Source organism: Salmo salar, chromosome 11 (genome assembly GCF_965601325.2).
Source record: "Salmo salar chromosome 11, fSalSal1, whole genome shotgun sequence".
NCBI classification, from domain to species: domain Eukaryota; kingdom Metazoa; phylum Chordata; class Actinopteri; order Salmoniformes; family Salmonidae; genus Salmo; species Salmo salar.
Window position 1 is genome coordinate 8,479,589 of NC_138301.1, and position 268,638 is coordinate 8,748,226.

The following is a 268,638-nucleotide window of genomic DNA, read 5'->3' on the forward strand; positions in this document are numbered from 1 at the left end:
CCATTTTTCTGCCTCTCTAATGGTTCGTTCTGAAAGGTAATTTGTTCATCATCAGTACAGCTCTTGTTCAGTCCTCAAAGGTTTGTAGCTAAATTCGTCTTGACACTCTAACTGCCGAGGGGATAATTTAGCTCAACCTTTTCAGCAGTCAGGACACTTGAATTCATTACACCTATGACTATTGACACATTTTAGAGCGCTGACTTTGTGCTGGAAACTCAATGCAAAAAATTAAAGGTGCAGGATATTGATGATAATGACACAGATATGCAGGGTAACTATTGTACAGTGTTGCTTCAAGGACAATACAATCTCCATATCCATTTAGTATGTAGAACTGTGTATACAGTAGATGCTTAGAGGGATAGAGTGACAGTTACCCTATACTCCTCCTCGCTTTGTAAGTGATCTCCAGAGACTGAGAGGCTTAAGAAGTATGTGTTGAAGGTACATTCCTGTCTGATTGATGGTTCCGCTGATGGCGAGGCAGGAGGGAACCGCTGCCTTCGCTGTTCTGAATAACAAAACGTCCCATGACCTTCTCCGAACTTCTCCAAACTTCTCATAAGTTAATAAAACACTAATGGCAGATGATCTGAATTCCTCTGTGTGTGTGTTTGTGTACATGTATGTGTGCGTGTGAGTCTGTGCGTGTTTCTGTGCGTGCACATGCACATGTGTGTATACACAAGAGTATATGCGTGTGTGTGCACCTCTGCACACCTTCTACAAACTCTCTAATATATGGTAGTCTCTCGTCTCTCCAATCTCAGGGCACTGAGAGGAAAGAGGAACAGCTCACCTTCTTATGTAAAGTCTGACATTCTCGAAAACACTGCTTTTTCTGTGTGTATACACCAGCTAAAGTTTGTTTTAGCTATTAAAGAGTTGTCTGGATGACTCCCCACACACACACACACACACACACACACACACACACACACACACACACACACACACACACACACACACACACACCACACACACACACACACACACACACACACACACACACACACACACACACTGCTCTAAGGCTCAGGCTCTCTGGGGAATTGACTGTAGTAGACTCAACAGTACTTTTGCCTCCAGTCTCTCCTCTAGTGTCAGTTATGTTTGATCCTCCTCCGCTACCATATTTATGGTATTTACCCTACAGATCCTATATTCAGTGCATTCGGGAAAGTATTCAGACCGCGTCACTTTTTCCACATTTTGTTACGTTACAGCCTTTTACTAAAATTGAATAAATAATAGTTTTTCTCATCAATCTACACACAGTACTCCGTAATGACAAAGTGAAAACAGTTTATTTAAAAAATGTTGCAACCCTATTTACATATTTACAAGTATTCAATAGACCCTTTGCGATGAAACTCGAAATTGAGCATCCTGTTTCCATTGATCACCCTTGAGATGTTTCTACAACATGATTGGAGTCCACCTGTGGTAAATTCAATTGATTGGACATGGTTTGGAAAGGGGATGCTTTTCAGTGGGATCCCGAGTGGTGCAGCAGTCTAAAGCACTACATCTCAGTGCTAGAGGCGTCACTACAGATCCTAGTTAGATTCCAGTCTGTATCACAACCGGCCATGATTGGGAGTCCCATATGGAGGCACACAACTGGTCCGGGTTTGGCTGGGGTTTGCCGTGATTAGGCCGTGATTGTCTTTGTGTTTTCTATCCAAAGCCAATAATTATATGCATATTCTAGTTACTGGGCAGGAGTAGTAACCAGATTAAATCGGGTACGTTTTTTATCCAGCCGTGTCAATACTGCCCCCTAGCCCTAACAGGTTAATCTGGTTACTACTCCTGCCCAGTAACTAGAATATGCATGTAGTTTGATTTGGATAGAAAACACCCTAAAGTTTCTAAAACTGTTTGAATGGTGTCTGTGAGTATAACAGAACTCATATGGCAGGCCAAAACCTGAGAAGATTCCAAACAGGAAGTGCCCTCTCTGACCATTTCTTGGCCTTCTTTGTCATCTCTATCCAAAACAGAGGATCTCTGCTGTAACGTGACACTTTCTAAGGCTCCCATAGGCTCTCAGAAGGCACCAGAACGTTGAATGATGACTCTGCAGTTACTGGCTGAAAAACAGTAGCGCATTTGGTAAGTGGTCGATCTGAGAATAATGAGACGGGCCCGCGCGCATGCACGTGAAGAGTCCATTTTACATTTTGAGTCTTTGAACGAAAAGGACGTCTCCCGGTCGGAATATTATCGCTATTTTACGAGAAAAATCGCATAAAAATTGATTTTAAACAGCGTTTGACATGCTTCGAAGTACGGTAATGGAATATTTTGATATTTTTTGTCACGATATGCGCGGGCGCGTCACCCTTCGGATAGTGTCTTGAACGCACGAACAAAACGCCGCTATTTGGATATAACTACGGATTATTTGGAACTAAACCAACATTTGTTGTTGAAGTAGAAGTCCTGGGAGTGCATTCTGACGAAGAACAGCAAAGGTAATCCAATTTTTCTTATAGTAAATCTGAGTTTGGTGAGTACCAAACTTGGTGGGTGTCAAAATAGCTAGCCTGTGATGGCGGGCTATCTACTTAGAATATTGCAAAATGTGCTTTCACCGAAAAGCTATTTTAAAATCGGACATATCGAGTGCATAGAGGAGTTCTGTATCTATAATTCTTAAAATAATTGTTATGCTTTTTGTGAACGTTTATCGTGAGTAATTTAGTAAATTTTTTGTAAATTCACCGGAGGTTTGTGGGGGGTATGCTAGTTCTGAACGTCACATGCTAATGTAAAAAGCTGGTTTTTGATATAAATATGAACTTGATTGAACAAAACATGCATGTATTGTATAACATAATGTCCTAGGGTTGTCATCTGATGAAGATCATCAAAGGTTAGTGCTGCATTTAGCTGTGGTTTGGGTTTATGTGACATTATATGCTAGCTTGAAAAATGGGTGTCTGATTATTTCTGGCTGGGTACTCTGCTGACATAATCTAATGTTTTGCTTTCGTTGTAAAGCCTTTTTGAAATCGGACAGTGCAGTTAGATTAACGAGAGTCTTGTCTTTAAAATGGTGTAAAATAGTCATATGTTTGAGAAATTGAAGTAATAGCATTTCTAAGGTATTTGAATAACGCGCCACGGGATTTCACTGGCTGTTACGTAGGTGGGACGAAATCGTCCCACTGGCCCTAGAGAAGTTATTGATACTCTTTCTTAGGTCCAGCAACATTAAGGCAGTTATATACAATTTAAAATATTGCATGACATTACATTTCATAACACTTTACCCAACACATTTAGTGTGTTCCCTCAGGCCACTACTCCACTATCACATATTCACAAAACAACATCCATGTGTACGCGTAAGTAGCGTGTGTGTCACTTCACAGTCCCCGCAGTTCCATAAGGTGTATTTTTATCTGTTTTTTAATTCTGATTCGACTGCTTGCATCAGTTACCTGATGTGGAATAGAGTTCCATGTAGCCATGGCTCTATGTAGTACTGGGCGCCTCCCATAGTTTCTCTTGACTTGGGGATTGTGAAGAGACGTTTGGTGGCGTGTCTTGTGGGGTATGCATGTAGTTTAAACAGACACTTCAGTGCATTCAGCATGTCAACACTTCTTACAAAACCAAGTAGGGATGAAGTCAATCTCTCTTCCACTTTGAGCCATGAGAGATTTACATGCATATTATTGATGTTAGAGCTCTGTGTAGAATTAAGGGTGATCCGTGCTGCCCTGTTCTGAGCCAATAGTAATTTTCTGAGGTCTCTCTTCATGGCACCTGACCACATGACTGAACAGTAGTTTAGATGCAACAAAACTAGAACCTGAATGACCTATCTTGTTGATAGTGTTGTTAAAAAGCCAGAGTAGCGCTTTATTATGAGCATATTTCTCACCATCTTAGCTACTGTTGTATCAACATGTTTTGACCATGACAGTTTACAATCCAGGATTACTCCAAGCAGTTTAGTCACCTCAACTAATTCCCTACTTTTCACACTGACACAGTAATAAACAGCTCTAACATTACAGGCTTCACTGTTATGCTGCACAGTAGAGGTCTGCGCCAGACCGGTTTGTTCATCCCACTCCCAACTGCTCACTTGCCAGCCGGGTAATGTCACATCTGTTTATAACTGTGTCAGTGTGAAAAGTAGGGAATTAGCTAGGGAAACTGAAAGATCAATAACGTTACAATTCCATACTGACTAATAAAACTCACATTGCACTGACAAAATGTCAGAATATACAGTTGAAGTCGGAAGTTTACATACACCTTAGCCAAATACATTTAAACTCAGTTTTTCACAATTCCTGACATTTTATCCTTGTAAAAATTCACTTTCTTAGGTCATTTAGGATCACCACTTTATTTTAAGAATGTGAAATGTCAGAATAATAGTAGAGAGATTGATTTATTCAGCTTTATTTCTTTCATCACATTCCCAGTGGGTCAGAAGTTTACATACACTCAATTAGTATTTAGAAGCATTGCCTTTAAATTGTTTAACTTGGGTCAAACGTTTCGGGTAGCCTTCCACAAGCTTTCACAATAAGTTGGGTGAATTTTGGCCCATTCCTCCTGACAGAGCTGGTGTAACTGAGTTGGGTTTGTAGGCCTCCTTGCTCACACACGCTTTTTCAGTTCTGCCCACAAATTTTCTATAGGTTGAGGTCAAGGCTTTGTGATGGCCACTCCAATACCTTGACTTTGTTGCCCTTAAAACCTGTTGGGGCTCGGGGGCAGTATTGAGAAATTTTGAAAAAAATATGTGCCCATTTTTAACTGCCTCCTACACCAACTCAGAAGCTAGGATATGCATATTATTAACACATTCGGATAGAAAACACTCTGAATTTTCTAAAACAGTTTGAATGGTGTCTGTAAGTATAACAAAACTCATATTGCAGGCAAAAACCTGTGAAAAATAGATTTAAAAAAAATGTGAATTTTGTGACTGTACTATTTAGTGTCATTGTTTTATAGATACCATAGTGAGAAAGGATTCATTTCGCAACACCTACGGCTTCCACTAGATGTCAACGATCTTTATAAAGTTGTTTGAAGCGTCTATGATAAACAGAGAGCAAATTAGAATGCAAGGAAGTTGACATGTCATCACTTCATATTTTTGCGCCTGCGCATAAATCTGAGAAGCGTGAGTTTGTCATTATTGTTTATCTAGACATAGGATAGGTTGTGTGAAAATATTACTGATGTTTAACGTTAAAAATGGACCAAAAGATTAATGCTAAACAACGTTTGACATGTTTGAACGAACGTAAATAGATTATTTACTAGGTTTTTTTAGCTTTTCGGCGTGATTTACACCCCCCCCCCCCCCCCCCCCACCACGTTTTGTGGGAGCATAATGAACGCTAACTACTTGGTGTTATTTGGACATAAATTATGAACTTTGTCAAAAGAAACCACATTTGTTCCGGACCTGGGATCCCTGCCAGTGCCTTCTGATGGAGATAATCAAAGGTAAGGGGATATTTACAATGTTATTATCGATATTAGATGATGCTAACTGTATAGCATAGCTTATTGTTCTTAGCATAGCACCCCGTTTATTGCAAAATGTGATTTCCCAGTAAAGTTATTTTGAGATCTGGCCATTCGGTAGCAATTACGAGATGATAATATATTATTCTTTGAATGACAATATTATAATTTACCAATGTTTTCGAATAATAATTTTGTTATGTTCACCGGAAGCATTTCAGAGAAGAAAAAAATCTGAATTTCACGCTACTGTAAAATGCTGTTTTTGGATATAAATATGAACTTGATGGAACAAAAAATGCATGTATTGTATAACATAATGTCCTAGGAGTGTCATCTGATGGAGATTGACAAAGGTTAGTGCATAATTCTAGCTGGTTTCTGCTTTTGGTGACGCCTGACCTTGAATTGAAAATGGATGTTTGTACTTTTGTGGCTATGTACTGTCCTAACATAATCTAACTTTATGCTTTTGCCGTAAAGCCTCTTTGAAAATCGAACAATGTGGTTAGATTAAGGAGATGTTTATCTTTTAAATTGTGTAAAATAGTTGATTGTTTGAGAAATTGAAATTATTAGATTTTTGATGTTTTGAATTTCCAGCCTTGTTAGCAATCCCGACTCGGGGTTCATTGCTAACCTGTAGCCCCAACAGGTTAACCTGTTAGGGCTAGGGGGCAGCATTTGCACGTCTGGATAAAAAAAATGTACCCGATTTAATCTGGTTACTAATCCTACCCAGTAACTAGAATATGCATATACTTATTATATATGGATAGAAAACACTCTAAAGTTTCTAAAACTGTTTGAATGGTGTCTGTGAGTATAACAGAACTCATTTGGCAGGCAAAACCCTGAGACATTTTCTGACAGGAAGTGGATACCTGATGTGTTGTATTGACTTTAAACCTATCCCATTGAAAAACACAGGGGCTGAGGAATATTTTGGCACTTCCTATTGCTTCCACTAGATGTCACCAGCCTTTACAAAGTGTTTTGAGTCTTCTGGAGGGAGATCTGACCGAACAAGAGCCATGGAACGATGATGTCCCATTAGACACCTGGCGCGCGAGTTCATGTTGGGTACCCTCGTTCCAATACGTTATAAAAGAGTATGCATTCGTCCACCTTGAATATTATTCATGTTCTGGTTAAAAAAGGCCCTAATGATTTATGCTATACAACGTTTGACATGTTTGAACGAACGGAAATATATTTTTTCCCCTCGTTCATGACGAGAAGTCCGGCTGGCTTAGATCATGTGCTAACAAGACGGAGATTTTTGGACATAAATGATGAGCTTTTTTGAACAAAACTACATTCGTTATGGACCTGTGATACCTGGAAGTGACATCTGATGAAGAGAATCAAAGGTAATGGATTATTTACATAGTATTTTCGATTTTAGATCTCCCCAACATGACGTCTAGTCTGTATCGCAACGCGTATTTTTCTGGGCGCAGTGCTCAGATTATTGCAAAATGTGATTTCCCAGTAAGGTTATTTTTAAATCTGGCAAGTTGATTGCGTTCAAGAGATGTAAATCTATAATTCTTTAAATGACAATATAATATTTTACCAATGTTTTCTAATTTTAATTATTTAATTTGTGACGCTGACTTGACTGCCGGTTATTGGAGGGAAACGATTTCCTCAACATCAATGCCATAGTAAAACGCTGTTTTTGGATATAAATATGAACTTGATAGAACTAAAAATGCATGCATTGTCTAACATAATGTCCTAGGAGTGTCATCTGATGGAGATTGTAAAAGGTTAGTGCATCATTTTAGCTGGTTTTATGGTTTTGGTGACCCTGTCTTTGACTTGACAAAACATTACACACAACTCTTGTAAATGTACTGTCCTAACATACTCTAAATTTATGCTTTCGCCGTAAAACCTTTTTGAAATCGTAAAACGTGGTTAGATTAAGGAGATGTTTATCTTTCAAAGGGTGTAAAATAGTTGTATGTTTGAAAAATTTGAATTTTGACATTTATTTGGATTCAAATTTGCCGCTCTTGAAATGCACCTGCTGTTGATGGAGTGCACCACGGGTGGCACGCTAGCGTCCCACCTAGCCCATAGAGGTTAAGTTAAACAGTACTTACCTTGCCAGCTACATAAGTCAACTAAAGAGTAGCCAGTTTCTGCTCTGCTTCCTTGTACAACTCGGTGAAAGGGTGGTGTCCACATGGTCCTAAATCCAGCCATTTGAACACTTCAAGCAGACTACCCCACTGCTCGGAGACTTCCACATGATCCTAAAGCACAACGTTGCAGCTTTTTGTGTCACATTGCAATGATAAAATTGGGGAGTTCAACGTTGCAATTTCAGAATGTGTAGGGGGGTGATGATATGACCCCCCGTCCCCAGAGAAAGTTCTGCCCCTGGTAAAACCTGCAAAAGATTGAACGTTAACCAGGGGGGAAAAAATGCACTACCCTCTCCTGTGCCCAATAAAAAAAACACACAACCTTCCCCAAAGCAAAAAAAAAAAAAGTTTGACAATCCTCCCCTATTTTGGATCACAACTTTTTTTGTGCTCTGGCCCTTACTTTTACTCACGTACTATTTATCTCCTGCTCTTAACTAGTTCACTGTAAAGGGGTAACTGGATTTGACAGTAGTTTACAAGCAGCTTGGTGGCAAGCAAAATACTTTATTTCATATCACAGTACACCTACTGTAATATCAATACGGTATCAAATCAAGCACTGTATAATGGCACACAGCACAGTACCTTAATAAAATTGACCATTATATTGTAAAAAAAAGTTAATGCTACCATAATCGGAATGAATGAATGAATAAAAGTTTGTATTTCACAGTATTTTACGGTAATGACAAGGGATTGGTGCAAGTAGGTTGCCTGCTAGTTAAAGTGTTTACAGACGTTACAGCATATTATTGAATATTTGGTGTTTAAGATTACCTAGTGCTCAAGCTGTGTTCCCATACAGTATTTGTCTCTCTGTATTTGTATGTATACACATCCAATTCTTCCATCTCGCCTCTTTCTGAGACTGTCACTCCTCTCTAAAGCAGATAAGGGAGGATATCGCTATGCCCTGAGAAGAGGATCTCTCCTGTTGTAGGTTCTCTGACTGATCCTACTAGGCAGATGAAATCTTATCAGCTCTAGACAGACATATTAGAGAGAGAAAGAGAGAGACAGAAAGAAAGAAAGAAAGAAAGAAAGAAAGAAAGAAAGAAAGAAAGAAAGAAAGAAAGAAAGAAAGAAAGAAAGAAAGAAAGAAAGAAAGAAAGAAAGAAAGAAAGAAAAAAAGAAAGAAAGAAAGAAAGAAAGAAAGAGAGAGAGAGAGAGAGAAAGAGAAAGAGAAAGAGAGCGAGAGAGAGAAAGAGAGAGAGAGAGAGAGAGAAAAAGAAAGAAAGAAAGAAAGAAAGAAAGAAAGAAAGAAAGAAAGAAAGAAAGAAAGAAAGAGAAAGAAAGAAAGAAAGAAAGAAAGGAGAGTGTCACGACTTCCGCCGAAGTCGGTCCCTCTCCTTGTTCGGGCGGCGTTCAGCGGTCGACGTCACCGGCCTTCTAGCCATCGCCGATCCACTTTTCATTTTCCATTTGTTTTGTCTTTGACCAAAGTGCAGCGTGTGTGTCGTTCCACATTTTATTTACACTGTGAAACTATGCGAGACATATATAAACTGAATGACAAAAACAACAAAGCGTGACGCAGAGGTGAAACATACACTTACTCAAAGATAATCTCCCACAAACCCAGGTGGAAAAAAAACCCTACTTAAGTATGATCTACAATTAGAGACAACGAGGACCAGCTGCCTCTAATTGGAGATCATCCCAAACAAAACCCCAACATAGAAATACAAAACTAGAACCTGAACATAGAAATAGAAAACATAGAGAGAAAAAAACCCTGTCACGCCCTGACCTACTCTACCATAGAAAATAACATCTTTCTATGGTCAGGACGTGACAACATTGATTACTCATATCTGCTGTCCTGCGCCTGACTCTCTACTCCAGCTACACACAGGATGTCTTTACAGAGAGACAGAGAGACAGAGAGAAAGAGCAGGGGAGCTACATTTTAGACAAGATAGAGAGACCTTCGTTGTAAGTAGAATTTCTTCCTTTAAACTGTCTGCAGCTCAGGTCCCGGAGTCAGGATATGCATGTAATTGGTCCATTGGAAAGAAAACACTTTTAAGTTCGTAGTAATGTAAAAATAATGTAGGAGAATAACACAATAGATATGGTAGGAGAAAATCCAAAGAAAAACCAACCAGATTTTTTTGAGACAGAAATGCAAGAGAAAGGTCATATTGAAAATTAGCTCCCAGGGTGCAATTCTTATGGCTTCCACAGGTTGTCAGCAATCTAAGTTCCAGGCTTGTAACTTCTAAAACTAATAAGAAATATCAGTTTTAGTAGAGGGACACAGTCTTGGAAATTCGTGTTTGCGCACGCCATGAAGACATTACGCACCTGCTAAACTTGGTTTCCTATTGAACATACTTCTTTCCAAAATAAATATTATAGTTTGATTACATTCTAGGGTATCTGAGGAGTAAATAGAAACATATTTTGACTTGTTGAAACAAAGTTTAGGGGTAGATTTTCGGATTCCTTTCTCTGCAAGTTGAACGAGTGGATTACTCAAATCGATGGCGCCAACTTAACAGACTTTTTGGGATATAAAGAAGGATTTTATCTAACAAAACGACACCACATGTTATAGCTGGGACCTTTTGGATGACAAGTCAGAGGAAGATTTTCAAAAAGTAAGTGAATATTTAATTGATATATGTACATGTATGAAAGCTGGACACCTAGCCCTAGCGGGACACCTAGCCCTAAGAAGTTTTTAAGATAGCTTATCACTTTTTTTGTGATGTGTGGCTTGACTAGATAATACACTGTTCAGTAGGGATGTATGACAGTTGTCATATTTGATCCACGACAAGTTACTACAAAATATGAAGGGTTCATGACATTGTCATGAACGTGTCATAACATGATTAGATATGGGTCCCAAACTTGTTAGTCCTGGATATTTGCTGACTGTTAATGACCAACATAGTATCATTGATAAGCCACAGAAGGTAATGCTTTTGCGAAAAGATAAGCATCACTGGACATGATGCCTAATGACAGCCTTGTCGACTTTCAGACATGTCCCCTAAAAAAAAAAAACACACACATAACGTGCCAAACCACCTGCGGAGGTCAATATAAAACATGACATTGTCAAAACTGCCAAAACGTTCCGCTTTTCACTCATATGAGTTAGATTTTAAGAAATCAGTTTAGGTCGGGTTCTGGGGTTTTAAATGAAGAAATCAGACAGGAGTGTCTTATCTGTTCATTGACTGTGGGACTAGAGCAAATACAGACTGGAGTCAAAGCTATCAGCAGGTCAAACACACACAAACCTCATTATGTTATTATTGTATCTGCGCCACACTCATTGACAAAGCCCTAGACAGATGGGGTCCTAATCTGAGGGATCTACTGAGTTTTTTTAATGAGTTAAAGTCGTTGTGCCTGGGACAAGCTGCTATTTTAATGATCAAATCAGACAGACCCAATTTACTGATGTCAGAGAGAGAGGCAGAGAGAGATAGAGAAAACACCGTCCATATCTGTATCTGTATTGACAGAATTTTAAAGCAGCTTAGCATTCATAACCCCTTCATAACCTGTTCATAACCCTTCATAACCTAGTCATAAGGCATCATTGGGATCAGTCTAGAACCCTTTACGTTGCATTATCTTGGGGTGTGTCCAAATTCACATCAATGGCTTTATTTTTTTTGTCTCCTTTCCTTCAAGCCAACTGGTCAGCCTAAGGCTTGGATAGGATTCCACCATATTGCTTTCACCTATCAAAACCATAGGAATCATTTGTCAAGGAAAACGGAGAGGAAAGGTATTCAGCATAGACCCTTGGGACAAAGCCTTAGACTGAAGAGCAGTCATGTTTGGTTTCTGTCTGTCTTTGCTCTTTTGGCCCCTGAGGGCCAAAAGGCACATGCACACACGTACACACACACACGGATACCATTCCAGGAACTACCCTTGAGCATTTCAGCACAACGGACAGCACTTTGTTTTTCTCTCTTTCTGGCTCTTATCCATTTTCTTCTCTCATTCTGCAACAACTACACGGTATATGCACCAAAATGGTCAATGCCAGGCACCCTAATTGTACTGTGCTAAGTAATGTAACCTAGCTTCAGCTCATCTATCTTCCCACTGCATGTTATTCATGTACAATAGCATGTGTTTAGCATCAGATAGGGCTTGTCTTTGCTGTGTGCATTTATCATGGTTTCAGTCTGGTAGCAAGGCTGCAATAATAGAGCAAGGTTGGGTGTGTGTGTGTGTGTGTGTGTGTGTGTGTGTGTGTGTGTGTGTGTGTGTGTGTGTGTGTGTGTGTGTGTGTGTGTGTGTGTGTGTGTGTGTGTGTGTGTGCACTTGCGTGCATGTGTGTTTATCTTGTCCTTCATCTGATAACAAGACTGCAATAACAGGTTGTGAATATGGAACCTGTAATCTTCTCTATTAAGAGATAACGGGGGGAGGGAGTATGACAGGACAGACACAGCCAAATGCCACCCTGTCAGACCACTGATAAGTCACTGGGGTGAGAAGCAGTGACATTTGACTAGGAGGGGTGCGTGTGCTGCTGACTGCACTTCATACAAACACATACACAAATACAAACACACTGAAACATATCCAGTACCAGTGAAAAGTTTGGACGAACTTAGTCATTCAAGGGTTTTTCTTTATTTGACATCAAATCTATGAAATAACACGTATGGAATCATAAAGTCACCCAAAAAGTGTTAAACAAATCAAAATATATTTTACATTTGAGATTCTTCAAAGAAGCCACCCTTTGCCTTGCTTTGCACACTCTTGGCAATTAATCAACCAGCTTCATGAGGTAACCTGGAATGCATTTCAATTAACTTTTTATGGCTTGATCCCTTCTTCTCAATTTCCGCCTGAAGACATACCCTAATCTAATTGCCTGTGGCTCAGGCCCAGAAGCAAGGATATGCATATTCTTGGTATCATTTGAATGGAAACATTCTGAAGTTTGTGGAAATGTTAATTGGATGTAGGAGAATATAACACAATAGATCTGGTAGAAGAAAAGAGAAAGAAAGAGCATACGTTTTCTGTTTTTTTATTGTTGTAGCATCATCTTTCACATGTACAAGAAAAGCCAAACAGTCAGATAGGATGCTGGGGATAATTTAGTTGGAGAACACAAGAGGGCAACTGTAGTTGTGCAAAGTTTCAGACTGATAACTTCAGGAATGAGTGAGCTACATGACATGTAGCATGAAGTCACCCAGGTGTCCCACACAAGTTGCCCAAATGTACCCAAGTGGCCGAATTGGTGAAGTGATATATAACTATATCCAACAGTGCAAATAACTATATACAACATAACAAAATACAATTCTAACACACAAAAAAAAGTTTCAAAAATATTACTAAAAAATTAAAATTAAAAATAACAGGGGTAGACCCTTGGAAGACCCTCAGTCCTCTACACAATATTTTGCTGCTGATGCCATGTCCCATAGCAGTCTCTTCCTGCTGTAAAGCAGAGGCAAACCGAGCACGTTGTGCAGGTGATGGGGGACTTCATGCGGCAAAGAACACAATGACGCCTCTATGCTGTGCCCTTTTGGCCCTGAGGCACATTCATGCCTGCAGTTATGAATTTTGGCATGTGAACACCACTGGTGGCAGGAGTAGAGGAGGCAGAGGTAGAGGGGGCAGAGGTAGAGGAGGCTGAAAGTGATGCAGTGGACTTTGTGCTGTAGCCAGCAAGCTCCAAGATGAGCAGCTCTCTGAAGGCTAGCTGTGAGATGGGGGGCTGTCCACAGCTCTTGGCCATTTCCTTCTGGAGGATGAAGGAATTCACCACAGCAATTTCAATGAAATGATAAAACAATGTCTTGTACCATTTCTTTGTCTTGTGGAGAGCATTGTAGTAACCTATCAGTGCATCTGACAGGTCCACACCTCCCATGCCCTTGTTGTAGTCCTTGATAGCTGCAGGAATGGGGACATTTTTGGTGGTCCATGCCCCAGTAGCGCCCTTCACACGCCTGACGACGTGATCGCCACTGAAGGACTTGTGGATAGTACTGCACATGACCACCTCTCTGGTATCCATCCACTTCACAAAGAGCAGGCCATCTTCACGAATCCATCGCATGGTACCCCGCTCAGCCCGCTTAGGCATGTCGTTTACCTTTGTCTTTGGAAAGCCCACTCTTGGTACAAATGGTGCCACAAGCCCACATATTCAGCTTCCTCGGGTCTGCAAACAGGGTAGGGCTTGTGTAAAAGTTGTCCACAAACAGTTTGTAGCCCTTCCCCAGCAGTTGAAAATCCAATAACTCCATGACGGAATCATAACTGAGTCCTTACCGGTCGCAAAACTGCCTGCTTGTTACGCATTTATTGTTTTAGGCCAATTCTGGCCTTTGAGGCTACCATCCTCTCATCAATGTACAAGTTCTGGGCAGGCCTCAACCACACTGTGGTAGAGATGTTTGATTTTGCAAAGCCTGTCAAACCTTGCGGTGCCTCTCCTCTTGTCATTGTCCTCATCAACTTTTGGGTCACTGATGTGAAGCACCCGTGAGATAGTTAGACACCTTGAACAGGACATGACAGTGGGGGGGAAAGGCAGTTGATAGAGTGGGGATGTTTTCCAGTAATCCTTGAGGGTTTTTAACTTCACCAGCCCCATGTAAATGACCAGTGAAAGGTAGCAGAAAAGGTCTGACATGGAAATGGGCTTCCATGCCTCTTTCTTTCCTGCTTGCTTCTTAGCCCCATACTTGTTTGTATTAGACACCAGGGAATCAACAACTGACAGGGTGAAAAAAAGTTGAAAAAGTTGAAGGGGGCTGTACTTCGCAGTCATGTCTAGTTGCGGTCCTGGCTACCTTTTCGGTCGAAATACTGGTGGAATTGGATCTACATCCTCCTCCAGCACAGAGTGCCAACCCCCATCTACCTCTCTGCCAGCAGGTTCCACACTTCCCTTCCTCCGCTTCTTTGTTAGCATCTTCATACCTCTAGATGGCCGGGCGGGGGTAGGTGTGGAGCCGGAGACAGCAGGGGTCCGGCTGGATGAACCAGCTTCAGTGGGGGATGGGCACCTTGGCATCGGGGGCTCCCAGTCGGAGTCGCTATCACTGTGAAAGAAAACATAAAAAAGATATATTTGTTATGGACGAGGCTTGTATCATCACGTAAAATAAACAGATATGTATTATATAGAGCAGAGGGAACACAGTCACTATGGTGAAGTGCTGTTCCATTCAACTCCGGCCATTGTTGTGGGCCTGCCCTCCCCCCAACAGCATCCAATGGCTATTTCATATGGAAATTGTGTGGAGTGGAGCAGCAGGCGCACGCATCTCGGCACAGTGGCCGTGTGTGTGTTTGCTGTTCTACTCCATTCCATTTTAATAAAAAATAGAAGAAAGAAAAAAAAATATATATATACCTACACCTACACCTACATCCACCCAAACATACACACACCTACATCCACCCAAACAAACAAATAAATACACACACACACACACACACACACACGTTATGGGTCATACACATACACACACACACACACACACACACACACACACACACACACACACACACATACACTATGTATAGCCAATGTGTACTTTACACATTTCATCACAGGAAGCTTATAAGAAATCCCGCTATGCCCTCTGACAAACCATCAAACAGGCAAAGCGTCAATACAGGACTAAGATAGAGTCATACTACACCAGCTCTGACGCTCGTCGGATGTGGCAGGGCTTGCAAACCATTACAGACTACAAAGGGAAGCACAGCCGAGAGCTGCCCAGTGACACGAGCCTACCGGATGAGCTAAACTACTTCTATGCTCGCTTCGAGGCAACTAACACTGAAACATGCATGAGAGCACCAGCTGTACCGGACGACTGTGTGATCACGCTCTCCGCAGCCAATGTGAGTAAGACCATTAGACAGGTCAACATTCACAAGGCCACAGGGCCAGACGGTTACCAGGACGTGTACTCCGAGCATGCGCTGACAGCAAGTGTCTTCACTGACATTTTCAACCTCCCCCTGTCCGAGTTTGTAATACCAACATGTTTTAAGCAGACCACCATAGTGCCTGTGCCCAAGAACACTAAGGTAACCTGTCTAATTTACTACCAACCCATAGCACTCACGTCTGTAGCCATGAAGTGCTTTGAAAGGCTGGTCATGGCTCACATCAACATCATCATCCCAGAAACCCTAGACCCAGTCCAATTTGCATACCGTCCCAACAGAGCCACAGATGATGCAGTCTCTATTGCATCCCACACTGCCCTTTCCCAGCTGGACAAAAGGAACACCTATGTGAGAATGCTAAGGACCTCTCTCTGCAACTGGATCCTGGACTTCCTCATGGGCCGCCCCCAGGTGGTAAGGGTAGGTAACAACACATCCGTCACGCTTATCCCCAACACAGGTTCCCCTCAGGGGTGCATGCTCAGCCCCATCCTGTACTCCCTGTTCACTCATGACTGCACGGCCAGGCATGGCCAACTCCACAACCATCATTAAATTTGCCGATGACACAACAGTGGTCACGACAATGACGAGACAACCTATACGGAGGAGGTCAGAGACTTAGCCGTGTGTTGCCAGGACAACAACCTCTCCCTCAATGTGATCAAGACAAAGGATTGTGGACTACAGGAAAAAGAGGACCGAGCACACCCCCATTCTCATCAACAGGGCTGCAGTGGAGCAGGTTGAGAGCTTCAAGTTCCTTGGTGTCCACATCATCAACAAACGAACATGATCCAAGCACACCATGACAGTCGTGAAGAGGGCACGACAAAACTTATTTCAGGAGACTGAAAAGATTTGGCATGGCTCCCCAGATTCTCCAAAAGTTCTATAGCTGCACCATCGAGAGCATCCTGACTGGTTGCATCACTGCCTGGTATGGCAACTGCTCAGCCTCTGACCGCAAAGCACTACAGAGGGTAGTGCGAATGGCCCAGTCCATCACTGGGCCAAGCTTCCTGCCATCCAGGACCTCTTTACTAGGCGGTGTCAGAGGAAGGCCCTAAAAATTGTCAAAGACTCCAGCCACCCTAGTCATAGACTTTTCTCTCCGCTACCACACGGCAAGCAGTACCGGAGCGCCAAGTCTAGGTCCAAGAGGTTTCTAAACAACTTCTACCCACGAGCCATAAGACTCCTGAACATCTAATCAAATGGCTACACAGACTATTCGCATTGCCCCCCCTCGCCACACCACTGCCACTCTCTTGTCATCTATACATAGTCACTTTAATTAACTCTACCTACATGTACATACTACCTCAACTAACCGGTGCCCCTGCACATTGACTCTGTACCGGCACCCCCCAGTATGTATATTGGTATTTTTTACTGCAGCTTTTTAATTACTTGTTATTTTTCTCTTATTCTTATCTGTGTTCTTTGAAACTGCACTGTCGTTTAGGGGCTCGTAAGTAAGCATTTCACTGTAAGCATTTCACTGTAAGGTTGTATTCGGCGCATGTGTCTAATACAATTTGATTTGATTTGAGTTCAAGGAGAACGAACTGTGTGCTTGACCAGACTGTGTGCTTGACTATAACCTCAAGATTAGGGCAGTGGATAAGGCGGACATGATAAAACAGCTTTGTGGAATGCACTCGGAAAACGACCAAGGGGTATAAGAAGATATTTTTAAATCTGATCGCCACTGCTGACTTCAACGGCAGCATAGTTCACCGCCAACTAACAGGGGAGATTATTACTGAACAAGGTATTTTTTTGTAATTGGATGTACAGCTCACTTACAAATCTCATGCAGAAACTATTAACGTAATAAGGCACTTACTTCAATAGAAACGCAGCCTGGATTTGAACCAAAGGGTCTGTAGTGACACCTCTAGCACTGAGACTCTGTGCCTTAGACAGCTGCACCACTTGGGAGTCATAAGGCTTTAAAATACAACACAAGCTAATACTTCTGACGCAATCAGCATTGTTTTACAGAGCTAATAGAAGAATGTAGCTAGCTACATAAGCACAATTGAATATAACACCATAAAGGTTATGAAATGAGTAACATTTCCTCGCGTGTACACGGTTATAAGGAATATACACATATGCTCCATACATACAGTGAGCTACAGTAGAAATGAAATAGCACGACATACAGAAACTATTATAACGTAATAAGGCACTTACTTTGATAGAAACGCACACATTTCCAAAGTTATTATTGGTAACGAAAACAACAATGACTGCGATGCGGGCAACAGACGGAAAATGTGAACTTGTGTGCAGATCCTGTTCTGACGAGAGATGCGCAAATATCTGCAGACTTGAACTGCACAAACAATTGGGAGGTGCTTGGGGAATTTTGTCCGGGTCAGAAATTTCCAAAAAATGAATTGTCCGCAAAAGTAAAAAGGACAACTTTTATGTGAATGAATGAGGAGGCGGAACACACCTCAATTCAAACTGTTCTTGTAAAATAAAAAGTTGTTAGAAAGTTTTGGAAATTGACAAGTTGAAAACAGCGTACAAATAAAAACAGGCTGCATGCCTTGGTTTGAGGGCAGCGCGGATTAAATGTACTGTTGCGTAACAATCACATCCTGGAACGGAGAGAACATTCTAGCATCACATGCATAAAAAAAACTCATGCTGGGGCGACCATTAGAGATGTTTGCAACTCACGCATGAAAAGGTTAAACGGTTATCAAAACATCATGCCATGGTAAGCCTACACGAAACACAGACCTTATTTTAAGTGTTTTTAAAATCCCCTATGGGAAAAATGAATAGTTGAAAGAAAAACGATCGGAACCATTTCCCTGTATGACCGCTAGGTTTTATGGGTATTATGACTCATGCTGTGGTACTCTATGACGGAGACATAGGACAGACACACGGAACTCCAACAACCTTGGAAATATCAAAGGAAACCATACATTGAATTAAATTAACAGAACTTTCTACCTCATGAGTCTTGCGAACGCTCATGTGCAGAATAAAAATTGCGCTCAGAGGGTAATAAATGGTAGGCTAAATGAAAAGATAGGGTTTTAATGTCTAAATGTATGTTGGTAAAATACATCCCTGCAGGTTCTCACTGCAAAAAAAGCTGCAGATTAGGAGCAGCGTGCGGAGGGGTGCGTGTGTGTGTTTCTCAACTTGCAGCAGGCAGACAAGTTTGCTGTCACTCAGGAACTGTCCAAATGACAGTAAAGTGATGAATAGCTGTTGTGATAGCGCATGCAATGCAACAACAGCCCAAGTACTGGAATAAAAAGTGTTTGCAAGGAATGTCCATAACATGTTGGTGTCTCATTCGTTATACTGGTGAAGACAGTAGTGCATCGATCCACGTTGGATCTAATATCCCTAGCGAATTGAGGTTTATCATCTGTTGTCTGCTTGATTTACAAGGAAAGCATTAAGGTAATGTGTTCATGTTTTCATATCTGCCTTGGATTGGACACCGGCTCTACTGTAAGAAATTGTGTAAGGATAGACTATTGTGAAACACCCAATGCTATACCTACTACTTATTCTGGATATAATGATGAAAAATGATATAGCCTAGTGGGCTTATTCACACTATGATCTGGCAATGAAATATAAAACGCCTTAAAGTGGTAATGGGCACTTTTTGCATGCTTTTTTGGGGGAGTGGGGGATCTTTATTAGGCCACCATATATGTACAATTTTATAAATTATACAATTGTATAGCATTGAGATCCTTGAAAATTACAATTAAGTGCTTGAATTTGACATGCCAATGTCTGTATGAACCCTGCTTAAAGCATGCATAGTCCTAGGCCTATGTTGTTGGATAGTTGGAGTTATTGTCAATTGTCAATATTCACTCTTATTCCTCCAAGTGCCCATGTAGAACTGCATGAAAATCTATTTTATTTTTGTTTCAAACCATTTTGAAAGTTGTATCCCAAAGTTGTATCCCATTGGCGCAATTATTTATAGAAAGACCCACATACAGCGTCACTGTCACGTCCTGACCATAGAAAGCTGTTATTTTCTATGGTAGAGTAGGTCAGGGCGTGAAAGGGGGATTTTTCTAGTTTAGTTTTTCTATGTTGTGATGTTCTAGTTTTGTATTTCTATGTTGGGCTTTGTGTGGGATGATCTCCAATTAGAGGCAGCTGGTCATCGTTGTCTCTAATTGGAGATCATACTTAAGAAGGTGTTTTTCCCACCTGGGTTTGTGGGAGATTGATTTTGAGTAAGTGTATGTTAACTCTTCGTCACGGTTTGTTGTTTTTGTTCGTTCAGTTTATTTTGTATGTATCGCATAGTTTCACAGTTCAATAAAATATGTGGAACGATAATCACGCTGCACTTTGGTCCGCTTCATCCTACGACAACCGTGACAGTCACTCTATCCAATCAGAGTAGCAGAATCAACGTAGAGCCCGCCCTTCTCTTTTACAGACAGGCAAGCTAGCCAGTTGAGTTATTTAGACCAACGAAGAACCTCTCACATGACTGACTGACATGAGAAAGATGCATGCTGGCACATGAATTTCCTTTTTTCAGATGATGGATAATTACAGAAAATACTCGGATCATAATCATATCCAGAAATTGCCCATATCCGTTTTGATACTCATTTTGTCCAATTACTCGGCACAGCCCTAGTTTCACTAGCCAATCTGCAACACTGCAGCTACTGGTGGCGTGGAGAGTAGTCCATGGAGACTCTGTGCCGCAAAATAAGTGAAACAAATGTACCAAACCTGGCCAGATAATTTGAAGTCAGTCTCAAGTCAAAGTTGAGTCCCATGTCTTGAGGTTCTAAGTCAAGTCTCAAGTTATGTTATATCAAGTCGAGTCTCAAGTTATCAAATTGGTTTAAAACCTCTTGAGGATACAATCCCGCTAACGGGATTGGTTGGACAACAACCAGTGAGATAGCACGGCGCGATATTCAAAACAAAATAATCTCAAAATTAAAATTCAAGTATTATACGGCATTTTAAAGATACTCTACTCGTTAATCCAATCACATTGTCTTATTTCAAAAAGGCTTTACGGTGAAAGAAAAACATTAGAATATTTTAGCATAGCATCTCAGCAACAAAAAAAAAAAAGGCATTTTCCAAGCACGATAGCCATCACAAAACCAGATATACATCTAAAATTAAGCACTAACCTTTGACAATCTTCATCAGATGACACTCCTAGGACATCATGTTAGACAATGCATGCATTTTTTGTTCGATCAAGTTTATATTTATATCCAAAAACCCAATTTTTACATTGGCGCGTGACGTTCAGAAAATGTTTTCTCCCCATAACTTCGGTGAATAGGCACATTTAATTTACGGAAGAACTCATAAACATTGAAAAATCTTATAACAATTATTTAAATAATTAGAGATAATCTACTCCTTTATGCAACCACTTTGTCAGGTTTCAAAATAACATTACGGAAAAAGCACATTGTTCAATATTCTGAGTACAGAACTTAGCCTTCAATGCTAAGCTATACAGTTAGCCTACAACCACGGCATCGATAAATCTCTAACAATATGTTCGAAATATTTACTTACCTTTGCTGATCTTCGGCGGAATGCACTCGGATGGGCACCCACTTCCACAAGAAATGTTCATTTGTTCTGCAAAGCCCATAATTTATTTCCAAATACGTCCATTTTGTTGACCCATCCAGAACACTTTACAATGCCATGTGGCGTGGACGCAAATCCATAGACAAAATGGCCAAAAGTTTTACGTAAAATTGCGATAATTTTACAACCGGGCTATAGGTATTCGTCATACAAGAAAAATAAAACAACAGCTAAGTCACGTGGATGCGCGTCATAAGACAGCTGTTCTCAGACTGGCCAGGGATTGAACGAGGCAGAATTTTCTGCCCGGTTACAGATGACGGATGAAAGCAGTTCCTAAAGATTGTTGACAGCCAATGGAAGAGTCAGGAGGTGCAACGTAAATCCTATGTCATTGTAGTTTCTCAAGGGATTCAAAAGAAAACTACATTTCGAAATGCTCCCATTTCCTGACAAAAAAAATTATGTTTGTTTGCCTGCCATATGAGTTCTGTTATACTCAGACACCATTCAAACAGTTTTAGAAACTTCAGAGTGTTTTCTATCCAAATCTACTAATTATATGCATATTCTATTTTCTGGGCCAGAGTAGTAACCTGTTTAAATTGGGTACATTTTTCATCCGGCCGCGAAAATACTGCCCCCTAGCCCCAACAGGATTTATTAAGAAGAAAAATTGTTGTGGAAATCAGCTGTGTGTATATAGCAAGGATGAAAATAATGTAATTGTGTCGGTTATGATCTCCAAAATTCAATGCATTAGGTCATCACACTGTTGATATAGCAACGGACGCTATAGCTTATCGAATCCCGTTGTGACGCAGTGGGGGGGACATTTTGGCAAGTGAACACTATTTGGCATAACAGGCCTAGCAGTAGAAATTCATCAACATGACATCCTCTTAGCAGATTATTTTGGACACTAGTGTGCTCTGGGAGCTGCAGAGAAGACAGTATCTGGCCCTGTTACAACCATCATTCTCTCCACTTCCAAACAGACACACATACATACAGTGCCTTTGGAAAGTATTCAGACCCCTTGACTTTTTCTACATTTTGTTACGTTACAGCCTTATTCTAAAGCGGATTACATAAGATTTTCCTCAGCAATCAAAAAAACCTGAAATACCTTATTTACATAAGTATTCAGACCCTTTGCTATTAGACTCAAAATTTACCTCAGGTGCATCCTGTTTCCATTGATCATCCTTGAGATGTCACTATCCTATCCTGGCACTGATCTAGAGTCAGCAGAATCACGTGAGGTCACTGTGGACAGTCCTGTCACTGATCTACAGTCAGTGGAGACATCTGAACAGTTGGGATCACCTGTATAGGTGAAGTATACATAAACACAAGCTGTGCAGACAGCACATCACTGTGGACAGAAGGGGAAGTATAGTGCTCCACGGAATCTTGGAATCTTCAGAGGGAGGGTTATGCACTGAAGGTGAAGTGTGTGAACAAGATGTCCCCACAAGTATAGTAAACAAATATTTGACCAACTGGGGACATTTTGTTGGTCCACACAAGGTCAAATGCTATTTCTAGGGGGTTTAGGGTTAAGTTTCGAATGAGTGTTAGAATTAGGTTAAGTGTTAGGGTTAGGTTTAAGGTTAAGGTTAGGTTCAGGTTTTCAAATCAAAATCACACTTTGTCTAGGTAGGGGTGAAGTGACTATGCATAGATAATAAACAGTGAGTAGCAGCAGTGTTAAAAAACAAATGAAGTGCGATTGAGGTTGCATCATCTGTGGATCTGTTGGGGAGGTAGGCGAATTGGAGTGGGTCTATGGTATCGGGATGATGCTGTTGATGTGAGTCATGACCAGCCTTTCAAAGCACTTCATGGCTACCTACGTGAGTGCTACGGGCGGTAATCATGTAGGCAGGTTACCGTCGCTTCCTTGGGCACAGGGACTATGGTGGTCTGCTTGAAACACGTAGGTGAAGACACTTGCCAGTTGGTCTGCGCATGCTTGTCCTAGTAATCCGACTGGCAGGCAGAGGTCAATAATCCAGGGAGGTGTGACAAGGTACAGAACAGCAGGCAGGCAGAATGGCCAAAAACAGGAAGAATACAGGAGCAAGTGGAAACCACTGGTAGACTTGAAAAACAAAATGAACCGGCAACAGACAAACAGAACACAGGTATAAATACACTGGGGATAATGGGGAAGATGGGTGACACCTGGAAGGGGGTGGAGACAAGCGCTAAAACAGGTGAAACATTTATATTTAGTTTTGCAGAAATTATTTGCCTTCTGTAAGTTTAAGAAATATAGCCTAGTGTCTTGTCCAGTGGCAATTTTAGCATGTAAATATTGGTGGGGCAAAAAAAAAGTGGGATGCATGCCAGCAAAGCCACTACACAACACAACACTAAACAATACATTAATTGCACTATAACGGTGACAAACGGTTCCCACAAACTTTTAGGGCCTACATAAAGCTGTCCCAACAGCAGAGTCCCAACACCTTACCACTGCTACACCTGGCTTCCAGGGAAGCCTTGTCTGGCAACGAAACAGAACATTCAGCCTAATTTACAGCCTTTAAAATAAACATAGCTGATGTGGCTGACTTGCTTAAACAAATGTGGTTTCTACTCACAATTGAGATGTACAAACTATGGCATAAGGCTACGACAAGCGGATAAGAGGCAATCCATAATTTTTATTAAGACATTAATGAGCGAGCGACAACAGACGTAGTCAATATAACTATTTGTTCAGCACTTTTGAAATGTACTGCGACAGAATTCAGAACATGGGCCGCTCTTACAGTGTCCTCCCTGTACAACAAGTCAAAACTGTAGGATAAATAAAGGGGGCATATAAACAGACAGTAAAAGCTCTTACAATATTCGATGACAGGTTATAGGCTACATGTGCAACAGCAAGTTGTGCACCACTTCTTATGCAAAATTAAGAGGTGAAAATAGAAAAAAAATATTAGGGTGTAGGGGGGGTGTAGCACAGGGACCATCGTGGACGGTGGCCACCCTCCCCTCCCTCCCCTTTAAGTTTGGGGTTGTTTTTGTGGGGTTTTGTTTTGAGGTGCATTCGGGGTCTGCACCTTTGGGGGGGGTACTGTCACGTCCTGACCAGTAAAAGGGGTTATTTGTCATTGTAGTTTGGTCAGGGCGTGGCAGGGGGTGTTTGTTTTGTGTGTTTGGGTGTTTTTGGTTTAGGTTCTATGTTTTCTATTTCTATGTTTAAATCTGGTTTTCTATTTCTATGTTGGGTTTTTGGTAGGACCTTCAATTAGAGGCAGCTGGTTGTCGTTGCCTCTAATTGGAGGCCATATTTAGTTGTGTTTGTTTCACTTGTGTTTTGTGGGTGGTTATTTTCTGTATAGCCTGGGAGCCTTATGGAACTGTTTTTCGTCATACGTTTATTTTGTTTAAGTGTTATCTTTAAATAAATTAAGTATGAGCACTTTACCCGCTGCGCCTTGGTCCAATCCTTACGACGTACGTGATAAGTTGTTTATTACGTCCATGACTAGAAAACAATTTCTACATACATAGCACAAGAAACGTTAATATAATCTGTTGGTATGGGGTCAATTCACGACACTTCAGTAAAAGGATTGTACATGTTTATTTTGCTTATTGTTGCATACAATCAATCATCAGTCATCATTGCCAGAAAATAACATTACCATAGAACTGAATGTGGAAATTTTCTGAATGAATCAAACCCCTGTTTTTTGTTTTGTTCTAATCCAATCGTAGCACACCACGACTGCCAGACTCTGGTTGGCGTTGCAGACAACGTCCAGTTTGTCCTGGTACCTCTGGGTGATGTGAGGTATTAGCATGTTCACCGGAGTACCTACTGTATGGTGGAAGGAGGCAGAGAAACGCTGTTTTCTGAACAGCTTGAATTTACTACTATTGATCCGATTCTGGACCAAAGACTTCACCAAGTCCTCAAAGAAGTACCACTAGTACTGCAACATACAGCGACAACATACACATGAACTTAAACACACACACTCACATTAGGAACAAAGACAGCAGTGATTTACTGTAACCTGCTGTGTGTGAAGTCAAAAGTAGCAAGACAGTAAACAGACTACCTGGAGCAGTTTGTTGCTGGTGAGGAAGTCAGTAGAGGGTTTGAGGATGGCTGTCATGGCTTTAGCCAGCTCTTCGTGGACACTCTTAGGGTTAGGGACCACACTGGCTGAGTACAGCTCCAGCTTGAACACAAACTGGAGAAAGACACCAGGGGCAGAGAAAGAGAGTCGTAGCCACTTAAGAGCTCTCACTGATAAATATGACATCAGTACGAGTGATGAGGTGATATATGTCTATAGGTGTAAGGTTAGTTTAGTGTAGAGATTGTACTGTATCTTCACATAGGACCTGAGGGGGTGTTCCAGTCCTTCCTTGTGACACTGAGATACAATATGAACCATCCCTCTGGAAACAGAGGAGCAGACAGCATTACTCCTAGCTAACGTCCTCACTAAAGGCCCCGGTAGTGACTGAACAGCCAGAACCAGCCGACCAGAAGGCTCCACCTACTGTCGTCATTACAGGAAGAGGAAGGTGCCGACGAAGTCAGGGTGGGAAGGTGAGTCTTCCTGCTCCATGTAATATTAGTGTTTTCATCAATTCTGAGCAGTAGTGTATATACACTATATACACGGACAAAAGTATGTGGACACCTGCTCGTCGAACATCTCATTCCAAAACCATGGGCATTAATAGCCTCCCCTCATCTGGGAAGGCTCTTCTCACAATGAGGGAGCTCAAATAATCTGGCCCATGATCCCGGGGGTTTGATTAATCTGGCCCGGGGTACACCGGACTATGGCCCATCATGTCAATAGGGCGAAAGTAGTGCTTGACTTGTACAGAAATATGTGCCGTTAATCATGTTACGCGCTGATGCTGTTTTCTATGTAGATGAGCTGGGCCTCATTAGTGCTAGAGCTGTGTATGTGTCGGTGATCAGGTAGAGGCAGTATGAAGATAATCAACATTTGAGACATTGGAGGAGTTGGGTGGAGGATATTATTGGGGGTCAAAGGGGCTCCCTTCATCTCCACAACATGAGGGAAATACTGTGGTACTTTTGTATCTAATTACTAAAAGTGTCGTCAGACTAGCACCGCACGGTCGCCTTATCATCCACAGCCTAAGCTTTCTTCTCTCTTGTCTAATGCAATTCTTCCCCAGGTCGTTGTTGTAAATGAGCATTCACCTTACCTGGATAGAAATAGGTAAACATATAAATCCTCTCTCATCTTATCTCTCTCTCCATCACTTTCTCTCACACACAAACACAAACACACACATGCGCGCACACACAAACAAATACACACTCACACAGTCCATTGGAAATCCAATTAGGGGTTTCCCAACACTAATCCCAGCCTCGCCATCAGCGATCCCGATAGTGCTGTTTGGCAGGAAATGATCTGCGTAAACGTGCCAACAACCCCAATCGAAGAACTGGCTTTTGTTAAGCCCATGTTGATGCTGCACATTAAAGGGACCACCATCTCTAATTCAATTAAACCAACAGAACCTCAGGTGGGCTTGATATACAAAGGAAACGGGAGTGGTAAATGGTGAGTGGGCAGTTAGGAGGTGGTGGGAGGAAGAGGAAGGGGGAATTGGGTTTAAAAGCATTTCACTACACCCGCAATAACATCTGCTAAATATGTGCATGTGATCAATAATTCCCAAGCTGTCCCTCATACCATCACGGTCACCTAATCATCCCCAGCTTACAGTTGGCTCATTCATCCCCCTCTTCTCCCCTGTAACTATTCCCCAGGTCGTTGGTGTAAATGAGAATGTGTTCTCAGTCAACTTACCTGGTAAAATAACGGTAAATAAAATAAAATAAATAAATAAAATAATACATTGGATTTGATTTTAATCGGAAAGCGACCATTTTGTGTGTTTTTGTCTTTCTACTCAGGAGCGGCTCCAACGCTCAATGCTTTGCACGGTTATAGGAGTCAATCGAAGTTGCGCTTTCCCTTTTCCTCACCTAGTCTTTCTCTCTTCCTCATGGAAAATACATATGATGAGGGGGCTAATAGATAGGATTGTGGGGAATGTTCATTGGGGACAGCAGTCAGATCAGAGAGGGATGAGATACAACCACCTCCAATTACTGGAATCTTTTACGTTTTTTTAATAAACCAGAGCATCTGATCTTGCAAAAAATTGATTTTCATATTAGAGTGGAAATGAAAGTGTTGAGTTAGGTAGCAGCCTATTATAGACTAATAGTATAATCTGTTCATATTTTACTTTGGAAGTCACACATTTCTGGAATGAAAGTGTGCTGTCCTTGGTGTCGAAAATTATTTTATTTAAAGCCAGAGTCTGCAATATTTTCAGCTGTTCAATGATCAATATGTGATTTGTGTTTTTGAATCATTTGATGTTGTCAATGGAGGGCTGGGCAGATAATGTGTGCGAAAGGTGGAAGGGAGGAGAGGAGAGGAGGATAGGTGAGGTAAGTTGGTTAAGAGTTGGACAGGGTAGTGGGTCATTAGCCTTCTTTCAGTGAATCACACCATGCCTTCAACTGCACATCAACAGCCCCAACAGGTCAATTGTGGGAAAAAAACAAAATTTCTCTACAGTCGATAGGGGAGGATACACACAAAGGTTAAATAAGGTTTTTACAGCACAACTTAATTGGAGAAAAAGTTGCTCATATTATGGATGGCCATTCTACATTGCGGCTAATGCAAGATTGATTGATGTCTGAATACAGTGCCTTCAGAAAGTATTCAGACCACTTGACTTTTTCTACATTTTGTTACATTACAGCCTTGTTCTAAAATGGATTAAATGAAGAAAAAAAATCCTCAGCAATCTATACACAATACCCCATAATGACAAAGCGAAAACAGGCTTTTTAGACATTAGCAAATGTATTAAAACTTAAAAACAGAAATACCTTATATACATAAATATTCAAACACTTTGCTATGAAACTCGAAATTGAGCTCAGGTGCATCCTGTTTCCATTGACCTTCTTTGAGATGTTTCTACAACTTGATTGGAGATCACCTGTGGTCAATTCAATTGATTGGACATGATTTGAAAAGGCACACCCTGTCTATAAAAGATCCCACGGTTGACTGTGCATGTCAGAGTAAAAACCAAGCCGTGAGGTTGAAAGAATTGTCCGTTGAGCTCCTAGACAGAATTGTGTCAAGGCACAGATCTTGGGAAGGGTACCAAAAAATGTCTGCAACATTGAAGGTCCCCAAGAGCACAATGACATCCATCATTCTTAAATGGAAGAAGTTTGGAACCACCAAGGCTCTTCCTAGAGCTGGTCACCCAACCAAACTGAGCAATTGGGGGAGAAAGGCCTTGGTCAGGGAGGTGACCATGAACCCGATGGTCACTCTGACAGAGCTCCAGAGTTGTTCTGTGGAGATGGGAGAACCTTCCAGAAGGACAACCATCTCTGCAGCACTCTACGGTGAAGCATGGTGGTGGCAGCATCATGCTGTGGGGATGTTTTTCAGCGGCAGGAACTGGGAGACTAGTCAGGAGCAAGGCAAAGATGAATGGAGCAAACTACAGAGAGATCCCCAGAGAGCTCAGGACCTCAGACTGGGGCGAAGGTTCACCTTCCAATAGAACAAGGACCCTAAGTACACAGCCAAGACAGGCTTCGGGATAGGTCCCTGAATGTCCTTGAGTGGCCCAGCCAGAGCCCGGAATTGAACCTGATTGATCATCTCTAGAGAGATCTGATAATAGCTGTGCAGCAACGCTCCCCATCCAACCTGACAGAGCTTGAGAGGATCTGCAGAGAAGAATGGGAGAAACTCCCCAAATACAGGTATGCCAAACTTGTATCGTAATACCCAAGAATACTTTATGCTGTAATCGCTGTCAATGGCGCATCAACAAAGTACTGAGTAAAGGGTCTGAAAACTTATCTAAATGTGATATTTTTATTTGTAATACATTTGCTAAAGTTTCTTAAAACCTATTTTTGCTTTGCATTATGGGGTATTGTGTGTAAATTGATGAGGGGGAAAAAATGATTAAATTCATTTTAGAATAAGGCTGTAATGTGTAAAAAGTCAAGGGGTCTGAATACTTTCCAAATGCACTGTATAATAGTACTGTGGACTGGATATCATCTTTATCTGATCCATCATAACAGCATTCTGTCAGTGTCACACTCTGAGAGCTACTACTGATGACTTGCAACATGCCCACTGTAAGTGTAAATAACTTTTGTTCAATGTAACTGAATGCAACTCATCAATGCCAGAGGCTCAGACAGTCATTTTTACAACAGTAAGTGATGCTTCTTGCTGCTAGTTTGGAAATACGTGTCTGGGACAATTTGACAGTTATGGGCCCGTGCTAAGACTTCCATGCACCATTTTAGTGCATGTGTGCGTGTATGAATACACACTAATGATTTTAGCACCCCCTCTCTCAACAACCCTCGTAGCAGCCCTCAGCCCTGACAGTGACTTCAGAAAGACAAAAGGTTTGTCTGGTGTCTACTGTAACTGTAAAAATACCTAATTTGAAAAAAGGCTACGTGTTAATGTATGGTAGAATATCACAATACTATTTTACATGGCTAATATAATGCGAATCTAACATAATGCATGGTATTTTATATGTATATGTTAATCTATTGTAATGTATAGTGATTTCACACTTCAGCTGCACCAGGTAATGCAATTGGATCGTGTCACGCGATGATATGGTGTGTGGTTTTTCCACTACAACTCGGGAAACCATGCTGTTTATTAGGCTTCTAATGGAATAAGTTATGATGAACTTCGCAGGGTGGTGAAGGTGCAGGGTGATAAGCTTGATGCTCCTATCCAATAAATATCGAGAGTCTTATTCTGGTGACATGAGGATCAATGCTTGACTGCCATTTGGCAAATAAAAATAATCTTGCTCTTTTGCCCATAATTGTCTCATCATGTAAGTAGCCTACCCGCACTGTATCTGCGAGCTGTTGGATAGAGCGCACGTGACAAGACCAGAGTAAGCACATTCGCAAAATAAAGTTGTTTTTTTTTGGTTTGTGCACGAAATGATCAGTAGAAGTTTAAAATGCGATGGAAACCCATTAATTTATTTTTTATTTTTTTTACAGTGCATGGGAATTTAACTGTAAAAGTCATGTTTATGTGCACTGTGTCATCACGCAAAACCTTTTATCCACAAAAAAGGGGAATCGCTCTGGTAGGAAAATGCTTTTTTATGCAGATTGTTGAATATTTGCATGAAAATGTTTCACCAATTAGATGGAAACATAGCTATACACAGCTATATTTCTTCCCCTCGCTTTGCTTCTCTCCCTATTTCTTTATTTCTCTCTCTCTCTCATTCTTCTTATTCTCTCTCTCCCTCAGCACTTCCCTCTATTTTTTTGTGCATGTCTCTTTCTCACCTTGTATTCGCTTGTGTCAACCCACTTACCAACATGCCATTCTTCCCTCCGCACTCTCTGTCTGCTAGTCTGTCTGTGCACTTGTAAAAAGTCATAGATAACTTGTAGAGTATCACTTTTCTTTATAATCTTTTATCTCCTCTTCTACCACAGACAGAGGACTTTATTAAGTCCATCATGTCCATGAAGGGAGAGTTCTTCCTTCCTTATTTCTGACTGCTGTATTGCATTGTATTCATTTACTGAAGCACAGCCATTTTACAAATGAGAAAAAAATGTAATACCTTGACTAAAGAAGAAATTCCATTTCTACAATCTCTCATTTCCACCTCGCCGGCTCTGGGATTCAAACCATCTGCTTTTTCCGTTACTGGCCCAACACTCTTTACCGCTAGGCTACCTGGAGCAGATTGGTATTCTGGCAATTCTGCCAAATGCCAGATAGGCTGGACTCTTTTTTTGTTGTTGGGTGGGCTGGATGAAATTAACACACTCAAATATATTTTTATGTAAAAATAAAAATAATAAAAAGGCTACATGGCTGGAGGCCCATGGGCCTGTTAAAATATAGTTATTCATTTTTTTGCGCATTTTCTCTGTTATACTAATCTATAATGAGCCTTTGGCTGATCAGTGGGCAACGGCCAGCCCCCTTACCAAGATTACATTTACTGTTGGATGAATACATGGCTATTAGCAGTGGGTATTATATCTAGTTAATGTGCTTTGAGTTTCAACATTCTCAGGTGTTGAACCCAAAATGAATTTGCCTATGATATTACACTGAACAAAAATATAAACGCAACATGTAAAGTATTGGTCCCATGTTTCATGTGCTGAAATAAAAGATCCCTGAAATGTTTCATATGCACAAAAAGCTTATTTCTCTCGAATTTAGTCCTCAAATTTGTTTACATCCTGTTAGTGAGCATTTCTCCTTTGCCAAGATAATCCATCCATTTGACAGGTGTGGCATATCTGAAGCTGATTAAACAGCATCATCATTACACACGTGCACTTTGTGCTGGGGACAATAAAAGGCCACTCTAAAATGTGCAGTTTTTTCACACAACACAATGCCACAGATGTCTCAAGTTTTAAGAGAGCGTGCAATTGACATGCTGACTGCAGGAATGTCCACCAGAGCTGTTGCCAGATATTTTAATGCTTATTTCTCTACTATAATCCGCCTCCAACGTTGTTTTAGAGAATTTGGCAGTACGTCCATCCGGCCTCACAACCGCAGCTACCCGGACAGCTGATGAAACTGTGGAATTTCTGCACAAACTGTTAGAAAACGTCTCAGGGAAGCTCATCTGCGTGCTCGTCGTTCTCACCAGGGTGTTGACCTGACTGCAGTTCGGCACTCACCTTCGATGGCCACTGGCACATTGGAGAAGTGGGCTCTTCCCAGATGAATCCCAGTTTCAACTGTACCGGACAGATGGCAGGCATGGCGTGTGGGCAAGCATTATGCTGATGTCAGCGTTATGAACAGAGTGCCCCGTGGTGGTGGTGGTGGGGTTATGGTACTAGGAAGAATAAGCTACGGACAATGAACACAATTGCATTTTATCGATTGCAATTTCAATGCACAAAGATACCGTAATGAGATCATGAGGCCCATTGTCGTGCCATTCATCCGCCACCATCACCTCATGTTTCAGCATGATAATGCACAGACCCATGTTGCAAGGATCTGTACACAATTCCTGGAAGTTGAAAATATCCCAGCTCTTCCATGGCCTGCATACTCACCAGACACCTCACTCAAATTGCATGTTTGGGATGCTCTGGATCGACGTGTTTGACAGCATGTTCCAGTTCCCGCCAATATCCAGCAACTTCGTACAGCCATTGAAGAGGACTGGGACAACATTCCACAGGCCACAATCAACATTCTGATCAACTCTATGTGAAGGAGATGTGTTTCGCTGCATGAGGCAAATGGTGGTCACACCAGACACTGACTGGTTTTCTGAGCCATGTCACTACTTTTTTGTTAATGTATCTGTGACCAACAGATGCATACCTGTATTCCTAGTCATGTGAAATCCATAGATTAGGGCCTAATTAATTTATTTCTATTGACTGATTTCCTTATATGAACTAACTCTGTAAAATCTTTGAAATTGTTGCATGTTGCGTTTATATTTTTGTTCAGTGTAGTTAGTGCAAATCAAGTAGGGGTGCTGAGGGTACTGCAGCACCCCCAAAAATCTGACTATTTTTATTTTTTATTTTTTTATTTTTTTTCTCACAAAAGTAGAGCGGGTAAAAAAATAACTGTACACACCCCAAAATAAGCTATGCATAAAGATATATGTAATTCATCTCTATTGAACCAAAAAGTGTATCTGGAAATTATGGTCTATAGTCTATTTGTCAACCCAAAATCCATAACAATCACTGGATTTGGTTGCTGACTGCACATCAAAATATCTTTAAATCAAATCCAATTTTATTTGTCACATACACCGAATACAACAGGTGTACAGTGAAATGATTACTTACAAGCCCTTAACCAATAATGCAGTTTTAAGAAAAAACCTTTAAAAAAAAGTAAGAGATCAGAATAGCAAATAATTAAAGAGCAGCGGTAAATAACAATAGCGGGGCTACATACAGGGGGTAACGGTAAAGAGTTAATGTGCGGGTGCACCGGCGTCGAGGTAATTGAGGTAAAATGTACATGTAGGTAGAGTTATTAAAGTGAATATGCATAGATAAAAACAGAGAGCAGCAGCAGCATAGAAAGGGGGGGCAATGCAAATAGTCTGGGTAGCCATTTGATTAGCTGTTCAGGAGTCTTATGGCTTGGGGGTAGAAGCAGTTAAGAAGCCTTTTGGACCTAGACTTGGCGCTCCGGTACCGCTTGCCATGCAGTTGCAGAGAGAACAGTCTATGACTAGGGTGACTGGAATCTTTGACAATTTTCATGGCCTTCTGACACCGCCTGGTATAGAGGTCCTGGATGCAGTGTGGTTGGAGGCCGAGCAGTTGCCATACCAGGCAGTGACGCAACCCGTCAGGAGGTTTTGTTGAGCATTCTTCACGACTGTCTTGATGTGCTTGGACCATGTTAGTTTGTTGGTAATGTGGACGCCAAGGAACTAGAAGCTCTCAACCTGCTTTACTACAGCCCCGTCGATGAGAATGGGGGCATGCTCGGTCCTCCTTTTCCTGTAGTCCTCATCTCCTTTGTCTAGATCATGTTGAGGGAGAGGTTGTTGTCCTTGCACCACACAGTCATGTCTCAGACCTCCTCCCTATAGGCTGTCTCATCGTTGTTGGTGATCAGGTTTACCACTGTTGTGTCATCAGCAAACTTAATGATGATGTTGGACTCATGCCTGGCCGTGCAGTCATTAGTGAACAGGGAGTAAAGGAGGGGACTGAGCACGCACGCCGGAGGGGCCCCCATGTTGAGGATCAGCATGGCGGATGTGTTGTTACCTACCCTTACCAGCTGGAGGCGGCCCGTCACAAAGTCCAGGATCCAGTTGCAGAGGGAGGTGTTAAGTTCCAGGGTCCTTAGCTTAGTGATGAACTTTGAGGGCACTATGGTGTTGAATGCGGAGTTGTAGTCAATGAATAACATTCTCACATAGGTGTTCCTTTTGTCCAGGTGTGAAAGGGCAGTGTGGAGTGCAATAGAGATTACATCACCTGTGGAGCTCTACCCTTTAGCTCAGTGCGAATGTTGCCTGTAATCTATGGCTTCTGGTTGAGGTATGTATGTACAGTCACTGTGGGGACGACGTCCTCGATGCACTTATTGATGAAGCCAGTGACTGATGTGGTGTACTCCTCAATGCCATCGGAAGAATCCCGGAATATATTCCAGTGTGTGCTAACAAAACAGTCCTGTAGTTTAGCATCTTCTTCATCCGACCACTTTTTTATAGACTGAGTCACTGGTGCTTCCTGCTTATATTTTTGCTTGAAAGCAGGAATCAGGAGGATAGAATTTTTGCCAAATGAAGGGAGAGGGAGAACTTTGTACGCATCTTTGTATGTGGAGGAAAGGTGGACTAGATTTTTTTCCCCTCTGGTTGCACATTTAACATGCTGATAGAAATGAGGTAAAACTGATTTAAGTTTCCTTGTATTGAAGTCCCCGGCCACTAGGACCGCCACCTCTGGATGAGCGTTTTCCTGTTTGCTTATGGCGGTATACAGCTCATTGTGCGATTTTAGTGCCAGAATCGGTCTGTGGTGGTATGTAGACAGCTACAAAAACTCTCTAGGTAGATAGTGTGGTCTATAGCTTTTCATGAGATACTTTACCTCAGGCGAGCAAAACCTCGAGACTTCCTTAGATATCGTGCACCAGCTGTTGTTTACATACAGTTGAAGTCAGAAGTTTACATATACCTTAGCCAAATACATTTAAACTCAGTTTTCACAATTCCTGACATTCAATCCCAGTAAAAATTCCCTGTATTAGATCAGTTAGGATCACCACTTTATTTAAGAATGTGAAATGTCAGAATGATAGTAGAGAGAATTCTATATTTCAGCTATTATTTCTTTCATCACATTCCCAGTGGCTCAGAAGTTTACATGCACTCAATTAGTATTTGGTAGCATTGCCTATAAATTGTTTAACTTGGGTCAAATGTTTTGGGTACCCTTCCAAAAGCTTCCCACAATAAGTTGGGTGAATTTTGGCCCATTCCTCCTGACAGAGCTGGTGTAACTGAGTCAGGTTTGTAGGCCTTCTTGCTCGTCCACGCTTTTTCAGTTCTGCCCACAAATTTTCTATAGGATTGAGGTCAGGGCTTTGTGTTGGCCACTCCAATACCTTGAAATTGTTGTACTTAAGCCATTTTGCCACAACTTTGGAAGTATGCTTGGGGTCATTGTCCATTTGGAAGACCCATTTGCGACCAAGCTTTAACTTCCTGACTGATGTCTTGAGATGTTGCTTCAATATATCCAAATAATTTTCCATCCTCATGATGCTATCTATTTTGTGAAGTGCACCAGTCCCTCCTGCAGGAAAGCACCCCCACAACATGATGCTGCCACACCCGTGCTTCATGGTTGGGATGGTGTTTTTCAGCTTGCAAGCATCCCCCTTTTTCCTCCAAACATAACCATTGTCATTATGGCCAAACAGTTCTATTTTTGTTTCACCAGACGAGAGGACATTTCTCCGAAAAGTATGATCTTTGTCCCCATGTGCAGTTGCAAACCATAGTCTGGCTTTTTTATGGCGGTTTTGGAGCAGTGGCTTCTCCCATGCTGAGCGCACTAAGACTTGTTTTACTGTGGATATAGATACTTTTGTACCTGTTTCCTCCAACGGGTTCACAAGATCCTTTGCTGTTGTTCTGGAATTGATTTGCACTTTTTGCACCAAAGTACGTTCATCTCCAGGAGACAGACTGTGGTCCCATGGTGTTTATACTTGCGTACTATTATTTGTACAGATGAACGTGGTACCTTCAGGCATTTGGAAATTGCTCCCAAGGATGAAGCCGAGTTGTGGAGGTCCACAATGTTTTTTCTGAGGTCTTGGCTGATTTCTTTTGATTTTCCCATGATGTCAAGCAAAGAGACACTGAGTATGAAGGTAGGCCTTGAAATACATCCACAGGTACACCTCCAATTGACTCAAATGATGTCAATTAGCCTATCAGAAGCTTCTAAAGCCAGTGCATTATACCTGCTGGAGTGCGTGCAATGGGTGGGTGTTGCTATGGTGACCAGTGAGCTGAGATAAGGCGGGGCTTTACCTAGCAAAGACTTATAGATGACCTGGAGTCAGTGGGTTTGGCGACGGATATGTAGTGAGGGCCAGCCAACGAGAGCATACAGGTCGCAGTGGTGGGTAGTATATGGGGCTTTGGTGATAAAACAGATTGCATAGTGATAGACTGCATCCAGTTGATTAAAGTGTTGGGAGATATTTTGTAGATGACATCGCCGAAGTCAAGGATCGGTAGGATAGTCAGTTTTACGAGGGTATGTTTGGCGGCATGAGTGAAGGAGGCTTTGTTGCGAAATAGGAAGCCGATTCTAGATTTATATTTGGATTGGAGATGCTTAATGTGAGTCTGGAAGGAGAGGATACAGTCTAACCAGACACTTAGGTATTTGTAGTTGTCCATATATTCTAGGTCAGAACGGTCCAGAGTAGTGATTTGGGTGAAGGAGAAGCGGAGGGGGGGTTGGGCAAGTTGCTGCAGGGGGTGCTGAGATGTTGGCCGGGCTAGGGGTAGCCAGGTGGAAAGCATGGCCAGCTGTGGAAAAATGCTTATTGAAATTATCGATTATCGTAGATTTATCGGTGGTGAAAGTGTTTCCTATCCTCAGTGCAGTGGGCAGCTGGGAGGAGGTCCTCTTATTCTCCATGGACTTTACAGTGTCCCAAAACCTTTTGGAATTAGTGCTACAGGAAGCAAATTTCTATTTGAAAAAACTAGTCTTAGCTTTCCTAACTAGCTGACTGAGCATATTGGTTCCTGGCTTCCCTGAAAAGTAGCATATTGCAGGGGCTATTCAATGCTAATGCAGAACGCCACAGGATGTTTTTGTGCTGGTCAAGGGCAGTCAAGTCTTGGGTGAACCAAGGGCTATATCTGTTCTTAGTCCTACATTTTTTGAATGGAGCATGCTTATTTAAGATGGAGAGGAAATCACTTTTGAAGAGCAACCAGACATCCTCTACTGACGGGATGAGGTCAATATCCTTCCAGGATACCCGGTCCAGGTCGATTAGAAAGGCCTGCTCGCTGAAGTGTTTTAGGGAGCGTTTGACAGTGATGAGGGGTGGTCGTTTGACCGCGGACCCAGTACGCACGCAGGCAATGAGGGAGTGATTGCTGAGATCCTGGTTGAAGACAGCAAAGGTGTATTTAGAGGGCAGGTTGTTCAGGATGATATCTAAGAGGGTGGCCATGGTTACAGATTTAGGGTTGTACCTGGTAGGTTCCTTGATGATTTGTGTCACGACTGGACCAGTGGAGAGGTGGAATCAGGAGCAGGAGACAGAGGGCCGGAGCAACGGTGTTTTAATAATATTATTGACACGCAATAGCCGTAGGGCACCAGGCGCGTGGCGAAGTCTGCCAGGGGAAAAACACCTCCCCAAAATAAGCGCACTGGAAAAGAAAGCGCACGGGGCGCAGCCCGGCAATAATAATCTACAATAACAATTTATAATCACAACTGTCCTGAGTGGACAATAAACAATCCCGCACGAGAACCCCAACTGAAAATACACACTAAATAACCCCCCCACTAATTAGAAACACAAAACAGGTGCGAGATAGACAGACAGACAAAACCAAAAGACACAGAAACAACGATCGGTGGCAGCTAATAGGCCGGCGACGACGACCGCCGAGCGCCGCCCGACCGAGGAGGGGCGCCACCTTCGTTAGATACTGTGACAATTTGTGTGAGATTGAGGTCATCTAGCTTAGATTGTAGGACGGCCGGGGTGTTAAGCATGTCCCAGTTTCGGTCACCTAACAGTACAAACTCTGAAGATAGTTGGTGGCGATCAATTCACATATGGTGTCCAGGGCACAACTGGGGGCTGAGGGGGGTCTAAAACAAGAGGCAACGGTGAGAGACTTGTTTCTGGAAAGGTGGATTTTTAAAAGTAGAAGCTCAAATTGTTTGAGCACAGACCTGTATAGTATGACAGAACTCTGCAGGCTATTTCTGCAGTAGATTGCAACTCCGTCCCCTTTGGCAGTTCTATCTTGTTGGAAAATGTTATAGTTAGGGATGTAAATTTCAGGATTTTTGGTGGCCTTCCTAAGCCAGGATTCAGACACGGCTAGGACATCCGTGTTGGCGGAGTGTGCTAAAGCAGTGAATAAAACAATCTTAGGGAGGAGGCTTCTAACATGCATGAAACCAAGGCTTTTACGGTTACAGAAGTCAAGAAATGAGAGCGTCTGGGGAATGGGAGTGATGCTGGGGGCTGCAGGGCCTGGGTTAACCTTTACATCACCAGAGGAACAATGGAGGAGTAGGATAAGATTACAGCTAAAGGCTAAAAGAACTGGTCGTCTAGTGCGTTCGGAACAGAGAGTTAACCTCTCTGGGCTAGGTGGGACGTTTGCGTCCCACCCTAGTCAACAGGCAGTGGAATCGCGTGGCGCGAAATACAAATACCTCAAAAATGCTGTAACTTCAATTTCTCAAACATATGACTATTTTACAACATTTTAAAGACAAGACTCTCGTTAACAAGACAAGACTCTCTAACCACATTGTCCGATTTCAAAAAGGCTTTACAGCGAAAGCAAAACATTAGATTATGTCAGGAGAGTACCCTGCCAAAAATAATCACACAGCCATTTTCAAAGCAAGCATATATGTCACAAAAAACAAAACCACAGCTAAATGCAGCACTAACCTTTGATGATCTTCATCAGATGACACTCCTAGGACATTATGCTATACAATATATGCATGTTTTGTTCAATCAAGTTCATATTTATATCAAAAACCAGCTTTTTACATTAGCATGTGATGTTCAGAACTAGCATACCCACCAAAAACTTCCGGTGAATTTACTAAATTACTCATGATAAACGTTGACAAAATACATAACAATTATTTTAAGAATTATAGATACAGAACTCCTTTATGCAAACGCTATGTCAGATTTTGGTGGGTATGCTATTTTGCAATATTCTGAGTACATAGCTCGGCCATCACAGGCTAGCTATTTTGACACCCACCAAGTTTGGGGCTCACTAAACTCAGAATTACTATTAGAAAAATTGGATTACCTTTGCTGTTCTTCGTCAGAATGCACTCCCAGGACTTCTACTTCAACAACAAATGTTGTTTTGGTTCCAAATAATCCATAGTTATATCCAAATACCTCCGTTTTGTTCGTGCGTTCAGGTCACTATCCGAAGGGTAACGCACGAGCGCATTTTGTGACAAAAAAATTAAAAATATTCCATTACCGTACTTAGAAGCATGTCAAACACTGTTTAAAATCAATTTTTATGCGATTTTTCTCGAAAAATAGCGATAATATTCCAACCGGGCAACGTTGTATTCATTCAAAGGCTGAAAGAAAAAAATGGAGAAGTCTCGTGAATGCGCATCTCAGTCTCACTGTCCCCAGACTGACCACTTACAAACTCTGCTGCTGTACTTTGCCCAGAGACAGCAGACTCACCATTCCACTTTCTGGCGGCTTTAGAGAGCCAATGGAAGCCTTAGAAAGTGTCACGTTACAACAAAAAATTCTGTATTTTCGATAGAGATGCAACAGAAGGACAATAAATTGTCAGACAGGGCACTTCCTGTATGGAATCTTCTCAGGTTTTTGCCTGCCATATGAGTTCTGTTATACTCACAGACACTATTCAAACAGTTTTAGAAACTTTATAGCGTTTTCTATCCAAATCTACTAATTATATGCATATTCTCGTTTCTGGGCAAGAGTAGTAACCAGTTTAAATCGGGTACGTTTTTTATCCAGCCGTGAAAATACTGCCCCCTAGCCCCAACAGGTTAAAGGAGCAGGTTTCTGGGCACGGAAGAATAGATTTAAGGCATAATGTACAGACAAGGTTATGGTAGGATGTGAGTACAATGGACCGCTTCTGGACATGAGAACTGCCTGTCCAGAAGCTATTTTTTGTCAAAAGAGACTGTAGCAGAAACATTATGTACAAAACAAGTTACGAACAACACGAAAAAACGAAATAGAATGGTTGGTTAAGAGCCGATAAGACAGCAGCCATCCCCTCCGGGGGGCGTTAGTTGGCAGCGTGCACATTGATGTGGGCTGGTGTGGATAAAATACCAGGGGTAGCATGTTCATAAATCCTTCTCTCCAGGTTGGTTGAGTCATTAGTAGGCCTAGAGACACCATTCTTCCATGAGAAATTCCATCATTTGGTGTTTTGTTGATGGTAGTGGAAAACGCTGTCTCAGGCGCCGCTCCAGAATCTCCCACAAGTGTTCAATTAAGTTGAGATCTGGTGAATGAGACGGCCACGGAATATGATTTATATAGTTTTCAATCCCATCAAACCATTCAGTAAACACGCTTGCCCTGTGGATGGGGGCATTGTAATCCTATGGAGGCATAGCCATGGTAACCAAAATAACAACCAAAATAATGGCCTTTTATACAAGACCCTAAGCATGATGGGATGTTAATTGCTTAATTAACTCAGGAACCACACCTGTTGTGAAGCACCTGCCTTCAATACACTTTGTATCCATCATTTACTCAAGAGTTTCCATTATTTTGGCAGTCACCTTGTACTGTATGTTGCCTCTCATCGTCATACTCCAATAGTAATACACTTTAAACTGTAGTTTAGGTCTGACTCATCTTGCCCACTACCTCTCTGTAGTGCCCATTTGGGTGCTGCATGGCATTAATTTTGTGCTGAAATCTCTTTCTGTTGCATCTACCACCAATGAAACAGACTCGGAATGAATCACACAACCTCCGCATTGTGTGGGCCTATACACAGAGCAGCGCTCAAATCAGCCCGCTTTCATTATCTGCTCGTTCTCCTGTCTCCAAACAGTACATATCTCATAACCTAATTAGTGAGCGAATTAAGCTTCAAATGAGCAACAACTGCACTAACAATGTGCTGCCGCATTAAGTAGGCAAATTGAATATTTCCATAAATTAACAGCCACAAATTGGCTGTGCGACACTTGTCGATTGCAGTTGGGGAAAAAACTCTGAACACAGAGAGTGGCTGTGAGTGTTTGTGTACTTAATGAAGGCACTTGGAAGAACTCACTAACTAGCATTTGCTTAGCGCAACGTTTCCAGAGAATAAATAAGTATGGTGAACAAAAAGGAGTGTGTGTGTGTGTGTGTGTGTGTGTGTGTGTGTGTGTGTGTGTGTGTGTTCAACAGGCTGTATCTCCCGCATAACGACCCGCCTCTTAGATAGATGTAGTCTCTACACAGAAAACTGCTCTGTAATTGGATCAAAGGTCAACATTTTCCATCATTATTGTTGTTTCCTGACAGAACAGATGCAGTCTGATAGAACAATTCCCATTTCCCAGTCCAAGGAACTTACTGCAAAACATTCCCCAATAGGTTTTTCTTCTCATATGGTAGACTATTGGATAGGAGTTTCAACAATTCTGAAAAACTGTGTTGACGGTTTTTGAGTTGAGTTGTGGCCTGTTGCCAGCTGTTGCCTGTGCTTTCATGCGTTGTGGAGTGTAGGGGTAGTGTAGGGGTTAAGGGCTAGGGTCTAAGGCCCTCAAATTCTAACTTGGATCTCGAAGACAGTTCCACTGCTTTTTTTCATTCTTCCCCTCTAATCAGGGACTGACTTAGAACTAGTACACCAGGTGGGTGCAATTCTCAGGTAGACTCAAACACCATCATTAAGTTTGCTGACAACACGACAGTGGTACTGTAGGCCTGATCATTGACGACGATGAGTCCACCTATATACAAGAGGTGACCTGGCAGAGTGGTGCCAGGACAAGTTCTCCCTCAACGTCAGCAAGACAAAGGAGATGATCATGGACTACAGGAAATGGAGGGCTGAGCACGCCCCCATCCACATCGACGGGGTGGTAGTTGAGAGGATTGAGAGCTTCAAGTTCCTCTGTGTCCACATCACTAAGGAATTAACATGGTCCACACACACCAACATAGTTGTGAAGAAGGCACGTCAACTCCTCTTCCCCCAGGAGGCTGAAAAGCTTCTGCATGGGTCTTCAGACCTTCAAAAGGTTATACAACTGCACCATTGAGAGCATCTTAACTGGTTGCATCACCGCTTGGTATGGTAACACTCATCTCTTCCGGTTTGGAGCGAGCAGTCGCACCACGCTTCGCTCCACAGGTAATATTACACTTCACTACATTACAACGGCTTGATTTGTTTGATCTGAGCAATTCTTCTTAGCTAGCTACATAGCCGTCTTTGTATCAAAGATAATTGTGTAGTTTAGAGTAACTGAGTAATTATCGAGGCTAGCTATCTTCGTCCTCCTAACGTAGTCAACACTGCTAGCTGCTAGCTAGCTAGTCATCACTGCTAGCTAGCCAACTTCCACCGACTAGCAGCACTGCAGAAACTATTACATTACAACGTAACGACTTGATTAGTGTGGTGTTAGTGTTAGTTAGCCAGCTACATAGTTGTCTTTGCTGTCTCTGTATCTAAGATAATTGTGTAGTTTGAGTTTGAGTATTATCGAGGTGAGCTAGCCAGCCGCGATGCGGCACCAGACTTACTCAACACACCTAGTCATCATTAACCCACTGCCAGCTAGCCAACCGTTACCGACTAGCAGCGCTGTAGATACTAATACTTTACAACGGAACGATTTGACTAGTGCAGTGTTACCTAGCTAGCTACTTAGTTGTCTTTGTCATAGCTTGATAATTGTTAGCTAGCCAGCCATCGAGGTTAGCTAGCCAGCTATTTCCGTCCCCCGCGACGCCATTTTTCCTAACCCAGCCAACTATTACCGACGAGCAGCATTGTAGAAACTAAATACACTACAAGGAACGTCTTGATTAGTGTTATGTTAGCTTGCTAGCTACAAAGTTGCTTTGTATCATGACAAGGTGTAGTACTGAAACTACCGAGGTTACCTAGCCAGCTACACGTTCAAAGTCAACAACGCAGCCACTGCTAGCTAGCCTACTCCACCAGCCAGCAGTACTGTATCATTTTAGTCAATAAGATTTTTGCAACGTAAGCTTAACTTCCTGAACATTCGAGACGTGTAGTCCACTTGTCATTCCAATCTCCTTTGCATTAGCGTAGCCTCTTCTGTAGCTTGTCTACTATGTGTCTGTCTATCCCTGTTCTCTCTCCTCTGCACAGGCCATACAAACGCTCCACACCGCGTGGCCGCTGCCACTCTAACCTGGTGGTCCCAGCGCGCACGACCCACGTGGAGTTCCAGGTCTCCGGCAGCCTCTGGAACTGCCGGTCTGCGGCCAACAAGGCTGAGTTCATCTCAGCCTATGCTACCCTCCAGTCCCTAGACTTCCTGGCACTGACGGAAACATGGATTACCACAGATAACACTGCTACTCCTACTGCTCTCTCCTCGTCTGACTACGTGTTCTCGCATACCCCTAGAGCATCGAGCCAGCGGGGTGGTGGCCCCTCGACTATCTCCTCCCTTTTATCTTTCTCTCTTTCCCACTCCTCTTTCTCCCGCTCTCTCTCTCTCCACATCTCCATTTACCTCTCTCCCTCAGTCTCACTCCCTCTTTGTCTCTCTCTCCCTCTCTCCCCTCTCCTGCTGTTTATTCTTATTTAAGCGCTACAGTGCTTATCTTCTCGTTGTTTAGTCGGTGCAGGTTGGTGTTCCGGTGTGGTTGATGTAATTACCAGGGCATTTTACTGGGTAACAGTGGGGATTCCAACTAAGCAGAGGAATTCAGTAGGAGATGGTCGATGTTGCCTTTATTAGGTGAAGAGAGATCTGATTCAAACACTCACTACACTCTCTCTTACTCTCTTCCTCCCTCTACATTCTACACCTCCTTAGCCATGATATGTTCTGTCAGTAAAGTACAGTATAAGTACCCTTACTCTCATCTCATTTCACTTACAAAGAAACATACTTACACTGAACGTTTTCTCCCGTTCTGTGCCCACTGAACACAACCCAGGATTGGCCTAACTGAGGTGAATGGAGTCTTAATCAAAAGACTGTCATCCCTCTCATGCATAGTCCTTACAGCAGGGTTGGGGGTCAATTTTGAATCGAGTTGTGAATTGCTCTTTAATTTGAATAAAATTATTACATTTAAATTTAATTTGAAATAGCCACACCCCACAGGAAGCAGAATTTGAATTGAATTTGAATTAAAGGAAGTAGAATTCAATTCAAGTGGCTTGTTTGTTTATTCTACATATTACTATACAAATGTTTAGTTTGACATCATGTTTGCTTACCAATAACATGTAGCAAGCATATGGTTGAAACATTTCATTTTTAAAACTCATTCTCCTAAAATGATTTTAAATAGTTAGTGGGCTGGGAATATACAAAGATCATGTCCTGCCTACAATCTGTGGACAGACCAAGGTCCACTGTCACCCAGGAGCCTGTGTCCATGACATCAACTCCCTCCTGCCTACGGTTCTGGTCAACTACTCCATCATCACTCACGTAGGTTTTAAATGACCATCATTTTTGTCATGACTTCCACCCAAGTTGGTCCCTCTCCTTGTTCGGACGGCGTTCGGCGGTCGACATCCACGACCTTCTAGCCATCGCCGATCAATTTTTCATTTTCCATTGGTTTTGTCTTGTCTTCCATCACACCTGGTTCCAATTCCATCAATTACATGTTGTGTATTTAACCCTCTGTTCCCCCCCATGTCCTTGTCCGTAATTGTTTGTTGTAGTGCTTGTGCATGGTATGCTGGTAGTTACTGGGTTTTGTTTGACCCATTTATTGTATTATTCTGTTGATGGTGGTTTATGGTTATTAAACATATCCGTTGTAAATCAGTTTCCGCTCTCCTGCTGTTACGGCTGTCGAAAGGAGGGGAGCAAAGCGCAGCGTGGAGTGTTCATTATATTTATTTAGACAATGAAAACACTATAACAAAGAAACAAACCAAAAACAGCCAAACAGTTCCGTCAGGTCACAGAATAACAAAACAGAAAATAACTACCCACAAAAAAACGGTGGGAAAAGGCTGCCTAAGTATGGCTCCCAATCAGAGACAACGATAGACAGCTGCCTCTGATTGGAAACCATACCCGGCCAAAACATAGAAATAAAATACATAGAATGCCCACCCCATATCACACCCTGACCTAACTAAACAGAGAAAAACGGCTCTCTCAGGTCAGGGCGTGACAGTACCCCCCCCCCCCCCCCCCCCCCCAAAGGTGCGGACTCCCGGCCGCAAACCTGGCGGCGGCTCTGGTTCGAGGCGTAGCCCCCACACCGCCCGCTGATCCTCCCACTTCTGTGTCGCCGGAGGAACCAGACCATGGATCATCACAGGAGGGTCTGAAATGCCGACCGTCGCTGAAGACTCGGGGCTGCAGACCGTCGCTGAAGACTCTGGGCTGCAGACCGTCGCTGAAGACTCTGGGCTGCAGGCCGTCTCAGGAGGCTCCGGACTGGGGAGCGTCGCTGGAGGCTCCGGACTGGGGAGCGTCGCTGGAGGCTCCGGACTGGGGACCGTCGCTGCAGGTTCCGTGCCACCCCATATCACACCCTGACCTAACTAAACAGAGAAAAATGTCTCTCTCAGGTCAGGGCGTGACACCTGCGCCTGACTTCACTGCATCCAGTAGCATCGCAATACAATTTTAGGTGATCTGAGGGAGGATTTTTTTTAAATGTAACACCCTCACTAGCACAGGGAAGAGAATAATTATCTCTGGCCCCATCCCGTGCTACCGAAGGGGTTCGGGTTATTTCAGCAGACTCTTTGCCCTGAAAGAGTACCTGAAAAAGCCTTGCAATGACAGGAATGTCTATTTTTGTGACAACTTTAATTTGCTGTGGGAGGAACCAGCACTTTTTAAAAGAGAAGGGATTCATCCTGGCCGCAGGGGTTCCAGGATTATTTCCAGCAACATCGCAAACTGTTTTAGAGACTGACGGACAGGTTCTGTTTGTGGTAGTGCTCCAGTTCTCCCTGTCAGAATAAGCAACAGAGGACTTGGAAAGCATATCAACTCCTGTAGAAATGGCACTATGGTTATTGTGAGTAACCTAATTTATGTTCCTTTAACTCCGCCTTCTAGTGAGTTTATATAAACTGTCATCTACCATTCTGATAGATTGGAGACTCAGAAAACGTGGTTGCAACGTTAATAATTTGGTTGTTTTTCCATGGGTTACATCGAGGCAGATGCCCCAGGGGCATGGCGCTTTTAAATGTTTGTCACACCCTGACCATAGAGAGCATTTTTATTCTCTATTTTGATTAGGGCGGGGTGTGACTGGCAGGAACTGGTGTTCCTATCTAGGTTGTCTAGTTCTATGTTGGCCTGGTATGGTTCCCAATCAGAGGCAGCTTATTATCGTTGTCTCTGATTGGGGATCATATTTAGGCAGCCATTTCTCCACTGGTTTTTGTGGGAGTTTGTTTATGTGTAGTTGCCTGTGAGCACTCCATAGCTTCATGTGGTCGTTGCTCTTTATTGTTTGAAGTGAGTTTCATTTAATAAAGATGTGGAACTCTACATACGCTGTGCTTTGGGCTGAGTATGATTACAACGACGATCGTGACAATGTTAGAGCAATCACATTTCTCGTGAATGACCTCATTACTGAGCGCAAAGTTGATTGCTTGTTTCTCACTGAAACATGGCTGTCATCAGACTGTAGTGCCACTCTTATTGATGCTATCCACTGTTTTAGAGTAGGAGTGGCATGACCATTCCAAATTCTAAGGATTACTCTAACTACTGTAATGACACCAACAGTGATCAGTGCAAATTCCTCATTTGTTACATTAGGTAACTCCGTTATATCGCCCAAGAGACATATTCTCGGTGAAACTGGAATGGTTAACCCCAACCATTCCTCCAGATATATTAAAACATACTTCCAGAAAAATAGTACTAATGTACATTCCCATATTGTGTGTAAACATGTCCCAGTGTCTTTTTGGCATTTCCAACACCGAGAATTGTTGGTCTACCACATCTTATGAAGCCTTGTTGGGGTCCAATAAAACCTATGTAGTATCTTATATTGAGTAAGTTTCCTACTGGCTTCCATTATGTTCCTCCCTGAGCTGGACAAGATCTTCAACCAGGTATCATCCTCAATTTCAAACTTAAGGTCAATTTGCCATATTGTTCTGAGGTTTTTACAGTCTTTACTCTGCAGATGACTAAATATTGAGTAAAACATGTCTGCTTTATGTTTGGGTAATTCCAAATACTCTGCTATTGGGTTCTTTCCTGGATGTTGTTGATAGCCGGTTAACAAACATTCTCTCAATTGTAAATATTTCCTGAAATGTCCCTTGTCTCCCACATATTTTTGTACCAAATCTGAATATGACATTAAAACAGTTTCATTGTACAGATCACCTATAGTATGAATTCCTTTCGTTAGCCACTGTTTCCAGTACACAGATTTCTTTCCTATCCGTAGCCTAGGATTGTGCCACAATGATGAGTATCCTTGTTTTAGATGTGAAATTCCACAAATCTTGTGTACTGTTCTCCACACCTCTTGAGTGTAACCAAATTTGGTTGGGAGTTTCAACAGACCTCTCCCCTTGTAAGACTATGTGATAGAGTATCAACAGGGGTGAAAGGATAACTTAGTTTCCATTCTATTGTTATCCAATCCAAGCCAGCGTCCCTTTTGCTCCAATGCTTCACCAATTTAGCCATTTCAAATTATACATTTTACATTTTAACATGTGGTAAATCAAAGCCTCCTAAGGTGGGCACATCTTCATTATTATTCCTGGGTTTTTTCCTATCCCACAAAAAGTATTTAGTTAATTTGTCATATTGTTTAAAATACCGGTCTGGAATATTCATAGGTAACATTGCAGAGATATAATTAAATTGTGGGACCACAGACATTTTAATTATGTTGATCTTTCCCCATAAAGAAAGTTATATATTTTCAAATTTTTCTAAATTGGTCTTAATCTTGACTAGTAGTGGCAAAATATATTGTCCCATCGCTTCCTCCAAATTTGTGCTCAATTTAATACCCAAATATTTAATCGCAATAGGAACCCATTTGAAATTAAATTGGGTAACAGTTCTAGAGTAACATATGGCATTAATTGGCACTGCTTCCGACTTACTCCAAATAATTTTTTTGCCTGACATACTAAAATATGATTAATTACAAGTAAGTAATCATGATACAGACTGAAGAAGATCAGAGACCAGCAGTGGAATATAATCTGCATATATAAGCAGCTTGTGTTCTTTTCCTCCTCCATGTACAACCTTAATTTCTAGATCTGTTCTTATCATTGTCACAAGAGGCTCCAAAAACTATGGTAAACAGGAGAGGGGAGAGGGACCAACCCTGAAATGTGTCTTTTGACTGTGGGAGATAGAGAAGATACTTTTATCATTAGGATGGACTAATCTCCATATGTCTGTAAGGCCCATATCTTCTGCTTGCATATGTATTGCAAGTCTATCCTTTGGCGTGGAGTTGGTTAAAGTCTCAAGCAAGGACGATCTTCCCCTCCATATGTCCCAGTATAACGTTGACCTCATGAAACAATCTGGGTCCTCCTGGTTGGGAGCCTATATGTTGCATCACACTACCTTAATCCCATTTATAAGAGCCTCAATGCAGATAAGCTTGCCAAACTCATCAGAGCGTTGCTTCAACATTACAAAATTAAGTATTTTGCTTATCAGGATAATCAACCCGTTTTGTTTGGAAATAATGAGCTATGATAAACTTCTGCAACCGAGCCTCCTCTAAATTTCAGTGCCTCTGTATCTGTCAAATGTGAGTCCTGTACGAACACAATATTCGCCTGTTTTGATTTAAAATATGTCAAAATCTTTTTCCTCTTCACTTGGTTACCACAACCATTTATGTTCCAAGAGATTATCTTTACATAACCATTAGCCATATTTCTGCTGAGTATAACCTGTGAGCGTGAAGTGTCCCATTTAACACACGTGACAACTCTAATGAACATCATTATGTAAAATGTCACAATATATGCTCCAGCTGTATAAATCTTCTCCGGGATCGGTGTCCCGTCTACGGGACAGTTGTAAATCATGTAGCATAATGTGTCATGGACGCAGATTTTAGCAGATTTTTTTTTTGTTGGTACATATAAGTCTCTTATATCGGCTGAAAGCTTAAATTCTTATTAATCTAACTGCATTTACAGTAGCTATTACAGTAGCTATTACAGCAAAAAAAATGCCATGCTATTGTTTGAGGAGAGTGCAGATCAACAAAACACTTTTTTCACGGTGACATGTTTGATACATTCACATCTAAAGATGAAATATTTACTTCCATTCTGAAATATTGCTCTGATTTGTCATCCTAATGGTCCCAGAGATAACATGTAGTGTCATTTTGTAAGATAAAATCCTTTTTCATATCCTAAGCTCTGGGAGACGGATGATGGAGCTTCGGCAACATCAGTATGATCACAGAGCCTCTTTGGTGAAACATTTAAATGCACATCCCTAGCATGCTTAGGTAACTCTAAACCGCGAAGGTTTGAATCGAACGCCAGCCTTGATGGGGCCCGTCAAGAGTGAGCATTAAAGGGAGATGGCCAGTGCTTAGCGCTTAGGTAACATGTATCACTCACACCGGTGAAACCCACACATAGTGTTACAGTTCCATACAATGCAGAGGGCGCTACCATCCGACACACGGTTGAATAATTCCACTCTTCTGTCGCCCTCAGGTCTCTCGCGGTGACGGACAGAGTCAAGCAGTAGGAATCGGATGCCCTCCCCAGCTGGAGGACACTAGATGGTCAGCGTCAGCCCTTGGGGCTCGTTTCCAGGTAAGTAGTGCGTAGTACATAGGTGTTTCGGCGACTGACGGCCAGTCGGTAAGTCGGAAACGAGTCCATCCTGCCATGCGGATCAACCAAGGGTCAAATGGCTGACGTTCAAAAGAGACGTAGTCCCGCTTCGCAAGTGCTCCTCATGTCAAAGTGAAGAAATTCAATGAAGCGCAGGTAAAGGGCTGGGGTGACTCTGTTAAGGGCCCCCCCAAAAAAATGCCCACCCTAGTCACACCCTGGTTAGGCCAGGGTGTGACTAGGGTGGGCATTCTATGTTCCGTTTTCTATGTTTTGTGTATTTCTTTGTTTTGTCCGGGTATGGCTCTCAATCAGGGACAGCTGTCTATCGTTGTCTCTGATTGGGAGCCAAACTTAGGTAGCCTTTACCCACAGGGTTTTTGTGGGTAGTTGTTTTCTGTCTTGTGTTTTTCACCTGACAGAGCTGTGCGTTTTGTTCCACTTTGTTTTTGATTCAGTGTTCAGATAAAATAAATACCATCATGAACACGTACCACGCTGCACCTTGGTCTACTCCATTTGACACCTGTTACAGAGTCAATCATCACAGAACTGTCTTTGATGCTGCAGAAGATAACCTGTAGTCTCAACTCAAAATTCCTTATGGTCCGTGAGATGCTTGAAAGGCTAAATTAGCAACTCTCCCCAGAGTTCCGCAAACACATTGGCTACCTTCATTTGTAAAGTAAACGGCACACAATTCAACTTATATTTGAACTTGTCTCATCTTCTTTATCTAGGCTAAACACCTTGCTCTAGCAAGAATCTCTGCCGCCACGTTGTCCTTGAAAATCATTTTCTTTCCCTTCCAAGTAAAGAGCAGGGTCGCTGGTAATGCCAGTGTCTGCCTGACGTTCTTCTCATGTAGTTGTTTCTTTGCCGTTGCAAACTTCTTCCTCTTCATTGCCAGTTCCTTGGACAGGTCCGGGAAAAAAGACAGCAGGCGGCCTTTCCACTGAACGCCACCATTTTCTTTAGTCACTTTAAGTAGCTTGTCCCAGGCTGTAGATCGTAGGAAGCAGATGAGAACTGTTTTTGGGGGCCTATTCTTGTCAAATCCAAATCCTTCTCCAATGATTTTATGCACACACAAAATGAGTCTACCGCCAGCCTCACTCCCCTCTTTCAGATGAACCAATCTCACCGTATTTCTCCTACTTCTGTTCTCAAGTTCTTCGACACGATTCCACAGTATGTCCAGCTTTTTCCTTGTGATTCTCCTTACCCTTCTCCAGACGGGAGATGGCATCCTTATTAGCTAATAGCAATAACTATTTACAATTCATCAAATCACAAGTGAGCTCACCAGTGATCAACATAATTGAGTAAAACACTATCTAAAAATGTTAAGTAATCCGACGATGGGTAGTTTGTGCACTCCCCCATGTTTGTTTTTTCACGTCAACCAGAGATAAGAGGTTATGGTTTGTGAATGGTCTGTGAATGGTTTGTCCTCTGACAAATCAACTGTAAATTTCGGTGTTCCTCAAGGTTCCGTTTTAGGACCACCATTGTTTTCACTATATATTTTACCTCTTGGGGATGTCAATCGAAAACATAATGTTAAATTTCACTGCTATGCGGATGACACACAGCTGTACATTTCAATGAAACATGGTGAAGCCCCAAAATTGCCCTCGCTAGAAGCCTGTGTCTCAGACATAAGGAAGTGGATGGCTGCAAACTTTCTACTCTTAAACTCGGACAAAACAGAGATGCTTGTTCTAGGTCCCAAGAAACAAAGAGATCTTCTGTTGAATCTGACAATTAATCTGGATGGTTGTACAGTCGTCTCAAATAAAACTGTGAAGGACCTCGGCATTACTCTGGACCCTGATCTCTCTTTTGAAGAACATATCAAGACTGTTTCAAGGACAGCTTTTTTCCATCTACGTAACATTGCAAAAATCAGAAACTTTCTGTGCAAAAATGACGCAGAAAAATTAATCCATGCCTTTGTTACTTCTAGGTTGGACTACTGCAATGCTCTACTTTCTGGCTACCCGGATAAAGCACTAAATAAACTTCAGTTATTGCTAAATACGGCTGCTAGAATCCTGACTAGAACCAAAAAAAAATTGATCATATTACTCCAGTGCTAGCCTCCCTACACTGGCTTCCTGTTAAGGCAAGGGCTGATTTCAAGATTTTACTGCTAACCTACAAAGCATTACATGGGCTTGCTCCTACCTATCTTTCCGATTTGGTCCTGCCGTACATACCTACACGTACGCTACGGTCACAAGACGCGGGCCTCCTAATTGTTCCTAGAATTTCTAAGCAAACAGCTGGAGGCAGGGCTTTCTCCTATAGAGCTCAATTTTTATGGAATAGTCTGCCTACCCATGTGAGAGACGCAGACTCAGTCTCAACCTTTGAGTCTTTACTGAAGACACATCTCTTCAGTAGGTCCTATGATTAAGTGTAGTCTGGCCCAGCGGTGTGAAGGTGAATGGAAAGGCTGGAGCAACGAACCGCCCTTGCTGTCTCTGCCTGGCCGGTTTCCCCTCTTTCCACTGGGATTCTCTGCCTCTACCCCTATTACGGGGGCTGTGTCACTGGCTTACTGGTGTTCTTCCATGCCGTCCCTGGGAGGGGTGCGTCACTTGAGTGGGTTGAGTCACTGACGTGGTCTTCCTGTCTGGGTTGGTGTCCCCCTTGGGCTGTGCCGTGGCAGAGATCTTTGTGGACTATACTCGGCCTTGTCCCGGGATGGTATGTTGGTGGCTGGAGATATCCCTCCAGTGGTGTGGAGGCTGTGCTTTGGCAAAGTGGGTGGGGTTATATCCTACCTGTTTGGCCCTGTCCGGGGGTTTCATCGGATGGGGCCACAGTGTCTCCTGACCCCTCCTGTCTCAGCCTCCAGTATTTATGCTGCAGTAGTTTATGTGTCGGGGGGCTAGGGTCAGTCTGTCACATCTGGAGTATTTCTCTTGTCTTTTCCGGTGCCCTGTGTGAATTGAAATATGCTCTCTCTAATTCTCTCTTTCTCTTTCTTTCTTTCTCTCTCTCGGAGGACCTGAGCCCTAGGACCATGCCTCAGGACTACCTGGCTTGATGACTCCTTGCTGTCCCCAGTTCACCTGGCCGTGCTGCTGCTCCAGTTCCAACTGTTCTGCCTGCAGCTATGGAACCCTGACCTGTTCACCGGACGTGCTACCTGTTCCAGACCTGTTGTCCCAGACCTGCTGGAACCCTGACCTATTCACCGGACGTGCTACCTGTCCCAGACCTGCTGTTTTCAACTCTCTAGAGAGAGCAGGAGCGGTAGAGATACTCTCAAAGATCGGCTATGAAAAAGTAAATTGACACTTACTCTTGTGTTACTGACTTGTTGCACCCTCGACAACTACTATGATTATTATTATTTGACAATGCTGGTCATTTATGAACATTTGAACATCTAGGCCATGTGCTGTTATAATCTCCACCCGGCACAGCCAAAAGAGGACTGGCCACCCCTCATAGCCTGGTTCCTCTCTAGGTTTCTTCCTAGGTTTTGGCCTTTCTAGGGAGTTTTTCCTAGCCACCGTGCTTCTACACCTGCATTGCTTGCTGTTTGGGGTGTTAGGCTGGGTTTCTGTACAGCACTTTGAGATATCAGCTGATGTAAGAAGGACTATATAAATAAATTTGATTTGATTTATAAGAGTTGAGTGTTTACAGAATGCATGTTGAAGGGGGTGTGTCGTCTACCATCAATCACAATCGATCATTCACTTCTGGAAGTTTACTCAAAAGACGAGTGAACCATCCCTTCACCTCGTTTTATTATAACATCTTTAGTCTGACAGACGGATTGTGCTGAAGTCCTGTTCTGACTGGAGATGTGCAAATGCCTGTATACTAGATTTGAAATTGTGAAAATGATGATAAGTCTCTTTTAGTGTAAGAGCTGTTTGAAAAGACCACCTGAAATTTCAGCCTGTTTTGGTGGGATGGAGTTTTGCTCTGCCTGGTGATATCCCCAAGTGGTAAATGAGTTAATAGACCAAAAAGAAAGAGTTCCAAACCTCTCTGAAAATAACAGATCGTTTTCAGTCTTCGCCTTCCCACTCAGAACACTCACACAGTCCGAGCAAAATTCTTGCTTGAGAAATTGCTCTTTGCTAAGAAGCTATTTTAGTTCATTTTTTTTTACCATTTTAATTTAAAAACAATCACAGTAAGGTATTTAATTGTTATCCAGAAATTATTTTATATTGAGATAAAATCAGCTGCATTGGACCTTAAACTGTTTCTTACCACAAGATAAGAAACATCACATGAGATATCCCTTCCACCATTTTGCAAGGGACAGAAATGAAGCTCAGGTTACGCTAGACAAAATAAACCCATTGAGAATCTGATGCATCGGTATAAGCTCAACGGTGGGTAGGTACGTCAAACACCAGTCCATCAGCATAAACAGCAATCCTGTGATCAGTGAGGAAATAGAGAATATCAGCAATATGAAAGAGACAAGACATGAAAGAGACATCACCACAGCCCACATCTCTTACATCATCATCCCTCGCCGAGGGAGAGACAGAGTGTTAACACAAATCCCTGGTGGGGAGGGAAACGAGGCTTAGTAAGCAAAGGAAAAAAAGATGAACAGATTAATAAAACAAAAGGTCAGCAGATTTGACAAAGGGCCATGACTTCTGTGTTGTTGAAGTTCTGAGCTCAGACATGCATACTGTACATACACAAATGTGCATGCAAACGGGCACAATGTATAACCATTCAAAATCCTATTTTCCTTAAACCTTAACCATAACCCTAACCTTAACCCAAAAACCTAACCTTAACCATAAAACTAAATCCTAACCCTAATTTTAACCCTAACACTAATTCTACTTTAACCCTAAACCCCCTAGAAAAAGCATTTGACCTTGTGGGAACGAGCAAAATGTCACCAGTTGGTCAAATGTTGTTTGTTTACTATTCTTGTGGGACATCTGGTCCCCACAAGTATAGTTAAACACATCCACACACACACATCCACACAGACACACGCACACTGACAAAAGTAAGTTTCTCTCCATCTATAGGGTGAGAGAAACAGGAGTGACAACCACTTGTTATTGTCACAACAACCGCACGGCTCCCCATCCAAGACCCTGTCATCCCCAGTAACAGCCTCTTGGTGGTGGACCTAATGGGCTGCATGTCACCACAGGGATGGTTGCTATGCAACCTGAGTTTAGGGTTGCAGGCTGTGGAAGTTTGATGTGTGTAGACCCTGTGAGTGTAGACCCTGTGGCTGAACAGGAGAGGTACATAGCTAAGGCTTTAGAACCGGAGTACATAGCTCAAGCATCAATGGCTGCAGTGTTACAGTGATTTCTACAATGGTAACCAGATATGTGGCCTCACTCTCCTATCAGTGATGTACAGTAAATCAGTTAAGTGCCTGGGAGAAAGGAAAATGGCAGTACTATGATCGTGGAAAGACCTGATTTTTGCACCCACCTTACTAAACAATCCAACGGCCCACCTAGGGTTTTAGAGAGGGAGTGTTTGGTCTCCTGTGGCGCAGAACGCAAGGGTACATAGGATGTCCTGCTGTTCATTCAGGACGTCTGAAGGAGACTTTAAACACAAAGATATCTTTACACAGGATACAAGAACGTCTGTATTTTTGGGGAAATGAATGAATAATTTCATCAGAATAAAAGCTTCCTGATTATCAATCAAAGACTTTGGAATGAAAGCAGAGAACAAACAAGGTGCCCTCATCTTGAATCAAAGCAGAGACACTTTTTCAAAATACGAAATATTATAATAATATCAATCAGTCTGAAAGCCCATCTTTGAATCCTAATAATTTCCTGTTTGCTTTTAATCTGCTCCAGGCTTTGAGATGTGGAGAGAAAGTATGCCTGACAAGAGAAATCAGGGTGATTTCTGTCCACTCGTGAGCCCACAAGTGGACAGAGTACCCCATTTTAGTCCAAGATGTACAGGTCTGTAATTGACAGTGCCCACTTTCAACCCATCACAAGACCAATAAACTGCTCTCCCTTTCTCATTTTACAACTTTGAATGGCCCTGAGCAGGTCAAGAGACAGAAACCAGACCCTCTGCAAGTCAGCAGACCGTCTGGTGATCTTCATGTGTATCCCAAGAGGAGAGTCAGGAATTGTTACTCTTTGTAACAAAGAAAAAATGCCGCCAAGAGCGAAAAAGGACATATAAAAACATTTTCTTATCAATGTATTAAACTGTTGAACACATGACATGTTGATATACAAATATTTTTCAGGTTATATCTTTCTTCTGATTTTCCTATGTCATAATAGAGGTATAATGTGGATTTTTCTGAACTTAAAATGTATGGATATTACCATGGTCGTGTTTGTACTCTAAAGTTTACGTACTTCATCCTAGAGATAGGATTTTTTATTCAAAACACATTTTTAACATTCTGTGAACAGTTATGAGGAAATCTCAGGTTTCTCTTTTAATATGAGCATTATATGTGTCTTGTTGTCTGAATCATCGGGGCGTTCCCGTATCACTCTGTTCGGTCATTAGAGCCCACCTTCTGTGACTCTCCCTATGAATAAGAGGACTTACTATCCAGAAATCAGATCAGGTTCTGCAAGGGACTTTCCCATCTCCTTGGAGACCCAAAACACTGATGGAGGCAGCTTTATCCAACTCACAAGAAGCACCTGAGAGGAACTTTGTCGAACAACACACTCTGCTCACTCACAACGTACCGTTGAGTTCTATCTCTCCCTAAGGGGACCCGAAAATTCCACTGCACCCTAGGGCCTTAACAAACTTTACCTCTTTGGACTGAACAGAGTTGAGAACAACGAGCTCCCCTGCGTATGCGCTCCGACGAGGGAAGAAACTTCTTCGGCTGCAAGCTCCAACGCCAGGACCACTGACCTTTTCTGTGCTTTATCTCCTTCATAACGGAAATCCAAATGAACCAGATGACATTCCGTTAACATACACGTAAATACATAATTGTATTTCATTTCCTTTTGGGTGAATCTGTGTCTGTGTGAAAGTGGTGTCAATAACTGATTATTGTTGCTGTTAGTCTAAGTTACATATCAATAACCAATATTGTCCTGGCACTGTCCACAGCGGGCGTTAATAACCGGGCCGGTATACCTCTGGATAGGGAGCCTATAGTTTCACGGCTGTGAAACTTTACTGATGCAGCCTTTACTGATGTGGCCTCTGTCACTTCTGTTTTCATGAATAACAATTTCCAATTCTCCAAAGTGCTGTTAAAGTGTTGTCGTATTGAAGCGTAGCGTTTCCCCCGTCAATGATTGTACTGCATTCCATTTGTATCTTGTGTCTATTAAGCCAATTGCACCTACCTCATTTTCAGTCTATCTTAGTATAGTAATAAAACGTTGAAGTAAATCCGTTGTTGAAAATCCTTAACGAGCGATTGGATTCTTGAAGTCTGAGAGCTCGACGACCATTCAGAATAATTCACCTGGATTAGATAACCAAATGAATTAGATAAAATGGATCAATTAATTATTCCAGTAATTAATCAGTAAATGATCTTGAACATCCATAGCCACAACAAGGGAGACCTATGCACGTAGTTATAGGGGAATGTAATCTAACTTCCAATTAAGTTGAATTTTCACTTAGTTATGCATTGATGTCAATGGGAGACAGTGAAAAACCGAGAGGAGAGTTCCCTGAAGTTCCCTTAAGTTATATTTTTACAGTCATGCTCAATATGAATGGAAAGAGATTTAGAGTGTAGAGTGAAGGTAAGCTGGTCATAATTTGTGTTGTTTTGCACAGTGACACCTCCAGGACCTCTCTCTCTCTCTCTCTCTCTCTCTCTCTCTCTCTCTCTCTCTCTTTCTTTCTTTATTTGTCTCTCTGTCTCTCCTTCGCCTTCTTGCAGGTTGTTGAATGCAACTTCTCTGGGGTCTGAGCTCCTCTGTGATTGGTCCATCCCTCTCCACGGGGAGGGAACTTTCTGATTATACATTTAAGGAGAGGTGAGAAACGTATTTATCTGCATGTCTCTCTATCGATCCTCTCTGAAATACCATTCAGGTTGTTAAGACTGCAGCTAGGGAGAGAGAGAGAGTGATGAGAGAAAGATGAGAGGGAGAGATGGGGGAGAGAAATAGTGGAATTAATGGGCATTAAAATTGCTTCCTAATTGATAAATATTTGTATTCACCTCCACCTCTGTTGAAAGAGTGATTTACTGACTGTTTTTCGCACCATATTTCTCTCTATTTTTCTTTCACAGTGAGGATGCTGATTCTCACCTCTCTGGCATCTCAAGCACTGCACCAACCATTCTGATTGGAAGGGGAAATATGATTCATTGAGTAACCTTGATTTATGATGATTTAGATTGAAAATGTCCCGCATAGCCTATTGCTTCCCCTCTCCCTCTCTCTTCTTTTCTCTCTCTCTCTTCCCATCTCCCTCTCCTCTTTCTTCCATTGTACCTGTGAGAAGGAGCAGCTACCGGAAAATCAGTAAGGCCTATTACTGTTAAGTGCTACTTTCACTGCCCTTCTCATTTTTTGGTGAGAGAGAGTGTTTTGTCAAGGATAACTGAAGGAAAATGTTGGGGCAACCTCATGAAGTATTTAAATTGGGAAGTGTGTGTGGGTGCGTGCGTGCTAACTGTTTGCAAGTGCATTGAAAATGCAACCAGCAATCAGAGTTTACCCCACCATTTTTTTTTTACCACTACATTACTGATTGAATTATACTGAAACATATTCTTATATTTGTTTGTCTATTTTAAACAAACACTGTTTGATTAATATATATCAAGTCTGGTAATGCCTTTGCCATTCTGTTGCTTATAAGTTTTGTTGTTATTTTATTGTCGCAATTAATTAAACTAATAGGTCGGTAACCTTCAGGGGACAGATTTTCCTGGTTTTAATATAACTGAGATAACTAACTGTTTGATACAAGGAACTAGGAAGCACTGAATTGGGCGAAATGTGTTTTGTAATTTGAGTAAATAACTTCTTAGAATGTTGAGTACAATTATATGTGAAAGTCATAACTGTGCATTTACATGTTAGATTGATGAGGATTTCCATGGGACAGTTTTACAGTAAACTACCTCTTCCACATTGTTACAGTAGAAAGGGAAGAGGTAAGGGGACAGGGGATGTTTATGATGGGAAGTGTGTGACTTTAAAAAGGGCTCTCACAACAATAAAAGGAAGGAACAGTAATATCAGGCATGGGAACTATTCAGATGTGTAGTTATGCAACATGGAATTCAACACTTTCTACCCAGTGATCATCGTGAAATATGTCACAGAACCCAGTGACATGGAAAGACCAAACGTCTGTGCACTTATCAGATTGTGCACTTATGTGTTGCCGAGTTCTAATGCTCAAGCACTGCATACACAAGACCATATTTCCTCAATGAGCTAAAGCCCTGGCGCTCGTCCTACAAGCCAGTGCAAATCTTCAGGCATTAGGCAAAGGTTCCCACCAAGCGCGACTTCGCTAATCCTCCGAATAACCCCCCCGCTAAATCTACAACACAGTCACTCCAGCTCTAACCAAATTTCTCTTTCTCTCCAATCTGTCTCATTCTCTGTGGATGACTCTGTTCATTACTCACTCGCTGTTAGCGTCATTATCATAATCAAGGAAAAAGATCAGACAATTAGGTTCAAGGCAAATGCAGTACGCCTCCATTACCTGCCACAACAACAGTTCTCCGTGAGGGTTATTGTAACGTAATGGTTGAACGCACTGCCTAGCAGGGCTATTACACACATACTGTAGAGAGAAAGGCCAACAGTGTAATATAAAATTCATTATGACTGATACGCTGAGACCTGCAACTGATGGTGTGTGAAGACTATTTCAGAGAGAAGTAGGGAAGGAGGGGGGGGGAAGTGAGAGAGTTTTCAGGTTGGTTATACGTCTGGACTAATCATGAGTACCCTCCGTGGTTGAATGGTCCTGTACTATTGTGGTAACCTAACTCTATAGGTCCACTAAATAGATTACGCCACCTTCTGTTTAATGAGGGGAAGGACCTCAACCTTAAGTAATGGCGTATGCAGTAAGTGCCAGAATAATGGAAACACTTGAGTAAATGAGGGAGACAAAGGATATTGAAAGCAAGTGCTTCCACACAGGTGTGATCACCTGAATTGATTAAGCAATTAACATCCCGTCAGGCCATTATTTTGGCTATCATAGCCTATGCCCACATAGGATGACAATGTCCCCAACCACAGGGCACGAGTGGTCACTGAATGGTTTGATGAGCATGAAAAGGATGTAAACCATATGCCATGGTCGACTCAGTCACCAGATCTCAACCCAATTGAACACTTATGGGAGATTCTGGAGCAGCGCCTGAGACAGCATTTTGCACCAACATCAACAAAACACCAAATGATGGAATTTCTCATGGAAGAATGGTGTCTCATCCCTCCAAGAGTTCCTGACACGTGTAGAATCTATGCCATGGTGCATTGAAGATATTCTGGCTCATAGTGGCCTGATTACATATTAAAACTGTATGTTGGTGTTTCCTTTATTTTGTCAGTAACCTGTGGTTTTCCCAGGTCACCAGATGAGGCCATTTTAGAAAATGTAAAGAAAAGTAAAATGTTGTTACAAGTATTAAAAAGTTTCACAAAAGAGGTTGAATGATTTTGTCTCAGATATTTAAAACAAGACCACACTGCTTCCCCCCTGGAGATCAGTTCCAACGCGCCGTCGGCGCCCCCTCCACGACACCTGCAGATATGGGATGTGGAAATACAGACAAAAGAAAAAGCACAGCAAACCACACAGAATACCAAAGAGGAGGAAGCATGTACATTCCTAAAATGATCCACTGTTGAAACTACTACAACTCAAAGACCACATGGAAACTGGAGATATTTTTACATCAATGGTTAAAGGACAACCTGCAGAACACAGTCAGCAACATTTTGGAATGTTGCATTTTGATACGCCAAAACAGAAAGAGAAATGCAAAACTGTTTTGTCAATCACTCATATTGATTATCAAGTCGAAATCAATTGCGGGAGAGGAGGGAGATGAGGTTGCACATCATGTTACATCTAACACAGCAACAACAAAAAACACGGAATCTGGAAATACTGTCTACATAGTGCAAGTGAACAGCAAACCTGGTTTAAAAAATAAATCCAAAGATAATAACACAGTTAAAAAATAAAGCAACACCTCTTGGCACAACACCTCTCCCCCATGTGACCTACAATCTTAGATAAAAGGGTTCCAAAAGCTTTCTTCGGCTGTCCAAAAAGGCAAACTGTTTTTGGTTCCAGGTAGAACCTTTTTTTGGTTCCAGGTAGAACTCTTCTGTTTAAAGGGTTTTACATTGTACTGAAAAGTGTTTCACCTGAAAACAAAAAGGCTTCTTCAAAGGGTTCTCCTATGGGGACAGCTGAAGAACCCTTTTAGGTTCTCGATGGCACCTTTTTCTCTAAGAGTGTACTCGTTTGTATGTACTGACATGTATGTGTAACTGATAGATGCACAGACATGCACACTACATGCTCATGTTTTTTAATGTATGTCAATTGTAAAAGTCTTTTGTCTAAATGATCTGTCGGAATTGGTGTCGGCTAATCGGGATCCTAATAAAATCAATAAATCACTGGGAAAGGGGGGTACCTAGTCAGTTGTACAACTGAATGCGTTCAACTGAAATGTGGCTTCAGCGTTTAACCCAGCCCCTCTGAATCAGAGAGGTGCAGGGGGCTGCCTTAATCGACATCCACATCTTCGGCGCCCGGGGAACAGTGGGTTAACTGCCTTGCTCAGGAGCATAACGACAGATGTTGACCTTGTCAACTCGGGGATTCGATTCAGCAACCTTTTGGTTACTGGCCCAACACCTTAACCACTAGGATACCTGCCACTGGCTAGAGGACTTTTATAAAAGACAGCTAACTACATTTTGAAGTGTTGCATTTTGATTCAAGTGGGTGGCCAATGTGGTAGTAATCACGCAACACTTTTATTGTTAAATACTTCCATCGATATCACGCTGAAATCAAAAGAACAGGGGGCAAACGTTTGGAGTGTAACACTGTTTAAACTAACACTATTCAAAGGCCACATGGAAACTTGGAATAACCTATACATGGTTGGTTAGATGAGAACTTGGCTTATATCTATATTTTGGAATGTTGGATGTTGAGTTCGGGAGGCTGCAATCACTGAAAAGGGAACAAACCACTTTTTATGTTCATTAACTCGGTCCTGGGGACCCCAATGAGTCCACATTTAGGTTTTTGCTCTAGCACTGCACAGCTCATTCAAATAATCAAAGCTTGATGATGAATTGATTATTTGAATCATCTGTGTAGTGTTAGGGCAAAAACCTAAATGTGCACCCCTTGGGGTCCACACATCACCCCAGTTTACATCACCCCAGGGTTACCCTCCCAAGACACAGTGCGTGCTGGATCAAATGCGGGCAGTGGACGACTAGAGGGGGAGAAACACAGACAGAGGGCGTGTCCGAAGTCTGGCTTGCAGACTACTTACTTAAACTGCATACTGTGTACTAATAGTACTACGTACAATTTAGCACGTACTGTTTAGTAAAAAAGTATGTAGTATGCCACGGCCGCAATGTACTACTTTTGGTGCATTCAATTCAACTGGGAACTCGTAAACAAAATGACCTCTGACGGGGACATCAGTGATTTTTTCAGAGTTCCCTGTTGTCTGAGTTCCCATCAGTTATGGCTCATCTGTAGCCCCACCCGATGACCTTTAACTACAGCGAAGTGCCGGAGTGTTGTTGTTTTGAGCCTAAGCATTAAGCCTAAGCATTAATCAATTGTCACCTGAAGCTTGAAGGAATGGGTGATGCAGTAGAGGAATGCAGTGCTGAGGCAGAGGGCTCATAATGAGGACGACTGGCTAGCTACTACTCTGAACTGTCTGTGGTGAGCTTTCTGGCACACAGAGCTGCTGAGGCATCACCCAAGTGGGTGCCAGACATTGTGAAGAAGTACAGTGGCTAAATGACTCAGGCTGGTTCCCAGAGTAGCTAGCCATCTAGATCTTCACCAGACTCCATCTTCATCGCTTCATCGACCATCTCGATGACCACCTTCCTCTGATCAAGCCATGAACCTCTCCATGCGAATTGAGAATTTTGGAATTTAGTTTAGTAGAGCAAAATGCTCTGATTAAGGCCAAGAGACTGACACGTAAGCTTCAAGAAAAAAAGTGATGCTAGCAATAGCAGTGTGCAGGTTTCTATTTTATTTCAATTTATCTAAGAGATAGCTCAGATGTGCAAGTACATTTTTTTATGTTGAAAGTAAAACATTCCAACAGTAGATGATGTACTGATATAGTTGTTATATTATTATTACAAACAATAAACACTTTTCAATGAGAACAGAAAAATTAAATTTGGGACTAAAAAAAGGACTTAAATTAAATTAATAAATTAAAGCTACAAATAAAATACATAAAACTACTTCTTAACATGGCCTCTAAAATGGCCATAAGGCGTGCCTCCATGGCATGAGGAGATGGCCGCATACTACCTGCAGGGTGCGGCTGTGGCCTCCCCTCCCTCCGTGCTGACTCCGGTGTGGGGAGCTTTCAACTCATGAAAAATATGGAAAGGATAGCTTTCAGCATCAAACATCTACATGTAAAGCCCTGTAAAAGGTATTATGCTAATTGCAATACATTTTTCTGGAATACTTGCAACTTTCTGGCAGGTAGCCTAGTGGTTAAGAGTGTTGGGCCAGTAACCAAAAGGTCACTAATTGAAATCCCCAAGCCGACAGGGTGAAAAATCTGTATAATGGGCCCTTGAACAAGGCACTTAATCCTATTTGCTCCTGTAAATCACTCTGGATAAGAGAGTTGACCTAAATGTATATCTTCACACTTACATGGATATGCCAGTGAAGCAAAGGAAATAGACGGGAAAGTGTGGTTGCTTTCAGAGAAAATGGGAACTTTATTATCCAAATAGACAAACAAATGTGAAGATAACATGAAGTAGCTTACCATGTATTTTTGCTTATGGTTCTCCCACTTCTTTTTCACCCATGCAGGTGAGAGCTGCCCCTCCAGCTCACACTCCTCGACGTAGATCCTGAGAAGACAGAAGATGAAGTACATTATTTACCAAAACATGAGCAAAGTAGAATTGGGTGAACTTTCTGTAGATAACTAGACTGCCACATACTTGAGTGCCAAGGTGAAACAGTAATGAGTGTAGTTTACTATTACTTTCGTTACAACAGGTTATACGCAACGAAACTAGCTAGCTAGACCCATTCAGGCTGTAACCATTCAGGTAGAAACTAATATTGCATAGCCTGAACATTACAATCAGCTCAACACAGATAAAGTGAAGTGACAAATCAGGAGCACTAGAATAAAAGAGAAGCGTTAGGAACCAGCACCGCTGTGGAAATTAGGAGTGCAGGCTACCCCATTACTAACACTAGCTATAGCTAGTGGCAGTGCATCGTGCAATGGCAAGAGAGCTACGTTCACATGATTTACTCAAAATCTGTTTTGAAGCATTTCTAAACTGAATTAAATGCCTGGTATTGTCAACCGACCCTGCAACGATTTGGGCACAAGCCCTGGTATTTACAAGTAGCTAGCTAACTAGGCAAATGCATTGTGCCTGTGAAATTCAGTAACGTTGTAGAATAATAGTAAAGACATCAACTGATTGGCTCAAACGCATTAAGAAGGAAAGAATTTCCACAAATGAACTTTTAAGAAGGCACACCTGTTAATTGAAATGTATTCCAGGTGACTACCTCATGAAGCTGGTTGAGCGAATGCCAAGCGTGTGCAAAGCTGTCATTAAGGCAAAGGGTGGCTATTTCAAGAATCTCAAATATAAAATATATAAAACACTTTTTTGGTTACTACATGATTCCATATGTGTTATTGCATAGTTTTGATGTCTTCACTACTATTCTACAATGTAGAAAATTGTAAAAAATAAAGAAAAACACTTGATTGAGTAGATGTACTAAACATTTTGACCGGTAATGTAAGTTTAGCACAGGTAAAGGATGCATCAACTGGCATGAATGAAACCAGAGAAAACATTTACCAGGACAAGACGAGTTAAAGACTGGGCTGAGTCCCGCCATGTCCTGGACGATTCCCTTGCATACCCTAAATACAACACTGGATACACGTTACGACACGCAACATGTTAGAGTGTGGTAGAGAGGGAGGAAGGGGAGGAATAAAGTGTGCTGTATGCTTCCTAGTCGAAACAGTTTGTCCATATATTATGACAACATTTTGTGACGTTTTTGTTAGTTTTGGTGTTCGGCAGCAATCGGCAGGTTTTTTTTCTGCTGTTAGCGCACACAACCTTTTTTCTTGAGGCATGTCGAAGTTCGGTAGCCGAAGTCTAAGCCCCTACGTCAGTGATTTGTCAAGTTTAGGGATTCTTCAATTAAGTGTTTTTTGTCATTTAACGAGAGACAACTCGTTTTTATGCAAATGTTTCACTTATACTGCAACAAACATCTTAGTTAGATGTAAAATTGCCTGACTAAGACCTGATTACAGATTTCTTGATTTATATTAGATTAATTGTTCACTTCAATGTTCACTTCGCCTAGCCAAACCTGTCACGCCCTGATCTGTTTCACCTGTCCTTGTGATTGTCTCCACCCCCTCCAGGTGTCGCTTATTTTCCCCAGTGTATTTATCCCTGTGTTTCCTGTCTCTCTGTGCCAGTTCGTCTTGTCTGTTCAAGTCAACCAGCGTGTTTTTCCCGTGCGCCTGCTTTTCTATTCTCTTTTACTAGTCTTCCCGGTTTTGACCTTTGCCTGTTCCGGACTCCATTCCCGCTTGCCTGACCATTCTGCCTGCCATTCTGTACCTCTGGAACTCTGAACTGGTTTTGACCTTTTGCCTGTCCACGACCATTCTCTTGCCTACCCTTTTTGGATTGTTAATAAACATCTTGGACTCTAACCATCTGCCTCCTGTGTCTGCATCTGGGTCTCGCCTTGTGCCTTTATACAAACCTATGTATCCGGACACCTTATGAGGAAGTGAAGGACAAGGAGAGAGTGAATATGACTGGAGATGAGTTTTATATCAGTCCATGTCCAGCTAGTCTGTTCTTCACATAGACAGTGAGGTACATTAGAGACCCATATCCTCTTCCCACAACCAAAAATGTGGTGTTTTATGAATTACTCCATTGAGAAAATTGTAATAATATCCCAAATACTATCTCCTTCTTTGAAATAATCTCTTATCTAACATAATTGAGATTGGTGAGCTCAAGATTCTCACAATTACATTCATCCAATTACATTAGATCAGTCGATCCTCATAAGTAGAAAGATATGAGGTGTTTTGCGTGCATTTAATGCGGGCCACACACACTGCTCATCACAGCATCAGATATCATCCTATTCACATCCTATTTTTTGACGCAACATCACTCTACCAGCACTGTGTCCGTCCCCACCACTCCTCCAAATCGACCTCACTGGTACATCAATACAGCTCAGCTGCAGAGAGAGAGGAAAAGCGAGAGAAAAGCAGAAGGGGATCGAGAAAGATAAACAGAGACAAAAATAGAGAGATGAAGCGAAAATTGAACAAAACAAGTGGCTTGAGAGAGAGAAGGGGAGACGGAGAGAGGGAAACAGCGACAGGACTGTATGAATAGGATAGAGAAAGAGACAGACAGACAGACAGACAGACAGACAGACAGACAGACAGACAGACAGACAGACAGACAGACAGACAGACAGACAGACAGACAGACAGACAGACAGACAGACAGACAGACAGACAGACAGACAGACAGACAGACAGACAGACAGACAGACAATAGAGAGAGTGAGTGAGAGATGGAGAGAGAGAGAGATGGGGTGCGTATTACGTCAAACTCAATAACCTCTCACTGTTACGGCTTTACACTGATGTGTAGCAGAAACTCATGTACCACTACTCACCCTAACCAGCAGTTATTACCGAATGGGCTTAGCTAATGGCAGATTAGCAATGGAGGGAGAGAGATTGAGAGAGAAAGAGAGTGAGAGAGAGAGGTTCGGAGTTAAGTGAGCGATGGCACGGAGGCGGTGTGCAATCTGACATGCAGGTAATGGAAGGTATGGAATAACACTGCTGGGCACTGATCTAATTTACACTGAGAGATGGAAATGGAGAGAGGATGGAGAAAGGGAGAGATAGGGGAGGGAGATATGATCAAGAGTAGATAGTGAGAAGGTAGAGGGCCCTCGGAGTGTGGTGTCAGGAAAATAACCTCACACTCAATGTCAACAAAACAAAGGAGATGATCGTGGACTTCAAGAAAAAGCAGAGGGAGCAGCCCCCTATGCACATCGACGGGACAGTAGTGGAGAAGGTGGAAAGCTTTACCTTCCTCGGCGTACACATCACGGACAAACTGAAATGGTCCACCCACACAGACAGTGTGGTGAAGAAGGCGCAGCAGCGCCTCTTCAACCTCAGGAGGTTGAAGAAATTCGGCTTGTCACCAAAAACACTCACAAACTTTTACAGATGCACAATCGAGAGCATCCTGTCGGGCTGTATCACCACCTGGTACGGCAACTGCTCCGCCCACAACCGTAAGGCTCTCCAGAGGGTAGTGAGGTCTGCACAACGAATCACCGGGGGCAAAATCCCTGCCCTCCAGGACACCTACACCACCCGATGTCACAGGAAGGCCAAAAAGATCAAGGACATCAACCACCCGAGCCACTGCCTGTTCACCCCGCTATCATCCAGAAGGCGAGGTCAGTACAGGTGCATCAATGCGGGGACCGAGAGACTGAAAAACAGCTTCTATCTCAAGGCCATCAGACTGTTAAACAGCCATCACTAACATTGAGTGGCTGCTGCCAACATACTGACTCATCTCTAGCCACTTTAATAATGAAAAATGTATGTAATAAATGTATCACTAGCCACTTTAAACAATGCCACTTTATATAATGTTTACATACCCTACATTGCTCATCTCATATGTATATACTGCACTCTATACCATCTACTGCATCTTTCCTATGCCGTTCGGCCATCACTCATTCATATATTTTTATGTACATATTGTTATTAATTCCTTTACACTTGTGTGTATAAGGTAGTTGTTGTGAAATTGTTATATTACTTGTTAGATATTACTGCACTGTCGTAACTGGAAGCACAAGCATTTCTCTACACTCGCATTAACATCTGCTAACCGTGTGTATATGACAAATACAAGTTGATTTGATAGAGAGAGAGAAAAATATTCAAAAGCAGAGACAGATCTAGAAAGAGTGTTTGAGTGAGAGAGATGTACGTTACATTTTAGTCATTTAGCAGACACTCTTATCCAGAGCGACTTACTGTAGAGATGTAGAGAGAGATGTAGAGAGAGATGTAGAGAGAGTAGGGAGAGAGAGAGAGAGGTATGTAATGTAAGAAGATGGGGTTAAACACGGGTTAGGTTGAGTCGTGTAAACGTTTTTTATTGAATGGGTGAAAATATAGGATGTGGATCTGATGTGTCAAGTTACTGATGAAAAACTGCTTCATGACTTTAGAGCAGTGTGTAAATCGATCACGTGTCAATGAAAGTACATTACTGGGAAAATATAATGTGTGCTGTCCATTTCCCACACGAACCTTTGTCCATTTTTAGTGTGTGTGTGTGTGTACGTGCACGCATGGGTGTGAGTGTGAGTGTGGGGGTATATGCATGAGTGCGTGCGTGCGTGTTCCTAGCAAGGCAGGATATAAATATGAACCAATGGATTGAACTATTATCTAAATTGTCTGTGCCTACTGCCTCGGGGTAGTATGAAATTAGATCAGAATCCATTTGTTCATCATCTTTCCATGGGTCTATGATGTCATTCAAAAATAATTAGACCAGGAGTGATGTCATTTTGGGCCTACAACCTACTATCTTAAAGTTACAAAACTAGAACATAATTGAACATAACAAAACCACCACAACCTGTAGATAAAACAATAATGTTAATAAACGCTGCGCAAGGACATTGGTAAAATACTCATGACCACTCTGTGATGAATATTGATCATTTTGGCCCACAGCAACTTTAGGCGTGTCATCAGAAAGCGCTGATCTGAGTCCTTCAGCCAATCCCAGAACCCACTGGGTCACATCATTACCCACTGATGGGTTCTGATGTTGCCATGGCAAAGCAGGTATCTAAGGGTCTGGTGGGGAATATGTTGAATTTTGATGAAAAGGAGGAATGTTAATTGTCTGGATATGGCAGCAATGTTGAGTGTTGTGTGTGTGTTGCATCATAGTGTGTGTGTGTGTGTGTGTGTGTGTGTGTGTGTGTGTGTGTGTGTGTGTGTGTGTGTGTGTGTGTGTGTGTGTGTGTGTGTGTGTGTGTGTGTGTGTGTGTGTGTGTGTGTGTGTGTGTGTGTGTGTGTGCGTGTGCGTGCGTGCGTGCGTGCGTGTGTGCCTATGTAATCAGAGTTTGAATGAGTGGAGGAATTTGGGCCTCAGGCTATAGCAGGGTGAGTATGGGGTGGATGGAGAGATACAAGGGGATGTGTCCCCGTGGCAAACAACAGCCTGGGGGTCCCTAGAGCAATCAGCTCTCTCTCCTATCAATCAGCTCGCCCCTCTCGCTATCCTTCTTCCCCTTTTCCTCTTCCTCTCTCTCTCTCTCATTGACATATTATAAACAACACCTTCTGTTTGAGATGTGGTAGTTAGACATGAGTTGGGTGGGGGAAAAAAGGTTAGAACCAGACAGATTGCTCATTGCACCTTCCAACTGTCTTGTATTACAATAAATCATCACAAGATTGTACTCAGAGACAAGAACTCAAAGACTGAGTCCTAAATTGGATAGTTGGATCTTTGGAGTGTTCTAGAATAGACCTCCGGTCATTTAGAACATTCTGGAATGAACCTCTTCAGAGTCTTAACACTGTTCTAGAATAGACCTCTGGTAGTATATAATACTGTAGAACATTCAGTTCCATGGCAGTTGTCTAGAATATAGCCCAGTCAATTAAAATAGTCTTGAATGAACCTCAGCTTTCAAGAATGTTATAGAACAGACCTTGACTCATGTAGAATGCTGTAGATCATCCAAGGCTGTGACAGTGTTCTAGGATAAAGCCCTGGTTAGTTATGCCGGGGCCTTGTTTAGTTTTGGCGCCCTTCACTCATTAGAGCCGAGAAGATTGAGGCGTCAATCTCTCCAGCCCGGTGCCAACGTCCAGCGCCTGCCAATTCTCATCCATCTCATTAACTCAAACACACCTCCCTCCAGATCTGCCCTGTCTATCTATCCTGTCTTCCACCCAATCCCTCGCTCCAATTCTCCTGATACTTACCTCCCACATGAAAAAAATACTACATTTTACTATAGAATACTACAGTACTAACTATGGGATTAACTGTAGTATACTGTAGAATACTATACTACACACTGTACAGTATATCTTGATCATGTGTAGTACTTACCAGGGATTGAAAACCGATTTCAGAGCTTTAAAAAGGAACAGAAACGAACAGTTCAGAACTTTATTTGGCTGGTCAGAGCAGTGGAACGGAATGAAAAAAATAATGGAAAGAATAATGGTTCTGTTCAGAACAAAACGATTGGAAAATAATTTTGGTTGCAACCCCTGGTACTTACTATAGAATGGTGTAGTATATTGTAGAATAATATAGTAAATACTACATTATAAACTGGGTGGTTCAAGCCCTGAATGCTGATTGGCTGACAGCCGTGGTATATCAGACCGTATGACAAAACATTTATTTTTACTGCTCTAATTAGATACGTTGGTAACCAGTTTCTAATAGAAATACGGGCACCTCTAGGGTTTGTGGTATGTGGCCAATATACCCCAGCTAAGGGCTGTATCCAGACACTCTGGTTGCGTCATGCGTAAGAGCAGCCCTTTGCCGTGGTATATTGACCATATACCACACCCCCTCGGGCCTTATTGCTTAAGTATACTACAGACCACAAAGACACTACAGTTAATACTACAGTAATTTTACATTTTAGTCATTTAGCAGACGCTCTTATCCATAGCGACTTACAGTAGTGAATGCATACATTTCATTAAATTTCATGCATTTTTTTTTTTTTGTACTGGCCCCCCGTGGGAATCGAACCCACAACCCTGGCATTGCAAACACCATGCTCTACCAACTGAGCCACAGGGGACCTAATGTTTGAAAAAAAACACTGCATTCTGCAAAAACACTACAGTAAATAATAGAGTAATGGCCACAAAAACACTACAGTTATTACTATAGTATATACTACAGTATTTCATTTGTATATACCCTGCCGAGTCCCCTAATTCCCAAGTCGTGCCACCTATAATTGAGAAACCTACAGTACATGCCAAGTGTAGACTATATTGTGTTCCCTACAGGTTATAAAAAAAAAGAGTAGAAGCTCTGACCTGTCCGTTCAGACCTCAGTCCTACCTAACTTCAGGTCATGGAAAATGTGTCTTTCAGTATTTTGTCCGGTAGGTTTCCTCAAGGACAAAGCCCCCATTGCTATGTCAAAGATAATAAAACAAAAATACTATAGTAAATACTACAATAATGTCCGCAAAAACACTACAGTAAATACAGTATACGACAGTCCGCAAAAAAACTACAGTAATTACTATACTATACTACAGTTTCTTTCTTATTACAGTATATATACTATAGTAAACTTTAAATACTACAGTTTCCTACTGTCATGTCCACAAAACTACAGTAAATACTACAGTATTCACTGTAGTGTTTTTGCAGACTTTAGTCCGCAAAAACATTACAGTGAATACTACAGTAAAGTCTGCAAAAACACTACAGTGAATACTATAGTATTTAATGGCTGTATTCGCCATACGACCAATGAATGAAGTGTCACATTTGAATGTTATTTAACAAAGATTTTTGCATTATAATAATGACTATTTTTTTCATGTGGGCTGTGTGGCCAGATAATCAGAGATGGAGGGATGGAGGGTAGGAGAAAGATTTTTGGGAAATGGGGGAGGCGAAGGTGTTATGAGGTAGACAGAGAGGCGGTGTAGCTATTACATCAGTGATGCTGATGGATGGCCCTGCTTTGCTTTGCGTTGCTGGCTGAGGTGTATTTCCCTGGCTGCTTTAATCATACAGACTCTGTTGGAGAGTGTTGTTTAATAGAAATTGTCTCAGGCCAGGATTTGGACAGAGACTGATAATTAGGGGTACACTGACAGCTGCTAAATGTAAGTGTTGTATCCATGAATGGGAGGACAGCACTGGATTGAATGGACACCATTGAACAGCTGCTCTATAGCAGAGTGGTCTATAACTTGAACCGTTTCCATATTCCTAACTCTACGTTCACTTTGAGATGTTTTTTTTTTTTAACTATTACAAGTTGTTAGTCTGCATTGCTGCTAGGTTGTGTTTTTTTCTACCTGACCTTTCTACCTTTCCTAGTTGCATTGATTCGCTTTGAGTATTGATGCCAATGTTTTGTCAGGAAAAAGTCTATAGCCTACAACAACAACAAAAATGCTTGATTCATTAAATGTTTGACCAACTTACTTTTAGCTACTTTGTGAAAAACACTTTCTTCAGTGGGAGGTGTGGGTAAATCTATACCATTTATTTAAACCGATTTTTAGCCTGAATCCTCATCTTCAGGTCTAAATGGGCTTCTTAACAGTCAGTAATGAGGTTAAGATGAGTAGTGCATTAAGTCTATGTTCTGGTGTTAGCACAGCCTGTTTCTAACTCCCTCTTTCATTAAAGCCCTATTACTGTTTCTGAAGCTTGTTCGTTAGCGCTAGGCTAATTTGCCAAAGGAATTCCCATTACTGGGAGATCATTTTATCACTCAGCAATCCCCTCCCGCTCTCCTCCACTTTTTCTCTGTCTTCTCTTCATACCCGTCTATTTTCTATTTCGCTACTGCGTGATCACATGGGTTCTTACGGTAGAGCTACCATGTGTTCTCTTTCAAAGGGAATCAAACCCCATTCTCAACCACTTATTTTGGTCATTGTCTTTATTTCTCAATCCTTTTCTGTTTATCTTTCTCATTCTCTTCCTCCCCTTCCCTCTCTCTCTCCCTCTCTCTCTCCCAATTCAATTAAATTCAAGGGGCTTCAATGGCATGGGAAACATATGTTAAAGCAAGTGAGCAAGTGAAGTAGGTAATATACAAAAGTGAAATAAACAATAAAAATGAACAGTAAACATTACACTCACAGAAGTTCCAAAAGAATAAAGACATTACAAATGTCATATTATGTACGTATTCAGTGTTGTAACGATGTACAAATGGTTAAAGTACAAAAGGGAAAAATAAATAAGCATAAATATGGGTTGTATTTACAATGGAGGTTGTTCTTCACTGGTTGACCTTTTCTTGTGGCAACAGGTCACAAATCTTGCTGCTGTGATGGCACACTGTGGTATTTCACCCCAGAAGGTTGTCTCCTTCTCCCTGTCTCTGTCTCTATTTTCCATAGAAATAAGACCTATTGTCTCAAACCCATGCTCTCCAGTCACAAACAATAGTCAGTAGAACCCCTTATACTACCTTCTACTACCAGGCTCAGTGTGCACCAGGCATAACTCATCACATATTGTGACATGGACATTTCACTGCAGGCTCTCAGGCTTTATCAACCACGTGTTCTGTGTTTCTTCTCCTCTTCTCCCTCAGTGATTTGATCAAACTTAACATGAAACTAGTCTGGATGCAGAACTATATTTGGACCCTGTGTCTTCCCATCTCTCTTCCACAGATGGATAATTGTTCCATTAAAGATAGATTATTCCTTGTTCTCCATCACGCCTCTCTGGCTGGGTGACATGAGGTAGACGAGCATATGAATGAGAGATGGAGAGAAAAGAGGGAAAGGGGGAGAAGGGGATGAGAGGGAAAAGTGCAGAAATCTGAGAGGAGTTGAGGTGTTGCACGCATTGAGCTGTGGCGGTTACGGGAGGGAGAGAAAGAAAATGACAGGATGCGAGAAAGTGGAGAGGGAGGGAGAGAAAGAAGGTCTGAAAAGCAACAGCAGCAAAGTTATTTTATGGAGGGAGAGGATCGAGAGATACTCTTGAAGAAGGGGAGTAGGGAAAGAGAGGGAGGAGGTGAAAGCCCAAAGAAAAAACTAAGAGAAGAGAGGATGATGTTGAGAGATAGATGGGAGGGGTTGAATGGAGCTGAAGGGCGGGAATAATAACAACAAGATAGTAAATGTAAAACATACGGGGTCTGTAAGATGTATACTGGTTCAGAACTTTTGTGAAATAGCACAGTTACAAAAATATGGCCAATAGAAATCAAACTGGATGGACATCAGAAAAAGAGGAAGGCCAGGACTAAAAACAAACAAAAATAGAACTATTGTAAAATAGATTGTGTCTGTAAAATGAATATAGTATGTATAAACTGGAAGTAGAAGCCTAAGTGTTATTGTTTATTCATTTACTCCAATTAGGGGAGGGGTGGTAGGGTTTGTGGGGAATAATAAAGGGAAATATATTTTTAAAAGATATGGTTATATGTATCTGTATTTGTATGTATGTATATGTATGTGTATATGTATGCATGTTTATACAGTTGAAGTCGGAAGTTTACATACACCTTAGCCAAATACATTTTCTCACAGTTTTTCACAATTCCTGACATTATATCCTTGTATAAATTCCCTGTCTTAGGTCAGTTAGGATCACCACTTTATTTTAAGAATGTGAAATGTCAGAATAATAGTAGAGAGAATGATATATTTCAGGTTTTATTTCTCTCATCACATTCCCATTGGGTCAGAAGTTTACATACACTCAATTAGTATTTGGTAGCATTGCCTTTAAATTGTTTAACTTGGGTCAACCATTTCGGGTAGCCTTCCACAAGCTTCCCACAATAAGTTGGGTGAATTTTGGCCCATTCCTCCTGACAGAGCTGGTGTAACTGAATCAGGTTTGTAGGCCTCCTTGCTCATACACGCTTTTTCAGTTCTGCCCACAAATGTTCTATAGGATTGAGGTCAGGGCTTTGTGATGGCCACTCCAATACCTTGAATTTGTTGTCCTTAAGCCATTTTGCCACAACTTTGGAAGTATGCTTGGGGTCATTGTCCATTTGGAAGACCCATTTGCTACCAAGATTTAACTTCCTGACTGATGTCTTGAGATGTTGCTTCAATATATCCACATAATTTTCCTTCCTCAGGATACCATATATTTTGTGAAGTGCACCAGTCCCTCCTGCAGCAAAGCACCCCCACAACATGATGCTGCCACCCAGTGCTTCACGGTTGGGATGGTGTTCTTCGGCTTGCAAGCCTCCCACTTTTTCCTCCAAACATAATGATGGTCATTATGGCCAAACAGTTCTATTTTTGTTTCTTCAGACCAGAGGACATTTCTCCAAAAAGTACGATATTTGTTCCCATGTGCAGTTGCAAACCGTAGTCTGGCTTTTTTATGGCGGTTTTGGCACAGTGGCTTCTTCCTTGCTGAGCGGCCTTTCAGGTTATGTCAATATAGGACTCGTTTTACTGTGGTTATAGATACTTTTGTACCTGTTTCCTCCAGCATCTTCACAATGGAGTTTAAATGTATTTTGCTAAGGTGTATGTAAACTTCCGACTTCAACTGTATATGTGAGTATGTGTATGTATGTGTATATATATATATAAATATACATATATACCCCAAAAACATATATGGGGGATTGGAAATGATGCAGACAATTACATTGATGGAAGCTACAATCTATCTGCAATGTTAAAGCTGATCCACCCCTAAAGACATTTTTTTTTAAGATTAAAAAAAGCCAAGATATGTGTAACAGTGAGGGAGATGCAGGGGGAAAAGAGTGAGTACTCAGGGGAAAATAGTGAGTAGAAGAAAATACACATAGCAGCAATATTCGCTATCAGCAGTCATATCAGAACATGCTGAATTTCATGCCTCTCAGTCCGTCGACTGCAGTTTTCTCTGTGTGTGTGGCGAACAGATGTGTTCACACACCGTCCACAAAAACAAAGAAATGGGGGGAGTGAAAAGGAGAGAGTTAATGTCCTTTTCCATTATGCCTGAACAAAGGTAGACAGTTCTATCACAATCTTACGCAAACAGACACGCACGCGCACACACACACACACACAGACAATTTGATCGAAAAGTGATGAATGGCAAACACTGTCCCAAAGTATAAAACTACCTGACATGTATTCACAGTGGGAATGAAGCTGTGAGCAGTGCTATTGCAGATTACCAGTATAATTACAGTGAGGAGACACATTCAGGACTTTGCAGATGATGAATTGCCACGATTCCCTTTTCTAAACTATTGAACATCATATCTGTTCTACACCATACATTTCTATCTGAACATTCTATAACATTGCATTCTCCTGAACAGGCCCCAGTTGTCATTTTAGGAATGGGATGTTTCTGCCAGTGTCTTGACAAAACTAAAGTATCGCTCACTAGAGGCGGTGTGAGAATGTGTTACAGCAGTGAACAGTAGGACTCCGTCCCCACCTATTGGTGGATGCTCACCATTAAAACAGCTTCTATATTTTAGCATAATTTACCATGACCAGTTACAGCCGACAGCTCATATGATGGCAATTTCTGATCACTTTCTGTCTGAATAGAATATATTGCATTGAAATCTTTATGATGTCTTACTTGTCTTTTTTTCTAACACCTTCCATCTTTTAACTCTTCCCCACTTCTCTTTTCTCCTCTCCTATCATCTTTCCTCTCCTCTCTTCGACCCTCTCCTCCCCTCTAAATTTCTTATTTTATTTTTCTCCTCTCTCCGTCTTCTCTGCTATTCTCTTTTCTTGTCTCTGTCCTGGTTGGTTGCGTTGCTCCTCTCCTCAACCAATCATGTGGTAGATATTATCTGGTATATCAGAGAGGAAGAGGCGAAGCGAGAGGATTTACTCCGCGCAAAATCTGTCTGAGATAAGCCTTTGTTGTCTGGTCTATGAGAGAGTGTCGAATTACGTGAGGCTTAATCGATAGAATAAAATATCGTAATGCTTAGGCTGTTACAAACGTCCTGATTTAAGTGGAAGCACGTGGCATTCTGGCAAATTTGAGAAAAAACAATTTAGTTGTGCAAGTTTAGTTGTGCATATATCCCTTCTCATTGACTAGAACGGTACCATCTGGTCTCGTCAGCCTTCAGTCATTGAGGACATTTTCTTTATTGTTAGAGCAGTCACTCTGCTATCTTGTCAATATAATAGATCATCTTTGGGTATATCCTTCCTGCAGAGGTCACAGCGGGTCACGAGCCCTGGACTGCTCTTCCTTCTCGTCCTCCTCTTCCTCCTCTGAGGGTTAACATTTTTTATTTTTTATATGATTCTCTTCTCTTTTGTTAAAATACATTTTACTCCTACTTCTCTTACTTGATGATAACTTAAACATTTGGTTAACCTATATATATTTCTTTCCCTTTCCTTTCCCTTATACTTTACATGTAAACTGGTTTGTCTACTACAGATTTTGAGAAGTACACAATGAAATAGTATGTCTGTAAAGTACAAACATAAAAAGTATGATACATACTTCAATGTACTACTGTGATGACTATTATGATTTCACTTCACAGTAAAGTAGTTCTAGCTCAATACAATATACCAATTCACAAATAACCCAGAAAGTCCAAAACAAAAAATAAATGCATCCCCTTTACAATAAACATGTATCAAAAATGAAGTTGCTGGGGTCAATACAGGTGGAAGATGTAAGATTGCCATACCCATGAGCGTATCAGGCCTATGTCAGGCTTGGATTCACCATGCCGTAAGGTTTTTCCCCAGGTGCATGACCAATGAGGATATTTACTGCAATTTCGATGAGAACCGATGGCTACAGGCTTGATGCAAACTAATGCCTGCTAAACATTACGTTTCTTTCCTTTCTTTCATTTGATTACACTGTGAAAGATGTCTTCAATGATCACCCCTTTACATCCTCACATGGGATATAAATTATGGACATTTTAATGGGTAGTGCAAGTGTATTTCCTAATGTGAAAACAGTGTAATGTACTGTAATTTACCGTACTGAAGCATACTACATTCAAAGGGCAATTGTGAAACATTATCTTAAATGTTTGCCTTTTGGATTAATTGGTTGTTAAAACAACTAAATTGAGAAGGTATCATTATGTTATGTTTTGGTGATTAAACCAATGTACTCATTATATTTCACAGTAAACGTATATTTTGGATCAATGGTTGAGTGGTGAAAGATGTCTACGAATAAAATGTATGCAAAATGAAAGGTTTTGAATGTAAGACTAACTGCGTAATAAGTGTTACTAGTTTGGAGTTTTGTACTAAGAGTTTAGATAATTCACCACATACTTACAAAAATAGTACCAAAGCAATAAAAAAAAAACGGTAAAACCCAGTTGTATTATTGTCCTTATCTCCTTATGGGATCGATCACTGTGTGTGTGTGTGTGTGTGTGTGTGTGTGTGTGTGTGTGTGTGTGTGTGTGTGTGTGTGTGTGTGTGTGTGTGTGTGTGTGTGTGTGTGTGTGTGTGTGTGTGTGTGTGTGTGTGTGTGTACAGTCAGGGTCAAGGGAGCTCAGGCACAGAAGACTATCCTCTCTTTTCGCTGACGCTGGATGCGGCTAATCCTCTTCGGGCCACATTAACAGCTTTGGCCCTGTGTCCACAGTTACCTGAGATAGAGATACATCTGTGCTGTGGGTTATACCTGGCACTGACATAGAATACACCTGTAGTATAGGTTCTATCCCAGAAGACACGAGGATCTATGTCCTAGTTAACTAAAACTCAAATTGTTTATTACAAAGACACACACCAAATCAAAAGTTATGGATTGTAGCAGGAACTAGCCAAATGTAACCACGGCAGAATCCTATTTCAAAATACCTACTCCAACCCCCTACCCCAAAACACCATATCCCCTTATCCCCTGCAATCACACATACCCAACACATACCCTATCTCTCGCTCTCTCTCTGTGATGATTGGCTGCGTGGATTGGCGTAAACAGGGTCTTACGACACAGGAAGTGGTATAACTCAGGGTCAGGGTTCGTTGAGCAGATGACAGGTTGTTCTTTTTGTGATGCTGACCATTCCATCATCCTGCTAATGCTATGATTGGAAATGAAACACTAGAGGGGGAGGGGCAAAGAAAGTGAAAGTGCATTCTTTTGCTTTGAGATTTTCTCATAATCTAGACAAGAAAATGTTAGGCTTTCGCAGTTCCTGCATTCACAGTCAAAGACTGAATCAAAGAAAGTGAGGACAAACAGAGGTAGATAGAGAGAAAGTAATGGGTAGATTGCGGGTGGGCATGAGGTAAACAAAGAATAGAAAGAGGAGGTTAGACAGGAATGTGGGTTAAATACTCCTTTTGACTCAGTGACGATACCGAGTCCTTGGGTCAGTACCAGTGGTGTAAAGTACTTAAAAGTATTTTTACTTAAGTACTATTTAAGTAGTTTTTTGGGGTGTCTATACTTCACTTTACTATTTATATTTTTGAGAACCTTTACTTTACCTCCACTACATCCCTAAGGAAAATAATGTACTTTTTACTCCTTACATTTTCCTGACACTCAAAAGTACTCGTTACATTTTGAATGCTTAGCAGGAACAGGAAAATGGTCTAATTCACGCACTTATCAAGAAAACATCCCTGGTCATCTACTGCCTCTGATCTGGCAGAGTCACTAAACACAAATGCTTCATTAGTAAATGACCTCTGAGTGTTGAACTGTGACCCTGGCTATCCATAAATGTAAATCTTGATTTTTATATAAGACATTTTAAATGATTTACACTTTTACCTTTGATACTTAAGTAAATTTAAAAACAAATACTTTTAGACTTTTACTGAAGTTGTCACGACACCGACGGATGGTGGCGCCCCTCCTCGACCGGGCGGCGCTCGGCGGTCGTCGTCGCCGGCCTACTAGCTGCCATCGATCCTTTTTGTTTCACTTTCTGTTGGTTAGGTCTAGGTAGGCACGCACCTGTTTTGGTTTAGTCATTAGTAGGGGGGGTTATTTAGTCTAGCAAGGTATGTCTGTGTTTGTGCGTGATTATTTTCGTCAGGTTGTACGTCTGGGGAACAGGTGTTTTTTCCCTTCTGCCTGTAGGTTTTATACCAGTGTGTTTTGGGCTGCGTCCCTACGCTGTGTTCGGGCTGTTTATGGGTATTTGTTTTATCTTGCCCTGCCCTACCTGTTTTTGGCAAGCGTGGATTATTTATTAAAAAGAAACGAGTGTTCATGGACTTGTGTCTCCTGCGCCTGACTTCAACCCTCCTGCTTCCTTGAGCATTTCTGACAGAAGTAGTATTTTACCGGGTTACTTTTACATTTATTTTCTTTTAAGGTATCTTTATTTTTACTCAAGTATAAAAATTGGGTACTTTTTCCACCACTGGTCAGTACAGGTAGGAGACAAGACCCTTGAAAACACCTGTCAACACTTGAGGCCTGCAAAAGTGTATATTGATTTAGTAGTTTTCTTCCCCCAAATATCATATAAGAATACAGACAAACAATAAAAATAAAGCCTAAGTGGGCTTCTCCAGCTTCACTGGTTCTGTTGGATTGGTTATGGGATCCGGAATCCGAGATCTTGGTTATTAGTTCTGGGTTCTCTAAGCTTCTCAAGCTAACAAATATTATTTGACAGGAGAAAGGTTGTCTTGCCAAACCTTGATCTCCAGTTCTTCATGCAGACCCTTGTTTTGAGCCTTTGGGTCTTCTCTGCTCCTTCTGAAATGTTCTCCAGGTTTCTGTGGGTTCTGCGGGCTAATCCCTGCCCCACCCTTTCAGCGGAGCAGCGAGTGCTGTCCTTCAGGCGGCTAATCCCGTTGGCACAGCCTAGCTTGCTTTAATCCTCCCACATCGCCCAGCGCTCCGCAGCCTACACACTCTCACCGCTTCTGGGATGACGGGCCACTGTTAAGACCCTCAGGTAAGTCCGAGCACCCTCACCCTTATAGAAGTCCCCCTATGCATCCTCAAACTACTGTTAGATTCCAAACTATAGGTAGACCAGTGGGCGTAAACCCTGGGTAAGCAGAGTTATGTTCCAAGGCAGCGCTAGTACACCTGATTCAGCTAATCAAGGTATTGAGGCCAAGGCTTGGTGACCGCTGGTGTAGACTTTATCTATGGCATACCATACCGCTAACAAGAGACTACTGCTAAAAAGTGACTGACTATAAACTAGACCAGCCTTTGTTATACGTTTGCTATATGTCTACACGTCTTCCAAATAGTATCGCCTAGTGGGTGTCCCCTCAGTGGTTTGTGGCCGTTGTGTCTCTGTGGTGGCTCTGCTTTTGTTTTAGGGAGAGACATCGACGTAGCTTTGGAACTGAATTGTGTGTCTTTGTAATGGAAGAAGAGTTGATATAAGAGTTGAGTATCACTGGTTGGCAACATTTGCAGGCACGTTTTTCATCAAAACTGTAGGTCAGAGTTTCGTAATCCTGGTCCTGGTCACAAAGGGGTGCACATTTTTGTGTTTTCCCTAGCACTACACAGCTGATTTAAATTATTAACTCATCATCAAGTTTGATGACTTGAATCAGATGTGTACTGCTAAGGCAAAAACAAAAATGTGCTCCCCTTAGGTGCCTAGGACCAGGATTAACCCTTTGATGCGTACGAGCACACTGGTTTGATCATTCTACAGTGGTCTCTGCAGCGTACGCTCAAACCGGTGTGATTAGACCACTTCATATTCAAAGTGCTCTGAACAAATGAAGGGAGTCGTTCACAAACATTGGCACATTCTAAGATCTGATGATAGTATCGGTAATGTGTTTTTGGACCTTCCCTTGGTCGTATTCTCGCGGGGCAGAAACCTCAGAGATCAACTGGTACACTCTGATTTACCACCCCAAGATATCCCTGCACAACGCGTATTTGTGTCCCTACTGGATGGAAACTACAAGTGTAATGGCTGTGCTCAATGCAATGGCACTTATAAATGTAGATCCTTCAAACACCCACAAACAGGGAAACAGACCCCAATCAAAGGTGTTATTACGTGCTCCACTAAGGCAGTAATTTATCTTAGAACTTGCCCTTGTGGTAAAAAATTATGTGGGTAAAACAAAGCGTGAATTAAAAGTATGTATCTCAGAGCATCGTCGCACTATTAGGTGCAAAAACTCAACTTACCCAGTTATGGCCCACTTTTTGGAAGCAAACCACTCGATTTCGTCCCTACGTTATATCGGCATTGAACATGTCACCCTCCCTAGGAGAGGGAGTGACCTCAACAATTTATTGTTAAAACGAGAGGCTGCCTGAATCTTTAATTTAAAGACTCTTGCTCCCTTCGGTCTCAACGTAGACTTTGATCTGAAGCCATTCTTGTGATTATTGTGATTTTGCTATTGTAAATGTTTGTAGGCCTATGTAGCCAAATTGTATCTATGATCGTACTTTATCCATTTATGTTTTAGATATGCTATTTTAATATATGAGAATTAACCAATGATATCAGGCCACACCCGGCCATGATTACAGACACCTGTGTGTGTCTTTTGACGCTATATAAATGAGTCATCCCACAGTGTTTGTCATTATACCCTGATGAAGACAGCTTGTCTGTCGAAACGTTGGACATAACATTTTTGCATCTGAGCTCCTAGACTGTGCGGCTTTTTTAAATTGTTCCACTAGCCAGCACCTCGCCTAAATAGGTGTGCGTTTCTTTCGCCTCTACAACACTTCATTAACATGTCTAGTTACAATTGATGCAACAGTCAGCGTTTGAGTCGGCTACACTGTTTTTTCACAGAAACAATTTGCACCAATGTGAGCAGTTTATTTTTGGATGCAATGTTCAGACATTCATAGCAGTAGCAACAGCATAACATAATTCCCATCATAATCAGAAAATGTATGCTACATTAGTCCTAGCGCTGAGGAAAGAGTGAGCTAACATATTTAGCTAACTCTCGGCTGACAGAAACCATAATTATAAGTAGCTAATAGTAATGACTATTTACAATTCATTACAGGTCAGCTCACTAGTGATGGAAATAGATGAGTAAAATACTTTCTAAAAGTCTGAAGTAATCCAATGGTGGTTAGAGTTTTTGCACGCAGTCATGTTTGTTTTTCCGAGTCAACAAGAAATAAGAAGAGGTTACAAGATGTGTTGGGTCTGTTTACAGTATGCATGTAGAAGGGGGTGTGTCATCTATCATTATTCACTTCCCATCATTCACTTCCGGAAGTTTACTCGAAAAACAAGTGAACTATCCCTTCACCTCATCTTTGGTCTGACAGGTGTTTACATGACACCCAGAATGCATTGTATGATGTCAACAAACATGGCTCCACACATAGCTGGCAATCAGCTTAGCATTAGCACATCATAATCAGTACAACCTTCAAAAATTATTTTTACACACATATTTGTGACCGACCGGCTCAAATCGGTCTTATGTAGCACAATTTGACATTTTGTTTTTTACATTGGATAAAAGTAGAGACTCAGAGCTACAAAATGGTATATCATACACTACAGTTGAAGAACAATGGGAAAGTAATTTTGCTATTAAAGTTGAAGTAAGAGAGAACAGCTCACTAAACATTACTGGCCCTAGCAGAGCTAATTAGGCTGTTATGTTATCCAGAGCGTTGGTGACTGCAACTCCACTATCAAATTGTCTGTTCGTAAATTCTGAGTGTTTCGCGTTCAGAGCGCACACCAGACGCTCTGGCCGATGAGTTTACTGACGTTTACTGACACCGCCCATATTCAACAGGTGTTGAGCGTTTGTAAATTCATCAGTTATTCTGCGCTCTCTGGCACACTCAGACGAGAGTGCTCTGAAATCGGAGTAGATGGCCAGACTGAATTTACAAATGCACCTGAAATGGTTCCTTGCATAGTGGAGTCTTTTGTTAAGACAATGAACCATAATCCCAACTCATGACGTTACTACCCTGCATGAATCTGCAGGTAGCTAACCAACCAGGTTCAATGTTAGCTAGCTAACATTAGGTTATAGAGATATGAGATATGAATAATAAGGTCATACACATAACATTAGCTAGCGAGCCAGCCAGCTAACGTTAGCTAGCTAGGTAAACAATGAACCATAATCACAACTCGTGATGTTACTACCCTGCATGAATCTGCAGGTATCTAACCAACCAGGTTCAAAGGGCCACACATTGTATGTTTACAATTAGTACAGCAATCCCACACTCTTCCAGCATCAGCTTTCCAAAAGCACAGGGGCCTGTGTCACAGTCCGGTCGAACAGGAAGGGGATGCCGGTATTCAGAAGCTGGAAGATGCAGAGGGAGAAGGTGGAGTTTAAGGAGAACGGTCAACAGCAGGATAATGTGCCAGGGGGAAAAGGTATGGTCAGGTTCTGTTCTGACTAGAGATGCGCAAATATCTGCATACTTGACCTGGGGAAACACTAGGGGAGTGCTTGAGCTCTCATCGAAGAGAGAAGTTTGTCAGGCTCATCTAGCTAATCTACCTAATTTGAAATGTACAAATTGAAACACAGCCTATAGATAATTAGGAGGTTTGAGGGCAGTGCAGGTTAACTGTCCTGTTGCATAACAATCACATTCTGACATAAAGCACATAAAAAAAACTCACGCTTGGAGGGACCATTAAAAATATTTGGAACTTAATCGTGAAAAGTTTAAGAAACACTGCTGTAGGGGATTGTCTCCTCACATGGGGCACCATTATGTAGGGAAATGTCCTCCCAAACTCTACAATACTCATAGGCTTACTACAGAATTATCTGCATATTAATTCAATAAAGCTATGATTTGTAGCAGTATTTGGTTTAACTACTGTATTATGGCAATTATTTTAACGTTATGTGGTTTTTGGTGGGTGGGTGTTTTCCGAAAGTAAACATCAAGACTGTCTGGTAAGCTATTTAGAGTACTGTGTTAAGAGCTTCTTACCAAACATGGCTGCAAATACCCCTCTATCGGCCATGCTCAGGTGGCAGGACCCTATCCAGGATATACAGTAGGTAGGGCAGGAAGGTTAATAAGCTAAGAAAGGAGGGAAGGGAATTACAGGAGAAGTACAACAAAGAGATAAGGGAGGGTTAGATGGAGGGACAAACAGCCCAGCAGGACAGGAACAGGCAGGTTAACAAGCTAATGGCAGGGTAGGAACAATAGAGGTAGGGTAAGGAGAGAAAGGGTAGAAAAAACAGACAGAAAACACACCAGGTGTCTGGCTGCGTGCCCAGATTGACTCACATATACTCAAAGACTTTAACGTGGCAATCAGCTGTTGAAACAATTACAAACCTTTTTACCCCCACTTTGAGGCCATGAAGGTGTGTTTATATTTACTTTGTTTACAAACATTGGAGTAAAACAAGCATATGTTTTGGGTTCTGACGGGGTACAACAGTTGAACTAAGCTTTTGAAGCATTTATAAGCTACAGTGCAGTCGGACAGTATTCAGACCCCTTGACTTTTTTCACATTTGGTTTACCTCAAGATCCAGTTTACCAGTGGTTTCCCTGTTTGCGAGTTTACCATGGTAGTGGATTCACGTAAATATTTAGCACAGTAATTGTCACTTTGTGTATGTTGCAGGATGTTCAGCTGGGTGGTGAAAGGGGTTCCCCAGCCTCCTGGGAAACTAGGAGATGAGGAGAAGACCAACGCCCCACTTGCACCAGTAAGTCCCCCAAAAGCGAGAGAAAGAAAAGGGGGGATTGTATCACCATTTAAATGTTTTATTACTCAAACTATCGCTTTGTGTTTAAAACAGGTAAAACAAGTAACATTCAAAGAAGAGAAGAAACAAGAAGGTAATAACTGACTTAAACCTTATCTATAAACAATTCCCTTTGTCTACTAAACAAGTCAGTAAATTGATCTGTATCAGCAGCATAGAGGGACAGCCGTCTCACACTGTTCTTTAATTATGATTGACAGCTCCAAAACCTGCCAAGGCCAAAGAGGAGGAGGTCGCCGAAGAGAATGGGTGAGTGTATCAACGGCCGGAATTCAATACTTCTAGTTTGTCAATGCTCACCAACAGAGAAATGGAGGGGATCTTTCAACATTGATTTGACACTATTTCTTTCTGTATTGTATTGCTTTGGCAACATTGATTTCCCCTCTCTTGCCAATGAAGCTAATTTACATTTGAGACGGTGGCCATATGACCCGGTGGCCTAGTTGGCTGTGGGCACATATGGTGTGCCAGGAGGACAGAGAGGATCAGAGTGATCAGACCAGGATCAGAGGAAATCCTATAGTGGAATGCTATTGAACCCACTGCCGTGTCTTTACTATGGTTAAATGAGATGACATGCTATTTTCAAATCGATTACCTAACGTTGAATTATTTGCTTAAATTAATCAGGCAATAACTAACTCATTAGGAATCTGGGGCACCATGGAAACATTAGTTTATATAGAGCAGCTATCCCCCGAATCCACTCTTAAAGATCTGAAGATATTTTATATCAATACCAGTCTATCATTAATTATTATTTACCTTCTATCAGTCTCATCTGAACATCGTAAAAGTATTGGTTATCTGCACAAACCCTAGCATAAATGATGAATCAGAAATATACAAATTGACTTAATTATTTATTTACTAACTAACTAAATAATCACAGAAATACATAAAAACAGATATTGGATATTGGTTACTAACAATGATGGAAAAGTCCCTAGTGGGCTAAGCCGATATGACAGGTTGGTAGACAAAGGGAAGGGGTGGGACTGAGAAAGAGCGGGAAAGACAAATAGATTCACTACATACAGTCTACAATAATATTCATTGAAATGCTAATCCTTTGCATATGAACGGCCTCTCATTCGAGAATAATTGCAATGTATATATATTTATTTATTTATGTTGTTGTTGTCTTCCCTGTTGGAATCCTTGATCGTCCTGTAGGGTTCATCAGAGTCTCTGGTTAACTTTCATTGAAGTCACAAAGTTTTTCATGGTTGTAGGTGGTTAGAATGGAACCTTCGGAGTACCATTCAGAAATGTTCTCATAGAATAGATGCTACGGCGGTTGTCTGTATTCTCATCCTAGGTTTACGTAATTTTTAGCTGCAGACAGGTAATTATACCTAAAAGATTTGCTCTTATTCTGTAGGGATCGATAGTCACAGAGTTGAACCATTTCCAGCCGTGTAGCCAATGCTCCATGTGGTATAGTCTTGTCCTTTGGTAGAGTTGTAGTTTAAACCACTTCACACACCAGCGTCACCCGGCATGTTTCGGTCTCAGAAATTCAACCATTTGCAACCTTAGCTTACACCATGGTTTGCGTGTTCTGGTGTGAATTTCATCAGGAGTGGGTTTTATGCATTTCAGTAGAAAAGGGAGGTCCATGACGCCGACGTAATATCTATGCTCATGTGGGCGTGGCAACTGACTAGTTAATCTTTTTATGAAATTCCATACTCTCATTTAGAAGGTTAACATCACATTACATCCTTTCACAAATAATGTCAATGTATAATCACATACTTTTCACAATATTTAGCTATAAACCTGACATCTGTGAAATGTACACTTTAAGAGATACCATTATGTGTTTCCTGTCCATCATGAGATCACCAAATGAAACCCACTCATCATAACTGTCCCTTAAGTGTCCACAGACCCTTCCCAAATTCTCTAAAGTAAAGATATTGTTTAATTCTCCCATTTTTGGGATTGGAGTTTGGTCAAGTGAAGTGCTTTGTTCTCTCTCTGTGCTCTATCCCTCTCTTTCTACATGACCAGGGGGAGAGAGTCTCTGACAGGAATTTATGACCTGAGATAACAAAACCTGGGTTTAGGAGAGAGTGTGAGGGATGGTGGAACCACGATCTACACCCAGAAAGGGCCACGTCATGACAGTCCCCCTCTGGTGGTTTAAATCTTCTGATTATCCTGCAAGTTGCAAACCAACATAAAATAATGACCACGTGATGTCCTGGTTGTTGATCTCTGTTGCGGTCCCCCTCTGGTGGTTTACCTTGGTAGGCTCTCTGAAAGCGGAGCAGTCTGTCTGTGATATCGCAAAGTGTTTCACCAGTGGGAGTCATCGGGTCAGTTGCTGGACTGACGCCATTAGTGTCATTGTAAGGGGTGACAGTCCCCCACAAAGCAGAAGATCTATCACTGGAAGCAGAGTACACTCTGCGTGTCAATGTTTTTCTTGCTGAGATGGCCGCAGTGCTAGCAGAAGTGTCCAAAGGACAAGAGAAGTTTATCTCAACTACAGTATTGAATGACTTCAAGGAGGATGGAAGTTGCTCATTCACAGAGACTGCTGGCTCGAAATCATGAAAAGAATGGTCAATCAGGTTTGCTGATGGAATGTGTTGAGATATCGTAATATCTCCTTGGATCGGATTCTGCACCAAGAGGTTTCGAAACAACTTTTTCCCAAGGGGTGCTTTCGACAGATACCCCTCGTGAATGACTGCGTTGCAGCTAGCGTTGGACACTTAAGGGAAGAGAGTGTGTACAGGGGCTGACCGTTTTCTTAGCCTACTGGTTAATTTCAAAGTTTCTCATTACTCAGCCCTGTGGCGACACATCGTGGACTACACTCATTTTATGGCCATTGAAATGTCACCAATCACTGTTAACATTTTTCAATAGCTGAAGCTGAAGGTTATACTTGTTGTTTGAAGTGTGACCGAAACCCAAAATGTATACTTGCCTTCTTACCAAACATGGCTGCAAATACCCCTCTATCGGCCATGCTCAGGTGGCAGGACCCTATCCAGGATATACAGTAGGTAGGGCAGGTTATACTTGTTGTTTGAAGTGTGACCGAAACCCAAAATGTATACTTGCCTATTGACATATATATATTTTTTTTATTTCAAGGACGTATGTAACTTCTTTCCTATGTCGGTTTGACCTCACTGCACATGTAGGGTAATCAACGGATGCTGAGTAAGAGATAGTTCCTGCTGCTCGTCTCGTTCATAATGACGAGTTTATGATTTGTATTTTTCCTTTTTCTTTTTTCTTTGAAGGGAGTTGTACTATAATTTAAATTTTTGTGTATGTTGGGGGTGGTGGGGTTAAGTTGCCATTTTTTGGAGGATTTTATTAATTTCTTTATTCAGAAGTTTTGCTCATGCTGCTCCTCTCTCAAGCTCTCTTTTCCTCTTTCTTTTTTCATTTGATTTCTCCTCTCATAAGGATTAATGTCTAGTTCAACAACAGGTCAGGATGGTACTTTAGGGCTTCCAATCAGACTGGTGACATGGAACATTCACGGTTGTGGGAGCAAAATAAGTGGTCCAGAGTATTTTCACATCTGAATAGCCTGAATACTGATATCACCTTTCTTCAAGAAACGCACCTACGTGTTAACGACCCTACTAGGTTGCGTGAAGCATGGGTTGGACAGGTTTCTAATTCTAATTTTAACGGTAAAGCCAGGGGAACAGCAATAGTGATTCACAAACGAGTACAGAACATTTCAGATCCTGGAAGACGTTATACAATAGTTAGTGGCACGCTTTTCCAAACCCCTGTAGTACTTGCGAATGTTTCCGCCCCTAACAGGGATGACACTAGATGTATGACATCTCTTTGAGCCTCTCTCCCTAATATTGACACCCACCGCTTCATCTTCAGCTGGGACCTGTGTTATTGAACCAAAACTTGACCAGTCTAATCCCAGAACACTAACACCTTCTGGGATGACAAGAGCTCTTTCTAAATTCATGACCCAAATGGGTTGTAGTGATCCATGGCGCTTCCTCCACCCAGTCACAAAAGACTTATCCTACTTTTCTCATGTTCATCAAGCCTACTCGCGCATAGACTACCTTTTTTTTAGATAGAGCCCAGATAGATGCTGAAACTTCAAACTCAATTTAATCTGCTTTCCACTGATAAAGCAGAGTTTCTGTTGCAACGAACAAAGGGGACATGCTACGAATATGGTGACAAGGCCAGCCGCCTTTTGGCACACCAACTTAAATGCCAGTCAGCATCTCATCTTATTTCTCAGGTATATGACTCCTCCCGTAATCTTACAAGTTATCCCTCTAATATTAATTAAACTTTCGTGTCATTGTATTCTAACCGCTACAAATCCAAACCCGCATCAGATAATACGGCTATGGACAACTTTTTAGATAACTGTAACGTCTGCTTCCAACTCACACTCTCAGACACATAGATCCCATGAACGCAGCTCACTCCCCAGATCCCAATCACCTGAATTCTGATCACCTGTTCACACACCTGTATGTCATTATCACACACTATTTAGTTCAGTTCTTTACACCCCATTATTGTGAGGTATTGTTTGTTTTGTGACACACCTCTATTCGGAGCTCTGTTTTTCCCCGTCATTTAATCCTCCCATAAATTATAGTTTTTGCCTGCCTCACTAATGACGTCTTTTGCCTATACTTTAGCCTATCGGATTTCCTGTTATCAACCTATTGCCTGATCTCCCGGACAACGTTACTAGCCTTTTCCCTGCCTGTACTGCTGCCTTTTTGGATCCCCTGTGTATGAACTTCTGCCTGCCCCTGGACCCAGCTACCTGCCTCCTCCTGTGGTCCTTTACAAATAAACACCTGCTGCGTCCTGCGCTTGAAACCAGCTCTCTGTCTCCCATCGTGTTCATTACAATAACTTGGATATCCCATCCATTGGTATGGACATGAGGAAAGTTCTGGACAACCCTCTGCATCTTGATGATGGGGCGGCAGCGTAGCCTAGTGGTTAGAGCGTTGGACTAGTAACCGTAAAGGTTGCAAGATTGAATCCCCGAGCTGACAAGGTACAAATCTGTTGTTCTGCCCCTGAACAAGGCAGTTAACCCACTGTTCCTAGGCCGTCATTGAAAATAAGAATTTGTTCTTAACTGACTTGCCTAGTTAAATAAAGGTAAAAAATAAAAGATAAAGGGTCGAAAGTTAATGCAAAGTGGCAAGGCGGCCCCAGGCCCTGATGGCTTCCCTGTCAATTTTTACAAAAAATTCTCAGATCACCCCATTACTATTACATATGTTCACCGACTCGTTATCACAGGGAACTTTCTCCCCGACGCTAACCCAAGCCTCTATCTAAGATAAAGATCCGGTGGAATGTGGTGGATATTGGCCATTTTACTTTTGAACGCTGATGTTAAATTATTAGCTAAGGTTCTAGCATGTCGGTTGCAACCCTTCCTTCAGGATGTCATATCTGAGAGATCAAACTGGTTTCATCAAAGGGAAACAACTGTTTTCCAATGTACGACAGCTTTTGAACATTATACTCTCTCCTATCTCTCCAGACGCCGAAATTGTTGTTTCTCTTGATGGGGAGAAGGCTTTTGACCGGGTGGAGTGGGATTATTTATTTAAGATTTTGGGAAGATTTGGTTTTGGGTCCAATTTCATCTCATGGATACGTCTTCTCCTACGGCTAGCATACACACCAACCCTTAACATTGAAAATACTTCTCCCTCTCCAGAGGGACCCGTCAAGGGTGCCCTATGTCCCCATTCCTTTTTGCTCTTGCGATAGAACCGCTTTCCTTGGCCTTAAAATTATCACCATCATTTACTGAAATCCATCGGCTGGTGACGAGCACAAAGTGTCACTGTATGCAGATGATCTACTATTATATATCACTAACCCTGTGAACTCTGTCGATAACATAATGCATATTTTAAACAGGTTTGGATCATTTTCAGGTTACAAATTGAACATTCAGAAAAGTGAATGTTTTCTGATCAACCCTGCTGCCAAGCAAATTCTCCTTGGAGCCCTGCCTTTCCGTCTGTCACCCTCTGGTTTTTCCTATTTGGGCGTGAATATAATACTCTCTGGCTACCCTCCATAAAACTAAAATTGTAAGCCTAGTCACACGAGTTAATTAAAGCAGACTTACAACTCTGGGATAGTCTGCTTCTCTTATTAGCTGGCAGAATCCAATATGTTAAAATTAATATTTTACTTAGGTTTCTATACCTTTTTCAATGTCTTCAGATCTTTCTGCTGTTGGATGGGCTCATTTTATCTGGGCAGGCAAATCACCTAGGATATGTAGAGAAATAATTCAAAGAAGGAGACAAGATGGAGGATTGGCACTTCCAAATGTACTGCTTTACTATTGGGCAGCCAATTTTCAAAAGATTATGGTCTGGTGAAATGCTCCAGGTACCAACTGGTGCTCATTAGAAGCGCACTTCTGCCAATTATCCTCCCTTTCTGCTCTTGCTTGTGCCCCACTGTGCTTGTGTCCTTAAAAGTACATGGGAAACCCCATTGTGCGTTCTACTTTGAAAATCTGGAGACAATTTAATCAACATTTTAGACTTTCTGTCCCTTCTCTTTTAAGCCCTATCTGTAACAAGCACCTATTTTTACCCTCCAAACTCCACCAGGCTTTTGTTTTGTGGCATGAGAGAGGTTTGGTTTGTTTCAAAGATTTATTTTTATATTGGAAGTTTGTCAGTTTTAATGATCTCGTAGCTAAATCTAATCTGGCTAATTCTAATCTTTTCCGCAATTTTCGAGCCCGTAACGTTGTTCCACCTTTTCTTAACTACCTCCCAAGACGTTGCTAGAGGAGATTTTGTCCCTCCCGTGGAATTGGCAAGGTCTGATTTCTAGATTATGACATTATGCTGTCTGAACCCTCTCCGATAAACAAAATCAAGACGGACTGGGGTAGTGAACTTGACCTTGCAGAGGCCCTTCTTAGGGTTAACTCCACATCCTCGTGTGCTCGGTTAAGTTTCATTTAGTTCAAGGTCTTGCACAGAACTCACTACATCAGAGAAAAACGTAGTAAATTCTTATTCTAGATATTGACCTGCAGCCTTGTCCTCTAATAGCTATATTTGGAGTTCCATCTTTGTTGCATAGTTTCACTAAAAGTGAAGCAGACGTTGTAGCGTTTGCCTCCCTTATAGCCCGCTGGCAGATCTTGCTTAACTGGATATCCTTCAAACCTCCCACTGCATCATCCTGGTTGAAAGATCTGTCTTTTCTACACTTAGAAAAATTGTAATGCACTGAGAGGATGTACTGATAACTTTTTCTTGAGATGGCAGCCTTTTAAATTCCTTTTTTTGAACAGTTGCCTTCTATGGATCAGGAGTAAGAATTTTGGCCAACGGGATACGGGAGGGTGTGGGAAGGAAGGGATAGTATGCTGTGATGTTTTTGTGTATATGTGCATATTTACATATTTCCAATCGTAAATGTATTTCATTTTTTTATGTATGCTGCTTTTGTTGTTAAAGGGAGGGAGGTGGTTCAATAAGTATAAGGGGTAAAAGCATGTATCTGGTCAATTAGTATTAAAAATATACACTGCTCAAAAAAATAAAGGGAACACTAAAATAACACATCCTAGATCTGAATGAATGAAATAATCTTATTAAATACTTTTTCTTTACATAGTTGAATGTGTTGACAACAAAATTACACAAAAATAATCAATGGAAATCCAATTTATCAACCCATGGAGGTCTGGATTTGGAGTCACACTCAAAATTAAAGTGGAAAACCACACTACAGGCTGATCCAACTTTGATGTAATGTCCTTAAAACAAGTCAAAATGAGGCTCAGTAGTGTGTGTGGCCTCCACGTGCCTGTATGACCTCCCTACAATGCCTGGGCATGCTCCTGATGAGGTGGCGGATGGTCTCCTGAGGGATCTCCTCCCAGACCTGGACTAAAGCATCCGCCAACTCCTGGACAGTCTGTGGTGCAACGTGGCGTTGGTGGATGGAGCGAGACATGATGTCCCAGATGTGCTCAATTGGATTCAGGTCTGGGGAACGGGCGGGCCAGTCCATAGCATCAATGCCTTCCTCTTGCAGGAACTGCTGACACACTCCAGCCACATGAGGTCTAGCATTGTCTTGCATTAGGAGGAACCCAGGGCCAACCGCACCAGCATATGGTCTCACAAGGGGTCTGAGGATCTCATCTCGGTACCTAATGGCAGTCAGGCTACCTCTGGCGAGCACATGTAGGGCTGTGCGGCCCCCCAAAGAAATGCCCCCCCACACCATGACTGACCCACCGCCAAACCGGTCATGCTGGAGGATGTTGCAGGCAGCAGAACGTTCTCCACGGCGTCTCCAGACTCTGTCGTCTGTCACATGTGCTCAGTGTGAACCTGCTTTCATCTGTGAAGAGCACAGGCGCCAGTGGCGAATTTGCCAATCTTGGTGTTCTCTGGCAAATGCCAAACGTCCTGCACGGTGTTGGGCTGTAAGCACAACCCCCACCTGTGGACGTCGGGCCCTCATACCACCCTCATGGAGTCTGTTTCTGACCGTTTGAGCAGACACATGCACATTTGTGGCCTGCTGGAGGTCATTTTGCAGGGCTCTGGCAGTGCTCCTCCTGCTCCTCCTTGCACAAAGGCGGAGGTAGTGGTCCTGCTGCTGAGTTGTTGCCCTCCTACGGCCTCCTCCACGTCTCCTGATGTACTGGCCTGTCTCCTGATAGCGCCTCCATGCTCTGGACACTACGCTGACAAACACAGCAAACCTTCTTGCCACAGCTCGCATTGATGTGCCATCCTGGATGAGCTGCACTACCTGAGCCACTTGTGTGGGTTGTAGACTCCGTCTCATGCTACCACTAGAGTGAAAGCACCGCCAGCATTCAAAAGTGACCAAAACATCAGCCAGGAAGCATAGGAACTGAGAAGTGGTCTGTGGTCACCACCTGCAGAACCACTCCTTTATTGGGGATGTCTTGCTAATTGCCTATAATTTCCACCTGTTGTCTATTCCATTTGCACAACAGCATGTGAAATTTATTGTCAATCAGTGTTGCTTCCTAAGTGGACAGTTTGATTTCACAGAAGTGTGATTGACTTGGAGTTACATTGTGTTGTTTAAGTGTTCCCTTTATTTTTTTGAGTAGTATATATATAGTCAAATGCAGTACCTCGGCAAGCAGTATCTTTTATTTTTCACCTTTTGTCATTCGTTTCCTGGTTCTCTCCACCTGTCCCTTCAACTCACCCGTTTCTTGCTCGTGCTTCTGCTGTGCACTGCGGTACTGGACCGATGTCAATCTCTGCTGGTGGCCTTACATCAGGGCTGAACTGGAGAGAACCTTTACAACGCCTCAGCAGCGATATAAACCCAAACTGTGCCAAAGGGCTGAGACTGTTAGATCACAATGCCATAAGAGAAAAAACAGCAGAAATTGCAACAGACACCCTCCAAAATAAACCATCAGTTGCAGGCGTTGTAAAGGAGACAATCTCTCCCTGGTATCTGGGTCGAAAGGAAACACACACGCCACTCAATGACAATCCTGCATACTGCTCTTTGGGGTATAATTTGCTACACAATTATTTTACACTGAATTCAACAGTAAGGCCTAATTTTGTTTTAGATTCCTCACACTGGGCTCCATTATGTCGTGACCTGACTTTAACATAAATCTGAAGACTGTTATTTATCTAATTAACTAACTATGTTTAATTGTTACCCGATTTAAACTAATCATGTAACAATGAACTCATTAGGATCTGGGGCACCACGAGAGCGGTTCTTTAAAGAGTTACCATCTCCCGAATTAAACTTCACCTATCACATCTATAAACAGTCAAGTTATTAATCATAACCTCGTATCATATCATCATTCTGAACAGTCATAACCTCCTTGCATCTGAAAAAACCTGAGCCTTACATATGATTCAGTACTACACAAATTGGTTTAATTATGTATTTACTAGCTAATTAAATGGGAAAACAGGATAAACATACACACTCAGCACCGGCTAGCGTCCCACTGGGCCAACATCCAGTGAAATTGCAAAGCGCCAAATACAAAAACAGAAATACTCATTATAAAAATTCATGAAACATACAAGTGTTATACATGGGCTTAAAGATAAACTTCTTGTTAATCCAACCACGGTGTCAGATTTCAAAAAGGCTATACGGCGAAAGCAAACCGTGCGATTATCTGAGAACAGCGCCCAGCAGACAAATCATTACAAACAGTTAGTAGCCAAGAAGAGGAGTAACAAAAGTCAGAAATAGCGATCAAATGTATGAATGTATTTACGTGAAATGCCTGTGTTTGCTGGGGGTCTTTTGGTGAAAGGGGTAGCCTTGGAAAGGGGTTTGGGCCCTTTCGCTTGTAAGACTCTGATTGTCTGAAATGGTTCCAACAATTCTTCTCCTGTAGTCCTTCATCTTAGTTTTCCGGTATCTAGTGACTTGTCGTGTAGTCCTGAACAGAAATACAGAGTTGATTTTCCTTCCATTCGATCTTGAAGACGCTTCTTTGAAGATAGGCTTAGCCAGCCGTATCGATGGTTCCCCAATGGGATGATGAGGTTAGCGCAATACGATGGTTTGAGCAGAGTAACAGGGTGGTCCTACTTAAATTCACTATCGAAGATACTTTACTTAGAACAGCTAATCAGCCGTATCAGTGATTGTCCAGGAGGTGAGTTTATCGTCTCCACCTCGTATTGAGATTCAAAGTTCAAACCATTTTAAACGTGCAGCTGCAGCTGCACGCTTTTCTGGTCTAATGTATTTTTTCTTCATACCTTTTGCCCGAAAGGGGTGGTTCCAACAGGCTCCTTGACCTCACTCCAGGGTGGTGACTACTCACTGTGCAAAGTTATGTAAAACAATTATATGTAGTTGGTATACTTTCCAAGTTACCATTTTCACATACAGTATGTTGATGTTGGGGTGGTGCTGGAGATGTTGAAGTTGAACATTTTTGAAATGTCCCTTTAAAGGCAGTTAGTATGTTATGAATTTCGAGAAATACATTTTCAGGAGGGGGGGGACACAAACACCACATAATGTCAACTCAGAATAGCCTCACCTCGTCAGGGCATGGACTCTAAAAGGTGTCAAAAGCGCTCCACAGGGATGCTGGCCCATGTTGACTCCAATGCTTCCCACGGTTGTGTCAAGTTGGCTGGATGTCCTTTGGGTGGTGGACCATTCTTGATACACACGGGAAACTGTTGAACGTGAAAAACACAGCAGCGTTGCAGTTCTTGACACAAAAACCGGTGGCACCTACTACCACACCGATTCAAATGCACTTTAATATTTTGACTCGCTATATTCACACTCTGAATGGCACACATAAACAATCCATGTCTCAATTGTCTCAAGGCTTGTCTCAAGCCTTCTTTATCCTGTCTCCCCTTAGTCTACACTGACTGAAGCGTATTTAACAAGTAACATCAATAAGGGATCATAGCTTTCACCTCGATTCTCCTGGTAAGTCTATGTAATTTAATGTTTTGTTTACTCGGTGTATATTGCCTCTAACTATTTTACCTCCCTCTCTCCATCTCTGTGTAGTGGTGAGGCTGGAGTGTTGACTTGGATCACCCATGGCTTTGCTAATTCTCTTCCCCAGCCTGCTGGGACACCCCGGCTAGGCAGAGCCAACACTGAGGTAAGCGCTATGATACTAATGTTGGTGGAATTCTAATTGGTAAGAAATGGAAATCCACTACAGTCAACGTTACTGCAAGATCGTGTTGAGTTCAATCTCGGTGTGCAGTGTTTGACTATGTTCTCTGTTTATCCTTATCCTTCAGCCCTCCACCAAACAGGAGGAGAACAGGTACAGAACTACCATGTGTGCATGTCTGTGCATTTTCCAGAGGCAGTTTAGTACTGAGTGTTGTTTATTCTGTTTATTCTCCTGTGTGGACATCACTACTCAAGAGTTATTAAATGGTCTCACGCTGATTAATACTATGTACTATGCTACACTCAGTGCTTAATTTGTAAATTGAGAGGTGTCGGAACAAATAGTGAGCCCGAGGGTGGTACAGGAACGCATGAAAAAGAAAATCACCTTTTGTAATCAAGCATTGCATGTGTTTTCATTGATTTTGCATACTGGCATAGAGCAGTAGAGTAGAGGCACTTTCAGAAGTTGCACACATGGGGGGAGGGGAGTTTGTAGCATAGGGTCTGGGAAAAATGTTGCCTTTCATAAATCATTTTAGATGATTGAAGACTTAGCAGAATTTTTTTTATACCTCACAAATTATCCAAATGACTACTTTGACACTGACAAACTGAGATTCTGAGATTTTAAAAAACGACCTCGTCTTGAATCCACCAATAGCTTAGGTGTGTGGAGATACACAGTACTAGTCAAAAGTTTGGAAACACCTACTCGTTCAATGGTTTTTCTTTATTTTTACTATTTTCTACATTGTAGAATCATAGTGAAGACATCAAAACTATGAAATAACCAAAAAAGTGTTGAACAAATCAAAATATGTTTTATATTTGAGATTATTCAAAGTAGCCACCTGTGAGGATCGTCGTTGGAGACAGGAAGCAGATACAGGGAGAACATTTAATAAATAATGGACATGAAACAGGACAGGAATGGCGTCTGGACAGGGGACAAAATACCGACATCAATGCAGACACCGGGAATAACATGAGGAACAGACAGATAAAGGGGAGGCAATCAAATAATGATGGAGTTCAGGTGTGCATAATGTAGGGGACAGGTGTGCGTAATGATAGGCAGTCTGGTGCTCCCACGACGATCCGGCTGAGGCGTGGGAGCCTGGCGAACCGGCTGAGGCGTGGGAGCCTGGCGAACCGGCTGAGGCGTGGGAGGCTGGCGGCCGGCTGAGGCGTGGGAGCCTAATGGCCGGCTGAAGCGTGGGAGCCTAATGGCAGGCTGAAGCATGACGTGGGGTGGGCGCCTGCCGAGACCACCGGGGCAAGAAAAACCTCTCGAGCCAGCTATGACATGGAAGTCCGACGAGCTAGCTGAGGCACCCCGGAACCGGACCCAATGTCACCAACAACAAACAAGGCCTCCCTGATGCTTCCAATTTTGATGTCAGCATTTTGTGAGGATCGAAGCTTTTGACAGGTGTGCATAATGATAGGCCGTCTGGCGCCCTCGAGCGCCAGAGAGGGAGAGGGATGAGCCTTGATGACAGCTTTGCACATTTCAATTAACAGGTGTGCCTTGTTAAAAGTTAATTTGTGGAATTTCTTTCCTTCATAATGCGTTTGAGCCAATCTGTTGTGCTGTGACAAGGTAAGGGTGGTATACAGAAGATAGCCATTTTTGGTAAAAGACCAAGTCCATATTATGGCAAGAACAGCTCTAATAAGCAAAAAGAAACGACAGCCCATCATTACTTTAAGACATGAAGGTCAGTCAATCCGGAACATTTCTGGAACTTTGAAAGTTTCTTGAAGTGCAGTCGCAAAACCCATTTAGTGCTATGATGAAACTGGCTTTCATGAGGACCACCACAGGAAAGGAAGACCCAGAGTTACTTCTGCTGCAGAGGATAAGTTCATTAGAGTTGCTTGGGCCAAGAAACACGATCAATGGACATTAGATTGGTGGAAATCTGTAATTTTGGTTCTAACCGTCATGTCTTGTGAGACGCAGAGTAGGTGAACGGATGATCTCCGCATGTATGGTTCCCACGTGAAACATGGAGGAGGAGGTTTGATGGTGTGGGGGTGCTTTGCTGGTGACACTGTCACTGATTTATTTAGAATTCAAGGCAAACTCAACAAGCATGAATACCACAGCATTCTGCAGCGATACACCATCCCATCTGTTTTACGTTTAGTGGGACTTTCATATGTTTTCAACAGAACAAGGACCCAACACACCTCCAGGCTGTGTAAGGGCTATTTTTTATTTGACCTTTATTTAACCAGGTAGGCAAGTTGAGAACAAGTTCTCATTTACAATTGCTACCTGGCCAAGATAAAGCAAAGCAGTTCGACACATACAACACAGAGTTACACATGGAGTAAAACAAACATACTGTCAATAATACAGTAGAAAAATAAGCCTATATACAATGTGAGCAAATGAGGTGAGATAAGGGAGGTAAAGGCAAAAAGGCCATGGTGGCAAAGTAAATACAATATAGCAAGTAAAACACTGCAATGGTAGATTTGTAGTGGAAGAAAGTGCAAAGTAGAAATAGAAATAATGGGGTGCAAAGGAGCTAAATAAATAAATAAATACAGTAGGGGAAGAGGTAGTTGTTTGGGCTAAATTATAGATGGGCTATTTGACCAAGAAGGAGAGTGATGGAGTGCTGCATCAGATGACCTGGCCTCCACAATCCTCCCACCTCAACCCAATTGAGATGGACCGCAGAGAGAAGGAAAAGCAGCCAAAAAGTGCTCAGCATATATGGGAACTCCTTCAAGACTGTTGGAAAAGCAATCCAGGTGAAGCTGGTTGAGAGAATGCCAAGAGTGTGCAAAGCTGTCATCAAGGCAAAGGGTGGCTACTTTGAAGAATCTAAAATATTTGTTTAACACTTTTTTGGTTACTACATGGTTCCATTTGTGTTATTTTATAGTTTTAATGTCTTCACTATTATTCTGCAATGTAGAAAAGAGTAAAAATAAAGAAAAAATGAGTAGGTGTCCAAGCTTTGACTGGTACTGTATATATTGTACAATATTAGGGAAAATTATAGTCCTATAAAAGCTTTCCAGTTTCACTGACTCACCCAATGATGCGCAGCTCACTCACTGGCGATGGCTGATGCCCATGTCAAAAGCCTCTATCTTGTTTTAGTCTGTACAATACTGTTCACTCAATAGGCCTATTTGGAAGTTGATAACATATTTGGTAGCCTACAGGGAGATTAGTCTTTCTTTCAGCAGGAATCATTTGCTTTCCAATCTGTGTTTTCCCTCGATTGTATTTGAAATATAGCGAAATAGCTGTTTTGCCTGTATGCTGTTCACTGACAGATTTGCAGCGCGTTCCCAACTGTAGGCATGCCTCGTGGTTGGGCTACACCAAAAAGTTCTACAGTGACACCATCGAGAGCATCTTCACTGGTTGCATCACCGCTTGTTATGGCAATTGCACCGCCCTTGATCACGAAGCGCTACAAAGGGTGGTGCGGACAACCCAGTACATCACTGATGCCAAGCTCCCTGCCATCCAGGACCTCTATATCAGGCGGTGTCAGAGGAAAACCCCAAAAATTGCCAAAGATTCCAGCCACCAAATTCATAGACTGTTCACTCTGCTGCCGTCCGGCAAATGGTACCAGAGCATCGGCTCTCCGACCAACTAAGACAGCTTCTACCCCCAAGTCATAAGACTGCTAAATAGTCAACTAATGGTACCCAAACTATCTTGCACTGACCCTACGCACACTCACTAGACTTAATATACACACTCACTCACACACACTTTTACACTCATCGTTTGCTGCTGCTATTCTGTTTTTTATTTTACTCTTATTATTATCTACCACTTTACCCTGCCTGCATGTACAGTGCATTCGGAAAATATTCAGACCCCTTTCCTTTTTCCACATTTTGTTACATTACAGCCTTATTCTAAAATGGATTAAATTTAAAAAATGCATCAATTTACACACAATACCCCATAATGACTAAGCGAAAAACATATTTTTTTTACATTTTTGCACATTTATAATAAAATTAAAAAAAACAGAAATACCTTATTTACGTAAGTATTCAGACCCTTTGCTATCAGTCTAGAAATTCAGCTCAGGTGCATCCTGTTTCCATTGACCATCCTTGATATGTTTCTACAACTTGATTGGAGTCCACCTGTGGTAAATTAAATTGATTGGACATGATTTGGAAAGGCATGCACCTGTCTATACAAGGACCACAGTTGACAGTGCATGTCAGAGCAAAAACCAAGCCATGAGGTTGAAGGAATTGTCTGTAGAGCGCCGAGACAGGATTGTTTCGAAGCACAGAGCTGAGGAAGGATACCAAAACATTTCTGCAGCATTGAAGTTCCCCAAGAACACAGTGGCCTCCATCATTCTTAAATGGAAGAAGTTTGTAACCACCAAGACTCTTCCTAGAGCTGGCCGCCCGGCCAAACTGAGCAATCGGGGGAGAAGGGCCTTGATCAGGGAGGTGGCCAAGAACCCGATGATCACTCTGACAGAGTTCCTGAGTTCCTCTGTGGAGATGGGAAAACCTTCCAGAAGGACAACCATCTCTGCAGCACTCCACCAATCAGGGCTTTATGATTGAGGTGCCAGACAGAAGCCACTCCTCAGTAAAAGGCACATGACAGCCGGCTTGGAGTTTGCCAAAAGGCACTTAAAGAACTCTCAGACCATGAGAAACAAGATTCTCTGGTCTGATGAAACCAAGATTTAACTATTTGGCCTGTATGCCAAGCGTCACGTCTGGAGGAAACCTGGCACCATCCCTACGGTGAAGCATGGTGGTGGCAGCATCATGCTCTGGGGATGTTTTTCAGCGGCAGGGACTGGGAGACAAGTCAGGAGAAAAGTACAGAGAGATCCTTGATGATTGTGTCGGCCGTGAACACAAACTTAGAGGAATTGATAGGCCTGTTCCGTGTATTCAACAGCTGCGGTTGGAGCTCTGGCTTGTTTTTTTGTATTGTTCCTACCATCGTCAAGTTCCTCTTGAGGAGCTCCTGTCCCAGCTTGTGCGAAGTAAAAAAGTTATTGCATATGATGTTGTGGCCACGGAGTCCCTGTGTCACGTCCAGGACAACCCACATCCCTTGGTTCTTCTCAGGGGCTCCTCCATCTGGCTTCCCCGTAGACACATGCAAGTTCCACGCTTATGATGAAGCAGCGTCACAGGCAAACCAGATCTTGATTCCATATTTAGACGGTATGTACTGCCTGAAGGGGCAGTGGCCCCTAAATGGCATAAGCTGCTCATCAACAGTAACGTTGGGCCCAGGGTTGTTAAACAGGGGAAGGCAGTCCTCCCACTTGTCACACACTGACCTGATTGCAGCTAGCTTGTCTCTCTGCCGCCGAGCTGGTATGGTGTCTCGGTTATCGAAATAATCCTGGAAATAATATGGAAGTTTTCCAGAGACATTGTTGCATGGAAAAGTTCTCTGCCAGTTTCTGCATCCCACAGGGATTCTGTGGTTTCCCCATTGCATCTGAAAACATCAGCAAGGAAAATAATCACAAAGTATGCATGTAAATGAGTTTGGTCCATCTCCTTCCATCTCTCTCCAAAAACACGCCTTCACTCCAAATTGGTGCAGTCCAGAATGATTTTCTGGATGGGGTCTGGGATGAACCGTTCAAAAGAAGACTTTGTCCTGCACATGAGTAACCGCCATCCGCGTCGGCCCGGGTTGCATCCTTATCACATTGGCAGCCATGCGGGTTGGCTCATTCCTTGGACAAGAAGACTATTCAATTTCACAATTTTTTTACATCCATATTTCTCCTCCTGCAGGCTTCTGATAAACTGGTTGCTGACCAGCTGGTCCTGGGGCTGGTTGCTGACGGGCTGGTCCTGGGGCTGGCTGAGGGTCAATCTCATCCTCTTCTTCCAACTCACTGTCAGACTCCGAATTGACAGAGACATGATCCTCATATTCGGAAATGTCTTAATCCTCCAAAGTGGTAGACGCTCCATCCTAACTAATTTCTCTCTCTGCAAAAATTATTTCTAAGGCCCTCTGAGCAGAGATAATTTATGCCATACTGATTGATTGTGGTAAGGAGCCTCACATGCAAAGCAATTTATTTGTTGTGTCCCTCCCCCAATTTGCACCTGGCTGGGGTAGAGTGTGGGAAAATACTGAATTTTTACAATGTATTTTAAATAATGTATTGTAATAACATTGTGCAGGTTCCCGCAAGACATTATGTAGTTTCACACACTACAAAGGGTAAAGAGTGTGAGAAAAGTGGGAGACAGGCAGACAGGCAGGGAGACAGACAGGTTATTGGTTCTATGTTGAAACAGCAGGCCCAAGGAGGAGGAAGACAGAGTGAAGGCACACAGCAAACCTTTTTGTTTCATTTTTGCTTGTTTTCACCTACACACACACTTTCCCACACTTTTATTACCTTCGGGTACAGTGGAACCAAACAATAAATAGTGTGCACAGTGTGCACTCAACGAAATTGTGTTATTTTACATGTTCTTCACAGAAAATGAGCCAAGGTCAATGATTCTCAGGTTGAAAAAATAATGAATTGTATCATTTTTCTTTTAGTAGACATTGAAAAAGGGTCCCACAGACCCTAACACCACACAAGGGTTAAGAACTTAAAAACCATTTGACAGACAGGGCACAATGTTTCCTCAATATTATGAAAGGTGTACTGCAGGAGTCGATTTTGGGACCAGTTCTCTTTACTATTTATAAATAATATTGGTCTATGTATTAAATCCTGTAATGTTAATCAGTATGCAGATGATACGGTAATGTATGCCATTGCACCGACAGTTGATCAAGCTATGTAAGAGCTGCGATCTGATTTTGATACATTACAGAAAGCTCTTGTGGATTTAAAACTTGCACTGAATGCGGGCAAAACTAAATATATGTCGTTCTCTAATTCATGTAAAAATGTCTCAGATGGGCTATATATTCACTCATTGGATGGTTCTCTCATTGAGCGGGTTCCCGCCTATAAATATCTGGGCATTTGGATTGATAAAGAACGTTTAAAAAAACATACTGATGAGCTAGTTTAAAAGTAAAGATTTAAAGTGGGCTTGTACAGCAGAATATACAGTCAACTTTCCTGCCAGATCTTGACTATGGTGACACCATTTACCAGAATGCAGAAGCAACTACTCTTTGGATGCTGTCTACAATAGCGCCCTTAACTTTATTACAGGTGAAAGTTTTAATACTTATCACTGCATCCTGTATCAGAAGGTAGCTCACTTCATTACTCCCTTGTTTACAAAGAGTTACCAAACCCATTCATTCTTGAGGTGCTGCTTGTCTCAACAAAGTTTGGTAAAACCGCTTTTAGTTTTAATGCATCACAGTTATGGAATACATTACAAAACAAATTACACCTGGATAGGTCAGTTTAAAACTCAGTTGTTAAAAGTGTTCACCGAAGTGTGCCATTTTTTCAATTGATTGTTATAGCTTGTTGCAATAAACTGATGTAATACATTTATAGCTGTCTTGTAGTATTTCTTCATCGTTTTGTTGTGGCCGTATTGATGTAATTTTTGTCCTCAGGGAACCATTGTAAATGGGACACTGGTATCAATTCGGTTCCCCTGAATAAATAAAAGTTAATACATTTTGTACTACATGAGTTTTGTAACCTAATGGGAAAGGTATTAGCACCATCTAAATGCTGCCAATCCTTCCCATTCATTGACATCTATTTTTTTTTAATTCAGATTTAGAATACCATGGTGAAAATATTAAGTTCAATGTAAGAAATATAAGCTACAATACCTGAATTGACTGAATTAAAACCCCTGACCATCTTTTGATATGTCAAACCTAAAAAGTCCAAAACTCGTACCAATTCTGCCACTGCCCACGCTTGCGTTACTGTAAACTGCTTTCACAGCCCCCCACTGCATTCTAATGCATATATTTAGCAAAGCCGCGGACAAAGTTGTCAATAAAAGTGGTTGTTAATCAAAACAATTTTCATATTTTATCTCTCCACAGGCAGGGGTCGAGAGTCATCGGCTGGATTGCCCAGGGATTGGCCAGTGTGGTTCCCCAGCCTGAATTAAAAAACATGGAGGAGGTGGAGCCTGCAGAGACAACAGAGGTACAGATGGAATGGTCTGACAGGTGCCCTGAAGGGTCCACAGATTTTATTTGAGTAATAGCCTGTAGCAGTGTTGTCTGAACTTTCATCTAAGTCAGTTAAATTGGTTAGTTAATTGGTTGTAGTTAAGTGTTGTAGCTATAGAACAGCCCCTACCTAAAATCACACTGTACACTAAAAATGTTAAAGTAAAGAGGACTTAGGAAGCCCCTCAAGCGTTTGTTAACTTCAATCAGCAAGCTGTAATAAATAAAAACATTCTCAGTTAGAGAGGACCAAAATGTATTATTCATGGTTAAAGTGTAGCATTAGCTTTCTTTGACTCATCTCTGTCCTGTACTTGGAACCAGGATAGACATTTTTAACAGCATTTCCATACAGATTGCAGAGGTGATCAAGGTGCCGGAGGTTAAGAAAAAACCTACCGTAAGTAGCTATATCAAGGGCCTTGATAATATGCTAACCAAAACTACTCATGGCTTATGCTAACGTGTAGCATTAGCTTTCTCAAACTCTCAATTCTGTACTTGGAGCCAGGCTAGCCATGTTTAACAGCATTTTCATTCAGATTGCAGAGGTGAGCAAGGCGCCGGAGGTTAAGAAAAAACCTAGCGTAAGTAGCTACATCAAGGGCCTTGCTAATATGCTAACCAAAATTTCTCATGGCTTATGCTAACGTGTAGCATTAGCTAACTCAAACTCTCAGTTCTGTACTTGGAGCCAGGCTAGCCATGTTTAACAGTATTTCCATTCAGATTGCAGAGGCGAGCAATGCACCGGAGGTTAAGAAAACACCTAGCGTAAGTAGCAACGTCAAGGGCCTTGCTAATATGCTAACTAAAATGACTCATGGCTTACGCTAACGTGTAGCATTAGCTTTCTCAAACTCTCATTTATGTACTTGGAGCCAAGCTAGCCATGTTTTACAACATTTCCATTCAGATTGCAGAAGCCAGAAAGGTGCCGGAAGTTAAGAAAACACCTAGCGTAAGTAGCTAAATCAAGGGCCTTGCTAATATGCTAACTAAACTTACTCATGGCTTATGCTAACGTGTAGCATTTGCTTTCTCAGACTCTCAGTTCTGTACTTGGAGCTAAGCTAGTCATGTTTAATAGAATTTCCATTCAGATTCCAGAAGTGACCAAGCGTAAGTAGCTAGCTATAATATGGACATTGCTATGCTATGCTAACTTAAACCCAATGCTAACGGACCTGCTGCAGCTGTGTTCAAACTTGGTTCTAGAGATCCATTCGCCACAATGTCCCATTGCTACCCCTCTCCCACCCCAGCTGTGCCTTGAGGCTGAGAGGGCCGGTTCTTGCTGGCAACACTGATTCACTGATATACATGTCATCTGCTCAAGCAGGTTCTGCGAGGTGGTGATTCCTGTGGTTTAGCTGTTTGATGATCGACGGAGATAGATAACTCTCGACCTGGAGAGAAAAGGGTTTTCCACAATCCCTGATTGGAGAATCAAATTTATATGAGTCAGCTATCAAAACCGAATGATATTATCCAATCACATAACATCTCCATTTGAATGTCACGTCACTTCAGTGGCAGCCTTTGGAAGAAGTTGACAGCAGTCAGTCCATGCATGCATCACTGTGTGATAATGAATACAGCGGGTGTTTCACAATATGCATACTACCATGCTCCACACACTCTCATACTCCGAGTGCATTCTCCGAGGACGTTCTCTTGAGTACGTTATTGTGAGGACGAGAGTATGGAGAACAAATAAAACATTACATTTGAAAAGCACTCGCACTCCCCCTACTGTATTACCTCACACTGGACCTCCCCATTCATTGAACCTTCTTCTAGCCAAGGATAATGGCAACAATAGAGACGAAACAAGATATACAAAAAGCAAATGTTATGCAAGGTAGATGTCAAATCTTTGTGGCTATCTAGCTAGCGAACAGTAGTAGCTAGCCAGTTGACGTTAGCCCTATTGACTTACTATGGGCTTGCAATCTACATACACTACAGTGGGTATTGTAGGCAGGTAATGCCAAAATTAACACAGTATGTACTTATTAATGTATCAAGATCAAATATTGTAGTAAGGCAACATATGAGATGTGAATGGGCAACATTTCATTCTAAAGTCTGGGTTTATTTGCTCTCGCTTCAGCTCAAATGATGGACACCATTGATTTCAAGAAGTTTTGTGTAGTTTTTTACATGGTTCCGTCATATTTATACGCGTACTTTCCGTTGAAGCTTGCATCGGTGCGTCCTTCACAATATGTACAAACGGAGTACGCGTCCGAGAAGTGCCCTCCTTGCTCCATTTCGCTTACCTTTGATTTGGACTCATACTCTGACCCTCCCATGCTCCAATTTGCGGAGCACGGTTGTATGCATTTTGAGAAACACCCAGGATATTTCTAACCCTGTAGCCGTTCAGGTCGAGAGTTGTTTATATGTGCAGGTTCCTGCTGTGGCTTGTACAGTATGTGAGAAGGCCTTTTAAGACATGAAGAGCATCCCCTGTCTAAGAGAAAATTGCAATTTTATGACGAAATGCACAAACCTACAGTGCCTTCAGAAAGTACACACACTCCTTGACTTTTTCCACATTTTGTTGTGTTACAGCCTGAATTTTAAATAGATTTGGTGTCACTGGACTACACACAATACCCCATAATGTCAAAGTGGAATTATGTTTTTAGAAATATTTACAAATTAATACAAAATTAAAAGCTGAAATGTCTTGAGTCAATACGTATTCATCCCCTTTGTTATGGCATGTGGCATGTGGCATAAGTTCAGGAGTAAACATTTGCTGAACAACTCACATAATAAGTTGCATGGGCTCACTCTGTGTGCAATAATAGTGTTTAACATGATATTTGAATGACTACCTTATCTCTGTACCCCTACACATACAATTATCTGTAAGGTCCCTCAGTCAGGCAATGAATTTCAAACACAGATTCAACCACAAAGACCAGGGAGGTTTTCCAATGCTTAGCAAAGAAGGGGACCTATTGGTAGATGGGTAAAAATAGAAAAGACATTGAATATTCCTTTGAGCATGGTGAAGTTATTCATTACACTTTGGATGGTGTATCAATGCACCCAGTCACTAAAAAGATACAGGCGTCCTTCCTAACTCAGTTGCCGGAGAGGAAGTAAACCGCTCAGCAATTTCACCATGAGTCCAATGATGACTTAAAAAAAGGTTTAATGGCTGTGATAGGAGAAAACTGAGGATACATCAACAACATTGTAGTTACTCCATAATACTAACCTAAATGACAGAGTGAAAAGAAGGAAGCCTGTACAGAATAAAAATATTCCAAAACATGCAATAAGGCACTAAAGTAAAAAAAAAAAAATGTGGCAAAGAAATTAACTTTATTTCCTGAATACAAAGCATTATGTTTGGGCCAAATCCAACACAACACATTACTGAGAACCACTCTTCATATTTTCAAGCATGGTGGTGGCTGCATTATGTTATGGGTATGCTTGTTATCGGCGAGGACTAGGGAGTTTTTTGGGATAAAAAGACACAGATTAGAGCTAAGCACATGTAACAGTGTAGGTTCCGTCCCTCTCTTCGCCCCAACCCGGGCTCGAACCAGGGACCCTTGCAGACATCAACAACTGACACCCCACGAAGCATCGTTACCCATCGCGCCACAAAAGCCGCGGCCCTTGCAACGCAAGGGGAAACCCTACTTCAAGTCTCAGAGCGAGTGACGTCATCGATTGAAACGCTATTAGCGCACACCACCGCTAACTAACTAGCCATTTCACATCGGTTACATACAGGCAAAATCCTAGAGGAAAACCATGTTCAGTCTGCTTTCCAACAGACACTGGGAGACAAATTCACCTTTCAGCAGGACAATAAACAAAACACAAGGCCAAATATACGCTAGAGCTGCTTACCAAGACAACATTGAATGTTCTTGAGTGGGCCTAGTTAGTTTTTACTTAAATCTGCATGAGAATCTATGGCAAGAAAATGGCTGTCTAGCAATGATCAACAACCAACTTGACAGAGCTTGAATATTTTTTTTTATAATAATTTGCAAATATTGAATAATCCAGGTGTGCAAAGCTCTCAGAGACCCAAAAAGACTCACAGTTGTAATCACTGCCAAAAGTGATTCTAACATGTATTAACTTTCTGTAATATTTTCATGTCTAAAAACATGTTTTCACTTTGTTATTATGTGGTATTGTTTGTAGATGGGTAAAAAAAAAGATATATTTAATAAATGTATTGTTCAGGCTGTAACACAACAAAATGTGGAATAAGTCAAGGGTTATGAAGACTTTCTGAATGTACACAAACTACTTACGACTCATTACAATCTGTTATTGTTGAATATTGATAGATTTTCTGTGAATGTTTGTTTCCCTTCAGGTGCATGCTATCCAAGATGTCCCGGGTGAGAGCTAACAGCATATTTTTCCTATGGGTAGAAGTAGTAGCATGATAATAATCATGACATTGCGTGTGGTTCTATTGATGATGTTGGGGTGGGGGGTGATGATGATGATGATGATGAACTCCTTATCTCTAGATGCAGAGCCTCTTCCTCATATTCCTGTGGTGGAGGTTCTGTCAGATGAAGAGCCTCAAGAAGAGAAGGGAATCCCACCCAGGTGTGTGTGTGTGTGTGTGTGTGTGTGTGTGTGTGTGTGTGTGTGTGTGTGTGTGTGTGTGTGTGTGTGTGTGTGTGTGTGTGTGTGTGTGTGTGTGTGTATGTGTGTGTGTGTGTGTGTGTGTGTGTGTGTGTGTGTGTGTGTGTGTGTGAATGCCTCTCTCCTTCAATCTCTCTCTTCTACCCACTTTGTTGTCTCCAATGACATTCTAACGTGTGTGTTTGTGCCTGGGTGTCGTGTGTTCTGTTCTCAGGGTGTATGAGTGGATCAAACAGGGTTTTGAGAAAGTGGTACCCCAGCCAGCTGACATCAACAGAGACATCTCAGCGAAGGCCCCCTGCCCACAGAAAGGTTATCTTCTAACACGCAGAGATCCTCATATTTATTACAGGGATGCTTGGGGGTGCTGAGCAATAGGTTACTCTATATTGGTTCCACAGTCTATCACCAATCTTATATCTTGTTCTGAGGCTAGAAACCTCATGCACCAGCAAGCCTATATCATTTTTTTATATATTTTTTTACATTTGTTGCATATTTATGAGCTGTTTGTTCTGCCCTTGCAGTGACCTCCAAATCTCCGGAAACTGAAGAGGAGGCCAAAGCAAAGTGAGTCTCACAGATGTTTACGCTTTTGTATTTACACTACAAGCTCATTGATTCACAAATATGTACTTATTCATGTAAATATTACAGATTGTACAGTGGTTGTAAAGGGAACTATTTTAACAGTTTAATGAAAAAATACATTTTTCTGCAATCTCTTTAATGCTGTTGTATTGTTATGTACAGTGGCAAGAAAAAATATGTGAACCCTTTGGAAATACTTGGATTTCTGCATAAATTGGTCATAGAGGCATGGTTCACATCAGGCAATGCTTCTTGTGAATAGCAAACTCAAATTTTGTGAACTTCATCTAAGTCACAACAATAGACAAACACAGTCTGCTTAAACTAATAACACACAAACAATTATACATTTTCATGTCTTTATTGAACACACCGTGTAAACATTCACAGTGCAGGGTGGGAAAAGTATGTGAACCCTTGGATTTAATATCTGGTTGACCCTCCATTTGGCAGCAATAACCTCAATCAAACGTTTTCTGTAGTTGCGGATCAGATCTGCACAACAGTCAGGAGGAATTTTGGACCATTCCTATTTACAAAACTTTCAGTTCAGCAATGTTCTTAGGATGTCTGGTGTGAACTGCTCTCTTGAGGTCATGCCACAGCATCTCAGTCGGGTTGAGGTCAGGACTATGACTGGGCCACTCCAGAAGGCGTATTTTCTTCTGTTGAAGCCATTCTGTTGTTGATTTACTTCTGTATTTTGGGTCATTGTCCTGTTGCATCACCCAAGTTATGTTGAGATTCAATTGGCGGACAGATAGCCTTACATTCTCCTGCAAAATGTCTTGATAAACTTGGGAATTCATTATTCTCTCGATGATAGCAAGCTGTCCAGGCCCGAGGCAGCAAAGCAGCCCCAAACCATGATGCTCTTTCCACCATACTTTACAGTTGGGATGAGGTTTTGATGTTGTTTCATCTGTACACAGACTATTTTGCCAGTAGCGCTGTGGAACATCCAGGTGAACTTTAGCAAACTTCATACTTGTAGCAATGTTGTTTTTGGACAGCAGTGGTTTCTTCTGTGGTGTCCTCCCATGAACACCATACTTGTTTAGTGTTTTACGTATCGTAGAGTCGTCAACAGAAATGTTAGCATATTCCAGAGATTTCTGTAAGTCTTTAGCTGACACTCATTGAGCATTCTGCTCTGTGCTCTTGCAGTCATCTTTGCAAGATGGCCACTCCTAGGGAGAGTAGCAACAGTGCTGAACTTTCTCCATTTATAGACAATTTGTCTAACCGTGGACTAATGAACATCAAGGCTTTTAGAAATACTTTTGTAACCCTTTCCAGCTTTATGCAAGTCAACAATTCTTAATCTTAGGTCTTCTAAGATCTCTTTTGTTTGAGGCGTGGTTCACATCAGGCAATGCTTCTTGTGAATAGCAAACTCAAATTTTGTGAGTGTTTTTGATAGGGCAAGGCAGCTCTAACCAACATCTCCAATCTCGTCTCATTGATTAGACTCCAGGTTAGCTGACTCCTGACTCCAATTAGCTTTTGGAGAAGTCATTAGCCTAGGGGTTCACATACTTTTTCCAACCTACACTGTGAATGTTTAAATGATGTATTCAATATAGACAAGAAAAACACAATAATTTGTGTGTTGTTAGTTTAAGCACATTATGTTTGTCTATTGTTGTGAAATTTGATGACTAATTTATGCAGAAATCCAGGTAATTCCAAAGGGTTCACATACTTTTTCTTGCCACTGTATCTGTTGTCATGACAGTGAGGAGGAGAAACAGCCCAAGTAGGTGACAAAATGGCCGCAGCTTATATTGGCCGCAGCTTAGCTATCAAAGCCCCTCATACCTACGTTACTGCCTCACCCTAGCAGGGTGAGGCAGTAACGTCACCCCCCACCCCAACATCACCCCCCACCCCAACATCATACTGCCTCATACCTATGTTACTGCCTCACCCTAGCAGCTTTTGGCCCACCTAGAGAGGAGCAAAAAAGGTGGAAAATATAATTCTACCGTGTCCACTCTACGTTACCTGCTAAGAGCATTGGGCCAGTAACCGAACGGTTGCTGATACGAATCGTCTTGAGCAATGCAGTTAACCTCCAACAACAACTGCTCTCCGGGCGCCGATGACAACGATTAAGGCAGCCCCCATACCTCTCTGATTCAGAGGGATAAATGGGTTAAATGCAGAAGACACATTTCTGTAGAATGCATTCAGTTGTGCAACTGACTAAGTATCCCTTTTCCCTTCCCAATGGTCTGACACATTCTCTACGCTGCTATAACATGGGAACGGCTTGCAAACACATTCATGACGCTGTTATAACATAGTAATAGCCCTGAAATGTGCTATACTGCTAAAGCATGATAGCAGCTGTTAAACATGCTCTGTGATGTAGACAGTCCATATTCTGATATCTCTGTTCTCCTTCTACAGTGTGGTGGGCTGGATTGTTCAGGGCTTCGGTCGTATGTTACCTCAGCCTGTCCTGACTCCCAGTGGATCGGTGAGTGACTAACCTCCTAATAGCACAAGACAACACACCAGGATAGTGTTCATTAAGGCACACTGTAGCAATACACTTTGCATGGTAAACCACATTTCTTATTGGATAAGTTCAGGTAGTCCTTCCCTGTTTCAGTAAATCTTCTTCCATTTGGTGCAAATAATGAACAAGACCCTGGTTTTGGGTTAGAGATAAGGCCGGGGGAGTTCTTTAGAATCAAATTATACATTTTATTCAAAGTTGTTCTTAAACTTCAACTGAACAGGACATAAATGAAAGAGGACGTAGGTAAATGGGAACTGAAGTCTAACATCCTTTGTTTTGTGTCTCCCCCTCTGACAGGAGAACGCTGTGCAGAACAGTAAGTAAAGCTGGTCTCATGGCTTTCTCATACACATACAGCATCTCACAGATCATGAAACTCAAAATGGTGTTCAAAAAACGATCAGCATTATAGTCATATAAAATCCAAAACAGTGTACAAAGATGTCTGAAATTCCAATAGACAGGCAGGACAACAGAGAGTACAACCAGACATTGGCACTGTTCCTTTGAGTCTGATATCAGCTGTGGACACACTTCAGTGACCTGAGTTATGCTTTGAGGTAGTTTGATTGATTGATCAGTATAGTGGGGCGGTGATTTGCAGGTTCATTGATTGGTTGATTGGTTAATTACAAGGTGTATTGATTGGTTGATTATGGCTAGTGTCCATGATGAGGCAGACTCTAACTGGGCTCCTCTTCTCATTCTGTTTCAGGGGGGAAGGTGCGCTGAGAGCCCCTTAAACAAAAGGAGAAGGAAGACTGGGAAAAGTCGCTCACAAAAACATAAACACACACATAGAAGAGGAGACTAAACCGCAGGCACACACTGATGATTGGAGCGAGACAGGCAGTTCAACAGACAGGCAAAAAAGACGGAAGAATTAATAAATGGACACACACTTAGCAGAGGAGGCTGGTGGGAGGAGCTATAGGAGGACAGGCTCATTGTAATGGCTGGAATGATATAAATGGAATGGAGTCAAACGTGTAGTTTCCATATGTTTAAACTTAACGTAGCAGGCGTAAAAGAAACGCCTGAGCATATCCGGTTTTCAGCGGAAAAGGAACCTAGGTCGAAGATAGCTGTATCCCTGAAAACCAAATGCATTCAGTTGTTGGCAACTCCGCTAAGGGTTATAAAAAATAGAGTAGCACACTCTATATTTAAATTCCCAGTAATTTAATGGGTAAATCACCAAGGCTTCAGCATCACTGTGCCTTCTTCTGGGTAATGGCATGAATGCTTGAACCAGGTTATGGAGACAAACAGTGCAATTAGTGCAACCAAGGACAATAGTGAGGGGTGTGTCATAATTATTTAGTTGATTACAATGAATTGAGTGAAACTGTTAAAAAAAAAAGTGTTTATAGCATATTAAATATATTAGGCTATTGTTATTATATGGAAACGTAATTAAATATTGTACATAATATTAACATCAACATACTTTATTGTTTAATTCAATTTCACATACATATTTAATATATATAAAGTCAATATTCAGACCACTAGGGGTCAATGTTTTCAGAAAGGATATCCAGTAAGCCTCCCTTTGTAGTAGTAGGATCTCAACGTTACCTCCTCCTTGGTAGAGCAACATGCTCAATGCCTGTGTACTTGAGGGAGGACATAGGACCTGATGACTCTGACCACTGAACAACTTAAAAAGGATATTGCAGAGATCGCAACCTCCACTGAAAATGCACAGCAAGCTCTATGAGATGAGCTTAATGACCCTCTCAAACTGAATGATCTCATTAAGAGTAACGCTGACCTTCAGACCAAGATTACGACCGAACTGAGGGTGAGGTAAATCAAAAAGTATAAACGCCGTTTGAAAGAACAACGGACGAATATACCTCTGGCGAGATCCTGAGCACAAGAAACCACGAAACAGGAAGAGACAAGCCGATGACAGACGCAGAGTCCCTCCGTCAGACCGACTATCCACAGACAGCGCTAACTCTGTCTCCTCTACCAACGGTGAGCGCTTTTCTCAAAGAGGGCGGGGACACCGGGTACAACGTTGAGGATAACACCCCCAGCACGTAAGAGGGTTCGACGCATACGTCGGGGGAAGAACAAATCCACTACCACCCCGCGACATCTATCAATTGAGATCCAAGACGGGCCCCCAGTCCAACAGGAGCTAAATGTATTCAACTGATCAAGTAAGACCCTGACATCAGCTCACCTCAGTGTTCTCAATAAGGGGTTATCATTTGTACCCACTACGTACATTAATGACTTTGACGCCCAGATAGATCTATTCAAGTTTTTCTGTAGTCTGAGATTCTTTGATAAGAGTGAAACTTACATGACTCCACTTGAAATGTCATCCTCAGTGAGATGTATGCATAGTCTACCATGTTAATCAATAGACTTATCTGCCCTACTGCGAGTCAAGCAGGAGATGAAGCCATCAACACAGCTGAGGTACCTGAGAACTCTGAGAGAACCACATTTAGAGCAAAAAGTTCATTTTTACATCCCCCCCCCCAAACGCAATGCGTCCATAGACACCTTCTGCAGGATTGTTGAAAATGATGTAGGTGACCTACTGAAAGACAAACAGAAACACAAATCCTATGATAACCTGAGTAGTGATGAGAGAATGGCTCTTAAGGACTTACAGACAGATCCTTCGATTATCATAAAAAAAAGTGGCAAAGGAGGAGGAATTTGTATACAAAACAAATGTGACTATGTGAATGAATGTCGCCGATGACTATCTAAAGGTGACTTCTATCGCAAACTAAATGATGACCCTACCCTAGAATTCCAGCATAATATCTCATATACAGTGGAGAGCTGTTTGGAATCAGGACAAATCCCCCAAAAAGAATGGGGATTTCTATGTGTGAAATTCCCAAAGATGCCAACTTTTTATACAGTCGCTAAATTGCACAAACAAGTGTCTCTTCCCCCAGGTAGACCCATTGTAGCAGCAGTCGACTCTGTGACATCCAACATTTCTACGTTTGTGGACCACCACATTAAACTGATGGTTGAAAATCTCCCATCTTATGTCAAAGACACTAGTCACATGATCTCATTGATAGAGGGCTTAGGAAGGATACCAGAGGGCACCCTGCTGGCCACTTTTGATGTGGAGAGCTTGTACACTAACATCCCACACACTGGAGGCTTGCAGGCGCTGCAACACTTCCTTCAGCAGAGAGACTCTACCCTTTCTCCATCGTCTTTGAGTCAGAATTTTTCCTTCAAATTCGGGGTGTAGCCAATGGCTTTGCCCCCATCTATGCAAACCTGTATGTGGGACATCTTGAGGTAGCACTCATTTTCAAAACAGAGACGCACCCCCAACTTTCTAAAATCCTCCTATGGAAGAGAAACATAGATGATGTCTTTGTACTCTGGGAAGGAAGTCAGCAGGAACTAAATGAATTCCAAACTCTACTAAATGAGAGCTTTGAATACCTCAAATTCACCATGCAGACTGATGAGAGAAAAATAAACTACCTGGATTTATGAATCATCAGAGAGAATGATGCATTACACGCAGACTTATACACAAAGCCCACAGACTGCAATACCCTGCTATGTGCGAATAGTATGCATCCCCTTCCCCTTTAGAATCATCTACCATATAACCAGTTATGCGGGGTTAAACCAATCTGTGGCCACCAGACAGATTTTGACAACAATACAAAAAGAATGACAGATAAATTCAAAATGAGAGGCTGCAAGGGCAAAACTCTTGACGCTGCAATGATCTCAAAAACCAAGAGAGGAACATGTAAAAACTCAACCAAAACTCAACCAAAACTCAACCAAAACAATGCAACAGGTCTTTTGCACCAAGTACCCCAAGTATTTGGAGAAAATGAAAGCAATCCTGAAAAACCACTGACATATTCTGCAATCTCATCACCTGTTCATGTGGGAAAGCCTACGTAGGACAAGCGAAAATACGATTAAAACAACGCATAGCTGAACACCGTAGCTCAATCAGGTGTAAGAACATTGACTATCCAGTAGCAGCTCACTTTGCTGAAGCTAAACAGGTTGCGATCTCTGTAATATCCTTTTTAAGTTGTTCAGTTATCAGAGTCATCAGGTCCTATGTCCTCCCTCAAGTACACAGGCATTGAATTGAGCATTTTGCTCTACAAAGGAGAGGAAGTAACATCGAGATCCTACTACTGCAAAGGGAGGCTTACTGGAAACCCTTTTGAAAAACATTGACCCCTAGTGGTCTGAATATTGACTTTGATCTCAGGCCCTTCTTATGAACTCTTCGTTTGGGCTCCAGAGTGGCGCAGCGGTCTATAGCATTGCATCTCTGTGCAAGATCCGTCACTGCAGTCCCTGGTTTGAATCCAGGCTGGGAGTCCTATAGGGCGGCGCACAATTGGTCCGGGGTAGGCAGTCATTGTAAATAAGAACTTGTTCTTAACTGACTTGCCTAGTTAAATAAAGGTGAAATCTTTTTTTTTTATTTAAATGAACAATTCTCTCTTTTATGAACAAGTCTTATAAATGGACATATTCTTCCAACAGCTTATCAACATAATCAGCACCCAATATGTTCCCTCTGTTGATGATACTTATTATGCATTATGGTTTAACCAAAAGATGACATGTGGCTCAGTTGGTAGAGCATGGTGTGTGCAACACCAGGGTTGTGGGTTCAATTCCCACGGGGGGGCCAGTACATAAAAAAAATGCATGAAATGAAAATGAAACGTATGTATTCACTACTGTAAGTCGCTCTGGATAAGAGCATCTGCTAAATGACTAAAATCTAAATCATGTAGCAAAATGCTTTAATGAAATAGGGAACAATTAAATATATATGTGAAATTTTATTAAACAATAATGTATGTTGATGTTAATAATATGTACAATATTTAAACAATTTAAAGGCAATGCTATCAAATACTAATTGAGTGTATGTTAACTTCTGACCCACTGGGAATGTGATGAAAGAAATAAAAGCTGAAATAAATCATTCTCTCTACTATTATTTAGACATTTCACACTCTTAAAATATAGTGGTGATCCTAACTAACCTAATACAGGGAATTTTTCTGATTAAATGTCAGGAATTGTGAAAAACGGAGTTTAAATGTATTTGGCTAAGGTGTATGTAAACTTCCGACTTCAACTGTATGTGCTTTAACAGTTTCCCTCAATGCATTAACTAAGTAATTATGACACTTTTGTCTCCATAACCTGGTTCAAGCATTCATGACATTACCCTGAAGACGGCACAGTTATGCCGAAATGTTGGTGATTTACCCATTCAATTACTGGGAGTTTATATATAGAGTGTGCGACTCTCTTTATTTTTATAGCTTATAGTTTATTCACCATTAGTCAGCACCTCTACATAAAATATTTTTCTCTGGGTGTGCACCAGCTCATGTTTTTTAACTCCAACAAGGGTGCCATAGGTTTGATGTGTTTGATATCGTTCAATTTATTCCATTCTAGCCATTACAATGTGTCCGTCCTCCTATAGCTTCTCCCACCAGCCTCTTCTGACACACACATAGCTAGAAATAGTCAATGGCTCTGTAAACCTATAGAGCTTTCAGTTCTTGCGCAGCTATAACGCATAATGCACTTTCACCCTCTCCTTCCCACAAACGATTGAGCAAATAATAAGAGATTCTGAATGAAATTACTAATTAGGTTTAAGAACCCATAAACCAGGAGAATTAACTAAGCATGGGAGTGAATGTAGTCTAATTTACAAAGGCTGTGTTTACACAGGTAGCTCAATTTTGATCTTATGTCAATTATTTGGCATATCTGACATATATGGTCTTTCCCCCACAGCAACAAAAAAAAAACACATGGAATCTGATCTTTTAAGTTCTGATTTTTTCCACATCCGTATGTGACTCTCAATTCTGATACGATTCTGATGCTCCATCTGGAACCCCGTGTGGATGCTCAGATCAAATAATAATTTTTGCTCTGAAAGGTTGTTTTTTACATAAAAACATTTGTAAATTAGCATTGCATATGTGTGCTATTTCAGAGGTCACATGAGTGTAAATGTGCAAATTTATCCCATATAAAACTGGGTGTGAACAGTCAGAAACAAATGGTTGAATATGAAACAAAATCTGAATCGGGTCGCTAGGATGGCTGTGTAAACATAGGCGTGATCATGCTATGATCATTATCTGTTAGAATCATAACTTTGGGAACAATATCTCACTCTAACTGCAATAGCGCAATGATGCTAATGATTATTCCATAAACAATTATCTCCAAAAAGCCTAGGAATCTCAAAAAGCCTAGGAATTCTGTTTTCTCCAGACAGACAGGGTGATCACAGCTAGTATAAGCTTTTTCCAATACTTTCTATTCTCATTTTAAACAGTGTAGAATCAATACACTGCTATCAATTGTTTTTAGAATGCATAGAACCGTGACAGTAAAAAAACTGTTGGATTGGCACTATATTTCACACACGGTTTGTAGTCGACATACTGTTAGCATAGTACACACTACTGTTAGTACTGTTGTTATTGTGTTTGTCCAATGAGACAAACATAATAACTAGCTAAGCCCAGGCAGCAACCCTATTATTATGAAGATGTTGTTACATTATATGCCGTTTGTTTATGATTAATAAAGAGTTTGAAATGCAGTCTGGTGTTTTGTGTGACAGTCAATCAATCTACCAATCAATCTACAAATCAATCTACCAATCAATCAATCTACCAATCAATCAATCAATTAGGCTTATACCTATAAACATTCTAACAGCCAAGTATATAAAGGGGTCTGAATTACATGATATGATTAAAAGTTGGGTACACTGTATTTGTTGAATATATTTTCAATGGATCTGTACTGCTAGTGCTAACCTTTGGTAAAGCGCAGTACTGCAATGTATTGCAGCGACTTTAAGCCAACACCTAGCGACCTAGTCAAGATGTCCGTTCCTCTTGGCGTAACGGTTAAGGCTTGACAGTTGCTGGACCTGGGTTCGAGTCCCAGTTGGGGCTACCCCCCGAATTTGCTACATTGGTGTCTGAAGTGGGATGGTGCCTGTGAGGCCATCGGAGAGGCGTGTACAGGTGAGGGACTTAGAACACTCTCCTGAAGGAAGGCGGTAATGTAGCGACCTTAACTCAACACCGAGCAACCTAGTCAAAATGTTCTGGCCTCTTGGTGTAATGGTTAAGGTGTTGGCTTCACAGTCGCTGGACACTCTGAAAGTATTCCAAAGCTTTTTCACATTTTGTTACAGCCTTATTCTAAAATGGAATAAATAAAAACATTTCCTCATCAATCTACACACAAAACCCCATAATGAGAAGAAATGTTTTTAGACATTTTGCAAATAATATAAAATTTAAAAAATAAAAAACCTTATATAATAAAGTATTCAGACCCTTTGCTATGAGACTCGAAATTGAGCTCAGGTGCATCCTGTTTCCATTGATCATCCTTGAGATGTTTCTACAACTTCATTGGAGTCCACGTGTGGTAAATTAAATTGCTTGGATATGATTTGGAAAGAAACACACCTGTCTATACTGTATAATGTCCCACAGTTGACAGTGCATGTCAGAATAAAAACCAAGCCATGTGTCACGACTTCCGCCGAAGTTGGTTCCTCTCCTTGTTCGGGCGGCGTTCGGCGGTCGGCGTCGCCGGTCTTCTAGCCATCAACGATCCACTTTTCATTTTCCATTTGTCTTGTCTTCCCACACACCTGGTTTCAATTCCATCATTACATGTTGTGTATTTAACCCTCTGTTCCCCCCATGTCCTTGTCTGGAAATGTTTATTGTTAGTGCTTGTGCACGTTTATCTGGTGTGTGACGGGTTTTGTACCCATTTATTGATTGTTCTGTTTTCCGGTGGTTTTTATTATTAAACTGCGCCGTTGGTAACACAGTTTTTGCTCTCCTGCGCCTGACTTCTCTACCGCCAGTACGCACACCTTACACCATGAGGTTGAAGGAATTGTCCGTAGAGCTCTGAGACAGGATTGTGTCGAGGCACAGATCTGGGGAAGGGTACCAAAAAGGATTCTGCAGCATTGAAGGTCCCCAAGAACACAGTGGCCTCCAGCATTCTTAAATGGAAGAAGTTTGGAACCAGCAAGACTCTTCCTAGAGCTGGCCGCCCGGCCAAACTGAGAAATCAGATGGTCACTCTGACAGAGCTCCAGAGTTCCTCTGTGGAGATGGGAGAACCTTCCAGAAGGACAACCATCTCTGCAGTACTCCACCAATCAGGCCTTTATGCTAGAGTGGCAAGACGGAAGCCACTCCCCAGTAAAAGGCACATGACAGCCCGCTTGGAGTTTGCCAAAAGGCACCTGACGAACTCTCAGACCATGAGAAACAAGATTCTCTGGTCTGATGAAACCAAGTTTAAAATCTTTGGCCTGAATGCCAAGTGTCACGTCTGGAGGAAACCTGGCACCATCCCTACAGTGAAGCATGGTGGTGGCAGCAGCATCATGGTGGTTGCAGCATCGTGCTGTGGTGATGTTTTTCAGCAGCAGCGACTGTGAGACTAGTCAGGATCGAGGCAAAGATGAACGGAGCAAAGTAAAGAGAGATCCTTGATGAAAACCCTTGTCCAGAGCGCTCAGGACCTCAGACTGGGGCGAAGGTTCACCTTCCAACAGGTCAATGACCCTAAGCACACAGCCAAGACAACGCAGGAGAGGCTGCAGGACAAGTCTCAATGTCCTTGCGTGGCCCAGTCAGGGCCCGGACTTGAACTCCATCAAACATCTGAAAATAGCTGTGTCCCATCCCCATCCAACCTGACAGAGCTTTAAAGGATCTCCAGAGAAGAATGGGACAAACTCCCCAAATACATGTGTGCCAAGCTTGTGACGTCATACCCAAGAAGACACTAGGCTGTAATCGCTGCCAAAGGTGCTTCAACAAAATACTGAGTAAAGGGTCTGAATACTTATGCAAACGTGATATTTCCAGGGGGTTCTTGTTGTAAAAAAAAATTATAATAATCGAAAAATCTGTTTTTGCTTTTTCATCATGGAGTATTGCATGTAGATTGATGAGAAAATAAAAAAAGATATAATCTATTTTAGAATAAAGCTGTAACATAACAAAATGTGGCAAAAGTCAGGGTGTCTGAATACTTTCCGAATGCACTGTACCCCTATATCTCAGCCCCAATCTCTATATACCTCAGCCCACTTACCCACACACCTAAACCCAATTACTAACACATCCCAGCCCTGTTACCCTCATGCCCTAAAACTAACACCCAGAATAATTAGATCACTTGTTTTGGTACTGCCCTGTTTTTGGTCGCAGGTTCAGGAATGACTGAAAAATTGCAACATTTACATGGAGCCAACTCTACAAATAGCACTGCTGGGGGATTAGTCAATCGGTCAATAATATAATAATACTTCATTTACAATCTGTATAAACAATGAAAATAGAAAGGTTCAGAACCTTTGTGAAACATCTCAGCACAGTGGGAAAATATATGGCAGCTAGAAATCAAAACTGGATGGTCTTCAGAGATGCAATAGATGGGAGGGGTTGAGGGTAGCTGAAGGCTGGGACTAAAAACAAACAAAAGATAAGTAATGTAAAATATATTGTCCGTAAAATGTATATAATACGTATAAGCTGGAAGTAGAAGCCTAAGTATTGTTGTCCATTAGTTTACTCAAATTAGGGGAGGGGTGGTAGGGTTAGGGGAAATAATAAAGCAGGAAAATATATTTTAAAGTATATACAGTATCACTCAAAAGTTTGGACACACCTACTCATTCAAGGGGTTTTCCTTTATTTTTACTATATTCTACATTGTAGAATAATAGTGAAGACATCAAAACTAAGAAATAACACATATGGAATCATGAAGTAAACTAAAAAGTGTTAAACAAATCAATATATATTTTATATTTGAGATTCTTCAAAGTAGCCACCCTTTGCCTTGATGACAGCTTTGCACACTCTTGGCATTCTCCCAACCAGCTTCATGAGGTAGTCACCTGGAATGCATTTCAATTAACAGGTGTGCCTTGTTAAAGTGAATTTGTGGAATTCCATTCATTCTTAATGCGTTTGAGCCAATCAGTTGTGTTGTGACAAGGTAGGGGTGGTAAACAGAACATAGCCCTATTTGGTAAAAGACCAAGTCCATATTATGGCAAGAACAGCTCAAATAAGCAAAAATAAATGAAAGTCCATCATTACTTTGTTAGGTTCTAAATAACAGTGTAAAAACTGACGGAAAACTATAAAAGCTCAAACCAAGTTTATTCACCCAAAGGGTCGGACAGCTGAACAGACAAAAAAACATATTCACACAAGTACTGGTATTTAACCTTTTCTCCTATGCTTTTTTTTTTTACTGGTATTTAACCTTTTCTCCTTTTCTCCTTTTCCCCTCCTTACACATCTGAGCAGCCAGTACACCTCTGTTGCTATACAAAACTTTAGTGATATCTGTTCTTCCTCACTTCATCTAACCTGGCCTCTGCCCAAATTCCTCACTCCTCCCCAACTCACGGCTGTCATGTTGACTTGTACCATACTGTGTCTCTTCTCCTCCCATAGGATCCCTGACGGCTAACAATAGCATATTCTGACAGAATGTAAACGTTCTACATTCCCCTCTCTCCCTCAGTGACATGTATAAGGATATTTCATATTTTTAAGTTTAGAGGTCAGCACCCATCATTTTTAAAACATGAAGGTCAGTCAATACGGAAAAGTTTAAGAACTTTGAAAGTTTCTTCAAGTGCAGTCGCAAAAAAACATAGAGCGTTATGATGAAACTGGCTCTCATGAGGACCGCCACAGGAAAGGAAGACCTAGAGTTACTTCTGCTGTAGAGGATATGTTCATTAGAGTTAACAGCACCTCAGATTGCAGCCCAAATAAATTCTTCACAGAGTTCAAGTAACAGACACATTTCAACATCAACTGTTCATCGGAGACTGTTTGAATCAGGCCTTCATTGTCAGATTTCTGCAAAGAAACCATTACTAAAGGACACCAATAAGAAGAAGAGACTTGCTTGGGCCAAGAAAGACAAGCAATGGACATTAGACCAGTGGAAATCCAAATTTGAGATTTTTGGTTCCAACCGCTGTGTCTTTGTGAGATGCAGAGTTGGTGAACAGATGATCTCCACATGTGTGGTTCCCACCGTGAAGCATGGAGGAGGAGGTGTGATGGTGTGGGGGAGGTTTGGTGGTGACACTGTCGGTGATTTATATATAATTCAAGGCACACTTAACCAGCATGGCTATCACAGTATTTTGCAGCGACATGCCATCTCATCTGGTTTGCACTTAGTGGGACTATCATTTGTTTTTCAACAGGACAATTACCCAACACACCTCCAGGCTGTGTAAGGGCTATTTGACCAAGGAGAGTGATGGAGTGCTGCATCAGATAATCTGGCCTCCACAATCACCTGACCTCAACCCAATTGAGATGGTTTGGGATGAGTTGGATCACAGAGTGAAGGAAAAACAGCCAAAAAGTGCTCAGCATATGTGGGAACTCCTTCAAGACTATTGGAAAGCATTCCTCATGAAGCTGGTTTTGAGAATGCCAAGAGTATGCAAAGCTGTCATCAAGTTAAAGGGTGGCTACTCTGAAGAATCTAAAATATAAAATGTATTTTGATATAACACTTTTTGGGTTACTACATGATTCCATATGTGTTATTTCATAGTTTTGATGTCTTCACTATTATTCTACAATGTAGAAAATAGTAAAAATAAAGAAAAACCCTTGAATGAGTAGGTGTGTCCAAACTTTTGACTGGTACTGCATATTTACAAAAAAATACATATGGGGTATTGGAAATGATGCAGACAATTACATTGATAGAAGCCATAATATATCTGCAATATTATAGATGATTTAAGAAAAACACTAACACCCACATCCCAGTACCCTAATATTGATACAATCAAGTACAGATACATCCATATCTTAGCCCTAAAGACCCTATTTGTTAATGATAAACCCCAGTTCCTTTTCCAACACACCTCATCCATGTTACTTGCCTATCTCAGCTCTGTTACCCTGTTTCCTTAGACCTGTCTTCCCCAAGTCAACAACAGTAACCTATATCCAGCTATTAGCCTCACACCCCAACATTGTTATTTGCATATCTTAGTACTGTGACCTCTGACCTGTATACGCTAATAATTTCATAGATAAACTCATAGTACAGTGGTAAAACACGTGCCAAAGCCCCATTCACTTTTTTATTACCACAAACTTGTTGCCAGAAAGGATTTGAATGGGCAATAAATGTACATCAAGACCCATTACCTGTATGAGCCTTGTGTATCCCTACACCCCATTACTCATATAAACCAGGTAAATCCATGGGTATACTCATATAAGACAGGTCTACACCAGTGCCCAAGCCTCAACATTCATACAAACCAGGTCTACACTTGTACTTTAGCCTCAATATCCTTACAGACCAGGTATACATCTGCACTTCTAACCCAATATAGATTTTTTCCTACTGTTACATGTCACTGCCAATTGTCATAACAATAGGTGTGTTTATGTATTTCAGCCCCGCTATTCATACAAACCAGGTCTACACCTGTACTTCAGCTCCAATTTACATACCTACAAAGTCTGGACCTGTGCTTGAACCCAATTAGTCAACTAAGCCAGGTCTAAATGTGTCGTAGCCTGAATACTCATATGTAAACCAGGTCTATCCCTGCTACTCAGGTCAAGTACTACTACTGTACAAACCAGGTCTACACCTTTGACTGAGTCCCAATACTAATATAAACCAGATCTACATCTGCATATCTATATCTCAGCCCAAATACCCATATGAACCAGGTTTACACCTGTGGCTATGTCCCAATACTCAGGTCTACCTTTGTGACTATTCAGCAAAACGCACATAAACCAGATCTACCATTTTGGTAGAGACACTTAACATACCTATTGACGTTAAATATTTGTTCAATTATTACACTTTTTCAGTGTATGTGTCTATAGGTATTTATTAAGGATCCCCATTAGCTGCTGCCAAGGCATTACACTACATTCATAGCTGATTTAACATCACATTAAGTGTGTGTCCTCAGGCTCCTACTCTACTACCACATATCTACAACACAAAATCCATGTGTATGTGGGTGTATGCATGTGTCTGTGCCTATGTTTGTGTCCCTTCACAGTCCCTGCTGTTCCGTAAGGTGTATTTTTATCTGTTTTTTAAATCTTATTTTACTGCTTGCATCAGTTACTTGATGTGGAATAGAGTTCCATTGTAGTCATGGCTCCATGTAGTACTGTGTGCCTCCCATAGTCTGTTCTGGACTTGGGGACTGTGAAGAGACCTCTGGTGGCATGTCTTGTGGGGTATGCATGGGTGTCCGAGCTGTGTGCCAGTAGCTCAAACAGACAGCTTGGTGCATTCAACATGTCAATACATCTCACAACACAAATACAAGTAGTGATGAAGTCAATCTCTCCTCCACTTTGAGCCAGGATATATTGATGTGCATATTATTAATGTTAGCTCTCTGTGTACATCCAAGGGCCAGCCGTGCTGCCCTGTTCTGAGCCAATTGCAATATTCCTAAGACCCTCTTTGTGGCACCTGACCACACAACTGAGTACAGGTGCGATAAAACTAGGGCCTGTAGGACCTACCTTGTTGATAGTGTTGTTAAGAAGGCAGAACAACGCTTTATTATGGACAGACCCATCTTAGCTACTGTTGTATCAATATGTTTTGACCATGACCACTACTTGCTCAATTTCCACATTATTAATTACAAGATTAGTCGAGGTTTAGGGGTTAGTGAATTATTTTTCCCAAATACAATGCCTTCAGTTTTTTTAATATTTAGGACGAATTTATATCTTCCCTTCTGAAACTAACTGCAGCTCTTTGTTAAGTGTTGCAATCATTTCAGTCGCTGTAGTAGCTGACATGTATAGTGTTGAGTTATCCACATACATAGACACACTGGCTTTACTCAAAGCTAGTGGTATGTCATTAGTAAAGATTGAAAAATGTAAGGGGCCTAGACTGCCCTGGGGAATTCTTGATTCTACCTGGATTATGTTGGAGAGGCTTCCATTAAATAACACCCTCTGTGTTCTGTTAGACAGGTAACTCTTTATCCACAATATAGCAGGGGGTGTAAAGCCATAATACATCAGTTTTACCAGCAGCAGACTATGATCGATAATGTCAAAAGCCACACTGAAGCTTAACAAAACAGCCCCACAATATTTGTATAATCAATTTCTCTCAGCCAATCATCAGTCATTTGTTCTTGTTGAATGTCCTTCCCTATAAGCATGCTGAAAGTCTGGTAATTCCCAAATGGAAATTCCCCCAAAAATAGCAAAATATGACGTTTTACAGTCAAAATCGCTGATTTAAACATATGTAAAGGCTAATGGATAATCGTCAAAGCCACTATTTTCCCATTGGTCACAAATATGACCACAAAGATATTTTCATGTACCACGAGCATCATGGATTCAATCTATTGAAAGTTAGAGTGCATATGTAAACTACACCCTTTAAACATTATGTTTAAAGCTGTTGAACACAGACTTCTGGTGCCAAATTCATCGCTAAAAGTACACCTTGGAGATTTATGCTTGTGGTTTTGTGACCATTTTGAGAAATCATTTGAAACTTCTCTGTACCATATTAGACACCTTGGTCATGCATAATATATGACTTATTTGGAAAACTTTAACTTCTGTAGAACCTGTTAAGTACAAAAAAAATCCCTATTGTGACTGATGGGATTAAATCGTTTGCCAAAAATGCTGTTGTCGAGGTAATTTCCTATGTAGGAAAATTGTGGGAGGAGTCGAAGAAGTCGAAGCTTGAAGAAGTCGAAGCTTGTGGGAGAAGTAGAAGCTCAGGGGTGATAGACGAGCTTCCTACTAGTTATTATCAGTTGGAGGGGCTTCAAGTGGATTTTTCCCAGCATTATGTGATAAATACCACCTTCCCACTTGGTTAAGAATACAGTTTAAGCATTAATTGGCTGCTGAATATGAGGCCTTTCTCTTGATTGGTTGATCCCACCCTACTGTTCCATATCCTCTAACACTTAACCCACTGACCCACCTCCTTTTATTGCAACTTGTTTCCTATTTCCAATTTAGTCCTCATCCTGCAAGGCCATGAAGACATGGTTCTGGAGGAGGTGGACCCGGATTGGGAGGAGAAGGAGAACAAAGTGGCTCAGGGAGCGGCCCTGCTCCAGGCCTTACCCTCACTCAAACCCCAGGTCAGAGGCAGAATCAGAGACAGCCTTGCTAGTAGTCAGTAGATTACCATGCTTGAAAGGACAAAAGTGGCAATAGCTTCAAAGCTGATCAGAAAGTCACCAACATGATGTGACGAAACAAAACTGTTCCATTTTCCTAATGGAAATGGCATTGAACTTAATAATGTTCTTTATCTGGAGCTGCAATAGCCATACTCTCTGTGTGTACTGTATTTCTCTGTCGCAGCAGGTTCTAGAAATGCAACAAGAAGCAGAAGATGCAGAGACACAGACAGAGAGATGGACTCCCCTCATAGAGAGCATAAAGAAAGAGGCAGAGGAGGCTGCTGTGGCGAAAGTGGAGGAGAAGTAATAAAAGACTCCATCTGTTTTCCTCTTCCTCCTGTTCCTCTTCCTCCTATTCCCTATGTGTTTTTCTCTCTGTCTCACACTCACTTTTTTACAACCTCGTATATTTCCCAGAGATCTGTCTCCCTTTGTCTGTATGAGTGATGAATTGGGATTGGCCGTTGTGTTCATCAATTCCTTTTGGCTCTGTGTGATTGTCCGATGTATTGATCCCTGCCCTCTAACCTGGTCTCCAGGCTGCAGCAGCAGTTAAACGAAGCAAGGATGGCTGAGGAGGTGGCCAGACAGGCGGCTGAGATGGCAGTTAGACAACTAGAGGAGGAGCAGGCCGCCAGTGCCCAGAGGGCCACAGACTCACAGCAAGAGGCTGATGGAGAGCAGTAAGTGCCTCCCCCCCCCCCCACACACACACACACACACACAGAAACACATACATATACACACAGACACATACACACACGTCATCACCAAGGAGACGACCCTTAATAATCATCCTGCTCACTGTCTGTTTTGCAAAGACTGCCCAATATCCAGGAGGAAGAGAACGAGGAAGACCCTGAGTAAGTCCCGCTCCTACTTCCTGTTATCCTTCCATGCTTCTATCCACAGCAGAGTAGATGAATGTTGCCCTTAACCACTTCTCTGGAGTCAAACATTAAATCGCCACCCTAATGGTTAAGATTATAGTCAGGGGTTGTCTAATCTGATCCTAAATCTGTAGTTAGGGGCAGCTTCTATCTCAGGCATGTTAACATCTCATATCCAAACTTTTGACCCCATCCTCTTCCCTCTATAGTTTGACTCATTAACCAGATGTTTGATAGGATACAGAGCTTGCTATTTCTAACACTGCTGCACAGTAGCCTACATACATTCTGGAGGGCTGAGGGGCTCTGTTCGTCTGCTGTTTGTCTGCTCTTCATGATATGGATGCAGCCGTTCAAATTACAGGGGTGACCGGAGTTTCATCAAGGCACCTCAATCAGCGGATTTAGCATTAAAATGATCAATATTGGTTTTGCCCACTATTTGGGGAGCACTATTGAAAATTGATGTTTAAATCAAGCTCTGTACATGTTTAAAACTACGGTTTATGACTGTCTAACTGTCTGAGACTGTCTGAAGCTCTGTTTGTCCCCTTCTGCACACCGTCCAGGTTGCAGATGCTTCAGGAGGAGAGCGACGAGAGCATGGACATTAAGAGTCCTGAAGAGAATAAGATAACAGAGGAAAATAAGATATCTATTCAGATTAATTTCAATGAGGACAAAAAGGTTGCATCTGAGGAGAATATAGTAACAGAGGAGGTTACGGTATTTGAGAAAATAATTCCAAAAACTGAAGATAATATGACTACACAGGATAGTACGATATCTGAGACTAAAATAATAGAGGTCACAATCATTGAGGAAATGAAGAACCTTGAACAGAATACGGCCACAGTGGCGTGTAAGATATCGAATGAGAGTCAATTCCACGAAGACACAAAAGTTGTTCCTGAAGAGAACACAATCACTGACGATAAGATATCTGAGGAGAAAAACATAACAGAGGAAAATGAAAATCCAGACAAGGCTAAAGTATCTGCGGTTACAGACGTTGAGAAAATGAAGATCATTGAACAGAATATGACCACACAAGACAATAAGATATCTCAGGAGAAAAATGTACATGAAAACCAAAAAGTTGCTGCTGATGAGAATGTAGTCACTGAAGAGAATACACCTATGGTAACAGTCAATGAGGTAATCAGGAATGTTGAACAGAATACAACAGCAGTGGAGGATATAGTCAGAGGAGAGGAGATATCTGAGACTAAAGTAACAGAGGAAAATAAAAGTCCTGACAATAACAAAATAACAGAGGTTACAGATGAGGTTATGGAGGTCATTGAGGAAATCATTCAGAATGCTGGAGAAAATACAACTAAACAGGACAATAAGATGTCAGAGGAGAAAAAAGTTACAGTGGAATATGAAAGACCTGACAAGAATAAGATAACAAAGGTTACTGCCGTTGAGAAAATTAAGATTGAAGAGAGCATCCTAACACCGGATATCAAGATACCTGAGGAAAAGCATGTAAATAAGGACAAGACATCTTCTGATAGGAATATAGCGGTTGGAGAGATGGCCGTTGGAGAGACGATATCTGCGGAGACTAAAGTAGCAGAGAAAAATGAAAATCCTGACAAGGACAAACTAACAGAGGTTACCGTCGTTGAGAAAATTAAGATTGTTGAAGAGAATACCCTTATGCAAGACAATAAGATATTTGAGGACAAAAATATAAACGAAGACAAAAAAGTTGCTGCTGAGGAGAATAGTACAGTCTCTAAAGAGACTAAAGTAAAAGAGGTTACAGTCACAGAAGAATATGATCAGAATATGACCACAGTGGAGGATATAGTCAGAGGAGAGGAGATATCTGAGTCTAAAGTAACAGCGGAAAATAAAAGTCCTGACAATAACAAAATAACAGAGGTTACAGATGAGGTTATGGAGGTCATTGAGGAAATCATTCAGAATGCTGGAGAAAATACAACTAAACAGGACAATAAGATGTCAGAGGAGAAAAAAGTTACAGTGGAATATGAAAGACCTGACAAGAATAAGATAACAAAGGTTACTGCCGTTGAGAAAATTAAGATTGAAGAGAGCATCCTAACACCGGATATCAAGATACCTGAGGAAAAGCATGTAAATAAGGACAAGACATCTTCTGATAGGAATATAGCGGTTGGAGAGATGGCCGTTGGAGAGACGATATCTGCGGAGGCTAAAGTAGCAGAGGAAAATAAAAGTTCTGAGGAAAATAAGATTCCAGCGGTTACAGACGACATTACCGTCATTGAGGAAATTAAGATCGATGAAGACATTACGACCACACAGGATAATAAGATATATAAAGACAATAAAATAACAGAAGAGTTGACAGTCATTGTGAAAATTAAAATGAATGAACAGAATACTATGCGGGAAATATCCAATAAGAAAACAATCGATGAAGCCAGAAAAGTTGCAGAGGAGAATATAGTAACTGTAGAGAAGAAGATATCTCAGGAGAACAGAAGTCCTGGGAAGAATAAGATAGCAGAAGTTTCAGTCATTATTATAATCACTGAAGACGATAAAATACCAGAGGAGAAAACGGTCAACCAAGACATAAAAGTTGCCGAGGACAATATTGTCGTTGAGGACTACATTGACGCTTTGGAGCTTACAGAGGACAATAAGATCACTGAGTAAGCTGAATCATTACCAGATAGAGGCTTATTCCCGCTTTGGAATGTGCTGAGAAGTTGTGCTTTGATGCCATATAAACTAGGCTACGCATTCCTCATGGCACCCAATGTCACAGATGTACAGCTTCAATGCTTTGTGCCTTTTACCTAACAAGTTGAAGTTCGGGATAAGGTGTAACTTGATTTTTCTTAAACTATGGGGACAAAGGGGTTGGTGTAAACTTTGAAACTTGCTCAATGGAGCATGATTGGGACAACAGGTACAAGACCTGTAGAAAAATTCAATTACATTTTCTGTCTCGAAGGACCATGAAAACAAAAACTCAACCAGCGTCGTCTATACTGAACAAAAATATAAACGCGACATGAACAATTTCAACTTGACAATTTCACTTGACTGGGCAGGGGTGAAGCCATGGGTGGGGCTGAAAAGGCATAGGCCCACCCACTTGGGAGCCAGGCCCACCTACTGGGGAGCCAGGTCCAGCCAATTAGAATGAGTTCTTCCACACAAATGGGCTTTATTACAGACAGAAATACTTCTCAGCACCCTCCTCCCCCTCCTCAGACGATCCTGCAGGTGAAGAAGCCGGATGTGGAGGTCCTGGGCTGGCATGGTTACACGTGGCCTGCGGTTGTGAGGCCGGTTGGATGTACTGCCAAATTCTCTAAAATGACGTTGGAGGTGGCTTATGGTAGAGAAATTAACATTCAATCCAATTGCACGCTCTCTCAAAACTTGAGACAGCTGCATGACAAAACTATACATTTTAGGCCTTTTATTGTCCCCAGCACAAGATGCACCTTGGTAATGATCATGCTGTTTAATCAGTTTCTTGATATGCCACACCTGTCAGGTGGAGGGATTATCTTGGCAAAGGAGAAATGCTCACTAACAGGGATGTAAACAAATTTGTGCACAAAATTTGAGAGAAAACAGCTTTTTGTGCATTTGGAACATTTCTGCGATCTTTTATTTCAGATCATGAAACATGGGACCAACACTTTACATGTTGCGTTTATATTTTTGTTCAGTATATATGGACAGTGTTTGGGCACAAACTTGCAAAGCTGAACAATGTTAAGATTTATGGTAACACATATTATTAACAGATTATTCATTGGTTACATATAATCGGGCATATTAACTCTGAACTGCATGGATTCAAAGCCAACATTCCATGCAGCGCTTTCTCCCCAGCTTGAGTGCTGATAGAGTTGGTCGAGTTTGAATGTCTAATTCCTAACCTTCTCATGGTCAAATCGTCCAGGTTGAAACTGCTTCACGAGAGCGACGAGAGCGTGGAGAATAAAAGTCCAGAGAAAAATAAAGTCATAGAGGTTACTGCCATTGAGAGTATTCTGAGCGTTGAAGACAATACTCTAATGGATATTGTAGTTGCTGAAGACAATGAGATATCTGACGACAACAAAGCTAAAGCTGTGGAGCCTAAAGTGGAGAATAAGATCACTGAGTAAGCCAAATCATTAGCAGGTAGAGGCTTATTTCTGCTTTGTTTTCAACACCAAGGCTACTCACGCCTCATGGCATTCCCATGCGGCTAAACGGTTTGCTGTCCCCCCACATACGCTCAGCTTTGTGGCTTTTACTGAACCCAAAGGCCAAAGAGTGATTTCTTTATTCTGTGGAGTTTAAGATTACTATTTTGAGTGTTCAGAAGTAATGTCCATCCCCAGTCATAATTCCTCAGGAATTATCTCATACATAGTAGAATAAACACTGAGATATGAAGCTGAGGAGGCGAAGACTTAGTAATGAAAGGCTATGTTATGATATCATACAGTGCCTTCAGAAAATATTCATACCCCTTGACTTTTTCCACATTTTGTTGTGTTACAGCCTGAATTGGAAATGACCCATAGTAATAACAAAGTGAAAACATGTTTTTAGACATATTTGCAATTTTTTTTGAAAATGAGGTACATAAATATCTAATTTACTTAAGTATTCAAACCCCTGAGTCAATACATGTTAGAATCACCTTTGGCAGCTGTGAGTCTTTCTGAGTAAGTCTCCAAGAGCTTTGCACACCTGGATTGTACAATATTTGAACATTATTATTTTTTTAATTCTTCAAGCTCTGTCAAGTTGGTTGCTGATCATTGCAAGACAGACATTTTCAAGTCTTGCCATAGATTTTCAAATCAAATGAAATTGTATTTGTCACATGCGCCGAATACAACAGGTGTAGACATTACAGTGAAATGCTTACTTATAAGCCCTTAACCCTTAACCAATAATTTAGTTTTAAGAGAAGAAAAAAAAGAAAATAAATAAAAGTAACAAATAATTAAAGAGCAGCAGTAAAATAACAATAGGGAGGCTACATACGGGGGTACCAGTACAGAGTCAATGTGCAGGGTCACCGATTAGTTGAGGTAATTTAGGTAATATGTACATGTAGGTAGAGTTACTAAAGTGACTATGCATAGATAATAACAACAGAGAGTAGCAGCAGCGTGAAGGGGGGGGGGGGGGCAATGCAAATAGTCAAGGTAGCCATTTGATTAGATGTTCAGGAGTCTTATGGCTTGGGGGTAGATGCTGTTTAGAAGCCTCTTGGACCTTGACTTGGCGCTCTGGTACCGTTTGCGTGCAGTAGCAGAGAGAACAGTCTATGACTATGGTGGTTGGAGTCTTTGACAATTTTTAGGGCCTTCCTCTGACACCGCCTAGTATAGAGGTCCCGGATGGCAGGAAGCTTGGCCCCAGTGATGTACTGGGAGGTACGCACTACCCTCTGTAGTGCCTTGCAGTCGGAGGCCAAGCAGTTGCCATACCAGGCAGTGATGCAACCCGTCAGGATGCTCTCGATGTTGCAGCTGTAGAACCTTTTGAGAATCTGAGGACCCATGCAAATCTTTTCAGTCTCCTGAGAGGGAATAGGTTTTGTCGTGCCCTCTTCACGACTGTCTTGGTGTGCTTGGACCATGTTAGTTTGTTGGTGATGTGTACGCCAAGGTACTTGAAGCTCTCAACCTGCTCCACTACAGCCCCGTCGATGAGAATGGGGGTGTGCTCGGTCCTCTTTTTCCTGTAGTCCACAATCATCTCCTTTGTTGAGGGAGAGGTTGTTGTCCTTGCACCACACTGCCAGTTCTCTGACCTCCTATAGGCTATCTCATCGTTGTCGGTGATCAGGTTTACCGCTACAGTGTCATCTGCAAACTTTTCAAGTCGATTTAAGTCAAAACCGTAACTAGGCCACTCAGGAACTTTCAATGTCAACTTGGTAAGCAACTCCAGTGTATATTTGGCCTTGTGTTTTAGTTTATGGGTCCTGCTGAAAGGTGAATTTGTCTCCCAATGTCTGTTGGAAAGCAGACTGAACATGGTTTTTCTCTAGGATTGTGCCTGTGTTTAGCTCTATTCTGTTTTTATATATATATATATATATATATATATATATATATAATATATATATATATATATATAATATAAACTCCCTAGTCCTTGTCGATGACAAGCATACCCATAACATGATGCAGCCACCACCATGCTTGAAAATATTAAGGAACGCATCTGAAGTCGGTAACGCTGATGTGCCGAGCCCAAACCATTTGGGCTACAAACTAATATGACCCCACTGTGGAAAGGGGAAACTCTCAACTCTCACGATGCTCTGTTTTGCTCTACGACCCCCACAAGTGTCTTTGGACTCGTCTGAAGGTAACCTATACAAATTAATGGAAGTATGGAGATAGTTTTGTGCCAACCAAAATAAGCTGTTAAATATGTATTAAAAAAAACTTGAATATTTCCTGAGCTTTCTTATATCTCCTAGATATAGGACAGACACTTCAAAACCGTATCCCTTATGATTTAAAAAATGAAAGTATTTTTTGCCATTTATGAATGTGTTATTCAATGCGTTTCTATGGGCTAATGTAGTAATGACCAAATTCAATATATTATCAAATAATTTGTAAAAATATATATATAAAAAGGGGTCCTAAGATTAAAAATCTTTTCCATGTGTTAGCTTAGTAGAAATGCTTTACTCCTGAACTTATTTAGGCTTGCCATAACAAAGGGGTTGAATACTTATTGTTGCAAGACATTTCAGCTTTTCATTTTTTATTCATTTGTAAACATTTCAAAAACATTTCCACATTGACATTATATGGTATCGTATTTAGGCCAGTATCACCAAATCTCGTTTCAATTTATTTTAAATTCAGGCTGTAACAGAATTTTTTTTGGGGGGGGAGTTAAGGGGTGTGAATACTTTCTGAAGGCATTGTACAACATTGTTTACACTGTTACAGCTATCACTTGGGGGTTGAGTAATGAATTTACTAAGCAGCTTTAGTGCTATCTGCTGTTCAGTCTTTGGAGACTATAGAATGCTAAAGCAACAGTCCATAGGCCTAACAACAGTGCTTTGTGCCGAGCTTGAGAGCTGATAGTAATGGTGAGACAAGATCTTATTCAGTTTGACATGTCTCTTGTATTGCCTTGTGCCGCCAATTCCCCATTGAATCAGAGTGGACCTGAAAAGGTAGGTTCTAAAACCAAATTTAGACCATTAAGAATGACTTAGTATCCAGATACTGTATTCTCATTGGAGGGCCGGCGGCGAGGCTAAGTATGACTAGTCTGGGATATGTTTAACTTTGTCTTCTTTTTTTTTCATTCTACACATAACAATTGCTTCATTCATAAAAACATAGTTGAGATCTAACCCAATGTCAAACAGACAGAAGCCAATTCAAAGACAAAATCTAAGTCTATCCCTCTCCCCAGTATCCATCCTCACACTCCCGAATGACAAATATTATCTTGATAATTCAATGCTGCTACGGCAACATTGTCCGAAATCCTCCCATTCACACCTGTCTGATCTTGTTGTCGATGGTTGTCCTGATGATTTATCCTGAGTTTGTGATTGTCAGGGCAGTCATAGTTCACATCAAGCTCAGAAGTTTTTCCTCAAAACCAACCAATCCGGTTATCAGAAATCAGACAAAACTCCAGGATTATTTGTTGTGAGGGTGAGACCACGCACTGTATTTTACATTGTGTTTGCCACAATTAAGAGGCAAACAGTCACGGAAGAAGGAGACCACATAGGCTTTAGAGAACAATATTCAGAGAGACTTTCCAATGGGTTCTGAGTAAGTTGTGTAATAGGGAACAATTTGTCTACATTGTTGTTGAGATATGGCTGTATCTGTTTCAGTTACGGATATAAATTATTTTCTTAGCAGTGGAGAATTCATTATCTGCAATTGTGAGACATTGCATCTTGACATCTTACTTTGTATGCCCAGAGTGCATATGCCTATGGTAACGCTGAGCTTTCTAGTAAGCAGCTCTAACGCCCTGGACCAGAGCTAGGTGGATGTGTGTTTGTCCTAATTATTTTCTCTGCTTCACTTCCGGCACTAAGATTGAATTGATAGGTTCTCTCAGTGTATAACGCTACTCCTATTTGGCGATCACACAGTAAAGCTGCACTGATTGGACCATACTCCCTCTCCAGGTGCCTGATGGATGTGTGTCCAGCCGAGGGGTTGCCCGAGGTTGAGGCAGAGGCGGAGTCAGTCGAACCAAGCCCCCCAGTGTCTCCCCCCAGAGAGGCCTCCCCTGAACCAGAACCAGAGCCACAAAATAAACAGTCTCCCCCAGTGACAGAGGCCGCGGCAGTAACCGAACAGCCAGAACCAGCCGACCAGAAGGCTCCACCTACTGCCGCAACTCAGGTAGGGAACATTTTAACAGCCAACAGGTTATTACACTGTAGTTACTTAGGTGTTACTAATGCTATTACTATGGAGAATGTTTTTTTATGTTCACTGCTCTCATTACAGGAAGAGGAAGGTGCCGACGAAGCAGGGTGTGAAGGTGAGTCTTCCTGCTTCATGTAATAAGAGGATATTCATCAATGCTGAACAGTAGTGTATATAGTAAAGTATATGGACACCTGCTCGTCAAACATCTCATTCCAAAACTATGGGGATTAATATGGAGTTGGTCTCCCCTTTGTTGCTATAACAGCCTCCGCTCTTTTGGGAAGGCTTTCCACTAGATGTTTGAAAATTGCTGCAGGGTCTTGCTTCCATTCAGCCACAAGAGCATTAGTGAGGTCGAGCACTGATGTTGGGCGATTAGGCCTGGCTCGCAGTCGGCGTTCTAATTCACCCCAAATGTGTTCGATGAGGTTGAGGTCAGGGCTCTGTGCAGGTCAGTCAAGTTCTTCCACACTGAAGTAATTTCTGTATGGACCTCGCTTTGTGCATGGGGCATTGTCATGCTGAAACAGGATAGACCCTTCCCCAAACTGTTGCCACAAAGTTGGAAGCACAGAATTGTCTAGAATGTCATTGTGTGCTGTTGCGCTAAGATTTCCCTTCACAGGAACTAAGGGGCTTAGCCCGAACCATGAAAAAGCGCCCAAAACCATTATTCCTCCCTCACCAAACTTTACAGTTGGCACTATGCATTGGGGCAGGTAGCATTCTCCTGGCATGCCAGATGGTGAAGTGTGATTCATCACTCCAGAGAACTCATTTCCAATGCTACAGAGTCCAATGGCGGCAAGCTTTACACCACTCCAGCCCACACTTGGCATTGCACATGGTGATCTTAGGCTTGTGTGTACGGCTACTCGGCCATGGAAACCCATTTGATGAAGCTCCCGATGAACAGTTCTTGTGCTGACGTTGCTTCTGCAAAGGCAGTTTGGAACTCGGTAGTGAGTGTTGCAACAGAGGACAGACGATTTTTACTCTTCAGCACTCAAATGTCCCGTTCTGTGAGCTTGTGTTGCCTACCACTTCCCAGATGAGCCGTTGTTGCTCCGAGACGTTTCCACTTCACAATAGTTGACAGTTGACCAGGGCAGCTCTAGTAGGTCAGAAATCTAACAAACTGACTTGTTGGAAAGGTGGCATCCTACTGTATGATGGTGCCACGTTGAAGGTCAATGAGCCCTTCAGTAAGGCCATTCTACTGCCAATGTTTGTCTATGGAGAGTGCATGGCTGTGTGCTTGATTGTATTCACCTGTCAGCAACGGGTGTGGCTGAAATAGTCGAATCAACTAATTTGAAGGGGTGTCCACATACTTTGTAAATATATTGTATATGACATCACAATTACCAGACATTAAAACTACTACTACTCTAACATTTTCCATCTTATCATGACTTCCTGTTTTGCTTGATTGTATTGATCTGATTGGCTGTCTGACCATGTTGCCGCCCAGTGCCCTCCAATTGCTTTCCAATCAGGAGCCTGCTCGTGCATATCCCCCACGCCTTCCAGTGCTTCGACAATCTCACCAAGTTGCTACGCGACAACAACCTGAACCCTCCTAAACTGTCCATGCTCGCCCTGCCAGAAGACCTAATCCTGCTAAAACATGAGATGTCCGAGCTACCAAAGCAGGCGCGACAGTACTGTCAAATTATCCTCAATCACCTCAACAGACTTAACCCAAACGCAGTGTCCCAAACCCAACCCCAGGAAGATGTCTCCAAGGAGTAACACTCCCTTCCCCTGTCCCAACGCCTGCCCCTCCCTGCAGACCTGGAGTTAGATTCATAAAATTAGTGTCAAATTAGATCAACCTTCTCCTCAGCGCTAAGTCAAGTTTCACCTATCCTGAGACCTCCCGACCCCATCCTAACCCCATCCTCACCCCTGACCCCTTGACCACCGCCCTCCACATCTCTGCCATCATGCTCTCTTCCGTCCCCCCTGCTTCATCGCGAAGAGCAGCAGCCATCCACCCACTGCTCAGGTGAACTGAACCCTCTAGAGTGAAATGTCCTGTGCCGTGCTGTTCTGTGTTGTGCAATGCTGTGTCGTGTTGTGCCATGTCGTGCTGTGTTGTGTCGTTCTGTTCTTTCACATCAATGACAATAGCCTCTTTATTTGTACTTTTTTCTACATTGTAGAATAATAGTGAAGACATCAAAACTATGAAATAACAAATATGGGATCATGTAGCAACCAAAAAAGTGCCAAACAAATCAAAACACACTCCACATTTGAGACTCTTCAAAGTAGCCACCCCCTGCCTCGATGACAGCCCCGGGCACCCTTGGCACTCTCCCAACCAGCCTCACGAGGATGTCACCTGTTAATTCACAATAGCCTCTTTACTGTTGTACTGAAGATATCAGTACTAAGCAAACCCCATGGGTTCTAGTGTTTTCGTCATCATACAAAAGTTCTAGAACGCTTTCAAGTGTCTTTTCTAGAATCTTTATCTGATAGTTCTGGATTGTTGGTAGGTACCGACAGAACGCTCTTGAGTGAGTTTTCTAGAGTTATAGAGAATAGTTCCTTGTGTTCTTCAGGGAGCGTTGGTAAGGACAAAGGAGGTAATGTGCTGCCAGTGGTTAAAGTGGAGGATGTGGACAGAGACGTAGGGATGGGAGGGGGTTGCAACATCCCCCAGATCATCACCTCCCAGGACCCCCTGTCCATCTCTCTGACCGTGTCTCTCGCCCCCGGGACCAAGCGCAGGTAAACTGACTATACACTCTGCTAATTCGAAAGTCTATCCGATGATTATAGTAGCTGTACAGACTTGCTCTATAGTGATTTGCCTAGGATGACAGACAAACATTTAATTTACTAGCCATATTGCCCTAATATCACTCTCTTTTTTTCTCACACATTCAGCAAAGCTGTGGCTGCAGAGTAAGTTATGGCAGCTTTGTTTGTGCAGTTTATCCTACCCTTGTCTCTTTGTCTCCTATTGCCTAACCTTGTATCGCCTTCTCCTTAGTGGCTCGCTCCTCCCGGTAGAAGAGAGAAGTGCTGAAGAGGATGATGTTTTTGGTGTTGATGACTTGGAGATGCAGACTGGCCTCCTGACTGTGGAAGATGAGTGAGTGATGCCACACAGGCAAATGCACAAGACGCATGCAAAACCAGTGGAGGCTGCTGAGCGGAGGACAGCTATTAACAATGGCTGGAACGGAGTAAATGGAATGGCATCAACCATTTGGAAACCATGTGTTTGATGTATTTGATACCACTCAACCTATTCCGCTCCAGCCATTACGATGAGCCCGTCCTCCCCAATTAAGAAGCCACCAACCTCCTGTAACACAAACATGCGGGCACACTCGCACGCATGTACACTTGCACACACTCACTCGCTCACTGATGATGTCATATCCTGCAGGGATCGTCCAACATCAGCGGCCAGCTATGGCAGTGTGATTGTCCAAGAGAGAGTGACTACACTGGTCAAGCTGTTTAAGGCGAGGACGGTCCGCAAGAAGGAAAAACTGATGGACCCTGACGACTCTGAGGAAGACAGCCCTCAAACCTGTAGGTTACCACTAAACATGACCTTTAACCTGTGACCCTGACCCTTGACCTTACAACAAGCAACATATACAATTGCCAAATTATTTTCTAAAATGTACAAATGCAACCCTGACCCACATCCATTTTCACATAACCTATAACTTTTGACCTCTCACTCCCAGCCCCAGCCAAGGCGCCCCCTCCCCCTCCTCCCCCAGAAGAGGCCAAGGACATCTCAGCCCCGGTGGAGGAGGAAGAGGTGGAGGAGTACTGGGACTTCTATGGATACCCAATCAAAATCCTCAAACTTCCCAAAATGCCCCCACTTCCTAGTTGGCTTCAAACCATAGTGGACTTTCGTTTCCCTTCCAGCATCGACCCTTATACTGGTGAGTTATATACCAAAACATATTATATTTCCGCACTAAGGCCCGAGGTGGTGTGGTACTGTATATGGCCAATATTCCACGGCTAAGGGCTGTTCTTAGCACGATGCAACGCAGAGTGCCTTAGTACACCCCTTAGCCGTGGTATACTGGCCATAAACCACAAACCCCTGAGGTGCCTTACTGCTATTATAAACTGGTTATCAACATAATTATACAGTAAACAAGTAATTTTGGGTCACACCCGTGGTATATTTAAGCGATATGGCCCTGGGGGAGTGTGGTATATTGCCAATATACTACTTTTAAGGGCTGTTCTTAGGCACGATGCAACACGGATTGCCTGCATACAGCCCTTAGCTGTGGTATATTAGCCATATGCTACAAACCCCAGAGCAGTAAACAAGTCATTTCGTGTCATACCCAGGGTATACAATCTAATTTACCACGACTTTCAGCTAATCAGTATCCAGGACCAAAACGTTAGAATAGTGGGCAATATCCCTCACCAATTTTACTACCATATACCCCTGTACCATTATACATTCCTATACAACACATGATAATACTTTACCGACATGACTTGCCTAGTTAAATAAAATACATATAAAAATGACCAACTGGCTGATGAGTTCGCCTCTTACAGGCGCATCTCACTTCTGAATCTTGACAATAAAATATAAACTATCTTTATCAACCTGACCTTGAGCCCTGATACTAATGTAATGAAATCATAATATACCCTTTAGCCCCCACTGAGGTTTTATATTCACGCTGTAGTTGACTCTGCTCTGCTATGTTTGTGCCTCTTGTCTCCCTATAGACCTTGTCTACGTGGTGTGGCTGTTCTTTGTGATGATGGCGTGGAACTGGAATGTGTGGCTGATCCCAGTGCGCTGGGCCTTCCCCTACCAGACTGCAGACAACATCTACTGGTGGCTTTTTATGGACTACACCTGTGACCTTATTTACATCACCGACATCCTGGTCTTTCAGCCCCGCCTGCAGTTTGTACGCGGAGGAGATATTGTGGTAAGGGGATCTGGATACTCATATATACTGTAGGCAATCACATATGCACAACGCTTATACAGAGAGGCACATATACACAAACAGGCCCTCACACAAACAGGCCCTCTATGGCAAGTAGTACTAGAAAATGTATGCCAACACAGACAATCATACGCACAGATTCAGAAACACTTCTAAAACACACATACATGTACATATTTATAGATACAAGGAACAAAATGATGTTTTAATTTCTTCTCTTTTCTTGCAGTGTGACAAAAAGGACATGAGAGACAACTACATGACAACAGAACGATTCAAGGTGAGGCTGAAGCTACACTGTTTCTACTTGTTGACTAGGCTAGTAGATAAGTAACTCTATATTTCTCAGATGGACGTGAGGAGTGTTGGTTTGTAAAGGAATGATTTGTCTTTCAGATGGATTGTATCAGTATGTTCCCCATGGAGATATTTTACTACTTTACCGGAGTTAACTCCCTCCTCAGATTCCCCCGCCTACTGAAGGTACACACACACACACACGCACACACACACACACACACACACACACACACACGCACACACACACACACACGCACATTCATTGGAGTGCTTAGATCTTAGTGATTAGTGATTGATGCCTCTCTTTCTCTGTTTCAGTACATGGCTTTCTTTGAGTTCAACGACCGTTTGGAAGCAGTAATGAAGAAAGCCTACATCTACAGGTCCCAGAGAGGGACACACAGAACACACTCTGACCATCATCCACACATACATACCTTACACTGGACATTCGCTCAACACAAAACACTCAACAGAGAAAACTCTACGCAAACATACTCAAAACACAATACACATAGTTAGCCAGCAGAGGATGCTGTAGCCCTTACTGAGCTCTAGTAACTTATTCTCATTCCCCTCCTTTCTCTCCCTCAGAGTGATCCTGACCACTTCCTACCTGTTGTATTCTCTCCACATCAACGCCTGTCTGTTCTATTGGGGTTCTGACTATGAGGGGCTCGGGTCCACTAAGTGGGTCTACAACGGCAAAGGGAACAGGTGAGGAGAATACCACTAAACAGTCACAAAACAGTGGAAAACCTCATACAAACCACATTACCACGAAACATCCAGCTTTTTCCAAGTCCTCTTCTGCGGTCACCTTTAGAAGTGTTTATTTATCCCAGACGTGTGTGCGCGTGTGTATTTGTCGGACATCTGTGTGTATACAGTACCTCTGTCTGTCTGCCCAGTTATATCCGGTGTTACTACTTTGCTGTAAAGACCCTGATCACCATCGGTGGTCTCCCGGACCCAACCACCGTGTTTGAGATCACATTCCAGCTAGTCAACTATTTTGTTGGCGTCTTTGCTTTCTCCATCATGATTGGTCAGGTAGGTGCAGCAAAAACAATTCATGTTCGTTAGGGCATGCCATAGCAAAACGTTTTCCAACAGAAAATAATGGCTCAGATTGATGGCTCAGATAGTAAGTTCTTGTTTCTGAGCGTTTTGTTCCGTTTCATGCCTACTGAACATAAAGGCTTGTTGTTCTGCTGCTGTTCCAGATGAGAGATGTGGTGGGGGCTGCCACAGCGGGACAGAACTACTACCGGGCCTGTATGGACAACACCATCAAGTACATGACCTCCTACCACATCCCCACAGAGGTCCAGAACCGAGTCAAGACCTGGTACGACTACACCTGGCAAATACAGGGCATGCTGGGTGAGGAACGTTGGCTAAATGTTGTGAGAGTGCTGCGTGACGAAACGTTACAAAGATGCTGTTTCTGTTACTGGCCTATTTGCTCTCTCACCATCCCCCTATCTCTTTCCTTCTCTCTGTCCATCTGTCTCCCTCCTTACCTTTATCCCTCTTGCTGTCTCTTGGTCTCTCTGTCTCTCTCTCTCTACAGATGAGCAGGAGCTGTTGATCCAGCTGCCAGATAAGATGAGGATGGACATGGCTGTGGATGTTAACTACTCCATTGTGAGTAAAGTGGCCCTGTTCCAGGTAAGGGAAAGAGTCCAACGCAGAAACATTGCAGCCCTCGTCTTTGTCAAATCTTCAATAATACATACTATACTCTCTCTCTCTCTCTCTCTTTCTCTTGTGTTCTCTTTTTTTTCTCCAATTGTACTAAACTCCCTCTTTCATGTCTCTCCATTCCTTGCCTCTATATCTGCCCTCCTCTCTCTTTCTTTCTTTCTCTCTCTCTCTCTATTCCAGGGCTGTGACAGACAGATGATCTTTGACATGTTGATGAGGCTCAAGTCTGTGGTCTACCTGCCTGGGGACTTTGTCTGTAAAAAGGTAGGCCAATGGAGTAATGCCCGCGGTCCATTCTCCCTCTGTAAACCATACCTCTAATTGTCCCTGTGTGTGTTTGCTATGATCTGCTATAATGTGCTGTGTGTCCCGTGTGGGCAGGGTGAGATCGGCAGGGAGATGTATATCATCAAGCAGGGGGAGGTTCAGGTGGTGGGAGGACCTGATTTGAAGACTGTGTTTGTGACAATCAGGGCCGGCTCTGTGTTTGGAGAAATCAGGTGAGAGCTCCCCCTTAATCCCTGGTCCAAATGTTTTCCTCATATACAGTATCATGTATTGGAATATCTAAGGGCTATACATTGTACACAATCCCAATGAACCTGTTTCAGCACTCATGCATGCAAAAATGTGCATGCTACGTCTCTAGCTTGCCTCTAGCATGTCTCTAAGCATGTGTTTGCTGTTTGTTTGTCGTATAACCCATATATGTCCTCCGATTGGACAGCTTGCTGGCAGGGGGCGGTGGGAACAGACGCACGGCCAATGTGATGGCTCACGGATTCGCTAACCTCTTCATCCTGGATAAGCGGGACCTCTCAGACATCCTGGTGCACTACCCCGAGTCCCAGAAACTCCTCCGCAAGAAGGCCAAGTGAGGGGGTGACCTCTCGAATCCAACTTTCCTACCCTTTCCAGTTCGCCTATCCCTCTCTTCTTACCCAGGACACAGCCAAAAGGCCTGAGGGGGAAGGTCAAATGGATGGGCTGGGACGTGGGATATGAGTCTTGGGGAAGGGTGGAGGGGATGGTTAACCTACACCACAGCCAACACACATCCCACTACATATTGTACGTAGGGCTTTTGATCATACCCACCGACCTTGTGATCGCTCACATGATGGCGAGGCAAAAGGTGCTCTCTATTTCTCTCTCTTTACCATAGCCTCTATCTCTCCGCTTCATCTCTTCATCCATCTGTCACTATCTCCCTCTGTTTGTTCGTCCATTCTGTATCTCTTTCCCTCTCTACTGTAATTCTCTCTCTCTTAGATAATGCTTAAGAGGAGTTTGAGCTCCTGATTAAGTATTATTGGTTTAAGTGAGAGGCTGGCAGAAGTTAGGAGGGAATAATGTCTGGATAAACAGTCTCATGACCTGCTCTAACTCATCCGTGGAATCAATTTATCTCATAAGTGAGGACAGGGTGGTGCAGTGTGTGTGTGTGTGTGTGTGTGTGTGTGTGTGTGTGTGTGTGTGTGTGTGTGTGTGTGTGTGTGTGTGTGTGTATATATGTCTTTTACCATATATATATATATATATATATATATATATAGTACCAGTCAAAAGTTTGGACACACCTACTCATTCAAGGGTTTTCCTTTATTTTTACTATTTTCTACATTGTAGAATAATAGTGAAGACATCAAAATGATGAAATACCACATATGGAACCATGTAGTAACCAAAAAAGTGTTAAACAAATCAAAATAGATTTTAGATTCTTCAAAGTAGCCACCCTTTTCCTTGATGACAGCTTTGCACAATCTTGGTATTCTCTTAACCAGCTTCATGAGGAATGCTTTTCCAACAGTCTTTAAGGAGTTCCCACATATGCTGAGCACTTGTTGGCTGCTTTTCCTTCACTCTGTAGTCTGACTCGTCCCAAACCATCTCAATTGGGTTGAGTTCAAGGGATTGTGGATGCCAGGTCATCTGATGCAGCACTCCATCACTCTCCTTGGTCAAATAGCCCTTACACAGCCTGGAGGTGTGTTTTGGGTCATTGTCCTGTTGAAAAACAAATTATAGTCCACTTAGTGCAAACCAGATGGGATGGCGTATCGCTGCAGAATGCTGTGGTAGCCATGGTGGTTAAGTGTGCCTTGAATTCTAAATAAATCACAGACAGTGTCACCACCAAACCACCCCTACACCATCACACCTCCTCGGCGGGAACCACACATGTGGAGATCGTCCGTTCAACTACTTTGCATCTCACAAAGACACGGCGGTTGGAACTAAAAATCTCAAATTTGGACTCATCAGACCAAAGGACAGATTTCCACTGGTCTAATGTCCATTGCTCATGTTTCTTGGCCCAAGACAGTCTCGCCAAGGCTTCTTCTTGGTGTCTTTTAGTAGTGGTTTCTTTGCAGCAATTCGACCATGAAGGCCTGATTCACAGCCTCTGAACAGTTGATTTTGAGATGTGTCTGTTACTTGAACTCTGTGAAGAATTTATTTGGGCTGCAATTGCTGAGGATGTTAACTCTTAATGAACTTATCCTCTGCAGCAGAGTTAACTCTGGGTCTTACTTTCCTGTGGCGGTCCTCATGAGAGACAGTTTCATCATAGCGCTTGATAGTTTTTGCGACTGCACTTGAAGAAACTTCTTGAAGTTCTTGAAATTTTCCCGAATTGACTGACCTTCATGTCTTAAAGTAATGATGGATTGTTGTTTATCTTTGCTTATTTGAGCTGTTCTTGCTATAATATGGACTAATGTCTTTTACCAAATAGGGCTATTTTCTGTATACCACCCCTACCTTGTCACAACACAACTGTGGCTCAAACACATTAAGGAAAGAAATTCCACAAATTAAATGCATTCCAGGTGACTACCTCATGAAACTGGTTGAGAAAATGCCAAGAGTGTACAAAGCTACCATCAAGGCAAAGGGTGGCTACTTCAAAGAATCTCATTTATACAAAATATTTGTATTTGTTTAACACTTTTTTGTTTACTGCATGTTCCCATATGTGTTATTTTTAGTTTTGATGTCTTCACTATTATTATACAATGTAGAAAATAGTAAAAAGAAAGAAAAACCCTGGAATGAGTAGGTGTGTCCAAACTTTTCACTGGTACTGTATATATACAGTTGCAGTCGGAAGTTTGCATACACCTTAGCCAAATACATTTAAACTCAGTTTTTCACAATTTCTGACATTTAATCCTAGTAAAAATTCCCTGTCTTAGGTCAGTTAGGATCACCACTTTATTTTAAGAATGTGAAATGTCAGAATAATGACACCATAGGAATATCAAAAGAAATCAGCCAAGGCCTCAGAAAAAAAATTGTAGACCTCTACAAGTCTGGTTCATCCCTGGGACCAATTTACAAATGCCTGAAGGTACCACGTGCATCTGTACAAATAGTACGCAAGTATAAACACCATGGGACCACACAGCCATCATACCGCTCAGGAAGGAGACAACTCTGTCTCCTAGAGATGAACGTACTTTGGTGCAAAAAGTGCAAATCAATCCCAGAACAACAGCAAAGGACCTTGTGAAGATGCTGGTGGAAACAGGTACAAAAGTATCTATATCCACAGTAAAATAAGTCCTATACCAACATAACCTGAAAGGCCGCTCAGCAAGGAAGAAGCCACTGCTCCCAAACCGCCATAAAAAAAACAGACTACGGTTTGCAACTACACATGGGGACAAAGATCATACTTTTTGGAGAAATTTCCTTTGGTCTGATGAAACAAAAATAGAACTGTTTGGCCATAATGACCATCGTTATGTTTGGAGGAAAAAGGGGAGGCTTGCAAACCGAAGAACACCATGCCAACCGTGAAGCACGGGGGTGGCAGCATCATGTTGTAGAGGTGATTTGCTGCAGGAGGGACTGGTGCACTTCACAAAATAGATGACATCACGAGGAATGAAAACTATGTGGATATATTGAAGCAACATCAGACAAGACATCAGTCAGGAAGTTAAAGATTGGTCGCAAATGGTCTTCCAAATGGACAATGACCCCAAGCATACTTCCAAAGTTGTGGCAAAATGGCTTAAGGACAACAAAGTCAAGGTATTGGAGTGGCCATCACAAAGCCCTGACCTCAATCCCATTGAAAATTTGTGGGCAGAACTGAAAATGCATGTGCGAGCAAGGAGTCCTACAAACCTGACTCAGTTACACCAGCTCTGTCAGGAGGAATGGGCCAAAATTCACCCAACTTATTGTGGGAAGCTTGTGGAAGGCTACCTGAACCGTTTGACCTAAGTTAAACAATTTAAAGGCAACGCTACCAAATACCAATTGAGTGCATGTAAACTTCTGACCCACTAGGAATGTGATGAAAGAAATAAAAGCTTAAATAAATCATTCTCTGTACTATTATTCTGACATCTCACATTCTTAAAATAAAGTGGTGATCCTATCTGACCTAAGAAAGTGAATTTTTACTCTGAATAAATGTCAGGAATTGTGAAAAACTGAATTTAAATGTATTTGGCTAAGGTGTATGTAAACTTCCGACTTCAACTGTATACAGTGTATTAGTTTGCATGTGTATACCACGTGTGAATGCCTAAATATTTCAAGCCCACAAAATGCATCAGTGTACACAGTGTGTATGCACTGTGAGACCATATCTAAAAGCTTTACCTCAGTCTGACTGACCTGACCATAACTTTTCCCTGCCTTCCTCCCTTTCCAGGAAAATGCTGACGAAGGATCAGAAGCCAGAGGAAAAGGCAGAGGCGAAGGAGACTGCCGAGGTGATCCCAGACAGGCCAGAGACCCCCAAGCTGTTCAAAGCAGCCCTGGTGGTTACAGAGCAGGCAGGCATTAAGGGCACCTTCGCCAAGCTGAAAGAGGGCTACAAACCTGCCGAGACTGAGGTAAACAGTACACACATGCATTTACATGCACACACCTAGTGTCATACACACAACACACCTACCTCTGTGTCTGTCCGCAACTCTCCCTTCTCACACCCTCCTTCCTACTCTCTCTCTCTTTTTGTGGGTGGATGAAAATGGTCTGAAATCAGTCTTTGTTCTCTCTCTCACCCCCAAACCCCCCTCTCACCCCAGTCCTCTGGCCTCCCCATATCTCCTCCCTCCCCGATGGTGCACCATCGCTCCCCCATCGCCCCTACAGATGCCCGGGTCGAGGATGACGAAGATGCAGTTTCCGAGACGACCGACAGCATGATGCTCATCCGCATGACACGCCATCACGAAGGCGAGGAGCTCCTGTCTGTTGAGCAGAAGCCTGGAGATGAAGAGGAGGAGATGGAGAAGAAGTAGAAGGAGACCGAGAAGGAAATTGACAGAAAGAGAGGGGAAGAAATGTTGTGATCACCCACTACTCTTCTGTGTATATATTGACTGAGATTTCAGACCAAAAAAATAAATAACATTATTTCTCTATTACCGCGTTCACTTCATGTCAGAAACTCTGGATCTCCGAGTCAAAATGAACGTAAGTTATATGCGTAGAGCTTCCTATTGGCAGATTCTGATACTTCCCAAGTGGGAAACTCGGGTATCATCTTTCTATAACGAGTAAGCAAGTCGGAAATTTTTGAGTTTCCGACATGACGTGAACACGGCATATGTCCCCCTCGGGAAAGTTCACTTTACAGAGTTATCCTTTCATATTCTGGGATATTTTGTGTGCCCCTTCTGTCCCTCACTCTCTCGTGGTCTCACTGTTGTGTGTGTTAAATGCGTTTTAGTACCTTAAAGCGGCAATTAGCAGTTGAAACAATAACGTGTACTTCCTGTCCCTTTTACGGTAAAAAGCTGAGGGATGGTGCTGAAGAAATGTAACCACTGTCAAATTCATAGAGCTATGGATGGAAGGATTGACCATCTATGATATCAAAAGGTAGTGTTATGCATATTTTGAGGCTATATAGTCGTTGTTTACAGTTTGCTTTGTTCACAAACATTGAAGTAAAACAAGCTTATATTTTGGGTTCTGAAACGGTATGGCAGTTGAACTAAACTCATGAGACATTTATAAGTTATATTCTGCAAGAATTAATGGGAAAATATTATTCATGTATATGTTCAAAAATGTATGTAGCGACTGCAGATTGCCCCTTTAATCCTTATTGATGCTTCATAATCCTATAGAGCCTTTATGGTTATAAAACTCCATTACCCAGGGGGCTTAGCTCCAGGTCTGCTACTGCTTCCTGCTTCTAAGTACTGCCACACTCCCCTAGGACCTGTGACAGAGGCAATATGGCCTTAACCAAAACCTAGATGTTGCTGGTTTCCATATTTCTTTAGCCATTCCTTTTTAAAAGAGAGGCCATTTTCTTTTGTAGTCTGTTTCACAGGAGTGAACACTAGTCTTTGACTCTACTAGTATGTTTAGCATTTAATCTTTGGGGAATCATCTGTGTGTCTCTTATCTTTTTCTTCGTATTTGAACTAAGAGTGAGTGGTCCTCTGTTGGTTTTCTTTGGTGCCGTGACGCATCACACTAGTCGAAATCTGATTAGCTGATTCAGGGTCATGCCATGTGTCCTGTCTGACACAGCAGGAGCACAAATGGGTTTCAATGATTTTACTGAGTTACTGTGTTTCGAGGTCAGAGAGAGAGTGTGTGTGTGTGTGTGTGTGTGTGTGTGTGTGTGTGTGTGTGTGTGTGTGTGTGTGTGTGTGTGTGTGTGTGTGTGTGTGTAAAATGTGGAAATGAGCGTGTATGAGCAGGAAGAGGTGCAGAAAGTCAGAGGAAGTGTTCATTGTGTCCGTCTCAACCAAACGGGAAAAGGCAGAATAAAAAGGCGGGAACAAAACAACGCTGAGCAAGCCTCAGAACTATCCTCTGTCCAATGCTGTGCTTACATCTCAGGGTGTGATGAAGTGTGTACTTGCTTGTGGTCGGAGTCACATTTTAACTGATGTTACAGTTAACTTTCCAACCCCTTCCCATATCTATCAGTGACCTTAAGTCATAGTGGGTTCTTTTTACACACCGTAGCATACTTCAGCCATAAAAAGATGCCTAGGTGCTATTAGAAGAATTAGGGCTAGATTCAATCCCTATCGCAGAAGTAGGATATCGAGGAAGATCTGCGTTAAATGATCCCGCATTCGCGGATACTAGATTCACGGTAAACGCTGCATATGTCGGCTCAATCGAAAATGACCTTTACATTTTTAACGTGGATCTTCCTAGATACTTCCGTGATACGGATTGAATCCAGCCCTTAAGCGTAACGCTCAGGGATTATGCCCATATTTCATGTTTTTTACGAGACCGTTTTTAACGTGGCTATATATCAGTCGACTGGACGTGCTTTTCTGTGTCATTTTCAACTGAGAAAGTATCATTTTGAACCATTTTGGAAATGAAAGCTTGTGAATCCAAAGTCAAGCATTTATATATATTTGTTGTTGTTGTTGTTGTTTAGTGTTTAAATAATATCTTTGGAACCAACAGCTGAATAAAGCTGGCTATGTAAACTCCCTTGTTGGATTCAGATAGATTTTTGATAATGAAGAATGTTTTACAGATGACAATTTGCCTAGTATTGTAATAGGTATGGTGAATGCATATGTAAGCTGCTTGTAAACAATAAAAATATTGCGCTTACTGAAGATTGTGTAAAGTGTGAGAGAGAAAGAGAGAGCCCACCTGCATCCTATATCTGCCAGTCGCTATAGGTCAGAACTGTAGGTAAAGTAAAAGCAAAAAAGTGATTACTTGATATACATCTTTTACGCCCTCATGATTTGCATTAGGACCACTGGTTGGTAATGAAGACGTTTCAGGGCACAGTGAAAAACTGTTTCGCTTGAGTTTTCAGCTTTTGACAGGTCTTCTAAATGGGACATTCGCATGAGTAAAGCACAGTGCAGATCAGTAAAAAAAAATAATAATAATCATTGTGCTGTAGTTTTTTTGACCAATGAGAAAGTCAAGGAAACACGCTGCGGGGGAAAATATATTCTGTGTGCAAATACCCCTTGCCGAGGCCCTATCTTCTTCTTCTGAGGTTTAACGGCGGTTGGCATCCAATTTGTTGCATTACCGCCACCTACTAGACTGCAGTACAACTCCCTTGTACTTTACTTCAAAAAGAAAAATGTGCTAAATAAATACCCTATCATCTAACACTATATACTCACTAATTTCAAAATTATATAAAATAAAATTAACACCACCATACTCCACTAATTAAATGTATTTATTCCTACCTCATGCCATCACCCTGAAAGGATGGGACATCACCACTTAACACATCCTGTAACTCTTCTGATGTCAAGTCTGGCACACTCAAATACCTCTCTGCAGCTGCCACCACAACCTCCATTTTCTGAGACTTCCGATCCATGCCTGCAGTACAATTAATAACCATTGTTATAAGTGCTAAAAATCCAATCTTACTGAAACTTATTTCACTGTTTGGCCTATCCCTCTGTACTGGTATATCTCTACTACTCTCACCACTCCTCCCCCTTAACCCATCTTCCTCTACTTTCTTCACTGCCTCAGCATATGACAATTTCTGCACTACTCTAACCCTGGAAACCTCAACCTGCCTCTCTCACACGGGACATTTCTGATCCCCAGCCCCATGGGCACCCCTACAATTATCACATTCCACTACTTTCCCCAATGCTACACATTCCTTTGTCTCATGCCCTTCTGCACATTTCTCACACCTTGGACCCTCCCTCCTACACACTGCTGCCACATGCCCATCAGCTTGACACCTGTAATATCGTAATGTCCTTCGGCACATACGTTCGTAAAGGATAACTTATATATCCTAACTTCACTGTCAGGCAAAGACTCAACTTTAAAACTCAAAAGAACAGACAATGACTCTTCCATTTACCCGCTCTCGCCACCCCGTCTGCGTCGCATCAAACGACGACCATCATGTACACCGGGAATATTTGCCCTCAGCTGGTCAACTTGTATATCTACTGCTACCCCAGTTATCACTCCTTTCATTGGTGCCCTTTTCTTGAGAACGAAACGATTCACTTTTCTTGCCCCCATTCGTTTTACTTCGAGCGCATTCTTCCTCTGCCCAACTGAAACAAACAATTATCACTAGACCACTTCTAGTTACCCTCACCGATTCCACATGACCCAACTCTTTTTTCACCCACCGTGAAACCACAAATGGATCAGCCAAAAGGCAAGAGTCCACTTTTTCCATAAACTTCACTCCTACTGTCACAGACTCTTCTTTATCCTGATCATCGGTGCATACCTCGGTCTCCGATAACTTTACTGCATTTACCACCTCTGATACTTCACCCTCATTCACTTCCATTTCTCCTCCTGTCTTCAGCTCCCTCTGCTTACACTTTCTACCATTCTTCTTTGACAAACCATCTCCCTTTTTTCCGCCATTTTTATCCGCCTCAAGCTCACCCTCTTCTTCCCTCACTCTCTTAGACCTCTTCTCGCTCTCTTTTTTCCCTCCATTCCTCCTCCGTTTTCCAAGTACACGTCTCCTTATGATAATACTGCCGCTTCATCCCTGACACCCATCTTGTACTTGCTTTCTCTAGGGACTCCATTTCCCCCTTCCAGAGTTCTGCTCATGTCCCCAATAACGTGCCTCTACCCGAGTCCCTATCAACCGGATGTTCCGGTTTTCATGAGAAATGGAAAGAGAGCCTGTGACATGACTTCCGCTTTTGGACGTTATCAAGGCGATACTCCGTCTTAACTCCGCCTCCACATTTACTGGATTGGTTAAACAGCAGCAGAAGATAACAATTTCCCGCCAAGACCAGTATGTAGGGGATCTAGTTTCAGGTGTTTATTTTACGCCTGCTATGTTAGGGTATTGCGCATATACTGTAACTGCATTTCCCTTGTCAAGTATTTTCTTGGATAAACGAGTATAATGTTAAGATAATTACTCCAAACAGTTGAGCGTGATATCGGTGAAGCAACAATACAACGTGAGAAACATCTGTCAAAAGTCTCGCTCGAAAATAACCTAGGTCAAATCATGACATCGGACATTGGGAAAGTGGAAGGTCAGACAGATGCCCAAGTTTCCGACTTGGAAGCCCCTAAAAAAAAAAATCCCTGTCTGAGCTCGTTTATTTCCGAGTACATAGTTGTCTTGAACGCAATGAAATCGGAGATTTCCGATTCCGCGTATTTCTTAACGCGGCAATATGTCTGGTCTCTGAAGTGCAGTCAGCTGGTGAATCCACTCCAAGTCGCAAGGAGACTTGACTTTCGGCCGGGGCAACAAAAAAAACTTATCCACGGAAATATTTGCACCTCTGAATTCTGGATAGGCTACTAAATGATTTGCACTGTGCAACACAGTCCAACCGCTTTTTAATTGAGACTATTGATTAGAGTTTGATTTATTTGGTCAACTCGGGAATAACCAGGGGAGGTTTCGCGTGTTGGACCGAGTGGTAAGAGTTGTACTATTTTCCTTTCCATTTCCCCATTTGTATTACATTGTTTAACATTTGCTCACGCGTTTACAAAGTAAGTTGTAGTTACCTTGTCAAAATAATGTTGGATTGTATTAACAATATTGTCAAACCGCGAGTTGCGTATTGATTTGGCAGCGTGGTCGTACGGCTCAATTAGTAATATTGACTATGGATATTAGCCTACTTGGCGAGACGCCCAATACTGACATTACAGCCCAAAGCAATTATCAAATTGCTCTGTTTTTTGTTTTCGGTGCTTACAGAGAATGGCAACAGAGCACATCCAATTCACTCAAAACAGCTGTGGTTCACACCATTCAGCCGTTTCCACGCATGTCAAAAAATAAATGTAATCAGCGTTTTTATTTCAATGTCGACCTGTGCGACCGTGAAAGGGGGGTGTGTGTGCGCCGACTCATGTATGTATGTATGTATGTATGTATGTATGTATGTATCTAAACTCAGCAAAAAAAATAAACGTCCTCTCACTGTCAACTGTTTATTTTCAGTCTGTGTAATATTTACACATGTCTGAACATAAGATTCAACAAATGAGACAAACTGAACAAGTTCCACAGACATGTGACTAACAGAAATGGAGTAATGTGTCCCTGAACAAAGGGGAGGTCAAAACCAAAAGTAACAAGTCAGTATCTGGTGTGGCCACGAGCTGCATTAAGTACCCCACTCTTCCACCAAGGCACCTGCAATTTCCCAGACATTTCTGGGGGGAATGGCCCTCACGATCCAACAGGTCCCAGATGTGAGAACCGGGCTCTTCCCTGGCCATGGCAGAACACTGACATTCCTGTCTTGCAGGAAATCACGCACAGAACGAGCAGTATGGCTGGTGGCATTGTCATGCTGGAGGGTCATGTCAGGATGAGCCTGCAGGAAGGACACCACAAGAGGGAGGAAGATGTCTTCTCTGTAACGCACAGCGTTGAGATTGCCTGCAATGACAACAAGCTCAGTCCGATGATGCTGTGACACACCGCCCCAGACCAAGACGGACCCTCCACCTCAAAATCGATCCCACTCCAGAGTACAGGCCTCGGTGTAACGCTCATTCCTTCAACGATAAACGCAAATCTGACCATCACCCCTGGTGAGACAAAACCGCGACTCGTCAGTGAAGAGCACTTTTTGCCAGTCCTGTCTGGTCCAGCGACGGTGGGTTTGTGCCCATAGGCGATGTTGTTGCTGGTGATGTCTGGTGAGGACCTGCCTTACAACAGGCCTACAAGCCCTCAGTCCAGCCTCTTTCAGCCTATTGCGGACGGTCTGAGCACTGATGGACGGATTGTGCGTTCCTGGTGTAACTCGGGCAGTTGTTGTTGCCATCCTGTACCTGTCCCGCAGGTATGATGTTCGGATGTACCGATCCTGTGCAGGTGTTGTTATACGTGGTTTATTGCCCTGGCCACATCTGTAGTCCTCATGCCTCCTTGCAACATGCCTAAGGAATGTTCACGCAGATGAGCAGGGACCCTGGGCATCTTTCTTTTGGTGTTTTTCAGAGTCAGTAGAAAGGCCTCTTTAGTGTCCTGTTTTCATAACTTTGACCTTAATTGGCTACCGTCTATAAGCTGTTAGTGTCTTAACGACCGTTCCACAGGTGCATGTTCATTAATTGTTTATGGTTCATTGAGCAAGCGTGGGAAACAGTGTTTAAACCCTTTACAATGAAGATCTGTCAAGTTATTTGGATTTTTACGAATTATCTTTGAAAGACAGGGTCCTTTAAAAAGGACCATAACTTTTTTTTGCTGAGTTTGTGTATGTATGTGGTTATTTTTAGCATGTACATCTTGGTGGGGCAAACTCCCCAAAAATGTTTTAGATCCATGCCAGCAAAGAGACACAACACTAAACAATACATTTAATTGCACTATAACGATGACAAGCTGTGCCCACAAACTGTTAGGGCCTACATAAAGCTGTCTCAACAGCAGAGCTTTCTTTCCAGCACAATGGATTGAATCCTTACCACCGCTACACCTGGCTATCAGCAGAGCCTTGTCTGGCAGTGAAACAATTAATTCAGCGTTGTTTACTGCCTTTTAAAAACGACATTGCTGATATGGCTGACTTGCTTAACTGAATGTGGTTCTACTGACAATTGAGATGTGCACACTATGGCATAAGGGAATGATGAGCGGATAAGAGGCATTCTGTGATTTCAATTAAGACTTTAATGAGCGCGTGACGATGGACATAGTTATATTGACTATGTGTAGAGCACTTTTGAAATGTAGACAGAATTCAGAACATGGGCTGCTCTTACAGAATTTTCCCTGTACACCAAGTCAGAACTGTAGGATAAATAAAGGGGGCATATAAGCAGAAAATGAAAGTCATCTAATATTGTAAGAGGTTTTCTCAAAAACAGGTTATAGGCTACATGTCAGTAACGTTGGGTGAAATTAAGAGGAGAAAATAGACCAAATTATTAGGGTAAGGCACATGGCCTGCTAACAGCTTACTACACAACATACACTTAGTATTACTTTCTTAGCTACAGTATACATATCTCCCTTGTATATTACATAATACATGCAGCAGCATACAAGACATTTTTGGACTCACCTTGGCTTGTGATGTGCTCACTTAAACATGAAGATGGCGTGGCGGTTTTGTCATCAAACTTTCATCAAAGTCTGCTATTGTCTGGATTATGGTGGGAACTCAGGGGGGAAAAAACCCACACAGCCACTCCATTGAATAGCAGGCTACTGGTTGCTTTGCACTGCTTGCAGTTAGTCACTGATTCCTTCCAAAGACTCATTGTTGAATATGCGATTTCCAACTTGTGTAATCTTTTTATCCAATGGCCGATGAGCACCGATACTTTATCTATAGTTTCTCTTCATATGACAAGGATTAAAGAGGATTTGCCAGTAGATTGTCGACTTGATTCATGATGATGACTGCTAGCTAAGACTTTGAAAATAAGATGTTGACATGATCAGCCAATCAAAGCTACTGTACATAACTTGATTTGACGTCGTTTTATCTGTGGCCAATGACCTTGAGCCTTCTTGGAAGGGCACTTGTAATATAACTCAATGGCAGGACCCAAAGGCTTGACATTTTGGATGTCTACCCTTACTAAGGACATCAACTTCGCAATGACGTAGTGTCCCCATGAGGGACAGGACATTTAGCCAATCACGGAGCAATGCTCCTATTTTTTGCTGGCTCGCCCCACCACCACAGAAAGCACTGAGCTAGGCTGAAACACCTGCATTTTGGAGACCATGTGTATGCAGCTCTGATATATATATTATATTTTTACATTCTTTGCAAACTGATATGTGACACGTATTAATGCCCAAATAACATGCAAAACAGGCAAGCCCCCCCCCAAAAATAATATTTATATAATTTATTTTTGCAAAAAATGTGGGGCTCCCCCTGCCCTGAATGACAGGTCGCCACTGTAATACACTGCTCAAACAAATAAAGGGAACACTAAAATAACACATCCTAGATCTGAATGAATGAAATAATCTTATTAAATACTTTTTTTCTTTACATAGTTGAATGTACTGACAACAAAATCACACAAAAATAATCAATGGAAATCCAATTTATCAACCCATGGAGGTCTGGATTTGGAGTCACACTAAAAAGTAATGTGGAAAACCACACTACAGGCTGATCCAACTTTGATGTAATGTCCTTAAAACAAGTCAAAATGAGGCTCAGTAGTGTGTGTGGCCTCCAGGTGCCTGTATGACCTCCCTACAACGCCTGGGCATGCTCCTGATGAGGTGGCGGATGGTCTCCTGAGGGATCTCCTCCCAGACCTGGACTAAAGCATCTGCCAACTCCTGGACAGTCTGTGGTGCAACGTGGCGTTGGTGGATGGAGCGAGACATGATGTCCCAGATGTGCTCAATTGGATTCAGGTCTGGGGAACGGGTGGGCCAGTCCATAGCATCAATGGCTTCCTCTTGCAGGAACTGCTGACACACTCCAGCCACACGAGGTCTAGCATTGTCTTGCATTAGGAGGAACCCAGGGCCAACCGCACCAGCATATGGTCTCACAAGGGGTCTGAGGATCTCATCTCAGTACCTAATGGCAGTCAGGCTACCTCTGGCGAGCACATGGAGGGCTGTGCGGCCCCCCCAAAGAAATGCCACCCCACACCATGACTGACCCACCGCCAAACCGGTCATGCTGGAGGATGTTGCAGGCAGCAGAACGTTCTCCACGGCGTCTCCAGACTCGGTCACGTCTGTCACATGTGCTCAGTGTGAACCTGCTTTCATCTGTGAAGAGCACAGGGCGCCAGTGGCGAATTTGCCAATCTTGGTGTTCTCTGGCAAATGCCAAACGTCCTGCACGGTGTTGGGCTGTAAGCACAACCCCCACCTGTGGACGTCGGGCCCTCATACCACCCTTATGGAGTCTGTTTCTGACCATTTGAGCAGACACATGCACATTTGTGGCCTGCTGGAGGTCATTTTGCAGGGCTCTGGCAGTGCTCCTCCTGCTCTTCCTTGCACTAAGGCGGAGGTAGCGGTCCTGCTGCTGGGTTGTTGCCCTCCTACGGCCTCCTCCACGTCTCCTGATGTACTGGCCTGTCTCCTGGTAGCGCCTCCATGCTCTGGACACTACGCTGACAGACACAGCAAACCTTCTTGCCACAGCTCGCATTGATGTGCCATCCTGGGTGAGCTGCACTACCTGAGCCACTTGTGTGGGTTGTAGACTCCGTCTCATGCTATCACTAGAGTGAAAGCACCGCCAGCATTCAAAAGTGAGCAAAACATCAGCCAGGAAGCATAGGAACTGAGAAGTGGTCTGTGGTCACCACCTGCAGAACCACTCCTTTATTCGGGGTGTCTTGCTAATTGCCTATAATTACCACCTGTTGTATATTCCATTTGCACAACAGCATGTGAAATTTATTGTCAATCAGTGTTGCTTCCTAAGTGGACAGTTTGATTCCACAGAAGTGTGATTGACTTGGAGTTACATTGTGTTGTTTAAGTGTTCCCTTTATTTTTTTGAGCAGTGTATATACATACATGCGTGCGTGCGCACACACACAGTGCTTTCAGAAAGTATTCAGGCCCCTTTTCCCACATTTTGTTACGTTACAGATGGTTTTCAAAAATTTATGAAATCGTTATTTCCCTCAATCTACACACAATACCCAATAATGTAAGGGGAAAACAGGTTTAGAATTTTTTGCTAATTTATTAAAAATAAAAAACTGGAAATACATTTCCGTAAGTATTTCAGACCCTTTACTCAGTACTTTGTTGAAGCACCTTTGGCAGCACTGAGTCTTGGGTATGACGCTACAAGCTTGGCACACCTGTATTTGGGGAGTTTCAGAGATTTTCGATCAGGTTCAAGTCCGGGCTCTGGCTGGGCCACTCAAGGACATTCAGAGACTTATCCCAAAGCCACTCCTATGTTGTCCTGTTGGAAGGTGAACCTTCGACCCAGTCTGAGGTCCTGAGTGCTCTGGAGCAGGTTATCAAGATCTCGCTGTACTTTGCTCTGTTCATCTTTGCCTCGATCCTGACTAGTCTCCCAGTCCCTGCTTCTGAAAGACACCCCCTCAGCATGATGCTGCCACCACCATGCTTCACCGTAGGGATGGTGCCAGGTTTCCTCCAGACATAACGCTTGGCATTCAGGCCAAAGAGTTTTTAATATTGGTTTCATCAGACCAGAGAATCTTGTTTCTCATGGTCTGCGAGTCTTTAGCTGCCTTTTGGCAATTTCCAAGCAGGCTGTCGTCCCTTTTATGGAGGAGAGGCTTCCATCTGGCCACTCTACCATAAAGGCCTGATTTGGTGGAGTGCTGCAGAGATGGTTGTCCTTCTGGAAGGATCTCCCATCTCCACAGAGGAACTCTGGAGCTCTGTCAGAGTGACCATCGGGTTCTTGGTCACCTCCCTGACCAAGGCCTTTCTCCCCCGATTGCTCAGTTTGGCTGGGCGGTCAGCTCTAGGAAGAATCTTGCTGGTTCCAAACGTCTTACATTTTAAGAATGATGGAGGCCACTGTTCTTGTGAACCCTCAATGCTGCATACATTTTTTTTGTTGGTATCCTTCCCCAGATCTGTGCCTCGACACAATCCTGTCTCAGAGCTCTACAGACAATTCCTTCGACCTCATGGCTTGGTTTTTGCTCTGACATGCTCTGTGAACTGGGACCTTTTATATAGACAGGTTTGTGCCTTTCCAAATCAATAGAATTTACCACCGGTGGACTTCAATCAAGTTGTAGAAACATCTCAAGGATGATCAATGGAAACCAGATGCACCTGAGCTCAATTTCAAGTTTCATAGCAAAGGGTCTGAATACTTATGTAAATAAGGCATTTCTGTTTTTATTTTTTCATAAATTAGCAAACATCTCTATACCTGTTCGTTGTCATTATTGCGTGTAGATTGCTGAGGATTTGTATTTATTTAATCAATTTTAGAATAAGGCTGTAATGTAACAAAATGTGGAAAAAGTCAAGGGATAGAGAGAGAAAAAAACATGAGATTTCACCTTGGCTTGGGTACATTTTTAAAGCCAGCGTGTCAGTTTGAATTGCATGGTTTGGTTTCCATTTTTGTACACGAGCATCCTGAACAGTAGCCCTTGGAGAGAGGGGGAACACATGGAGGCAGTTACATGAGGTTTCTCAGGGTGTGTCTAGTCGGCTTTACAAACCATGCCAATGATCTAAAAATAGAAGTCAATTTATGAGTTATCCTACTTTCCTGCCAAGTTAAAGTTTTTTTTATTTTTTATTTTTTACAGACCTGTCATGGGACAGTGATCTTGATTTGACTTTGGAGCACATTTTCAACATGCTGTTCATTTCTTATAAGTCCTGCATCAGGAATAACTGTAAGTGTGGGTAACATCCCTCTCTTATTGTTAGAACATTTTATGTCCCAGTCAATGTGGGGGTGACTTATTTTAACAGGACCACTGTTTTTAAAAGCACTCCCAGTTGTTACTGCACCAGAGGGGACTGTGTTTGTAAAATACATACTGCTAGAGCACACACCCACGTAGACAGTACAGGGACATTCCATTTTGTTCTGCATGTTCCCTACAGTACCTCTCCTCACGTCATCACTGGCATGGCATTCCAGAGGCAGGAGTCACGAGCAGAACGGACTGACCCTACCCCTCTCTGTTGGACCTGCGTAGCTGAGAAAAATTAGACCGCTTTAACTTAATTTCATGTTGATGTGAGGGAAGATGAAGGTCGGCTAGGGCTCTGTACCTGTTCGGACTGTTATTGTGGGAACTGCTTAGACAGTTCATATGTTGGACTCTCATGGAGATGGAGACAATTCTGCCCCCCCCCCCCCCCCCCGCCCTCTCGATCATGGACCCCCGAGCAAGGTATCGTTGGACAAGACACCAGTGTGGGGTGTAGAGACAGAGCAGACACACACACACACACACACACACACACACACACACACACACACACACACACCACACACACACACACACACACAGTCAGTGTGGTTTCCGGGGGATGGGCTGGGTGAGTCACAGGCAGGAAAGAGAATAAGAGACTTCTGGTGGAAAATTACATGTTATGCAGAGTGATTACTTAGCTCCAACCCTGTGTGTGTGTGTGTGTGTGTGTGTGTGTGTGTGTGTGTGTGTGTGTGTCTGCGCAGCTACTAGCTTACACATTAGACAATGTATTCTGTAAATATTTGCCAAAGACACTGTTCCTAAACATGCCATGTCTGTGTTTGCACAAATGTGTATGAGCTCACGCATGGGGATAGTGTTTGTTTGGATCACACAGTCAGTCTCTGGTTTGGTGCTCTATTGTAAACTGTTTGTTAAATAAGTCCTGGACGGTTTGACTTGTTTGGCTGCAGTATTGGAGATGATGAGGTTAGGGAGTGGGCCGTGTGAACCACTCCCCCCCCCCCCCCCTTATCGTATAAAGGATGGCATGTTGTGACTTCTCCATGCATTCGGGCATTATATAACGGCTCTGATTGGAAGCAGATTATTGTAGAATGTGAACATTACCAGATAACCAGTAGGTGGTGCTGTTTGCTGCTGTGTCTGCCACACAGAAGGACTACAGTCTCTTGGCACTGATGTTGGTTAGCCTTCATGGCATGCTCAGGGTAGAAGTTACCCTTTGGCACAGATCTAGGATCAGCTTATCTTCCCCAAATTCATTACGGGGTGAATCACAAAACTGACCAGCAGGGGGTCCAATCCAGCCCCTGGGTGGTTGGAGTAAAAATATATATTTTACTGTCTAGCTTGCTATTATTCACAGATATTAAAGCTAGACAGTCAGGGAGCAACGGAAATTAAAAAAAACGATGGATAAAGGACTATTTAAAAAAATATATATAATAATAATAAATGTACACACATTTTGAAGGTGAGGAAATGCAACCAATTTTCAATGCGGCCATCCGAACCTCATCAAAGACCGACTGCGGCCCCTGTGTGCAAATTAGTTTGACACTCCTCATCTAGGGAAACGGACAACTTCATCCTACTGTCTTGCACCCACACAAAGATCACTCTCTTTCTGTAACTAATGTAAATGTTACACAGTGGACCGTTAGTCTCACGGTCATTTCAACACAACTTTTAAATCGGATTAGATTCTGAACAAGAGAAGATGTGGAAAAGACAGCAGAGCCTCAGTTCAGCTGTAGCTAATCTGGCCCAATTAAACTGTATGTGAGAGGGGTAGATGTTATATTAGGAAAAATTCATGCAATGTTGCCCACAGCGGATTACTGCCTAGCTTCATTTGCATGTTAAAAGACGCATTTAGAAGATGACTAGGCTATTTTAAGTGTGAGCACAGTGGGTTAGCACATTACACCATATCGGGTGTTAAACATACTGCCTGCGGATCCAATCCAGCCCGCGGGTGGTTTGAGTAAAAAATACATACGTACATGCACATACATACATACATACATACATACATACATACATACATACATACATGCAGTACCAGTCAAACGTTTGGACACACCTACTCGTTCAATGTTTTTTATTTACTTTACTATTTTCTACATTATAGTATAATAGTGAAGACATCAAAACTATGCAATAACACATGGACTCATGTAGTAACCCCAAAAAGTGTTAAACAAATCAAAATATATTTTATATTTGAGGTTCTTCAAAGTAGCCACCCTTTGCCTTGATGACAGCTTTGCACACTCTTGGCATTCTCTCAACCAGCTTCACCTGGAATGCTTTTCCAACAGTCTTGAAGGAGTTCCCACATTTGCTGAGCACTTGTTGGCTGCTTCTCCAATAGTACTAACTAGATTAGTGTTGTAGATGCAACAGTGCATATGGGTGGCCAGGAAATTGCAGCTTTATATCAACATTTCGATGGGGTTTTATGTTAATTTTGTGTATAGAGCACACTTCTGACAATACAAAATTCTCCAGACCTCCAAGGGAGGGGTGACAACGACACAATTTGAGGTAGGGCATCATGCAGAATAGGGTTAGCCAGAATGCCCAAAAATGTTACTTTTCACGTTAATTTGACAAAAGCTATATCCCTTCTAGCCATAACCCGCAAGTACAGCCAACCTAGCATTTCTTATTTTTTTACAAATCGATGCTTGGAGTGAAAGTATGCTATAATATCGACCAAAATAATATTGCAATAGGAAACTATATATTCCCCCTCCCCCATCACTACTCATGATATGATACTTAGGTGACAATGAGAGAAGTATTACGATTCTATATGTATTGCGATTCGATAGTGTGGTTTTTGACTTTTTCCACATTGTTACGTTACAGCCTTATTCTAAAATGGATTAAATTTTTTTTTTTCCTCAATCTACACACAATATACCACAATGACAAAGCAAAAACTGTTTTTTAGAAATATTAGCAAATTTATAAAACATAACTGAAATCACATATACATAAGTACTGTATTCAGACCCTTTACTCAGTACTTTGGCAGCGATTACAGCCTTGAGTCTTCTTGGCTATGAGGCTACAAACTTGGCACACTTGGGGAGTTTCTCCCATTCTTCTCTGCAGATTCTCTCAAGCTCTGTCAGGTTGGATAGGGAGTGTCGCTGCACAGCTATTTTCAGGTCTCTCCAGAGACGTTAGATCGGGTTCAAGTCCGGACTCTGGCTGGGGCACTCAAGGACATTCAGAGACTTGTCCCGAATCCACTCCTGTGTGCTTAGGTGCGAATCCACTCCTTGGCTGTGTGCTTAGGGTCATCCTGTTGGAAGGTGAACCTTCGCCCCAGTCTGAGGTCTTGAACACTCTGGAGCATGTTTTCATCAAGGATCTGTCTGTACTTTGCTCCGTTCATCTTTCCCTCAATCTTGACTAGTCTTCCAGTCCCTACTGCTGAAAAACATCCCCACAGCATGATGCTGCCACCCATCTTTTACCGTAGAGATGGTGCCAGGTTTCCTCCAGATGTGACGCTTGGCATTCAGGCCAAAGAGTTCAATCTTGGTTTCATCAGACCAGAGAATCTTGTTTCTCATGGTCTGAGAGTCTTTAGGTGCCTTTTGGAAAACTCCAAGCGGGCGACCAGCTCTAGGAAGAGTCTTGGCGGTTCCAAACTTCTTCCGTTTAAGAATGATGGAGGCCAATGTGTTCTTGCACCTTCAATGCTGCAGAAATGTTTTGGTATCCTTCCCCAGATCTGTGCCTCGACACAATCCTGTCTTGGAGCTCTACGACAATTCCTTCGACCTCATTGCTTGGTTTTTGCTCTGACATGCACTGTCAACTGTGAAACCTTACATAGACAGGTGTGTGCCTTTGCAAATCATGTCCAATCAATTGAATTTACCACAGGTGGACTCCAATCAAGTTGTAGAAACATCTCAAGGATGATCAATGGAAACCGGATGCACCTGAGCTCAATTTCGAGTCTCATAGCAAAGGGTCTGAATACTTATGTATGAGTTATTTCAGTTTTTATATTTTGTATAAATTTGCAAAAATTTCCAAACCTGTTTTCACTTTGTCATTATAGGGTATTGTGTGTAGATTGACGAGGAACATACAAATTTTGTGGTATCCAATTGTTAGTAGTTACTGTCTTGTCTCATTGCTACAACTCCCGCACGGATTCGGGAGAGGCGACGGTCGAGAGCCATGCGTCCTCTGAAACACCACCCAACCAAGCCGCACTGCTTCTTAACACAGCACGCATCCAACCCGGAAGCCAGCCGCACCAACGTGTCGGAGGAAACGCCGTACACCTAGCGACCTGGTCAGCATGCACTGCGCCCGGCCCGCCACAGGAGTCGCTAGTGTGCGAGGAGACAAGGATATCCCTGCCGGCCAAACCCTCCCTAACCCAGACAGCACTAGGCCAATTGTGCGCCGCTCCATGGGAGGCCACTCGGAACATTTCTTTTAGTTAATATATTTTAGATTAAGGCTATAAAGTAACTGTGGAAAAAGTCAAGGGGTCTGAATACTTTCCGAATGCACTGTATGTCTGCTACAGAGCGACAAGAGCGCATGAAATAATTTATAATCAGTCATTGAAATAAGTACTAAACATGTTGGCTCACTTTTTAACCATTTAGAACCTATAGCGGCCATCGACAGCATTTTTTTCAAATTAATATATTGGCCTACAATGGTTTACGAACAATATCTGTCAAATATCGCAAAATGAACTTGCATACAACCTGTTGTCGTATTCGTGTGGCTGTTGTCAACAACCATAAACTGGAAACAGGGTATGCTGTATCTGTTTGGTGTTACTGATTTGGATACTTCTTTGAACGCGATGATGTTTAGTGAAATAGCTAAGTAAACATCAGATATACATTACCAGTCAAGTTTGGACACACCTAGTCATTCCAGGGTTTTTCTTTATTTTTACTATTTTCTACATTGTAGAATACTAGTGAAGACATCACAACTATGAAATAACACATGGAATCATGTAGTAACCAAAAAAGTGTCAAACAAATCAAAATATATTTAGAGATTCTTCAAAGTAGCCACCCTTTGCCTTGATGACAGTTTTGCACACTCAACCAGCTTCACCTGGAATGCTTTTCCAAAAGTCTTGAAGGAGTTCCCACATGCTGAGCACTTGTTGGCTGCTTTTCCTTGACTCTGCAGTCCAACTCATCCCAAACCATCTCAAATGGGTTGAGGTCGGGTGATTGTGGAGGCCAGGTCATCTCATGCAGCATTCCATCACTCTCCTTGGTCAAATAGCCCTTACACAGCCTGGATGTGTGTTGGGTCACTGTCATGTTGAAAAACAAATGACAGTCCCACTAAGCGCAAACCAGATGGGATGGCGTATCACTGCAGAATGCTGTGGTAGCCATGGTGGTTAAGTGTGCCTTTTTGAATTCTATATAAATCATAGTGTCACCAGCAAAGCACCATCACACCTCCTCCTCCGTGCTTCACGTTGGGAAACACACATGCAGAGATCATCCGTTCACCTACTCTACGTCTCACAAAGACACAGCGTTGCAACCAAAAATCTCACATTTGGACTCATCAGACCAAATGACAGATTTCCACCAGTCTAATGTCCATTACTCGTGTTTCTTGGCCCAAGCAAGTCTCTTCTTCTTTTTGGTGTCCTTTTAATAGTGGTTTCTTTGCAGCAATTTGACCATGAAGGCTTGATTCACGTGGTCTCCTCTGAACATTTGATGTTGTGTCTGTTACTTGAACTCTGAAGCATTTATTTGTGATGCATTTTCTTAGGCTGGTAACTCTAATGAACTCTCCTCTGCAGCATAGGTAACGTTGGGTCTTCCTTTCCTGTGGCGGTCCTCATGAGAGCTAGTTTCATCATAGCGCTTGATGGTTTTTGCGACTGCTCTTGAAGAAACTTGCAGTTCTTGAAATGTTCCGGATTGACCGACCTTCATGTTTTAAAGTAATGATGGACTGTCGTTTCTCTTTGCTTATTTGAGCTGTTATTGCCATAATATGGCCTTAGCCCTATTTGGTAAAACACCATCTTTATACCTTGGGTCAGAGGTGAAGGTCTACGACCACTCTCATCACCGTGTTTTTTTTTTTTAGCAGGTCTCTGTTTTGCATATCTGAAGCAGCTGTCCCAACAGCCCAAGGTCCCTCTCTCAGCCGTGTGTGTGTCAGTCAGAGAGAGAGAGAGAGTTTGTGAGAACCTCGTGAGTCTGACTGTTACCGTGGTAGATGCCCAGAAGAGTTGACAAACGGTGGAGATGATATGTTCCGTGTGCCACTCAGTGCTGCTGTGCGGTTCTTCACATAAACAGTCCTTTGGCCATGGTGTAGACCCGCAGTATATACAGTTTGTTCGAGTGGGAGTCGTTTTGGCGTGTGAACGGCCATGAGAGGAAGGAACATGTGTCCCATTTGTAGCGACAGGCTGCTGACTGAACACTTTGCCTGTCTTTTTTTTTTCCCTCTCTCGCTCTCTAATTGCTTCTCACCCCTATTTCCTTTCTTTCACTCTCCCTGACTCAGACTAAAGGTGGATGGGCGTTTGAAATAATGTCACTATTAGAATATTATCATTAAATGTTTTTGGATATCCAGATATCTTTTTTTTTTTTGCACTGTTTTTAACCTGAGCACTGCTGTGCGAGGGAGGGAGAGACCCTGCCGCGCTATTATTGCTGGAGCAGGGCGTGGGAGCTGGGAGCGGACGGGAGGAAGAGAGGGAGATGAAGTAGCCAACTCGGCTACAGCCAAGACTAGCTAACTTGTGGCAGCCACGTTGTTATTTCTCATGCCATACACCAGTGCCTGTCTTGAATGGAGTAGCCTAGGGAAGCTAGCGAGCTACCAAGGCTAATTGCAAGCTAGATGCTGCGCTTTCTCCCCAACCCCATTTCAGAGATTGTTAAACAACATCTTACTGTTGGTTGCTCGTTGTAGCCTCCTTCTCATTTAACTCTGTTAATGTATAATTCCGTCTTGCATTGTATTAGTGAACTCTCACTTCACTTGCTACACATTGAGCCTTTGACTGTAGTGCTGCTTTGATTGGCCGATTAAAAACAAGCTACAGACAGGTGTGAAGGCTACCGGTCATTTTATGGGGTCATGTCGTGAAAACTACTTCCAAAAGTTTGTTTTGTTATATTAAGAATTTGTAATGTCATGGTATATCCTTGTAAGTAACAATGTCACATGGATATTTTATTGTATTTAGAAAAGGCCTTTTCATTGTTAAAGTAGACCTATAATTTTTGGGGGGTCAAAAATGAATACTCACAGGTAATCAAGTACTAACGTCCGTTCGGATATTCGAATATGCCCATCCCTAATGCAGATGGCCTCTAATACCACATTTGTGTGTTGGGTGACCGAGTTAAAGCCTTTACCTAAAGCCCTGAAGTGAAGTGTGGCACATTTCTCCTGTAAGCTGCTTAAACTCCCACACCAGTAGAAATCCACTTTTCCAAACTGAAAGACGATGGCCAGAGCTTACCCATGATGTCAAAAAGTCATAGTTTTAGTCAAAGTATGATACATTGGTGATTTTAAGTGACAAATCTGTGTGAATGCAGTGTCTTCCTATGATATGACATACAAATAATTTTCAGCCTACTTTCTATTTCAGGGCTGAGTTTTATTTGAACGTTACCACCCACCAGCATGACATTGTTTATTCATCACAAACCGCTACAGAGTTATTCCTCTTCGCAACTGAGATGAGCCAAACAGCCTTCTGGTCGCATGGAGGTACAAACGTATGCTTTTGCACCTCCACTATTTTTATCAGAAAATGATCATAAACCATTGTATAATTTTGAAAATGTTCACCTTTTGCTTTAACTGTTCTGTATATCAAAAATTTTAAAAATGTATATACAGTGAGCTGAAAGCATTGGGACAGTGACATTTTTTTTGTTGTTTTCGCCTCTGTACTTTGGATTTGAAATGAAACAGTGACTATGAGGTTAAAGTGCAAACTTTAATTTGAGAGTATGTTCATTCATATCGGGTGAACCGTTTAGATATTACAACACTTTTTGTACATAGTCCCCCCCCCCCCCCATTTTAGGGGACCAAAAGTGTTGGAAATTCACTTGTGTATTAAAGTAGTCACAATTTATTATTTGGTCCCATATTCCTAGCACGCAATGATTACATCAAGCTTGTTGGATGCATTTGCATGTCTGGGGGGTATTATATATTCGTGTCTAACTTTCTCACTCATCATTATTCATGATTCATTCAGGACTATCTGTAATCATGATAGCATCCACATTTACAAACTGTTTAGAAACATATTCTATTCTTTTTTTTTTTTTTACAGTAATAGTGACTCCAAAATGACACTACATTATTTACTATTCATTTCTATTGGGCACAAAATAGTCTGAAACACAAACAGCAACTGCATTCAACATGTCATTTGTGGCGGTGTATGATCATGAGCAAAGTCATTGTAGCATATCATTTCACTTTCCCCTGTGAGAAACTTGAGCACATGCTGACTTGGCTTTGCTGTGCCAAAGCCTGCCAGCAGCTTACCTACCATAGTTGCACCATGTCCATTACAATGTAGATAAACTCATATCAGCCATCTTTCAATAGTTATTCATATTACCGGAACTTCATCTTATTCTTTCAAACCATTTTTTTATGGCGGATTCGTGGCCGCAATTTATCGAAGATGGGCCAGTGATTTCAATGCTTATGACAAATGCAGCTCCAGAATCAGCTGGCTAATCTTTTGAGTACAGTGTAGTGGAAGCTAACGTGCATTTCTTCTCTGACAAGAAATTACGTTGAGATAGTGGCGTCAACTTCCTCTGCAGGGGGTTCTTTAAGCCAGGGGGTCTGAGCTACTTAAAATGAGACCAACTCACACACCTGAGATCTCTCGCACACAGAGATATATATATATATATATATATATATATATATATATATATATATATATATATACACGTTTGCACATTCTCATACTTAAGCACATTCTCTCTTTCACTGTCTCTTTCACACACACATTCTCACTCACTTCTAGGCCAAGGATAAACGTTTGTTGACTTCCTGGTTGACTCTGTATAACACCACGTGTCCCACTGTAATTGTTTTGACTTGTCTCTGTAATGTAGGCTGAGATAATGGTTCTTCAATACACTGGAAACTAATCTGATCACTCCACCCACGCCTTATCAGCTTTATGGTTTGATTCAAACTTATCAGCCACTTAACCTGCTATTAAACCTCAGACCTTGTTTACTTGTCGCTCTCTCTCAGTGGCCTTTCTTTGCTCTTTGCTGTAAGGGTTTATTGTGTGTGGAGTAGACGGGTCTATTCTATACTGCTCGATGGTACAGGTCTAAAATGGTGGTGAGATTCTTATGCAATCTTTTTTAGTTATTCAGGTGACTTCATGTGGTTGCTCAGCTGGCCTGCCACATGCCATGTATTGTCATGGGTCCCTGAAAGTGCAATGTTGAGTCCCACGAGAGGGCTGATAATTTGGGCCAAAAGGGTGTGGGTAGATTGTGTTACCCAAGTGGTCTGTTGGAACAGATTTTGGCGTAATATTTGGTCATTCCTATTTGGTCGAGGAGAATGGGGCGTCGTTATCTGTCTAACGATCCAATAGTTGCGAGTTTGCGTCAGGGACAGCTGTAGCATTTTAGCTAACCCTTATTCTAAACTTAAGCCAAATCAGCTAACCTGCTATGTAAATTTCCCAGACATTTGCGTTTTAGTTCCCCTAAACTTTTACGTCAATTAACGTAACCTTAGTTGTTAGTTCCCCCAACCACCAACGTAAATCCTCCCCATAATCCTCCTTTGTTATGGCGCAACAAGCAACCTAGTCTCAGAGATGGACGTATAATAGGGAAGGGGGATACCTAGTCAGTTGTCCAACTGAAATGTGTTTTCCGCATTTAACCCAACCCCTCTGAATCAGAGAGGTGCGGGTGGATGCCTTAATCGACATCCACGTCTTCGGTGCACGGGGAATACTATACATCCTCCAAGATTGTATTATAAATTACATAATCCAATTCGTATGCTATTGTACGACCGGGTAAGATTTATGACACGATTTGTCCAATAATTCGTATGATATTGTATATCAGCTATTCCATTCATAATGTTACCTAACATAATATATCATACTACATGGAGTGTCACAGATTTACGAACAGAATAATGATTACCCTGAGACCACGTTGACTTGGTGGGTCACAAAACTGGATTGGGTCACTGCTAAACTGTTTTTGCATTCATTCAGTCATAGTGCCATATTCATTGTGTGTACTAGCTCATCCTAGCCAGCCTCCTTTCTGGGGTCCCCTCCCCAAGTGTGTTTGTGTGTGTGCCCTGTCCCATCCCGTCCCCTTCATTAGGATCCTGAAAGTGACCACTCAAGCGGAAGACTTCTCCTTTGTCCCCATTGGACCATGTTAGCCTAGAGAACCACTCCATGTTTACAGTATGTCACAGAACAGGAAACCACAACTGTGAGTGTCCAGGACCGCTGGGTACAAAGCGACCTCGCTGACTAGCTTGGACGGCGCATCACGATTCAACCGCCGTGATCGACACTGTCAGTTCCCATTGTGGCTCGGTTCCATAGCTGCACGGTTGCCATGGCATTACCGTGCAGGACTGTCACGTACCAGGAAGACGGTCAGGCATACAGGACACCAACTAACAAAGGTCGCCTCTCAGAGCCCAGAGATCAGTTTGAATTGATATGGTGGAACTCCAAACGGATGCAGGTGGCAATGTTTTTTTTGTTTGTTTGTTTACTCTTTCCACCCAGTTGATATTGCTTTTTACATCCATCCATATCAATAGTGTATTATGAGTTACATCACCAGCGCATGGCCGGCTCTGTCCCATTCCAGCGCTTATCCCGCAGCGACAGATGGACAGAACACAGGGAGGGAGGGTGAGAGCGAGAGTGGATGAAGATACTTTCTCTTTCTGGAGAGTTGCAGAACAGCACATGATAGGACAGTAAACTTGGTGCATGAGTGGAGAGAGATGGAGAGCGACTGAACAAGGGAAGAGGTGTAGATATCGCCCCTCTCTCTGTCCAGAGACTTTTCAGGGAGGACGGGACAGTCCCCCGGCTGTCTGCAGCAGGAAGAGGGAAATGGGAGAGGCGTTACTTTGGACCTGTTGATCAATTACACCATCCTGGACTGGGCTGTAAAAACCAGTAAATTAGCAGGGCAGAGGAGGATGAATCAACAGAGACATTCCTACACTGTTTGATGTTTGTGCGAGGGTTTTGGATGTGTGTGTGTGTGTGTGTGTGTGTGTTGAGTGAGTTATCTGCTTGTGATCCTACTTTTGTGTAGATTTAATATCGACTAGTTCTGTGTTCTGTGATGGACGAGGTGTGTGTCTGTAGTTACCTGGAGAGACTGAGCCAGCTCCTGTGGGTTTGGGTTACCTGAGCTCCACCGGCTTGGCAGCGAGACAGCAATCACCTTTACAATAGGACAGGGTCCAAAACCTTATTGTTGTTCTGAGGAACTGTAAAGGTGGTGTTTTTGGGTGTGTTTCAAAGATGTGTGTAGTTCTGTGGAAGTGTAGCCTCGGAGTGGGAGGGGCTAGGAGAGGCACAGGGACAGAGGTGACACAGGTGAGGTATAAAAGCAGGTGTGTGTGACCGTGTGTATCTGAGGATCACACTCACTCTCGTCCGTCTGCTGACCAGAGAACAGACTTGGGGATTATCAGACAGTTGATGAGCTTTAGGGCACTGCCATTGTCCAGGGGATCAACAAACACAGAGGAGAACTTTGAACTTGGCTGCAGTAGAGATTGTACAGTACAGACATTATAGTACAGGACAGAACTTTGGAACTGTTCTCGCTGTGGATACACTTGTTGCCATCTCTCGCACTCAGTCTTCAGCTCTCCAACTGATGACAACTCTGCAAGGACTCAGACCACAGAAGATACGCCTGGAGCTCTGACTGCCATTCACAACTAGACCTCAACAACAATGGAACCCTTCCTTCATAACAGCTTATAAGCTATCATAACAACCTGTGGATCTTCAACAGTTCCTGTCCCATTCAAACAAGGAAGACCTTGTTTGTGGGAGAACGGAGCGAACCAACCTGCCAGTCTCCACAGGGAGGGATCATGTACGTGCTTTGCACCCTGGTGGTACTGAGTATCCACAGCCTCTTTAAGAGCCGACACAAGGCCCTGGAGCCCGGCGACAAAGAGGCTGGAGATGGGGCCACGTTGCCTGGGGACAAGGCCCCTCCGCTGGGGGAGGGAGGCAGGGTAAGGGACCCCGGGCCTGGAGGTCTTGGAGGGGGTGTGGGGCCCAGGGAGAGAGGGGTGACTGTAGCCCTCTCTCAGGAGAAGAGGCAGAGGGCTGTAGACAGGAAGGCTGCAGGCTGCAACTGCACAAACAAACGTATAGGTGACCGGGAGCTGCGCTGCAGCCAGGGCAGGCTGGGATGCGGAGGAGGCAGCCTGGAGAATGTGCCGGACAGCAGAAAACAATTGCAGGTGAGAGGAGGGGAAGACTGGGATAGAGGGTGTTTTGAGGAAGGAGTAGAGAGGGATGGGGTGAGGGCATGCTAAGGAGAACAGGAGGAGGGGGGGGGGGGGGTGTGCCTAGATGTGCAAACCAGCACGTAGGCACAGGTATGATTGTAATGCCATGCCAGCCTCAGACACAGATAAGGCACCAATCTAATTAATCAAGTACCAATCATAAATATTGTGGTACAGAAGTCCTGAGGTTTCAAATTTGATTCCAGATTATGTTGAAGTCCTTTTTAATGAGAAGCAGCACCATGTTGGTTTAGTTTTCATGTAATTATGTGCTTGTGTGACTGACTTGGAGAGAGAATCTAAGCGCTGCTCCAGCAGTCTTAACCTTTCTGGGCTAATGAAAGAATGTGGGTAGTAGTTTATGGGTGATTATGGACCTTGGCAGTTCACCAACAATTACCTTGAGGTTCACATTAGTGAGGAATGTGATGACCGTAGCCCATTTCCGATTTCCCTACCTCTCACTTGGGTGTGTATAGCCAAATAGATTTTCCTGCCCTCTATCTCTCTCCTTTTCCCTCTTTCTCTCCCTTATTTTGAAAAAATGGTCACCCTCCTGACTTTCTTAATTTCACCCTCCCCCTGCATCCTTCTTTCCCTTCTCCCTCCTCTCTAACCTACCTGTTCCATAGCACAGTTGTGATGTAGCTAGCTTTCATTATCCCACATTAGCATTGGAGGTAAGAGCCCAGTCAAATCCCCTCCTAACCTGCTGACTATATACCTATTGGTGGTATGAGAAATTAGTAATGGCAGTTTGCGTGCTGATGCTAAAGTGGGCCGTAATGTCCCTGCATTCCGGGGAAATGGATTCAGATCATTGTTTATGTAACCATGTTAATCTGAGGACAGCAACACACTCTGCTCTGTGTGTTTCGGGTAAAGTGGGCTTTAATCCCTCACAATGCTATAATTCTGGCTGTTGGTCCAATGACACATCATAACCTTCACCTAGGGCTGGGCGATATGGCCAAAATATCATATCGAGGTATTTCTTTATTTTTTAAGAAATTGGACTGTATGAGGAGTATTTTATGTTTTTGAATAATAGAAGTTTATAAATTTGCTTTATGAGTAGTGCGTGATTCAACTTCAAAACACATTTCTGCATTTCCTGCACTCATTTGAGATAATTTCCACACTGCCATGTAGGGCTGCACAACATGGGCAAACAATCTGATTTGACTTGCGCTTTAGAGCAAAACACTTGGTGTAATCATGGAAATAGAATGAATGCAGTGTTTGACATGACAAAGAAAAAATGCCACGGTTATTGTGACAAGGTAGGAACCAAAGTGTTGATAATTGTTTCCTAGGGGACCCTATAATTTTTTGGCTACATTGAATGTTTTCTCTTAGCTACTTCATGTAGCTAACGTATTCATGCTTCACGTATTCCTTTTTGATTTGGAAGATACTGTTGCACAAACATGCTGATTTAGGTCTATACCATCACTGGTATTTTTAGGCTGTATATTTATTAGCTAGCTAGCTAGCTAGCCAGCCAGCCAGGTAACAAACGATTAGCATTAGCGGCTAACAATATTTAGGCCCAACTGCCTAAGAAAAGACAAACTAGCTGTTTGCAGATGTAAGAAACACAAACTTATAGTGTAGTTATAGAACACTAGTGGATTTATATTAAGAAGCAAGGTGAAAACAGCATTGTTGCCATCAACATTTCTGCATGTGCTGCATTCACCATGCAGACTGAACACAAGTGCCTCGTCGAGGAACAAGAAATGTGTTCCTTGAGTGACGGGGTGGTGATAGATCTGTGTGGAAAGCAGCATGTAGAGAGAGAGCGGAGTGTGACGACTCAAGCAGCGAAGTAAACTATGAAGGTGACGTTACACACGGCATATCACATTTAACAAACAAAACAATCAAATACGTTATAGAAGGCAAAGTAAAAAAAATGAATGGCTCTGTGCATCAATACCAGTATATTGTAAAATACAGTATACCGCCCAGCCCTACCTTCACCCCACCCAGTCACCCAGTCTCTCTCAACCCCATTCCCGACCCTCCTGGTCATAGGGAGGGCCCTCTCTCTGAATCACCCTCATTTTGACATTTGTCCCTGTAAATCCCCAAACAACGCTTTGGATACACAACTAAGACTTTGAGGGAACGCTAAGGAAGTTCGAGTAAGTAACATTATCACAGAGGGAGCATGGTCACTGTGCAGGCATCTGATGTCCTCTACATTCAACATCTACAACATGATTAATAAGTAAAGGACAAACTACACCAGGAACTTGATAGTGTACTGATAACGCTAGAATAATGCCTTGGAAATGTTGTGCTAATGAAGCAGGGTACCTGAGCCAAGGTATAGTGTGTTTCATCGTTAATTCCCTGAGGAACAGCGACTACCCAGAGAACACCTTCTGTGTGTGTCTGCTAGTTTTTCTATATACACCCACGCACGCACACACCAGCATTTACCTCAGTATGAGTAGTCACACAGACCTGGCCTAGAAAACTCCATTACCCAGCAGCCTCTAGTGAGGAGGGAGCTCTGGCTTGAGTGTTAGTGAATTGTCAGTGAAGCAGCTCTCACACATGGTGTAATTTACAGTACTAATTGTTTGGATCAATACCGCTGAGCAGTGGCAGCCGTAGGAGACCATATGTTCTTTGTGTGTGCATATTGCAGAGACCATATGTCCTTTGTGTGTGTGCATATTTCAGTGTGTACTTTTAGTTACACTGTATGGCTTAGGATCAAGTGTATGGCTTAGGGACAATAGCAGAGTGTGTGTGCCCTTGTTACAAGAGCCATTTGCCTTTTAAGTAATAAAGGATGTGAGGAGACGTGCAATGGTGTGTTTCGTAAACGCATACGTGCACATACAAACACACAGTTCTCTGTTAAATATTGCAGGCAGAGGGAAGAGCGCTGAGAAGAGCCACGCTTCATTTGTGGCTGAAATATTTATTTCTCCGCAGCGGAGCGATAGAGGGAGGGGACTGGAAGATGGAAAGCGAGAAGGAGAAAGGGAGGGGGAAAGAATGAGGGTGGCTACAGGAGTGAAATGATGCTGGCTCCGATTCTGCTGTTACTAAGGAACAGAGAGAGGGTGCGGTGTTGGAGAAGGGGAGCTGGCTGGTGACTGAGCTCTCGCCGTGGGGGTGTGTTGATCTGCGAGTGTGTGTTTTTCCGCCGCGTAAAGATGTTGTCTTCAGCGATGCAGGGATGATCAGGACACAGAGACCGCAGGGTGGCAGGTGAGTACCCTAACGATAAAGAAACCGGAATGAATAGATTAGTGGGTGAGAAAAAGAGGGGGGAAGAGAGGAGGGGGACATGTTGAGCGAGGTATGAGAGGTAGCCACTTGGGTTAGACGGAGAGAAATAAAAAGGGATAGAATAACTGCAGGAGAAGGAGAGAAAGGGCTGTTATAGTGTTGTTTTTCCTGGAGTGTTGCGTTTCCCTGTTGTTGACTGAGGGTCCCTTTATGGTATGATTCTCTCCTTTTCCATCTGTCTTTGTTAAGGGTTAACCCATATCTAGTAATCCCAGTCCATATGTTGTCGTGCTGATGAATTGATCTCAACCTTATTCTGATGCATTGGTTTTTTTTTCAGATTCATGTTTGTGTTGGTAGGAAATACAGCCCTGAACCTCCCAGAGCTGTGTGATGTTGAGCAGACCGGTTCTGGCACTTGACGCATGGTGAAAGCAGATTCCTTCTGTTAGAGTCCTGCGCTCGCTCGCTCTGTCTGGCATGCTATGTCTATCCTTTCTGTCTCAGGCTATGTCTATCTCCTTGTCCGCTAGCCGCATTTTAGCTACAGACTTATGTGCTAGCTGTCTAGTCTGTGTTTTTATAAATGTGCAATGAGCATAAAAAGACTCATTTATATAAGGAATTGGTGACTAGTTCTCATTCTGTGAAGCAAGCATCTTCTTATCCAGGTAGGCCACTTGATTTCAACATCTAAACAAAGTGAACAGGCTTTGTTGTTCAAACAGTTTGGAGATGAACAGCAGAGTGTATTCATAACAGCTCAACCTTTCTACCTTGTTATCAAGCAAATAGATTAGCTGGCTACTCACTAGCATGTGGGCTTGTGCTTGAGAGATTGTTTGAGACCTACAGTATGTTAAAGGAAATTCCACCCAAAAACGATCTATTGGTATTAGCTTCCTTAGTCCATTGTTGATGTAGTCCCAAAATGTCTTGCACGTCAGCAATCCAGTTCTCAAGACTGACTCTCGAAATACAGCCAGTACGATGCAGTTTCTTGACAACTTGATTGCTGAAACAATGGACTAATGAAACAAATACCAAAATATCGTTTTTGGGCAGGGGTATTCCTTTAATTTTCTTAATGCCTGCTACAAGAAGTTGGTCATAATTAGCAGGTTAGTGTTTTTCGTCATGAATCTTGTTCTGGAGGCAGTTCTGCAGAGTGGTCCCTAGCTGGCACAGCCACAAAGTCATAAAACCTAACCTTAATAACCCTAACCACATTGCTAACCCTAATGCTTAACCTTAAACTAAAGGGACACAACGCAATGACTGGAAGTCTATAGGTAACTGCTAGCATGCAAGTAGTTACCGTAGACTTCCAGCCATTGTGCTAACTGTAGTTGGCATTGGCTTGCGAAATTACCTCCAACTTCCTTCATACTGGATGCAGAGACATACAAATGGTATCCATGAGTTCATCTGACTCTGAGGAAGTAGATAGTGCTACATTGCCAAAATCCCAAAGTATCCCTTTAAGACCAAAAAGCACATTTTTTGTTTATATGAATTTTTACAAAATAGGCCAGCTGCAAAGTCAAAATTGCCTATCTAAGAGAAAATCACTCAGTTCTGCCTTCCAGGACAAGACTCATGACAATAAAAGTCAACCTGCTCATTACTAGTGCATTGTGCATGGTTCTGTTTAAATTTGTAACAAAGATGTCATTTTCATAGACTTGAAAGCCAGATCAGTAATTATTGCAAAAAAGCAGGTTAAACTATTTTCATAAAATAATTGTATTATTACTTATGGTTGTGGAAGGCTTATTTAATCGTGTGTGTGTGTGTGTGTGTGTGTGTGTGTGTGTATTTTTTTAAAAATTTTAAATCGAGATGATTTTCAGGCCAAGTTGCTAAGATCTACTTTTGGGGGGGGGCTTCAGGCCATCTGACTGTACAGTAGGAGCTAGACAGTGACATACTGCCTGACCACAGGAAGCGTGTGCTGTCAGACTCCCTATAGCCCTGTGTGTTTAAATAATGTATGTTATAGGCTGGTAAATTAAAGAGCTCTTTGTTCGTGATACAAAGCCCTTGTCTCTCTCTCTCTAGGAGCACTAAAACAGTCCTCATAATTGGGTCTGCAAAAGCCCCCCTTACAGGGCAGTGAAAGCATAGTGAAATGTGTTTTGTTATTAAAACTCAAACTTCATAACTCAAATCCTTAACCCCGTGGTCAGGAATGTTCCAATAAGCAGGGCTTTATGGTTCCCAGGAAGAGCCTGCTCAGACAGTGCATGGATCTGTAGCTGTGTTACACTGAAAGTCCTCGCCACACAATGAGACTGAGGAAAGGGGCTTACTGGTGGACTGTTTCTTTATTCCTATTTTCATAGCCATGAACGGTCTTTTGTTTATTTGCAATATTTTTGACTGTAGTCCATTTAAAGTTTAGTGTGCCTGGTGTTTTTCATTCTATGGTCCTATCCCTGTTGTCGTAGCAGAAGGACACAAATAGCTTCTGTCTATGTAGCCCTGAGGGAAACACGGATTCAACACACACATACAATACCATATCACGCAGATTAGAACATACATGTCACTCATACAGTACCAGTTAAAAGTTTGGGCACACCTACTCATTCAAGGGTTTTTATTTTATTTTGACTATTTTCTACATTGTAGAATAATAGTGAAGACATCAAAACTATGAAATAACACATATGGAATCATGTAGTAACCAAACAAGTGTTAAACAAATCAAAATATAGTTTATATTTGTGATTCTTCAAATAGCCACCCGTTGCCTTGATAACAGCTTTGCACACTCTTGGCATTCTCTCAACCAGTTTCACCTGGAATGCTTTTCCGACAGTCTTGAAGGAGTTCCCACATAAGCTGAGCACTTGTTAGCTGCTTTTCCTTCACTCTTCACCTTCACTCCGACTCATCCCAAACCATCTCAATTGGGTTGAGATTGGGGGAATGTGGAGGCCAGGTCATCTGATGCAGCACTCCATCACACTACTTCTTGGTCAAATAGCTCTTACGCAGCCAGGAGGTGTGTTGGGTCATTGTTGAAAAAACTAAATGATAGTCCCACTAAGCCCAAACGAGATGGGATGGCGTATCGCTGCAGATTGCTGTGGTAGCCATGCTGGTTAAGTGTGCCATGAATTCTAAATAAATCATAGACCGTGTCACCAGTAAAGCACCACCACACCATAACACCTCCTCCTCCATGCTTTACAGTGGGAAATACACATGCAGAGATCATCATTCATCCACACAGCATCTGTTCATACATACAGTTGAAGTCGGAAGTTAACATACACTTAGGTTGGAGTCATTAAAACTCATCTTTCAACCACTCCACAAATTTATTGTTAACAAACTATACTTTGTGCATGACACAAGTAATTTTTCCAACAACTGTTTACAGACAGATTATTTCACTTACAATTCACTGTATCACAATTCCAGTGGGTCAGAAGTTTACATGCACTAAGTTGACTGTGCCTTTAAACAGCTTGGAAAATTCCAGAAAATGATGTCATGGCTTTAGAAGCTTCTGATAGGCTAATTGACATAATTTGAGTCAGTTGGAGTTGTAACCTGAAAGGCCGCTCAGCAAGGAAGAAGCCACTGCTCCAAAACCACCATACAAAAACCAGACTACAGTTTGCAACGGCACATGGGGAGAAAGATCGTACTTTTTGGAGAAATGTCCTCTGGTCTGATGAAATAAAAAAAGAACTGTTTGGTCATAATGACCATCGTTATGTTTGGAGGAAAAAGGGAGGCTTGCAAGCCGAAGAACACCATCCCAACCGTGAAGCACGGGGGTGGCAGCATCATGTTGTGGGGGTGCTTTGCTGCAGGAGGGACTGGTGTACTTCACAAAATAGATGGCATCATGACAGCAACATCTCAAGACATCAGTCAGGAAGTTAAAGCTTGCTCGCAAATGGGTCTTCCAAATGGACAATGACCCCAAGCATACTTCCAAAGTTGTGGCAAAATGGCTTAAGAACAACAAAGTCAAGGTATTGGAGTGGCCATCACAAAGCCCTGACCTCAATCCTATAGAAAATTTGTGGGCAGAACTGAAAAAGTGTGTGCGAGCAAGGAGGCCTACAAACCTGACTCAGTTACACCAGCTCTGTCAGGAGGAATGGGCCAAAATTCACCCAACTTATTGTGGGAAGCTTGTGGAAGGCTACCCGAAACATTTGACCCAAGTTTAACAATTTAAAGACAATGCTACCAAATACTAATTGAGTGTATGTAAACTTCTGACCCACTGGGAATGTGATGAAAGAAATAAAAGCTGAAATAAATCATTCTCTCTACTATTATTTAGACATTTCACATTCTTAAAATAAAGTGGTGATCCTGACCTAAGACAGGGATTTTTACTCTGATTTAAATGTCAGGAATTATGAAAAACTGAATTTAAATGTATTTGGCTAAGGTGTATGTAAGCTTCTGACTTCAACTGTGTGTGTATCTATCTAGCTAGAGATCGGTGTGGAAGAATTTGACTGGCCTGCACAGAGCTCTGTACTCAACCCCATCGAACACCTTTGGGATGAATTGGAACACCGACTGTGAGCCAGGCCTAATAGCCCGACATCACTAACGCTCCTGGCTGAACGGAAGCAAGTCCCCACAGCAATTTTCTAACATCTAGCGGAAAGCCTTCCCAGAAGAGTGTGGGCTGTTATAGCAGCAAAGGGTGGACCAATTCTACATTAATGTCCATGATTTTGGAAATGATAGATCGATCACTCGCTCACTCACTACATGACCAAAAGTATGTGGACACATGCTCGTCGAACATCTCATTCTAAAATCATGGACATTAATGTAGAATTGGTCCACCCTTTGCTGCTATAACGGCCCACACTCTTCTGGGAAGGCTTTCCGCTAGATGTTGGAAAATTGCTGCGGGGACTTGCTTCCGTTCAGCCCCAAGAGCATTAGTGATATCAGGCACTGATGTTGGGCGATTAAGCCTGGCTCACAGTCGGCGTTCCAATTCATCCCAAAGGTGTTAGATGGGGTTGAGTACAGGGCTCTGTGCAGGTCAGTCAAGTTCTTCCACACCGAACTCGACAAACCATTTCTGTATGGACCCCGCTTTTTGCACGGGGTCATTGTCATGCTGAAACAGGAAAGGGCCTTCCCCAAACTGTTGAAATAAAGTTGGAAGCATAGAATCATCTAGAATGTCATTGTATGCTGTAGCGTTAAGATCTCCCTTCGCTGGTACTAAGGGGCCTAGCCCCAGACCATTATTCCTCCTCCACCAAACTTTACAGTTGGCACTATGCATTGGGGCATGTGGGGTTCTGCTGGCATCCGCCAAACCCAGATTTGTCTGTCGGACTGCCAGATGGTGAGTGTGATTCATCACTCCAGAGAACGCTTTTCCACTGCGCCGGTGTCCAATGGCAGCGAGCTTTACACCACTTCAGCCGACACTTGTCATTGCGCATGGTGATCTTAGGCTTGTGTGCGGCTGCTCGACCATGGAAACCCATTTAATTAAACTCCCAACGAACAGTTCTTGGGCTGACGCTGCTTTCAGAGCCAGTTTGGAACTCGGTAGTGAGTGTTGCAACCGAGGACGGATGATTTTTAGATGACGGTGCCACGTTGAAAGTCAGTGAGCTCTTCAGTAAGACCATTCTACTGACAATGTTTGTCTATGGAGATTGCATGGATGCGTGTTCACTTTTTTACACCTGTCAGCAACGGCTGTGGCTGAAAATAGCCGAATCCACTAATTTGAAGGGTTGTCCACGTGTGTGTGTGTGTGTGTGTGTGTATATAACTCTTTCAGCCAAAAAAATAAACGTTCTCACTGTCAACTGCGTTTATTTTCAGCAAACTTAACGTGTAAATATTTGTTTGAACATAACAAGATTCAACAACTGAGACAAACTGACAAGTTCCACACACATGTGACTAACAGAAATTGAATAATGTGTCCCTGAACAAAGATGGGGGTAAAAATCAAAAGTAACAGTCAGTATCTGGTGTGGCCATTAAGTACTGATGTGCATCTCTTCCTAATGGACTGCACCAGGTTTGCCAGTTCTTGCTGAGAGATGTTACCCCACTCTTCCACCAAGGCACCTGCAAGTTCCCGGACATTTCTGGGGGGGAATGGCCCTAGCCCTCACCCTCCGATCCAACAGGCCCTAGACGTGCTCAATGGGATTGAGATCTGGGCTCTTCGCTGGCCATGGCAGAACACTGACATTCCTGTCTTGCAGGAAATCATGCACAGAACGAGAAGTATGGCTTGTGGCATTGTCATGTTGGAGGGTCATGTCAGGATGAGCCTGTCTTCCCTGTAACACACAGCATTGAGATTGCCTGCAATGACAACAAGCTCAGTCCGATGATGCTGTGACACACCGCCCCAGACCATGACGGACCCTCCACCTCCAAATCGATCCCGCTCCAGAGTACAGGCCTTGGTGTAACGATCATTCCTTCGACGATAAACGCAAATCTGACCATCACCCCTGGTGAGACAAAACCACGACTCGTCAGTGAAGAGCACTTTTTGCCAGTCCTGTCTGGTCCAGCGACGGTGGGTTTGTACCCATAGGTGACGTTGCCGGTGATGTCTGGTGAGGACCTACCTTAAAACAGACCTGCAAGCCCTCAGTCCAGCCTCTCTCAGCCTTTTTTGCGGAGTCTGAACACTGATGGAGGGATTGTGCTTTCTTGGTGTAACTCGGCAATTGTTGTTGTCATCCTGAACCTGTCCCGCAGGTGTGATGTTCGGATGTACCGATCCTGTGCAGGTGTTGTTACACATGGTCTACCACTGAGAGGTCGATCAGCTGTCTGTCCGGTCTCCCTGTAGCGCTGTCTTAAGCATCTCACAGTACGGACATTGCACTTTATTGCCCTGGCCACATCCACAGTCCTCATTTCTCCTTGCAGCATGCCTAAGGCATGTTCACGCAGATGAGCAGGGACGATGGGCATCTTTCTTTTGGTGTTTTTTAGAGTCAGTAGAAAGGCCTCTTTAGTGTCCTAAGTTTTCATAACTGTGACCTTAATTGCCTACCGTCTGTAAGCTGTTTGTCTTAACGACCGTTCCACAGGTCCATGTTCTTTAATTGTTTATGGTTCATTGAACAAGCATGGGAACAGTGTTTAAACCCTTTACAATGAAGATCTGTAAAGTTATTTTGATTTTTACGAATTATCTTTGAAAGACAGGGTCCTGAAAAAGGGATGTTTCTTTTTTAGCTGAGTTTTTTATATATATATCTCCACACACACACTACCGTTCAAAAGTTTGTGGTCACTTCGAAATTTCTTTGTTTTTGAAAGCGAAGCAAATTGTTGGTCCATTATAATAACATCAAATTGATCAGAAATACAGTGTAGACATTTTTAATGTTGTAAATGACTATTGTAGCTGGAAGAAGCTGATATTTATATGGAATATCTACGTATATAGGTGTACAGAGGCCCATTATCACCAACCATCACTCCTGTGTTCCAATGGCACGTTGTGTTAACTAATCCAAGTTTATCATTTTAAATGGCTAATTGATCATTAGAAAACCCTTTTGTAATTATGTTAGCACAGCTGAAAGCTGTTGTGAGGATTTAAAGAAGCAATAACACTGGCCTTCTTTAGAATATTTGAGTATCTGGAGCATCAGCATTTGTGGGTTCGATTACAGGCTCAAAAGGGCCAGGAACTAAGAACTTTCTTCTGAAACTCGTCAGCCTATTCTTGTTCTGAGAATTGAAGGCTATTCCATGAGAGAAATTGCAAAGAAACTGAAGATCTCGTACAACGCTGTGTACTACTCCCTTCACAGAACAGCTCTAACCAGAATAGAATTAGGAGTGGGAGGCCCCGTTGCACAACTGAGCAAGAGGACAAGTACATTAGTGTCTAGTTTGAGAAACGGATGCCTCACAAGTCCTCAACTGGCAGCTTCATTAAATAGTACCCGCAAAACACCAGTCTCAACGTCAACAGTGAGGAGGCAACTCCGGGATGCTGGCCTTCTAGGCGGTGTTGCAAATGCAATAACTATTTAGGGAAGAAGCAGTCTGCTGGTATTCTGTCTATAATGGAGTGGCCAGCACAGTCACTGGATCTCAACCCTATTGAGCTGTTGTGGGAGCAGCTTGACCGTATGGTACATAAGAAGTGCCCATCAAGCCAATCCAACTTGTGGGAGGTGCTTCAGGAAGCATGGGGTGCAATCTCTCAACAAATTGACAACTAGAATGCCAAAGGTCTGCAAGGCTGTAATTGCTACAAATGGAGGATTCTTTGATGAAAGCAAAGTTTGAAGGACACAATTTTTTTCAATTAAAAATCATTATTTATAATCTTATCAACGTCTTGACTATATTTCCTATTCATTTTGCAACTAATTTATTGTATGATTTCATGGAAAACAAGGACATTTCTAAGTGACCCCAAACTTTTGAACGGTAGTGTGTATATATATTTACTTACAGTGGATTCGGAAAGTATTCAGACCCCTTGACTTTTTCCACATTTTGTTACGTTACAGCCTTATTTAAAATTAATTAAATTGTTTTTTCCCCTCATCAATCTACACACAATAGCCCATAATGACAAAGCAAAAACTGTTTTTTTTAGAAAAAGATTATGAAATATCACATTTACATAAGTATTCAGAAGCTTTACTCAGTACTTTGTTGAAGCACCTTTGGCAGCGATTACACCCTCAAGTCTTCTTGGGTATGAAGCTACAAGCTTGGCACACCTGTATTTGGGGAGTTTCTCCCATTCTTCTCTGCAGATTCTCTCAAGCTCTGTCAGAGATGTTCAAGTCCGGGCTCTGGCTGGGCAACTCAAGAACATTCAGATACTTGTCCTGAAGCCATTCCTGCGTTGTCTTGGCTATGTTCTTAGGGTTGTTGTCCTGTTGAAAGGTGAACCTTCGCCCCAGTCTGAGGTCCTGAGTGCTCTGTAGCAGGTTTTCACCAAGGATCGCTCTGTACTTTGCTCCATTCATCGTTCCCTCGATCCTGACTAGTCTCCAAGTCCCTGCCGCTGGAAAAACATCCCCACAGCATGATGCTGCCACCACCATGCTTCACTGTAGGGATGGTGTCAAGTTTCCTCCAGACGTAACGCTTGGCATTCAGGCCAAAGAGTTTAATATTGGTTTCGTCAGACCAGAGAATTTTGTTTCTCATGGTCTGAGAGTCCTTTAGGTGCCTTTTTGGCAAACTCCAAGAGGGCTGTCATGTGCCTTTTACTGAGGAGTGGCTTCCGTCTTGCCGCTCTACCATAAAGGCCTGATTGGTGGAGTGCTGCAGAGATGGTTGTCCTTCTGGAAGTTCCTCCCATCTTCACAGAGGAACTGGAGCTCTGTCAGTGACCACCGGGTTCTTGGTCACCTCCCTGACCAAGACCCTTCTTCCCCGATTACTCAGTTTGGCCGGGCGGCCAGCTCTAGAAAGAGTCTTGGTGGTTCCAAACTTGGAGGCCACTGTGTTCTTGGACTTTCAATGCTGTAGAATGTTTTTGGTACCCTTCCCCAGATCTGTGCCTCGACACAATCCTATCTCGGAGCTCTGCGGCCAATTCCTTCGACCTCATGGCTTGGTTTTTGCTCTGACATGCACTGTCAACTGTAGGACCTTATATGGACAGGTGTGTGCCTTTCCAAATCATGTCCAATCAATTGAATTATACCCCAGGTGGACTCCAATCAAGTTGTAGAAACATCTCAGGGAGAATCAATGAAAACCGGATGCACCTGAGCTCAATTACGAGTCGCATAGCAAAGGGTCTGAATACTTATTTGTATTTTTTCATTGTGCTAGTTAGAGGACTGTATAGAGATATTATTGTTTGATAGTTTATCAATTTGAACTGTTTTGTATAGGCAGTAGTGGATTGCAGGTTAGCTGGTAGAGCTGAGAGTCTTAACTGGTTAGATTCACATACTGTAGAGGGATACTCGGAGGATACACTCAAATGGAAGGAGAGCGATAAGAGGGCCGAAAATACTTGAGGGAGGGATATACAAATAATAAGAGGGAGAGGGAGGCGGGGGGGGGGTTCTCATCATATCCTCTCTGCTTTATGCTAAGCCCTTCCTCTGTGCTGTCATCAACTATTAGAATGCTCTGCTTTAGCAGAGTGAGGCTAAATGCTAGCTTAGCCTCACTAGCATAGAGTAGGAGGGGGGGGGGGGGGGAGAACGTGCAACAGTAGCTCCTCACAGTATATCACAGCTAGTCAGCCCCTCCTGTCCTCCCCCTGTTCCTCAACATTAGTCTCCCACACAAACACATTGATATCACCAACTGTACTAGGGCCATGTTGTTTTTGCAGTATTCCTGGTGCATAGAGTAGACAGCTGATACTATAGAAGGCAGAGTGCCGACAGGAGAGTGTAACCATATCCTACACACCATGCCTTGTGCTCAACGGACCATGCGGAGCGTGGTCACTGTGGTAACCTAGAAACTTGACAAGCGTCAGGCGTGCGTGTATGTTTCTGTGAGGACAATACCTTGGAAGCAGTAAATATCTAGATTAGCTGAATGACTTTACTCTTTTTATTTCCAACCCATATGGGGCTGGCAGAGAACTGCATGAAGCAAAAAGGCACCCACAACTCTATACTGTATCACAAGCTCAGTGTAAATGTTTGTTTTAACCACAGATCTACACAATGATATCACATTACCTTGCCTCTACAGACTCCTTTTCTACTACCTAGGAAAAGCCACAGGGGGTGTCTGAGCTCACTGGAGCTTTGTAGTAATGAGATTGCTTTTCATTTTGCTGGCACTACCGTCTAAGCAAAGTGTCGGGGATGTTATAGTTTGCTGTGAATACAGAGAGTAGAAAGAGTGGAAATTAGGTGAGGGAGGGAGGGAAGGAAGCAAAGATTGAAGGCCACCCATCTTTCTCCTGCAGTCATAGGGGGAGAAACAGTGGGTCGGGGTGGACAAGGGGAGGCAAGTGAGGACAAAATCCCTAAAGTGACCACCCCAGTCTTCCCAATGATGATGTTCTTGCTCCAAGGTCAGTTTTGGATTCCCCCCTAATGCTAAAAGCTAGGATTTGAAGATAGATCTGATCCTAGATCTGTGACTAGGGACAACGGGATCCTTCTCCTCAGAGGAAGATGTGTTATAAAGGAGGCCATCTGTCGTGGGGTTTAAAGGATTATGGGTAAATGAGTGTAGGAGGTAGAGGTTGCCTCTTACCACTGGTACAGAGCAAGGTATTATTTAATCAGCCTAATGGTTTAGGTTAGGTTGGGGTGTTAAATAACCTGATCTTAGATCAGCGGCTAATGGCAACGTCCGTTCTGCGTTTCCTGTGTCTTTGTGGGCGGGGCCTAACCCTGTCCATACCGCTGGTAAACAGCTACTGCCTGTCGCTACGGATACCGATGTCTTTCTGTGGATACCGTGTGTGTGTGTGTGTGTGTGGTCAGATGGTAGAGTGAGGATGTTATGATGGCCGCCAGATCAGGGGAAGGGGCTGCATGTGTGTTTGCGTTGTATTTCATTTGTGGTTATTTGGAATACCGAGGCGTGTAAGAATGGTCACATGGTACTGTGTGTCTGTTGTTCTGGCTTTAGGAGGGTGACTGCCGCAAGGGCAAGGGGCTAAGGGGCAGGCAGGATGATTGGCTGGATGGGATCTCTGATCAACAAACACTGGCTCGACCGAGATCGAGACAAAGACCACTACTACACACAGGACCACATTCCCTTCGGAGTCGCACAAAGGGTATGGTTTCATTCAGGGACACAGGGTTGGTTCTCAGGCATATGTATAGAGTGAAGGTAAAGGCTGATATACACACACTATGGGAGGGTAGATGGAGGCCCAGAGTATGGTCCAGTTCATTTGGTGCGTCTCCGTAGTCTGACCTGAAGACGCATGACTGGTGACAGCAACTCCGTAGATTAGGCATTTTCTTTTAGCTGTCCGGTTTCATCACATCAGTGTACATGAAGGAAATAAGATGAGGAGAGGAAAGGAAGACCCATCAGACTTGAGATCCATCCATGGGCTCTGGATTCCAGTTAGACCCTGTTTGGACCAAGGACAGAACTTAGTATAGTACTGTGGCTATTGTAGCACTTTGGTGAAGAACTCTGAGGACCTTTTGTACGGTAAAACTCTGTTCTGGATATTCTGCTGTGGTAAACAGTACAACAAACAGAACATTGATGAACACACACACTTGCTGAATACTTTGTGTACAATAGAACACAAGGAACTGTGTGTACAGTACTTTGGGGAACTTCCCGCTGTGCGAGATTAGACGAGCTAATACAACGGCTCTGGACTGGACCTGCTGACCCACCACCTCTCCGACAGAACGGTCAACTCTGGGTTATGGTCAATACAAAAACACACACACACGGGCTGAACCAGACTGACCACATGATCCATGACAATGACTCTCTTCAGTGGTCACAGATTCACACAATCATGGGACTCACCAACCACACGCAGGTGTGAGTTTGACGTTTCTGCAAGGTTCTTTGTGCAGGCATTGCTATATTTACACACTGGGTGCATTCACATGTATTGTATCCCCCTCTAATGTGTAGCTTGAATAGAGTTGAATAGTGTCGAGTAATGCGTTGGTGGCTTGTGTGTGTGGTGGGAGTGTTATGTATACCTTAGTTGAATAGTATTGTATTGCTGTGTTTGTGTGGTGGTGTAGTACAACATGGAATATAGAGTTGAAGAGACAGTTTAGTATTGGGTAATGTGTTTAACTGCTCAGTGTAGGCTATTGTGGATGTGGTGTAATGTAGCGTGCGTGTGCCTGTCTTGACTCTTACTCTTTCGCTGATTGCTTTAAGGTCGGACCAGTCTGTGTGGGGCTGTGAGCTGTAAACTGGTCATCACTGTCGGTATAATGTTATTGGTCAGTATTGAGCAGTTTGAGGTCAGTCCTGTATAATCTGATTTGCTTGACCCTCGTGCCCCAGCTCAGACCAGGGATCAGGACCAGGGAGAGTCTGGAAGGCAGTGGGGTGACGGAATAGGATGATGATCTGGTCCATTTGGGACTGGGGTGGTGATGGAGCCACCAGAATGGCCTGACAAAGGTTAAATAAAAATAAAAACAGGTATTTCGTTAAGGCCAATGTCCCGATGTCATTGCCACATGCAGTACAGTACTTGAATGTGCTACCTAACCTCCAACTGTCCAGGGCCCGGTTTCCCGATATCGATGGTACTTAGGTTTACAAGTGTTTTTTTTTTTTTTAACGATTCATCTTTCCTACAACTGCCGAAGATGTAACACCACACAGAGAGAACGGTCGCTAATTGCGTCGTTGGAATGGTCGCTAACTGCTCGCGCGCGTCTGCGTGGCCAGGCGCTAACATAGAAATGAGTTCCATTTGTGACGCTCAATGCGCTGGAAGTCCGGCCTCTCCCATCTCATTGATTTTTTAGGAGCATATAACCGCGTGGGTGATTGAAAGATGAACTGAGGTCCGCACTCCAGTCGGTTGTAGTAATGCACTGTAAAGTTGGTTGCCAACCTCCATATGAAGTAAAAACAAGCCTGAAGGAGGAGAGATGATGAGAAATGAATTCTGTTTACCGTTTTTATCTGTGGATCAATTGTCGGAATAGTGGACCTTGTGCATTTCTAGTAAAATAACAACCCAATGCAACAGTAAGCTAGCTAGCTAAATTGACATAAATGTTTAATGCTTTTTGACATGTCCCCAAATTAATATAATTGGTTCAGAGTTTGTTTTGATATTTCAACTTGCGTGACCTGATCGCTTCTGATGTGGGTGAACAAAATTAACGTGCGTTCAATGGCCCATGCGGACGCACGCTCGGTTCCGATTTGGTCAGCATGTTGGCTGTTCTACAAGTGGCCTGACTGAGGCAGGTGTTAGATTACGAGCGGCCTCAAGTGCAACGTTAATAATGATGGTTTTGGGAAACAGATTTAACAATGCTCCTACGAAGGTTCTAACGATGAACTTAGCCAACCAGGGCCCAGTTTCCAAAAAGCGTCTTAAGGCTAAGTTCGTTACAACCTTCAAAGGAGCATCGTTAAATCTCCGAGCTATTTCCCAAAACCATTGTTTTTAAAGTTTATTTACCGACTGCCTCAGAATATCCATGTCTCAATCCATGTCAAAGTTCTTCTTTAACCCGTATCCTCCCCTTCATCTACACTGATTTGAAGTGGATTTAACAAGTGACATAAGGAATCATAGCTTTCACCTCGATTCACCTGGTCAGTCTAGGTCATTGAAGGAGCACACCTGCTCCTAATGTTTTGTACACTCAGTGTATTTCATGATATATAACATGTGCTCAATGATGTGCAATATCTGTGATTTGGTGCATTAGGCTAGAATAAGCCCTCTCAATATTTGCAGCCAAATACAATGCCTTCAGAAAGTATTCATACCTGTTGACTTATTCCGCATTTTGTGTTCTCACCCATCATCTACACACAGTACCCCATAATGACGAAGTGAAAATGTGTTTTTAGACATTTTTGCTGATTTATTGAAAATAAAATGCAAAAACCGCATTTTTTTGCAAAAACCTCATACAGTACCAGTCAAAAGTTTGGACACACCTACTCATTCAAGGGTTTTTCTGTATTTTTACTCTTTTCTACATTGTACAATAATAGTGAAGACGTTAAAGTATGAAATAACACATATGGAATCATGTAGTAACCAAAAAACTGTTAAACAAATCCAAATATATTTTAGATTCTTCAAAGTAGTCACCCATTGCCTTGATGACAGCTTTGCACACGCTTGGCATTCTCTCAACCAGCTTCACCTGGAATGCTTTTCCAAGTCTTGAAGTAGTATCCACATATTCTAAGCACTTATTGGCTGCTTTTCCTGCACTCTGCGGTCCAACTCATCCCAAACCATCTGAATTGGGTTGAGGTGTGCTGATTGTGGAGGCCAGGTCATCTGATGCAGCACTCCATCACTCTCCTTCTTGGTCAAATACCCCTTACACAGCCTGGAGGTGTGTTGGGTCATTGTCCTGTTGAAAAACAAATGATACTCCCACTAAGCGCAAACCAGATGGGATGGCGTATCGCTACAGATTGCTGTGGTAGCCATGCTGGTTAAGTGTGCCTTGAATTCTAAATAAATCAAGTGTCACCACCAAAGCACCATCACACCACCTCCTCCATGCTTCACGTTGGAAACCACACATGTGGAGATCATCTTTTCACCTAATCTGCGTCTCACAAAGACACGGCGGTTGGAACCAAAAATCTCAAATTTGGACTCAGACCAAAGGACAGATTTCCACCAGTCTAATGTCTGTTACTTGAACCCTGTGAAGTATTTATTTGGGCTGGTAACTCTAATGAACTTATTCTCTGCAGCAGAGGTAACACTGGGTCTTCCTTTCCTGTGATGGTCCTCATGAAAGCCAGTTTCATCATAGCGCTTGATGGTTTTTGCGACTGCACTTGAAGAAACTTTGAAAGTTCTTGAAATGTTCCAGATTGGCTGACCTTCATGTCTTAAATTATTGCCTTTTTCTATTTGCTTATTTGAGCTGTTCTTGCCATAATATGGACTTAGCCCTATTTGGTAAAAAGACCATCTTCTGTATACCACAACAGATTGGCTCAAACGCATTATGAAGGAAAGAAATTCTACAAATTAACTTTTAACAAGGCACACCTCTTAATTGAAATGCATTCCAGGTGACTACCTCATGAAGCTGGTTGAGAGAATGCCAAGAGTGTGCAAAGCTGTCATCGAGGCAAAGGGTGGCTACTTTGAAGAATCTCAAATATAAAATATATTTTGATTTGTTTAACACTTTTTTTGATTGTGTTATTGCATAGTTTTGATTTTCTCTGTATTCTACAATGTAGAAAATCGTTTTTAAAAAATCAAGAAAAACCCTTGAATGAGTAGGTGTGTCCCAACTTTTGACTGGTACTGTAAGTATTCACACCCCTGAGTTGATACTTTGTAGAAGCAACTTTTGGTAGCAATTACAGCTGTGAGTCTTTCTGGGTAAGTCTATAACAGCGTTCCACACCTGGATTGTGTAACATTTTCCCATTTATTCTTTAAAAAAGTATTCAAGCTCTGTCAAATTGCTGTACAACCACTTTTAGGTCTTTCCATAGATTTTCAACTAGATTTAAGTCAAAACTGCAACTTTGCCCCTCGAACATTCACTCCTATCTTGATAAGCAACTCCAGAGTAGATTTAGCCTTGTGTTTTAGGTTATTGTCCTGCTGAAAGGTGAATTCATCTGTGTCTGGTAGAAAGCAGAATGAACCAGGTTTTCCTCTAAGATTTAGCCTTTGCTTAGCCTCATTCTGTTTATTTTTTATCCTGAAAAACTCTCCAGTCCTTAACTGTTACAAGCATACCCATAACATGATGCAGCCACCACTATGCTTGAAAAATACGGAGAATAATACTCTGTAATGTGATGTTATGCTTGGGGAAAATTCAATACTTTATATTCACGACAAAAAGTGAATTGCTTTGCCACATTTTTTGCAGTTTACTTTAGTGCCTTGTTGCAAATAGGATGCATGTTTTGGAATATGTTTTTCAATTAGGTTAGTATTGTGGAGTAACTACAATGTTGTCAGTGGTGAAGTAATACTTTAAAGTACTACTTAAGTCGTTTTTTGGGGTAGCTTTACTTTATATATTTTTGACTACTTTTACTTCACTACATTCCAAAATAAAATAATGTACTTTTTACTCCATACATTTTCCCTGACACCCAAAAGTACTTGTTATATTTTGACTGCTTAGCAGAACAGAAAATGGTCCAATTCATACACTTATCAAGAGAACATCCCTGGTCATCCCTACTGCCTCTGATTTGGCGGACTCACTAAACACAAATGCTTCGTTTGTAAATTATGTCTGAGTGTTTGTGTCCCTGGCTAGCCGTAAATAAATACAAATATAAAAAAAATTGGGCGGTCTGGTTTGCTTAATATAAGGAGTTTGAAATGATTCATACTTTTACTTTTGATACTTAAGTGTATTTAAAACCGAATACTTTTACTGACGTTAGTATTTTACTGGGTGACTTTTACTTTTTTAGTAGTCATTTTCTATTAAGGGATCTTTACTTTTACTCAAGTATGACAATTTGGGTACTTTTTCCACCACTGAATGTTGTTGATCCATCCTCAGTTTTCTCCTATCACAGCCATTAAACTCTGTAACTGTTTTAAAGTCACCATTGGCCTCATGGTGAAATCCCTGAGTGGTTTCCTTCCTCTCCGGCAACAGAATTGGGAAGGATGCCTGTATTTTTGTAGTGACTGGGTGAATTGATACGCCATCGAACGTGTAATTAATAACTTCACCATGCTCAGAGATATTCAATGAGTGTTGCTACATGCACACAATAATTTGATGATTAGATTAAAACGTTTACATGGTTTCCAAGAAGAACGATTTCCCTAATAATCCTTTTTACATGGACACATCAGAAATTAGGCTATGGCAGAAAATCGCCAATCAAAATAAAAGCTCTACCACATTGAATATGTTCATTTTGGGAAGCATATTTGATTCTGAGGTCGGACATATAAAGTTTATGTGAAAACTACTTCTAAGATGCATACATTCAGTTGTTCTGAACACACTTCAGTCGCGCTGAAGAGAGAGGCTCACTTGGCTGGCGCTTGCACATGTCCAGATCAAATACACTGCTGGAGAGCCAATTAAGGTATTTACATGTCCTAGTAATTCGAAAGATTGCTAAGAAATCTGGGTGTTTTAATCGGTGTATGCTCACTTTTTTTTAATTTTTGACCTTATGCCAATTGAAAATAAGCAGAGCAAGGTGTTTACATGAATATTGCATAATCTGCCTACTGCCATAATCAGTTTAATATCAAATTATTAGTGTGCATGTAAACTTACTCAATGTCTGCTTTTAAGATTTTACTCCTCTACCAATCGATTCCCTTCTTTGCGAGGCATTGGAAAACCTCCCTGGTCTTTGTGGTTGAATCTGTTTTGAAATTCACTGCTCGACTGAGGTACCTTGCAGATAATTGTATGTGTGGGGTACAGAGATTAGGTAGTTATTAAAAATGATTGTACACAGTGAGTTATTTGACTTGTTAAGAAAATCTGTACTCATTTGTAAAAATGTCTAAAAACATTATTCCCATTAGACATTATGAGGTATTGTGTGTTTTGTCACTGGCCTACAATCTCAATTTAATCACTTTTAAATTCAGGCTGTAACACAACAAAATGTGGAAAAAGTCAAGGGGTGTGAATACTTTCTAAAGGGAACTGTAGGTGATCATATCTCTCTAGGAGCTGATCCGTTGTCAGTATTGTGGAATAATTCCCAATGTTAAGGTAACATTTGAATGGAGAAAGCTGATCCGAGAGCAGTGCTGCATTTTTTTTTTTTTCATTCCTATCAGTATCGACACACTTTGAAAGTTCTCCCTACGTGGTGTTTTGAGAAATGCATATGAGTTATTTGGCATTATAGGAACGATGCATCGTTATAACACTCGTAAGCTTATGTTCCATCGCTATTGGGAAACCGGGTCCAGATCAGTATTCGTGTATCCAGTGTGGCTATATTAAACAGGTAACTGGTTACCAGGGGTGTATTCACTAGGAACCAAGCTGAACCTATCGGAAGCAAACAGAATGAAACAGGGCGGGACCTTCCTGAAATTGGCCAATAGTTGCAAAACGTTTTCCGTTTGGAGTAAATGGTGTCTGAAAAATGAAAACAACCCAGTATCGGCTGTGAATGTGACTGTCAGTCATGCAGGAATGTTGTCCATCTCTTTCTAATTTCTCCTGTGTTTCATCATGAACTCTGAAGGCTGTTCCCACTGTGTAAACAGATGCATGCACACACACACACGCACACGTGCGCACGCGCTCTTTCTCCTCTTTCCTATTGCTCTCATACCGTGCTGTCAGTCTTTTTCTCTCTTTCAGTGACATTTCTCTCTTTCAGTTACTTTCAATAAGCTTTATTGGCATGACAAGTCGTTATCTTATATTGCTAAAGAGAGAACCTAATTAAATCAATAATAGCAATGAAATTATAACACAGGGAAGCTATCGCTCATGTCTTTCTCTCTCTGTGTATATAATATGATGTAGCTCAGTTGGTAGAGCATGGCGCTTGCAACGCCAGGGTTCTGGGTTCGACTCCCACGGTGGCTCAGTATGTAAGTCGCTCTGTATAAGAGTGTCTGCTAAATTACAAAAATGTAAATGTACAGTATCTGTCTTTCTATCTCACGCTGTCTCTCTGTCTCTCTCTAGCCGGTCCAGAGACCCAGTGCTTTGCTCAGCCCTGCGGTCATGTTCGGAACAAGAAAGACCTGGGACCTTGGCCACGCCCCCTGTCTGCAGGAGCTCTGGAAGAAAGACGTCTCATTGGATGGTGAGTGGATTCTGTAGGCCAACCCCATTGGGCAGCAAGGGAGTCCCTCTGTTACAGGGGTGGGACTAAACCATTGTGACCACATTTTTGGGATGACAGTGAGGGTGGGAGGGGAGCGTGAGAGGGAATGGGAGAGGTGTGTGTGTGTGTGCTGCCTGTCTGACAGGACTCTTACTAAGTGTCGAGGAGTGTGACACATTCCCATGAGCTGTGCCTCTCAGCGAAACTGGGAGCGACAGGAAATACTGGAAAAGAGGAGAGGAAGAGAAGGCATTCCTTTATCTGACTGGAGAGGGGAAAAGAAGAGTGTATGCCAGCTGTCTGAGAAAGCAGTGAGGACTGAGTGTATGCCAGGCTTCCCTCTGTCTCTACCTCTCTCAGCTGAAGGAGTGCGTCTCTAGCAGGTACAGAGCTTAAAGCTGATCCCCCTGACGGCCACAGTCCAGGGGCCAGGAGAGCAAACACTGGACCTATTGTGTGTGTTCGTGTGTGTCCATCTGTCTGTGGGTGTACGTTTCTCTGCGCCAATGCTCTAGCAGGACTGCTCAAGGTGACGGCGGAGCAGCGCAACTGTGATTGTGCTAGTGCAGAAAAGAGAGCAGGAGAGTGACTGTCTGAGAAAGAAAGCTTTACACTGTCCCTATCGGAGAGGAGGAAGGTAGAGGAGGAGGAGAGGATGGTTATGTTTACCTGTCAGTCGTATAACACTTCGCAGTGTGTGTCCTAATGGTGTGTGAGTTTGTGTGTATGTATTGTACATTTTGTCTGTGCGTGTGTGACTCCGTTGTGGGACTTAATCTGCCGGGTCATCAGTCATCAATGCATGCTGTTTTTTTTATTTCTCCCAGCCTTACAGAGCTGCGAGTCAACCTGTGTGTCTCTGTATTAAACTGATTTGCGCACTGTGTACACGTGCAGTTTGTACACAATGTATTTGTAGACTGTGTGGGGGATACTTCAAGCACTACTTCCCTGAATATGTGTATTTTTCGTTGGTGTGTGTTTTTTCCTTAGTCTGTGATCCATTGTATGTATAAGGTGCTGTGTTCAGTTAAATTGCCCTCACGTGTGTATTAGAAAATGTCTAAACATGTCTGTTTGAGCATGTGTGTTAATATTGTAGGGTTGATTGTGTAGAATGGACCAAATGCAGTAGCACAGTGCACTGATTGTCCTCAGGTTGATAAGACTCTGGGCCCCCATACAGGTCCCCATACAAATACACACAAGCACACACGCAGGTAAACAGGCCTGTATGTATCACCTACTGAGGCCTGGGTTAGCACACTGCTTATCTAGCTGTGCTCGTTTCCATGGTACTGTCTGTGTGAACCTTGGAAGGTTGGGGAGTGAAAATAGGGGAGAGGCCCAGAATCACTCTTGGTTCAGGGGAGGGGAGAGGAGAGAATAATGGTTAGTAGAGTAGTGGGGGATAAAGGTAAGTGGGGAGAAGAGAGGGCCATAGACAATTACCTCTGACATGGGTAGAAATGGAGGTAGAGAGAGGGAAGGAAAGAGTGTGAGAAGATGGAAAAAGGTAGAGGGACAAAGAGGTATATAGACTGTTTTCTGACTCAAGTGAATACAGGATCAGCTCTGCCACAGTGGATAAGAAAACAACATAGTCAGCCCATTTGGCTCAGGCTTGCTTGTTTGTGTACAATATTTAACTGTGAGTGTATGTTTGTGTTTCCTAACTTTGTTTGTCCCTCCCGTGTGTCCGTAGCGAGCTCAGTGGACTTCTTGATGAGTGATGGTGAGGAGGACTGCTCCTTCCTGTCTTTACCCACAGCCGCTTTCCCACAACGTACCGCTCTGACCACTACTGACCAATTAGAAACCAGCCAGCACAATCACAACCAACAGCTACTCATACAGGTGAGATGAGTGTGCATACACACACACACACACACACACACACAACTAATTCTCAACTAACTAGGTCAATGTGGCTAGCGTATCGTTCATATTGGTGGGTGTTTTCCCAACATGGCACTTGTTTGTCCTGGTTTCACTGGCTAAACTGGTGGGGGGTTTCAGGTCAGTAAGAGCCTTGGGGAGTGGGACACAGTGGATTTATCAATCCGGTTTTAATGAGCTTCTAACACACACACCAATACATACATACAGTGGAAGTCGGAAGTTTACGTACACTTAGGTTGGAGTCATTAAAACTCGTTTTTCAACCACTCCACAAATTTCTTGTTAACAAACTATAGTTTTGGCAAGTCGGTTAGGACATCTACTTGTGCATGACACAAGTCATTTTTTCAACAATTGTTTACAGACAGATTATTTCACTTATAATTCACTTCATCACAATTCCATTGGGTCAGAAGTTTACTAAGACCAATTTGCGACCAAGCTTTAACTTCCTGACTGATGTCTTGAGATGTTGCTTCAATATATCCACATAATTTTCCTTCCTCATGCTGTTATCTATTTTGTGAAGTGCACCAGTCCCTCCTGCAGCAAAGCACCCCCACAACATGATGTTGCCACCCCCGTGCTTCACGGTTGGGAGGGTGTTCTTCGGCTTGCAAGCCTCCCCCTTTTTCCTCCGAACATAATGATGGTCATTATGGCCAAACAGTTCTATTTTTGTTTCATCAGACCAGGGGACATTTCTCCAAAAAGTACGATCTTTGTCCCCATGTGCAGTTGCAAACCGTAGTCTGGCTTTTTTTATGGTGGTTTTGGAGCAGTGGCTTCTTCCTTGCTGAGCGGCCTTTCAGGTTATGTCGATATAGGACTCGTTTTACTGTGGATATAGATACTTTTGCACTTTTCGCACCAAAGTTCTTTCATCTCTAAGAGAGAGAACACGTCTTCTTCCTGAGCAGTATGACAGCTGCGTGGTCCCATGGTGTTTATACTTGTGCACTATTGTTTGTACAGATGAACGTGGTACCTTCAGGCGTTTGGAAATTGCACCCAAGGATGAACCAGACTTGTGGAGGGCTACAATCTTTTTTCTGAGGTCTTGGCTTTTTTCTTTTGATTTTCCCATGATGTCAAGCAAAGAGGCACTGAGTTTGAAGGTAAGCCTTGAAGGCATCCACAGGTAAACCTCCAATTGACTCAAATGATGTCAATTAGCCTATCAGAAGCTTCTAAAGCCATGGCATTTTCTGGAATTTTCCAAGCTGTTTAAAGGCACAGTCAACTTAGTGTATGTAAACTTCTGACCCACTGGAATTGTGATACAGATAAGTAAAATAATCTGTCTGTAAACAATTGTTGGAAAATGTACTTGTCATGGACAAAGTAGATGTCCTAACCGACTTGCCAAAACTATAGTTGGTTAACAAGACATTTGTGGAGTGGTTGAAAAAAAAGGTTTAATGACTCCAACCTAAATGTATGTAAACTTCCGACTTCAACTGTACGTACATACACACAGCATAGCTGTCATTGCCCTGTACACTCTGTGTACTCTGCAGAACAGAAAATCCTGAGTGTCTGCATAGTATCCCTCCTGTGGTTTTATTTCATGTGTTCAGGATTGTGTTGCTTTGTCAGCATTTGGAATAACACAGGGTAGAGCACACACTGCTACAACAACACAGATCTTCGTTCCGGAGGCTGTAACAGACTGAACGTTGTATGTAGAAATGTCACAAATATAGCAGACCTCATTTTATCACATGACTAAGAGGCATGTCGTTCTACACAGCGCATTTCCATCGGAACGTTCCACATTGTTGTGCCCCACTGAGCACAGCACAGAGGGTATACTTCAAAGCAGGATCAATGAGTTAGCCAGCTGTCTTGGGTAAACATAAATAAGTACTGATTTTCTGGTTCATTAGGAAAGATAAACTAAGATGTGTTTTTGGTTGTTGGGTCAATCAGACATACCTATCTTTCTATAAAATAAAAAGTTATTTCAGAATATTTAGGCAAGTTAGCTGGCTAAGTCATTGATCTTGAGTTGTGGTATACCCCTAAAGTGTGGGTATTCTACACTGTTCTGCCCAGTGCCTCATGACAAGCATCCTAATCTGCCCCTGTGACTTGGATTTAGACTTGCGTTGACAGCCCCAGTGCTGTCATAAAGCTCACATCAGCACTTCATAAGATGACATTGGCGCCTCATAGCGACAGGTCTAATAGATTAAAGATGACAGTGCCGTTCCGTGCCTTTTGACGTGTGGCTTTTAGCCAGACACGTGCGAACTTACACGCGTACAAAAAGCTGCCTGTCTCTTCAACAAATCGTTGCATTTCCTCCATATTCCTCTTTCATTCATTATTGTGCGGTTTCTCCTTTATCTCATTGGCCATTTCTCGTTGTCTTCCTCCAGCCCTCTACACTTTTCATTGCTGTACATTCTCTCATCCCTCTCTCTTCCCCACATCCCACTTTCCTTCACAGAAGGTCACCTGGTCCTGTGCCTGGACATCTGCCTATGTAATGTCCACATTCGGTCTCTCTACAGTCTCTAGCTGTATCTGTCTCGTCTCATCTCCCTCTCTCTCTGTATGTAGTATTTTAGTTTCTTTAGTCTGATTTTGTGTGGTTGTAGGTGGTTTCAGTTGGTAGAGTAGCAGTTTCATCTCTGCATCTGAGTCTAATTGTATAGACCAGTGGTTTTCAAACCTTTTCTCGGGGACCCCATGCAGTTCAATGCATTTGCTCTATTCCAGAACTAGTACACAACTATTTATCAAACCCTTATTTAGGTGAGTTACACTCACTGGTCAGTTTATTAGGTACACCCATCTAGTAACGGGTCAGACCCACCTTTGCTTCCAGAACAGTCTGAATACTTCAGGGCATTGATTCTACAAGGTGTCAGAAATGTTCTACAGGGATTGCATCAGATAGCTCCTGCCGATTGGACAGCGGTACAGCCCGTTCCATCTCATCCCGAAGGTGCTCTATTGGGTTTGATCAGCAACAATGTTCAGATACGCCGTGTGGTTCAATCGTTGCACAGTTGGTATCAAGGGACATAACGTGTGCCTGGAAAGCATTCCCAGAACCAGTACACCACCGACAACAGGCAGGATGGGGCCAATGGACTCATGCTGCTTAGGCCAAATCCTGACTCTGCCATCAGCATGACGCAACAGGAACTAGGATTCGTTGGACCAGGAGCTGTTTTTCCGCTCCTCAATTGTCCAGTGTTGGTGATGGCGTGCCCACTGGAGCCGTTTCTTGTTTTTAGCGGATAGTAGTGGAACCTGGTGTGGTCGTCTGCTGCAATAGCCCATCCGTGACAAGTTGTGTGTTCCGAGATGCCTGTTCTGCACACCATTGTTGTACTGCACAGTTATTTGTCTGTTTTTAGGCCTGCCTGTTAGCTTGCACGATTCTTGCCGTTCTCCTCTGACCTCTCTCATCAACGAGCTGTTTTGGCCCACAGAACTGCCGCTGACTGGATGGTTTTCAGCAGCCGTTTCTGAGAGACTGGATCCGGGGCGCCTGGGACAGACGATCATACCACACTCCAAGTCGCTAAGGTCACTCGTTTTGCCCATTCTAACGTTCAGTCGAACAGTAACTGAACGCATGATGCCCGTCTGCCTGCTTTATATAGCAAGTCGCAGCCGCCTGACTCACTGTCTGTAGGAGCGATGCATTTTCATAAACTGGGTGCTGTACTTAATAAACTGTCAGGTGAGTGCAGATGAGCTAGTTCGGGGCTATAACAAAATTGTGAAATGTCTGGGGGTCCCAGAGGAGATGTTTGAAAACAACCGTATAGGGGTATATCCATATGAATTGAATCGCTTTTTGACAGCACCCCTTTTGATTTGAAAGAAACCTTCCATACATATTTGGCCGTTGTAGAAGTGCTCAGAAAGTGACTTTTTGGACCTGAATGCCAAAACATTCAAGAGATAAAGGTGTGCTCAAAGTTGACCCATTTTGCATACCCCACCATACCATGAGACATCCATGTCTTCATCACTGGAAAAGATAATCGGTTGAGATTTATGTCATTTAAAATCTTGCAAACAGGGTTGTCAAACTTTCATAATTTCTGGAAAATATACTGCTAAAAAAAATAAAGGGAACACTTAAACAACACATCCTAGATCTGAATGAAAGAAATAATCTTATGAAATACTTTTTTCTTTACATAGTTGAATGTGCTGACAACAAAATCACACAAAAATAATCAATGGAAATCCAATTTATCAACCCATAGAGGTCTGGATTTGGAGTCACACTCAAAATTAAAGTGGAAAACCACACTACAGGCTGATCCAACTTTGATGTAATGTCCTTAAAACAAGTCAAAATGAGGCTCAGTGTGTGTGGCCTCCACGTGCCTGTATGACCTCCCTACAATGCCTGGGCATGCTCCTGATGAGGTGGTGGATGGTCTCCTGAGGGATCTCCTCCCAGACCTGGACTAAAGCATCCGCCAACTCCTGGACAGTCTGTGGTGCAACGTGGTGTTGGTGGATGGAGCGAGACATGATGTCCCAGATGTGCTCAATTGGATTCAGGTCTGGGGAACGGGCGGGCCAGTCCATAGCATCAATGCCTTCCTCTTGCAGGAACTGCTGACACACTCCAGCCACATGAGGTCTAGCATTGTCTTGCATTAGGAGGAACCCAGGGCCAACCGCACCAGCATATGGTCTCACAAGGGGTCTGAGGATCTCATCTCGGTACCTAATGGCAGTCAGGCTACCTCTGACGAGCACATGGAGGGCTGTGCGGCGCCCCAAAGAAATGCCACCCCACACCATGACTGACCCACCGCCAAACCGGTCATGCTGGAGGATGTTGCAGGCAGCAGAACGTTCTCCACGGCGTCTCCAGACTGTCACGTCTGTCACATGCTCAGTGTGAACCTGCTTTCATCTGTGAAGAGCACAGGGCGCCAGTGGCGAATTTGCCAATCTTGGTGTTCTCTGGCAAATGCCAAACGTCCTGCACGGTGTTGGGCTGTAAGCACAACCCCCACCTGTGGACGTCGGGCCCTCATACCACCCTCATGGAGTCTGTTTCTGACCGTTTGAGCAGACACATGCACATTTGTGGCCTGCTGGAGGTCATTTTGCAGGGCTCTGGCAGTGCTCCTCCTGCTCCTCCTTGCACAAAGGCAGAGGTAGCGGTCCTGCTGCTGGGTTGTTGCCCTCCTACGGCCTCCTCCACGTCTCCTGATGTACTGGCCTGTCTCCTGGTAGCGCCTCCATGCTCTGGACACTACGCTGACAGACACAGCAAACCTTCTTGCCACAGCTCGCATTGATGTGCCATCCTGGATAAGCTGCACTACCTGAGCCACTTGTGTGGGTTGTAGACTCCGTCTCATGCTATCACTAGAGTGAAAGCACTGCCAGCATTCAAAAGTGAGCAAAACATCAGCCAGGAAGCATAGGAACTGAGAAGTGGTCTGTGGTTACCACCTGCAGAACCACTCCTTTATTGGGGGTGTCTTGCTAATTGCCTATAATTTCCACCTGTTGTCTATTCCATTTGCACAACAGCATGTGAAATTTATTGTCAATCAGTGTTGCTTCCTAAGTGGACAGTTTGATTTCACAGAAGTGTGATTGACTTGGAGTTACATTGTGTTGTTTAAGTGTTCCCTTTATTTTTTTGAGCAGTGTAGTTTTTTTTTATACACATTTTCATTTTATTTCCTTTCAAGTCAATTATCTAAAAATGTGTAAATCAAAAGGGACGCTGTCAAAAAGTGACTGCATTCAAATCGATTTACCTATAGACTGACTGGATAGGTCAGTTTTGATCAAACCTGTGAACATGGATGATGTTATAAACTGACCAATCCACCTTTACACCTCCTCGTTCCCTTGGAATTGTGACGTTATCGACCTGTCTGCCTTCTAACCTGTGACCTTTTGCCGTGTGTGTGCGTGTCTAGACACTGCAGGAGAAAGTGTGTGAGTTCCAGGCGCGTCTGCGACGCGAGGAAGCTTCCCGGTGTCTGCAGCTGCAGAGACCGCAGCAGAGTCACGAACAGAGTCTTCAGGAGAAGACTAACGTCATACACACTCTACAGGAGGAGCTGCACACAGCACTGCCCAACGGTGAGAGAGGAACGGGTAGTTGGGGGGAGGGGGGAGGGAGGAAGACTGACTGATACAGACTGACTGATACATCAATAATTACTGTGAAATGAATGACTCCGAATGGTCTCTTTACGGTGTGTCTGTCAAGATGGTGTTCCCAGTACTGACACAAACCAGCCTGTCAGCAAGAAGAGGGCTGTGTGTCACAGCTGTGACCCACTGTCAACACGCATTATCCACTGCTGTGGGGCTGGATGGCGTGTGTGTCTGTTTTTAAATTCTGTTTGTGTGTGTGTGTGTGTGTGTGTGTGTGTGTGTGTGTGTGTGTGTGTGTGTGTGTGTGTGTGTGTGTGTTGCAGGTGTGAGGGCAGTGCAGAGGCTGGCTGAGCCACAGGAGCACAGCAACTGTCTCATTCAGGAAGGAGAGCAGCTCATCGCAGCGCTGCGCACACAGGTGGGGGAGCTGGAGGAGAAGCTGCTAGACCAGACCCAGGAGGTGGAGAGGCTGCGCTCGGGGGTGGTGAGTAGAATAGAGAGAGAGAGGGGAATGGAGGAAACTCGGGAGGAGAGAGACTGGTGAGGGATGGAAAAAGAGAATGAGGGCAGAGCCCAGCTGGCCTACATTCTTGGGAAAGCCTGGGAAAGACAAGCTCGAGATAATTGGCATATATTTTTCTTCCAGGTGTAAGATGTGCACCGTGACACACTTCTGCTTCACAGGCATTCTAAGGTGTTGCATGCGAGTGTGTGTGTAAGAGGGTGAGATGGGGAGGTGAGGGAGAGGGGGCAGATATTGAACAATAGTCAGAGAAAAAGTGCTTGTGCATTGCCCTGTGTGTGTGTGAATGTGTGTTAATTCCTCCCTGTGTATATTGATATCCCTCTGTGTGGTGCCTTTGTGAGTGTGACACTGACATGTGCCTGTTCCTCCTGTCCTGTAGGGGGCGACCGACCTGGAGAAGCACCTGGAGCTGCTGGTGGTCGAGAACGAGCGGCTGAAGCAGGAGCTGAAGGCATGCAAGACCTCACTGCTCCAGGAGGCTCCTCCACCGGCCTGCACAGCCACTGACTGCCCCCACAGCCAGGTACGGGTGGGCAGAATCAAGTGAGGGCAGAGGTTGTGAAAACCCATTATAGCTCTGTCAATTATAGCTCTGTTTGCGTGTAGGATACGGACACCCTGTGTGGGAAGGTATCTCGTTGGAAGAACCAGGCCAGAGAGCGGGAAGAGGCGGCGTTATAAGTGTGTGTGGTGTATTATAACTGTATGCTGTATAGGATGTGGAGTCTCTGCGTGAGGAGGTGTCTCGCTGGGAGAGCCAGACCAGACCGAGGCAGAGGAGGCTGGCTGAGTTGGAGCAGCAGGTCCTGGAGAAGGCCAGCCGGGTGGAGACGCTCAGCCGACAGCTGGAGGAGTCCAAGCGCCACGCGGGGGAGATGCAGAGGCAACTAGAGGAGTCTAAGTGTCAGCAGGGGGAGGTGGAGCAGCAGCTGAGCGTCCGGCTCAGAGACTGTGAGGAGGAGCTGGCCAGACAGGCCGCCCGGCCCCATCAGGTTAAGGTGAGGAATCGCAGAAACTGTCCCATTTCAAACACAACCCCTTGCTAGCTCCTATGTTACTTAATGGTCCCTCATAGATCTGAAATGATAGGATGGGTAAGCTATATGTTTGGTAGCTTACCACCTATCCAATGTTTTTGAGTTATATGAGAGCATATGCTGCTGAATTGTGTTCCCTGGTGATCTCACGATATCAATCTCTCTCTTCTGCTCCCCACCTTTCTTTCGTTCTCTCTCCTCCTACCTCTTCTATCTCGCTCTCTGTATTCTCTCTCCGTCCAGTATGTGACTGAGATAGTGGAGGTGGAGTCGTCAGGGTCTCAGCAGGCGGTAGCCGAGGCCCAGGCCAAGAGCGCCGCCCTGCAGGAGCAGCTATCACTGCAGAGACAGCTGCTCCGAGAGCTGGAGACACAGCTGCATGAGTCCCAGAGGACCAGCACCCAGCTCCGAGCTCAGGTATACACATAAGGAGATGCACATGTACACAGACGCGCACACACACAACCGTCTAACAACACGCACATGCTACTCTCACACACGCATAACCCTCTGTGCCCCTTCCTAATCCCATTAGCTCCTTCACCAGTTGGTCTTTATTATTTCTCAAGTTCTCCTCGTTCCTCCCCCTGGTACCAGCATTGATACAATCCAACTCACCCTTGTAGTAGATTGTGGCGGTACGGTCCTTCACAAAAACGCCCTTCCCTCCCAGTAGAGGTGACTGGTTCGACCCTTGTCCCATCCCCTCCCCTGTAGTGGCATGGGCCGTGTTAACCCCTCTCTCTTCGCTTCCGTTTGGTTTCAGCTGCGTGCGGACCGCGGCCGTATCTGCGGCCTGCTCTCCAAGGCCGTCGGAAGGGGCAATGGCGAGGTCATTTGCAGGTTGTCTAAGGTTGGCCCCCCCTTGATAGGAATCTCATAGTGCTTCCTGTTTTCTCACTACATCACTTCCTGTGTCTCAGGCACCCTGCTCCCCAAACTCTGCCCATCTGTGTGGTTTCAACCCCCACCAAAAACCTGTGCTGTAGTGACACACACAAACTTTACCCTAAATCTGTTCAAGGGTCCTCCACTCTTGTATTGGGGTGCAGTGTATGGTTGTTTTGGATGAGCTTTTAGCTGTAATGATAGTTGCATCACTGCCTGGTACGGCAACTGCTCGGCCTCCGACCGCAAGGCACTGCAGAGGGTAGTGCGTACGGCCCAGTACATCACTGGGGCCAAGCTTCCCGCCATCCAGGACCTCTATACCAGGCGGTGTCAGAGGAAGGCCCTAAAAATTGTCAAAGACTGTTCCCTCTGCTACCGCACATCAAGCAGTACCGGAGAGCCAAGTCTAGGTCCAAAAGGCTTCTTAACAGCTTCTACCCCCAAGCCATAAGACTCCTGAACAGCTAATCAAAGGGCTATCCAGACCCCTCTTTTATGCTGCTGCTACTCTCTGTTTATTATCTATCCATAGTCACTTTGACTCTACCTCCATGTACATATTACCTCGACTAACCCATGCCTCCGCACATTGACTCTGTACCGGTACCCCCTGTATATAGCATCGCTATTGTTATTTTGCTGCTGCTGTTTAATTATTTGTTACTTTTATTTTCAATTTTTTACTTTAGTTTTTCTTAACTTCTTAAAGCATTGTTGGTTAAGGGCTTGTAAGCATTTCACTGAAAGGTCTACACCTGTTGTATTCGGCACATGTGACAAATACAATTTGATTTGATTCATGTGTCCTGTAGATGAGAAGAAGCAAACCCATGGTTTTGCTGGGAGCTAACTTTTAGTTAGTATTAGTTATAGGCTTCAGATTTTAGCAAAGATGTTAAGGGGAATTTGAAGCCCTTTGTTCAAATGCCCAGGTAGCTATTAGATCTGAGTTCCCGTGCTGTGTTAGCATTTATGCTAGCTTTTAGCTCCAGGTAGACCACTAAACACGCTCCAGTCCCCACCCAGACCAGTGTGGTGTGTTGGTACTGTCCCAAGAACTACTCCAGTCCCCATGTTTAACCTCTCTCTCTCTGTCCCCTGTAGATCCTGGTGTACGAGGGGGAGATGGAGCGGGCCCAGGGCCAGCTGGAGGCTGAAATGCAGAACCTGGAGGAAGAGAAGAACAGGGTGATCGAGGAGGCCTTCATCAGGGCCGAAAGTGAGATGAAGGCCGTGCATGAGAACCTGGCAGGTAAGCCGTACGTTTAGGACTATGCATTTTTTGTTGTATTTGCGAGTATGCACATCGCAGTTCCGGACGGTATTCATTAGGGCACACCGTAGCGAAACATTCTCCATCAAAAAAATAAAATGTGTTTCTTACTGGACAACTTGAGGTTTTATTCGATTTTGTTGTCCCTCCTAATGAATATGACCCAGGAATGTTTGAGTGCTCTGTTTTATTCACTGTTGTAACAAAATGTGTGTCCCTCCCCTGTTCCCAGGTGTGCGTATGAACCTTTTGACGCTTCAGCCAGCCCTGCGTACTCTCACCTGTGACTACAACTGTCTGAAGAGACAGGTTCAGGACTTCCCCTTCATGCTGGAGAAGGCCATGGCCGAGGCCAAGCAGGAGATCTGCCAGGTGATAGGCGAGGTGAGCAGTACCAACCAAGAGCTGCTGAGGAAGTACAAGAGAGAGATGAACCTGAGGAAGAAATGCCACAACGAGCTGGTGCGCCTCAAAGGTACGACCCCTTGACCGTGCATTCTGAGAGGTGTGTGTGTGTGTGTGTGATATCAGTCGTTCGTACTAGCTAGTGTATAGTGTGTACATACAGTAGATTCCACAGGTGCATCTGTGTACATAACGGATCCAATTCTGTTCAAAAGCAGTGGATTTTTGCATTTGTTGTCCCAAAACAGTATTGCAATGTGTCTCCTCTTGCCTTCACTTCCCAGGTAACATCAGGGTGTTCTGTCGGGTGCGGCCGGTGTGCCGGGGGGAGCATGATTCTGCCGAAAACATGGTCAGCTTTGACCCAGATGACGACGCCCTTCTCTACCTCTCCAACAAGGGCAAACTGATGACCTTTGAACTGGACAAGGTGTTCCACCCTCAGGCCACGCAGGAAGGGGTCAGTAGAAGGTCATGACTTGGAGTACATCTCAATAGTCTAAAAGTGTCTTCCTTGCCTTCATCTTTGCCGATCTGAAAACGCACCACAGGTAAAGGCAGCATAAGATGTTTCAACTCAAACTTTATCCGTCACATGCTAAGTGTAGACCTTACCGTGAAGACGCGTTAAGAAAATATTTACCAAATAAACTGAAGTAAAAAAGAATAAAAAGTAACACAATAAAATAACAATAACGAGGCTATATACAGGGGGTACCGAGTCAATGTGCGGGGGTACAGGTTAGTTGGTAATTTGTACATGGAGGTAGGGGTGAAGTGACTATGCATAGATAATAAACAGCAAGTAGCAGCAGTGTAAAAAACAAATGGGGGGAGGGGTGGGGGGTGTCAATGTAAATAATTCGGTGGCCATTTGATTAATTGTTCAGCAGTCTTAGGGCTTTGGGTTAGAAGCTGTTAAGGAGCCTTTTGGTCCGAGACTTGGTGTTCCGGTACCTGGTGTTCCGGTACCACTTGCTGTGCGGTAGCAGAGAAAACAGTCTATGACTGGAGTCTCTGACAATTTTTTGGGCTTTCCTCTGACACCGCCTATTATATAGGTCCTGGATGGCAGGAAGCTTGGCCCCAGTGATGTACTGGGCCGTACGCACTATCCTCTGTAGTGCCTTGCGGTCGGATGCCGAGTAGTTGCTATACCAGGCGGCGATGCAACCGGTCATGATCCTCTCGATGGTGCAGCTGTAGATCTTTTGGAGGATCTGGGGACCCATGCCAAATCTTTTCAGTCTCCTGAGGGGGAAAAGGTGGTGTTGTGCCCTCTTCACGACTGTCATGGTGTGTTTGGACCATGATAATTCGTTGGTTACATGGACACCAAGGAGCCTGAAACTCTCAACTCGCTCCACTACAGTCCCGTCAATGTTAATGGGTCCTTTTCCTGTAGTCCACAATCAGCTCCTTTGTCTTGCTCACATTGAGAGAGAGGTTGTTGTCCTGGCACCACACTGCTAGGTCTCTGATCTCCTCCCTATAGGCTGTCTCATCATTGTCGGTGATCAGGCCTACCACTGTTGTCGTCAGCAAACTTAATGATGGTTTTGGAGTCGTGTTTGGCCACGCAGTCGTGGGTGAGCAGGTAGTACAGGAGGGGACTAAGTACACACCCCCGAGGGGCCCCAGTGTTGAGGATTAGCGTGGCTGATGTTGACTACCGATGCAGAGGGAGGTGTTTAGTCCCAGGGTCCTTAGCTTAGTGATGAGCTTCGTGGGCACTTTGGTGTTGAACGCTGAGCTGTAGTCGATGAACAGCGTTCTCACATAGGTGTTCCTTTTGTCCAGGTGGGAAAGGGCAGTGTGCAAATATGAAGGTAATAACATGAGGAAGCCCCTTTAGATTATCGAGATACACCACAAGGATGTTGTGGTCTCTCTCTATATTCTAATGGTTTACTGTCACCAATCACAGCAGCTGTCATCCTAACTGTCCCTCTCTGATTGGCTAACCAGGTGTTCCAGGAGGTCCAGTCCCTGGTGACATCCTGTATTGATGGCTTTAACGTGTGCATCTTCGCCTATGGACAGACGGGCTCAGGAAAGACCTACACCATGGAGGTATTCGTTGCTAATACACACACACACTTTCGCTCTCACTCCCTCTCTCTCATGGCTACAGGAGATAAATTAAGGTGAAAGAGAAATGAAGAGATGTGTTGTAGTGGTTGTTAATAGCAAATGTTTTGTCTGTCCTTTTCTCTAGGGTGTGGCCAAGGACCCGGGCATTAACCAGAGGGCTCTCAGACTGCTGTTCTCTGAGGTGACTGAGAAAGCACCCGACTGGGACTTCAAGATCACTGTTAGCATGGTGGAGATCTACAACGAAACCCTACGGTGAGAGGACACACACACCGGTGTAAGGTCGGACAGGGTTAGTGGGTTTGGATTTGAGTGCAGGTGCAAGTGCGGCCTTGCCTCAGGTCACGCAATGACAGAGGTGAAGCAAGCAATGTTGCCAGCAAATTTTCAGGGGAAGTTGCTAGAGGCAGGTCGATTTTGTTGCTAAATGGCGTTGTGATGTCATTGCGCGATGACGTCATTACGTAATAACGTGAAACTGCGTCATTACGTAGGATACACAATAACGTTACTCAAATTGACTGGCCTTCTCAGCGAAAAATATGATTTGACATCTGTTAGTTTAGAGTTGTTTGTTTATTAGCACATATTTTTATTTGTAAAAGTAATATAACACATTTATAACACATTTTATATGATCAGATATTTTTATTTTTAAACACAACACATTGAATTATTGAACAATTATACATTATTGAACAATTACATTTTATTTATTTTCTTTTTAACTACCGTAATTTCCGGACTATTGAGCGCACCTGAATATAAGCCGCACCCACTGAATTTAAAAAAATGTATTATTTTGAACATAAATAAGCCGCACATGTCTATAAGCCGCAGGTGCCTACCGGTATATTGAAACAAATGAACTTTACACAGGCTTTAACGAAACACGGCTTGTAACAAAAATAAATAGGCTTTAACGAAACACGGCTTAAAATTTAAAAAAAATGCAGTAAACAGTAGCCTACCAAGAAAGTCATTGCTCCAGACCAAGCTCCCGTGCAGCAGCTCTATTTCCTTTTCCAACATCCAGATCAATCGCCTTCAACTTGAAAGCTGCATCATATACATTTCTCCATGTCTTTGCCATGATGAGGGTGACAAAATGACTACCGTAATCAGAATGATGGGAAGTTTGAGCGCGCTCGATTTAATCTAAACAGTAAACAAAAAAGTTGTTTGACCTTAACCCGTTCGGCAATTTCATTGGTCTAATGAAAGCTTCATGCCGCCAAAAAACTGAGCACGTCACAGAATGTTTTTTTTATTTTGGAATTTTTTTGGGAAAGCGGGAAAAATCCATATATTAGCCGCATCATTGTTTAAGCCGCGAGGTTCAAAACGTGGGAAAAAAGTAGCGGCTTATAGTCCGGAATTTACGGTAGTAAACCTACACATTCTGAACAAATATAGTTTTAAGCAGTGTATTGGTAGTTAGTTAACATGCTACCTAACTCATCAACAATTATAGGTACAAGCTAATAACAAGGTATGTGTGTGTGTATGTATGTGTATATGTATATATATGTGTGTATGTATGTGTGTGTGTGTGTGTGTGTGTGTGTGTGTGTGTGTGTGTGTGTGTGTATATATATATATATATATATATATATATATATATATATATATATATATATATACACACCTTATTGAACAAGCAACTTAACTCAAATAAAGTGTGCGCTAGGCATCTCTCTCCAGGTTGCTGTGCTTGCTGCTTGGCTGGCTAGCTGCTCAATGGTTTCCTCATATATTGCCACTGTTCTCGCTCACAGTGCCACCATCAGCTGTGTGTCTCCGCCAGTTCCAGAAAGTCCACTCCTTGCATACGTACTGTAAATATGATGAATCATAGATTGGCAAGGAAATCCTCTTCATCTTCACTGTCCAACTGCATTGTCACGCAGCTGGAACCAGCATTAGAGGATGGAGTGGCCTTAAAGCTGTATGCCGTGGTGGCAAACTGCTGCAGAACTTCACTTGGTAGTTTATGCTGGTAACAGGTATCACCAGCCAGCTTCAGTCCGTACCGCACCGGGAGTATGGAGTTGAGAGCCTGCAGTGACATTCTATTTCTTAACTTTGACTTGACCACACTCATTTGGCCGAACAGCTGTTCAACCTCTGCATTTGAGTGTGGCAAGGTGAGGGTAGCGAGTGCAGCTTTGCACAGTTCTTCATAATGATTTGACCCGGAAGAGTCCGTGTAGTTATTCACTTCACTCCAAAACTCTATTTTCCGTTGAGTCCCACCTAAACAGATGGAAAACAATTGTATCAATTGTTTGGGGCTGGTACCCCATTAGCTCAGCTACTTTAATCATTTCAGTGGTGCCTTTATTGTGCTTTAGCGTTTCCTTAACACTGAACAAGGCCATGTTTCGCAAGGCTTCAAGGTTGTCTGGGAGCCTTGCTTGCAGCTCCTTGCTTAAAGCAACAATGTAGTTGATGCACTGTCTCCGAAAGACCATTTTGTCCTCTGGCGCAAGACTGAGTTGGTACACCGTGCTCTGGAAAAGGTACCGACGGTATGGTGATGGACTGGGATGTCCATCAATGGCATCCTTCAGGTCATCAATGTTTGCCATAGGGTTGACTACTCTGCTGCAAATTGATGTTAAGAGGTGTACCAGATTGTCCAAAAGCTTGACAGGATCTGTTTGCTCTCCCTCAAATGACTTCACTGCAACTTGTACGTCGGACAGGATTGATTTCAAGAATGTCAGGTAGACATAGTTGGTCTTGTCCATGTACATGGCGTGGAGCACATCTGCCATGTAGCAATGCTCACTGGCATTGGTCAGCTCAAAGTGGAGTTTCAGTTCTTCCCACTGGCTCAATATACGAGTTACCGCAGGCTCAATCGATAGCCAACGTGTGGCAAACACTTTGGTGATCTGCAGGGGTTTCTGGCCACAATTTAATGGTGGAGTACACTGCTTTGTACGATTGTTTCCCCGTTTTGGGGAAATGGAAAACCAGTTGTAGGTTTCCCTGATTATAAGTACTCAACACTCCTAGGAATGGTTTCTTTGAATGCTGCACTGACAGCCAATTGTAAAGACTGGCACACACAGCGGATGAGTACCAAATTGATCAATGCACATTCTTCCTTTAACATCATGTGCACCCCGTTGTGCACCCCAGTCATCACGGACGCATTATCAGTGGCAATACCCTGAAGATTCTCTTTTTTTTTAAGGTTACACTTCTCAAGAAACTCAACTACCGCCTTTGCTATTGATCTGGCATCGCCCCCTTCCAATTCAACCAGCCCGAGAAATGTGGACACAACGGTTCTTTTTTTAGCACTGAAATACCGAATCGCCGCACCCAGGTATTTAGGGACACTGACATCATTGGACTCATCCAAAAGGAGACTGAACTTCTCCTCCCCCACATTTGATGTTACCCTTTTGAGAAAATATGGAGCCAGTACTCCCCTAATCATTTCTGTGCACTTGGTGAGGTGCATTTGGAGGTTTGTTGCTGCCACAGAATCTGAAAAGGCAGCTTTGCAAGTCATACCCAAATGGTCGCATGCTAGCAGCGAACAATGCTCCGCAATGACCATTGCCATAGTAGCTTCTACACTTTTGCAGCTATCCACTTTCTTAACCAACTGTGGTAATGTAGACTGCGTTGCGGGGTTGTACAGTTTTGATTTATTTATATGCTTTGCTTTAGCAAATGTCATACATTTTTGCAAGCATATCTGATTTGCAGTATGCACAGTATGCCCAACAATCATTACATTTTAGTCATTTAGCAGACGCTCTTATCCAGAGCGACTTACAGTAGTGAATGCATACAATTCATACATTTCATACATATTTTTCTTTTTCATCCCCAATTACTGGCTTCAGCCATCCTTTAAATTCAGGTACAGACTCCCACACTTTTCTGTACTTCTGGCAGTACAGTTTTGATTGAGACATGTTGATTGATGTAAGTTCTGTTCAAGATCAAACATTCGTGACCAACTATATTCATTGGGTTTGTCTCGTCGACCGCATACTACTGCTGCTGCAGTCAGCCAACAATGATTTGCAATTTACTGAAATTGCTGCTGGCCTGATGCTGCCTGTGCACGAGCTGAGCGCCTGCTGCTGACATCACTCACAATGCACTTTTGCAGCCAGGCACGTGTGTTGTGACTGAGTGTGACGTGACAGAGGAAAATCGTTTTTTGTGTCATTTAGAGGGGAAATGCATTTTAGTGTTTGAGTCACTTTTCAAAGTTGCTAAAAGTTCCAAATACATTTAAAATAATAGATACATTTGTTGCTAGGTGCTGTTTGGGAAAAAAAGTTGCCAGGGTAGTTTGAAAAGTTGCTAAATCTAGCAACAAAATTGCTAAATTGGCATCACTGGATGCAAGCGGTCACGTAGTTACAATACTTTATGAGAAGGCTTTTTAAGATCACGGCTGAAGCGTTATTTCATTGTAATTTAGACCTAAGCTGCCGTTTGACACAGTTCCTGTGTGTAAGCAATTCGAGTGCATGGGCCAGCAGTTATATAAAAGTGGATTATATTTAATGTCCTTGGTTCATCTGTTTTACACAAGCTCTTCTCCTCCCTCCCTCTATCTCTCCCTCTCTCTGTTGCGTAATCTTTGAACATCTGTGTGTCCTTTCTGCCAAAGCGTGATGGCAGGACTCACCACAAAAAGAGAATTGGAGGGGTGGAATGTCATAACGCATGAAAGAAGCAATTTTGACCCCACTTAGTTTGAGAGTCAACTACAGATTATCTTGATCGTTTTTGTTAATTTGAGCTATCTATGTATCTATCTAGTTATCCGTCTATCTTTCTATCTGCCAAATGTTGTTGGGGGATATCATAGGACAAATATCATATTATAACACCATACACCCAAAGTAGTGCCGTATGCGTATCATTTTAAGATTTTTAATTGTTTTTATTTGAGTGGGACAATCTTTGCGACTGTGCGTTGCTGTTTCCTGTAGGAACCTTTTGGGGGACAACCAGGGTGAGAAGCTGGACATCAAGATGAACCCAGATGGTAGCGGTCAGCTCTATGTGCCGGGCCTCACGGAGTTCACTGTCCAGAGCCCTGAGGATATCAACAGGGTGAGACCACCATTCTACTACTGCCACAGGACGTTGGGGTAGTTGGTGTGCTCTGATCTGCAATTAATTAATCACATTTTGTTCATATGGTGTTACTTACCAGTCACAAAGTGCCAAATGGTATTCCTGGCCTAAACTGCAAAGCAATACTTTTCCTTCAGTAGTGTTTTCCAAATAAATACAAAAGTGTAGAGAAAGCTGTTTTTGGGCGTTGTTTACAATCATGCGTCAGTTAATAAGATGTCTCCCACGGTTCTTTAAGCCTGAGGCTGAGTTCTCATCCTGAAATGTCTGTCAGAGCTCTCGTGTTCTCTGAACCAGTGGAATGTGCCCAAGCCTGGATTTGCCTCTAGTCTACAGATTAGTTGGTGTGTTAATGATTAAAATCTGCTGCTGTCCGTGTGTTCTGCCAAATGCATGAATGTGCAGATGACAGAGTAGTTATTCACGTCCTATGACCCCTGACCTGTGCTCTCTCTGTAGGTGTTTGAGCTGGGTCACATGAACAGGGCCACAGCCTGCACCAATCTGAACGAACACAGCTCCCGCTCTCACGCCCTCCTCATCATCACCGTAGCAGGCGTCAACTCCTCCACCGGGCACCGCACGCAAGGTGTACACACACACACACTTCCTTTACCGGACATCGCACACAAGGTACACACACACAGACACAGTCATTCAGGATGTTATCTCTGTACACCCTCTACTAGGTAAGCTGAACCTGGTTGACCTGGCTGGCTCAGAGCGGATTGCTAAGTCCGGGGCAGAGGGCAGCCGCCTGCGAGAGGCCCAGTGCATCAACAAGTCCCTGTCTGCCCTGGGTGACGTCATCAATGCGCTGCGGAGCCGACACTCCCACGTGCCCTTCAGGAACTCCCGGCTCACCTACCTGCTGTCTGACTCACTGAGCGGGGACAGCAAGACCCTGATGATGGTGCAGGTGAGAGAGGGTGGGGTACAGGAGAGTGTGAGAGGGATTGGGGAGGGAGAGAGGGGGTTGGGGGGTGGTTACAAATTAAATGTGTATATTAGCCTATAATAAAAACATCAATGCTAGCCTTCAGGCTAATATCAGAAGGTTTTTGCTCTAGGTGTCTCCCCTGGTCTGTAACATGAGTGAGTCGGTGTGCTCTCTGAAGTTTGCCCAACGGGTTCGGACCATCGAGCTGGGCAACGCCACCAGGAGACAATGGGAGAACTCCTCCACCACCTCCTCGCCCACCCACGACAGCGTGGAGGTAACCTACACACACACATCCTGGAGAGAGTGAGGGACGCACTCACAAATGAAATCTCACACGTGTGCTCGGTCAGCCCAGGCCTTTCGTCAAACCTTCCCCAGATCACTGAGCCTAATCTGGGGCATCAGGTTTCATTCTGTCCCTCTGTCCTTAAGGATCCAAGTCGAGATGAGGTTAGGCGGAGCTGAACACAAAGCAGTTGTTTTAGGAAAATCACTTTCTAGTAAAGAAGATCTAGTTGGCTCAGGATGTTTGAAAAGGTTATCTCCAAAAAGCCTCTGGGTCGTGTCATTTCATTTTAGCAAGACATGACACCCACCATCTCAGATTGTAATGAAATTGTTTCTGGTAGAAACAGATAAGAGTAGCATTTCTGCAACATTATTTTGTTGAAATATAATTTGATATCTGAAAAATTAAGGTAATTGATTGCACCCAAATTGGCCATATACATTTTTAAGATTCATATAATATTCAATAAATATTGTACCTAACATCCGATTTAGACCCCCCGGTCAGCGGTCAAACCCAACAACAACGAGTATACAGTATCAATTCGCTATGTTTGACAAGTAGTATTGAGCCGTGGCCCGGCATATTGTTTATTCATCCTATGTAATCTATTCTCAGTGAATTTGGTGGTAGTTTTAATTTTTTTCTCCCCCTGTTCAGAGAAATTACTAATTGAAGTTATGTCCCATTCTACATCTTCATATTACCACGTTCTGACCACTAAATGGTGCAGAGATTTTACACGTTCAGGAAAGGTGACGAAAACGGTCTCTATTATGGACCATTCCTGGTGACCACTTAGTTATGATTAGTTATGCACTTTGTTCATTTAGGAGATCGTTTCAACAGGCACACTGCTTTCATCAGATGAAAACTGCTGAGTTAATGCCAGACAGAGCCTGCACTCAAATGCATAATAGATCCATCCAGTCTGGGTTTGAGAAGTGTTTACACCTGTATAGAAAGTGGAACTTGCAAGCTTGCAGCAGGGTCGTTCCGTTTCATTTCAGCAAGCCATGACACCCACCATCTCAGATTGTTCTGACACCATCTAGTGGTCAGAACATGGTAATGTCAGGTGTCAACATCATTTTATTTTCATTCATTTTGGAGTAGAATGTCCTTTTAAAAAGTCACCAGAACTTCTACATACAAATGATCTCGTGGAGTACCCTGAACCCACTAAGCAGGGGGACTGCAACTAGTCAAACTCGCATTTAAGTTGTCCTCTTTCCCTAAAAGCTTGATGGTCATGACTTTCTTACATGAAATGGGAGGTTAACTTGGCCCCAGACAATCGATCTGAGATCGACTTAAGTTTCAGTCATGGGATTTTGCTTTAACCCCTGACTGCAGTAGATGAGAGCGGAACGGAGAAACAATCGTAATCTAGTTGGACAGGATCCTTAGCGGAATGGGGTTGAATAAGGAACTTGAACTTTGGTATTGATATTTCTGTCATTTAACTTTGACCTTTCTGCAGCTGGACTCTCCCCCGGTGACTCCCGTGCCCCTCCCTATCTCCCGGGCCAGCAGTGCCGGCTCCACCCTCTCCGCCTCCTCCAAAACCCCCACCACACGACGGAGGTCTCAATCCCAGCTCTCTACAGGTAAATGTACACACACACACACCCCTCAGTCCCAGGTCTCAACAGGTACACATGCCTCTCTGTCACCAAGAACCCTGGGACCCATCAATATACAATGACGATAACATGTGCACACCCTCCATACATACACACACACCACCTTATGCCACCATTATTGGGATGATAAAATATATATATATATTTAAAAAAACAAAGTGAGGTGTGAATGGTCAGGGTGAATCCGTTCACTCCTGTGTCCTGATCCTCTGGTCTGATTGATTGGTTTGCAGACAGGCTGTTAGGCAGAGCCAGCCCATTGGTGGGGGACGGTGGGCAGGTAGGTGGGGTTTATGCTGATTGGTCGCTTGGCATGGAAAGTAAATGCTCAGCATGGCATGGTGCCCTGTGCCCACCCGTGTCACCTGGTCAATGCCTACCTATCTAACACACCCCGCCTCTAACCCCAGGAAGTCGTGTGCGACTGTAAACTTTTTGTGTGGGTCTTGACCCTCTGTCTGTGTGTGAGAGAGACTGCAAGCTTTGTTTGTCTATCTGCAGATTCATGTGTGTGTGGGTAAAGGTGTCCATACATGTCTGTGGCTGTCTGGCAGTCTGTGATTTTGTCTGTGGCTGTCTGGCAGTTCTTATCGGTGATCTGTATATTGTATGATGTGAGGGTGTTTGTGTGTCTTGTCTATATGGATTTGTTGTGTGTGTGTGTGTGTGGAATCTGTGGATATCGCCTCTTCCTCTCCCCCATCTGTGCTGCTCTCTGGCTGGGTTGTAGTGAGACTTTATTAACACAGGGACACCACTCCCCACTATTCAGTTTCCTAAACCTATTACTCTTCCCTACAGGACGATTGAAACTGTCTGAAGGCTCCAATGGATCCAGAATGAACCCGGACCCAGTCAGCCATTGGGCCTTCTGAACAGGAGGGTGTTAAACCAGCACCTTGACCCACCAATAGGTTGTTCCCAAAGCAGAGAGTTTCTATCTCCTTCTGCTGATCTCACTCAGCCAATGGGTGAGAGAAACTGGACTAGACAGATTATCAGATTGAGAGAATGGTGACATTTAATTTATTGAGCTGTTTGAACAGCAGAGGGATGAAGAGGGGGATACGAACTTTGACCCTCATGTAAGGCCCATACCAAGACGCTGTCCCGATGCTCTAAAATGGCCTCCAAGTCTCCATTTCTTCATTACCACTGATAGCTGAAAGGAATGGATAGGTGTTTATTTTAGCCAGGACTGTTGTACAGCCCCCCCCCCCATATCTTAACTACGTGTCCTCGTTTATACCCCTCAAGGAACACAACACACAGGACACACCTGTCTGTCTTCCACAGCTGACTAGGGGCCAAAGGGGAGGAGCACCTGAGAGTAACACAGGCCCCTGTCCTAAAAACAACTCTCATAAAGAAACCCTATACTCCTCACAGCCCAGAACAACTTGACCCTTCAACTGGGCCTGTGATCTATTCTCCCATTGGCCAATGTACTTCCTCTCCCCACCCCTCACAATAACGCCACACCCTTAGTGCTAACCACTCCCTTCGTCCCCTCATCCATTAACAGTATAGCTCTTCCAATCACAGTATTTCTGGGTAAAAATGCACTTTAAACGAGGCTGATATCTTCTTGATGTGTTTTATAACAATGCTCCAGTTACGGATTATGATAATATGCATATACAGTATATATCTGTGCGTTTGAGATTTTTTTTTATCCCTTTAGACTCCATTGTTTTTTTGGGGGGGGTTACAAGGGTTCCATCCTGGTCTCCTTCCACACTTTCTCCCCCTCATCCAATCAGGGTACTCTACAGATATGGAGCTGGGCTTCTTTTGCCCTGTAGGTCGCAAGCAATAAGAGACGTGAGTGCAGAGAGCGTTTAACTTCCTGTGTAGCCGTTCGTGTTTTAGATTAGATTTCTCCAGGGCAATAAAGAGCCGCCTCAGCACTGCATGGAAACGTTCATGTTGTCGTGTTTCTTGTACCGAGTGAATAAAGCTAGACGATTCAAACTCCCTGCCAGACAGGATATGCCATTCCTGTTATTGGATGCTGCCGGTTGAAGTTGCCCAGAGGCACAGATCTAGGATAAGTTTATTCTACCCAAATTCTAAGGTCATCAACACAAAACTGACCCTAGATCCACATCCAGGACAGCTTTATCCTACTCCCTATGGCTGACCACAAGCAACCAATGACAACGGAACAGACACTACTGCCCCTGAGGGAGTGATTAAGCTTGTGAACTGTGTTTGAAAATGCATTGTGTAAATAGGAATGCTTTGTACATTTTGATCGGCTGATCGATCAATACATATCAGCTAATCGACCGTGTGTCTTCAATATTAAACCAATGTTCCCTCCAATACCAGGATGTCCGAGGAACATTGAGGACACGCTGCATCGTGTTGGTTGTTGATGGGCATCTACTTGCTTTTGTCTTTGTTGTTGTAGAAACCTACTGCGGCAGTCTTGTTTTTGTACACCCTTTTTTTAATAAACACTCAATACGAAATGAAACTCGGCCTTCTTATGCTGTCTCTATAGAGCACAGGTCTCTAGAAATACTCTGCTTTCTCGTGGTTCTTTCATCACCGTTTATTAAAATGGTAGGTTGTATTACACCTACTCGGGACAATGCTCTTTGACCAACTGGTTCAGGATGGTTGCAGCCATAGCGTTGTATAGAGCAGGAGTTCCCAAACTTTTCCACTAGGGGGCCCCCACAAACGCCACTTCTAAATAGGGACAAGCACTGTTCACACCTCGTTGGTTTTGAGAATTTTTCAGGTTTAAAGCTTATTTCCTGCAATTCAACACTGTCATATGGTGCAGTTTTAAAGCTAATTGTCTTGCAATTGTGATATGAGTGACAAAAAATCTTTAGCTGGACATTTCTGATAGCTTAAAGCGCTCTTTATAAGTTATGTGGCAGGTAGCCCAGCGGTTAAGATCATTGGTTCGAATCTCCGAGCTGAAAAATCTGTCGGTGCCCTTGAGCAAAGCATTTAATTGCTACTGTAAGTTGCTCTGGGTAAATGTATGCAATGAAAAGAACTGATAATGCACTACCCAATTTCAAAATGACACCTTGTGCATTCTACTACTACTCTTGAAAGTTCTGTTTAAAGCCAGACTGAGTTCTTGGTGGTTGTTTCTTCTCCTGCAGGTTGCATGGAGTCCAATTTGGTTAACAAAAAAATGTAATGCCTTATTTGATCGAATAGTCATTTCATACTGATTAGTAGGACACGTGACATCCCGGCAAAACTTTTTGAAATAAATCCTACAATCTCTGTTATTTTAAACCTAACCAAAAAGCTTTTTTTTTTCTCCCATGAATACTATGATGCCTGTTGTTGAAATGTATCTGCTAGAATGGTCCCGACTGCCTTCCAGTTTAAAACGTTAGAGTATCCATTAAATTGACCAGGTAATATCGAGGCCTTCACACTGGAGTGGTGGATAGACTAGCGCCTTTCAAACAGTACCTTCTCAAATAGCTAGAACAGTGCTTCTCTCTGGAGTGGAATTACACACATCTTAACAAGAGTTGTTCCTTTCAATTCCAGAAACATGCCTAAAACTAGACTTTATTTGAAAAACATTTTTTGCGTTAACAATACTTCCAAATAGTGCATCTAGGGTTGACATCTCAGGTACAGAATCTAGAGAGAATATTTAAATAGAAATCACTGTGCACCTGAACACAGGTATTGCAGCTTTTAAAGGCAATTTCTGATTGAGCCGACATATGGTGAATAGGATCTCCGCGTGAACATTGCTTTTTAAAAGCCGCACCGCCTATAACCCACGATCGGATTGAAACCTGGCCCTAGTCAGGTCTGTGTGTCATAGGTGTTTTGTGTGCGTGAGGAATTACGAATCGTGTGTGTGTGTTTCACATACAGATTAAGGAATCATAAGTGCCCAGTGTTTAAATAGGAGCCGAGTTCTAACATGGACTTCTATCCTGCCCGGTCTCTTGAGTCCACTGCTTCAGTCCATCCACACGCAGTGTGAATCTGTGATTGTCCCCCGATTTACCACTCAGGTGGATGACAGAATGCGTCTGTCAGTCAGACTTGAGTCCTCACAGCACAGTGCTCAGCCATTGAGGAATCTGTGCGTGTCACTAGTTGCATAGTCGACTGTCAGTAGTCCAGTGGAGCCATGAGCAGCTGCAGCTCTTTGAAGGCGCTGCCGTGGCGACCCACCTGGTCGGCCTTGTTCTTCACCAAGTCGCTGAGGTTCTTCAGCTGCTTGTAGCATGCCTTGCACTTCTGGTGGCTGGGCTCAAACACAAAAACCATTCATTCACAATATGCAATGGCCTGCCTCACTGTGGTAGAGTCTGAGCAATATTGGATGAATACAGAGCTAGAACCCTTAAAAAATGGTTCTTTAGTGATGGGTTGCATAGCGTAACTCTCCAGGACCAGGATTAGTGACCATTGCTTTAACACACACTACAGTTAGATGGAGCTGAAAACTCACCGTTCCTCCCGTGTTATATCCACTCCAACAGAAGGGGGTGCTGTCAGCGTGTCTGAGATGAGAGGCCAGAAACGCTTCAGGATCAGCTTCAGAGAGGTGCAACCCGTCTGCACGTAACTGACCACACGGGGAGAGAGAGATGGATTAATACACATTTACACACACACACTTGTTATCACTCATCTCTGCTGTCTCACCTCTCATACTTGCTTTGCAGCAGCTCTTCAATCTGGGGCAGGATAGAGGTACATAGGTCCAGTTTCCATAGCGACCTGGGGGACAGGTCAAATGACTTAATGTCACTTAAGAAGGGACATTCATGGTACTCTCACCAACACCAAGAGAGACAGTGAGTATACGCATGGCCTCCTCAGCCAAATAAGATCTGCACGTGTTTCCACTCACGGTTTGAGGTTAACGATGTTGAGGATGTCCACGACGATCGAGAGATCCTTCATCGAGACCGCAGAGTCCAAGGAGGTCTGAAGACAGAGCAGCAACCAATCACAATCACTCAAAAAACACCTAGAGGCAGCCAGTAACATCGCTCCATACTTGACGCCACAAACAGCTAATCAATCAAAACGGATTGTCCGTCGTTGTCAGAGTTTAACATTGAAAGTCAACTATTTATTTCAAGTGATGTTAACACTGCCTGAATCTTGAGCATGGGGTTAATGAGCAATGTGAACAGTGTGTGTTAAGTGCCATACCTTGACGTCCCCACTGCCCCACACAGCTCTGATGGTGTCCAGGTTCTTGTGTCGGCTGGTGAGCATCACACACATGGTGTCATGGCCCTTTCTGATCTGAGCCAGAGCCTCGTCGTCACCCAGCACACTGGGTCGGTTGTTACGAGCAGGCTAGGACAGAGAGAGTTACAAACGTATATAACCTGGTAAATCCACCCACCTGTTGAATCATACCTAAACCTACATAAAGTTAGGTGTCAATTCCATTTCTGTGCGCATGTGTTAAAACCTATTTAAAAAAAAAGGTGGCCATCTTGTTTTTGTCGCGTACCTCAATATAAACTGGGTGACGATCATTTGAGTAAATTTAAACTGTACTGCTATGGTAGGTTCCACGTTGAGCTGATTTTACATGTTGATATATATTAAATGACTTTGTGTTCCATTTCATTCTATACCCAGTTTATCTTATGGGGCTTGTGGTAGAGAAGAAAGTCTAAAGTTAAAGACAGTGGAGATGGCAGAGGTGTTCGGTGATGTCAGAGGCTAATAATAGAACTGTACTATTCCACTCTGATCTACTGGCGTCGGCAGTACAGTTTTGTTATTAATCATAAATACATTTGAATTTAACCATACAAATTGTGATGTCTTGAGTGAAATTTCTCCATGGGAAATGAAACAAACAAGATTGTGTTTGTGTGTGCTATGCATGTATATACACACTCACAGGAAGGAAATCTCCCACGTTGAGTCCTATTGGTTCATTCCTGGAGGAGAGGATGACGCTGGGCTGGGGTTTGGCCTTCGCCATAGCAACGACCGGTGGGGGGGCTGGGTGGGGTGCAGGGGGGTGGTTAGTCGGCGGTCGTGCGGTTACCGCTGGGATGGGACAGGGTGCCGTGGCGACCACGGTAGGCTCCACCCTCAGGACCGGAGTGGACGATGCCACTGGAAGGTTCTTCAACTGGCCGGGCTGCAGTTCACACACACACACACATTAAAAACAAATCTAACTTATTTACATAGAAAAACTCACACAGACCGAGACAATCCCACATTCACACTCGAGCATTACAAAGACATATCAGTCACACATACAACAGTACAGCTGTACAGTACAAACCTGCTGTCTGTCAGACATAGGAGTCATGAACTCCACCAGCCCTTGGTTAGCCCTCACCACAAAACTCTCTGAGAAAAAGAGAAGAGGGAGAGAGAGAACTTGAATACGAGTGCCGGAGTCCGGTGAAGCGGACCCAACATGACCCTTGACGATGGGGGTTCGAGCCCCAGCTCGACCGACTGTCTGTGCCCTTCCTTTCTTTATCATCTCCATTACATGTCTCCCATTCTGTTCTTCTACGTAATAAATAATAAAATACAACAACAAAAAGGACTTGTAATATGAAACTCAGGACAGCAACACATCTTATACACACACACACAACAGATCAATGTGATAGCTTTATCACAAACACAAATGTAATACTGCTCACACTAACGGCTTGACAGAAGGGACTCACCATCTTCTAAGGGGGCAGGGAAGGGCTCACTCTTTGGGGGGGTGCGAGCTGGAAGGGGGGAAACAAGGAGACTTTTAGTATGAAATTCAAGAATGATTAAGACACTGCTAGATGTTAATGTAGTAATACATGCATTCTGCTGTTAGTGTGAACACTGAATAGATAGCAATAAAACGTAAGGTGTAATATCAGCCTACAGATGGCGCTCTTTGGCTGGAAGATCTCTTTGTAGTCCTCGGGGTTACGGATCTCGGCAGAGGACTCCTTCTCGTCCTCGCTGCTGGGGCTCCTCCTCTCCCCCTCGGGACTGCGCCGGTCTGACTCAGAACTCTGCTTTACCCTGGAAGAGCACACCCCCAATTAGTCTGCTTACTGATACAACGTAAACTAATGGATGCGGTTTTGATGCAGTATTTGCTATATAACATAATGCCATTTAGCAGCGTGGATACATTTCATATATGGGTGGTCCCAGGAATGGAAGCCGCCTGGCATTGCAAGCGGCATCCTCTACCAACTCTCCTACAGTGGACCAGTGGACGATTTCAATCAACTCATAGGGGATTTTGTCGAAACAGATTCTGTAGCATATAGGGCCAAATACTAAATCTGAGTTAAGCGTGCCCAGCTCACATTAGGGATAGGATTCGCTCCATAGGCAGTAGGACAGCGGCGTTTGGAAGTGGGCAGTACCTCTGTGTGCTGCAGGTGGTCAGGGGTCGGTCGTAGTTGCGTCGCAGCGTGGATCCTTTCGGGGAGGGCTCCGTGAGCGGCTGGTCGTCCTGGATTACGCCTTGGATCACAGAGCCAGACTTCTTCACCCGCGTCAGATCCACCACGTAGGACGAAACATTAGCCAGATTGTACGACACGCCAATCTTGGAGAGAGAGATGAGAGGGGGGAGGAGAAACAGTAGAGCTAAAAAACACAAGGGGTTGGCTATTGGTAATACTAATAGCAACAGTAACAGTTCCAGTGACAGTAATAAATGTAAAACTGGCCTGCTGACGCCACAGAACTACATAAAGAATCCCTAATAGTCATTTAATAAGATCCCGATGGCTCTCACACGCACACACACACAAGAAAGGTTGCAGTAACACAGTAGTTACGTAGTAATAGTAACATTAAAAGTAACCCCCCCCCAACAACAACAAAAACACACACTAACATTCGCACTTGTCTTTTCCTACTAGCACTGACTTTGCTGATGACTATTTTGAGGAAAAACGTACTTACAATGACTGAAAAGTGGTTGTCTCACCTAGCTATCTTAAGATGAATGCACTAACTAAGTCGTTCTGGATAAGTGTCTGCTAAATGACTCCAATGTAAAATATTTAAAAGTAATGTCATGCTCACACACCAGCTGGTGGTTGCAGATAGCCAGGTCTGCCACCTTGCCCCAGCCCACTGGCACCACATCAAAGCAGCGGTCGGGCTCCCAGCCATACACACGGAGAGAGTCCACAGCTCCACTGTACAGACAGCAGCCATCCAGGTTAAAGGCCAGACACCTGGAGAGAGAAATGGGGGAGAGGAAAAAGGATGTAGGGATAGTTTATATACACGCTATAGAATGTTAGTTGCATCTGAACTTCTAATATCGTGGTGTCCCGCCAACCACACTTGTTAGTAGCGAAGGTAGCCCTCACCTGACTGGTCCCATCTCTCCCTCTGAAGAGCCAATCATCTTGAACTTTTCCAGATCCCACAGTTTGATGGTCCTATAGGGAACAGACATACACACACAGATAAGAGCTGTGATGAAGCCAGTGGAAATCACAGCCATCCTTAAGGCATTCCACTTTAGTAATACATATTTATTTACTATTTTTCACCCCAGAGTGTGTGGATACAATACCTGTCAGAGCTGCCTGATGCTAGCAGATACTCGTTGGGGTGGAACTGGATGATGTTGATGGCTCCGGTGTGTGCTGTAAACTCTGTGATCATCTTCCCTGCAGTCAGGTCCCACAGCTAGGACACACAGGTCAAAGGTCAATATGAGTTCCTGACTGGCACAGCTAGGAATATTTTGATGTTGCCCTTAAGAATCAAGTAAGCTGATCCCCGATCTGGGCCTATAGAAGGAGAACGTCTATGCAGAGGGGTATACTACAAAGCAGGACCAATGAGTTAGTTAGCCAGCTGACTATGATAAACAACCAGAAATAACTATAGATTTTCTGGTTCATTAAAAAAGTTAAACTTAGATATGTGTTTTTGGTTGTTGAGTCAATTAGGACATGCCCATTTCAAGCTTATTTTCCAAAAAAAGTTATGTCAGAATACTTAGCCAAGTTAGCTGGCTAACTCATTAAAATCCTGCTTTGTAGAAAACCCCTCTGAACATAAGGATGAGAGTATACAATAGGGCTCTGCAACCCAGTTCCTGGAGAGCTGCCGTCCTGTAGGTTTTCGCTCAAGACCCAGTTGTAACAAACCTGATTCAGCTTATCAACCAGCTAATTATTAGAATCAGTTGCGCTAGATTAGGGTTGGAGCGAAAACCTACAGGACGGCAGCTCTCCAGGAACTGGGTTGGAGAGCCCTGGTTTACTGACCAGTCATGTGAGATGAGAAACATGTGAAAGCAAGCTTCTGACAATGTGCAGGTGGGTTCATACCTTGATGGTGCTGTCATCACTAGCAGAGGCCAACCATTTCCCATCTGGACTGAAGGCCAGGCACCTCACTGCCTGAGTGTGACCCTGCACAAGCACATTATGCCATATGAAATTGATATATAAACACCGGGCCCCCTACTCCTGTCCAGACGCTCAGTCCCCAGCCCCTCCTCCCCAGGCCAGACAAGATAGTGTTTACCGTCTCACTGTAATGCCTGGCTTAGTCTTGGTGCCAGACATAGACACACAGCAATTAGTGCCGATTAGCAGACCCACTCCCAACATAATCAGCCAGCAGGCCGCTCACAGACAGTGTGTGTGTGTGTGGGGGGGGGGGGCTTTAGCCGATAACTAACCTTGGTTCTCTTCAGTTGGGTATAAATTATACACAGGCACAAGTCTTACCTTGTACCTGAACACACAGCCCTTTCTCCGTACATCCCACAGCTGAAAGAGAAAAACTCTGTTTAAGCACAATATCACATACCAATCCACATACAGTACCAGTCAAAAGTTTGGACACACCTATTCATTCAAGGGCTTTTCTTTATTATGATAATTTTCTACATTGTAGAATAATAGTGAAGACATCCAAACTATGAAATAACACATATGGAATTATGTAGTAGCCAAAAAAAGTCTTAAACAAATCTAAATATATTTTAGATTCTTCAAAGTAGCCACCCTTTGCCTTGATGACAGCTTTGCACATGCTTGGCATTCTCTCAACCAGCTTCACCTGGAATGCTTTTCCAACAGTCTTGAAGGAGTTCCCGCATATGCTGAGCACTTGTTGGCTGCTTTTCCTTCACTCTGCAGTCCAACTCATCCCAAACCATCTCAATTGGGTTGAGGTCAGGTGATTATGGAGGCCAAGTCATCTGATGCCGCACCATCACTCTCCTTCTTGGTCAAATAGCCCTTACACAGCCTGGAGGTGTGTTTTGGGTCATTGTCCTATTGAAAAACAAATTATAGTCCCACTAAGCACAAACCAGATAGGATGGCGTATCGCTGCAGAATGCTGTGGTAGCCATGGTGGTTAAGTGTGCCTTGAATTCTAAATAAATCACAGACAGTGTCACCACCAAAGCACCATCATACCTCCTCCTCCATGCTTCACTGTGGGAACTACATATGCAGAGACCGTCCGTTCACCTACTCTTCGTCTCACAAAGACATGGCAGTTGGAACCAAAAATCTCAAATTTGAACTCATCAGACCAAAAGGACAGATTTCCACCGGTCTAATTTCCATTGCTCGTGTTTCTTGGCCCAAGCAAGTCTCTTCTTCTTACTGGTGTCCTTTAGTAGTGGTGGTTTCATTGCAATAATTCAACCATGAAGGCCTGATTCACGCAGTCTCCTCTGAACAACTGTTGTTTCCCTTTGCTTATTTGAGCAGTTCTTGACAAAATATGGAATTTAAAAAAAATAGGGCTATCTTCTATATACCACCCCTACCTTGTCACAACACAACTGATTGGCTCCAATGCATTAAGACGGAAAGAAATTCCACAAATTAACTTTAAACAAGGCACACCTGTTAATTGAAATGAATTCCAGGTGACTACCTCATGAAGCTGGTTGAGAGAATGCCAAAAATGTGCAAAGCTGTCATCAAGGAAAACATATTTGAAAAATCTCAAATATATTTTGATTAACACTTTTTCGTTTACTACATAGTTCCATATGTGTTATTTCATAGTGTTGATGTCTTCACTATTATTCTGCAATGTAGAAAATAGTAAAAATAAAGACAAACCCTGGAATGAGTAGGTGTGTCCAAACTTTTGACTGGTACTGTACATAGTAGAGTTCTTAACAACACTCAATCATGCAGCACACATACGCACCTTGATGTTGGTGTCCATGGAACCAGATGCCAGGTATTCCCCAAACGGGTGGAAGTCCAAGCTACAGATATTGGCCTTGTGTCCCATTAGAGTTCTTAGGACTGGGATAAGATAGCAAAACATTGTTATGGCATTCTCAGAACTGGTAGCTTAGGTCTAGTTGATTCTAGTAGAAACATCTCCACATCCCACATGCCTAACCTCCCCATACACACAATATATAGGAGAAATGCAGTCTCACTCTTTGCAGCCTCCAGGTCCCACACGCGCAGTGATCCGGACTGTGAGCCAGCCACCACCTGCTCCTCAGAGTTATTAAACTTCACACACTCTACTGGGTTATTATGGCCTGTCAAACTCTGAGAAAGAGACAGGGAGAGAGGGAAAGAGAAAGGGAGAGGGGACGGGAAGGTGGGAGAGAGGTGGAAATACAAGTTTTAGTTACAGGCAGCAGAAATAAGCAGAGATCAAACTGTACACACACACTTCTTCCCTAAAGGTCTGACTAGTCTGTACCATGATGCAGTTGGGTTTGCTGACTGCCCAGATGTTGACTCGGCAGTCCTCTCCCCCAGTGGCTAGCAGACGGCCTGAGTTCTTCCCCAGGGCCAGACACGCCACACTACTGGAGTGGGCTACAATCTCCTCTGGAACAAAAAAAACAATCCACAACACACCAGGATTAACCTCTGGGTCCATGAAACCAATAAGATTGGGGTCTGGAAAGGGTGAGTGAAATGGAGACTACTCACGTAATCTCCATGATGTTTTGGTTGTGTTGGCCACAGCCATGGTGATTCTTGGGCATCCAACACTCAAAGGAGTGTTATTATTCACACAGAGCGAACTGCGTCAGGTGTGTTGACTGTATGATGAGACCTTTAGCTTCTCTCCAATGAAAGAACAAGAGGCAAAGGGGAAATACTTTGTATGACAAATTGTTGATGGTGGCAGAAGAGACATATAAAATGTGAACTTCATGCTTCATGTCCCCTGTTGGCTTCGCTTGAAGCTGAGGGAGGATGCAAACAAAATAGAAACTGTTTAAACCAGCTAATTATTACACGATAGATAGTCGAATCTACGCTATTGGGGTTAGCAAACTGGTTCGCTAGCAGGCTGTTAACTTAGCTAGCTAACGTTAGCTGGCTATGTACTGTTAACTAGCTTAAACGAAACAAACAAAAGTTATTTCGGGCTGCAATTTAGGCAAATGTCATACCTAGCTAACAGGCATGACTAAGGCAGCTAGTAAACGCCATTTCGATGGTTAAACAGTTTGCTTGAACTTTATTAGCTAGCTACTAGCTAGCTAAATTAGCATAACTTGCTAACGTTAACAGCTCAATTAGCTAGCTACTTAGATTGCTCGTCCTGGGCAGGGCAAAATATAATACAGAACATACCTGCATTTTAAGCTAACTGCCACCAGACTATCTCTAGCTATGATTGGTGAAAAGAGAATGGTTAAGACCGAAATCAGTAGCTAGCTAGTTGATGCCAACTACTAATCTGCTTTCTGTCTGGCTCCTTCAGTCCTTGTTGTTGATATCATGTTAGTGTGGCTGCTTGCGACCCAGTCTACACTTGCAGCTTAGCAACTGGGCCTTCGATGAGATCACTTATTTACTTCCGGATGTTCAGGGGACACATGACTACTCAAAACCCGCACACAAAGCCTGAAAACTTGCCCATTTTTTCCAGCAGCAATATAACAGTTGCCACATTTAGAAAATAAACACTTTTCCCATAACGTTGTCGAGGAACTTATGAATATCGACGAAATAATAAAAAAATCCATCAAAATAATCATTTTTGGCAGCTAACGTGACTAATAAAGGAATTTGAATATGTCGCAAGAGAAAAGATAATTCGCTCTTATTTTAAACTCGCCACATCGTTTTCCGTCAGTCGATGTCGATTTAACTCCCGAGTGGCGCACCGGTCTAAGGCACTGCATCTCAGTGCAAGAGGCGTCACCATAGACCCTGGTTCGATACCCTGGTTCGATGTATCACAACAGGCGGAGTTTTGGGAGTCCCATAGGGCTGCGCACAACTGGCCCAGCGCCGTCCGGGTTAAGGTTTGTCCATGGTAGGCCGTGATTTGAAGTAAGAATTTGTTCTGAACTGACTTGCCTAGTTAAATAAAGATTCAATAAAATAAATAACTATTCATTGTAAAAAAATAATAATAATACCTTATGTGCATAACTATGGATAAATCCGACAGGAGAGTTTGAGGGAAGAAAGTTGGACAGAGGATCTCGAAATCTCTGTACAAGAAACACTTGGCTAACCTTCAAAAGAATGTTAGGCTATTTTCTGGCAATTGTGCCATTATTGTATGCCTGATGTTAAGACTACAAACCATTAGAAATTGCCAATTTGTAAGGTTGACTTGTAATTTCAATAGGCATAGGCTAGGCCTACTAAAATCTGGCTTTATGGTTGTAATTAAACTTTGCCATGGTTTGGTTAGCTACAGTGGAAAGAAAAAGTATGTGAACCCTTTGGAATTACCTGAATTTCTGCATAAATTGGGCATAACATTTTATATGATCTTCATCTTAAGTCACAACAATAGACAAACACAGTGTGCTTAAACTACTAACACACAAATTATTGTATTTTTCTTGTCTATATTGAATACATCATTTAAACATGCACAGTGTATGTTGGAAAAAGTATGTGAACCCCTAGGCTAATGACTTCTCCAAAAGCTAATTGGAGTCAAGAGAACTAACCTGGAGTCCAATCAATGAGATGTTGGTTAGAGCTGCCCTGCCCTATAAAAACACTCACAAAGTTTGAGTTTGCTTTTCACAAGAAGCATTGCTTGATGTGAACCATGCCTCGAACAAAAGAGACCTCAGAAGACCTAAGATTAAGAATTGTTGACTTGCATAAAGCTGAAAAGGGTTACAAAGGTATCTCTACAAGCCTTGATGTTCATCAGTCCATGATAAGACAAATTGTCTATAAATGGCGAAAGTTCAGCACTGTTGCTACTCTCCCTAGGAGTGGCCGTCCTGCAACGATAACTGCAAGAACACAGCGCAGAATCCTAGAGTGTCAGCTAAAGACTTGCAGAAATCTTTGGAACATGCTAACATCTCTGTTGACTAGTCTACGGTATGTAAAACACTTAACAAGAATAGTGTTCATGGGAGGACACCACAGAAGAAGCCACTGCTGTCCAAAAAAAAACATTGCGGCACGTCTGAACACGTCTAAAAGAGCACCTGGATGTTCCACAGCGCTACTGGCAAAATATTCTGCGGACAGATGAAACTAAAGTTGAGTTGTTTGGAAGGCACTATGTGTGGAGAAAAAAAGGCACAGCACACCAACATCAAAACCCCATCCCAACTGTAAAGTGCTATCATCGACAGATTTCCCAAGTTTATCAAAACATTTTGCAGGAGAATGTAAGGCTATCTGTCTGCCAATTGAGGCTCAACAGGACATCACCCAGAAGTTGGGTGATGCAACAGGACAATGACCCAAAATACAGAAGTAAATCAACAACAGAATGGCTTCAACAGAAGAAAATACGCCTTCTGGAGTGGCCCAGTCAGAGTCCTGACCTCAACCCGATTGAGATGCTGTGGCATGACCTCAAGAGAGCAGTTCACGCCAGACATCCCAAGAATATTTCTGAACTGAAACAGTTTTGTAAAGAGAAATGGTCCACAATTCCTCCTGACCACAGTGCAGGTCTGATCCGCAACTACAGAAAACGTTTGGTTGAGGTTATTGCTGCCAAAGGAGAATAAACCAGTTATTAAACCCATGGGTTCACATACTTTTCCCACCCTGCACTGTGAATGTTTACACGGTGTGTTCTATAAAGACATGAAAACGTATCATTGTTTGTGTTATTAGTTTAAGCAGACTGTGTTTGTCTATTGTTATGACTTAGATGAAGTTCAGATCGAATTGTATGACCAATTTATGCAGAAATCCAGGTAATTCCAAAGGGTTCACATACTTTTTCTTGCCACTGTATATGCAGGTAGCCTATAGCCTACAGTAGCCTAGGCATGATGTAAAATGAACGATTTAGCAGCTTGCTAAATTCAAATTGACAGACTTATTTATTTAACATGAATTGTGAGGCAATTTCAAGGTAAGAAGTGCTTCTGTTGCCCAATAGCCTGCTGGAATAGTCTACTGAGGATGGGGTTGTAATTTAAATCACTAATAATTTAATTTAAATCATATATTAATTATGGATATTACCTGAATAGGCCTATGCTTGTCAACAACAGACGGGTTTTAAATACACATTTTTTACCTGTAGCCTAATCTGACTGACTTACCTTCAATATAATGCATTCTAACAACATCTGATGCAATTGCGATAGAACTGTGACAATATTCACAATGGATAACTTCCAACTTCATTAACTAAACAGCCATTGATAATTGCATAATAACACAAGGCTACAACAAACTGAAGTTGTAGGCAATTTATTAAATCCGTTTGCCAGCCCCAGGTAGGCTACACAAGTGGCAAAAATGTATTCGCAATGACTCCAGTGATATCATTTCAACATATTTATTGTATCAAATGGTAGGATATAGTAGCCTACATAGAACTTGATAGGCTACTTAATGGCCAACATATCTAGTGGCACAGCTTTGGTTTTAGAAGTGGGGAGGACACATAAATATATTTTTTATCCAATCGGAAAGCTAAAGCCCTCCACTCCCTAAAGCCCTCCACTCCCTCGTTTTGTATCACGTTCCAATGATAAAACTGGGGGGGACAAAAACGCAATTTCAGAATGTGGCCCCATCCCCAGCGAAAGTTGCACCCCTGGATGTATCACTCTCCACGTTCGATATCAGTTTCATTGTGGCCTTTTGGCCATATCAGAAGCACGCGAGGGAGTTCCATAGCTTCCATTTCACATTTCCACCCACGCAGCACTCCAGACCCAAGAACCGAGGATTCGCATAATGCACTCTAGAGCACCTAGTTGTTTTCCGGTGCATTGTCACCATATTTCTTGATGCGCATCAGTTCTAGCGCATTAATATGTTTTATGGAAAGAGGGTTGGAAATATGTCTCCATAATAACAATCTAAATAGCCTACCTACAACTGGTAAAAAGTTGTCATGACTGTCTCCTCTCACTCATGTGACTCAGCTGCAGCACTCAGTCTCAACATACACCTATCCCTCCGGCCTTCCTCACCACTCACGGTTGACTCAGCAACAGGCTGCTTCACTAGCTGATAGTCAGCAGCAGGTCACAGTGAAATATATATTTTTAAGAAAAAGGCCATGACGGCCGTGGTGCAATTTAGACGTAGCCCAAAAACCTGCAACCCGTGACCAATACATTTTCGTAGCAGGTTAGGAGAGCATTTTCACAAACCCTAACCCTGTTCAGTCTCCTAACCTGCTACGAAAATGCAACTTCGGTATCGAAGTGGCGTTAAGTGTTGCCCTGAAGTTCATGTTCAGACTATGAACAGAGGATGAGGTCCATAGAAATACAGGGATTGTGCAAAAATGTTTACAATCTCTTTTTGAATTGGAAGCATTGTGAAGCAAGCTCCATTAAAGCGGCAATCTGCCGTTAAAACAATAAGAGGGCAACGCACCCCGTTTTGGAAGGATGGGGCTGGAGAAATGTAACCACACTCAAATTCACAGACAGAGCTATGGATGCAAGGACTGATCATCCATGATATAAACATTATAGTTTTAACCATGTTTTGAGGCTCTATAGTGTTTACAAACATTGGCATAAAACAAGCTTATATTTTGGGTTCGAATTTAGCACGGCAGTTGAACTAAGCTCATGAGGCATTTCTAAGTTATAGGATGTGTACATATCATTAATTTCATTTTAAAATGGATGTAGCAACAGCCTTTAAGGTCACATGACCATACGGATAATTTTCCAAATAAAAGTCCCCCCAAATTCGTTTTACTTGAACGTTATCAAACTTTTACACTACGTTTTTCTGATTTAAAATCGTGAAAAGGTTACTTTAATATACATTTTATTGAAAACACAAACAATACTTTGACTTTTGGGCACAGATGTTTGCTCTCTACATTGAAATAACAGATCAAAGCTAGTAAATGTAATTGTTAAATCGTTATGGGGAAAAAAACAGACAAAATGAGACCTCAGACAGGTTGTTTTTATACTGAAATCAATTTAATCATATGTACATTAAGACTTTGTAGTAACAATATCTAGGCTTACATAGTTGTTGGCTGATCGTAAAAAGGCAGACTTTTCTGAAGAGAACAACCACCATGTTACCCCTGCATTGACATGCTTACATTGTATAGGCATATTGATTACACAAGTTGCTGCCAGTGCAGCAATATATACTTCCATTTCATTTGTGTATTATTCAAATATGGGAGATGTGGAGAAAGAAACAGAACAAAATACTGATTTCACACCAAGATGGCTACACATCACAAAAGGTATACTACTAAAGCGCCTTCATAACGCATTCATACCCCTTGACTTATTCCACATTTTGTTGTGTTAGACGGAATTGAAGATGGATTAAATAGATTTGTTCCCCCTCATACATCTACAAACAATACCTCATACTGACAAAGTGAAAACATGTTTTTAGACATTTCTACAACTGTATTGAACATGAAATACAGAAATATCTAATTTACATAAGTATTCATACCCCTTGGTCAATACTTTGTAGAAGCACCTTTGGCAGTGATTACAGCTGTGAGTATTTCTGGGTAAGTCTAAGAACTTTACACACCTGGAATGAGCAACATTTGCCCATTCTTCAAAAAATTATTCAACCTCTGTCAAATTGGTTGTTGATAATTGCTATACATTCGACAACCATTTTCAGGTCTTGCCATAGATTTAAGTAGATTTAAGTCAAAACTAACTTGGCCACTCAGGAACATTCACGGTCTTCTTGGTAAGCAACTCCAGTGTATATTTGGCCTTGTGTTTTAGATTATTATCCTGCTGAAAGGTGAAATCACCTCCCAGTGTTTGGTGGAAAGCAGACTGAACCAGTTTTTCCTCTAGGACTCTGCCTGTGCTTAGCAACATTCCATTCCCAAGCATAACACATCACATTTATTTAGGACAAAAAGATAATTGCTCTGCCACATTTTTTGCATTATTACTTTAGTGCCTTTTTTGCAAAAATGTTTTGGAATATTTTTATGCTGTGCAGCTTTTCACTGTCAATTTGGTTAGTATTGTGGAGTAACTACAATGTTGTAAACATTTGGCCTTTTTCCAATAGCCGCCCTTCTATGCGAGGCATTGGAAATCCTCCCTGGTCTTTGTGGTTGAATCTGTGTTTGAAATTCACTGCTTGACTGAGGGAACTTACAGATTATTGTATGTGTGGGGTAGAGATGAGGGTAGTCATTCTAAAATCATGTTAAACACTATTATTGCCTACAGAATGAGTCTATGCAACTTATGTGACTTGTTATGCACATTTTTACTCCTAAAATTATTTAGGCTTGCCATAACAAAGGGGGTTGAATAATCAACAAGACATTTCATATTTTCATTTTTAATTAATTTGTAAATAAAAAAAAAACAATCCCACTTTGACATTATGGGGAATCACGTGTAGGCCAGTGACAAAATCTCAATTTAATAAATCTTTTAATTCAGGCTGTATTGACAAAAACGTGGAAAAGGTTCAAGGGTCTGAATACTTCCTGAAGGCACTGTATATTTCCTTTTGCTTATTTAGGCTGTGAAGAAATGCACTTGAAATGTTAATGCATATACACGATTGTTATTGTTTGTAATCAAATAATTTGTTCAGCATTGCGAAGGATGGGAGCGATGACGATGATCAGGGCCGAGATACAATCCGATCGCGGATTTAGACAATTTATACTGAACAAAAATATAAATGCAACATGAAACCATTTTACTGAGTTACAATTCAAATAAGGAAAATCGGTCAACTGAAATAAATTCATTTGGCCCTAATCTATGGATTTCACATGACTGGGAATACAGATATGCATCGGTTGGTCACAGATACCTTTAAAAATAAAAATGCAGGGGAGTGGATCAGAAAACCAGTCAGTATCTGGTGTGACCACAGCGCAGCGTGACACATCTCCTTGGCATAAAGTTGATCAGGCTGTTGATTGTGGCCTGTGGAATGTTGTCCCTCTCCTCTGCAATGGCTGTGCGAAGTTGCTGGATATTGGCGGAAACTGGAACACGCCATCGTACATGTCGATCCAGAGCATCCCAAACATGCTCAATGGGTGACATGTTTGATGAGTATGCAGGCCATGGAAGAACTGGGCCATTTTCAGCTTCCAGAAATTGTGTAAAGTGCTGAAACATGAGGTGATGGCAGTGGATGAATGGCATGACAATGGGCCTCAAGATCTCGTCACGGTATCTCTATGCGTTCAAATTGCCATCGATAAAATACAATTGTGTACGTTGTCCGTAGCTTATGCCTGTCCATACCATAACCCCACCGCCACTCCGGAGCACTCTGTTCACAACGTTGACATCAGCAAACCCCTCGCAAACACAAAGCCATACAGGTTCACTGCGGTTGTGAGGCCAGTTGGACATACTGCCAAATTCTCTAAAATGACGTTGGAGGCGTCTTATGGTAGAAATTAACATTCAATTCTCTAGCAGCAGCTCTGGTGGACCTTTCTGCAGTCAGCATGCCAATTGCATGCTCCCTCAAAACATGAGACATCGGTTTGACAAAACTACACATTTTAGAGTCGCCTATTTCATTGTCCTCAGCCCAAGGTGCACCTGGGTAATGACCCTGCTGTTTAACCAGCTTCTGCTATGCCACACCTGTCAGCTGGAAGGATTATATTGGCAAAGGAGAAATGCTCACTAACAGGTATGTAAACTAATTTGTGCACAACATTTGAGAGAAATAAGCTTTTTGTGCGTATGGAACATTTCTGGGGATCTTTTATTTCAGCTCATGAAACCAACACTTTACATGTTGCGTTTATTTTTGTTCAGTGTAAACGTCCTTTCCGATTGAGCCGACATATGCAGCATTAACAGTGAATATAGTCTCCGCGGGAACATTGACTTTAAACGGTGCATTGCGGACGATGCACAACCGGATTTAATTTCAACCTTCCCAATTCCAAACACCTAGCACCGAACCCTATGCACCTCATGTAGATCTGAAATAAATAGCTGTAAAAGGAGGGTAATAGCCCCCCTTGGTCTAGTGTAACACCTAGGTGGTTGTTGCTAGTTGTCTATTTGGAATTGGGCATGAGTGTGTGATCTGATGAGCAGTGTCTAAAATAAAATGTCTGCCATAGGGTAAGATCACCACCTCCTTTACACTAGTTCAGATGAAATTGATGTGATACATAGACCTAGATTATGAACAATTGAATGTAAACAAATTACAGGCCAAGGTATATGACATGTATTGGTGGTGATGATGTCATCAGCCCAACAAGGACGATTTCCTCTCCAGATGTAAAGAAAACGGGATAGGGATATAGGGGAGAGGAAGGATGAGGGATAGGGCGAAAGAGGAAAACCCACAGGGTCCGGTTCAGTTCTTTATCCATACCTGGATGTCTTTGGGTACACATCAAAAGTTCCTCCTGAATAACTTAACTGTTGAGTTCCTGGCTGTCTGTATTTAGATTCATTCTGTGTATAGAAATACTGCGGCAGTCGGCCAAGTTAGAATCTCTTCATCTGTCTGCGCTCCTGTCGTCTCTGCTTCTTCTCATTCACCTCCTCTGGGGCGGCACCAGGGGTCTCGGCCGAAAACCAGGGGCCTAGGAAGTTCACCCACAGCAGGAACATTGCACGGGCCGGGGCCTGACACACACAGATTGATTAGGAGATCAACGAGGTCCATAAGAAAGGGAAAATAAACAACCAAAGAGAGGGTACAGCAAGTATGGGATAAACTCTTACCAGCAGCCAAAGGTACCAGAAGTAGGAGGAGATGGTGCTGAGCACTTGTAATATGGCAGTTAGCAGGATAACATCCTTCAGATGCCTATAATGACAAAGAATCCATCATGACGCACCACACTGCCATTATAGCTTTGAGAGATGTACCCTTGAATGGAGATAAAGGCACCATTGTTACAGGCATGTTGAACATGCTGTAATACTCAGCAATTCTCCCCATCACACACACACACACTGTATGTTTGCGCACTCATGTTCATGGAAACAAACACTGCTGCTGTGTGAGCACTCACTCTGCCATCCCCTGCTCCATGTTCAGATCTATTCCTCCGTCCAGTAGACTCCCATCCTCACCAAACACTGCTTTGGCCATGGCAGTCATGGAGCGGTAACTGCCCACATACACTGCTAGCGCAAACACCAGTGCAAACTACAGGGGTGGGAGAAGGAGATGGAGGAAGGAAGAGAGACAGGGGGAATGAGACAGTGGGGGAGAAACCAAGAAGGGAGGAGCGAGGGAGAAGGAGGAACGAATAAAGTTAGTAATCCGCAATCGTCCCAGTTTTACTGCTCAACAGTAGAGGAGCCATCAATGTCAATAACATGCACAGAATGAACTCGCTCACCCATGTCCAAAACGTTGAAGAGCTATAGAAGACCAAGAGGTTTAACGCAGTGTATATCGCCTGGGAGAGAAACAAGTGTCAGGTGCTGTACTAGTCACAATTCCCATTCAAAAGGTAACATTGACAAGGAAGATGGTCTTACGTTGGCTCCCAAGATTACTCTGGTGTAGAACTTGAGTGTCGCCTCATTACCCTCGTAGATTTGCTTCTTGCCTTTAGTACCGACCTTACCTTTGGGCTATGTGCATTAGAAAGGCAGGCTGTTAGTGTAGTCAACATTGCATGGACTTCATAAGATAGCTTACTAGCATCAATATGGAGACAGGCTGTGTAGGGTTTGTTCACTAACTTTGGCTCAGTTTATCATTCTATTAAATTAATTAGTCAACAGGTACTCATAACTGAGGGTGAGTTAGTTGCTATGGTGTTATAACGCATAGTAGACTCGTTATCCTATGCGGTCTGCCCAACCTGAAACATACGCAGATCAAAGATTCTCCTACCGCCATTAGTTCCTTATCCCTGTGCTGCTGCTCCTTTCACGTACGCGTGGTAGGTACTTTTTTGACATCGACTTGTACAGTATTCGAGCAATTTAGACGGACCGTTATAAGACAGGCTTGACGTTCAACTGTGACGAGCGCTCAATAAAAGTAACGCATCAGCGTTTAAGAATGACACTTCCGGCGCAGGAAAGACGTCACTAATGCAAATGTATTTGAACTTTGCAAAAGGACTTTGTTGCCATCTGGCGTCGTGAACGTGAATGCATTCAACTACAGTGGTTGTAGTTATTGCACAATTTTTGTAATTTACAAAATATAACAATAGGCCAATTCAACCAGAACCACTTTGACAGCCATGCCTGACAATAACTATATAGATTCCAAATAAAACATAAGCAAATCAACCATATAAACCTGCATCAAACATGGTGCCAGGTAGATGTTGATCATGTGATCAGCTCCACTCCATACTAGCAGTGTGCAGTGGAAGAACAGCTTCACTGGGCACCTGGCCTGCAGAGTTTAGTACTACCGCACTCTGTCCTGTTGGGTTAGGTCTGACTGATTCGAAAGTGTATTTCCATACATTCACCACTTGAGGTCAACAACTCATAAGACAATCTTTGAACGATCACATTTTGATGAAACCCTGACCACTGTAGTGAAGTAAATAGAATTGTGACCATGTCAAATTTGTGTATAAATGTTGACCACATCACTTACTTTTTTGCATTTTTAATCGCTGAAACCAAAGATTTCCCAAGGGCTCGGGATTTAACCAAGTCAGACTATTGCATGGCGCAGGGATGAAGCCAGCCATATCAGGAGCGGTTGAAACCTGGAAAATAATGCATAATGATCAATAAAGTATAACCTCCTCTAACATTAGGAATTTACCGCCTTAATTTTCATTTTATTTCACCACTGGTATTTTATCACCACCATTACCTGCATAACTTGGACTGATAGAGGATCAGTTTGATTGCCTGCAAACACATTAAAACCATAAATGCAGTGTGAGTAAACCGTTAGTGTACCTCTTGCCAGGGTCTTCAGTAGTTTGGTCAGACTGGGTAGTATCTGCTGTGAACAAATCCTTAGATGCTTGGGTCACGTCTGGCTTCAAATGGGCTCATGGTCATCACAACATACTATTTTCATAATTTTCTTCAGGGTTCCCTTCCTGGTCAGTCCCAGCAGGAGTTACCAGGGTCAGGTCTGATTGCTCTGGGAGTGGTATAGCAGCACCCTCATCGTGAATTCCAGGGTGGCCTTCATCAGGGTTCATTGATGCCCATGGTACAGGCACCCGCAGCTGGGGTAACCTCTGTCTGGGGAGAGGCTGGAGAGACGCAGCTAACACTCAGTCCAGTCCAAGCTCTTCTCTGTCCTGGCACCCCAATGGTGGAACTAGCTTCCCCCAGAAGCTAGGACAGCAGAGGCTAAATGAATCTAAGATACATTATTCTGAACCAACACTTGCACTTGACATCCCCCCCTCCTTACCAGCTCTGACTTTGCTGATAGCTACTTTATTGAAGGTACGTGTACTTACAATGCTTGTGATGTGTGGTGATCCCACCTAGCTATCTTAAAATGAATGCACTAACTGTAAGTCGCTCTGGATAAGTGACTAAAATGTAATGCTGGTGCAGGCAGTTGTACTCTGAGAAGTGTTACCACTGGGTGGATATTTACATTTTAGTCATTTAGCAGACGCTCTTATCCAGAGCGACTTACAGTAGTGAATACATACATTTCATACTTTTCATGTCATGCATTTTTTTTTTTATATATATATATATTATTTTTTTGTTGTACTGACCCCTCGTGGGAATCAAACCCACAACCCTGGCATTGCACACACCATGCTGGTGTGGCAAACACCATGCTCTACCAACTGAGCCACAAGAAGACAATATATACTGCTCCAAAAAATAAAGGGAACACTTAAACAACACAATGTAACTCCAAGTCAATCACAATTCTGTGAAATCAAACTGTCCACTTAGGAAGCAACACTGATTGACAATAAATGGAGGGCCACAACCCAGCAGCAGGACTGCTACCTCCGCCTTTGTGCAAGGAGGAGCAGGAGGAGCACTGCCAGAGCCCTGCAAAATGACCTCCAGCAGGCCACAAATGTGCATGTGTCTGCTCAAACGGTCAGAAACAGACTCCATGAGGGTGGTATGAGGGCCCGACGTCCACAGGTGGGGGTTGTGCTTACAGCCCAACACCGTGCAGGACGTTTGGCATTTGCCAGAGAACACCAAGATTGGCAAATTCGCAACTGGCGCCCTGTGCTCTTCACAGATGAAAGCAGGTTCACACTGAGCATGTGACAGACGTGACAGAGTCTGGAGACACCGTGGAAAACGTTCTGCTGCCTGCAACATCCTCCTGCATGACCGGTTTGGCAGTGGGTCAGTCATGGTGTGGGGTGGCATTTCTTTGGGGGGCCACACAGCCCTCCATGTGCTCGCCAGAGGTAGCTTGACTGCCATTAGGTACCGAGATGAGATCCTCAGACCCCTTGTGAGACCATATGCTGGTGCTGTTGGCCCTGGGTTCCTCCTAATGCAAGACAATGCTAGACCTCATGTGGCTGGAGTGTGTCAGCAGTTCCTGCAAGAGGAAGGCATTGATGCTATGGACTGGCCCGCCCGTTCCCCAGACCTGAATCCAATTGAGCACATCTGGGACATCATGTCTCGCTCCATCCACCAACGCCACGTTGCACCACAGACTGTCCAGGAGTTGGCGGATGCTTTAGTCCAGGTCTGGGAGGCGATCCCTCAGGAGACCATCCGCCACCTCATCAGGAGCATGCCCAGGCGTTGTAGGGAGGTCATACAGGCACGTGGAGGCCACACACACTACTGAGCCTCATTTTGACTTGTTTTAAGGACATTACATCAAAGTTGGATCAGCCTGTAGTGTGGTTTTCCACTTTAATTTTGAGTGTGACTCCAAATCCAGACCTCCATGGGTTGATAAATTGGATTTCCATTGATTATTTTTGTGTGATTTTGTTGTCAGCACATTCAACTATGTAAAGAAAAAAGTATTTAATAAGATTATTTCTTTCATTCAGATCTAGGATGTGTTGTTTAAGTGTTCCCTTTATTTTTTTGAGCAGTGTATACAAGAATACAAGAATACAATATAATGCAATATAATACAATGCAATACAAGTGTTTTTCAGTCGTAGTCTTACATACACCAAGTTATTCATTGAAGAGAAATCTGAGTTTGAGTTGGTAAACTGTGTGTTCCTCTCTCTGCTCAGATGGTCGTCCACCAGCTCTGTGGAGAAGACTGAGCTGGAGAGGGCTGGGACGCTTGGCCCACCCAGCCGTCTCTCTCTGTGCCCAGTGCCGGGCCCGGGGGCCAGCTGCGCCAGCGCTCTGCCTTCACCCCCGCCACCCTCACTGGTTCCTCTCCATCTCCCGTCCTGGGACAGGTACAGTCATTTTATATATATATATATATATATATATATATATATATATATATATATATATATATATATATATATATATATATATATATTGTATTTATATTTATGCAGGGAGTCACAATGAGACCCAGGTCTCTTTTACAAATGAGCCCTGCAACATACAAAAATGCACATTAAATACAAAGTACACATATCAGTCAAATAATAGTAATAATAATACATTTGATTGTAACAATCTCAGTTTAGACCACACTGAGGAGCACAGGAACATGTCAACTAGGCCTAGCAGGTGAATGATATTGACTCTACCTGAAGCAGTGTGGTTGTACTGTCAGATGAATGAAGAGCAGGACTTATAAACTGCACATAGAGATTCTATAATACATCTCTTCCTCTTTCTCACACTCTTCCTCTCCCACTCCCCATTTCTTTCTCCCTGTTTCCCCTCCCTCTCTCAGGGGGAGAAGGTGGAGGGTTTGCAGGCCCAGGCTCTGTACCCGTGGCGGGCCAAGAAGGACAACCACCTCAATTTCAACAAGAGCGACGTGATCACAGTGCTGGAGCAGCAGGACATGTGGTGGTTCGGTGAGGTGCAGGGCCAGCGGGGCTGGTTCCCCAAGTTCTACGTCAAGCTCATCTCTGGCCCCGTACGCAAGTCCATGAGGTGAGGAGAATGAGGATGGAACTGTCCCCTCCCCATAGTCACATTTATCAATAATATATTTGTATATAACTATTATTGGAGTATTATTATTAACCCAAACAATTATTTCTAGTCATGTGTTTTAATTGGACCCTTATCAACTAGGGAAGATGCTTTTTGCGAGGGTGACCTGTTGAGCAGGATAAATGCAGCATATGTGGTTGTTGGGGGATTAGTGCTTCTGGAAACACGGTTAAAACCATGTGGGCCTTACTTCTCATCTTCAGATTGGTCAGGCTTTTTCATTTTCTTTTTATTGTTGGACATTAAAGTGTAAAAACACCAGGAAATTAGCTCCAAGTGATTTTAATTAAAGAAATCTGTTCCCAAGTATCCCCATGCATAATAGATAGACACGTGATCATATAAAATATAAGGTTTGAAATTATTATGTTTTAGTCAAACATATCTGTTTGGGCTTATTGCAGTCAATTTGCAGTCTACAAATTATTTGTAATTATAAACTGGGTGGTTCGAGCCCTGAATGCTGATTGGCTGACAGCCGTGGTATACCACAGGTATGACACACCATGTATTTTTACTGCTCTAATTACATTGGTAACCAGTTTATAATAGCAATAAGGCACCTCTGGGGTTGTGGTATATGGCCAATATACCTCGTTTAAGGGCTGTATCCAGGCACTCCACCGTTGTGTTGTGCATAAGAACAGCCCTTAGCCATTGTATCTTGGCCATATACAGTGCATTCAGAAAGTATTCAGACCTCTTCACTTTTTAAACATTTTGTAACATTACAGCCTTAATCTAAAATTGATTAAATACATTTTTGTCCTCTACACACAATACCCCATAATGACAAAGCGAAAAACCGGTTTTTAGAAATGTTTGCAAATGTATTCAAATAAAAAACATAAATATTCAGACCCTTTGCTAAGAGACTCACAATTGAGCTCAGGTGCATCATGTTTCTATTGACCATCCTTTAGATGTTTCTACAACTTGATTGGAGTCCACCTGTGGTCAATTCCATTGATTGGACATGACTTGGAAAGGCACACACTTGTCTATATAAAGGTCCCACAGTTGACAGTGCATGTCAGAGCAAAAACCAAGCCATGAAGCCGAAAGAATTGTCTGTAGAGCTCCGAGATAGGATTGTGTCGAGGCATAGATTTGGAGACGGGTACCAAAACGTTTCTGTAGCATTGAAGGTCCACAAGAACACAGTGACCTCCATCATTCTTAAATGGAAGAAGTTATTAACCACCAAGACTCTTCCTAGAGCTGGTCGACCGGCCAAACTGAGCAATCGGGGAGAAGGTCCTTGGTCAGGGAGGTGACCGAGAACCCGATGGTCACTGACAGAGATCCAGAGTTCCTCTGTGGGATCCAGACGGAAACCACTCCTTAGTAAAAAGCACGACAGCCTGCTTGGAATTTGCCAAAAGGCACCTAAGGACTCTCAGACCATGAGAAACAAGATTCTCTGGTCTGATGAAACCAATATTAAACTCTTTGGCCTAAATGCTAAGCGTCACCTTCCAAGGTTCAACTTCCAACAGGACAACGACCCTAAGCACACAGCCAAGACAATGCAGGAGTGTCTGAATGTCCTTGAGTGGCCCAGCCAGACCCCGGACTTGAACCCGATCTAACATCTCTGGAGACCTGAAAATAGCTGTGCAGCTACGCTCCCCATCCAACCTGACAGAGCTTTAGAAGATCTGCAGAGAAGAATGACAGAAAGTCCCCAAATACAGGTGTACGCCACACTTGTAGCGTCATACCCAAGAAAACACGGGGCTGTAATCGCTGCCAAAGGTGCTTCAACAAAGTACTGTGTAAAGGGTCTGAATACTTATGTAAATGTGTTATTTCCGTAACATAACAAAATGTGGACAACGTGAAAGGGTCTGAATACTTTCCCAATGCACTGTACCACACACTCTCAGGCCTTATTTATTCATTATGTTCTGGCCCCCCGACCATCCGCTCAAGAAAAAAAAAATCAGCCCGCGGATGAATCTAGTAGATGATCCCTGCTCTAGGGGCTGAACAACCACTGCTAAATGATAACGTTTCTCTGCCTGAAAACTTGGCTTGTAGTTACAAAATGTTCCTTCATCCTGGGTGAATCCATAGCAACCAGATGTCTGGTGTCAGTTTTCCTTGAATTGAAATCACTGGACTCACTCATCCTATGATTAAACCCCTAGGAGAGGATATGTCTAACCCAGGCTTGAGGAGGCTAACCTGGGCATACTCTCTGGTCTCATTGCTCAAGTCAATACTAATCGGTGCTATCCCTTTGGGCAGGGAGACGCGTACTTGAGTATTTTTGTTGGACTGCTAGCCGCATACCTGTTGAATGAGCATGTAGTAAACTTGGAGCATAATTCTTACCTTGTTGGGCATCGACAATTTACGCAGGTAACTAGCCCTGAACAAAGCAACAACCTGGTCTCAGAGCATTTCGTATTATTCTTTATGTAAATCCGAGACACTGCATTTAGTATTATATGTTACGTTTCGTATGGTATGTATTCATTTGCAGATGTCCATCATCCATGTCGTATGATATGTTATGAATTACAATTTGTATGATATGTTACGAATTTGCAAAACATACAATATGTTATGAATTCCAATTGGTTATGGCTAATGTTAGCTAGATGGCTAATGCTAACATTAGCTAGCTGGCTAACGTTAGCTAGGCTAGGGGTTAGGAGTTAAGATTAGGAGTTAGGCTAAAGGGTTAAGGTTAGGGGAATGGTTAGCTAAAAGGGTTTAGGTTAGGTTAAGGGGTTAGGGGAAGGGTTAGCTAACATGCTAAGTAGTTGCAAAGTAGCTAAAAAGTAGTAAGTAGTTAATTAGCTAAAATGCTAAAGTTGTTCATGAAGAGATTCGAAAAACTCATAACCTTTGAGTTGCTAGACATTCATGTTATACACTCACCCATCAATCACAACCAGCCACCCAACTTTCGTTTTAACCTTAAGTAACCATCTGTCTTATGTAACCATAACAAACATATCATACTAATCTGAGTGTCCCGGATTTACATTTACTATGTTACGTATAGTCTATAAGACCAGACTGGGTCAGGCGCTGTTGGAACCTAGGAAGAGGGAATCCTCCTGCACATTAGGCAGCCTTCAGGCCCACAGAGTAGAACCAACTATTCAGTTAGGTTTTGTAACTCTTGTCACAGAAGCGGTCATAAGATGCAGAGATGTTGGGATTTAAGGAGGGGCCAACCATCTCGATTCTAGGTGTAACATAGGTGTCACGTCTACTCTCGCTCCTCCCCTCTGGCGTTTACTAACCACCGGTCCTGGCAACCATCATTACGTGCACCTGGCATCAATCATTACGCGCACCTGCTCCTCATGATTAGTCTCACCTGGACTCCATTGCCTCTCTCATTACCTCCCCTATATCTGGCACTGCCTTAGGTCTATTCCCCAGGCAGTATTAATGTTGTTCCATGTCCGTACGCTACACTTGTGTCCTGTATTGCGCTCTGTTAAGGTTATTATTAAACTCACTACCTGCACTTGCTTTCCGTCTCCCAGCGTCATCGTTACAGAACACAGCCTCAACAAATGGAAGCAGCAGGAAATGAGGACCTCTCCCAGACGGTCGACGAACAGGGAAACCTACTTCGTAAGCACCACGACCAGCCGACGCAACTGGGGATGGCTATGGATGAGGTTCTTTGCAGTCTTCAACATCTTGAACATGCCTGCAAGGCGTTGCCTTCCACTAGCGGAGGATACTCTGCCACCAGTCGACCCAGCAAGCCAGCACATCAGTCTATTCAGCAGTCTGCCGAGGTCAGCGATGCCCGTTTGTCCCTTCTGGATAAATATGATGGAACCCCATCTAAATGCCGTGGCTTCCTTCTCCAGTGCTCCCTCTATTCTGCGCATCAGATGGGAGCCTCCACCACAGTGAGGTCAAAGGTTGCCACGGTTATTTCTCTGCTGACTGGGCGGGCGTGCGTTGGAGTGGGCTACGGCTGTCTGGGAGAGGAGGCGCTGGCTTTGTATGAGGGGTTCAGAGGTATTTCTTTTTATCATCCACTGGACAGAGAGGGGGGTGAGCGCCTACTCCAACTAGGGCAGTATGACCAGACCGCTGCCGAGTACACGCTCACCTTCCGGACTGTCGCAGCATCCAGTCGATGGAATGAGCCGGCACTCCATACGCTAACGCTATTCAGAAGAGGACTGCGCGAGGAGGTCCAAACGGAACTGGCATGACGTGACGACAAGCTCTCCTTGGCGCTCATCGATGGCCATCCGGTTAGATAACCTACTTCGGGAGCGTTGGTACCCACATCGCTTCTCTCCCTCAGTTAACACTCTGTAGCAGAGCCTGAACCTATGGAGGTAGGGTCACACGCCTCCACGCGGAGCGACGCAGAAACAGCTGAGGCTCTGTCTCTGTTGTGGTCAAGGGGGGCTTCAGCAGTGTTTGGTACATCCCAACCCGGAATCCATGAGGGGGATGGTCACGTGATTTTCCCATCTTCATCAGTTTCTGCTAAACCCTTTTGAGTGTCGCTCACACTAGCTGGCTGTCCCTCATGTACTGTTTCTACAGCGACAGTGGATTCCGGTGCCGTGGGAAACCTTTTTTGACTAGACCTTTGCCGCCTCTGAGCATCCCCTCATACCCGCTCTCCTCTCCGTTTCAGGTTCAAGTCCTTGATAATCGGCCACTAGGATCCGGAACCATCACACACCACTCACCGTGGATTCCATTCATCAGGAAAACATCCCCTTCATCACTAGTGCACCAGCTCACAAGATCCTCCTTGGCCTCCCATGGCTCCAACGCCATAACCCCACCCTCATGGCCGAGGATGAGAATCAGACTGGTCACCCGAATGCCAGAGGACCTGTGTTCCTCTTGTCATAGCCCCTGTGCTCTGGGACGTAGATGTGGACATTCGCCAGGCTCTGGAGAGGAAACCCGCTCCCACTACCTGAGCGCATCTACGTTGCCACTGGGATAAGGGAGCGACTGTTGACCTGGGCACACACAGCTGTCGTCACTGGACATCCTGGGATCACCCGTACTATACAATTGCTCTCCAAAAAATTTGGTGTCCAAACCTTGCCGCAGGACGTTACACTCTACATCAACTCCTGTTCTGTGTGCCCAAACAAAGTCTCCAGGCACGCTCCAGCGGGGAAACTCCTTCCCCTTCCTGTGCCTCAGCGTCCCTGGTCTCATCTGTCCATTGACTTTTGTTACCGATCTCCCCTCTGACGGTTTCACCACCATTCTGGTGGTTGTGGACAGAATTTTGTTTCATCCCTCTGGTCTCCCTACTGCTCTCCAGGTTGCTTCCAGCATTATGGCCTTCCGAAGGACATTGTCTCCAACCATGGCCCCCAATTCACATCTAGGGTATGGAGAGCCTTTATGGAGAAGCTCAGGGTCACGGTCAGCCTCACTTCTGGGTATAGGCCTCAGTCAAACAGGCAGGTGGAGAGGATGAACCAGGTGCTGGGGAGGTTCAGGAGACACTGATAGGACTGGCAGGGGGAGTGGGCCTGATTCCTTCCATGGGTGGAGTATGCCCAGAATTTGTTACATCACTCCTCCACCGGGCTGACTCCCTACCAGTGGGGTATCAGCCGGCCCTGGCTCCATAGACCCCAGGCCAGACCGAAGCTCCCGCGGTGGATGAGTGGTTCAGGCGTGCAGAAGTGTGGAGCGACGCACACATGAGACTCCAGTGCGCCGTCCACCATCAGAAGAAGCAGGGAGACCGACTCCCGTGTTCCATCTTGGTGATCATGTTTGGCTCTCTACCAGGAACCTACCACTCCGCCTACCCTGCAAGAAGTTGAGCCCCCGGTTTGTGGGACAGTTTAAGATTCTCCGGAGGGTCAATGAGGTGACTTATAGATTACAGCTCCCCAGAGACTACCGCATCTGACCTTTTATGTCTCCCTTCTCAGGCCGGTGGTTCCTGTCACGTCTCCCCTCCAGCGTCGCCGGTTTACTAACGACCGGTCCTGGCAACATCCTTAAGCACACCTGCTCCTCCATGATTAGGCTCACCTGGACTCCATTTCTCCTCTCATTACCTCCCCTAAGTCTATTCCCCAGGCAGTAATAATGTTCCATGACATGCGCTACACTTGTCTTTCTTTGTTCTATTACATTTATTTAACTCACTACCTGCACTGGCTTCCCGTCTCCCAGCGTCGTCGTTACAATAAAGTAGATTTAAGATGTTGATTATTTGACAATGATGTGTTAATCATTTCTTCCTTTGCAACTCAATTTTTATATCCATTTGTGATGGCTGTAGGTTAATTTTGTGAATGGGCTTTCTTTGACATATCCAAAGTGTAATGGCTCCTGTTAACACAAAGAATAGTGTGTTTTCCTGTGTAGTGCATCTGGTCAAGGCCAATGTAGGCTAGACCTAAATGTGTTATTTATCTTTTCAGTTTAAAATTCCAGAGTTTTACAATTACAAAATTGCCATTTCCAAGGCATTTTCTCAAGGGAGGAGTAGGTTTTATTTAGAAATACTGTATCTTTTATATTTATGACTGATAACATCACCTCTGAAGTTGCTATTGAACAATCAGATAAACATGTTAATTAGTTTACTCTTACAAAAGAATGGAGCTCTCCTTTCTAGCTTGGAGGAAAGGTGTTACCTACATACATTTGCATGTCTAAAGAAGACAATGCTACCCACCAAAAGATGCTACCCACCAAAAGGACACTGCTGACGTGATGCTGCTCGAACCATGAACTGCTGGTCTGAATGTCTACAGTGATGGCTGTCCAGTTTTGAACAGTTCTGTCTGATGTACAATCAGATGTGTTCAAGAGGATTGTGTAGGGCAGCCCTCAAAGCGACTTATCAACTGAATACAAGAATTTACTCTGGTCTAAGAATTAGGATGCTTATAAGAAATCCTGCTATGCCCTCCGAACAGGCAAAGCTTCAATATAGGACTAAGATCGAATTTTACTACACCAGCTCTGGCACTCGTTGGATGTACCAGGGCTTGCAAACTATTACAGACTACAAAAGGGAAGCACAACCGAGAGCTGCCCAGTGACACGAGCCTACCTGACGAGCTAAATTACCTCTATGCTCGCTTCAAGGCAAGTAACACTGAAACATGCATGAGAGCATCAGCTGTCTGGACGATTGTGTGATCACGCTCTCCGCAGCTGATGTAAGACCATTAAACAGGTCAACATTCACAAGGCCGCAGGGCCAAACGGATTACCAGGACGTGTACTCCGAGCATGTGCTGACCAACTGGCAAGTGTCTTCACTGACATTTTCAACCCCTCCCTGTCTGAGTCTGTAATACCAACATGTTTCAAACAGACCACCATTGTCCCTGTGCCCAATAACACTAAGGTAACCTGCCTAAATGATTACCGACCTGTAGCACTCATGTCTGTAGCCATGAAGTACTTTGAAAGGCTGGTCATGGCTCACAACACCATCATCCCAGAAACCCTAGACCCAGTCCAATTTGTATACCGCCCTAACAGATCCACAGATGATGCAATCTCTATTGCACTCCGCACTGCCCTTTCACACCTGGACAAAAGGAACACCTCTATGAGAATGCTATTCATTGACTACAGCTCAGCATTCAACACCAAGGTACCCTCAAAGCTCATCACTAAGCTAAGGATGCTGGGACTAAACACCTCCCTCTGCAACTGGATTCTGGACTTCCTGACGGGCCACCCCCAGGTGTTAAGGGTAGGTAACAACACATCCGCCACACTGATACTCAACACGGGGGTCCCTCAGGGGTGTGTGCTCAGTCCCCTCCTGTTACTCCCTGTTCACACATGACTGCATGGCCAGGCACGACTCCAACACCATTAAGTTTGCCGATGACACAACAGTGGTAGGCCTGATCACCGACAATGACGAGACAGCCTATAGGGAGGTCAGAGACCTGGCCGTGTGGTGCCAGGACAACAATCTCTCCCTCAACGTGATCAAGACAAAGGAAATGATTGTGGACTACAGGAAAAGGAGGAACGAGCATGCCCCCATTCTCATCGACAGGGCTGTAGTGGAGCAGGTTCAAGTTCCTTGGTATCCACATCAACAAACTAACATGGTCCAAGCACACCAAGACAGTCGTGAAGAGGGCACGACAAAACCTATTCCCCCTCAGGAGACTAAAAAGATTTGGCATGGGTCCTCAGATCCACAAAAGGTTCTACAGCTGCACCATCGAGAGCATCCTGACTGGTTGCATCACTACCTGGTATGGCAACTGCTCGGCCTCTGACCGCAAGACACTACAGAAGGTAGTGAGAACGGCCCAGTACATTACTGGGGCCATGCTTCCTGCCATCCAGGAACTCTATACCAGGCGGTGTCAGAGGAAGGCCCCCAAAAAATGTCAAATACTCCAGCCACTCTAGTCATAGACTGTTCTCTCTGCTACCGCATGGTAAGCGGTACCAGAGCACCAAGTCTAGGTCCAAGAGGCTTCTAAGCAGCTTCTACCCCCAAGCCATAAGACTCCTGAACATCTAATCAAATGGCTACCCAGACTATTTGTATTCCCCCCCTTCACACAGCTGCTACACTCTTATCTATGCATAGTCACTTTAATAACTCTACCTACATGTACATATTACCTTGACTAACCGGTGCCCCAACACATTGACTCTGTACTGTATATAGCCTTGCTATTGCTATTTTACTGCTGCTCTTTTTGTTACTTTTATTTCATTGTAATTTATTTTAAACTGCATGGTTGGTTAAGGGCTTGTAAGTAAGGTCTGCATGGTTGGTTAAGGGCTTGTAAGTAAGGTCTACACACTAAGGTATTGTTGTATTCGGCGCATGTGATGCATAAAACTTGATTTGAACATTCTCTGTGATCTTGCCAACCCCCACTGTCTCACCTCTGAGAAGCAGTTCTGTTGTGATTACATCACGGAGGTCTGAATTACAGTAATACTATTGGTCAACAACTCCGATTTTGAATCCAAACAACTCCGATGCTTATAAAAGGGTCTTAGATTCATTGTCTCTTTCTCTTATGTTCCTGACCTGCACTGGTGAGATACCTACACTTTCTCTTCAATGAGCTAAGGGCCATAGCCATTTCTTTCTCTCCGACCATGCTTAGAATAATGCTTTGTAACTTAACATTATAAAAAGCCATAAGCTTATTCAGTTTACAAAGTAATTAAATACACTTGTATTTAGAATTCCATTCTCAGACATTTCTTCATTGCCTATTACTGTAACTCAGCTATAGTGTTCTTGCATATTGTTATTTATCGTATGAAGTCAGATAGTTCAGTTAATGGGCTAATTACATTGTCTTATAAGTCGCATGTAAGATATATATAAAATATACTGTATATACACATATCAAGTATTACTGCCCACTACATCATTGTTTAATGTAACACAGAAGCATAGACCACTTAAATACATAGCATTTACATAACGCCACAATTAAAATGTATAGAAATCCAAGTCAATATGAGTATGAACAACATAAACCCTGGTTCAATTACATGCTTAGCAAACAAAAGTGATCAAAGACAAGTCAGACATATTGCCTTAAAATCCCTCTCCAATGGTTCAGTCTTGTGGAAAATAAACTCTTGCTTCAAGTAAGTGCATCATTTTTCAAAGTGGTTAAGGATGTGCTCTTACATAAAATAGCATGAACGTTGTAGGCTGGATGGAAGAGCTTCTACTAACTAAACCGTTTTGAGGAGTTAATGGACCCAGAACAATACATTTCCCTCTTCACCTAATATATTAAACCGATTCTAGCCTCTGCCAGTCGGTTTCCTCTTCAGCCAACTCCTTGTTGACCACAAAAATAGCCTGCACTCGGAAAGACCACTTGGGATACAAAGACAACAGAGAAGGCATATTTCAGTATTCATAATTACATCATCATTTCCCAATCATATCTTATTTGCATTACCCATGAAGAGCTTTAAAAATTGCACTTTTCATAAGGAAATATTCCCCTTTGGACTCATTCCCAGAGAAACCGAGCTAGAGCTAGCTACCGTGTTGACTATCATGGTTGAAAGGAACCTCAAGTTGAAGCCAACGAAGCTTTGAATGCTTAACCATGTGCTCTGCATTGCTCTAGAAATTCAACTTTATACTTGTCGTCATCCCTCCATGCTTTCAAAGGGAGTTGTTAGTAGAAAATATATTGTCATGAAGAAGCACCATCACATGAAATGGCAGTAGCACAACACACTTCACTGTCAGTCTCTGGCTGAGTTCCCAACACTCAAATTTACTCAAGACATTTCCTTCATTATCACTGATGGGTGAAAGGACTGGATAGGGTTTCCCTTGACGTTGCTCTCACATGTCATGTCCAGACAGATCAGTGGCGGTATAACCACATCAGTGGTTTATGGAGGAAAGGGGATGAGGAAATGAAGCTATTGAGACACACCTTCCCTGTTCACTGTCCCTCATTTCTCTGGGGCCTTCCCCAAGTCATAGATGGCTTTATTCTCCAGGATCTCCACTTTATCCCCTGCAGGGATCAGTGTGTTGGCCACCATGGCCCTGGTCACTGATTGGATGGGGATGGACATCGCTGTGGGAAACATGGAGGAAATAGGGCCCAGGACCTTCCTGGCAAACCATTCAGCAGGCCGGCTCTCCTGCCTGTCGACCATCAGCACCCTGGGAGGAAAAACAAGAGAAGAAGAATTCAGTTGTGAGTTGTTACAAGTGAAATAACTTACAGCAATAAACACAGTATCAAAATATCTCAGAGTGCATTTATGCAATGAAACTGAACACTATGCGTTTACATCATGTGATCACTGGAGAAATGTGTATATTGCTAATCATGACGTTGGTGTGAGATATTCACCTATGGTCACTATTTGTTTTGCCATGACTGATAAGGTAATGAACAAGCGAGTCATTTCTGCAAAGGAACATTTTTACTCATGACTAATGCAAATGAGACTTACGCAGGGCGATAGATGGAGTACCTCTCGAAGCCCAACGGTTCAATGTCTGCCTCCACTTGTCCCTGGAGAGGCAAACATTTGCATTAACCAAACAATATACAGCACTTCATCAAATAGCGTTATGAGAGAGGCTGAAAGAGGCCTTATGAAAGGCTATAAATGAGATGTCTTTACTCAGGTGAACATTTTGTGTATTACCTTCACTTTGAGATAGAGAAAACCACTGGTTTTGTCAGCCCCTTTAGAAGACTCTAGGTTGAAGTGTGAGCAGCCTCCTGCCTTGGCGAGCTCCGCTGACTTCAGGACATAGTCATGGTCAACGCGGATGAATCCATCCTACAATGACAGAAAGATAAGAGAAAATATGTGTAGATTAATCTGCATTTGACCACAACATGATCCAAGCAGGTTGTGTATGGTGGGTCGTTCAATGTCCTTTCAGCAAGCCATGACACCCACTATCTCAGATTGTTTCTGGAATCGTTCCTGTAGTTAGAAACATAAGGTAAGAATGTCTGCATCATTATTTTGTTGAAATATAATTTGATCTCTGAGAAATGGAGATGATTGACTGCACCCAAATTGGCCATTTTAATTTATAGGATTCGTATAATAGTCAAATATAGCACCTAACGTCCGATTTAGAACAAACTTTTTTCTAACAATGAGTAAGACATGAGGAATCTAAAGAAATAGTCAAGACACCAACGGACCCCTAACACCCCCACGCCAATCCCAACCCAACAACGACAATATAGTATCAGTTGTCTACGTCAGAGAAGTAGTATTGAGACATTTCTTCATTCTATGTAATGTATTCAGTGAATTTGGTGGTGATTTCTTTTCTCTGTTCAGAGAAATTAGTCATTGAAATTGTTAGGTTTATGTCCCATCCTACATCCTGATATTACCAGGTTCTGACCACTGGCTGGTGCTGTTTCTGCTATTAGGGGATACAAAAATAATAATAATAATAATAATACAACTCCCTTCCCCTCAATGTTAAATGTAGTTTACCCAAATGACTTCAAACCTTTTCACCTAATAGCAGAAACAGCACCATCTCATGGTCAGAACCTGATAATATCAGGATATAGGATGGGACTAAACATAACTTTAATTAATAATTTATCTGAAAAGGGGGAAAAAAAACGAATTCACTGGGAATACATGACATATTATGAAGAAACAAACATACTACTAGAAACATAGTAATTGTCAGACACAGAAAACTGATACTATATACTTGGCTTGGAGTGTCTGTAGGTGGCTTTTCATCATTGGATAAATCATTGTTAGAAAAAAAGTTGGGTCCAAATCAGATATTTATTGAATATTATATGAATCCTAGAAATGAAAATGGCCAATTTGGATGCAATCAATTAGCTGAGATCAAATTATATTTAAATAAAATAATGTTGCACGGATGCTAATCTTATCGGTTTCAAAAAAACAAAACAATTATTTCAGAAATCTGAGATGGTGGGTGTCGAAATCCTCTTTCTTTTCTTATGACCCTGGTGGTACATGTTCACAGGGGTCTCTATATCATTGACCATGAACTCACAGCCCCTGCTTTGGCTTTGGTCGTTCCCAGGCAGCAGTAGCCAACATCATGCCCTTGGAATGCTGCAGCATAGTCATTCAGTTTCTCAAAGTCCACCACCTCCTGCACCTGAAAGAGGACAGAGAACAGGCCAATCTTTATAATGGATGTAGGCTTCTTGTAGGCTTTGCTGTAGTCTGCACACACATTAACGGCATTGAATGTTTAACTTTATTCAAAGCTCATGGTAGGGTGTTTAGTGACACTACAAACAATGGACGCTATACGAGAATTCGACAAAAATAATGAATCATTTGAAAATATAAAATGTGGCAGTTGTTACCCATGTCTAAAAATCCGAAAAGCAAGTGCCGTGCAAAGAATGTTCAAATCTGTGGGAATGTTCAAATTGTTACACTCTTAGTTTTGCGTAAAGCATGAATATTTGTTCATGATACCTTAAATTATTGGGCTTAAATTACTGTAATTATGTATAGCATTTTAACTGAAGAATATTTACTTTTATTTGATTAATCTCTGTTCTACATCAGCCTTAGCCCTTGACCATGACTCCATTACATTACATATAAGAGTCACTGGATGTGTAGTTTTGTTAAGGGCCGCAACGCTCGGTCTGAACATTAACACGCGTCACTTGTGGTACAGTTTTGGAAGCACAAGGACCTTATTTCATATCGGTGAGAAATTATACAAAAATAAATAAAAAAGGTTAAGTTGAAACACCTTTTTATAGGGTTAGGGTTCCCACATGGTCATATTTCCACGTTACAGAGCTTGTTTATGGAAAACAGTGCTAATTAGCTATCTGCGTCTCTGAACCCGTGTGTAAACGGAAGACAGACGACAAACGTGTTGTCACTGACAAATACTGTCGGCTGAAACTGTTAAAACCGGTTAAAACCGTGTAGAGTAAGTGTGTATTTTGCATTTGTGAAATTATTTTGATGTGATATGAAAGTAGAGGGATTTATATTTCTAGAACTGTACCGCAATTGAGAATCGATTCACATTTAGATTGGGTTGTTTTGGCTTCCAGAGCCAATTCACACTTTAAACAGAACATCTAAGGCCCTTGGACTAAGGAGTAACGTTTGGCTCTTTTAGTCCAATATTGGGCTACATCAGCCTTGAAAACAGAGCCGGGCGGCCCTATATGCTCACTACACAAGTTGCCTAGGGCCCCGCAAATTAGGCAAGGGGCCCCGCCTCCCCCTCGTGTCAAAGCGGGTGTCAATGTTTACAACTTCGATGAGAGGATAAAGCGGAACCATCCTTCTGGTCACGAAAAGAGAAGAAAATAAAACACCATGAGAGTGAATTGAGGGAACAGCAATCAGGTAAACTTATGTTGTCTCCTCTCCAAGTTTGATGTCAGCAGATAACAGTAACGTTAAGTTGATGTTCTGTAGCTCGCAGTGCATCTCTCTCTAGTCTGTCTGTCTGTCTGTCTTGCTAACCTATCTGGGCAGTACATCTCTTGGTCTGTCTGTGTCTTGCTTGCTAGCCAGCCACTTCCAGGGCTGTGTTCTGTGACTTTGTACCTGACAAAAGTGAGCGTGAAATACAACTATTTATTACGTTTGATAAACGCCAACTGGCAACAGTGTTTATAAACTGCAGCTCGGAAAAGATGACCGCGTTGCACGTGAACATGCATTCATATGCGCGCACACAAAATGGAACTCGCGCTTTCCAGCAGCAACCTCTGTGGGGACCAGTCCAGACAGTATATGGGCGTGATGGCACTCCTCAGAGGCACACACAACTTTAAAACAAGACAATGATTATCTAGTCTCTCAGTCAAGGTTTAGTTACAACTCTGGACTAATGCAAGATGGAAAGCAATGGATTGACATTGACTGTTGATTTATATATTGAATTTAAAATGTTGATTAGCTGGGTATACTGGGCAATATGGATGCACATTTCTCAGTAAATAATAACCAAGTATTCAGCCAAGCCATAGTATAAATAGTATTTTATTTTTAAGAACGTATAAAAGGAAATCTGGGGGAGCCAGTTTGAATGGGCCTGATGCAGCTGATAAAATAACAATACTATTATTCATCTATAATTTGCAGGTGCTATGCTTAAGTTTATCAGTAGAGGAGATGCTGGATCATCAGCCAGTACAAGCACAGACTCAGTTAATCCACAACCAGCACTAACACAGACACAGTACAGCTGGCTTCAGCAAGTACTAACACAGACCCAGGTGAAGTACAGGCAGCCTCAGCCAGTACTAGCACAACCAGAGGTGTACTGCCAGCGTCAGATACAAGCAGCTCAGACCCTAATAGAACAGTTGCTGCTCCACCAAATGACCCAGCAGATTGGCCCCCAGTCTTAACAGACTTTATGAGGACTGAGTTAGTGCGCTGAGGTCCATTCAAACCAGGACTGGATTGATCTTAGCCTAAAAGGCAAGTCTAGAAGAGGTTTCCATTCAGGCTTATTACAGAGACAGCTGTCAAATGGGGAAAAGATTACCAGGAGCTGGCTTTCATATTCAATCAAAAACAACGCTGTGTATTGTTTTTGCTGTAAGCTTTTTTCTACAAAAGACTACAAAATAATAAAGGAAGGCGTGAATGACTGGTCAAATATCAACGCCATTCTGAAACACCATGAGGGTAGTCCTGAACACACAAACAATATGATTAAGTAGAGAGAACTTGATCTGCTCCTAAGTCTGGGACCGACTCTTGACCAGATACAAATGACAATTTTGGAGGCTGAAAGAAAGAGATGGCGGGATTTCCTTACATGTTTAATAAGTATCACCCAGTCTCTGGCTGAAAGAAACCTAGCATTCAGGGGTTCATCAGACAAACTCTTCCAACCAGATAATGGAAACTTCCTAAGAGGTTGAATTACTGTCAAAATGTTACCCTGTTATGGAAAATCTCAGCAAAATTAAAGATGGAGAGACATGCTCATTATCTTGGGAAGCACACACACAGAATGAGCTGATACAGATTGTGAGTGACAAGATTCTGGAAGCAATAGTGACTCAAGCAAGAGACTCAAAGTACTTCTCCATTATCTTGGACTGTACAGCTGACATTAGTCACCAGGAGCAAATGTCCATTATTCTGAGACGCGTGACTTTAAAGGGAAAGCCAGAGATCAAGGAGCACTTCCCCGAGGAAGTGAATGTTGAGGTTACAACAGGCTTGAATCTTTAAATTCAAACATTCAAATGTTTACACACTTAGTAACATTTAAGATTGTAAGGCAGAAGTGCATTTGTGTAAATGACTGCTTAACTAACTATGAGACATACTTTCTCCATTTCTTCCAGACAGTCCAGATAGGCTGGTGTCCATGCTGATGCTGAAAATGCCCAGGCTGTAGAGGGAACCAAAGTTAATCACACAGCTGTATAGGTTTTATTTGACTTTGAGACATATACCTGCAGCCATTAGACTATAGGCTTATGTTTACATTGTATAGGCAAAGCTAAATTGTATAATATTGTGAGGACTGGACTAATTACCAGGCAGCAGAGCCAAAGCTCACTGTTATATTTGATTATTTTCTACATTTTATTATTTTCTACAATTTCTTATTCATGTTAATATTCACTTATCTAAAGATTCTGTATAAAATATTCTATTCAATAAATATTGTTTGTTCTGTATAGGTCTTCGTATTCTTAGACCGACAGATGGAGCGAACTGTTTTAAAGGAGGGAGGATTGTAGTGGGAGCACTGGGGTGTCAGGTGTGACTGTGGCAATGACAAATGGTTTACATGGCTCACGGGTCAGGTAAGAGGGCCCCATAGCAGAATTTTGCTTGGGGCCCCAGGGAGGTCAGGACCGGCTCTGCTTGGAAATGTCATAGCAATATGACCACCCTATCTTGAGATATTGGACAAAACGTGTTAAATATAATACAGGTGATTTGGTGCCATTATTGACTAGGGATGAACATTGACCTTTTCCGATAACTTGAAAGTAAGATCTCTCAGCGAAGGTAAATCCTGTCCTCATGAAATAAACCGTTCTGTGTTCCTCAGCTTCTCTATGACAGAACAAAGTATAACACCAGAACCAAAGTAAAAAAAAATTATAATATCCTTAACACCTTACTCATGGATGCGTGTTACTGCCAAATAGAGCAGGGAGCAGGGCCCGGTGTCCCAAAAGCATTTCAAGGCTAAATTCATCTTAGAACCCAGGCCCTGCTTGAAAAGACAATACATTGACAATAAGGCAAGTCGCACACCTAACTTACCAGGTTCTCATACGCTTCGCCTTCAAATGTGAGCTGCCGCCTTCCGATGACAGTGATCTTCGAGAAGAGCTTCCTCTCCACAATCTCTTTGAGTAACTCTTTGCCTGTCTCTCCAGAGACACCAAGGATAAAACAACTTTTATTCTTATGTCTGAAGTCCTCTGCCAGTGTTTTCAGGTCGTGTGCCATCCTGAACGACAAAAATAAGACAATGCTTCACCACTGAGGAGAGACCTAATGGTTTGATCGCTGTTTTTTCACAAAAGCAGCATGATACAGCATTTTTTTTTTCTCACTGCACACACAGGTGGGTGGGGTGGGGTGGGGTGGGTATAATTTGTGGAACGTTCAAAAAACTTCGTAAAGTACAAGGTTGCCAACAAACAACGCATACAAAGTAGCATGACCAAGTCACCTAGCTGCCGAATAGGCATCAACTCACCACGTAGCTTATTCTTAATGTTTGTCCATAGTCTACCAGAGACATTTTTCAGAATAAACGTGGCGAGTGAAAACTTAATGAAATAGCCCACTCCCTACTCGGTCTCTTATTCGGCCGCTATACAACTTTGTATGCGTTGTTTGTTGGCAACCTTGTCATTTACGAAGTTTTTGGATCATGTTCCTGTTGGAACGTACCACACATTATACACACCAGGTGTGTGTCACGCCCGACAACGGTCTCTTGACTGCTATCTAACTAGCAAGATAAATAAGGCGATGGACCTGTCTTGCAAGCCTCCCTCAAAAGCAATCACACAGCATTACAACTAGCTGTAAAACAGACCAGTAGGCTACTAGCTAGTACATGCTATAATTCCCAAGCCTAATTGCAGACTGAGTGACATAGTAAACCGTCACGTTAGTTCGAGTACGTTAAGCTAGCGAACGTTAGCTTCTGATTCTCACCTGATGTATATCGTCCGTTCGCAGTTTTCTAGATGGTGTAAAATGGCTGCAATGAGAGTGACCAGAACGGCGAAAAAGCCAATAGCTTTTACCCCCCCCAGCTGCTTTCCAGTAGTTTCATAACAGATCGGCGATATAGATAAACAGATGTGCACATGGAAACACGCATCCGGTTCCTGCTGTCGTTGGTGATATGAATTCACAGTAGAATCGACAAGCCCTGCCTAATACACTGTCAACAAATATTATGTGAAGATAGTACATTCTGAAAAATGTTTTGAATAGTTCTTGTTTTATTGAAACACAAATACATCTGATGCATGTGTTCAATAAGAAGCCTAGCTTTGACAGTTTCATTCTAATCATTGTCATGATTACTCTCCACTTATCAATAGGCTAGGCAGAGGGCAGTAAGGTTACAGGCATTGATACACAGTCACAGTGGCTACTTGTCAGGAGGTACCAAAGAGCATTTGGTAACACTATATTTCTGTCTGTCTTTGTCATATTGTGGTCAGTGTCTTTAATTAAACCACTCATATTTCTGTCATAAAGCTCTATGTGTTGACTATTTTAGTTTAAATTGCAGTTTTGGTTGAATTTGTCCCTCGTCATTTGTATAATGGTTTTGGTAACGTAGCTTTTACACTATATAGACTTCAACGACAAATTAGAGTGACCTGTACTGATTAAATGATTAAACAGAAGAAAACAAATATAGTCACATAAACCATTGCCACAAACACAAACAGAATGGTTTTTCAACCTTTAATCAAGTTTGTTTGATTAATATCGAATCAAATTGTATTTGTCACATGCTTACCGTGAAACGCTTACTTACAAGCTCTTAACCAACAATGCAGTTTTAAGAAAATAAGAGTTAGGAAAATATTTACCAAGTAAACTGAAGGGAAAAAAAACACACAAAATAGCACAATTGGTTAGGAGCCCATAAAACGGCAGCGATCCCCTCTGGCTCCATTCCATTTTCATCTATTTCATCCATTTCCCATGGAGTAACATTACAACAAAAAAATACACAATTGTTAGGGTTAAATTATTATTTATTTATTAATAACTAAAATATCTTATCTTATGCCTATCTTACCTTACATTATCTTATCATACTTACACTACTACTACAAAATAAAACATTTAAATATTTTCAACTCATCAGGTACAGTCCATTCAGTCCTCCCACGCCCAAGCCTTTCTCCTCTGCTCCTGCTCACTTTCTGATGTCTCTGATCAGTCTTCCCAGGGTCTCTCTCACTCCCACAGCGTAAAAGTGAACCCCGCGCTCCAACATATGTGCCAGTCGGTCAAGCAGAGTTGCTCCAGCTCAGGCAGGTGCTGGCCGTGGCAGAGGATCATGGCTTTGTTTCTGAGCTCGTACCTTCAGTACTTCTTGCGCTCCCAGAAACTCGGGCTGTCTGGCTGCACAGGCTGGGGTGGAGTAAACTGTAAATAAAGTAATGATGAGTACATTTGAAATAAAATGTATTAATTTAAAAAGAAAACCAGTGTAGATAGTATGGTAGGTAGAGGTACTTAATGTGTGAGGAGTGTACCCAGGAAGATACTGATGTTCCTCTGTCATCCATGGTACAGACTGGTTAATTTACCCCCCCCCCCCCCCCCAAATATATATATATTTTTTTAAATAAAATGACTGCATTTTCATCTTTTGACCTTCTAGTCATGCAATCTATGCAGCTGACTCAATCACTTTTTATAGCTACTGTTTACAGGCCTCCTAGGCCGTAAACAGCATTCCTCACTGAGTTCCCTGTATTCCTATTGGACCTTGTAGTCATAGCAGATAATATTCAACATATTGGTGGCTTCAATTTTCACATGAAAAAGTCCACAGACCCACTCCAAAAGGCTTTCGGAGCCATCATCAACTCAGTGGGTTTTGTCCAACATGTCTCCGGACCTACTCATTGCCACAGTCATACCCCTAATCTAGTTTTGTCCCATGGAATAAATATTCTTGATCTAAATGTTTTTCCTCATAATCCTGGACTATCAGACCACCATGTTATTATGTTTGCAATCGCAACAAATAATCTGCTCAGATCCCAACCAAGGATCATCAAAATCCGTGCTGTAAATTCTTGGACAACCCAAAGATACCTTTCCAGACTCCCTTTATCAAACCAAGGATGTCGAAGTACAAAAACAATTGAACCACCTAGCTGAGGATCTAAGTTTAACCTTGCGTAATACCCTAGATACAGTCGCACCCCTAAAAACAAAAAAACATTTGTCACAAGGAATGAGCTCTCTGGTATACAGAAAATACCAGAGCACTGAAACAAGCTTCCAAACTGTAAGTCTTCCAACTAGCTTGGAAAGACAGTACAGTGCAAAATCGAAGAGCCCTCACTGCTGCTCGATCATCCTATTTTTCCAACCTAATATAGGTAAATAAGAACATTCCAAAAAAATTTATACTGTTGCAAAGCTAACTAGAAAGCAGCATTCCCCAAGGGAGGATGGCTTTCACTTCAGCAGTGATGAATTCATGAACTTCTTCGACGAAAAGATCATGATTATTAGAAAGCAAATTACAGACTCTTCTTTGAATCTGCATATTTCTCCTAAACTCAGTTGTCTAGAGTCTGCACAGAACCTCCAGGACCTAGGATCAATGGAGACACTCAAGTTTTTTTAATCCTGTATGAATTATTCATAAAAATAGTAATGGCCTCTAAACCTTCAAGCTTTATACTGGACCCTATTCTAACAAAACTACTGAAAGAGCTACTTCCTGTGCTTGGACCTCCTATGTTGAACATAATAAATGACTCCCTATCCTCTTGATGTGTACTAAACTCACTAAAAGTGGCAGTAATTAACAGTAATGACAAATAATGTATACGAAACGCTTCAGTCAGGTTTTAGACCCCATCATAGCACTGAGACCTCACCCGTGAAGGTGGTAAATGACCTTTTAATGGCATCAGACCAATGCTCTGCATCTTTCCTCGTGCTCTTAGACCTTATTGCTGCTTTTGACACCATCGGTCACCACATTCTTTTGGAGAGATTGGAAACCTTAATTGGTCTACACAGACAAGTTATTGCCTGGTTTAGATCTGATCTGTCGGATAGATATCAATTCGTCTCTGTGGATGGTTTGTTCTCTGACAAATCAATTGTAAGTTTCTGTATTCCTCAAGGTTCTGCTTTAGGACCACTATTGTTTTCACTATATATTCTACCGCTTAGTGATGTCACTCGGAAACACAATGTCAACTTTCACTGCTAGGATGCGGATGACACACAGCTGTACATCTCGATGAAACATGTCGAAACCCCAAAATTGCCTAGCCTGGAAGCCTGGTATTAGACATAAGAAAGTGGATGGCAGCAATTTTTTTACTTTTAAACTCGGACAAAACAAAGATGCTAGTTCTAGGTCCCAAGAAACAAAGAGACCTGCTGTTGGATCTGACAATTAATCTGATGGTTGTACAGTGGTCTCACATAAAACTGTGAAGGACCTTGGCATTACTCTGGACCTTGATCTCTTTTTTATGATATCCAATTGGTAGTTACAGTCTTGTACCATCGCTGCAACTCCCGTACGGACTCAGTAGAGGTGAAGGTCAGAGCCATGCGTCCTCCGAAAACACGACCTTGCCAAGCTACACTGCTTCTTGACACACTGCTCGCTTAACATGGAAGCCAGCCGCACAAATGTGTCAGAGCAAACACTGTACAGCTGGCGAGCAAAGTCAAAGTGCATGTGCCCGGTCCGCCACGAGGAGTCACAAGAGCACGATGGGACAAGGACATCCTGGCCGGCCAAACCCTCCCCTAACCCAGATGATGTGGGCCAATTGTGCCCCGCCTTATGGGTCTCCCGGTCGGCTGCGACACAGCCTGAGATTGAACCCGGGTCTGTAGTGACGCCTCAAGCACTGCAATGCAGTGCCTTAGACCGCTGCTCCACTCGGGAGGCCCACTGATCTCTCTTTTGATGAACATAAAGAATATTTCAAGGACAGCTTTATTCGATCTTTGTAACGTCGCAGAAAACAGACACTTTGTCCAAAAAGTATGCAGAAAAGCTAATCCATGCTTTTGCCACGTCTAGATTAGACTACCACTATGCTCTACTCTCCGGCTACCCGGATAAAGCATTAAATAAACTTCAGTTAGTGCTAAACATGGCTGCTAGAATCTTGACTAGAACCAAAATATGTGATTATATTACTCCAGTGCTAGCCTCTCTATCGTCTTAAGGCTAGGGCAGATTTATTTTTTACTGCTAACCTACAAAGCATTACATGGGCTTGCTCCTACCTATCTCTCCGATTTGGTCCTGCTGTACATATCTACACGTACGCTATGATCACAAGACACAGGCCTCCTTATTGTCCTTAGAATTTCTAAGCGAACAGCTGGAGGCAGGGCTTTCTTCTATAGAGCTCAATTTTTATGGAATGGTCTGCCTATCCATGTGAGAGACGTAGACTCGGCCTCGACCTTTAAGTCTTTACTCAAGACTCAACCAGTGGGTCCTATGATTGAGTGTAGTCTGGCCCAGGAGTGTGAAGGTGAATGGCAAGGCACTGGAGCAACGAACTGCCCTTCCTTTCCTTGCCTGGCTGG

General features: G+C 42.8%; 5 protein-coding genes across 13 annotated transcripts; 2 read left to right on the forward strand and 3 right to left on the reverse strand.

The window, feature by feature from the left end:
- Positions 1 to 80,956: 80,956 nt before the first annotated feature.
- LOC106561912 (uncharacterized) lies at positions 80,957 to 152,658 on the forward strand. Of its 3 annotated transcripts, none has more exons than XM_045688956.2 (42): positions 80,957 to 81,083; positions 85,728 to 85,812; positions 85,906 to 85,945; positions 86,073 to 86,121; positions 97,447 to 97,543; positions 97,689 to 97,714; positions 105,560 to 105,665; positions 106,047 to 106,091; positions 106,234 to 106,278; positions 106,421 to 106,465; positions 106,608 to 106,652; positions 110,058 to 110,082; positions 110,218 to 110,299; positions 110,553 to 110,650; positions 110,866 to 110,908; positions 112,668 to 112,688; positions 113,345 to 113,414; positions 113,757 to 113,775; positions 128,597 to 128,721; positions 128,948 to 129,069; positions 129,306 to 129,449; positions 129,588 to 129,629; positions 137,821 to 138,040; positions 138,149 to 138,182; positions 140,644 to 140,812; positions 140,972 to 140,989; positions 141,078 to 141,179; positions 141,480 to 141,628; positions 141,790 to 141,996; positions 142,817 to 143,025; positions 143,276 to 143,326; positions 143,443 to 143,529; positions 143,665 to 143,729; positions 143,941 to 144,063; positions 144,258 to 144,399; positions 144,573 to 144,732; positions 144,923 to 145,020; positions 145,237 to 145,320; positions 145,438 to 145,556; positions 145,784 to 145,930; positions 149,735 to 149,918; positions 150,114 to 152,658. In XM_045688956.2, exons 2-42 carry the CDS (start codon positions 85,729 to 85,731, stop codon positions 150,327 to 150,329), a joined length of 3,957 nt encoding a protein of 1,318 aa, XP_045544912.1. In that variant the 5' UTR covers positions 80,957 to 81,083; position 85,728; the 3' UTR covers positions 150,330 to 152,658. The 3 variants fall into 3 exon arrangements, with proteins under 3 accessions (XP_045544912.1, XP_082813816.1, XP_082813817.1); XM_082957690.1 differs by having other exon boundaries at positions 128,951 to 129,069; XM_082957691.1 differs by lacking the exon at positions 112,668 to 112,688.
- A 2,545-nt stretch (positions 152,659 to 155,203) lies between these two features.
- On the forward strand, positions 155,204 to 222,411 carry LOC106561914 (kinesin-like protein KIFC3). Of its 7 annotated transcripts, none has more exons than XM_082957702.1 (21): positions 173,434 to 174,951; positions 197,544 to 197,664; positions 199,391 to 199,542; positions 205,518 to 205,683; positions 206,025 to 206,185; positions 206,607 to 206,750; positions 206,944 to 207,225; positions 207,508 to 207,681; positions 208,031 to 208,117; positions 209,260 to 209,407; positions 209,661 to 209,903; positions 210,118 to 210,293; positions 211,802 to 211,906; positions 212,052 to 212,182; positions 216,904 to 217,027; positions 217,511 to 217,640; positions 217,741 to 217,970; positions 218,122 to 218,268; positions 219,767 to 219,893; positions 220,163 to 220,209; positions 220,731 to 222,411. In XM_082957702.1, the coding sequence occupies exons 1-21, from the start codon at positions 174,574 to 174,576 to the stop codon at positions 220,737 to 220,739; spliced, it is 3,282 nt and encodes a 1,093-aa protein (XP_082813828.1). In that variant the 5' UTR covers positions 173,434 to 174,573; the 3' UTR covers positions 220,740 to 222,411. The 7 variants fall into 7 exon arrangements, with proteins under 7 accessions (XP_082813832.1, XP_082813828.1, XP_013981750.1 ...); XM_082957704.1 differs by lacking the exons at positions 173,434 to 174,951; positions 220,163 to 220,209 and adding exons at positions 176,469 to 178,233; positions 178,595 to 178,682; XM_082957706.1 differs by lacking the exons at positions 173,434 to 174,951; positions 220,163 to 220,209 and adding an exon at positions 155,204 to 155,444.
- A 1,033-nt stretch (positions 222,412 to 223,444) lies between these two features.
- LOC106561915 (katanin p80 WD40 repeat-containing subunit B1) lies at positions 223,445 to 233,115 on the reverse strand. The gene is made up of 20 exons (XM_014126284.3): positions 232,499 to 233,115; positions 231,845 to 231,977; positions 231,609 to 231,739; positions 231,334 to 231,451; positions 231,093 to 231,193; positions 229,643 to 229,684; positions 229,238 to 229,321; positions 228,472 to 228,587; positions 228,263 to 228,334; positions 227,974 to 228,124; positions 227,300 to 227,484; positions 226,804 to 226,946; positions 226,607 to 226,654; positions 226,207 to 226,274; positions 225,811 to 226,056; positions 225,102 to 225,251; positions 224,794 to 224,870; positions 224,586 to 224,660; positions 224,389 to 224,505; positions 223,445 to 224,181 (listed from the first exon to the last, which is right to left on the reverse strand). The coding sequence occupies exons 2-20, from the start codon at positions 231,882 to 231,884 to the stop codon at positions 224,046 to 224,048; spliced, it is 2,100 nt and encodes a 699-aa protein (XP_013981759.1). The 5' UTR covers positions 231,885 to 231,977; positions 232,499 to 233,115; the 3' UTR covers positions 223,445 to 224,045.
- Positions 233,116 to 237,254: 4,139 nt separating this feature from the next.
- Positions 237,255 to 242,335, reverse strand: LOC106561916 (transmembrane protein 208). The gene is made up of 6 exons (XM_014126287.3): positions 242,159 to 242,335; positions 241,798 to 241,893; positions 241,656 to 241,715; positions 241,323 to 241,459; positions 241,030 to 241,114; positions 237,255 to 240,930 (listed from the first exon to the last, which is right to left on the reverse strand). Exons 1-6 carry the CDS (start codon positions 242,162 to 242,164, stop codon positions 240,790 to 240,792), a joined length of 525 nt encoding a protein of 174 aa, XP_013981762.1. The 5' UTR covers positions 242,165 to 242,335; the 3' UTR covers positions 237,255 to 240,789.
- Positions 242,336 to 256,491: 14,156 nt separating this feature from the next.
- On the reverse strand, positions 256,492 to 264,267 carry LOC106561917 (oxidoreductase HTATIP2-like). The gene is made up of 6 exons (XM_014126288.3): positions 264,013 to 264,267; positions 263,104 to 263,293; positions 258,863 to 258,970; positions 257,494 to 257,631; positions 257,296 to 257,357; positions 256,492 to 256,999 (listed from the first exon to the last, which is right to left on the reverse strand). The coding sequence occupies exons 2-6, from the start codon at positions 263,290 to 263,292 to the stop codon at positions 256,783 to 256,785; spliced, it is 714 nt and encodes a 237-aa protein (XP_013981763.3). The 5' UTR covers position 263,293; positions 264,013 to 264,267; the 3' UTR covers positions 256,492 to 256,782.
- Positions 264,268 to 268,638: the final 4,371 nt, after the last annotated feature.

Coding starts and splice junctions, on each gene's coding strand:
- LOC106561912 (XM_045688956.2), top strand. CDS start 85,729: ATGTTCAGCTGGGTGGTGAAAGGGGTTCCCCAGCCTCCTGGGAAACTA. Junction 112,689..113,344: donor GAGGAGGAGAAACAGCCCAA/GTAGGTGACAAA, acceptor CTCCTTCTACAG/TGTGGTGGGCTGGATTGTTC. Junction 143,026..143,275: donor TACGCGGAGGAGATATTGTG/GTAAGGGGATCT, acceptor CTTTTCTTGCAG/TGTGACAAAAAGGACATGAG.
- LOC106561914 (XM_014126275.3), top strand. CDS start 174,574: ATGTACGTGCTTTGCACCCTGGTGGTACTGAGTATCCACAGCCTCTTT. Junction 211,907..212,051: donor GAAAGACCTACACCATGGAG/GTATTCGTTGCT, acceptor CCTTTTCTCTAG/GGTGTGGCCAAGGACCCGGG. Junction 219,894..220,730: donor TCAATCCCAGCTCTCTACAG/GTAAATGTACAC, acceptor TCTTCCCTACAG/GACGATTGAAACTGTCTGAA.
- LOC106561915 (XM_014126284.3), bottom strand. CDS start 231,884: ATGGCTGTGGCCAACACAACCAAAACATCATGGAGATTAC. Junction 229,685..231,092: donor CCATGGACACCAACATCAAG/GTGCGTATGTGT, acceptor TTTCTCTTTCAG/CTGTGGGATGTACGGAGAAA. Junction 228,588..229,237: donor GTGATGACAGCACCATCAAG/GTATGAACCCAC, acceptor TGTGTGTCCTAG/CTGTGGGACCTGACTGCAGG.
- LOC106561916 (XM_014126287.3), bottom strand. Junction 241,460..241,655: donor CTTCAACGTTTTGGACATGG/GTGAGCGAGTTC, acceptor CCACCCCTGTAG/TTTGCACTGGTGTTTGCGCT. Junction 241,115..241,322: donor ATGGAGCAGGGGATGGCAGA/GTGAGTGCTCAC, acceptor TTGTCATTATAG/GCATCTGAAGGATGTTATCC.
- LOC106561917 (XM_014126288.3), bottom strand. CDS start 263,292: ATGGCACACGACCTGAAAACACTGGCAGAGGACTTCAGACATAAGAAT. Junction 258,971..263,103: donor GCGAAGCGTATGAGAACCTG/GTAAGTTAGGTG, acceptor GTCCTCTTTCAG/GTGCAGGAGGTGGTGGACTT. Junction 257,632..258,862: donor CCAAAGCCAAAGCAGGGGCT/GTGAGTTCATGG, acceptor CTGTCATTGTAG/GATGGATTCATCCGCGTTGA.